Source organism: Peromyscus maniculatus, chromosome 2, assembly GCF_049852395.1.
Source record: "Peromyscus maniculatus bairdii isolate BWxNUB_F1_BW_parent chromosome 2, HU_Pman_BW_mat_3.1, whole genome shotgun sequence".
Lineage (NCBI taxonomy): Eukaryota > Metazoa > Chordata > Mammalia > Rodentia > Cricetidae > Peromyscus > Peromyscus maniculatus.
In genome coordinates this window covers 3,761,515-4,049,872 of record NC_134853.1, presented here as the reverse complement: position 1 = coordinate 4,049,872, position 288,358 = coordinate 3,761,515, and the positions used below count along the sequence as shown (strand labels likewise).

General features: G+C 42.5%; 6 protein-coding genes, 3 long non-coding RNA genes and 1 other non-coding gene across 55 annotated transcripts in view; 6 read left to right on the top strand and 4 right to left on the bottom strand.

Moving 5' to 3' along the window:
* The window catches only part of Cspp1 (centrosome and spindle pole associated protein 1), a 104,291-nt gene extending 22,142 nt beyond the window's left edge, over nucleotides 1-82,149 (bottom strand). For 2 of the 22 annotated variants that reach the window (XR_013048924.1, XM_076563686.1), the window contains exons 1-19: nucleotides 81,998-82,149; nucleotides 70,246-70,354; nucleotides 67,402-67,501; nucleotides 50,623-50,726; nucleotides 49,507-49,530; nucleotides 44,963-45,043; nucleotides 43,877-43,975; nucleotides 40,877-41,289; nucleotides 36,274-36,372; nucleotides 33,444-33,529; nucleotides 29,089-29,182; nucleotides 27,921-27,978; nucleotides 25,487-25,695; nucleotides 23,128-23,249; nucleotides 21,952-22,030; nucleotides 19,973-20,102; nucleotides 15,355-15,502; nucleotides 5,112-5,264; nucleotides 1,260-1,372 (exon numbers count right to left, since the gene is read on the bottom strand). Coding sequence is in view for 19 of the 22 variants with exons in the window: in XM_076563686.1 (XP_076419801.1) it covers nucleotides 1,260-1,372; nucleotides 5,112-5,264; nucleotides 15,355-15,502; nucleotides 19,973-20,102; nucleotides 21,952-22,030; nucleotides 23,128-23,249; nucleotides 25,487-25,695; nucleotides 27,921-27,978; nucleotides 29,089-29,182; nucleotides 33,444-33,529; nucleotides 36,274-36,372; nucleotides 40,877-41,289; nucleotides 43,877-43,975; nucleotides 44,963-45,043; nucleotides 49,507-49,530; nucleotides 50,623-50,726; nucleotides 67,402-67,501; nucleotides 70,246-70,354; nucleotides 81,998-82,149 (2,373 nt within the window). In the remaining 3 variants the exon portion in view is untranslated. Of the gene's footprint in view, nucleotides 1-1,259; nucleotides 1,373-5,111; nucleotides 5,265-15,354; nucleotides 15,503-19,972; nucleotides 20,103-21,951; nucleotides 22,031-23,127; nucleotides 23,250-25,486; nucleotides 25,696-27,920; nucleotides 27,979-29,088; nucleotides 29,183-33,443; nucleotides 33,530-36,273; nucleotides 36,373-40,876; nucleotides 41,290-43,876; nucleotides 43,976-44,962; nucleotides 45,044-49,506; nucleotides 49,531-50,622; nucleotides 50,727-67,401; nucleotides 67,502-70,198; nucleotides 70,355-75,004; nucleotides 75,120-80,150; nucleotides 80,269-81,997 lie in introns of those variants that run through there. The other 20 variants (XR_013048926.1, XM_042270694.2, XM_076563688.1 and 17 more) reach the window with 19 other exon arrangements.
* Cops5 (COP9 signalosome subunit 5) lies at nucleotides 80,388-102,464 on the top strand. 3 transcript variants are annotated; one of them, XM_042270713.2, is made up of 8 exons: nucleotides 80,388-80,577; nucleotides 84,892-85,126; nucleotides 86,395-86,523; nucleotides 88,552-88,617; nucleotides 90,019-90,104; nucleotides 94,436-94,547; nucleotides 99,488-99,636; nucleotides 102,229-102,464. In XM_042270713.2, the coding sequence occupies exons 2-8, from the start codon at nucleotides 84,941-84,943 to the stop codon at nucleotides 102,311-102,313; spliced, it is 813 nt and encodes a 270-aa protein (XP_042126647.1). In that variant the 5' UTR covers nucleotides 80,388-80,577; nucleotides 84,892-84,940; the 3' UTR covers nucleotides 102,314-102,464. The 3 variants fall into 3 exon arrangements, with proteins under 3 accessions (XP_042126647.1, XP_006974748.1, XP_015849025.1); XM_006974686.4 differs by lacking the exon at nucleotides 80,388-80,577 and adding an exon at nucleotides 82,273-82,415; XM_015993539.3 differs by lacking the exon at nucleotides 80,388-80,577 and adding an exon at nucleotides 82,280-82,423.
* A 5,813-nt stretch (nucleotides 102,465-108,277) lies between these two features.
* LOC143271787 (uncharacterized) lies at nucleotides 108,278-118,828 on the bottom strand. The gene is made up of 4 exons (XR_013048923.1): nucleotides 118,578-118,828; nucleotides 113,588-113,755; nucleotides 111,126-111,204; nucleotides 108,278-109,184 (listed from the first exon to the last, which is right to left on the bottom strand). It is a non-coding gene; the product is annotated as an uncharacterized LOC143271787 (long non-coding RNA).
* A 65-nt stretch (nucleotides 118,829-118,893) lies between these two features.
* On the top strand, nucleotides 118,894-163,307 carry Ppp1r42 (protein phosphatase 1 regulatory subunit 42). 15 transcript variants are annotated; one of them, XM_076563681.1, is made up of 11 exons: nucleotides 118,900-119,024; nucleotides 123,833-123,988; nucleotides 124,464-124,682; nucleotides 132,167-132,333; nucleotides 134,355-134,493; nucleotides 137,905-138,021; nucleotides 146,383-146,500; nucleotides 150,987-151,118; nucleotides 155,788-155,947; nucleotides 160,909-161,044; nucleotides 162,996-163,307. In XM_076563681.1, the coding sequence occupies exons 3-11, from the start codon at nucleotides 124,554-124,556 to the stop codon at nucleotides 163,017-163,019; spliced, it is 1,122 nt and encodes a 373-aa protein (XP_076419796.1). In that variant the 5' UTR covers nucleotides 118,900-119,024; nucleotides 123,833-123,988; nucleotides 124,464-124,553; the 3' UTR covers nucleotides 163,020-163,307. The 15 variants fall into 15 exon arrangements, 12 of the variants coding, with proteins under 12 accessions (XP_076419791.1, XP_076419797.1, XP_042126619.2 ...); XM_076563679.1 differs by having other exon boundaries at nucleotides 118,942-119,181; XM_076563680.1 differs by having other exon boundaries at nucleotides 118,942-119,280.
* A 667-nt stretch (nucleotides 163,308-163,974) lies between these two features.
* On the top strand, nucleotides 163,975-168,940 carry Tcf24 (transcription factor 24). Its single transcript, XM_076563524.1, has 3 exons — nucleotides 163,975-164,230; nucleotides 164,380-164,795; nucleotides 168,516-168,940. The coding sequence occupies exons 2-3, from the start codon at nucleotides 164,412-164,414 to the stop codon at nucleotides 168,627-168,629; spliced, it is 498 nt and encodes a 165-aa protein (XP_076419639.1). The 5' UTR covers nucleotides 163,975-164,230; nucleotides 164,380-164,411; the 3' UTR covers nucleotides 168,630-168,940.
* An 11,965-nt stretch (nucleotides 168,941-180,905) lies between these two features.
* On the top strand, nucleotides 180,906-190,954 carry LOC143271628 (uncharacterized). Its single transcript, XR_013048831.1, has 5 exons — nucleotides 180,906-181,036; nucleotides 186,295-186,351; nucleotides 187,339-187,404; nucleotides 190,064-190,292; nucleotides 190,719-190,954. It is a non-coding gene; the product is annotated as an uncharacterized LOC143271628 (long non-coding RNA).
* A 4,680-nt stretch (nucleotides 190,955-195,634) lies between these two features.
* LOC102907510 (uncharacterized) lies at nucleotides 195,635-197,711 on the top strand. 4 transcript variants are annotated; one of them, XR_013048921.1, is made up of 4 exons: nucleotides 195,635-195,811; nucleotides 196,977-197,080; nucleotides 197,307-197,376; nucleotides 197,590-197,711. It is a non-coding gene; the product is annotated as an uncharacterized LOC102907510 (long non-coding RNA). The 4 variants fall into 4 exon arrangements; XR_442693.4 differs by having other exon boundaries at nucleotides 196,977-197,094; XR_013048919.1 differs by having other exon boundaries at nucleotides 195,642-195,737; nucleotides 196,977-197,094.
* On the top strand, nucleotides 197,147-197,231 carry LOC121827760 (small nucleolar RNA SNORD87). Its single transcript, XR_006070061.1, has one exon. It is a non-coding gene; the product is annotated as a small nucleolar RNA SNORD87 (small nucleolar RNA).
* Nucleotides 197,653-234,239, bottom strand: Mcmdc2 (minichromosome maintenance domain containing 2). 4 transcript variants are annotated; one of them, XM_042270682.2, is made up of 15 exons: nucleotides 234,005-234,239; nucleotides 231,064-231,254; nucleotides 230,851-230,981; nucleotides 230,717-230,776; nucleotides 226,351-226,546; nucleotides 225,636-225,758; nucleotides 225,402-225,506; nucleotides 223,643-223,768; nucleotides 223,017-223,254; nucleotides 217,979-218,184; nucleotides 212,505-212,671; nucleotides 211,292-211,471; nucleotides 207,579-207,721; nucleotides 202,287-202,396; nucleotides 197,653-199,040 (listed from the first exon to the last, which is right to left on the bottom strand). In XM_042270682.2, the coding sequence occupies exons 2-15, from the start codon at nucleotides 231,155-231,157 to the stop codon at nucleotides 198,874-198,876; spliced, it is 2,046 nt and encodes a 681-aa protein (XP_042126616.2). In that variant the 5' UTR covers nucleotides 231,158-231,254; nucleotides 234,005-234,239; the 3' UTR covers nucleotides 197,653-198,873. The 4 variants fall into 4 exon arrangements, with proteins under 4 accessions (XP_042126616.2, XP_076419789.1, XP_076419790.1 ...); XM_076563674.1 differs by having other exon boundaries at nucleotides 230,717-230,804; nucleotides 234,005-234,045; XM_076563675.1 differs by lacking the exon at nucleotides 234,005-234,239 and adding an exon at nucleotides 233,309-233,798 and having other exon boundaries at nucleotides 230,717-230,804.
* Nucleotides 234,240-245,697: 11,458 nt separating this feature from the next.
* Nucleotides 245,698-288,358, bottom strand: part of Sgk3 (serum/glucocorticoid regulated kinase family member 3) — a 126,778-nt gene continuing 84,117 nt past the window's right edge. For all 3 annotated transcript variants that reach the window (XM_076563673.1, XM_015993528.3, XM_015993527.3), the window contains exons 4-17: nucleotides 288,078-288,150; nucleotides 287,421-287,496; nucleotides 280,683-280,770; nucleotides 276,888-276,937; nucleotides 275,338-275,395; nucleotides 270,515-270,598; nucleotides 270,285-270,416; nucleotides 268,052-268,164; nucleotides 267,922-267,958; nucleotides 266,564-266,650; nucleotides 264,709-264,804; nucleotides 261,811-261,966; nucleotides 254,393-254,482; nucleotides 245,698-247,594 (exon numbers count right to left, since the gene is read on the bottom strand). In XM_076563673.1, the coding sequence (XP_076419788.1) occupies nucleotides 247,424-247,594; nucleotides 254,393-254,482; nucleotides 261,811-261,966; nucleotides 264,709-264,804; nucleotides 266,564-266,650; nucleotides 267,922-267,958; nucleotides 268,052-268,164; nucleotides 270,285-270,416; nucleotides 270,515-270,598; nucleotides 275,338-275,395; nucleotides 276,888-276,937; nucleotides 280,683-280,770; nucleotides 287,421-287,496; nucleotides 288,078-288,150 (1,311 nt within the window). In that variant the 3' untranslated portion in view covers nucleotides 245,698-247,423. The remainder of the gene's footprint in view (nucleotides 247,595-254,392; nucleotides 254,483-261,810; nucleotides 261,967-264,708; nucleotides 264,805-266,563; nucleotides 266,651-267,921; nucleotides 267,959-268,051; nucleotides 268,165-270,284; nucleotides 270,417-270,514; nucleotides 270,599-275,337; nucleotides 275,396-276,887; nucleotides 276,938-280,682; nucleotides 280,771-287,420; nucleotides 287,497-288,077; nucleotides 288,151-288,358) is intronic.

Below are 288,358 nucleotides of genomic sequence, written 5' to 3'. Positions count from 1 at the left end.
GGAGTCTGAAATTTAATAAGATACTACAACTAAAATTACTTTGTGAATAAAGTGATTTTAAAAACCATGGTAGATGTGCTAAATAAAATAGAGTAAACTTACATTTTGACTTGCTGTCGTCATGGTAACAGAACCACCTCAAGCTCCTTCAAGTTCAGCTGATTCTGTACCACCCTTCTTAACCTGCTGACCCGAGTGACTGATATCCGTGGGGCTTGTGATACGTGTCATATTCTCTGTCGAACATTTCCACACGTTCACTGTCACTGCTCTAAGAAAACACCCAATGCCCCATTGACACATCCTAGTGTTAATGCCAGGGCCATCCTTCTTCAATCTACCTTCATTAGACCACTGCGCCTTGTAGAGTCCACAATACCGGAGAGCAGAGCATGGTCAAGTGTGATCTTATGAGGAGCTGACTGGCAGATGGGGTCAGATTAGAAGCCTTAACTGTCAGGCTAAGGGACCTAGACATTTTCTGTAAGCAAAGACAGGCAGCTGTACCAGATTCTGAGTAAAAAACAACAGCCTGTAAAAAAATTTACACCAAAGGAAATTTTATCAGGCACTCTGAGATATGTGTGTAGTACACATGTAGAGGGAAGGGAGGGAGAGAAAGCAGACATCTCAGCCACGGGGGCTCTATTCTCCTACTAGCACTAAGGCAATACTGTGGATTCCCCCAGCTCAATGCTCAGTAAACACTAGACGCTTAAGTACCTTCTTTGGAATAGTTTGAACTCTTCATTACTTTAAATGCTACCCACCGACATTCAAAAAGAGGCCTATAATTGCAAAATGTCATTATATTACATGTAAATCTGTTTTGTTCTGTTTCCTGAAACAGAATCTTTTCATATAACCCTGCCTGGCTTTTCAATCCTCCTGTTTGTCCAAGTGCTGAAATTAATACATGTACCACCAAACTCAACTGAAATGCAACTTCTGATTATTTCCAGTCTGTACTGAGACAAGGATATCATATCCGTGGAGGGTGGCAGGGCTTCATTTCCTACTCTAAATAAGCGTAAGTGAATTTTACAAATCTCAACATTCATTGATTTAAAAACTATTGATCTTCTAATGAAGTTTAGAAAAGATTCAGATATGAGGGAAACAATGTAATACCTGTATCTGATATAAACTAGACATTTTGGATAACTGCATGGCATTTTAGAATTTAGTGCACAGTGGATAAAATACCTGAAAATTTATTATTATAAAGAGTCGGAACTATAACCAAACAAGCCTTTCACCTGAAAACGAAGGAAATTCTTGTATAATTCTTGCTCTTTAATCTGAAGCTCTGTGGGCTGCTCACCGAATGTGTTTCCCCGGGCAAAGGGAGAGCTCTGTGCTTGCACAAGACCTTCAAAAGACAATTTGAGAAACATACTGTTAGGAAAGGAACGATGTACTAATAAACCCACATTATGAAAACAGTACCACATACAGAAGTCCGGGGTTAAGGTCAGGGACAGAAGGCTGAGGCAAGAACGTGGGGGTGCACAGAGGGCAGCAAGAGAGAGCAGACAGGATCCAGTGAGTAGCTGGCAATCGTGTCTACAGCAGCGGGAAGACCCGGGGGCGTCTGCACGCTAACGGCCTAAACACGGATGGCAGTGCAGGCCACAGAGTAAAGTGCGTGACGGAAAGATGGACGGGAATAGCCTTGACTTAAGAACGTTCTTAGGAGCGGAAAGAGAGCTCAGAGGCAGGGCATTTGCTTGGCATGTGTAAGGTCCTGGATTCAATCCCCAGGGCTCAGGGGAGAAAATGGGGGAGGGGATAGTTATTAATCTATACGCCTATCAGAAATTTCTAAAAATTATTTTTAAAAATTGCTAAGTCCAAAATGCTTCACATCCATAGCTTAAATACAGGCTATGAAGTAGGCTATGAAATAATTAACAAATTCAAATAACTGTAATAGGTTTTACTCCTAAAATTACTGAGTTCACCACTTTACTAGCATGCACAAGCCTTGTATCTATAGTACACACAGGGTATCTTTTTAAGGGATATAAATGTAAGTTTATTGTACATTTACATTCATATATATTGTACTGTTACATATATATGTAACATATATATCTATATATATATATCCCTTAAAATAGCATTATACATTATTCTTAAATGGAACTTATTTCAGAAAAGCTGTCTGAAAAACAAATCTCTTTGAATGCAGAGAGAAAAAAATATGACATTTAAATTTAAGTCTCACGTAACTTTTTATATTATTCTTAACTTACTGATTTATTCTTTTTTGGTTGGTTGGTTTTGTTTACTGAAACAGGGTCTTACTATGTATCCATGACTGATCTGAAATTCACTATGTAGACAAGGCTAGCCTCAAATCTGCAGCAATCCTCCTGCCTCTGCCTCCTAAGGCTGGGGTTAGAGGTTCGTGTGTTATCAAATGCTCAGTTATTGACTCATTCTTACTACTATCAATTTGATGTTTTTATCTCCTTTTTTGTGTGTTATTTATGGAAACTACTTGGTAGTTTAGCAATTCAGGTCTCCTTTGCCTTTGTATTTAAATTCACTAACATTCAGTTGACTGGATTAACAGAAAGTCCAATCAAGCCTGGAACAGCATGAGAACTTTTTCCAAAAAAAAACTGGTCTACTGAAAGCAAACTGAGCCTATGAAAGTTCTTTTAAATCTTGGGCACCATAGAAAGCTGATAGCAAAATAAATGTTAAGTGTTAGTTTTTACCTTAATTTCCCTCAAAATTTGAATTTTTGTGACAAAAAAAAGAAATATTAGATGAAATCTGTTGCAAAAAAAACAACTTTTTTCAAAGTTTAGGGAGTTAATACTATTAGAAAGCAGACATGTAACTAGTTACCATAGTAACCACAAAAACCAGCTGAAGCCACATTAGTACTGGATTACATAGCAGTTCACTTAAGAACCAAACAGTAAAAGAAAATTCACATCATGAGCCAGGCAGGGTGGTATACACCTGAATTCCTGCAGGGGGGGCTACAGCCTCATAGTGAGCTCCTGTCTCAACTTTCCACCAAAAGGATCATGAGGAAGGACTCAAAACCAGGCCTAAGGAGGCTGGGAGCGGGCACACACCTTTAATCCTAGCCCTGGGGAGGCAGAGGCAGGCAGCTCGCTCTCCATGAGTTTAAGACTCATGGAGACAACAGTGAGTGCCAGGACCACATAGTGAGCCGCTGTCTACAAGTAACAAAACAACCACCACAAAAGCCCAATGAAGACAATATATCAGAGGACAACAAAGCTGAAAAGCATAAATTAGGAAAATTTCAGATATATCCCAGTTTCCCAAAGCCTTTTAAAAATATTAAGCAGCACATATATATGTACACATATACAGCGATGTGCCTATGTGTACACATGCATACATACACACAGCACTCATATACATATATATACACATATATATGGCATAGCACAAATTAGGTAGCAGTGGATACATTCTTATATTTACAAAGTTAGTTCAGGTTAGTTCTTAGGGAAAGAAAGCCTAGGAAATTTCAATTCACATAAAATGAGGAAACTAAACATTTTATGATGAACATCTTGAAGATTAAGGTATCACTAGCACCCCCCAGAGGAAAACCTGAGATAATATAGAAAACAATACAGGTCAGAATTTGCTGGGCATGTTCAATCAGGCTTATTTTCTTGGGAAAGGGTCACAGAAATTGTTTATTTTCCATGTCTATGCCTAGTAAGCAAATGCTTAAGAAAGAGGAAGTCCTAAGCTCCGTCAGAGCTGCAAACACTTCTGTGCATGAAGAAATGGGGGGAGACCCTCAGCACGACTCCCGAAGCAGCAGCCACAGAGAGCAGCAGTCAAGAGAGGAGCCAGAATTCTCTCCTAGCAGCGATGACATGAAAAAGTACTTGTTGTTCCTACTCTACACTGAAGCATTTCAGGTTAAGAAAAAATTTTATCAAAATAAAAGAGTCCAATTTTAAAGTTCTAAAAATTGAAGCTAGACAAAAACAATAAAAATCTACTGTGAGCCAGGCAGTGATGGTTCACGACTTTGATCCCAGCACTCAGGAGGCAGAGGCAGGAGGATCTCTGTGAGTTCGAGGCCAACCAGGTCTATCGAGTGAGATCCAGAACAGCCAGGACTACACAGAGAAACCCTGTCTCAAAAGACTACAAAAAAGAAAAAACAAAAACCCTCCACATAACCGCAGTGCAACCAAGGATCGGGGCTGCCCACAAAAGCAGCAGCAGCCAGGTTCAAAGTGCAGGCCACAGCCAGGCCAGTCATGTGATCAGCCCTGACCTGGTGGGTCACCAGCAAGTCAGATGAGTGGTGACACTCAACTGCATGATTAGTCAGGAATATTTCAGAAAAACCTCCTACTGTGAAAATGTTTCCTATGATCAAAACTTCTATGAAAGTGTAAAAACATAACCAAAAACACAGTAAAAAACTACAAAAGTCACTTTTATCAGCATGGATACAGAGTGTGAGAGGTCCATCTTTACATGTGCTTTAGTTTTAAATGTATAGCATATACGCCTACATATGGTAAAGAAGGATGATGCCAACTTTTCCCAGCAGGCCATTTAAAAAAGACACTGAGTAATTCCAACTTACAAAAACTCGGTTATGGATGCTGCTTAATGGTACGTCAGCTCTACTCATCAACAGAGATGTGATCTGATACTAAACTTCCAGTTACTTCATTTTTTGTACTATGTGGAGGGCAAGTGATCACTTAAACAAAAAACTAATTTCTTGTATAATTGATCATAACACACCAAATACTTTCTCACTGGTGCAGTCTGGGGATGAGAAATAAACTGCGGATACATGGAAAGACAGACCCCCTCAGGTACGGAAAGGAAGCCGTTAGCAGCGCTACACAGACACAGCAAACTGCAGAGCTGGGACCAACCGCCCACTGTGAAGCAACTGTTCCCGACTGAGTCGCTTTTCCTCAAAGTAACTACTTTAAAGAAAGAAGATACTCTATGCTTCCTAATTCATAGTACCAAATTCTCAAAATTACAGTAAGAATTTTATTAAAGAACAGAAGTGAAATGTTACTGAACAGCATTAGAAATGTTTTTTAATATAGAATGGGATTAAAAACCTGGGTTTTTATTTGCAGAGTCTTCTAGGTTCTCAGCACTTGAAGTGGCTAAGTTTTGGTCTATAGACACAATAGCCCTTTTATCTTCGTGTGTCCTTGCATCTGGGTTATGGTAGGCATCTACATTCTGTCTGTGCATCCTATTCAAATCAGCTGAGAGGGAAAAATAATCCATTTATTTCAATAAACACATTTCTACAATTACTCTTACACTTAATACATTTACAAATTAGAAATCAAGAGGTTAAGACAGGACAGACTGCAGTGACTAGATGCTGGCTGCGGGTCTGGAGCACCCTCACTAAACATGCTAAAGAGACTGAAAACAACTCAAAACTAGGACTGAAATTAAGATGCATACATTTTGACATTCTATCGAAGTCACATTAACATACCCACTGACAGATCAGAAATCAGAATTTCTTTAGTACAGAGCAAACACAGTGGGACCCAAAGTAAGTCAGAGTGACCTTTACCCCAAACCATCAGCTCCTGAAAACGAGCGACACAGAGCATCACGGGAGTGTTACAATGCGCGAACAAATTCTTTAGCAACTCATCCTCAAACTGTGGAACCCAAGTCTCTTCGCTACTGTGGTCCACGCATTCCCTCACGTGAGACTAAGACACTGCCAGGAAATGACACATGACTCCAGGGCTGCTTCACAAAGACATGAGCTCCATCTTTTTGATTACTCATCACCCACCTCACTGCAGGGAAAACCAACTGCCATGGCACATGGCACTGAAGGGTGCCAGGGAGAGATCTAAAGATAAGAAACTGAAGCTCCCTGGGCTGTACATGGAAGCCAGTGGAGACATCTACACTACAACATCAGGCTAAGGCATCGAACACAGACAACCAGGGGGAAAAAAAAAAAAAAAACACTCCAAAAAATCTCTATCTGAAGAATGGCAAAGCAGTACGCACTTCTCATTTTAAAACATTACCCCGGGATGGTGTATTACCTAGCAGCAGACTTGCTGTGTCTGTTAAGTAGCTAATACCTAGTTCAACTGGTAGAATGCTGCTCTGACGTGTGCAAACTAGGTCAAACCACCAGTCTCAGAAACAGATTTGTATGTTTATAGAATTCAAATTTCAAAAGTGCATATATATAAATAAACCTGTCATCTACTCCTCCAAAAACACTGGGATAACAATAAAAGTGAACTTAAACACAGATATACAAGTTATCTACAAGGAAGAACATTACATTCAGGGACGTATTTTGAATGTGACTCATATTTAAGATACCATACAGAACAGTCCAAATAACATGTGAACACACCCAGGAGACCAAAGCTCAGAATAATGACATCCTCATATTACAGTCAGGCCATTCTTAGCCCAGAAAATGGCTAAGAGCTTGGAGGTAAAAAAAAAAAAAAAAAAAAAATGTGCCAACGAGATATCCTACTGGCTACAAAGGTGCTTGTCACACAAGCCTAAATAGCCTGAGTCCAATCACACATAGACAAAACAGATGTAGATGTGGTGGCTCACATCTGTAATCCCAGCTCTCCTACAGCAAGACACAGGAAATCTGGCAGGAAGCTCAGCTGGTGGAAGGCAGCTAGTCTGCAATACGCAGAGCTACACAGTGAGACCCAGCTCAGCAAGGTGGAGGGAACTGACTCCCCAGTTACTCTCTGGCCTCCACATGTGCGCCGTGACTTGTGAATGCCTTCTCTCTCTCCTCTCTCTCTGTCTCTCTCTCTGTCTCTCTCTCTGTCTCTCTCTCTGTCTCTGTCTCTCTCTCTCTCTCTCTCTCTCACACACACACACACACACACACACACACACACACACACACACACACACACACAAAGAAAAAGGAAACAGAGGAGCTGCGGAGATGACTCAACAGTTAAAAACTTGTACCACTCTATTATGGGAGCAGAGCTCACTCCACTACTCACACTGCAGCTCACAAACACCTGTTACCCTCAGCTTCAAGGGATGTGATGCCTTCTTCTAACCTCCATGGCATGGACGGGAAGATGCGCACGCACGCACGCACGCACGCACGCACGCACGCACGCACGTAGAAATGGAGGCAGGAGGTAAAGGCACCACTGCTAGCCTCAGCTCAATATCCAGGTCCCACATGGTGAAGAGCTATCAGCTCCCACAAGTTGTGCTCTGACCTGTGGCAACATGCACACCCACCCTATAACAAGTGAGTAACGGGGCTGAGGTGAGGAGGGGAGTTAGCTATAACCACTGTACATACTGTACATGTCTGTAATGTCACACTAAAACCCACCAAGGAGAGGAGAAGAGCTGGGAGGATGACTCAGTGGTTAGTGCACTTGCCAGGGAAGCAGCACTTGTGAGGACTCAGATCCTGAGAACACACAACAAGCTGGGTAGGCAATGGAGACCAGGCTGTAATCCCAGCACCCAGATCTATACAAACAAAAGACTCCTGGAGAAAGCTGACTTGGCTGCCTGTACTAGCCATACCGGTGAGCTCTGTGTTCAACTGGGAGACCTTGCCTCAGGGAAAATGAGGAGAGTCATTAGGGAAAACTCACAATGTCAACCTCCAGCCTCCACACACAGGTACACACATGTGCATCCACACACACTGAACACACACACACACACACACACACACACACACACATATACATATTTAAAAAATAAAAAGGCGATTTTAAAAATAGCATCTAAATAGTATCAAAACATGAAAAACTCAGTGACACAATTGGCAAAATATGTACAGGATTTGATATTCAAAACTATAAAATACTGGTAAGAGATATTAACTAAAAGCAATCAGTGGACAGGCAGTACACACCAGTACATCAGCAGTCAGTGGATAGGCAGTACACACCAGTACTTCAGCAGTCAGTGGACAGGCAGTACACACCAGTACTTCAGCAGTCAGTGGACAGGCAGTACACACCAGTTCATCAGCAGTCAGTGGACAGGCAGTACACACCAGTACATCAGCAGTCAGTGGACAGGCAGTACACACCAGTTCATCAGCAGTCAGTGGACAGGCAGTACACACCAGTACATCAGCAGTCAGTGGACAGGCAGTACACACCAGTACATCAGCAGTCAGTGGACAGGCAGTACACACCAGTTCATCAGCAGTCAGTGGACAGGCAGTACACACCAGTACATCAGCAGTCAGTGGACAGGCAGTACACACCAGTTCATCAGCAGTCAGTGGACAGGCAGTACACACCAGTTCATCAGCAGTCAGTGGACAGGCAGTACACACCAGTACATCAGCAGTCAGTGGACAGGCAGTACACACCAGTTCATCAGCAGTCAGTGGACAGGCAGTACACACCAGTTCATCAGCAGTCAGTGGACAGGCAGTACACACCAATACATCAGCAGTCAGTGGACAGGCAGTACACACCAGTACATCAGCAGTCAGTGGACAGGCAGTACACACCAGTACTTCAGCAGTCAGTGGACAGGCAGTACACACCAGTACATCAGCAGTCAGTGGACAGGCAGTACACACCAGTTCATCAGCAGTCAGTGGACAGGCAGTACACACCAGTACATCAGCAGTCAGTGGACAGGCAGTACACACCAGTACATCAGCAGTCAGTGGACAGGCAGTACACACCAGTACATCAGCAGTCAGTGGACAGGCAGTACACACCAGTTCATCAGCAGTCAGTGGACAGGCAGTACACACCAGTACATCAGCAGTCAGTGGACAGGCAGTACACACCAGTACATCAGCAGTCAGTGGACAGGCAGTACACACCAGTACATCAGCAGTCAGTGGACAGGCAGTACACACCAGTTCATCAGCAGTCAGTGGACAGGCAGTACACACCAGTACATCAGCAGTCAGTGGACAGGCAGTACACACCAGTTCATCAGCAGTCAGTGGACAGGCAGTACACACCAGTTCATCAGCAGTCAGTGGACAGGCAGTACACACCAGTACATCAGCAGTCAGTGGACAGGCAGTACACACCAGTTCATCAGCAGTCAGTGGACAGGCAGTACACACCAGTTCATCAGCAGTCAGTGGACAGGCAGTACACACCAATACATCAGCAGTCAGTGGACAGGCAGTACACACCAGTTCATCAGCAGTCAGTGGACAGGCAGTACACACCAGTACATCAGCAGTCAGTGGACAGGCAGTACACACCAGTACATCAGCAGTCAGTGGACAGGCAGTACACACCAGTACATCAGCAGTCAGTGGACAGGCAGTACACACCAGTTCATCAGCAGTCAGTGGACAGGCAGTACACACCAGTACATCAGCAGTCAGTGGACAGGCAGTACACACCAGTACATCAGCAGTCAGTGGACAGGCAGTACACACCAGTTCATCAGCAGTCAGTGGACAGGCAGTACACACCAGTACATCAGCAGTCAGTGGACAGGCAGTACACACCAGTTCATCAGCAGTCAGTGGACAGGCAGTACACACCAGTTCATCAGCAGTCAGTGGACAGGCAGTACATCAGCAGTCAGTGGACAGGCAGTACACACCAGTACATCAGCAGTCAGTGGACAGGCAGTACACACCAGTACATCAGCAGTCAGTGGACAGGCAGTACACACCAGTACATCAGCAGTCAGTGGACAGTCAGTACACACCAGTTCATCAGCAGTCAGTGGACAGGCAGTACACACCAGTACATCAGCAGTCAGTGGACAGGCAGTACACACCAATACATCAGCAGTCAGTGGACAGGCAGTACACACCAGTACATCAGCAGTCAGTGGACAGGGAGTACACACCAGTTCATCAGCAGTCCACACACCAGTTCATCAGAAGAGTCAATACTGTTAAGATGATGCCTGTACCAAAATTACCCATAGGGTCAATACAATTCCAAAGAAAATCGCACCATATTTGGATAAAGATGACCAACTAATAGTAAAATAAATAACTGGACGTCACAGCAATCTTGGGGGGTTCAAGGAGAGATCATGACAGACACCCATAATCCTAGCATTTGGGAAGCAGGCACAGAGGTCTACAATTCAAGAACACCAGAACTACACAGGGAGACCCTGTCTCAAAAAAAAACAAAAGAAAAAGAAAATAGACTTCACCATCTAAATTTCAAAACTTACTACAGAATTAGACAAGTGTATGATGTAGACATAAAGTTAGACATGCAGAGTTTACCATAGTGCCAACGAAATTCAACATGGAAATGTTCTAAAATTGATTGCCTTTTGGTATAACTCTGAATAATAAAAACCATTAAGAGCCGGGTGGTGGAGGCGCACACCTTTATTCCCAGCATTTGGGAGGCAGAGCCAGGCGGATCTCTGTGAGTTCGAGGCCAGGCTGGGCTACAGAGTGAGTTCCAGGAAAGGCGCAAAGCTACACAGAGAAACCCTGTCTCAAAAAAAAAAAAAAAAAACCAAAAAATAAAAATAAAAATTTGAAATTTAAAATTAAAAATAAAAACCACTAAGTGATGCACCATGTTGGATGGATGGACTGAGTGGTACAGGAAATGCACACAAGCATATGCACACACGTAGATCTGAGTAGGCAAATACGTGGACAATGGTCACAAAGGGCAGGTTAGACTGGCAGGCCCAGAAGAGCGTTAGCAGGAGAGAGCAAGTGCTGCCCAAGCCTCCACCTGAGCTGGACCCCGATCACAGGCTACGATGGAACTTGGAGACGGCTGACTCCCGAAGTTGCCCTCTGACCTCCACATGCCGTGTGGTCTGCCAGAGCCAGCACTTACACATCAGGCACACACGCATGGCAAGAATGAATGAATGAATAAATAAATGAATGAATCCAATAAACAAGACAGGCAACTACATGTATAACGTAGCATTTGGAACAGGAAGAAGACATGTGGGGGGCTGGCAAAATTTAGATACTATCTATAATTTCACTGACAGTTCAGTATTGATGTTATTTCTAGCTTTTATAATTGGGCCATGATTACATAAATGTCCATTATGAAGGAAACACACTGAAAGGTACTCTCGCTGGACCTTTGCAACTCTTTTAAAGTTATTTCACAATAGAAGTTCTTTGAAATACTAAAATACCTATGCATTACTGAGAATGGCTAAACTGTGAGCCACAAACTGATGAGAGTTCAGAGCACTGGAGAGTGTGTGCTTTTCTGATGTTATTGAAAAAGGCACAGTTTGGAAACAGTTTTAATCTGAAACACAGATTAAAAAAAAAAAACAAGCAAACAAAACACTGTGTGACCAACTAAACCTATTCCTAAGCATCTAGCTACCCAGGAGAAATAAAAGTGCAAATTCACAGAGGCCTGTATATGAGCACGTACAGCAGTGCAGCAGTGGTCCTCACCCTTCCTAATGCAGCGACCCTTAATAGAGTCCCTCATGTTGGGGTGACCCCCAACCATACAATTATTCTGTTGCTGCTCCATAACTGTGATTTGTCTACTGTTATGAATTGTAATGTAAATATCTATGTATTCCAGTGGTCTTAGGCAACCCTTGTGAAAGGGTCATTCGACCCCCAAAAGGGTTGCAACCAATAGGCTGAGAACCTATGGCTTACAGCAATTCTATTCATACTGACCTTAAACTGGAAATAACTCAAGTATCTATCAACTGTTAGCAGATACAGTACCTCAAAACAATGCAACACCATTCAGTAACAGAAAGAAAAGAATATCACAAAATTACTCTGAAAGAAAATTATCAAAATCAAAAGGCAACACTGGCACCCCAGGATTTACAGGGGCAACAGGCTGTAAGAGGACTGCCTTCCAGCAGTTCTGGAATAGTGCTACATCTTGAATGTGGGAGAAGTGATTTCAGAACAGCTGTCAAAACTCACTAAATTTTAAGAGTCACTTTATTACATGCAAATTTTACCTCAATAGACATAAGGTAAAGACAAGGCATTACTTGGTCAAACATGTATGACAGAATAGTTAGCATCCCTGTCACCAGGACTGAGAGATGGCCAGGCATCTTTCAAGGGCTCAAACGTTTCATTTTGGGGGTTTAATTTTTCTGCTATCCACATAAACTTCTTTTGGTGTATAGCACCAGTTCTCAACCTGTGGATCTCAACCCCTTTGGGGATCACATATCAGGTATCCTGAATATTATATATTTACATTATGAGTCATAACAGTAGTACAATTACAGTTATGAAGTAGCAATGGAATAATTTTATGGTTGGGGGCACCACCACATGAGGGAAAGTTAGAACCACTGCAGTATAGTTGTTAAAATTTTATCACATGTAGTTTCAAGTAACATCACTATAATCGGTTAATTTTTTGAGAAGCTCCATCACCAAAACACACCCATCTTGCTATCTATAATCAGTCATATTCCCAGCCTACACACACTGGGCATGTTCATTATAACTTTGTTATTTTGAAAACATCACATAATAGAAATGTACAAAGGTAACTTTCAGAATGGATCTTTTCCTTATCAGAATTTTTGAGTCTCACAAATTATGTGCACCAACAATTCATTCCTTTGTATTGCTAAGCAACTCCCCCCAACCCCCAAAACACACACACACTGGATAAATAAGCTTGTCCATTCACCTACTCAGACATCTTATAATAGCTTAGCTTTTATAGGACCTTAAATAAAGAGTTCTAGGCCGGGCGGTGGTGGTGCATGCATTTAATCTCAGCACTCAAGAGGCAGAGGCAGGCAGATCTCTGTGAGTTCAAGGCCAGCCTGGTCTACAGAGCGAGATCCAGGACAGCCAGAGCTACACAGTGAAAAACCAAAAATAGACAGACAGACAAACAAAGAGTTCTCGTGAATAAAGAACACTGAACTGTGGTACAAACAATTAAAACAGGTGTTTATTTAAAAACAATTTGTTCTGCTTTATTTCATTAAGAAGTATATTCTCTTAAAAAGACCTAGGTGAGAGAAGTGAAGACTCCCGTTCTTTAGTTTCTCTCCATCAGAAGACCAAAAGTAAACAAAAGAAGTTAAGTCCACAAGGAAGCAGCAGAATGAGATAGCTATAAGTACATAGGACACACCTTGGTCATCACAATACGCTTCCCTGAACATCTCAATACAATACCACAGTCATGTTTCCCCATCTCTAAAACATAACACCCACATACAAAACTTGACACTTCTTAGGTAAGGACTCGTTACTTTGAATACAGTATTTTGAGTTTCTCCGTCCTTGACAAAACCCATTTTCTCTGTTTCATGTGATGACTGCAACATAAAGTAGATAAACATTACTACTTAACATAGAAACCTCAGAGGTACTGTCTTCATTTCCTCCAGGGTGCAATTCGAAAGTGGTGTCTTACAATTCAAGAATCCACACTTCACTACAAACTTGTCCCATAATTATACTGCTTTAGGCCTCCTGGAAAGTTCTGAATTACGCTGCTCCCAATCTGATGGGGCGTCCTCCACATTAGCTAGAGTATTTCTGACAACTCATGACTCCAACTTCCTTAAGCTAACAACTGGCCACAGACTCATCAACCCCAGGCCTGCTCCTGGGCACTAAGAGGAAAAGCAAACTTTGTCGCCCCTGAGCAGGAGCTCTTGGGAGTAGCTGACCAGCAGAACGAGGGCAGAGAAGATGATCCTCCAATTCCAGGCTAGGACAAACAGAATCCCCCACTCACCTCACTACTCCTAGACCCACACTGTGCAGCCAAGAGGGAAGGGATTCTAACATGGAGCAGTGACTCAATGAAGAAGTCCCTCTCTTGGAGAAGCAGCAACCAGAACCAGAATCCCACAGACCTGGGAAGGAACCTCACTCTGCCATAAGCCTCTGAGACAGGCTTGGCACTCCTCGATAAATAAGGGACTATTATAGTATCCCGAGGAAGTAAATGAAAATTATTTTTCTAACATATTCAAATACACACTTCAAATAAAAATTGTAGGCCACATTTAAAATAACTTCATCTATTAGGAAAAGGCACCAAGGGCTCTGGTCTTCTAAACCTATGAGGATATGAAGGTACAAATGGAAAAAATAATTGAGGGGAGAGAAAGAGTCACCTTATTAAGTGGGCTCAAATACACCTGAAATATTCATAAGAACAGAAGACATGCCAGGCGGTGGAAGCGCACGTCTTTAATCCCAACACTCTGGGAGGCAGAGCCAGGCTGAGTTCAAGGCCAGCCTGGGCTACAAAGGGAGATCCAGAACAGGCACCAAAACTACTGTCTTGAAAAACAAAAACAATACAAAAAAAAAAAAAAGAACAAAAGGCGTAACCCATAAGAATTCTAAATTCAGCCTGGTGGTGGTGGCGCACGCCTTTAATCCCAGCACTCGGGAGGCAGAGGCAGGCGGATCTCTGTGAGTTTGAGGCCAGCCGGGGCTACAGAGTGAGTTCCAGGACAGCCAGTGCTGTTACACAGAGAAACCTTGTCTCAAGAAAGAAAAAAGAATTCTAAGTTCTGCATACCCACAATTTGACACTACTTTTAGCATTGTAGTGGGTCCTCTCTTTAGCCTTGAAGTCACTTATAACTAAACTCCACACGATCTTTACTCTTATTCTACTTAGCCAGAGTTGGCAAAAACTATTTTAATGTAGCTAACAGTGTTTATGAAGTAGCTTCTTGTTTGGATACAGGGTTACACTATGTAGCTCTGGCTGGCCTAGAACTCGCTGAGTAGACCGGGCTATCTCTAGCTCACAGAGGTCTACCTAGCTCTGCCTCCCAAGTGCTGGGATTAAAGGCTTGTGCCACCACGCCAAACAAACACAAAAGAATAAATAACTGAAGGATTATAACTCTGAAACTTGCCAGAGTTTCTGAAATAAAGATGCCCCCAGTGCAAAAGAAGCCATATATTGAACAGGTATACTCCATATATGAATTCAAAGCAGATCCCTTCCCACAATTACTTCAGTTATCTATTTGCAATTTTTATTAGTCTAAAATAAACTTGCAGAAATTTTTAATACTTTCAGTAAAAAAAGAAAATATACTTTAATATACAATATAGATATATATACATACTGTGTGTGTGTGTGTGTGTGTGTGTAAAATACTAGTCTGGATAAGCACCAACTAATATGAATTATTCTTTGCAGTTTGGTGACTATCAGAGAATGGAAAATGTATTTATTATTCTGCAGAAGAAAGACTTTGTAACATATATTACATTCATAATCAGGAGAGCATCTTTGCATTAAATCATAAAATAAACCCTTATTATATAGTCTGATTCCCACCTCTCTTTACTCTCCACTCTTAAAACACTGGAAAGAATGCATTTAACACAAACTCATGGACACATCATACTTATCAGGTTTCCTTTGGCATCTCGGAGAGGAGCGCCACCTCCGCCCTTCCCCCAGGGGTTGTAAATTCGCATTTCAGCCTCCAATTTAGCTTCATATTCTTCTTTTTCTAAGCGTTCTTTCTTCCTTCTTGCTTCTCTTTCCCGAATCTTGACAACATAAGATATGTTTAAAATAAATACTGACTTACAGCAGGCTGAAACAAGAGACTAGCAGTACTACTATTTAATTTTTCTGGTTTAAAAAAAAAAACTACAGATTTTTTTTTTTAAAGAACACTTCTTCACTATAAAGTTATGAATTCACAAATAAGAATGTTCATCTAGGAAGGCAGGAGTCTGACCTGAACTGCAAGGAGAAGCCCTCACCAGGCCCTACTTCCAGTCCACCTGACCTCCTTCCCCTTAGAAATGCAGGGGTCTGACCTGAACTGCAAGGAGAAGTCCTCACCAGTCCCTACATCCAGTCCACCTGACCTCCTCCTGCCCCTTAGATATCACACACGTTGTGTTGTTCCAGGATCAAGTGAGGACTGACCCGGAAGTCCTAGGAGGGACTAGACTCCTAGACACAGGGGAAGTCCCACCTGCCTATCAGCCACTCCCTCTACTATCAGCCAGCCACTCCTGACAGCCTAGACCTGAACTCTAGGACAGACTGTGACCTGAACTCTAGGTAGGGGCTCCTAGATCCAGTTCCAGGCCCACCAGTCAACCCACCCCACAGAGCATCGCCCACACTCACCGTGATTCCCACCCTGCTACCCAAGGATCACCAGTAGACTCCTGAGAGCTCTCCTTACACCTCTGAGCTCTGCAGCAAGAATCGAGGCCTACAGGTACAGCCGGGCCCAGGAGCTGCCCCTCTCCTCCCTAGGCAAAGAACACTGACAACTCCATTGTATATCAACAGCGTGGCCCAAACTGAAGACAAACCACCACTCAGCGGGCCCATAATCTGACAAGTTGGGGCAAGAGCAAAGATCAAACACACACCCAATAAAGGCAAGATCAGCTATCCATACAAAGAAACACCACCAGCCATCTAATTCCAGATGCCTAGATCCCATCAAAAAAGCATAAACATGAACAGCCAAGACAGCATGTCTCCTCCAGAAACAGCAATCCACCCTACGCCTGAGAAAAGCGACTTAGCTGACGGACAAGACCAAGACTTCAAAACAGCCACTATAAGTAACTTAGGGAACTCAGAGGCTCATGAGCAGTCGCCTGAAGGGAGTCTGCAAAAGCATAAATGAGCACCTGCATGAAACAATGAAAATGTAACTTAACACAGAGATAGACTCTCCAACAAAAGATCAGTGCAAAGTCCCACCAACGGGAGTCAGGGGGAGAGACTAGCAGATCTGCAACACCAGTTAGAGGAAAGAAACCTTCTGGTCAGACCAGATGTTTCATCTAAAAATAACACAATCAAAAAGACAAACCCCAGGAACAGAACGCCTGGGAAATCTGAAACACTATAAAAAGACCAGACATACAAATCAGGTACAGAGGAAAAGAAACCCGGATCAAAGGCATAGAAAACACTTTCCACAAAATTATAGAAGAAAATTTCTCAAATCTGAGGGAAAAGGTACTAATCAAGGGATGAGAGACACAAACACCACCAAACATAAAAGATCAGAAAAGAAATTCCCTAGGAACAAAGAAAGGCTATTGGAAGCTGCAAGTGAGAAAGTCCAAGTTACCTACAGAGGCAGGTCCATCAGAATAACATCTGACATGTCAATGGAGAGCTTGAAAGCCAGAAGGCCCTGGATAGAAAGTTCTGAAAGAATACAGATGACAACCCAGGCTACTATACCCAGCAAAACTGTCATAATGGAAGGAGAAACAATTTGTGATAGAACTGGGTTTAAAGAACTTATGTCCACTAAGTCAGCTCTACAGAGGATACTAGAAGGAACAGTTCAGTCTAAAGAGATTAAGCACACCCAAGAGTACAGGGAATAAATAACCTCAATACAGTTGACCATGAGAGGTCTAAGAAAACAGCACCACAAAATAACAGGAATTAATAAACTCTGATCAAAATTAACTCCCAATAATAAGTGTCTCAATTCCCCAACAAAAAGACACAGACTAACAGACTAGATTAAAAACCTGGATCCATCTTTTTGCTTGTTGTAAGAAACATACCTTACCATCAACCATAGACACCAACATTGATGAAAGGATTGAAAAAGGTATTGTTCCAAATAAATGGAACAAAGAATCAAGCAGGTCTGGCTAGCTTAATATCTGACAAAATCATAAATTTCAAACCAAACTTAATCAAAGAGAGGACATTTCCTGCTCACTAAAGGAAATATCCAATGAGAGGACACGACAATTCTGAGCACTGAGACACTAAACCCAATGGCATCCTCTAAGATCACAGACTGAACACAGTTAGTGACAGTGGCTGACTTTAGTACTCCACTCTCACCAAGAAACAAGTCCTCTACACAAAAACAAAACAGAGAAAGCCTGGAGGTAAATGACACCATTAATCAAATGGATCTAAAAGACATATACAGTAGAACATTCCACCCAAACACTAAAGAATACATTTTCTTCTCAGCAGCCCATGGAACTTTCCCCAAAACTGACTACATATTAGGACACAAAGTAAGTCTAAACAAATTTAGGTAAACTGAAAAAACATACTGCATTTCATCTAATCACATGAGAATGACGCTGACTAAAAAGTACACAAACTCATGTATGTTAAACAATACATGACTGAATGAAAATTGGGTCAAAGGTAAAATTAAGAAGGAATTTTTTTTTAATTTCTAGAATTAATGAAAATAAAGATACAATATACCAGAATCTATGGACATAATAAAGGCAGTTCTAGGGGGAAAGTCTATGGTATTAAGTGAATACATGAAATGACTGAAAGATCTCATCAATAACTTAATGATGCAATTGAAGACCTTGGAAAAACAAGAACAGAAACACCCAAAGGAATAGACAAGAAGAGAGAATTCTAGTCAGGGATAAAATTATCAAAAAATTTATCAAAAAAAAAAAATTAATGGAATGAAGAGTTGGTTCATTTGCCAAGATTAACAATATTGGCAAACCCTTAGTCAAATTTTAAAAATCAGAGCTGAAAGTAGAAACATTATCAAAGTTACTGAGGAAATTCAGAGAAGCTTAAGTACATAACATGCAAATCTGTACCCCAGCACTCGGGAGGCAGAGGCAGATAGATCTGTGAGTTTGTGGGTACAGCAGGGAGTTCCAGGCAGCTATAGACACACAATGAGATCCTGTCCAAAAAAAAAAAAAAAACAAAAAACAAAAACTGGGCAGTGGTGGTGCACGCCTTTAATCTCTCAGCATTTGAGAGGTAAAACCAGGTGTATTCTGGAAGTTCAAGATCCGCCTTGTCTACATAGTGAATTCCAGAACAGCCAGGGTTACACAGAAAAACCCTGTCTCGAAAAAGAAAAAAAATTGAATAGGAGTATTTTACAAGGGGCTGGGGCAGTTAAGAGTGAGCGCTGCTCTTGCAAAGGACTTAAGCTTGATTCCCACATAGGGCAACTCACAACTGCCTATAACTCCAGCTCCACGGGGATCTGACACTACTGTGGTCATCAGCACTCATGTATACAGACACACAAACACAGAATCAAAAATAATAAATATGTTCGTATAAAATTAACAAAGGACTAGGAATGTGGAGCCCTTGCCTAGAAAGTCCTAAGATTAATTCTCTGTACCACATAAACAGGACAGCATCAAGGAGGGAGAAGGAAACGGGAGGACTGGGATTTCAAGGCCATTCTTTCTTCATCACAGAAGTGAGTCCAAGGCCAGCCTGGCACACATGAAAGCTTACCTCAAAAAAAGAAAACAACAAAAACCGTACTTTATAATGTGGACCTACCCCTTGAATCTTGGCCCTGGGAAACCCTTATAAACTCCTCTAAGTAAGTTTCTTTACAATATAAACTACAAGAGAAGCCAGTGTGCTTCATGTAAGTATTCCACTAACATATTCCCTATTGGTGTGTTGCCTCTTCAGTCTCCTCGGTTTGAACACTATGAATCATGGTCAAGCCCTCTGCTCTTTCTTATCCCCTACACCCATGCCCTGTGCAAGAAAGATCAGAGAAGTGTCTCTTGGACATCCTCTCTTTCTCCCCATATGGCTCATGAGGAGCCTTAGCACCTCCAGGATGAACTGAACTAAAGGTTCCTGTAGGACCAGCAAGATTTCTCAAAAGGTCATATAACCTGCTACCAACCCTAACTACCTGAGTTTGATCCCAAAAAAACACATGGTAAAAGGAGAGAACCACACACACACACATACACTCAGTACATAAATAAGCAACTCCCTAGGAGCAGACACAGGGAAATACAAAAATAATGTGAATAAAGCTCCCTGAATATACCAAGAATGTCTGTGAACCAACATGCAGCTCAAATATCCACTATATATGAAGCCCTAACTGTCCCAGGTAAGACTACTGTTTCTTATAGCATTCCAGTGTACCCACTTCAAAGCTTACCACATTGCCTATTATTGTTTCCCCTAAGGTCTAAGGTTGTGCTATACTCAGTCAACACCAAAGGAATACATGAATGAAGGAATACCTGCTCCTGCAGAGCTTCTTGGTAAGACTGAAGTGACTGTTTGGAAGGTTTTGGTTTATCTTCAAAGATCAGTCCTGAATTCATGAATCGATCACCTAAAATTTTCTGTTCATTCTGTCCAACAGGATTCCTAACATCAAATAAATAATTTGAATCAACTTATGATAAGAACAAGCAATTCTAGAAGAAAACAAAAACAATTATTTAAAACTGCCTGGCATATAAAACCGTCTTTAAGAAGAAAACTAGCAAGATGGGTCAGCGGGTACAGCACCTCCTCTTCCGTGCCCAGGACCACAGGCACAAGCAGAAGCACCTCCTACAAGTTGTCCTCTGGCCTCCACATGCACACTGTGGCATACAACTGTGGCACATTTGTACACATGCACATACACATTCAAAAAAGTAAATAGAAAGTAAAATAAAAAGTCTTGAAGAGGAAGAAATTCTTAATTAAATGACTCCTCCATAAAATCTCCCATCTCTGCTTTTAAAACATAAAACTTACAAATGTAATCAATTATCTTTAGCTAAGTAGTAGTGACATAGGTTTGGTTCCCAGCACTCACAACCACCTATGATCCAAAACTGCTGTCCCTTGGGGATGTACACATGTGCACACACAATTCTATGGGTGTACACATGTGCGCACACACACATCAACAAACGCATACACACACACAAATAAAAACTAAAAAGACAGTATCAACAGAATTAAAAGGCAATCCACAAATGTTTTAATATCCATAATGAAAATAACTACAATTCAACCACGAACAAATGATTAATAAACATTTCTCTAAAGAAGATACAAACAGCCAACAGCATATAGAAATATGCTCAACACCACTAAATCAATAAGGAAACACAAATCACAACTACTCTGAGGGTTGGAAGTGTGGCTCAGTAACAGAATGCTTGCCTAGCATTTAGAAGGACCTGTGTTCAATCCCAGCACTGAGAAGGAGGAAGGGAAAAAGAAAAAAAACTACAGGGAAGGGATGGGGAGATCGTTCTTTCAGTAAAGTGCTCGCCAAGTGTGATGAGATCTAGGAGACCAGCCTCTGAGCAGGCCGATGGGCTTGATTAGGTAAACTGAGGTCAGAAAACCCACCCACGGTGTAAGGCAGCATTCTCTGGGCTAACATCTTGGACAGTATAATGGGAAGGCAAAATAGTATACCACTGTGAAAATAATATGGCAGTTCCTCCAAAATATTTTTAAAATAATTACCATGTGACACAAAAATTATATTCCTGGGTATACACACATAAGAACTTGAAAAGATACTTATACAACAATGATTCTAATAGCAGCATATTTACAACAGCTAAAACGATAAAGCAACTCCAATGTCTGCCAGTGGATAAACGGGTAAGTAAAACTAATGGTGTAGACACACAATGTACTGTTATTCAGCCCTGAAAATTCTACTGTAAGTTAGAATACAGATTAAAAATAGGTGAAATAATACTGTCTGACCCTCAGGAGGTACTGGAAGTCAGAGCCACAGAGACACCAGAATAGTGGCTGCCAGGGCATGCCACAGGAGGAAATGGAGTTGCACCATTACTGACTTCCCAGTACAGAGTTCAGTTTATAAGATGAGAAGCAGGGGGCTGGAGAGACGGCTCAGTAGTTAAGAGCACTGACTGCTCTTCCAGAGGTCCCGAGTTCAATTCCCAGTACCCACCATCCCACATGGTGGCTCACAACCACCTGTAGTGAAACCTGGTGCCCTCTTCTGGCCTGTAGGCACACATGCAGACAGAACACTGTATACATAAGAAATAAATAAATCTTGAAGAAAAAAAAAGGATGAGAAGCATTCTGAAGACGGTTACGTCATGTTACAAGAGCACTAAACTCACTACTGCAAGTGCTCTCGAGAGCAGGTAGGCGAGAGGACTAATACTGTTCGTGTCTTAGCACTGTTAAGTAGAGGAAAGAAGAAAAATGGTTTTAAGCAATGACTTACACAACAGGCTGCACTACGTGTTGAGTGACAGGGGCAGAGACATGGGGAGCAGGCGGTCCGCCCATCACTCCTGGGCCACCTTAAAAGGGAAAGGGGAAAAAGAACACATTTATTTCAGAGGACTTACTACTAATAACACCTTATCTCTAAAGAAAAATGTGCAGGATGCTTTTCCCAAGCACCAGCACATCCTTCTGGGTTAAGAGTTAGCACAAGAACATAGGAGAATATAAAACAATTACTTCTTAACTCTGAGTAAAAAGGAAATAACTATGAACACAATTAGATTTATTTTGGTTTTAAGACTGGTGTTGTGCGATATTTGTACACTGTGTGAAGATGGATTGCTGTGGTTGGTGTAATAAAAAGCTGAACAGCCAATAGCTAGGCAGGAAGTACAGGCGGAACTTCTGGGCAGAGACAAAACTCTGAGAAGAAGGCAGAGTCACCACCCAGACATGGAGGAAGCAGGACATGCGGGAGGAGAGGAACAGCCACGAGCCACATGGCAGGAAATTGATTGATAGACACGGGTTAAGGTTAAGAACTAGTTAGGAAGAAGCCTAAGCTATAGGCCAAGCTTTCATAATTAATAAGAAGTTTCTGTATCAATATCATTATTTGGGAGCCAGTGGGACAGATAAAGACGTATTACAGACTGGGTCTTGCTTTATGAACCAAGCGGATTGGGAACTTCTTTGGTAGCCCAAATTGGCCTTGAACTCATAATCTTCCCTCCATCTGTAACTGGATTTTAAAATGGGTATTGCTATGGTTTGTCCTCTAAAGTGCACACAGGAGCTTACTTCATACAATTTTATGCTAACAAATTTAACAGAGTAGAAACTGTAGCCCTGTGACAAATCACGGTGAACTTACAGGAAGAGTGAAAAAGACCAAAGACAGACACATATACACATCTGCCCTACATATGCTATCTGGGCATATTGGACCTCTAAAACAAATCTCTTTTCTTCAGAAAATACCCGTTCCATGTATTGTATCAAAGCAATAAAACTGGATTTGATATTAGGTATGAATTTATTGTCAGTAAATATATAATGCTTGGATTAAATAAAGATGTACCTGATTTTCATTTACATACTATTGCTTCCATAAAAGCAATTATCCTTACTAATTCACCAGAAAAATATGTTTACAATACAGAAAACTCACAGTAAGCAATACTGGGATCAAGTGTATTTCTGGCACCATAAAAATAGTATGCGTCATCGTAAGGCGTCCGATAGTTACTGGCCATAGTGGGTAGTAGAGGAGGTGGAGGCAGAGGCATAATCCTACAGCAAAAGAAAAATGAAAAATTATTCTCATATTTTATTACTTTTAATCAAAATATTTTAATCTTTTGTAAAAAGTATTATTGAAATTAAAAATCAATCTTGTACTAATTGCTCAAGAAAAAAATAGCAATCAAAAAGCAAATGGCAACACATTTTAAAACTTCAGGAACATTTTGATAAGAAGAAAAGAAGTTAATTGAGTAATATCCAATAGTTATATGTGCCATATCAACAAAGGTCTGCTCCCTGCCCCTCAGTAATAATACAGAAATGAACAGTTACAACAGGACAGCATCCAGTGAAATAAGACAAGCAGACAAAGAATGCTAAGGGAACTTTAAAAAGCAGGATGTCCAGTCTCTAAAGAGACGGGAGGAAAGCTTCAAGATTCCAGGAAAGGATGCTTGAGGTATGTGATAAGTGTGAGAGATTCAGACACAGGACAACAAATGATTCTGTGTGGGCAAGACAGAGAGTGTGTGTGTGTGTGTGTGTGTGTGTGTGTGTGTGTGTGTGTGTGTGTGTGTGTATGTGTGTGTGTCTATGCATGTGCATACGTCCACATGGAAGTACAAGTGTCCACATGGGTGCTCATGTGTCCATATGTATACAGGAATTCGTGCACGTGGAGAGAATGTGCACACATGTATGTACAAGAGCAGAGGCGATCAGTCACCCTTGCGTGTCAATTCTTGGAAGCTGTCCATTTGTTTTTTTGAGACAGTGTCGCTTATTGGCCAAGAACTCAGTAATTCTACCGGCTGGCCAGCAAGCCCCGGGTATCCAGTCTCTACCTCCCAGCACTGGGACCACAAACTCACCCCACAACACCCAGCTTTTTTTGTACATCACTGATTGGACTATATCCCCAGTCTGAAATTCTATATATTTTATATGTAAAACTTATTGGTTTTTCACAGAAAGTCAACCAAAATGTGATTAGTTGAAAATCAATACAGTCCTGATAAAATCTTTAATAGTTCATAAACTGAAAATGTATAAAAACTTGTACTTCCACATTTCTTTACTGAGTAGGAGACAGTTATGTGTTTCTACCAGAATAGTATGCTTCAATAATAAAAAATGGCAAGAACAAATTCCTTTAAGGAAACAGAGAGAAAAAGGGAGCTTTCTAGACTGTTACATGAGCATTAACATACTCCCCCAAAGAACTGGGAGGGCTAACAAGGCACCAAGTCTCTTCAATAGTGAGCAATTTCCACACGCATTAGTCACTCAGCGTGTCTCACTTCACTATCATTAACCCAGACTGAAAGGACTCTATGATGATCAGCAACTCCTGAATCATGTATATACACAGCAGAGTCCAACTTCAGAGCGACCTCCAGCTGTAGGCGAGTACTATCACCAACTTTTACAAATGAGAAAACGTGTTTGCATGAGTCCAGGGAAGCTGCCCATTCCATCGTGAACCTAACACAGAAGCCAGCTCCGGCCCTGCACTCCCAGTCTCTCAGTCTTTGAAGCAAGGAAGTCAGTAAGGAAACAAAGAAGCACCTGATAAACACTGTAAGAAAAGCCTTAGAATTTGTTAGTAGCAATTAAAAGACCAAGTCCTGCAGAAAGGAAAGACATCTCAGAAATACGTGTTAAAAGGTTAAGAAAAACTTCTACAAATTGAAACATATTCCTATAATTAGCATATTAACCACAGGCAAGAAAATAAGTGTAGGCCAGAAAATATCTGTTACAGGGTTTTCTTAATGTATAGATTAGTATTAACATGCTTTTCACCTATAGAAATGATATGTTCAATATGTATTACAGGTTTATAGTCCCAACAGCCCTAGAGTAAGCCCAGAGAGAACTGAGGCAAAGCTAAAATAAAACCACACAGACATGTGCCATATTGGAAATTTTTTCTGAATAAGTTGAAGAAACAATTCAGTGATTGCCAAGTGGAAATAATGGAACAATGCATAAATTTTCTATGCTAAAAGATATTAAAAACATGACCTAAAAAAATACTAACATGTACTTACTAATTCATTTTTTACAATTTAATCCTCTTTAAATGATAGAGACAAAGATTTCTCCTTTTTCTAATAGCAGAGAAAAACAATATCAATAACAATGACTATGAAGAGAGTATCTGGCAAAGTTCCTATTGTTAAACCCCCGGAAGGCCGCCGCCATCTGCCGCAGCTCGCCCTCTAGACAGAAGACACAGTGCCACCTTACCTAACTCCCAACACAAACATTTAAACAAGCACCTGGGATGCACCATTTCCCCAAGGGTGCTGCTGAGTCCACTGTGCAAGTCTTCATTTGGAGAAGGGGCGGAGTGAACTGACGGGACGGGTGGGGCAGGCGGGGCAGAGAGAGGAGGGAGAGGTGTCTGGAAAGCTACTCTGGGTCTCTCAGGTGGTATCATCTCTTCAAAGGGTCTTGGTGTCAAACTAAACTGCTTTAGTCTATCAGGCTAAAATAAAGAAAAAGAAAAAAAACAAACAAACCTGTTTGTTACATAGAATCATAAGTTTAAAGGTGACAAGGACGTCCAAGGACCCTCTATCCCAGCAGGCACTTAAGACAGTTACAGAACAGCAGAACTTTACAGCTATAAAAGACTTTAAAGATCCGATTCTTATTTATAAGCGAGTAATCGAGGCTCCCCAAGAAGCACAGAAATCACTGCCGTCGTCTCGTGGTTACAACATAACAACAGCACTGCAGCCAGGTGTCACCTTCAAGTGCAGAGCTCTCTCTACGACAGAACAGCATAGGCACTTCTCTACTCAGCGGTCATCTGTGAGATCAACGTATCCTGGAGAGCAGCGGCAGGAGCAAACGCTCTCTGCACAGCATCAGAGAGTGACCATGAAAGCTCTGTAGACGGTCTCCTTACGACCATCTGACTCGGCCACAGCGCCAAAGCAGCTACAGGCAACCGTGAACAGTGAGCAAAGCTGAGCTGCAATAAAAATCTATTGACCAAAAAAAAAAAAAAAGCCACAACTGGATGGGCCAGGGGCCATTTACTATTATTTACTTAAAAATACCATTTTATATTCTTTTTAAATATTTAAACATGAATATAATGTTTAACTTTTACCTCATATATATTTATTCAACTTGATGCTCTTTAGATGATTCAATTCCAGAATAAATAAGATCTATAACACTATAAAACTTAACATATTACATTAAAAAGCTCAAATTTCCAAAAGTTAATTTTTTATTGCAATATCTACTTTAAAGGTATTTAATGGGAAACAAAAAAGATTACCTTTGAACCCTATATATCTTTTTCTGCAAGACAAAAATCATCAGGAAGGGTTTTTTTCCTCCCCAGTACTGGGAACCAGGGATTAACCTAAGATCTCACACATGTCAGGCAGCAGCTCTCCTACTGAGCTGTAGTACTGACCCTTTTCATTTTCTTGCTTTGCTTTTTACTTGACTTTGTGAGTCTTATTAAGTTGCCCAGACTAGCTATGAACTTACTCCGTAGCTCACAAAGGTCTTGAACTTACCTCAACCTCTCAAACAGCTGTATAAAAAGAAAATAATCAGGCCTCATTCAGGAATGATCTCTAAGATTAAAACTGTTATTATACAAATTGTCAGAAACATAAAGCTGGGCGGTGGTGGTGCACACCTTTAATCCCAGCACTTGGAGGCAGAGGCAGATGGATCTCTGTGGGTTTGAGGACAGTCTGGTCTACAGAGTGAGATCCAGGACAGCCAAGGACAACTAAGGCTACACAAAGAAACCCTGTCTTGAAACCCCTCCTTACCCCCAAAAAAAGAAGGAAAAAGAAACACAAAATGTGGAGACACCAGAGCAGAATAAGACACTAAACCCAGGAGCTTGTACATCCTAAGAACATTCAACCACTGAGCTATACCTCCAGTCCTGGCACTAAACTTTTTAAAGCAGACAACTCAAGAAACACATACTTAAGTAAATCCAAAGTTGTCTACAGCTGATTAATAATTAAGGTAATTGTAATTTTAAGGATTTGCTAGGTCCTTTTTAAAAACTAAAGTTTTTAATAATATTAGAGGTCTTAACCATCATTACCAGAAGAAACAAAAACTTGCAAATAATAAACACTACACACCCAATAACAAAAATGTGTATTGTGAGAAAGCAGTAAACCGTTACCTCCTCCTTACTTAACTGCAATGATGTGTGTGATTCATTCCACTTAATGATGGTGAGAATTGCAAAATTGAAGTAAAAAGAGTATGATTATTCTTCTAGTTTCACAGTAACAAAATGAAAAGACACAAGTTATAGGTTTTCTGGAAATTACTCTTATAAAGAACAATAAATGGTCAAGATTTATTTAAACATAGCATTTTAACATCAATTCTAAGTTACACTAAGATAATTTTCCTACAGACATGCACATGTGAACAGAAAGCAAAACTAACTCTAAAAAAATGATACACAAATGAAAAGGGAAAAAATCATCTTAAAAACCAACAGTGGGTAATATTTAAGAATAGGACTGTATTTTCATTTACTGTTTCTAGAGTTCAAGCTATGACTGACATTTATGAAAACAGCATTGGTTCACTATTGTTAAAAGTGCATTGCTTTTTATGGTACCCCAACATGGGAAGCCTCACTTGCTACTACCACTTGAGGCTTATTTGAATGAAAGATTAAACGCTGAAGGATGCCAAGACTCTTACCGATTTTTCAGGGCCTCGTACACAAGCCGCCGCAAGTGAAAGTCGTAAATCTTTTTCTCTAGACAAAATTAAGATTTTATAAATTGAAATTGTAGTAAACGCACAATCAAAACTACAATCATCAATGAACTAGATTTGCACACAAAGTCCATACAATCAACCTCCAAATACAAATAATTCCTTTAATTAATAACAAAGCTTTAAAATTCTAAAACCAAATTTAATCATAGTCCACATTACATGTCAAATGCCTTAAAATACATCCCAAAGTGAATACTGGAGGCACTTCAAAGACACAGTAGTTTACACAGAATAAAAGAGAAAAACAAGACAAAATATTTTACGAAAAAACTTGGAATCTCTTGAAGAGCACGTGTATCTTTTCACGCCAATAAGGCTGGAGAGATGGCTCAGCAGCAGGTCAGAGCCTTTCACTGCTGCTTCAGAGGACCTGGGTTCAAGTTCTCAGCATCCACATGGCAGCTCACAACCACCTCTAACTCCAATCCTAAGGATTCGGACACCCTTTTCTGGCCTCCAAGTGAACCAGGCACACACATAGTGTACACACTTACATGTAGGCAAAACACTCATATAAATAATATAAAAATAAATCTTTAAAGAAAAAAAATCTCAATAGTAGAAGGCTTGCTTAACTAACCAACACAAGGCTCTGGGTTCAAAGGCCAGCACTACAAAAAAAAAAAAAAAAAAAAAAAAATACTAGCTTCCTCTTGGAGGTAAGGAAAAGGAATAAGAAGATAACACTCCACTTCTTTAGAACCAAGATTTTTATTCATAATTTTAATTAACACTGCCCAGATAACTCAAGAAAACAGAGAAGATAACAGTGGGCAAGATGATTAAAATTCATTAGCTACATCTCTGAAACTGTCAAAGGAAAAAATAATAAAAAAAATGAAAAAATAAAGATTACAAACAGAGTTGAATACAACATAAACAATGATTTGCTACATTTCATTCTGCATGGTGTATGCTTACCATTTCTTGTTTTCAAAGATAAACAATTTGTTAGTATATGAGCAATAATCTAACAGACACAGGCAGGTGATTTGCAATCAAGTTACATTATGAAAAACTGCTGCTCACTCTTCACATCCTATCATTGTATACCAGTGCGGTCTGCTAAATGCAAACCTCTCATTACCGTTTCTTCTTCCTCTGCTGCTCAGCCATCTGTTCCAGGAGTTCTTGCCTATATATCTCTTTCTTTCTCCGGAGAGCTTCTCGATCTTCGCCTCCTGGATAAGAAAAAGTTAAGACACTTAACTCGGTGCTGGAGAGATGGCTCAGAGGTTAACAGCACTAGCTGTTCTTCCAGAGGTCCTGAGTTCAATTCCCAGCAACCACAACTCACAACCATCTGTAATAAGATCTGGTGCCCTCTTCTGGCCTGCATGCATACATGCAGACAGAACACTGTGTACATAATAAATAAATAAATAAATAAATAAATAAATAAATAAATAAATAAATAAATAAATAAATAAATCTAAAAAGACACTTAACTCTTCTGTGTCACACAAAACTAAAACTCAAGCTTAACAAATTCAGTATTTAATTATGTCAGAGTAATTACTAAGAAAGAAATAGGGAAAATTGCATCGATACATCAATTACTTTCATAACTTATGCATTCTTATCATGGGTCAAACACAGCATGTATTAATAATTCCCGGGTCTCTGTGTAACAAAAGATTGTAATCCCAGCCCCTTACATGGTGGTTTGGATGAGAAATGTTCCCACAGTCCTGGGCATTTGAACACTTGGTCGGAAGTTGGTGACACTGTTTGGAAAGGCTTAGGAGGTGTGGTCTTACCAGAAGTGTGTCACTGGGGGTGGGCTTTGAGAGCTTAAGGTTCTGCCTTACCTCAGTTCTCTCTGCTTCACGCTTGTGGTTCAAGTTGTAGATTCTCAGCTTTCTACTCCTGTTATCTGCCTGTCACCTGCTTCCATGCTGCCCTCACCGTGATGGATTCTAGAAGCCCAAATAAACTCTTTCTTCTATACGGTGCCTTGGTCATAGTGTTTCAGCACAGCAACAAAAAATAACTAATATACCTTAATAGCTTCTATAAATTTAACAAGTGTTCCTCCAAAAGTTGAAACAGGCCCCTCTGTTTTCTTCAAACCATCCCAATAATGGAGTCCCAACAACTGCCTAGTCTGAGCAAGGCCCTTCAGATCACACACACACATGACAAAAAGCAGAAGCAGCAAGTGTTAAAATAGCTAGTGTCCTATAAACATAAGGATGAGGAATACGACAGCTACTAACAACAAAAAAGAAAAACCACACAAGGAGGCCTTCTACAGAGAAGGTAAAAAGCCTCAAAGAAGGCTACTCTTGACTCTACTTTGAGAAAAGGCTCCATCATCTACAAAACCATGGCTTTAAAAGCTAAGGTTGTCAATAACTAGATGAACTGAACATCAAGAAATAAAGGAGAAATCCATGCAGGCGAGGGAGCCCAAGCATCATAATATTAGCAGACTATGGGAAAGAGGTAACCACCAAACAGCATGTAAAAGAAACCAGCTGAGCCTTCAACAAATTTTATTTTGTTTTGTTTTGTTTTTGTTTTTTGAGACAGTGTTTCTCTGTGTAGTTTTGGTGCGTGTCCTAGATCTCGCTCTGTAGACCAGGATGGCCTCAAACTCACAGAGATCCGCCTGGCTCTGCCTCCAGAGTGTTGGAATTGAAGGCGTGCACCACTGCCGCCCAGCACCTTCAACAGATTTTTAAAGGCCATATGTGCTGTAAAATATAATTCTCTCCATATAACAGGTAAAACCAGAAAAATAAAATCATTAAGGTCAACCAGCCTTATTTAACTGAGAATTGTAAACCATTTGATCAACAACCACACCATGTACAATCTTCAGTACACACTGTATTTTTTAAATCCATTAAAAGATTCTTTATATAGACATGGTGGCTCACACCTGTATTCTCAGTAGATCTCAGGTTGATGTTCAACCTGAACTATCATGATTTTTTTGACAGTGTCTCAGAAAACAAAGGAAAAAGAAAAACATAGCCCATATGTACTAGCACACACCAGTAATTTCAGCACGTAGAAGGTAGACAGGGCTGTGCATTCAGTCAGCCTGAGCTACAAAGCAAGTCCTAATCCAACCTGGGGTATTCCATGAGATACTGTCTCAGATATTCTAAACCAAAAAAAGTATTTTTAAAATCTTTTAGTGCATCCAGCAAACTTGACATCATAAAGATTACATGAATTATGCTACCAGACTATAAGAGATGTCAGTCAACAAGCGTTAAGGGGCTGTACATAGCTCTGTGGTGTAACTCTTAGTTGGTAGGCACAAAGGCTCTGCATCCAATCCCAACACTGAGATGCAAACAGAATTGTATCAATTCTGTCAATCCAAATGTATACTCCTAAACCATTCACAGTTCTGTTCTAAATGCCACACTACACTGTCATTCATTTCCATCCAAACAGCTCGCTTTCTTTTTTTTTTTTTTGAAAAAAGGGTTAATGTCAAATGATTGGTTCTCAACCTTCCTAATGCTCTGACCCTTTAATACAGCTCCTCATGTTGTCATAACCCCCAACCATTAAAATTATTTCATTGCTACTTCATAACTGTAATTTTGCTACTGTTATAAAGTGTAATGTTAACATCTGATATGTGACCCTTGTGGGGTCATGACCCACAGGTTGAGAACCATTGGTCTATGCAGTCCTGGCGGTCCTGGAGCTTGCAACACACACCAGGCTGGCCCCCAATGCACAGAGATCTGCTTGCCTCTACATCTAAGTGCTGAGATTAAAGGCGTGCACCACCACAGCCAGTTTGGTTTGGTTTGGTTTGGTTTTTCAATAAAGTAAAAGTCCTAAATGAAATATTTGAAGCAAACAATAGGAAAATAAATTTTAGAACAATGGAAGTGATGGCGTATTTTAACGACTGGCACAGCCTAAGAAGAAAATAGTCTACCTTCAGAGAGAGGTAAGCTCCCTGTACATACAAACGCTCTCAGGGACACACACAAATACTCAAGTGTAAGAAGGACCACTGGTTGAAATGACCCCAATGGTTTATCCCAAACACTAGTCTATTATGTCACTCACTCCCTGACTGCTTACTGATAAACTCACTAATCTTCTTACTGATAAAATTATTTTCAGTCAACTCTCAGCTTAGTCGTTTCTCTTATTTTTACCATGTGTTACAAAATACATCATAATTATGTGCTTTTACTCTGATTTAAAGATAAAATTGGTCAGATCTTATACACAACAAGAACAATAGTCATTTCCAGGAAATAAAAGTCTGAAAATACCATGTGACTATGTCTCAAAGCCAAAATTTAAATCACTGACAGCTTTTAGGTTGGAAGAACCTAATACACTATTCAATTTGCTCATGTACCTTACTACAACCAAATTTTAGCTAAGCTTTCAAAGTGTCCATTCAAAGAACAACTTTTGTGTACAAAGCAATAAGCAAAAAAACAAGGCTCATCATACCATTTCTGAAATGAAATAAAGACAAACATAATATAGCAAACAAAAAGGATTATGTTCAGTAATGACCTTGACCTCTGATTTTTAAAAAAATAGAAAATTTAGATCATCATGATGATTTGGAAAAACACTTTTTCAGAAACCAGATAGAAAGAACAAGTATGGCAGTTTTAATATGAATGGTCCCCAAAGGCTCCTATATTTGAACGCTTCGTCATCAGGGAGCGGCAAGGCTGGAGAAGGATGAAGAGGCGTGGCCTTGTTAGAGGAGGCGTGGCCTTGTTGGAGGAGGTGTGGCCTTGTTGGAGGAGGTGTGGCCTTGGAGGAGGTGTGGCCTTGTTAGAGGAGGTGTGGCCTTGTTGGAGGAGGTGTGGCCTTGTTGGAGGAGGTGTGCCACTGGGGTGGGCTGTGAGGTCTCAGGAGCCGGAGCCAGACCCAGCCTCTCTGTCTCTCTTTGTCTCCATCTGTCTGTCTGTCTGCCTCTCTCTGTGTGTCTCTGTTGTGTCTCTATGTACGTGTCTCTCTGTCTCTGTGTCTCTCTCTGTGTCTCTGCCTCTCTCACACACACAACAACAGAGTGGCTAAGACAACAAGAGCAGGTGAAAGAAAGGATTATTCAAAGAAAGTAAACTAAAATACAAGACAGTTTCACACCACCTAAGAAATAATCAAAGAATCAACGGTCACATATAAAACAGAATAAAAAGAAACATCCATAGTACAATAAAGTCCTAGTTAAAAAGAAAAAAATTAAAACCACTAATTTCACCTATCATCTATAAACTTTGTAGCCAATTAAGTTATATAGCTTTAAGAGTATCAACAGTTCTATACAATGCATGCTAAACGCTTAACATGGTACCCAGCATGAAGTAGGCCTCAATAAATTGTTGGCTCTTATTCATAAGGCATCATTCCTTACAATACTGAGTTCTCACTAAGGACATTTAATTCAACACCCTGCCAAGGTAACTAATCAACTGGAATTTCTGTACATACCAAAGAGCATCCCTGCAAAGGGACTACAGATAAGGGGGTCAGCAGAGCCACGATGAGCAGATTCAGGTGGTTCATTATCCTGAGCACTAAAACAATATGAAAGAGCAAATATTAAAATCCAGGTGATTTTAGGAAATCAAAATTCAACATATAGGCCTGGAATGGTGGTGCACACCATTAATTCCAGCACTTGGGAGGCTGAGGCCAAAGGACTGTGGGTTTGAAGCTAGCCTGGAATACATAGTAAGATTCAACCACATGTAAAATCCCTGTCTCAAAGAATAAGAAATGGTTAGGAGCTGAGATGGCTCAGTGAGTAAGTACTTGAAAAGCACTGAGGACCTGGGCTCAACCCTCAGCACACACAGACAAGAGCTTATATAGTGTGCATGTCCACAATCCCACGGCCGGGGAGGTGACCACGGGACCCCTAAGGCTTGCTGGCCAGCCATGCCAGCCCCAGGTTCAGCTGAAAGTCCTGTCTCAGAGAATACAGTGGCACAGGATCGAGGAAGGCACAAGACTTTCACTTCTGGCCCCCACAAACACATGCATGCACCCTTGAATAAAAACAATAAAGTGTGATATGAATTATCCGTTCTTTCAGAATGCTAGTTAAAACTATGGTATTTTATTTCTTTATACCAAGGGACCCCAATATATATATAACTTTTCTTCAGCCTGTTTCACTGGGTCCACAGATTTGAAATCCTTTTTATATGAAATTAGCCAGTAATAATAATTTTTATAAGTGTGTGTGTGTGTGTGTGTCCTCACTTATAAAAGATTATTCTTTTGGGGAAAAAAAAAACTTAAAAGGATTTTAAAAAAACAAAATTTCTTGAAAAAAAAGGAACAAAGAAAAAAGTCAGATCCTCAAAGAAAATTTAATTGGAACAAACACCAAGTTCTCTTACTGTTCCAAGGATAATTATACTTTATTTCTTCTAAGAAAAGACACTTTAATCCCAGCACTCGGGAGGCAAAGCCAGGCGGATCTCTGTGAGTTCGAGGCCAGCCTGGGCTACCAAGTGAGTCCCAGGAAAGGCACAAAGCTACACAGAGAAACCCTGTCTCAAAAAAACAAAAAGGAAGGAAGGAAGGAAGGAAGGAAGGAAGGAAGGAAGGAAGGAAGGAAGGAAGGAAGGAAGGAAGGAAGGAAGGAAGGAAGGAAGGAAGGAAGGAAGGAAGGAAGGAAGGAAGGACAAGACACTGTTACTTCACTGTATCCTACATTAGAACCATTTACTCTGTTCTCCTTACCGGCATATACCAAGTGTACAAACCTCCCTGTTTCACTGGGATATTCTCACACATGCATATGACACAGTCTGATCATACTCAGTTCTCCATCACCTTCTCATGCTCCTGTCCCACACTTCCCTGATCCTCCTGTCTCTCAGGCACCAGGTTGGCCCTGAATTCCTCTATGGCCTAGGAGGAGGAACCTGAATCTCTGGTCCTCCACCTTCTTCTTGGTGCTGGGATTACAGGTGTGATCCACCTGTAGTGATGACAGGTGTGATCCACCTGTAGTGATGACAGGTGTGATCCACCTGTAGTGATGACAGGTGTGATCCACCTGTACTGATGACAGGTGTGCACCACCACACTGCTGATACTGTGCTGGGGATTAATCCTGAGCTCTGTCCATGATGGCCAAGCACTCTGCCAACTAAGCCACATCCCCAGACCGCCTGTGGTTCTGCTTTACCTTTCCATCATTTTTAAATGTTCTGTTTGTGTTTAGCATGCACATGGAATTGCTCAAGTGTGGAGGTCAGAGGACAACCTTGGGAGTTGAGTCTCTCCTACAGAATGTGGATTCCCAGGATCAACTCAGGTCATCAAGCCTAGTGACAAGCACCTTCACCAGCTGAGGCATCTTGCTGGTCCATGTGGTTTCTTTTAGGTTTTAGTTTTTAAGAACAGGACAATTCATTCTTATGTATGAAACAGAAAAGCACATACAAACAAACAAACAAAAAAAAAAACTAGAAAGTTAGTAACTTTCTTATCAATAGAAACGAATACTAATCTTACAAAGTAAGCATTAAAGCTACTCCACCAATAAGCAAAACAAGCAAATAATAATAATAATAATAATAATAATAATAATAATAATAATAATAAAGTTAAAACTCAAACTGCAGGGACATTTTCAATCCAATTACAGTACCATGATGCCAAGATATTTTGTAAGGCTTTACTTTTCATTATGCATGGGCCTGTTGCAGTGTCAGACCCCTTTAGCACTGGAATTATTGGCAGCTGTGAGCCACCAGATGTGGTGCTGGGACTCAAACGTGAGTCCTCTGCAAGAGGACTCTTCACGGCTGAGCCAGCTCTCCAGCCACAATTTCAAGATGTTTCAGACTCATTATAACATCATTAAATTATGCTCACTTCTCCTTCATTATTCAAATTAATTTATATACTTATCATTCCAATTTTAGTATACACGCTGCCAAAGGGAGCACTATAGACTTTATAAGGAGAGAGGCTTCCTCTGAAAGCTATTCTTGAAGAATGCTGTAAGCCTAGGGACTAGCTCAGTGGTAAAGTGCTTGCCTTGCTCGGTGATTTATGTTCAATCCCCAGAACAGAGACAGAGACAGAGAGGGAGAAGGGAGCGGACAGGGAGAATGCTGCAAGTAAGTATCATAAATGCTCACCCCAGCACCTCCTCACCTTTCTCCCCGTGAATCCCTGCCGCTAGTAAAGGACGGCCGTCAACACACTATGCTGCTTCTACTTCTTCCTTAGGCCAGCTTCAGGCAGGCGCTGTTTCAGAGTGTAAAGACTCAAGGACAGAATTGTTATCACGTACCTTGTATTTCCAGCAGATGAAATCCGTCCGTTTGACTGGTCTGTGACACCATCCTCATTCTCCCTAAGAGGTACATTCCTTTGTCTGTTTCCCTGTGGCCTTAAAAACACATCAGCTTATAGAGCACATCCCCCACACAGTGGGTCTTCTTACCTCTCTAGGGTTCTAACACCCCATGTGTCAGCATGAAAGGAAACAAAGGATTGTGCTGACATTTACTGTAACATATCCTAAAGTTAATTCAAATCAGGGTGGCCTCAAGTATGTCTGCGCATTAACAACACGTAGTGAGAGCTGACAGTCAGGTTTATTGTTGTTTTCGTGTACAGCAATACACTGGGAAAGTAATGCTACAATCCCAGTCCCTGACACTATTTTAACTGAGATTACTGTAAATTATTTCTATATAACTTCTAGAAAGTTTTATTTTAATATTATGTTTAAATACTTAATTTTTAGTGTGTGCGCGTGCGTGCGTGCGTGCGTGCGTGCGTGTGTGTGTGTGTGTGTGTGTGTGTGTTTTGTGTTTGTGTGTACCTTCATGTGTGCACACAAGCTACGTCTTTGCTAATGCCTGAGGGGGCCAGAAGAGGATGTCTGATCAACTAGAATTAGTGTTAGAAGAGGTTGTAAGTCATTCAATGTGGCTGCTGGGAACTGAACTCTGGCCCTCTGGAAGAGCAACAAGTGCTCTTAACTTTTCAATCATCTCTCCAGCGAGATACATATAATTTTTTTAAGCTAAGATAACATAGAACACTTGCATCATTTGGTTGACATGGGAATTACAGGGCACCTTCTGCGGGCCAAATCCTGTTCTGGGCATTGAGTAGATACAGGCCCCGTACACACCGAAGTTTCCAAGCAAAACTAAAACAAAAGTGTTTTTTAATTCAGACATATACTTTCTGGGAATTAGTCACAATACATAAAACTGAGTTCTTAACTTAAAAACTGACACAATAAACCCCATGAAAGAATGTTACCAAAAGCTAAATAAAAAATATTATTTTAAAGACCGTCTGATGCAGAATAGATCTGAGGAACCTTCACTTTACTTATAAGGTCATAATGAACAAAAAGAAAGTTTAGAATTTATTTCCTTCTTTAAAAAAAGCAATCATTTAAAAAGTGAAAAAAAATTTCACCTATCTTTCTTTTTCCATTTGGCAAACACTGATTTGTTTTTATAAAATGTAATTTCTCATGCCAGAGAAACCAGCATAACTTTTTACATAAACACTTATTAGCACCCATGAAAAACCAGCATTTCACAAGTCATATTTCTTTATGCGGCTGTTAATGAATTATATTTTCCTTCTGAAGAAGACAAAAAGAAGTATGGTTGAGGAAATATAGTACAATAGTTAGTGTAGAGTTGGTGCTGAGATTAACGGGACTGGCCATGTTCCGCTGAAAAGAAAAGAATTCTCCAAAGACGCAGACTATTGTAATCCTCACTTGTCTCCAGCCCAAAAGCATGGTCAGAGTTCTCTGGGGGATCAGCTCAAATGGTAATCTTAATAACATTGTGACTTTGCCACGAAAACAGGAATGCTTCGATTTTTTACCCACATCCAACCCAGTTCCCTACACACCATTTTAAAATTTACTTCAATTTAACGTTTTTTAAAAAGCCAGCTTTATGTAAACTGAAGCATGGGCGCTCAGATCTCTTCTGGAGTAACATAATCTAGTGTCCTCCCCTATTTTCTACCACTCAGCAAATTCCAGCCCTTCATTGGCAATGCCCTTTCTGTTTAGTTACACTGCATCTATAGGACCCATGTGCAGACAGTCTGACATGGGCTGGAGACTGCCTACCCCAGACAGGGCTGCTAGCCAGTCCTCGGCTGTCACCTGACAACACAGGTCTCAGGAGGTCCAACGGGCTAAGGACTAATGAGTGCGTCACTCTTTCTAAACTCTTTGCACAAACAATACACGCTATAAAGAAACATTTGCTTTCCTATAGGAAGTCTGGGATGTTAGCTTATGCTAGGAAGGGGTAGCCATACAATCTGCCCTCAAGAAAAACCTTAGGCACTGAGTCTCATTTCAGTGTCGTAGGAGTGAAGTCCCCTCACTAGCTTCAAAAGAAAAGATTATTTCAGAATTTTACTGTCTATTAATTATAAATATACAACTAGCAAAATTTAAGTAGAATGGAAGTGTCATTCTGTGTGACACATTGGTCACACAGACACTGCACACAGCACTCCAATACTGAAAACTTCCTTAACTGGTTAATATTAAAGTAAAACACTAAGAGAGAGTGTGTTCACTTCTACAGCTCAGTTAATAAGTAATAAAGACGAGCACAGGCTACAGTTTAAGAGTCTATAACTCAAAATATCATTAAAAAGAACTATTCACATTCCATTTCAGCGAGCTCCTAAACATCAACTTTACTCATTAGTATGTACACATAAACCTTACACACAAACACAAAGAATACAAACCGTTAGTCCCAATAAGAACAACTTTGTCGTAGGCCAGGTGGTGGTGGCGCACGCCTTTAATCCCAGTACTTGGGAGGCAGAGCCTGGCGGATCTTTGTGAGTTCAAGGCCAGCCTGGTCTACAGAGTGAGATCCAGGAAAGGCGCAAAGCTACACAGAGAAACCCTGTCTCGAAAAACCAAAAAAAATAGAACAACTTTGTCAATTATTTAAGAACACTGACCAATTCATGGTTTGACTCTAGGAAAACAACCCTTCCTGGACATCTTTCACTGCCCCACCTTTAAGATAAGAAAAAATATACTGCTCATAAAACATCAGGTATGTTAAGAAGTTGTAAGATAATTAAAAAGAAACGCATAGCAAAATTATAAAAATAAAGCATCACTATAAAAGTAGATCGATCAAAAATTTAACTTTGAGAAGTGTGGAACAAGGAAATCACAGAAGTTAAAGGATAGAGTTATTTCTTTTACTAACAACTATACCCATTAAATATAACTATTGAATGATTAATGTCAATTCTTTTTCTCAAAGAGATAGAAAAGGTGGATATAACCCCAATTATCCTCAAGAAACATGAAAAATGGCCTAACATACTGAGATATGACAGCTGATAGATTAACAAAATATAAGTAACACATAACATACACTTACATAGTGTTCAGAATTGAGATAATGAGTAAGAACTCAACCTTATATAAAATAATTTCAAAATACTATTTAAGGAAGTTGACAGAGAAAGGTCATTTATGAGATACATAATAATGCAGTCCTCAAGTGATCAGAATGGAATTAATTGTTAGCTCGTATGTGAAAAATAAAGCATCGATTGTCATAAGTTTCTTAAAATTCCAAACTTTAAAATTATGCTTTCATTATATTCTGGAGGTAAATATCATAATGAGAAAAATAAAGGTTCTAGAAAGTTCTCAGATACAGAGAAAACACCATCAAGATTCCAGTAGTATCTGGAGTGTTCCAAAATTGAGAGGTGGTCTAATTACTTTAAATATAAGCATTTTCAAATATAAGATACTATACGATTTGGAACATTTTCTGAAGTATAAAGTATATTCATATAGAAAACTATAATAAGCAATCCACATTTCTCATTATTCCAGATATTATATTTTGAACTCAAATTACCTAAATTAAGATACAGACTAAAGACAGAGAATTAATGAAAGCTTTGTATTGTTATCAGTAATTAAAATACTGACAATGCAGCCCAAGAATATTTTCTAAAATACTAAAAAAGTGAATATTTAGACCACTACACAAAACAGGTCCCAAAGTTTACATGTAATCCATCAAGTTGGCAGACCAATGACAGAGACAGGCTCTGTGACATTTCTATCTCTAATAGTTAGGGGAACATGTCAAGTTAAATATTAAGGTAAATGAAAACAAAGACCTATAGTTAAGAAATTGCAAACAATATCACAAAGTCAGTCATTCAAAGAAAGTAAAAAACATTTGAAAACCTGATTGAGAAGAGTTTTACACCATTTGAATTACATCAAAATCCAATAACAGTCTCTAAAATACATTGATAAAGACAGTTACGGTGTACAAACATTAAGTCACAAACTGTATTTCACCCACGGTAAAATGTCCCTTTCCCTACATTTCACCATTTGAAATTAGGCTGGCTATCAAACTGACTTTAACCTACTGCAGAAGGAAGTTTTTATCCCTGACAGTTCTCTGGGAAACTATGACCCAAGACAACCTGAGCCTTAACCTTGAGGTTTCTCTGGATGCTACTAGCAACTAGAACCCAGGCCTCGAACCTTAATCAATGTCTGCTTTAGGCTGCCCACTCGAACACAAGACTTTGAGGGTTTTGTTTGTTTGTTTGTTTGTTTGTTTGTTTTTGTTTTGTTTGTGTTGTTTACTCCCCTACTTGACCATAGTTGAGACAAGAAATTCCCTCTATGAGAATGTTTCCACTCACTTTAGATTAAGAGTATACACTTCTACTTTCTAGCTTTACCTTGGGGTCCTAATTTTAAATTATGGTGCTTCACAAAACAGAACGGCTGAATTAATCAAATATGGTAAATCAAGTAAAACTGCTTTTATAAAACTAACAGCAATATTAAGTAAATAAAGAGAATAAAATGAAAATGTAAATACCTCTCATCTGGATATACTCTCAGAAGTCTTCTATCAAAGTCACTTTCAAATCGAAATCTCTCGTCCATTTCTTCACTGACGTCAAGATCTCGGTCAGATCTACAGTACTGTCTGTCAGGCACTTGTTCCTCATTAACCCTTCGAGCTCTTCGCTCCGGAACACCAGCCTTGCTGGCAAAGCTTGGTTTCGTACCAGAAATGCCTACTTCTGCATTCGTCTGTTTAAGAAGTCTTCTACTGACTAACTCAATGTCATCATCTAGTTGTTGATATCCGCTCTCCTCCCGCCGCCGTCTTCGGTTTAGAAGCTCTTCATATGTCGGGGCCTCTGAATGTATGTATGAAGTCTGTTTCTGTGGAGGTAGATCAGGTTTGCCGTGACTAACAGGGTTTTTATTTCTTTGGCTCTTAGGCTGTTGAATTAAAAAAGAAAAACATCTTAATGAGACATTATCATATAAATCATATAAAAGATAATTAAAATCTCAAGTCATACTAAGTCTTTATTTCATAAAATTTCAATAACTATCCTTAAAATTTACTGATTTATATCTGAACTTTGATGTTTAATCAAGAGCCAAAAAAATATTTTTTTTTTTGGAAAAAAAATTCAAAGAATTATTTTGCAGTAAGCTGTATTATATAGCAAGAGGCGAGCAATAGTAAAATGGTAAGTGGCTAGGAAAAACCTGACACCTAAATGCAAATTCTTAGCCTTAGACGTAACAGATATATTTTAATATTTACATAGTACTTCAAATTAAATTCTTCCTAAACATGGTAAGCTTTGCCGGGTGGTGGTGGCACACGTCTTTAATCCCAGTACTTGAGAAGCAGAGGCAGGTGGATCTCTTGAGTTTCAGGTCAGCCTGGTCTATAAAGCAAGTTCCAGGACAGCCAGAGCTACACAATGAGACCATGTCTTGAAAGGTTATGCCACTTGGGCTGACAATGCCCACCGAGAGCCATACACTACCTAACAAAAACCTCAGGGCCAGGCATGAGATACCTCCTTTGGGCTGTTGTTCGGGAAGTCCAGGAAACACCCAAGACATTCTACACTGTTGCCCTTGGTTGCCTCCCAGAGGCTGAAGACACCATGCACCTCAGACGTCAGAAGATTAGATCTGAATATGACCTGAAAGCCTCCTCCCTGAAGCACAGCTTTCTCATTTTCAAAAGGGACCATGCAGACTGCCAAGGGAGGGAAGCAACCAGTAAGTCCTACTGTGCTGGTGAGTTTGATGTCAACTTGACAGAAGCTCAAGTCATCTGAGAAGAAGGAACCACAATAAAGAAAATGCCTCCATAATAGCCAGCTGCAGGCAAACCTGTAAGGCACTTTCTTAATTAGTGATTGATGGGGAGGACCAGCCCACTGTGGGTGGGGCCATCCCTGGGCTGGTGGTCCTGGGTTCTATAAGAAAGTAGGCTGAGCAAGCCAGGGGGAATAAGTCAGTAAACAGCACCCCTCAGTGGCCTTTATATCAGCTCCTACATTCAAGTTCCTACCCTGCTTGAGTTCCCGCCCTCACTGTATTTAATGATGAACTGTGATATGGAAGTGTAAGTTGAATAAACCCTTTCCTTCCCAACTTGGTCATGGTGTTCTAACACAGCAATAGTAACTCTAATTAAGACACCGATCCAGCTGTGATACCTATGAACCACAACAATGAGCCAGCATGGCCAGCCATATATCCTGAAAGGTGATATCGCAGCACTTCTATCTTGGAACTAATCAACAGCTGTCTAATTGGTCTTAAGGCCCACTCATCAGGAAGGAAATCATGCCTGGTACTAGAAACTGAGACAACTACCAGGGCTGATGAGGTCAGAGGTCTTCAAGGAGAGCCTACTACCACCACTTTACTAAACCCGCATAATCCCCTCCCAGATTCTGAACACTTATCCATAAGTGGACAATAAGTGTAATTACTCCTCATCAAAGAAGCTTGTCTCTGAAGCAGATGGAGACCACTACAGAAAACCACAACTGGTCAAAATGCAGGGCAGCTGACAGTTGCTCCAATAACTTGGCCCCAGAGGCTACATCTAATACACAACTCCTCCACCCAAGGCTCAGGGAACATCTTTCGGGAGAGGACAGAGAGATTCTAAGAGCCAAAGAAACAAGAAAGCTGCAGTGAGACTGTGTCTCCTAGAAATGACAGGGACACTACACTCATGATACCTCAGCATCACGGCTGCCCAAACATGACCTGAGCAATGACAACACCACACGACATGCCAATGCAGATGGGAAATCTCAAAGGGCCCCACCCCTGGACAGAGAACTACAGACAACTACTCACAGCTGAGGGAGACAGAATTACTCTTCCCCAGGAATGAACCCCCTAACTGTTTATGCCAAGTGGTCAGCCCTGAGATCATATACATAGAAGCAACATTAAATGGACTCAACAGATTATATATTTATGCATTGTATATATGTAACAATAACAATTAAAGAAAATGAGGCCATGAGTTTGAGAGTAGTTAGGGGACAATATGTGAGGAGTTGAAGGGAGGAGAGGGGAAATTACATAATTATATTTTTAACAATGATTATTTAAAAAATAACATTTAAAAAAAGAACTTCATTCAATTATTATACAGTCTTGATAACTCTTTTTTGTTTTTAAAGATTTATTTATTTATTATGTATACAGTGTTCTGTCTGCATATACACCTGCATGTCAGAAGAGGGCACCAGATCTCATTATGGATGGTTGTGAGCCACCATGTGGTTGCTGGGAATTGAACTCATGACCTCTGGAAGAACAGCCAGTGCTCTTAACCTCTGAGCCATCTCTCCAGCCCTTCCTTGATAACTCTTGATATGCAATATATATGTGTATATATATTTCTCACCCAGAAACTGTCAATATTTTAAAATTACTTAAAAAATAAAGCCAGGGATGGTGGTACAAACATGAAATCCTAGCAGCCCACTCATACATATGATATTAAAAATCACTTTATAAATGTAAAACGTACCTCAATATTCTTTTCTACCTGTCTGGCCTTTTCTATGGATTCTTCCTTACCCCTGAGAAATTGATTGTATTCTTTGTTGCGCTCAAGTTTCAACCTTTCCTTAAAAAAGAAATTGAAAGGCAATGTTAACTTCAACTTGGGGGGTGGGGGGAGTTGTTAACATCAAACCAGGATCATACAAATCAGAGCTCTTAGCCAGCTTTACTAATGATTTCAAGGACGAGAAGCCACTGAAAGGAACAAGAAGAGGACTCACCAGCACTGCAGCTCCTCAAGTCCCCCTTGGCATACGCAAACAGACATGACTATATGCTTTTTCATTCATTAGCATACGATGTCACTAACAGAATGGTACTACTTCAGTTCTAAGATATCTTGATTCCTTTCCCCCAGTGTTTCTCAGTGATATACCCTTCCTGCAATTCCCCAGACCACTACCAAAATGCTAATACTAACCATTTTATTCCCTAGGTCAAAGAACTCCTAAACAAAACAAAAAAAAAAAAAATGGTAAAAATTATACAGACATTTAAAACACTATAACAGAACTGTTGTTGAAATGCAAATACATTGCAGTAGTACATTTTCTTAAATCCTAATATGTTCAATGTCACTGAAACTCCACAATCTAAAAGAGCACTTTAAAATGAGGTCTGCTTTTCAAAACTTGGTGACTGTCCACTTTGTCTTACACACTACCCGATGTTGCTACCATCTCTTACAAAACAAGAATGTGTGTTAGCGGAGTAACAGAAACGTACAGCTAGCTCAGCAACACTAGCCTCTCACATCTACTCATGTCACTGATAACTGCATCACAAAGCACAAACGTGTAGCTCAGATATCAACGTGGAAAAAATAAACTGAATTATTTGATTAAGTAAATAAAATGCAGCAAAACAATCAACACATTAAAGAAATCTCTCACATCATTAATGTTCAAAAGAAGTTTTCAAGTGACTCAACCAGAAATTCCATAGACTTTTCTAAAGAAAGACTACAGTCAAGGAGGGAGAAATGGTGTAACTAGAAGTAGATTCTCTCGTGCTTTTGAAGCCCCAGGAAACTGTACTCCTACCCACCTACCTTGGCAGATAACCGCTCGTCAATAGGAAGAGAAACTCCCAGAGTAGATGGGTCTGTTTCACCCGTAGATAGAAAATTTTTCTGTGTATATAGACATTAAAAATATACATTAGCTAATTGCTTTTGTACAAAAGATCTTTACATTCTATATTCTAAGCTCCTACATAATGCACAACAGAAGGATGAGATGGACATGAAGTCAGAGACTGTACATCTAGAAAGCACACCAAACAGAATTCCTTCAAGTCAACTTCAGGGAAGAGAGGCTCAAGCTTTAACTCAGATTTGCCACACATATACAGCTTTAGAATGGAGGTGATTACAAGTGTGAAAGAGTTAATTTTTTTTTCCAATTTTTATTCCTCTGGGTATAGATTCTTCATTCTTTTAACTTCCTCATCAGTATTTTTATGAATGCCTGCAATTTTTTTTTCTGTTTGCTTTGGTCTTCTAGGTAAATACATACACAAAGTCCCAAAGACTAGACCATGAATGCTGTTGCTGTGTGTCCCTCCATTCATGTCCACTAAGCACTCAGGTGGCATCAGTGAGCATTGCCAAGCATCAGCCTGGGCATCCAAGGACCTAGAGCTCAAGCTTCTACAACTAACAGCCACACTTCCAAGACAAGCCAACACTGACCAAGCCAATTCATCTGACACTCATTCTTCCAAACAGTGAGAACGATGCCTACCGGGCACAACTACCAAAGTCAGTGTAAGGATCAAAGAGGATACAAAACATAAAGTCCCTTTGAACAATTTAAAGCAAATGAAAACCAATCTTTTGATACTATTTCTTAGCCAAAAGAGCTAAATAAGTCAGTTAGCTTCTCTGCCTCAGTTCCTTCACCTGTAAAAACAGGCAATATCATCTACAACGCTACATCATAAAAGCTAAATCAGCATGTGTAGGCTATCCAGTTTTTTGCATTCATGAACACATTAAACAATTATTGATCATTCGATGCTTTCCAATTAGTATTTTATATGTCAAGGAAACAATGATAAGCTTAAGTTCCCTCTAATCATTTAGTTAAGAAAACAAACATAAACAACTGCAATACTATCTGCTTCAGTAACATTATATTAAAAACATGGAATGTATGAGAAGATTGTATATGGAAAAAGTAATAAAGCCATTAATAATGTTTCAATAATTCTAAAGTTACAAAAGCTAATTTGAAAGCTGGCTTATGGGAGTCTAATAAGCTTCTTTATCAAAAGAAAACAGTTAAGACAAAGGACTGATTGGATCCTAACTCTGCTCATCACCATGTCAAAGTACACTATACACCTAATCATTTTGAAGAATTATAAATGAACAACAACAACAACAAAAATACCAATCCTCAACCAAAAGCTATCATTCCTCACACAAAACAAGTTTAGGGTAATGTCTGAATTTTTCAACAAAATGAAAAAATAAACAAGTAAGAATAACATAGCTTTACAAAAACTTGTTTTTTGTTTCTTTCTTTTTTTTTTTTTTTTTTTAAACAGAGCCTCACTACAGCCCTGATGCTGGCCTGGAACTAACTCACTATGTAGAACAGGTTGACATAGATCCCAAACACCTCCCCCTACCAGGATTAAAGGCATGTGCTACCACATCTAGCAACAAGAACTTGAATTTTATCTGTTCAGTAAATACTAGGTGACTACTATAACTCTCTCATCCATTGGTATCCATCAGTATGTTAGGAGGCCATAATAGCTATAGTCAAAATAAACTACTAAACAAACAAAAAGAACAGGCTATGGAGAGTGTAGCTTCTATAGCAAGAGAATGAAGATGGTAATCCCAAGTTCCTGTTTGGACATGGTCTATACTTTTTTTAACACACAAGAGATGGGCACTATTTCAAAGTGAAAACATCAAGTAGACAAAAGTTTAAGGCTCAAGAAAGAACTATAGACTAATGGAATTAATTTACTGACTCAATTTAAAAGCTGTTCTGTCTGCCCAGTAAGAACACTAATGATCCTTCATTCTAAAAACTAGAGGGAAAAAAGTGGTATTTGTTTAGTGGCTCTTCCTGGCAGTGATTAAATTAATGTTTTGCTTTGTTTATTTTGTTTTGTTTTTCAAGGGTTTCTGTGGTGATATTGTGTTCCCCAAAATATCGTGTACCTTAATAAACTTATCTGGGGTCAGAGAACAGACAGCCACTAGTTAGGCAGTGATAGCACACACCTTTAATCCTAGCATTCCAGAGACAGAAATCCCTCTGGATCTCTGTGAGTTCAAGGCCACATTGGAAACAGCCAAGCATGGTGACACACGCCTTTAATCCCAGAAAGCCAGCCTTTAATCCCAGAGAGTGGTGGTAGAAAGCAGAAAGATATATAAGGCATGAGGACCAGAAACTAGCAGCATTTGGCTGGTTAAGCATGTGGCTGGTTAAGCTTCAGGCTTTCCAGCAGCAGTTCAGCTGAGAGCCATTGGGATGAGAACACAGAAGCTTCCAGTCGGAGGAAACAAGACCAGCTGAGAAGTTGACCAGGTGAGGTTAGCTTTGGCTTGTTCTGTCTCTCTGATCTACTAGCATGGACCCCAATAACTCGCCTTGGGTTTGATTTTATTAATAAGAACTTTTAAGAATCCTGCTACAGGTTTCTCTGTGTAGCTCTGGCTGTCCTGGCACTCGCTTTGTAGATCAGGCTGGCCTCAAACTCACTAAGATCTACCTGTCTCTTCCTTCCAAGTGCTGGAATTAAAGGTATAAGCCACCACTGCCCGTATGTAATCTTCTTGCTTTCAACTCCCACCTCCAGGTATCATCCAAAGGCTTTAAGGAAATGCCACTACTTTACCACTGTATTTTTAATAACACATCACAAAAACAACTCTGTCATGGTAATGTAAAGCCCTTGCTCCCTTGATCACTCTCCCTTTTCTTTAAAAAAGGCAATTCCTTTTCATGCCCACTCATGACAATTCAGATTGACAGGACCACAGCCATCACTGCTGTGACTACCAATTTGGTAATCATCTCCAGCCAGGTGGGAAGCTGTTTAAGTAACAACACCCAGAGGATTCTGTGTCAGCCACCATACAGACTGTTATTTGTTGCAAGAGGTGAGTGCTGTACCACAGAGCTATATCTCTAGCCCCCAGATTGCTTTTTAACTGATATTGGGCATGTTAACTATTTTTGAGGAAGGCTGGTTAGACATGGCCCACCTTTTTTTGGCTAGCCCAGACATAATCCCTCTCCGTCTACCTTGCTGTTGCCCAAGACATGACTCGGTGTCTAATAATTCATACTTTGCATAATCCGAGATCTGCCTTCCGTTCTTCCACCTTTCAGTACCCTCTACATTTGGTCGCCAGCTCTCACGAGGTGAACACACATTTTTACAAGGCATGCCAGCACCCCTATCATTCCTTTTCTATGGAGAAAGAAAAGGCAGAAAAGAGGAAGATGTGACATACAGGACAGGCCTAGAAAGTCAAGCTACAACAGGAAAGATGTGACAGGCTAAGGAATTTGAATTTTTATTCAAAAATTAGTGAGAAAGACACGGAAATATTTAAATCAGTTAGCTGCAGGATCATTCTGGAAAGCATCACGAACAATGGACTGATAATCAGTACAAGTTCAGTTAAGGCATAGAATTTAAGTTAGTGAGAGTCTCAAACAGGTTGAAGTCACTGTTCTAAAGCAGTTATGCTCTTCATGGGCATTTCCAGAAGTCAACGCTTCACCACAGCCCATCACAGACTACCTTTCAACAACACAATCCTAGCCTTCTACATCGTTTCTCACTACTTTATAAAAAGGCTATCATCCATCTAGTCAAGCTGGTAAATGTCTCAAATGAACCAAAAGTCCACATCATTCTTCAGTCTATAGTCTCCACTTGAAAAGTTTTCTCTACTCTATTTTGCCTTCTGAATATCCAATTTCTTCCTATCCTGTAATGCCTTATAAAATGAGGCCTGCCAGTGATTAGGATGTCTTATTGTCGTTTCTGATAATGAAATAGTATATCCACAGCTCAATCCTAAAGCCCTTGAAGACAGGATCTATAGTGTATTAAACTATTGGTGTTTTTTAAACATTAGTTGAGTCATTAAAGAATGTATGAGGTTATTTTTAAATAGTTTGTACAACTACTAACTGGTGCTGTTTTCCAACATAAATTAACAAATGTGATCAGTCTGATTAGTACAAAAATATCTAGTAATCCAAATCATGACAATATATAGCTCAAAGCATTTTTAAGTATCTTGACTATTATCTTGTGATTAGTATAAATTGTGGAGCAAAAAATAACACGCTAAAAGCAAGCACACAACAGTTTCAGGCTATTTATAAAGAAAGCAACAGAAACAACTGCAAAGCAGGAATCAAGACAATGACTGCATTAACAGAAAACTGTAACTGTGGACTGTCAAAACAGTGCCACTCAGAAGTCTCAAAAACACAAACGAAGCTGTTTTTCTACTTGATTTCAGTCACTTGAGTGCACATGATTACAAGCTATTACATCTTCTTATACACAAACCAGAAGAGAACACGATGCAGGCAACCCTACCTTTCTTTTTGCTTGTGTAATGCCCTAAAGTCAAGAGAAACAAACCATTGATGAGACGTATTGAGTAAAGGTCTGTTCTTTCCAATTACAAGTCAGAGACAACTTGAAACAACTATTTCTAAAGCAATGGAAAGGCCAAGAGTATGTGCATTCTAGAAACATGACTGCTTGAAATCCTCACCACCACCCCCGCCCCCCCAGGAGCTGAGGACCAAACCCAGGGCCTTGCGCTTGCTAGGCAAGCACTCTACCACTGAGCTAAATCCCCAACTCCAAAATATTTTTCTAACCTACAAAGAAAATTGCATTATAAGCCTCTAATTTAACTCTTAACTAATCTGACAATTGCAAAAGGGTTCTGCTAGATAAAACATTAAATCATAAAGCAAAGCTGTTGGTGGCCGTTAAGATCTGAATATGAACTGTCCCAAAAGGCTTTTGCTGGAGGAAATGGGTCACTTGGGACATGTCAACTGGGAGGCTGTATCTTCTGCCCAGACCCTTCCTGTCTAATCTTCGATTCCTGCCTGTCATGATATGTCAACCTGCCACTGCTACATGTTCCTACCACAGGTCCACAGCATTGGAGTCAGCTGACTGCAGCCTGGACCTCGAAAATCTTCCCTCTCTTACATAGTTTTCTCTCGGACAGATATTTTGTCACAGTAATGAAAAAAACCTGACTGAACACAGTTAACAAGACTATTAACTGAAAATGTATAAGCTTACCAAACAAAAAGATAATTAGTAACTAAAATGCCTCATGTCATTTGAATACCCTGTGGGGAATAGTGGAAATGCTCCTTAGACACAGACAGCTTTACAGGAAACAAACGACAAACAACCACTGTTTACAGTGGTTAATCTCGTTAGTATTAAAATCCATTTCCCTAGTAAAACACTCTCCTGTGCTGTACTAAATCCAGAACCTTCCCGAACTACAAAGCTCCAGGAAGAGTCTATTACTCCACAGCACAAATTCTCACTTTTTTCCACCAAGAATTAATTTTGACTATACTAGGTGGCCAGATATCACATATGATCAACACTTTCCAAAAGTAAATTAAAGGATAAATTCCAACAGACAAAATACGACTCTTTAATAGAATATCTTACCTGAGTAAGATAGCGTCTATAATCTTGCCTCAATTCTTCTTTTAATTTATGTTTCTTCCGTTCATAGTCTTCTCCAAGTGGTAAACTTAATCCATAATCAATTCCTAAAAAAGAAAACAATTTAAGTAGCATATTCCTTTTCAAAGCAATTGCAATGAAGTTCCCCCTCCTGTAACAAAGCACGTAAGGGTTTCATGTTTTGAATGCTGTGGTGGGTGATACACAGATGCTGTGGTAATGATTCGTACTTGTGAACCACAGTCATCCTATTCCCCTGCCCAGAACATAGTGTTTCTATGTGCCTATATTAACACAGTCTCGGGTTACTGTATATGCAAGGATGTGTATAAGTGTATATAGTACCTTTGTCCCTGTGTAGACAAATTATCACCAAGCATCTTGTTTTCCTTCTCTTCAATTGTTTTTGTTGTTGCTGTTGTTTTGAGACCTATTTTCTCCAGCAAGGCTAGTTTCCAATACCTCCCAAATATAATTTTTAAATTTTTAAAAAATAAATAATCACTTATAAGGCTAAAGATGTGGCTCAGCTGGCCGAGTATTTGCCTATCACACAGGAAGCCCTGGGTTGGATCCTTAGCACTGTGTGAAATACAGTGTGGTACTACACACCTGTAATCCCAGATCTTGAGAGGGACAGGCAAGAAGACAAAAAGTTTCAGACCATCCTTGGCTGCATAGACTTTAAGGCCAGCCTAAGGTTCATTAGGCCCTGTCTCAAATTAATTCATTAATTTTTAATTATTTATATAATTTATATAAATATTTAACTTATTACAAAACAAAAATTATTACTTGTAAAAGAAAAAGCTTACAATTATTCTAGAAATAGTAGATGAATTTATAAACCGTCATAAAAATATCCATTTTTTTACTCCTTACAATTCACGGAATTATGGATATGTGCTACGCATGTGTCATCTGTTTTTGTTTTAGACCAGTGAACTCAGGAGGAAAGGCCGCGGTACGTATGTACAAATGGATGTCTACTATTTCATAACACAGCACATTTTACTTTACACTCTAAACACTGGGAATTCTCTTGATAAAAGTATCTGGCCTAGCCAGGCAGCAGTGGCACACACCTTTGATCCCAGCACTCAGGAGGCAGAGCCAGGCAGATCTCTGTGAGTTCAAGGCCAGCCTGGGCTACAGAGTGAGTTCCAGCACAGGCACCAAAACTACACAGAGAAACCCTGTCTTGAAAAAAAAAAAAAAAGAAAGAAAGAAAAAAAAAGAAAGTGAGAGAGACAGAGAGAAAGAAAGGCAAAGAAAAGAAGAGAAGAGGCCAGGCGGTGGTGGCGCACGCCTTTAATGCCAGCACTCGAGAGGCAGAGCCATGCGGATCTCTGAGTTCGAGGCCAGCCTGGGCTACCAAGTGAGTCCCAGGAAAGGCGCAAAGCTACACAGAGAAACCCTGTCTAGAAAAAAAAAAAAAATAAAATAAAAAAAAAAAAAAGAAGAGAAAAGAAAAGAAAAGGAAAATGTCTGGCCTATCTAATTCCTTGGTGAAAAAGACTTTAATGGGCAGGGACATCTCAACACATGTTCCCACAATTCACATGGAAGGCATCTAACGCATTCCTTATGTCTTGACTTTATATCAACCTAAAAGAAAAGTCTTCCCTCCCAGAGAAATGTTATGTTTTAAAATACAGATTATGTTTTTAAATACAGATTTTAAGCTGAAGGAGAGAAATAGTAAGAGAGTTTTTGTTGTCATTTTTTTAAGTTGTGTGTGTGCATGCACACAAATGCATATACACATGCCATAGCACATGTATGGCGGTCAGAGGACAACTCTCAGGACTCAGTGTCTTTCCTGCTACACTGAAGATTCCAGGGATCGAACTTAGGTCATCAGGCCTAAGTGAGAGTAATTCTTCTACCTGCTAAGGCACTTTCGCAGGCCTTTTTTGTTGTTGTCAATTTTTAATTTTTTTTTTATTTTTTATTTATTACATATACAGTGTTCTGTCTGCATATATGCCTGCAGGCCAGAAAAGGACACCAGATTTCATTACAGATGGTTGTGAGTCACCATGTGGGTGCTGGGAATTGAACTCAGGACCTCTGGAAGAGCAGCCAGTGCTCCTAATCTCTGAACCATCTCTCCAGCCCCAACTTTGTTTTAATTAGCATACAAAATAATGGGCTCCATTCACAGGCATTCTCCCTCTCATTCAGCAGGAGGATGTGTGTGGAACTAAAGGAGATCAATGAAAACAAGCCCATGCTACACATAACTTTGTAACAATTGATAACCATGGAATGGGTACCAAATCAATGCACAAATGGACTGGGCATGGTGGCACACACATGTAATGACAGCACTCAGGAAATAGAGGCAGGAAGACCAGAAGTTCAAGGTCATTCTCACCTACATAGGGAGTTCGAGGCCTGTCTAGGAAACACAAGACTGTGTCTCAAAAACTAAAATAAATTTGAAAATGAACATATGGGTGAATGGCTGAGCAAGAGGAAGAAATGAGAAGGAAGGGGCAAGAAGGCCCTCCTCTCTGGGTTCCATGTCTGCTTTCTAACAGTTTGGTTCCACAGAGGGAGGACTACCAGGAACTAGTAGCCAGCGCTACATACCTAATGACATGAAGTCACAATGGACATCTATGGTGTTGAGGAGAAAGTGACAATGCTCAAAGGGTGATGATATCTTCCTACAGGCCCAGCCTTCCCAGGCCGAAGACGAGCAATCTGTAGCTTCCTGCAAGTCATAGTCCTACAGTGCCTTTTACTACAATTCTGAATTCTATTTGTAGGCCTCTCTAGAAGAACTGGAAGAAAAACCTGAAATTGTGTTCAGTAATAATTACTGACCCGATTAAGTCCAACTTTATCAAGAGTACTGCTCTTCACAAACCCAGGTACTCCAGAGCTGAAGTACATCACAGACTGTAAGTTTAAGGCTTGCCTGGACTAGAGTGAGCCTGAGCCCAGCCTGGGCCTCGAGGAGACCCTGTCTACGAAGTCAAGAGGTGTAGGGATGTAACTCAGTGCTAGAGTGCTGGACTAAGAGCACTGCAAAAGGAAAGCATATTTGCTTTCCACTACTGATTCAAATACTATTTGTACCACTGGCTTAGTAAGCAATCATGGAGAACGCTTCCTGCATTATTAGTAAATCTAAGTTTGGAATGGTAGTGTACCCCTTTCATTTCAGCATTCGAGAGGCAGAGGCAGTTGATCTCTTAGTTTGAGGTCAGGCAGGCTGGTCTATATAGCAAGTTCTAAGTCAGGAAAAGCTACACAGTGAGACCTTGTCTCATAATTTTATATATATATATATACACACACACACACACACACACACACACAAATTTCAGTTTAGTCAAGATAAGTACCATCTGACTCTTATTTGTGTCACGTAGTGCTAAACTCTTACGTTGTTAGAGGTGGGTCATAAAACCAAAGGGTCTGGTGAGACGGCTCAGTGGCTAGAAGTGCGGGCCTCACCAGCCTGCCCTGAGTTCAGTCTGGACCCCGCAGGAAGAAGCAGCTACAGTAAGCTGTCTGCCCTCCACAGCCTCTGTCGTATCTGCACCCACATTCACACACACACCATACACACAGTGATAGCAGTAATACAGTCAAATGTCAGTAAATAAAATGAACAGTACAGAGCAATGTAAATGGTCTACTCACTTCCATAAAGTACTAACAGTGGCACTTAACTTGAGCTAAGAAACATAGTGAGACTTACTCAGCTGTTGTCCCTGGTGATTCTAGAGGCAAGAAAAGTATTAGTGTCATTTAAAGTGATGTCACCTCACACAAGCATCAGTGACAATGGCAGTTAACATTATGCTTCAGGACCAACAGTCAAGAAGTATTAGACTTCTGTAAATACTTGTGGGATTAAAAAACTATTTAAACCTAAAGCATACAATCATTCTTACACTAATTCACCTAAGAAAGCACTCACAATCAGCACTGTTGGAAACAAATTCCCACAGAGCATTTCTTCCTTTCACATTACGTAACAAACAACCAAGACATCACTGTATCCACAGCTATACTTTGTTATAGTAAAAAATGAAAACCAAAATGAGCAAGAGGAAGAGACATTTGCAGCAAAGCCCAGCAGAAGCTGGGCACCAGCTGCCGAGGGCTCTTCCCTGATGGGGTCACACAGAGCACAGCAGTCCCTTCAGCCACGGGTTGTGTCAACCCACATGGAGTGCTACCTCCCAGGAAGCTATTAGAGAACCAAGAGTCTAGGCTTCCCAAGGAAAGTAAGCAGTCAGCATCCGTGTGCTTCACACAGGCTGAGGGGGCACAATGAGCCGTTCTCCTCACTTACTCAGAGTTTTACGTCAGTGTGAGGACCACGCGGAGCTAAGTCCCAAACACGGGCCATGCTTACGAGAAAACTGTGAAACACAAGCAGTTCAAGATCAACTACATCAACAGTTTTCTGCACAAGGAAGGACTCAGAACACAAGAGGAAAACCCAAAGGGGGTGTGGTGATATATTGTGTACCCTAATAAAATTTGCCTGAAGATCAGAGAACAGAACAAGTCACTAGATTAAACATAGAGGCCAGGCAGTGCTGGTACACACCTTTAATCCTAGCACTCAGGAGGCAGAGATCAGTCCGGATCTCTGTGAGTTCAAAGCCACCCTGGACTATACGAGACTGACTCAGTCTAGGAGTGAAACAGAGCCAGGCAGTGGTGGCACACACCTTTAATCACACACGCCTTTAATCCCAGGAAGTGATGGCTGGGCAGAGAAAGGTATATAAGGCGGGAGGAGGCAGGAACTAAAGGCTTTTCGGCAGAAGCGTCCCTTTCAGCTAGGGGCTTCTTCAGCTGGAGCCTTTCGGGTGAGGACTCAGAGACATTCAGTCAGAAGATTTCTGGAGCTGGAGAGATGAGACGCGGCAGTGGCTTGTTCCTTTGTCTCTCTTATCTCTCAGCATTTACCCCAATATTTGGCTCGGGTTTTTTTACTAAAAGACCTTTTAGAATTCAAGTTACAAGGGAGCCTGCCAAGCCAAGGAAAAACAACAGATCATGAGAGAAGTGAGAAACTACTTCATAAAGATGATAAATTAAAAAATAAACAAATAAATAAAATTTCAGAAATAACCATTAAATATAGCTGTGTTTAGATTATTAGTGATCTTGAACTCTGTAGGTAAGCAATAAAAGAGAAAGCCTGGGCTGGGCAGGGGGCGCATGCCTTTAATCCCAGCCCTCGGGAGGCAGAGACAAGCAGATCTCTGTGAGTTCGAGGCCAGCCTGATCTACAGATCAAGATCCAGGAAAAGCGCCAAAACTACACAGAGGAACCCTGTCAAGAAGAAGAAAGAAGAAGGAGGAGGAGGAGAAGAAGAAGAAAGAGAAGAACAAGAACAAGAACAAGAAGAAGAAGAAGAAGAACAAGAACAAGAAAGAAGGAGGAGGAGGAGAAGAAGAAGGAAGAAGGAGAAAAGAAAGAAGGAGAAAGAAAGAAGAAGAAAGAAAAAGAAGGAAGAGAAGAAAGAAGAAAAGAAAGAGAGAGAGAGAGAGAGAGAGAGAGAGAGAGAGAGAGAGAGAGCGCGAGCGCAAGCCTGGACTAAATTTGAAGAGAGGGGAATTAAAGACAGAAAACATAAACAATTCTTTACAAGTTTTGTTGTAATGAAGCATCAACTCCAAATGAATTAAGGACCTCAACATAAAACCTGGTACCCTGACCCTGTCAGAGGAGAAAACGGAATATGTGTAGTTGGGTTTTACTTTGGGCCAACCAGCTCCCAAATAAAAACACAGAGACTTATTTTTAATTATGAAGGCTTGACCTTAGCTTAGGCTTGTCCCACTAGCTCTTTTAACTTAATTAACCTGTTTTTATTCATCTGCATTTTGCCTTGGGGCTTTTTTTTACCTTTCTTTCATTCTGAATGTCCCAAGTTCCCACTTCCTGGTGTCTCCCTGGAGTCTCTTTTTCTTTCTCCTTTTTTCCTCTCAAGCCTAAATTCCTCTTCCTACTTACTCTCCCTGCCCAGTGTCCCACCTATACCTCCTCCCTCTGTTATTGGACATTCAGCTTTTTATTAGACCAATCAGGTGCCTTGGGCAAGCAAAGTAAAACAGCAACACACCTTTACATAATTAAACAAATGCAACACACCTTTACAGTTAAACAAATATCCCTCAACATAAACAAATGCAACACATCTTTACATAGTTAAACAAATATTCCACAACAGCTATGCTATGCTTCCCCCTTATTCACAGTGACAGACATCTGCAGCAAAACAGTGCTTGCTGAACACAACAGCACCATTACACTTACGAAGTCACAGCAGCTATAACTGCATGCACAAAATCAAGACCCAAACACCAAAACGAATGGGAAGACCACAGAGATCTACCCCAGCTGAGAAGTTATTGGCAGCTGACAGGTGCTAGAGGATGATGTGCTAGTTTTCTTCTTGGATGTGGCCCCTCTGTGGCTACACTATCCTCTACCATACACATAGAGACAAGTGGACTCAGTGGGTATTTTAAAAAGAGAACATGAAGTTGGGAGGGGAAAGTCGTGGAGGTGATAGGGAAGGGAATGGAGGGGAGAATGGAGGAGGGTAGACTCAATCAAAACGCATTATATACACATATGAAATTATCAGAAAATAAAAAAAATCAGTATTTTTTTTAAATAATGGTTAAGTTTTATTCACCCAAATTCAGCCACACACAAAAGATTGGATTTTTGCCAAAGACATAAGAGAGCAAGATGAAATCATGCGAGGGAGTTTTATGAACTGGATCCTAGAATTAAGTTGTTTGGGCCAGAATATTTTGTCACCATGACCAAAAGCAACTTGGTAGAGGAAATGGTTTCAGTTTATATTTCCAGGTAACACTCTCTAAGTGAAGGAAGCCGGTGTGGAAACTGCAGCAGGAGCTGAAGCAGCAAGTACGGAGGAACACAGTTCGCTGACTCGTACTCAGCTAGCTTTCTTACATAGCCCAGGCCCACCTGCCTAGGGATGGCGCTGCCCACAGTGGGCTGTGACCTCCCACATCAATCATCAATACAGATAAGTCCTCAGACACTGGCCACAGGCCAATCTGATCAAGGCAATTCCCTCTTCCCAGTAACTCTGGGTTATGGAAAGTGAACACTAAAAACTAACCAGCACAATATGCTCTACTTGGTTTTTTATTTAGAGACTGGGTCTCCTGCAGTCAAGGCTGGCCTGAAACAATCTATATAGCCAAAGACAATCTTGAACTCTTAATCCTGTTCCTACCTTCTTAGTGCTGTGGTAAAGCACTACGACCTCTATTTCCCTAGCAGTGGAATTTTACGCTACTGAGTAAGGTCATGATGTTTTACAAATATTGCAGTCTTTCGTCTTTCTGGTTAGTTTATGCCCACACAGACAAACATGTATACAAATAATTATTTTTCAAATAAAAAGAGATCTCAAATGATTTTTTGGGGGGGAGTTTGGTTTCTCTGTGTAGTTTTGGTGTCCTGGATCTCACTCTGTAGACCAGCTGGCCTTGAACTCACAGAGATCCACCGGGCTGGGATTAAAGTCATGTGCCACCACCACTGGCTCAAATGATCAATTGATATACCTCAAGGTCTTAGAAAAATGGGAACAATATAAACTGGAAAACAGATACAATAAATAATAGAGATCCTGGTGTAAATTAGTGAAATAATGACTAAAAAAACAAACAAACCCAAGCAAGAAAAGACTTGGTTCTTTAAAAGAAAATAAAACTGACAAATCCCCAACCAAATTAACCCAAAGAAAGTGGGAAAAAAAAAAGAATCAAATTAATAAAATTAAAAATGATAAAGTAGAGGTTATTATGGATTCCAATAAAATAGAGTCACTAGGGTGTATTTTGAAAGAATTTTCACAAAATGCTGAAAAATCTGTAAAAAGTATATAAATTCCAACACACAGATGACCTGCCAAACCTAAATCAAGATACAACTTAATTAGATCCATAATAATCAAAGACATTCCCAACGAAGAAGAGTCTACCACCAAATAATGCCACTACCAAACCGAGCTGATACCAGTGTCCCTCAAATTGTCCCATAAAATAGAAAGAGAAGAACAGTATGAAACTCATTCTTTGAAGGCAACATCACCCTGATGCCAAAACCATTTTAGAACACAAAAGAAAACTATAGATCAATTTCCCTGATGAACATGGATACAAACATTCTTGCAAATTAAACTCAAGAACACATAAGATCATACACACCATGACTGGGCTGGCTAGTTTTTCATCAACTTGACATAAGCTGGAGTCATCTGTGAAGAGGGCACCTAAATTGAGAAAATGTATCCATCAGACTATCTTTTAAGTCTTGGGTATTTACTTGATTAATGATTGATGTGGGAGGTCACAGCCCACTGTGGGCAGTGCCATCCCTGGAAAGTGATCCTGTGTTATGGGATAATCTTTTTGTACACTGTGAAGATGTGTCTCTGCCAAGACACCTTCTGATTGGTTTAATAAAGAGCTGAATGGCCAGTAGTTAGGCAGGAGAAGATAGTCAGGATTTCAGGGCAAAGATAGGAACTCTGGGTTAGAATTTGACATGGGGAATTTGCCAGTCAGACATGGAGGAAGTGGGATGCACAGTACTGAACAGAGGTAACAAGCCACGTGGCTGAAGGTAGATTAATATAAACATGTTAATTTAAGTTGTAAGAGCTAGTTGGGAACAAACCTAAGTTAAGGTCAAGCACAATTAATATTAAGTCTCCGTGTCATTATTTGGGAGCTGGCAGTCCAAAGAAAGTCCTGTTACAGTCCTGGGTTAAGAAACCAAGCTGAAAAGCCATCAAGAGGATGACACTAGGACATATTACTCCTTCAGGGTTCTGCTTCAGTTTCTGCCTCTGGTGCCTGCTCTGACTTGCCTTCAGGGTGAACTATAAGCTGTAGACTTAAAAATCCCTTTCCTCCCCAGGTTGTCTTAACATAGTACCAGAAAGCAATCATTTCAAGGATGCCAGATTGGTTCAACATATACAAATCCATAAGTATAATTCATTATATTAATTGACTTATGAACAGAAATTACATAACCACCTCAATCAATGTAAAAAGGGCTTTTTTACAAAGTTCAACATCCCTTGATTAAAAAAAAGTCCTGAAGAAATTAGAAATAGAAAGAACAGGTTTCAACACAATAAAACTTTAAGACACTGAATAAAGAAAATGAAAAAGAGAGCTCATACTCTATTGTGGAAAATGCTATATTACCAAAACTATCTACAGATACAATGCAATCCATACCGATCCTAACAACATTGTCACAGAAAAAAAAAAGTTAGAATTCATGTTGAAAGGAAAAGGTCTCGAATAGCTAAAGCAATCCCTTAGTGGAAAGTGCCATGCTGGAAGAGCATAAAACCTGATCCTAAAATATATAACTGAGCCTGGCAGTGGTGGTGCACACCTTTAATCCCAGAGGCAGAAGCAGGTGGATCTCTGTGAGTTCAAGGCCAGCCTGGTCTACAGAGCAAGTTCCTGGAGCCAAATATATACAGAGAAACCCTGCCCCTCCCCCCAAAAAATTATTTTACTGAGCCATAGTAACAAAAATGTCGGGGCTGGAGAGATGGCTTAGTGGTTAAAAGCACTGACTGCTCTTCCAGAGAGAGGTCCTGAGTTCAATTCCCAGCAACCACATGGTGGCTCAAAACCACCTGTAATGAGATCTGGTGTCCTCTTCTGGCATACAAGGACACATGCAGACAGAACACTGTATGCATAATAAATACATAAATCTTTAAAATACAATGCCATGGTACAGGCACAAAAACAGACATCCAGGAGCTGAGGAAATAGCTCAACAATAAAGCACCTGCCTTGCCAGAATAAGGGGAAAAAAAGGTGGGGCATAGCAGTGAGCTCCTGATACCCAACACAAGCAAGACTGATAACCAACTCAAACAAGACAGAGAAAGAAGAATCCGGGCTGGAGAGATGGTTCAGAGGTTAAGAGCACTGGCTGCTCTTCCAGCAGTCCTGAGTTCAATTCCCAGCAACCACGTGGTGGCTCACAACCATCAATAATGAGATCTGGTGCCCTCTTCTGGCTTACAGGCATACATGCAGGCCGAACATTGTATACATAGTAAGTAAATAAATCTTAAGGAAAAAAGAAGAATCCCCCAGTCTTGCTACCCAGCCACTAGCCAAATCAGCAAGCTCCATTCAGTGAGAGTCCCCATCTAAATAAAAATATGATAAAGAGGAACAGAGAGATGGATCAGTAGTCAAGAGTACTTGCTCTTCCAGAGGACCCAAATTTAGTTCCCAGCACCCACATCAACAGCTCACAACTGCCGATAGTTTCAGCTTGAGGGGAACTGACCCACTCTTCTGGCCTCCACAGCTCCACAGGCATCTGCACTCACAGCATCCATAGACACATAAAATTTAAAAACCAAATTTTGTGAGATTATTTGCTAGGTGTGATAGTGCATGACTTTAATCCCATCACTCAAAAGACAGAGGCAGTTGGGCTATACAGTGAGAGCCTGTCTTCCAAAAAGAGATTAAAAAAAAGATAAAGAATAATAAATTGTAACAGTTGCATACATGTACGCATGCACAGGCATACACACAAACCCACCACAGGGATAGGGGCACAGCACAACCCCAATGGAACACAGAAGACCCAGAAATAAATCCACATAGCTGCAACTACTGAATTTTGACAAAGCTGTAAACACACACATACATACACACACACACACACACACACACACACACACACACACACACACACACACACACACACTGGAGAAAGGGCAGCCTCTTTAACAAGTGGTGCTGGTAAAATCAGATTTCCACATGTAGACTAATAAAACCAAATCTATTTCTCTCATCCTGCACAAAAATCAATTTAAAATGGATCAGAGACCTTACTATATGACCTGAAACTCTGCAAGTCTAATGGAAAGCATAGCAAAAACACTTCAAGACATAGGATAGGCAAGAATTTCCTGCGCAGGACTACCCCAATAACTCAGAAGTAATCCAACCAGTGACAGATGGGATGACACTGAATCACGAAGCTGCTGCACAGGAAAGGAAGCAATCGGAGTGGAGAGGGAGCCTAGAGAAGGGCACAGGCCTCTGCCAATGACACATCACAGGATTCCTATCCCGGGTAGAGAAACAACTGTGAAAACGCAAACCCGCCAAAGGGCAACCCATCCAGTCTCTAAACGGGCTAGTAAACTGAAAAGGGAATTCTCTAAAGAAGCAATAAGAACAGCCAATTATTCAAGGACCAGTGAGATGGTTCAGCAAGTGAAAAACCCTTATCCAGAAAGCCTGATAACCTAACTTCAATTCCTGGATCCCATGGAGAGGGAGAATTCAATCTCCTGAAAACAGTCCCTGATCTTCACACAGATGCCCAGATTCTCATGTCCACATTTCATACACATACACAGTAATAAATACAGTTAAAAACAAGAAGAAGATGTGTTTAGGGGCCAGGGAGATGGATCCCAGGCCTGACAAGCCTCCATTCAATTCCATACAATCAAAGGAGAGAAGTGATTTCCACAAGTTGCTCTCTGACCTCTAGAAGATTGCCACCCCCAAATAATAAATAAATATAATGTATTCTTTAAAAGACGTTCAGCTTAAGGTTAAGGGAGCACAGGGAAGAGCAACAGGGAGGAGGAGCAAATGAAAACAAATATAATGACATACATACATATATAAAGACTCCATAATGAAAAACATTACCTTGTCTACTAATGTAAAACTGTATTTAAAAAAAAAAATCTATGTGAGAACTACTGATGTGCTGACCTTCACAAAATTTATCAAAATATTAATAACTCCTATTGTCACTTATAAATGCATAGGGTAAGCTAAAAACAGCAAAACTGGAGACTAAAGAGATAGCTCGGCTTGTAGAGTATTTGTCTTGCATATATGAAGCCCTGAAATCAACCCCCAGACCACCACATAAACCTGCACATGGAATAGCTATTTACTTTAACAACTGTTAATTTCATTAAGCTGTGTTTTAGAGCTTCCTATGTGTAAATCTTAAATATTTTGCTGTTTGATGGTTTTCTGAATTCATTTTGTACTTTTTATCCTGAGTCCTCTGAACTTGGCAAATGCATTTATTGTTCTAGCAATGTTTGTGGATTCCTCAAGATTTTCTACACAAGAAAGCATGCCATCTGCAAATAAAGGCAGTTTTACTTCTGAGTTCTCTAAATCACTCTCAAGAAGTACTGAACTGGCTAGGCAATGGTGGCGCACGCCTTTAATCCCAGTACTCGGGAGGCAGAGCCAGGTGGATCTCTGTGAGTTCAAGGCCAGCCTGGTCTACAGAACCAGTCTAGGAAAGGGACCAAAACTACATAGAGAAACCCTGTCTAGAGAAAAGAAAAAAAAAAAAAGTACCAAACTTGAGGAGGCAGTAGTTTCCCCAGCTCCATTCAATTCCATACAATCAAAGCAGAGACGTGATTTCCACAAGTTGTTCTCTGACCTCTAGAAGATTGCCACCCCCAAATAATAAATAAATATAATGTATTTTTTAAAAGACGTTCAGCTTAAGGCTGAACATCCCCAGTATGGCCAGCTGGGAAGAAATGAAAGTAGTCTGTGGACTTCTGGACTTAATCCTGATGTCCAAAGTCAGGGATGGCTTCAAACTCTCAAATCTCCTGCCTCAGCCTCCCAAGCAGGTATATACCACCATACCAGCCAAGCTCTACTGTTTGTTTTGGGGAGTGGGAAGGAGAGGAAAAGTAGGGGAGGAAGAGAAGGAAGGGGGTGGGGGGTGGAGAGAACGTGTGTGTGTGTGTGTGTGTGTGTGTGTGTGTGAGAGAGAGAGAGAGAGAGAGAGAGAGAGAGAGAGAGAGAGAGAGAGAGAGAGAGAGAGAGAGAAAGAGAATATGTTACTAGGGTTGGAACTCAGGTCTTCGTAAACGTGTGACAAACACCTCACCACTGAGCTACATCTCCAGGCCTTTGTGTAGGATACTCTTGTGGCAAATTTGCCTCTTAAACACTGAAGTTTATCTAGTCCAAATCTAGGTACTTGGTTTCAGAAGACATTATAATCTACCTTAAATCTTTTTAGAAGTATATCATCATTATCTTAAAGAAATGAATTTGCAAAATCATAAAATTTTTTGTTACTTGGTATTTAGACATTAAGCCATCGAAAGCTTTCACTGACAAAATGAGTATTTGGGGTTCATATATTACTGATTACTACTACTGTATTTAACTATGATGTCACAGACTTTAAGATGATACATCATTTCCAAATTGACCTGTATTAGATAAGAATTTAAGATCACCCTACACAGGGGAGACACCATTTGAGGCAGGTTCTCTTTACTGTTCGCCACTACATATGTATTCCAGGCGAGTGGCCAGCAAGCTTCCAAGAATTCTGTTTCTGCCTCCTATCTCACCCTAGGAGCACTGACGTCACAGATGTGAGGCACCATGCCAACTTCACCTGGGTTCTTCAAGTCCCACTCCAGGTCCTCACACTTGCATGGCAAACACTCTACCCACTGAGCCAGCTCCCCAAACCCACACTGGCATAATTTTAATGATACAAGTAATCCAGTTTGAAACTACAAAACAAGATAAATTTGTGCTGGCTAATTTCATGTCCTTTTGACTCAAGCTAAAGTCATCTGAGAGGAGGGAATCTCAATGGGGGAAAAAATGCCTCCATAAGATCAGGCTACAGGCAAGCCTGTAGAGCATTTTCTTAATTAATGGGGAGGGCACAGCCCATTGTGGGTAGGGCCACCCCAAGGCTAGTGGTCCTGAGTCCTACAAGAAAGGAGGCTGAGCAAGCCAAGAGGAACAAGCCAGTAAGCAGCAGCCCTCCATGGCCTCTGCAGCAGCTCCTGCCTCATGTTCCTGATCTGTTTCAGTTCCTGCCTTGACTTCCCTCAATGGACTGTGTGATTCAAGATATGTAAGCCAAATTAACCCTTTCCTCCCCAAGCGCTTTGGGTCACTGTATTTTATAATTGCAACAGTAACCCAAAGCAGGACAAAGTTGTAGAGCATTCTTTAGTAATATTCAATGTAAATCAAACCTAGCTATTTTAGTTGAGGATTTTTAAAAGGTCCCATGAAAATTAAACTCCATATTCCCAAGAGAACTGACTTTATTTCTAGAATGAGAACACTCACTCATTCACTCAAAATATCTTTTATAAGCAAGTAAGTGCCAAGCCTTGTGCCAGCCTGCAGAAATAGTTCCCCAGCAGAAATGAGCACCCCACCCAACAGTGAAAGCTAAAACTAGACAGGAGGAGAAGCCACTGAAGCGTCTGACACACAGGTTAATATATCAGATTCATTTCTAGAAAAGATGCCAAACAGCATGCAGAGACGTAATAGGGCTGCACAAAAAGAACACCAGGAGGTCATCAAAGCACTAGAGAATGGAAACCTGAAGACAATATCAGTGGGATTAGAGAAACATGAACTAACTCGACAGTAGGAATTCTATTCTATTCAGTCCACTGTCCCTCCTAATCATCTGATGTGACAAGCAAAGGAAAAGGGGAGTCAGGAATGAGGAAGCAGCTCGCTAAGAAGGCAAGCATCAGAAAACCTGAGAGGCCATGATAGCCACGCAGAAGCATCCAGTCAGTAGGAAGTAAGAAGTTCATTAAAGAAATTGGGGTGGAAATAAGATTCAGAAGAAACTGAGATTTGAGTACAGATTTTCAAATCAGATTAATACTGTTTGGAAAACACAACGTCCTGTGAGTGGACGCAGTCACTTGGGGAGTTGTGAAGCAAAGGTCGGAACTCTTAAGTCACTCCCATTGAAGAACAGACAAAGGCTGCTGCATATTCTACTTTAGAATAATACTTGTATATAAGGGACAAAAAATAACTCCCTTGCAGAAGACATAAAACACAAGGAAACATTATTATTCGTGGCCCAACTACATGTCAATTATCTCTTCATACATATTCAATTACTGTTCACAACAACTTGGGAGACATTGAAAAAAAATAAACATGCCACATCACAAAAGCATGTCAAGCCAATCAAGTCAAACTGTAACCCCAGAATTTCAGTGATTTTGCCTGAACTTAATGACTTAGTATCTAAAATAATCTATTAAATCTTTTAATTATCCCTTAGAATTTTAATTCATACAAATTTCAAATAAGAAAATAATCCAACTTATTGTATTTTATATTTATATCTTTAATTTTATTGTTATGAATGTTTTGCCTGCATGTATGTCTTTTCACTATGTGAGTGCCTGGTCCCAGTGGATGTCAGAAGAGGGCATGAGATCCCTGAAGTAGGAGTTACAGGCAGGCATCTATCTATAAGCCACTATATGGGTGCTGGGAATTGAACCCGAGTCATCTACAAGCCAGTGCTCTTAACCACTGAGCCATCTCTCCAGCCCCGAGTATTATCCATCTTACTTTATAGTTAATGAAACTAATGAGTTTAGAGATTAAGAAAATTTACTAGCCGGGCGGCAGTGGCACACGCCTTTAATCCCAGCACTCGGGAGGCAGAGCCAGGCAGATCTCTGTGAGTTTGAGGCTAGCCTGGTCTACAGAGCAAGATTCAGGACAGGCACCAAAACTACACAGAGAAACCCTGTCTAGAAAACCAAAACAAAAAAGAAAATTTACTAAAATATAATAGCTCATTTCCCCAAAGTTGCGTATCAGCTAATAATTTGTAAGAATCAAACTTGAGCTACCTATATATCTGATACCAATACTAGGACAATCACTTTGAGTTGTATTTATTTATATTAATTAATTAATTAATTATTTATTTATTTATTTATTTATTGTGTATACAATGTTCTGCCTGCATGTATGCTAATATTTAGTTTTTAAAAAGTTTCCAAATACTTCATACTAAGACATAATTTTAAAAATCAGTATGGGTGTAGTATTAATTTTATAGTTCCAATCTGGTCATCAACAATAGAAAGATGGTCCTTGGGCTGAGGAGCTTAATGGGTGAAGAGCTTGCCATGAGGCCCTGAGTTCAATCCCTAGCACCTATATAGAAAACTGGGTGTGGTACAGGCTTGGAATCAGGAAGAAACGAGTGGAACCCACCCTCTGCAGTACGGCCAACAAGCACAGTCCAACTGGCAAGCTCAGTTCCCGGTCGGTGACCCTATCTCCAAAGTAATCTCTGCTGTGGAATTACACCCAAGGATGGCCTCTGGTCTCCATGTGACAATTACACACGCACATCCACACAAAACATGGTCCCGAATAACGTTTCATATACTCTATACTTGCTTGACTCTTTCTTATTAAAATGATGGATTTGTATACATATATGCACACCACTATGTGGGGATGTGTGCTAGGGATGAGACTCAGGTCCTCAGACTTGGTGGCGAGCATCCTGACCAGCTGAGCCATCTTGCCAGGCCCTCTGAATTCTAAACAAAGCAAGTCTATCATTTTTAATCACCAAAACGGCTCTCTCATGAAAAACACACACTCAAAACTTTCTTAAATTTTGTTACTAATTTTTAGTATGTCACACAGTTTCTAATATTATTTCCATCAATCACAACCAGAAAGTTCTCCACGTTATATTTCATATGCAGTCTGTATTGCCATATGTAAGATTCCAAAGTAAAGTTCCAAAGAAATCTCTTTTTCCTGGAGAAACAAACCTCTTTCACAGTGTCCTGCTAAGTCAATCTTAAAATCAGCTCTACAAATGCAGTACCATACCTAAGGATCCCTTGGGCTGCTGGCTGTTCGGTGGTATGTTCTCCTTAGCCATAGAGATTAGTATTTTGCTGCTTTCAGAGAGTTTCTCTGGTGCCTTTCCCTGGAAAAGACAAGATATTTACAAATCAAAGGGGAATGCCACAAAATGTACAATTCATCTCAAAATTTATTCAACATACTAAATAACTTAGAAAAAAATTACACAGCACAGGGATTGAAGTAAAGTTTGAGAAAGTAACAGAAATTACTTACATACTGTAACACCTGTTCTGGTACCTAACTCATTCTCTTACAAAGAAGTGAATCTCTATGAAATGCCAGGCACTGTGCCTGACACTAGAAATGTAAGAGTAAAGCGGAAAGCTTCTGTTATAGAGTTTATACACTGCTGGGGGGGGGGGGGGGGCAGAAAAGAAACATAATAGTTAGTTAGACTGCATGATGTTCAGAGTGGGCATGAGGAGACAGTTCAGTCAGTCAAGTGCGCTCTCTGCAAGCTGGAGGACCAGAGCTTGGATTCCCAACATCCAAGTAAAAGCCAGGCCCAACAGATGTGTCTGTAACCTGAGCTCAGGGGAATCAGAGACACATAGATCTTGAAGTTCATCAGCCAGGCAGCAGAGCTAATTCTATAAACTCCAGGCTGAGTGAGAGGTCCCCATCTCAAAAACAGAAGGTGGTAGTAATAGAGGAAGACACCTACTGTGGACATCAGGCTTCCTTCCGAATGCACTTGTGGACACCCACATGAACATATACCTCTCTCGTCTCTCTCCCTCCCTCTCCCCTCTCCCTCTCTCTGTCCCCTCTCCCCTCTCCCTCCCTCTCCCCTCTCCCTCTCTCTGTCCCCTCTCTCCCTCTCCTTCTCTCCCTCTCTCCCTCCCTCCCTCCCTCTCCCTCTTTCCCTCTCCCTCCCCTCTCTCCCTCTCCCGACAGGGAGGGTCCTTGAAGACAAAAGACAGATCAAGATTGAAAGGCCCAGATACACTGAGGGAAAGCCTGCAAGGCCCCAACACGCAGTGAGTCTTAAACTAGTACATAAAGGTCATTTAATAAAGCTGTAAAGTAACACACTCAAACATGCAAACTCATCCTCGTATATCAAATAACTATGAGTGTGCCCTGCCACTGGGTGAGGGCACCAACCTGAATCCACCTGTGTCTACCTGAACAAACTACTTAACTCCTTTTAGCCTCATTTTCTTCATCTCTAAAACAAAACAAAATGCCTCTACTTGATAAAGATGTTATGACTAAATGAAATGCTATACACATGAAATGCTACACACAGCTACTAATGTAACGCCTTGCACACGGCAGACTCTCTGGAAGGAAGACAGCCACAGGCAGTGCTTAAAAGAACGAGCACTTACTGTCTACCAACTCCAGCATCTCATCTCATTAACTTCCCAATGCCTCAGTTTACCTACCTAAATAATTATAATTAAGAAATAGAACATTGAAATATAACCTTTTAAGGCTATGCCATATCCATATTTACCACTCATATGTTAACCTAGATAAATAAAATTTATATAGATAACTTATAGATAAAATTGATATATAAAATAATTATCTGATGATAATTTGGTTATCTCTGTGTGGGACAGATGCTAACCCAGATGAGACACTGGTAAAAAGGTAAGGCAGAGATGACTTGGGCGAGCCATTCTATACAGACATATGGTACAGATGGTGTCTTGTCACCACACACTGAGTCCGTGAGGGACGACCCCCGTCTGCATCAGAGCAGTTCCCAGAGCCCAGGATGGCTCCTAGCACAATCTCAGTATTGGCTAAACGAATCCGTCACTCATGTCAAAATGAAAAACAATTTAAGAGAACTTTCCAGCATTGCTTTTCAGAAACAACTATTAACATACTTGTTCTAGAAAACAAAGAGTACTGTTGTGGGATATTTGTACACTGTGTGAAGACGTAATTTGGTATAATAAAAAGCTGAATGGCCAATAGCTAGGCAGAAAGTATAGGAAGAATTTCCAGGGAGAGAGAAAGGAGGAGAATCTAGGTGCACAGGGGACACCAGGAGACATGGAGAGAAAACAGAAGGTGCAAGATGGAAGAGAGGTAATGCCACATGATAGAAGGTAGATTAATAGAAATAAGTTAAGTTATAAGAGCTAGTTAGGAACAAACCTAAGCTACAGGCCAAGCTCTCATAATTAATAAGAAGTCTCTGTGTCATTATTTGGGTGCTAGCTGGAGGGACAGAAAAGATTTGTTACATAGTACAAAATAAATTACTCCAAAAAATTTACTAATACTATATAAAAATGTATTTACTCATTAAATACTCTTTTTCACATAAAAATCTGAGAACTTGCTTTTACATCTTAACTTCTGGTCCTTCTGACTCCTATTCATCTTGGTAAAACATATTAAAACTCCAACTAAAGAGAATATTGTGAGATATAAAATCCCACCAAAAATGAACTCAGAATCTCCCAATTCCCGTCTAGTCAGGCTCTCCAAATCAGAACAAGGGTGTGCTCATCAAATCAAGCACAAGACGGGAGGGTCTCACTGGTGGGGTCTCTGAGATGTGTCAGTGCAACATGCCTGGCTGGTGTTTTCACTGCTGGCTGGGGGGTGGGAGGGTGGGGGGGGGGTATTTCTATGTTTGTTTGTTTGTTTGTTTGTTTGTAAGGTAGGGTCTCACTATGTAGCTCCGACTAGCCTGGAATTCCTGTTGTATAGATCAGGCTAGCCTTGAACTCACAGCAATCCACCTGCTTCTGCCTCCTAAATGCTGGGATTAAAGAAATGTACCACCCACATCCAAGTTGATGGAACAAGTTGCTGCCAGACAGTTACTAATCTTGCCTTCATTTCCATGTAAGGTGGATCACCTTCCAGTTCTGCTTTGTCTCTGGCCAGTTTTGCTTTCTGCTCTTCAATAAATTCATCCAAGCTATCTGTCATTTTGTAGTTTCTGAAAAAAAGAAAAGTCTTCAATGAGTACAACTATATTGCAGTGTTTTAAGCTAAAGTATTAAGACAACGTCTTCGTCCACATTTAGTACTGAATCTCAATCACATTGAGAACCTCGAACTCAAGCATGCACATAAACAGTCTGTCTCTTCGACCTTCCCATAAAGCCTACAATGCAGGTTACAGCACAGAAAAAGAAATGCAGTCAAAGGAGTTTATCCCCAGGCATGAAAACTTCACAATGAAAACATTCTATACAATTATGTAACTAAAAAATTTAACAAATGAAATCAAGTCATTAGCATAATCCATATTCACACAATCAAAAAACAAAAAGGAAATAGACAAAAAACAAATCTTTAAAACACTTTTCTCTGAAAAACTGTTATTGGAAATTAATTTTTAGCTGGGCCATGGCAGGGCATATCTTTAATCCCAGCACTCCGGAGGCAGAAGCAGGTGGATCTCAGGTTTCCAGAGCAGCCTGGTCTACATAGTGAGTCCCAGGAAAGCCAGGGCTACACAGAGAAACCATGTTTCAAAAAACCAAAAGAGGAGGAAATTAATTTTGAACTCAGAGTTACTAAGCTAATACCAAGAACCTTGTTAACCAACCCTTACTGTTTTACCAATCCTTTTACCAACCTTACTGTTAAGATTTTGCCCTTCTTGCTTAATCCTCTGCTTGTCTACAAAACGCTACTCTCTGAATACACACACAAATCGAACTTTTTCTAAAATTATGCAGAGTGAATTACATACATTGCCCTTTGTCACACAACTCTCCAAGATGTATTCCTTGAGAACTAGCTTGAGCCAGAGATGTATTCGGCTCAATGTCTGCCTAGTACACATAAAGCTCTGGATTCAATCCCTAACACAGGTGAGGAAAGGGGAGGGGAGTACTTTCTTCAATGACTTTAACATAGTATCAAATAATGAGCAACTAAGCATACACTGATTTTTTCCCCAGTACTGGAAATTGAATCTGGCTTCACTACATGCTAGGCAAAGAACTCTACCACAGTTCTATCCCGTCTTTCAAATAAACCACTATTAGTCTTTGCAGCCTTTTTTCTCTTTAATATTCAAACTTAGACTACTGGGGCTCAACTGAAAGTTATGTGAGGATATAATGTACTTGTGACATAGAATAAGAATATCTGGGACTGGAGAGATGGCTCAGAGGTTAAGAGCACTGACTGCTCTTCCAGGGGCCCTGAGTTCAATTCCCAGCACCCACATGGTGGCTCACAACCATCTGTAATGAGATCTGATGCCCTCTTCTGTATTCATAATAAATAAATAAATAAATATTAAAAAAAAGAATATCTGATGTTGCTATTTCTCAAGAAGGGAATTTGGAATGCTAACAAATACAAGAAGAAGCATAGGAATGCCTTCTATCTGTCTCAATTTCTAGAGAATAATTAGGGCAAATAATGTTCCATATCTCAAGACATTTTTCTTAAAACAAGTAACATTGATGTGCTTTATATAACCTTGAACATGCTGCCTGTGAAGTGGGCTTCTCTGCTGAACTGTAAACTCATAACTCTGTTATCAAGGAGATGTAATAATAAAATTGAGCCCATGCAAACTGCTCAAGTTCTCAGCTGCCTTGAATCCCCAGGTTCCCCACTTCAGTTCTTCCAGTATTAATTCAGAGCCTGGTCAACCTCTTCTCCCAGGAGATGGGGCAAGTAAGAAAAGCACATCACAGCCTGATCTACAGAGCGAGTTCCAGAACAGCCAGGGCTATTACACAGAGAAACCCTTTCTCAAAAAAAAGGGAGGGAGGGAGGGAGGGAGGGAGGGGGGAGGGGAGGGGAGGGGAGGGGAGGGGAGGGGAGGGGAGGGGAGGGGAGGGGAGGGGAGGGGAGGGGAGGGGAGGGGAGGGGAGGGGAGGGGAGGGAGGAAAAGAAAATCTTATCAATCTTCAAAGAAAGACTACAAGGTTAACAAATATACTGGGAAATTGAACATAGGAAAACCAAAATCTGAGGAAAAAACAAAATCATTAAATAAATTATTAGTCAAGTACAAGGAACATTAGAAAAATACATTTAAAATTAATTGAAAATCCCACTGCCCAGCGTGGGCTACCTATTAGTTGTAGGTCAGCAAAGGCCCTCAACTGCCCACCACCCAAAACAACACAGGCTATTGCCACATTCCACTGTTCTACCTCAAGCCTTAACATTTTTCAATACAAACCTATTATCCTTTTTTTTTAATAGCTCATTTCCCACCTGAAGTTTGTCTGAATTTCTCTATGAATAAATTGAGTTTCCATTCTCAGCAGGAATATTACTAACAAGATATGTCTTTGTCAAGGTGTCATTAGTAGAGACACATGGACTGACTACTACTTGCCCCTTACTAGTGAGGCCATTTTATTACCTGGTCAATTTCTCTACTACTTTTCTCACGTTAACAACAAGCAGTCTTCATAGAACTCTTTATAGACTAAGTAAATATCTTATTCTTGATCTAAATCTTCCCCTTACATTTTTAATTGATTAAATCTCCAAGTTAGAGACTACAAAATGCCTCTAATTCCACCACTGACTACACATTTATTTACCAGTCAACACTTAACCTATTGCAAGCAAAATTCCTACATTTATTTATCAGCTTGTCATCAAGACAGAATCTCAAACTCCTTTATTAACAAGATTCTTATTTTAAATTCACAAGCTGTAGTTTAAACTGAGAAATAACTCATACACCATAAAACTCAACCACTTTATTTACCAGTACTAGTGAGTTGTAGTGAAATCATGGCTGTTCAGTTATCACTACAATTGCAATTTACAATGCTTCCATCACCTCAGTGTGACAGGTAGTGTATGTTTCTGGACAAGGTCAACAAATCCCAGAGGTATTTGCCATGTAAATGTAGCAGGTAAGAAAATCCCATCAGTCATCAAAGACTATGAAGTTAACAAATATACAGGGAAAGAGGATATAGCAAAAGTAAAATCTGAAGCCGGGCAGTGGTGGCACACGCCTTTAATCCCAGCACTCGGGAGGCAGAGGCAGGCGGATCTCTGTGAGTTCGAGGCCAGCCTGGGCTACAGAGTGAGTTCCAGGAAAGGCACAAAGCTACACAGAGAAACCCTGTCTCAAAAAAACAAAAAACAAAAAACAAAAAACAAAAAACAAAAAAAAAAGGTAAAATCTGAGAGAAAACAAAATCATTAAACAAATAATAATCCAACACAAGGAACATTAGAATAGTAAACTAAAAATTCAATGAAAATCCCTTGCTGGGGGTGGGCTACCTCCCTTTAAGTTGTTGGTCAGCCAAGGCCCTCAACCCCCAAATAATACAGGCTACTGCCACAGCTATTGGTTGCCCACAAGAATGGAGGAAATAAGACTTCATCACTGAAGACACAGCATGTTTTGATTACAGGACAGAGAAATCCAGATGGAACTAAGCTGGAAGCTTCCTCCTCGTTGGTTGCTTTCACTGTATCAGAGAGAAAACCTCAATGGTCTTTCCAGCCCCAAACCCTCCATGCTACAATACTGACCTGTAGGGCACTGGTACAGTAAACAGTGGCATAGTATTATGGGGACAACAACTGCTTTCTATGTGGTTCTCAGGCCCCCTCCACAAGAGTGAATTCAAGAATGGCAGTGTGAATCTGATCAAAAGCCTGTGGCTAGAACTGTCACAAGCACAAGCGGAAAGGCTATGGCTGTTCTTCTGTTAACCCTAGTGTGCCCATCAAATTGCCTTCTAAATGTGTGTGTGTATCCACAGATTGGCGCTGATGTTAGAAACTTTTCTCACGGCGAGCAGTGGTTACTGTAAAAACTAGTCAGGGTATTGAGAGAATGAAACTTCTGACTGCTCAGTCGTAATGAATGGGGGGACATCTCCACCACCCCAACAAATCTCAGGGAACATCACAGAAGAGGACGTAGAATGAGTCTAAGAGCCAGAGAACGGGACAGTCTTGTGGAACACTGTATTCTGGCCATGAACTCATAAAAACTTGCACAGATCTGCCCCAGATCTGGCCCGGCAGTGTTCTGTCGTGGAAGAGGAAGGGCACTTGGGTCCCACTCCGCCATGAGGATCTATAGGCAGCTCGTGGTTGCTGGGGGAGAGGGAGACGTCAACATGTAGCCACTGGTAAGTTACCCATGCTCCTGTAAGAAAATTTAACTAAACTCACTGGGTCATTTAAAAAAAGACATGAACGTGGAAAGGGAACTAGTTGAAAAAAGGAATAGGGTCAGTGAGAGGGGGACGAAGAGAGGGTCATGGGGGAGTGATTGTGACCAAAACACATTGTTGGGCATGGTGACACATGCCTTCAACCCCAGTACCAGGAGGCAGAGGCATACACCAAGTTCCAGGACAGCCAAGGCTGCATGCTGAGACCTTGGCTCAAAATATAAATTTTAAAACTACATATATCTACAAAAATGTCCTATTTAAAACAGTACTATGTATAGTTAATATATTAATAAAGAACACCATTATAACCTTTATTTGATACCCTAAACCTGACTAGCTTAGCTTGCCCAATGATTTCCCAGATAGTAAGGGCACATACATGCGTAAAATAACCATACAATAACATTTGCCTTATTCAAACAGTACAACCCACACGTCCCAGGCAGACTTACCATGGTAACAAGATGCTGCTGGAAAAGGCAAGCATGAGGAAGCTGGTAGTGCACGCCAGCCTTTGAACCCTAGCACTTGGGGCGCAGAGGCAAGTATGTCTCTGCTCGGTCAACCAGACAGCCGGCTTGTCACAGTCAGTTTCAGGCCAGCCAGGGCTGGCGAGGTGAGGTTTGCTCCACCCCCCACCTCACCCCCAAAAAAACAGCAACAACAAAAAAGACCAAAAGAGCCATGATGCAGGAGAGCCTGTGGACAACCTAACTCAAACTCCAGAGTGTGAAGAGATCAAGAAGGGCAGGTCCCTGCAGATGTTCTGGAGCTCCGAATCTTATTTCAGTTTGAGTTTCCCCCACATGCTGCCTCACTTGTGCTCAACATCAAGGGCAGGCCTTGCTGGGAGACACTAGGTCTCCTGACAGACACACTAAGAAGCACAGGGTCAATAACAACAACAAGTTTTTCCGGCCCCTCTGCAGTCACGCCTCCCCGAACCCGGGAACTAACTAATCATCTCCTATCTACCTCCATAATTCTGTCTAACCCGGAAGTTTCCCAGAAATGGGTCATATAAAAGCTAGACAGCAGAGAGTATGTTTCCTAGTCAGTTCAAGACGAGTTCTTCTATGCCCTGAAACGCAAGCAGTGGAGTGTTACCATCCAGTTGTGACTGGCAACCAAGGACAAAGACAATAACCTGTGCTGTCTGGAAAACCTCCAGAACCTCCCTGACCACTAACTCAAAGGCTACGATGCTGAGCACTGAGATTTTCATTTAATAATCATGTCTTCTGAGAACAGCACAGCCCACCCATTCAAGGTTCCTCCCATCCAAACTCCTTTTTAAAAAACTTCATTTTGTACTTAGCTTAGAAGATGTTATGCAGACCACTGGGGGCAGGGTACCACGGATGGTCCTACCCAGCTAGACCCTGATAGGCATGGTGTGCCCACTACAGCAGTTAGTAGTATGACTGTTATAAACGATAATTAGTTACTTCTGCTTAGATCTGAGGCCGGTTCCACAGGAGTGAGTCCATGACCAGGACTGTAAAGCTGGTCAAAAGGCCATGGCTAAGGAAGGTCACTGGCCCTCGGAGGGAACATACTATTGTTATTATGCTAAGTGGACATGTTATCAGACCACCTGCTAAATATTTGTGTTCATCCCCAGGGATCTGTGTGACTATGCACGTCAGTCAGAGACACTTCTTTCGGCAGGGACTGTTAATACAGACTCACAACTCATCAGTGTAAAAACAGGTGACCTGCGTGTGTGGACCCCAAAGGGACACCAAAGACTTGGGAGCAGCCTGGAAAAGGGGTGAGAGAATCTAAGAGCTGGAGGATGGAGAGAGGAGCTGTGAAATGCTGGGTTCTGGATATGACAGGCTGTTGCTCTCATGAATTCACAACAGCTGTGGTGACCTAAATAAGACCCGTATGTCTCTGTGAATATTATTCACAACTTTTTGAAAAGACTACTTTCTTCACTGAAACTAATTTTGTTGTTCTTGTTTTTAAGAAAGAGTCTCAATACATAGCCCTGACTGGTCAGAAATCCATTACGTGGTCAGGCTGGCCTTGAACTCACAGAGATCCACCTGCCTCTGTCACCAGAGTGCTGGGATTAAAGGTGTGTGCCACCACACTGAACAGAAACTGGAATGTTCGAAAATATATTTTTCTAAACCTCATCAAATTTAGTGAGTAGCAGAATATGTGTCACTAAAGATACAAGGCCTGGAGAGCACACAGAACCCTGAAAACACAAATCAGAGCAAGCTCTCTGGTTTAGTCAAGTTTAGTTTACACACATTAAGTTGGGCCTAGTAAGACATGCTAACAGAAATTTCCAAAGAAGGTTACAAATTCAAGAATCAAATTTAAAGACAGGAACCGCATCAAAGACATTTATTTAAGAGGTACATATTTTACCCAGATATACTGGTACACACCTGTAATGCCAGGGCTCCTACTCAAGACTGAGGCAGAGAGCTTGCAAGTTTAAACTGAGGTGAGGGACTTAGTAAGACGCTGACCCAAAATTTTGGTTTTTGGGTTTCTTTTGGCTTGGGAGGGGTGTGTTTATATTTGAGACAGGGCCTCACTGTGTAGCCCTAATTGGCCTGAAACCCGCTTTGTAGACCAGACTGTCCCTGAACTCACAGAGATCCACCTGCCTCTGCAAATTTTTTTTAAAAGGCTAGGCATGATGACACACGTGACCTTTAATCCCAGCCCTAAGAAGACAGAGGCAGGTGGATCTCTATGAATCCAATTCCTGCCTGCTTTACACAGCAAGTTCCAATACAGCCAGAGCTACAGAATAAAGCCCTGTCTCAAAAACTACATAGAAATTAAAAAGGAACAGGGCTGGGAATGTAATTCAGTGGCAGGGCAGTTGCCTAGCACATACAAGACTCTGCGCTCAATCGCCAATATATGCCATCAAAAAAGAAAAGAATGAACTCTTTTAAGATTCTAGGACAAATCTACAGTAAATAAACACGGTGGGGTGACCCACAAGCAAACGCTGTGCAGTGTCCACCTGAATGAATGGGGAAGAACTGAAGCTAGATAAGCATTTGAAGGATTAGGACCTTACAGTAACTTAGCACCTGTTAGCACAACTTCTGAAACTAACTTTAAGTAACAGTAACCACAATAAAATACACATCTGCAGAGACATATGGATCTGCCTCTATCCCTGTATTATCACAGCCTCGCAAAATTAAACATTCACTTTTAAAAAGCATCCAGGCTGGAGGTGCAGCTCAGAAACAGAGCATGTACATAGTATGCATAAGATTCTGAATCAACGTCCAAAATAAGAAAGGACCTACTTTAACCTCTTTAACCTACTCCAACCTATCTTAACACCACAAAAAAGGAAAAAGCAAGAGGAAGAGGAGAGAAAGGAAGGGGGTAAGAGGGAGGGAGGGAGGGGAAGTCTCTAGATTTAAATCATTGTTAACTGATAGGTGGTTGTCATAATCCAAGTCAACACAAGGGAAAACATGTCCTTTTCTCTCTCACATATTATCCCCAATACGGAAACACGAGGAATGGAACGTGACTCCCCTTGTAAACTAGGGTATTATTCTAGACTGCAAGAGATGCTAGACTTGTGGGGAAGATGGGTAAAATAAGACATGATCCTTGCCCTAATATTTAGATCATATCCCCTGCCACAATGAGTTTAGTCAGTCTAGGATTTGGGGAGCAAATATGAGATAGTTTTAAAGTATTCAGTAAAGATACCAACAATTTAAATATGTCTGGAACTTTCATTAACTATATAGTGAGTGCCAGGATAGCCTGATCATATTATATGGCAAAACACTGTCCAAAAAAAATAGCATTATTGTTGTTGTTGACATTGGGTTTTGGTATGTATGTCTACTTGTTACTGAGCTGGGGTTGTAGCTTAGTTAGGAGATCACTGCCTAGGTGTGAGACACTAGATTCCATCTCCAACAGCTGGTGGGGGCTGATTTTGTTTGGTATGGCAGGTCATACTTAGAACCCCAGTATTTGGGAGGGTGAAGCGTCAACAGCGTAGACTATACTGTGAGACCCTATCTCAAAAATATCATACCCAAAAAATATTAAAAGTATCGGAGGCAGCAGCCTGCAGAAAATGACTCCAGCAAGAGAAAAGGACTAGGGACAGACCCACAGGAAGAAATAAGATATAGTCGGGGGGCAAGAGCGGTACCCGTGTAAGAGCTGTAGTACACAAAGGGAAAGACGAAGCTTCCGTTAATCCACCCAGAAGGGTCTCACAGTCTTTTTCTCCTTACCAGATGGTAGTCACATGAACTGACTATAGGTACATCCATATTTTGACAAATCACTCCAAATTTTGCTAAAAAGCATATGCTATGTTGCTTGGGGGAACAGGACACAAACTTGGGAGTGAATAAATCCAGGAAAGCAGGATTTATTCTTACAAATACACCAGGAGCAGTGACGGCAGGCATGCATGGAGGAGCTTTGGCTATGCGGAATTGTTACTACACGTGCTCCAACACTTCTGTCTACTCTCAGGAGGCACATCACAGCACATTCGGAAGGATGTTAAAGGTGTGGAGAGCTGTCAAGAGGACTCAGCCAATAAAGGTTAGGCTCACAACCAAACGACAGTGTGGAATTTGCTTAAGTCTGTTAAGCCAAGCTTTTCTGAAACCACATTGGGGGGGGGGGGTGTCCTGAAAGCATCCTTGCGTGTTTGCCTTATCTAAACCTATCTGCCCCCTTCCCAGATCATCCTGCGGTAGGAGATTCAAAAGATCTTCTGAATGGGAGCATGTTAGCAGAAAGTTTACAGAAAAAAAGAAAAAGAAAAAAAGGACAGGGGATCATTTTTGCTTATCAACATGAGAAGCCATCTTCCACATAAAATTCAGCTTCTCGGGATAACTGGCTTTCTATAAAGCCTTACACTGTGAAAGGAGAGAGAACTAACTAAAAGTTTTGTCCTCTGACCTCCACATGCACGTCGTGGCCTGCGTTCCGGCCCCCATCTCACACACACACACACACACACACACACTCACACACACACGCACACGCACACACACACACACAGTCAAATCCGAGAAGCCTGTGGAGACAGAGCACACACGCACGCACACACACACACACACACACACCTCATCAAGCAATCACACTGAGAAAACAACACAGCAGATTTCATAGAGATATGGAGATTAAGTGTGACTTGCACAGCGTGAAAACATGAACCAGTCCCCGAGGTGCGAGCACTCAGCGCAGCCGCGGCGCGCCTGCCTGCGGGAAGGCCCAGGAGCCAGCTGTCCCCGGGGCGTCGCGGGTAGCGGGTGCCTCGGAAAGCGTCGACGCGTTGTCAGGCAACCGGCTCCCAACCACCCGGGCGGCCACCCGGGAGTCGGCGGCGGCGCGTGTGCAGGGCACCGCCCCCGGCCTGGCAGCCGAGACCCGCACCGGGGACGGGGCCCGGCCCCGCCTCGCGACCCGCGCCTCCCGACCGACCGACCGACCGCGACCCCTGCCCCTCCGCACCGGCCCCGCGACGCCCCGAAGCTCCCCGGGCCCGCCCGGCAGGCTCGAGCCCCGGCCCCGGCGCGGCGGCCCCGAGCCCCACCCCGCCGCCCACGGACTTACTCCCAGCGACGCGGAGGGAAGCCCGGCCCGGCCCCACAGGCGACGTCGGCGACCCCCGGCGCGGACCAGATAACCGGTCGCCCGCCCTGGCTCCGCCTCCCAGGCCCGGCCCCCGCCCGCCCTCCACCAACCGCCAGGCGCGGCCCCGCCCCCGCGAGCGTGCGGCTGGCCGGGGCCGCGCGGCCGAGGGCGCCCCCTGCAGCCCTGGAGGCCGCACGGCGCCGTGTCACCCGGGCACTGCAGGTCTGTGTCCAGGGTTGTCGGGGACCGGGTGGCAGTGAGCGGACAGCAGTCCGGTCAGCTCCGTCCAGGGCTCTCGTTACCACTCCCACGTGTTATTCCGTGTACGTTCTTGCTACCACTGGATGTCTAGCTCCTCAGGGAAACTGATGTATTCTAACATCCCCGGTGTGTCCTGAGTTACACTGTAAGGTGCTATCTTATTTGGGGTTTTGTTATTTTGACACAGGGTATCAAGTAGTTCGGAGCGGGGTGGGGGGCCTCGAACTCTTGATCTTCCAGCCTCCGCCTCCGATTTACAAGACTGGAACAGCGTCCTACCTGGTTTGTTTGGTCCTTGCTTTGTTTTGTCTGCCTCTCCCCCTTGACTTTTTGAGACAGGTCTCCTGTATGAGGGGTTTTCCTTGAACTCATCCTCCTGCCTCCACTTCCCAACTGCTGGGACTGCAGGCAGGATCAACCGTGCTCGGCTTTATAAGGTCATTTTCTCCAACTTCTGAAGACAATGCCAAAGCCGACAGCTGTGGGGGAGATTAACAATTCTGGTTTTGCTTTTAGCTGTAAGCTGTAATTTTGTTTTGTTTTGTTTTTTGAGACAGGGTTTCTCTGTGTAGCTCTGGAGCCTGTCCTGGAACTCACTCTGTAGCCCAGGCTGGCCTCGAACTCCCAGAGATCCGCCTGCCTCCCGAGTGCTGGGATTAAAGTGAGCGGTAATTTTTTAAAGAGTACTGTGTGATCTAAAGCAGAAATGTCAGGAAGTGCGTTTCAAGCAACGCTTAACAACGAATTATATTACTAAGCCAAGGGAAAAGTACTGATAGAATGAAAAGCTAGGTGGGGGAAGCTAGAAGATGAAGCCGGGAGAAGTCTGTAGGAACTGTGTTACGAAGAGTTACGATATTTTTCTAAGCAAAAAAAAATTATTAGTATTAAAGAAGACAAACACAAATTCACTGTACACACCTTTGACTTACAATCTAGTGAGTATTTGGGGACGGAAATGGGAAGGAAGAAAACCTGAAAACACTGACGACTGGAACACGTTTCACTTTAACTGCGGGAAGAAAGAGCTGAGATTAATTCTGCACCGAGACAAATGACGTTCCTGGCAGTGGAGACAAACTTGAAAAAGAGTACTAAGGCAGTCACAGCTCCTGACACTTGTACAAATGTTACCTTATAAACACCTCAAAAAGTTAACCTTGGCAACGCGGGAGTTTCGCGTCCCTCCTCGCAACAGTAGCGAAAACACAAAAGCGAAATCCCAACCCCAAACATGGGAGGCTTTCCACTCCGCGAAGAACTGCCTTAAAAGAGATCGTCACGTTTAACTTCCCCTCCAAAATCAACCTCCAGAGCTGCTTACACCCCGGGTTTTCTAGAAACATTTGGTATTCAAAACAATTCATTTCGTTTAAAGTATCTACATTCACATCAAAACAGTCCCCAGCCCGAGGCTCCACCCCCGCGCACTATGGCGGAGGCTGAGTCTGCGCAGTCCGGACCGCGACGGCCGATTCCCTTCGGGCACGTCAACCAGCCCTTCTTCCGGCGCGGAAGGCTGAACCATTCCCACCCCGGCGCTTTCCGCCCCTCGCACCTCGCACCTACAGTTTTCCGAGGCCGCATGTCCTCGTCTCGTCCGCCAATCTCTTCCTAGCTCGCCGGCCTCTCGGTGTCTTCTCCAGCGTCGCGCCGCCGCCGATCCCCGGCCCCCCGAGTGGTCTGGACCGACGTCACCTCCGGTCCGCAGTGTCATGGCCGCCCCGAGAGTCTAGGGAGTGTGCACCGGTGGTGGGGAGGCGCCCGGCCCGCACGCGAGCCCAACGAAGTCGAGTTGCATCTCGGCTGTGGAGGCGACAGCTTCTCCGGTCCCTCGGCCATGGCGGCTTCCGGGAGTGGCATGGCCCAGAAAACCTGGGAATTGGCCAACAACATGCAGGAAGCGCAGAGTATCGATGAAATCTACAAATACGACAAGAAACAGCAGCAAGAAATCCTGGCGGCGAAACCCTGGACTAAGGAGTGAGGAGGTCCCTGGCGAGACGCAGGGGAGGGAAGCGATGGCGGGAGTTAGGAGACCCAGGAGGGGCCGAGTGGAGGCGGGTGGACAGCTTGGTTTTCTGCGGGCCGCGACAGACGGAATCCCGCCACAGTGGTATAGTCTGCCCAACCCCTCCTCTGGGGCCCGCTTCCATTCCCCTCTCAGAAAGTTTCTTTAACCGGCTTGCCTCCGGGGAGTGTAAAGGGCTGATTTAGGATGTCACTCTCTCAACATGATTATTTTCATAAATCTCATACTCTGTCATGAACCTGGTGACTACATGCACCTTGTTGCAGCCTTCAGTGGATCCTAAGCTGAAGATCGAGGCTGTTTTCAGAAATCAAATTAGCAGGCCATTGATCTTTTTAAAAAAAAAAATAAAAAATAAATGAGCTTTTTAAGAGATTTTTTTAGCACTTTTTTTTCCCTGTAACCATTTTTAGAAACGTACCAACTCCTTTACCAGTTCTCTAAAATACTACTACAACGATTCCTGTAAGCCAGAAATCATGAAATGGCTGTTTGCCCCCCTGCCAGATCCATGTATTTCTGGGACTGGTGACAAGTCAAAAAATTCTTTAGAGCAGATTGCGTTCAGGAGAGTGAAAAAAAAATCACAAAAAAGGTGCTATCTAAACCAATCACCGTTTTCAGGGTTTTTCTTTTGTTAGCAAAGCTGGCTTTAACTGTCAGTATTCTATTTTCACGGTATGTATTGAGTACTTACAGTGGGCCTGGCACTGGCCAGAAATTTTTCCTGTCATTTAATAATCATGACAACCCAGTCCTGTACTTTCATTCCTTCTCAGTAAATAAGAAAACAAGCAAGTACATCAGAAATTCACCTCACAACATACTATAGCAATGAACTCAGGAGCGACAGACTGAAAATCAAGTCTCATAACTGTCACTTAAACCGTTGACTGCCCTTAGGAAACTAAAATATCTAAACTTATCTTTAAGATAAAAGTAAACCTAGCTGTTGGTGATGTTATGTCATAATTTATTAAGAAGTTCTGGATGAACCATATGTAATAACAACACAGTAGTGGTTGTCTTTCTCTTTTCCCCCAGTAACAGATGGGCAAATTTTTAACTTATGTCTTGATTTCCAAGATCAGGTCTCAGTATCTTTCAGCTTGTGGTTGAAATCTAGCAAGAGCTGGAAATTACACTCGGTTGCTTTCTTTAGGCAGGCATCCAAAAAGCCTTGCAGACACTGGCTGACCTGCATAGACTGCCTGGTCGTTCCTAAAACTGCACATTTTAAATGGATGTAAATTGCCAACTTTCCTCGCCATCTTTGGCTCTGATTATGTTCATTCGAATATGTAAGCTACATCAGTGATTTTTAAATGTGCATGTTGTTCAAGAGTTTAATCACATACAATGGTGACAACCTCAGAATAGGAGTCACAGGGGAAGTGGGGTATTAGATCTACTTTCACATGATATCAGAAGGAAGCCACATGCTTCAACACACTGAGGAGATCTTAAGAGGTGGGGTAATAAGGGTAATAACAGCACCTTAGATTTGAGTGCTTCTGGGACTGAGCTAAGCACTTCATGTACTTTTCATACTAACTGTGAAATACCTATTTGCAGAAATACCTATTTACACAGACATTAAGTAGCCAAGATTTAAACCTAAACAGATTGATTTCAGAGGCCACATTTGTAAAATTTAGGTCCTCCAGATCAGTAAAAGTGCTTGCTATAAGCATGCGTTCTGAATTCAAATCCCCAACACCTATGTAAAAATCCATGCATGGATGTGTGTGTCAGCGTTTCATGGAAGGGGAGCAGAGACAGGAAGATCTGTAAGTCAGCATTGCCAAAACAAAAAGCTTCCAGTGAGACACTCTGTCTCAAGGAGATAAAATGGAATAAAATAAAGAAAAGTGAGTGGGCGTGGTAACACATGCCTTTAATCCCAGCACTCAAAGCTCCAAGGCCTGCATGGTCTACAGAATGAGTTCCAGGATAGCCAGGGCTATGCAGAGAAACCCTGTCTCAAACAAAAAAAGATAGAGGAAGACACCCAACACCCTGTCATCTCCATGTGCCATCTGGTGGCACACCAATCCATGTACCACACACAATAATTAAATAAATAAATTTAAGTCAGAAATTTAGGCCAGAGAAAGCAATCAGAGAGATGATGATTTCATGTTAATGGAGAGAGAAAAAAACTATGGAATTGATGATACTCCCTCCTTTCCATTGTAAATTTAAAATTGATCTGACTCTTCACTTTCCCCAGGGAGGGGGTGGGGAACGGGGTAACAACCTGTGACGTGTTATTTCCAAGCACCTGTGCTTACTGATTCCTTTCCCTCCCACATTCCACACTCCCATCGCTGTAAATCCCTTCAGTGCTCACTCTGTTTTCACAGACGCCGTCTTGAGATTGTACACTCAGTAGGAACCTAATCACACTGTGATCTTGTTTTGTAGTCACCATTACTTTAAATACTGCAAAATCTCGGCCTTGGCTCTGCTGAAAATGGTGATGCATGCCAGATCAGGAGGCAACCTGGAAGTGATGGGCTTGATGCTCGGGAAAGTGGATGGAGAGACCATGATCATCATGGACAGTTTCGCTTTGCCTGTAGAGGGCACTGAAACCCGAGTGAACGCTCAGGCTGCTGCATATGAGTACATGGCTGCATACATAGAAAATGCCAAACAGGTAAAAGTATTGTTTCTTAGATTTTAGAACTCTAAGAGTCTCAAGATGACTTACGCGTTTCTGAACTTAAAACTGTCCTTTTCACATTTTAAATTGAACAGTTTTTATGCAAAATATTAAAAGTCTGGTGAGATTTATAAGATAGGGGGTGTTCTTCCCAAATCAATTTTCAGTCTCTGTCAGTTGTGTTTAAACAAAAAATTGTAGGCTAGAGGTGTAACTGGTGGTAGCTCATGCTTAGCATTCATAAGCCCTGAGTTCAGTATCTCCAATCCCCCTCCAAAATAAAAAGGAGAAGAAGAAATTTAGGAATTAACTGTTCCTAAGTAGAAGTCCAGCTAAATAAATGGTGGTGCATCTATTAATGGACTGTGTAGGCAGGCGTTTAAAAAAAAAAAAAAAGCTAGCCAGGCAGTGGTTATGTATGCCTTTAATCCCAGCACTTGGGAGGCAGAGGGAGGCAGATCTCTGTGAGTTGAGGCCAACCTGATCTACAGAGCAAGTTCTAGAACAACCAGTGATAAACAGAGAAACCCTGTCTCAAAAATAAAAAAAATAAAAAAGCTATCAGGACCGGAGAGTGGCTAAGAGCACTGACTGCTCTTTCAGAGGACCCAGTTTCAATTCCCAGCACCCAGATATACATGCAGGCAAAACACCAATGTACATAAAATAAAATAAGTTAACTTTTTAAAAGGCCATCTGTGTATTTACTTACATGGAACAATTCCAGAATTGTTTGTTCAGTTTAAAAGATACATATATAGCCGGGCAGTGGTGGCACATGCCTTTAATCCCAGCACTCGGGAGGCAGAGCCAGACAGATCTCTGTGAGTTTGAGACCAGCCTGGTCTACAGAGTGAGATCCAGAACAGGCACCAAAACTACAGGAGAAACCCTGTCTCTAAAAACCAAAAAAAAAAAAAAAGAGAGAGAGAGAGAGTGAGAGAGAGATAGATAATGCATCTATGTACAGATGTGTTTGTTAATCTGTAGAATATCTGTAAGGGTATATAAGATGCTAGAGGGATAATATCTAGGCTGAGAAACAGATGAGGGAAAAGATATGAGCAGGAGACTAAATACCCTTTGTTCTTGTACCTTGGTAATTTTTTACTGTACACATGTATCATCTATTTAGAAATTTCTTAACTTCAAAGCAGCATGTGTTGCACACTGTTATCAGACCACAGTGCTACATAAAGCCTGTAAATGACAATGTGAGATTAAACCATACCTCAAGCAAGCTTTTTTGTTTCATGTATTAGGTTGGCCGCCTTGAAAATGCAATTGGCTGGTATCATAGCCACCCTGGTTATGGCTGCTGGCTCTCTGGGATTGACGTTAGTACACAGATGCTTAACCAGCAGTTCCAGGAACCATTTGTAGCAGTAGTGGTAAGTACTTTTTTTTTTTTTTTAAAGAAGTAGGATCTCTGCTTTTACATAGGACCCTGGTTTGACTCCCATCACCCACATGGAGGCTCACAACCGTCTGTAACTCCAGTTCCAGGGTATCTGATGCCCTCCTCTGACCTCAGAGGACAGGAGGCAAGCATGTGGTTCACATACATACATTCAGGCAGTAATGCATAGCATAAAAATAAATAAGTCTAAGAACAGATACAGGACTCGTGTATTCCAAGCTGTCCTTTACTTCCTTGTTTAACTAAGTTGAACTCCTGATTCTCCCGCCTCTGTGTTCTAAGTGCTAGGATTAGAAATGTATACCACCACATCTCCTTTTCAGGACTTCTTTTATTTCAGTTTCGATTTATTCTCTGTGTGGTTTTGGTTTTGTATGTTTGTATCCGGAGCTGGGGGAGAGATAGGCACATTGCTGTGCCGTGTGTGGAGGTCAGAAGAGAACATGGGGAGTCGGGTCTCTCCTTCCGCCATGTGGGTCTTGGGGATCAAACTTGGGTCCTCAGGCTTGGCAGCAAGCACTTTTACCCACAGAACGATCTTAGTGGCTCCGTTTTGTTGTTGTTGTTGTTGTTTTCATGGTGCCTGGGGTCATTCTAGAGCCTTGCAGATGCTGGGTAAGGGCTCTCTGTCTACCACTAAGCTGTATCCTCTCTGACCTCCACATGAAGTAAACAAGGTGTAGTTTAAAATTTAAGATTTAATTTTATTTTTGAGTGTTTACACGGGTCTATGTGCACCACACACGTGCCTGGTGCCTGTGGAGGCCACAGAAGGCGTTGGATCCCCTAGAACTCCTGGAGTTGGAGGTGGTTGGAAGCCACCATGTGAGTGCTGAGAACCAATCCTGGTCCCTCTGCTGGAGCAGCAAGTACCCCTAACTGCTGAGCTATCTCTCCAGCCCTTAAAAGTTTGGTTTTGGATTTGAGTTTATTTGATTGTTGTTGTTGTTGTTGTTGTTGTTGTTGTTGTTGTTGTTGTTGTTGGGATAGGGTCTCTATTATGTAGCTTTGACTGTCCTGGAACTGGGTATGTAAACCAGTCTGACCTGAAACTCCCAGGGATCCACCTGTCTCTGCCTCCTGAGTGCTGAGATTAAAGGTGTACCCACACCCAGCTTGTTTTGGTTTTTGTTTTTTCACAAAAATGATTTTTATTAGGTTCCTCAAGATTTGCTAAAGAAAGCATACTGGAAAATTAGAACAGTATGGTAAGGATGATGCTCTGGTGTCAGTCTGCCTAGGCTGTTCTTAACCCCCGCTGCATCTCCCACTGCACCCCTGTAGATGAGGTAATTCACAGAACCTTGGTCAGCTTCTCAGCTCCTAGGCCTTTAATGAGGGTTTACTGGAGAAACAGAAATGGCCAGAACCTGTCATATTTGTTTATTTATTGGGTTTTTGTTTGTTTGTTTGTTTTGTCTTGTTTGGTTTTGGTTTTGGTTTTTCAAGATGGAGTTTGTCTATGTAGCTCTGGCTGTCCTGGAACTCACTCTGTAGATCAGGCTGGCTTTGAACCCACCTGCCTCTGCCTCCCAAGTGCTGGGGATCAAAGGCGTGCACCGCTGCTGCTGCTGCTGCTGCTGCTGCCGCTGCCGCTGCCGCCGCCGCCGCCGCCGCCGCCGCCGCCGCCGCCGCCGCCGCCGCCGCCGCCGCCATCACCACCACCACCGCCGCCATCACTACACACACACACACACACCCCTACTCAGTAGTTGGGTTGGTTTTAAAGACATGGTCTTGCCAAGTAGCATGCACAGCTTAAAGAATACTAAACAAATATTCTTTGGTGATATGATAACTTGATTCTAATCTCTAAATGAACTGAAGTGTTCCTATTTCGTTGAACTTTTCTAATTTTGGTTACTCTTTTCAGGTTGTTTGCTAGTTTTAGTGTTCATGTATGTAGTGCTATTTTACCTGTTTGTTCTGGGGTTTCTGGTGTTGACTCAGTGGAGTGTATGGTTTATGTTGACCAATATTAAGCATATATCTCTTGTAGATTGACCCAACCAGAACAATATCTGCAGGAAAAGTGAATCTTGGCGCCTTTAGGACATATCCAAAGGTAATGTGATGGAGGGGCTGTGAGGGGGCAGTCTGATGTAGTCTAGGCCAGCCTTGAACTTACTCTGAAGCTCTACCTCTGAAGTACTGGGATTAGGTATGTAGCCACCACGGAGGTGGGGTACAGGCACTGGTGTGCCCGTCAGAAGACACCGTGGATGTCAGTCCTCTCCTCCCCCATGGTCTGAGACAGGGTCTTTTACTTTTCCCTGTGCACGGCTAGCTAGGCAGCTAGCTTCTGTGGAGTTGGTCTCCACCTCCACCTGAGCATAGATAGCTAGGAGGTGCAGATGTGCACTAACAAGCCCAGCTCTGTGGGGGTTCTGGGCTCTAAACTTAGCTTCTTTAATCAGCCAGCTTGTTTTTTCAGTGATAGGGTATTGGGCAAGCACTCTACCCCTGAGCTATACATGCAGCCTGTGTAGTATCTCTTTTTGTGTGTAGAAGAATTTTCAAATATAAAATTGCAAACTACTATAGTCCATATCAAAAGATAACACATTTATGTTACATTACATGTTAATCTTGCCAAAGGGTTTTATTTATTAAGAAACATTTGTGTGCCCATAGCACTTTGACAAGTACTAGAGAAACCTGCTAAATCCATTTCCCTCCCTGAAGGGAGCCCGTAATCAGCAAAAGACTAGACTAGCACAGGTACACAGCGCCTATGAACAAGAGGAACAGAGCTGTAAGCCCAGCCGCCCTGGAGCAGCTGACGAACGGTGTTGGGGTCAAGGAGGAGCAGTGCTTCCTAAGATCTGTTGCTGGGGTTGGTTTGGTTTTTAAGACAGGATCGTACTCTATAGCCCAGGCTCGCTTGCAGCTGGCTCCATGGACTGCGGCCTCACAATGGCAGCAGGCCTTTTCTGTCTGCCTCCCAAGGACTGAAGTTAGCACGTGTGAGCCACCGGACCCAGCCGCTACTAAAGTATTGATGCTTACTGTTTGGCTCTCCAGAATTTGGTCCTGTTGGAATATTCGTTTACACTATAAAGATGTATCTCTGCCTAGGGTGCCTTCTGATTGATTTAATAAAGAGTTAAATGGCCAATAGCTAGGTAGGAGAGAATAGGCAGGACTTCTGGGCACAGAGAAAGAAACTGGGAGGAGGAATCTAAGCGCATGGATTTGCCAGCAAGAGACAGAGGAAACAGGAGGTGCAGGATGAAAGAGAGGTAACGCCACATGGCAGAATGTAGATTAGTATAAATGCGATAATTTAAGTTATAAGAGCTAGCTGAGACAAGCCTAAGTTAAAAGACCAAGTTTTGATAATTAATAACAAGTTTCCATGTTGTTATTTGTGAGCAGGCGGCCAGTGACAGCTTGCTGCACGGTCCCGTACATAAGAAGCCGCAGAGTAAAAGTAAGGGGCTTTTCTGTTTGCTGTTTTGCGCAGGGCTATAAGCCTCCTGACGAAGGCCCTTCTGAGTACCAGACGATCCCACTTAATAAAATAGAAGACTTCGGCGTGCACTGCAAACAGTGAGTATTCACGGTTGTGGGGCCTGCGGATGTGACACAAGGGCAGAGAGCGTGCCTGTCAGTCCCAAGGCCTGAGTTCACCCAGCACCAAAACTCAGAAGTCATTCAGTTGAAGACTTTTATTTCACACACGAGAAAGTCTCAGACAAAATGCACTTCATACTATATAGTGCCTTTAAAATACTAATAAAAAGACAGGAATTTAGGATAATGCTCTAAGTTTAATAATTCATTTTACTTATGTTTATTCTTCAATAATTATTTTTAATCTAGCTCATTGTCTTGCAAATAATCATGAACATTTTTTTATTGTATAAGATACTCAGTCCATAACAAAATTAACAATGGAGACATATACCAGGTACAGCTTGACAGTCACATGTTTGCTGCCCTTAAAATACACCTACTGGGGATGGCAGGATGGACGGCTCAGTGAATAAAGGACTTGACGCCAAGGCTGACCACCCGAGTTCAACCCCCAGGACCCTTACAGTGGAAAGCGAGGATGTATTCCTGCCAACTGTCCTCTGACTTCCACATGGTACATCCATCCACACTTATGCACACATACAATAAATAAGTGTGATTTTTTGAATGCCTGTTTTTCACTTGGCAAAGACTTTTCTCCAAGTTAAAAAAGCCAGTGAGGGGGGTTTGTCATACTTTGTAAATATATCTCACCACCTTTTCTACTGCCACGTTCACCCAAGCTACTGCCATCTGAAGCCCAAGCCTAGCACTCAGTACACAACTAGTCTGCCCATGTCCGCCCTTCACCCCTTAAGGATGAATCGGCTGGACTGGTTCTGTTAAAATGTATGTCAGAGCATGTCTTCCCCTCAGAAGGATGGTCCAGCTTACCAAGAATCCTAAGATTCTTACCACGATCCCTAAGCTTCACAGACTGCACAGCCCTGTCAGCTGGTCCCTGACCATCTCTCACCATTGAAGTTTAGCCCGAGTGGGCTATCCTCGCCATTTGTCAGAAGAGCTGCTGACATGGGCCCTCGTTTTCATGTGGCTCATGAACTGCTGCGCATGAGGATCTGTTTCCAGATCACTTTAACAGAAAATGCTCTTGATCACATTGTCTCAGACAGCACCTCCTGTCACTTAGCGCTGTCACCATGGGATGGTTTTTGTTCCTTGCTGTTGAACAGAATCACTCACTACTATGTCCTTGCATTTAAAGTCGGGCATAGCACATAGAAAGGTGGGCACTTTTTAAATATTGCTTAAATAAATGAGTGGTTATCTAAAGTCCTTTTTCTCTGTATCTATCTCTTAGCCTGCCTTGAAGGAACATCTTGACTGCCATGTGCTGCTACTGCTCATCATGCACTACCAAATCTAAGGGCAGTCCCCTTTCTGTTTTCTCTGATAGGGGTCAGCTTCAGAGCCTCATGTGTGCTACCCAGGTTCTCTACCACTGAGCTCCACCCTAACCTCCCCAAATCTGTTTAAAATGTAGAATCTGATAGGCTAAATATTTAAGCACATACTAGATAAGGTGTTTAATATATACCTATATAGACTCAACAAAGTAAAAAGACCGTAGATACCCTTATAGCTTGTCTAGATGTTGGTTTATTTTATTACAGTGTACAAATTATATATTACTAAGTTTCAATTTGAAATTTGTTATGTGCATATGATGTACTTGATCATCATAGTCATTCCCATTACCCTTTCTCACCCTCTCACTCCTGTCGATCCCTTTTCCTCTTCCCAACTCGTCCAGAAGTAAAACTCTTGATGACAGCCCGACAGTAGTGCATGCCTTTAATCCCAACACTTGGGAGACAGAGGCATGTGGATCTCTGTGAATTCGAGGCTAGCCTAGTCTATAGAACGAGATCTAGGACAGACACCAAAACTACACAGAGAAACCCTGTCTTGGAGGGGGGGAAAAACTATTGATGACAGTTCTTCCCCAGCAGCCTATATAACATCTTACAGCATTATGAGGGCTAGCCAGCAAGAAGCATCTGTACCCAGTTTCTGCTTGATTTCTGTGTGTCCTATGTCTTAGCTACTTTTCTATTGTCATGACAAAACACCATAACACAGTCAACTTATAAAATAAAGCATTTAATTTGTGGCTCTTGGTTCCAGAGATTTAGTCCATGGTGATCATGGTAGGGAGCATGGCAGCAGGCAGACATGGAAATGGAGCAGTCTCTGAGAGATTATGTCTGATCCACAAGTGAGAGGCAGAGGAAAAGAGGGAGAGAACTGGGAATGGCATGGGCTTTTGAAATCTCAAAGCCCACCCCAGTGACACACCTCCTCCAACAAGGCCACACCTCCTAATCCTTCCCAAACAGGTCCAGCCACTAGGTACCAAGCATTCAAATATATGAGCCTGTGTGGGCCATTCTCATTCCAGCTGCTGCATCCTGTGACCAGAGTGTGATGTCTTCATCAGTGGGAGCTTTGATGAAGGTTTTAACTTATAAAACCTTGATGGAAATAGAATGCAGATGATTGGTTTGGTTTGTCCTTGAAGTGCTAGGCACAGAAACCAGGACTTTGTACTTGTGTAGCACTCCCCAGCCCTCAGGAGTTCTGTTTGGTTAGTTGATTTGGTTTAGTTTGATTTTTGGTTTACAAGGTCTATACATAGCCCTGACTGTCATGAAATTCACTATGTAGACCAGGCTGGCCTTGAACTCACAGAGATCTTGCTTGCTTCTGCTTTCTGACTGTTAAGGTTAAAGTGGTATGCAACCATGCCCAGCTCCTCAGGAATTTTTAACTAGCCTATATTTTATTAATATTATAAACAAACTGTTTAAATATTCAATGAGAGACAGGAACAGATAAGACCCCAACATAGCTTTCTGGGTTTCTCACACATAATTCTGCTCTTGCTAATTGTCCAGCCAAACCAGTGTACTTTTATTTATAGCTGTGTGCGTGCCATGGTACAGGTGTGGAGAGATCACGGGACAACTTCTGTGGAGTCTTTTCTCTCTTTTACCTTTATGTCTTTGTCTGGGTTCCAGGGATCAAACTCAGGGCTCCAGGCTTGCATAGCAAATGCTGTTACTGGCTGAGCCGCCTCACCAGCCCACTAAAGACTTTCAGAAGCATTACCTTGGGCTTCTCGGGCAGTTCTGGCTCCAAATGACCAATTGAGTTCTTTTCTGAAGTTGCATTTTTTGTTGTTGTAGTTGTTTTTTGTTTGGTTGATTGGTTTGGTTTGGTTTGGTCTTTTGAGACAGGATTTCTGTATGTAACAGCTCTGGCTGTCCTGGAACTCACTATGTAGACCAGGCTAGTCTCGAACTCACAGAGATCCACCTGCCTCTGCCTCCCAAGTGCTGGGATTAAAGATGTGCGACTCCACCACCTCCTGACAGAGTTCTACTCTTGAGAGAACTTGTATCTCTAGTGTAGTGGTAGGTGGCTGTTTTATATGTACATTGTAGCAGCAGTCACTCTTGGTGAGTATATTTTATCATATTTAACTTTCATTTGTATGATGAGTTTCTCCAAATGAGGAAGCTTCTTGTGCTTCCTTATATCCATTGGTTTACAGAACCTACTAAAAGATGTAAGTATCTATTACTTTAAAAATCAGTCAGTCATGATCACACACACCTTTAGTCCCAGCACTTAGGAGGCAGAGGTAGGGGGATCTCTGTATATTCAAGGCCAGCCTGGTTTGCATAGTGAGTACCAGGCCAGCTGGGACTATAGATCAAGACCTTGTCTTTCAATAATAATAATAATGTGTTTTTCAGACATTTACCTAGATTTCCCTTGGTACTTTATGATTATAAATGAACCACCTTTCAAAGCAATAGAAATTCTTCTAGGCATCTTAGGACCTACTTAAGGTACACTTTTCAAAAGGCATGAGGGCCTGACTAAAGAAAGGAAGGCATGGGAGTTCTCTGTGTCGTTTCTAGTATTTTCACAAAGGCTGAAAAACTTACAGCTGACCCTAGAGCTCATTGAGCTCAGCCTGTTGTTATACAGAATTGGTGGACTTGATACCACGAATCTACACGTCATTTAGGAATTCTGATTGTTACTAGCTTGGAAATTTGGGGGCACTACAAAAGGAAATATGTATATGTTGTATGTAGATATGTAAATATAGTGCCTTTAAATATATACATACACACACACACACACACACACACACACAAGAAAGGTTTGTGGACAGATTTAGAGCCGCACTACCTGAAGACAAAGGAACATGTTGTTCAACTATACGATTATTCAAATATAAAATATAATTTGTTTAAGTATAACCAAGACTTCTATGAAATGTAACAGTGTATTTTTTTCATTTGTCAATGTGTACTTTTGTTTTGCAGATATTATGCCTTAGAAGTCTCATATTTCAAATCCTCTTTGGATCGTAAACTACTTGAGCTTTTGTGGAATAAATACTGGGTGAATACCCTGAGTTCCTCTAGCTTGCTTACTGTAAGTACTGTCCTTGTTTCATTTGAAATTTGGGTGTTGTGTTTTTGTTTTGTTTTGTTTTTGAGATGGTCTTACTCGGAAGCCCAAGCTGGACTCAAACACTTGAAGGTCAGAGGACAACCCAGAAGTGTCAGTTCTATCCTTGTATGCGGGTCCCAGGGATCAAACTCGGGTCATTAGGCCCAGCAGCCAGCACCTTTCCACACTGAGCCATCTCACTGGCCCCTGGTTTCAGGTGCTTAATTGTTGGGATCATGGGCAAGTGCTAGTCCACTTGACTGACCTGAGTTTTAACCAAGCTACAAAAGCTGTTTAAGATTTGGAACCCATTTCACAGAAAGGCACAACGTCCAGGCTAGAACTGGTTTCTGACCCAGCTGGATGTGCATACCAGGCAATCCAAGTGGGTGTCATGGACAGAGAGACTGTCTGAGTGAGGGGTTTTATTGCCTGAAGAGACACCGTGACCACGCAACTCTTACAAAGGAAAACATTTAATTGGGGTGGCAGTTTACGTTTCAGAGGTTCAGTCCATTGTCATCATGGCAGGGAGCATGGCAGCATGCAGGCAGACATGGTGCTGGCTACATCTTGACCAGAAGGCAGCAGGAAGTGGTATTCTGAGCATAAGCCTCAAAGCCCACTCCCACAGGGACACACTTCCTCCAACAAGGCCATGCCCACTCCAACAAAGCCACACCTCCTAATAGTGCCACTCCCTATGAGATTACGGGGGCCAGTTACCTTCAAACTACCAGAGACCAACCGTAAGTGTTAAATAGAATGCCCAGTTGGGGTGAGATCTACTTGTGCCTTAAAGAGATTAGTAGAGGAAAAAACAAAAAGACTGTTTTTGTTGACTCATTTAGCAAGTATATCTCTGACTCATAACACTCTAGTTCAGTGTCAGCCTGTAGGTCACGACCCCACAGGAGCTGCATTAAAGGCCCCGCATTAGGAAGGTTGAGAAGCACTGACACAGTCAGAAATAACAGGATAGGAATAAAGGAAGGACACCCCGTGAGCGAATGAGGTCGGAGTAGAGCTTTCCTGGGCACAGTTAAGTCCTCATCCAAGTGACGCTGCGCAGTCAGGCACAGCTTTCAGCTCTGCAGGGTTCGTATTGAGGCCTCATTTTGAAAACAGATGGCAGCTTTACTCCTGACCTCATGGCCTTGGTGCTTAGTGTTCAGAAGGCAGAAACCGGCGTACACATCCCTGAATACTCTGCAATGTCTCCTGTGTTTGCTCAGCTTTGCTACATCACATGCTTACATCACATGCTCGTCCTTCAGACAGGCCGTGGGCCAGAGCAGTGAATTTGATGAGTGGGCCAAGGCAAGGGCTCACTGCCTGGCGGGAGTAAAAACAGCTGTTTGAGGAGCATGGACATTAAGATGGGAAATAGGTCCCGGAGAGAAATCTGAAGATCATTACAAATACCAGGCAGAGAAAAACATTCACCCAGTCTTTCCCGATACATCATTGAAATCTACTGTGGGTAGATGGGTAGATATCTAATAGGTATAGATTTAGAACTTAGGTGCAGCTTTGTTTCCTGTGGTCTAGATTACCTCGCAGTTGATATGTCCCCACCTCTGAGTGCTGGGGATGTAAGCATGTGCATCCCATCCAGTTGTCGTGGCCGAGCCTTGCTGTACAGTGGTGGCAGTGGCATTGGCACAGTGTCACTAAGTACACTAAGGGACTTTACATAAAGCAGTTAGCAATGAAGTCTTGATAAATGATTACTAGTGTTCTGCTTGGTGCATTATATTCTTAGAAAGACTCACTTGAGCCTATTTGTTAATATTTTAAACAATTTTGACAAGGTTTGTGTTCTTACTAGAAGTAGCAGAACTAAAAAGAGAGCAGGCTGGGCACCGTAGCACGTGTGTTTAGTGCCGGTCTTTGGGACTTGAGAGTTTGGGTCAAGAGGACCAGGCGTTCCGCGTCTTCCTTACCACACTCACTGTAAGCTTGAGGCCAGCCTAGGCCACTTGGGACCATCTTGTTTTAAACAAAAATCAAGGAGGAAAGCAGTCACAATAGCAAATATTATGCCTCCTGTGCGCTGCTAAGTGTCCTATGTCCGTTGTTTCCTTAGAGACAAGTGTACTTACAGGCACACGTGACACCTGGTGACGGGAGGAAAACACTAAGACGACAGAAGGAAAGGCCTGTCCCTGTCCTCCAGCGTTGGGCCAAGCGTACATTACAAAGTGCCTTAACCACTGAGCTGCTCGCAAGCCTGACACAAAGCTCTGCCGTATGTGTAGCCTTGACCAGCCTGGAGCTAGTCACACTGCAGTCAGTACTGCCTTGATTACGTTTACAGTTGCCGCTTTAGACCAAAACTCCAAAGAAAGATATGGCAACCTTTTTACAATATTACAGTTAGCAAGGCATGGTGGTGTACACCTGTAATCGAGCCTGAGCTATTTGATACCCTGTCTCAAAACAAATAAAATGAGAGGGTTACAGTTGAGCCTGGGGATGCAGTGTGGTGTAGAAGGTGCTTGCCTAGCTTGTATAGACCTGGGACTCAATCCCCAGCATCAGACATGACACAGATAGAAGTAGATAGTACATACAGTAGATAGTGATATATATATATATCACTTAAATGTGTGTATGTAACTCAATATTTTTCAATTTATGAAATACACAGTATATGTAGTATTAAAGAAAAATAGTATGTGTAATAGATTTCTCAAATGTAGGTATGAACAAGGGCATATAACAATACTCTAATAAAAAAAAATCACAAAACTAGCTAATAATTATTAAGCCTTTCGTAGGTGCCCTTGACAGTCCTAACAGTTTTAGGTAGAAATCATTGCCATGCTCTTCCATTTTCAAGAGATCCAGGAGGTGTGGATTCAGGCATCCCTGCCAACCTGCACCAGGGTCAGAACTTCGACTCACAAAGGCATTCCTCAAAGCTTTCCTAATAACAAAACTTGATTTAAGCAAAGGAGAAAACTACACATTCAGTCTTGAAATGATTTTTTAAAAATCTAAAATCAGATTGATGGATTTTAGGAGCAGTTTTTACAGCTGTGAACTAACTTCTTCACTATCCTTTCTATCTTTATATTATTTATAAAGAAAATGTTAAATTAATTTATCTCTGAGTTGGAGGCCAGCCTGGTCTACAGAGCAAGTTGTAGAACAGCCAGGACTACCCAGAAAAACCCTATCTTGGAAAAAAAAAATCATTGAGTTTTTATCAGGGACTAAGGGGGTCCAGCCCCTGGACAGTCCCCTCCCAGGATCCGGGAAGAATCTACAACCAGCTGATAATTTAATCTTTGAGGATAAGAAATTAATCTATGTACACGAAACTCCTTAGTCCATACACTTTATTATTGTGAGTGAGTTCTCTCTCTACACAGCTTCTATTCTGTTCTCATGCCTAGATCCTTTCTTGCCTGATTTCTCTCTGCATTTATCTGCTGTCCCCTCTAAGTTCTAACTTAATTCTCTCGTCTTAGTTCTGCTCCATCTAGGTTCCCATCCATCTAGTTCCTTCCCATCTTAGCTCCTCTCCCATCTCCTCCTCTCTCATCTTGTTCTTCCTCATCTGGCTCTTCCTCATCTTCCATCTCGTTCCTCTAGTTCTCTCTTCTAGCCCTTTAATCTAGTTCTTCCCATCTAGTTCGTTCCTCTCCAGTTCTTACCCATCTAGTTCTGTTCTCTTTTCTCTGTCTCATCCTCAAGTTCTCTAGTCAGAATCCTCCTTCTCCCTCTCAGTTCTCCCACTCTCCCCGTTCTCTAGGGTATTCAGTTATAAACCCAAGCCATAGCAATCCTCTGCCAGAGCCAGGTCACCAGGCTTGAATTCTTACAGGGTCATAAAGGCAGCTAAGAATTTTCCTCAGGCAGTGGCCGTCAGGCTTTCTATTATAACCCAGTATGGCAGTGGTAAAAGAAGAGATCAACTGAGTGCTGATGACCAGTTAGTGTATCAAAAAGGGGATCTGTGTGCTCAGTCTACATTCCTAGGAGTGGTTAGGTAAGAAGTTAGGGGTCTATAAAGTTAGTAAGGCTGTAAGAAAGGGGGATCCGAGCTAAATTGTGTAAAGCTCCTACTTAAAGTCCACCTGACCTAGGCAGTGTCTCCTTGTGGAATTTACCGTAAATCAGGAGACTAGCATGTGGTGGTCTGGACTGTTGTTTCTGTTAGTACTTGAAAATGGCTAAGGGAAATACCTGATTCCAGTGCTGAAAGGGGAGAAACCTATGGGCTGGGGGGAAGGAAGCCTTTCCAGAAGCTCCAGATACCTCGAACATATATGTCTAAAGAGTGATCAGTCCACACTGTTAGCAATTCTTAGGGAAAAATCAACTAGGAAAACTATGAAGGCACACATGATTTTCATAACAGAAGACGGCTGATCTATAACAAGCCAAATAACACCAAAAGCTCCTTAGAATTTGGCTTCCTCTGAAGGAATTCCTTGATCCCTTCAGGTAATGGCTTTGCCATAACCAGCTGAGTTCTTATGATATATTCCTGCGGCCCATAGCCAGGTATGGTGGTACACACCTTTATTCCCAACACTGGGAAGCAGAAGCAGGCAGATTTCTGTGAGTTCAAGGCCAGCATGGTTTATATAGCAAGTTCCGGGCCAGGCAGAGCTACACAGTGAGACTCTGTCTCAAAAAAAACCAAGTGTGTGGGGGTGGGTAGTGTTTGGGCAGCAGGGGTGAGGAGCTGGACAGAATGGTGGTCTACCTGTAGTTCCAGCTACTCAACAGACAGCAAGACCCTATCTCAAAACAAGTACAAAGGCTGTGAGTATAACTCTGTAGTAGAATGCTTGCTTGCTTTGTATGTACATGATCCCTGAAGGCAGTCTTAGCCCTGGGAAAAAACAATTATGTTTCATGGTGACCTTGTGTTGTACAATGACATGATGCCATTTTCTCCACAGAATGCAGACTATACCACTGGCCAGGTATTTGATTTGTCCGAAAAATTAGAACAGTCAGAAGCCCAGCTGGGACGAGGGAGTTTCATGTTGGGTTTAGAAACCCATGACCGGAAGTCGGAAGACAAACTTGCCAAAGCTACTCGAGACAGGTAAGTATCTGAGTGCGGGGTCCTGCCCCGACTCTTCTCTCAGCTCTGCAGACGGTAAAACTGATATCTGTGGTTCAGTTAGCTACAACTCAGGATGGTGCCTGAGTATTATCTGCTTGGACCTTTAAAAAGTCTTGTGAAAATTTTAAATTCACACTTTGAAATTTTAGGGGACATTAGACAAAATAGCTCAGCTCGAAGACCTAGGAGTATCATAGGAAATGCCAAGTCACCCTTTATAGGGCTAGCCACACAGTGTACAAGGAAAGCTGGCCCCTGACTAGATCTTTTTGGGGGGGAAGGCTTACAAAGACATGTTTACCCTTTTCCTCAACTAAATATTTTCTGAAGAATTAAGATTTCTTAAATTTGCCAGATTTCAGATTCCAGAATATCATGGAAAAGAGTCTCTCTCTTAAGTCTTTGTGCTAAAATTATTCTTTCTGCAATATTGTAGTATCCCATGTTTTACTTCCTAATTATTTCCTCGGGCTGTGATCTCTGATAATGTAGGAGATAAGAATGCGGCTCTCGCCGGGCGGTGGTGGCGCACGCCTTTAATCCCAGCACTCGGGAGGCAGAGGCAGGCGGATCTTTGTGAGTTCGAGGCCAGCCTGGGCTACCAAGTGAGTTCCAGAAAAGGCGCAAAGCTACACAGAGAAACCCTGTCTCGAAAAAACAAACAAAAAAAAAAAAAAAAAAAAAAAGAATGCGGCTCTCTGATGCACACACCGAATGGGGCTGAAAAGACTGACAGTTACTGCTACAGAAACTTGAGTCTGCATGCGATGCAGGTAGAAGGAAGAGAGAACATTTGGGCAGCTGTAAGCTGAGTGATTGGTGTCTATTTTGACATTGTGCTGTAGGGCTTGGGGGCTCTTGGGGTGACTTCTCTGCTTTTCTCCTAAGTTGTTTCCATTCCTTGCCAACCTGCAAAGGCAAAACTTTCCTCCATCTCTCCTGCTGCCTGCCAGGATTCCCACCTTTGCATTGTTTTTCTCTTTCACTGTAATAAAATCATCTTCGAGCATAAAACAAACAGAAAAGATGGTTCTGTAGGAGGAAGGGAGGAGGGAAGACGACGTTTATCCTGCCGCTGGAGTGGTCTGATGTTAGAAGTGCCTCATTCTGCTCACTATGGTAGAGAAGTACTCGGTGGGGCGGCGCTTTCCTGTCCTCACAGGGCTCTGGTTCCATCCCTAGCACCACAAACCAAAACAAGAAACCTGCCTTCTTCTCCATGGGCTTTCAGAAGGTAGAGTGGCCGGACCCTGGGTTTGGCTCTCTCTGTGTAGAAGTCACAATTGTATCTGCATCTGTGTTTTCAGTGCTGGGCACAGCTCTGTGGCCTTGCTCCTGCTCCACCACTGAGCCACATCCCCGCCAGTTCCTTATGAAGTAACAGTTCCCTTACAGGAGTCTCTTCCTTTGTCTGTTTGTTACTTTGGGGGCTGGAGGGGGTCTGACTATTCCTTTTGGATTTTATTTGTTTTGTTGTTATCGTCTGTTTCCTCACAGGAATTCTTCACTTTTGTAACAGCAACAATGAAGTAGGAAGGTCAAGGGTAGTAATAAAAAGTAGGAAACTTCCTGTGGGAATTACTAATAACAAGTTATCTCTTCTGAAGACTGGTTGGGTTTGGTCATTGGTTTTGCTTTTTTGTTTCTGTTTTTGTTTTATTTCTAAAATCTTAAATCCTTCATCCACTGGCCTGACTTTCAACTCTCTAGAGAATGTTTATAGTTATTTCCAGAAACAGAATTCTTTAAAATTATTTTTTTTTAATTATTCTGAGGAAAAACAGATTTAAAAATTCTTTTACATTGAGTGGTGTGTGTGTGTGTCTGTGTGTGTGTGTGTGTGTGTGTGTGTGTGTGTGTGTGTGTCTGTGTGTCTGTGTGTGTGTGTGTGTGTGTGTGTCTGTGTGTGTGTGTGTCGTGTGTGTCGTGTGTGTGTGTCTGTGTGTGTGTGTGTGTGTGTCGTGTGTGTGTGTGTCTGTGTGTGTGTCGTGTGTGTGTGTGTGTGTCTGTGTCTGTGTGTGTGTGTGTGTGTCTGTGTGTCGTGTGTGTCTGTGTGTTCACTTCCCAGGCATGCATGTGGAGTTCAGAGGGCAGGTGATGGGATCTGTTCTCCCTCCCACCACTTGGGATTCTGAGGCTCAAGTGGTCAGGCTTCGTAACAAGAACCTTCTCCAAATGAGCCAGCCATCTTGCAACCGCAGGAATGATATATTTTAGTACAACACTATAATCAGTGTATAATTATAGAATATTACCTTGTAGATACATAATGACTGTACAGTTCTAGTTGCCTGCAATAACAGAATTTTTCCCAAAGCCACTGAGTAGCAAAATTGTCATGAATTATATCAAAGTTTAAATAGTTACTCTTTTATGAAGGGTCTAGTCAGCAGTGAAACACTTAGCAGGCAGAGTAGAAATTTTTTTTAAAAGTCACAAGGCAAAAATTGGCATGGTTTAAAGAATGTGAATCAAACTGAATCATCCTTGGGCATTCGAGGATGAGCATGAGGGGACAAGTGGGACGTTTGAAGTGGCTTTCAGTTCACTACCTTATGTGTTTCTTTCCAGCTGTAAAACTACCATAGAAGCCATCCACGGATTGATGTCTCAGGTTATTAAGGACAAGCTGTTCAATCAAATTAACGTCGCTTAGTTACCACTGAGGACTTTTTCCTGAAAGCTGACGTGTGGAAGGACAGCAGCTGCAGTAACACTTTTAAATCAGTTACAAAACTCAGACTAGAAGACTAAGGTGCTGTGCGTGTCTTGAGTATTAGCACTGTAATAAAACTCTATCACATGAAGCCATCCTTGTGTGGTTTTGTGGGCCGGGTACTTTTGGTGCTCTGGCTTATGGGAGGAAAAACTGACTGGATCTTTGCTGCGTTTCAGAGTCCTGGCTCTCAAAGTAACCAGAGACTCTCATCGTTTCATCACACAATGGCCAGAAACTTCTCAGGTTTTCTTACACCTTCTCTGTTGATAAAAACGTAATTTTAAACAAACAAACAAACAGAAAGGGTCTCATTGCAGAGCCCTGACTGACTGAGTCTCGATATGTAGCCCAGAGTGGCCTCAACCTCGCAGCCGTCCTCCTGCTCGGACAAATGCAGGGATTACAGGCGCACAGCACCACCCCTGAGCTAACATTTCTGTATTCCTGTGACGTAACGCCAAGACCTGTCGTGTCTTATTAGAGACAGCCAAGCACTTGGTATGTGGTAATTCAGATATTTACCAAGTGCCTTTCCTGGACCAAGGACAGGAGCACTTTCTAGAGCTCGATTAGCAAGCTAGCACACCGCTGTCCTTTCAGAGCTTAGTGAAAGCTCACACCAAGCTGTTGTGGAGAGAGATGGTTTGATGGGGATCTCAGGAGAGATGTTTGTTCCAGAGGGGTGAGGAAGGTGGGCTTGCTGAAGGTCTAACTGGAAAAGGGACTGCAAAGGTGGTCACTGTTACCGCAGAGGGGTGTGACAGTGTGAAAGGTGGAGCGGGAAGCGAGGCAGTGTGATTCTGTTGGACGTTAGTGTCCAGTTGCACTTGGAGAGTGACGGGGTAGGACGAGGGTAGCGCCTGCGGGGCTCTGTGGAGTGGGTCCTAACGGCACCGAGAAGTCTGGGCAGTGGACTTGTACTGCATTGGTTTTTCTAAGTGCACTGTAGCCGTGGGTAAAGGCCTCGTGAGAAGTGAGTGAAGTGAGCAGAACCATGTTTTTAACAGGCGAGGGGATGAGGTTGCAGGCACACAAGGATTAAAAGCAAACCTTCTAAAGTGACTTCAGAGGCCAGTGAGATAGCTCAGTGGCTGAAAGGCTCCTGCGACCAAGGTCTGGCGACCTGAGTTAGGTCACTGGAACTCACATAAAGGAAACGAGGAAGAGACAACTTCACAAAGTTGTCCTCTGACCTTGTCTTACTTTTCTACTGTTTCGACAAAACACCATGACCAAGTCAACTTAGAAGAGAAAGCATTGGGCTTACAGCGTAAGAGAGTTGGGGTCCATGACAGCAGCAGGAATGACTGAGCTCTCATCTTTTTTTGTTTTTCACCCTTTCATTGAAAATACATTCTTGCCAGGCAGTGATGGTGCACGCCTTTAATCCAGCACTTAGGAGGCAGAGGCAGGTGGATCTCCGTGAGTTTGAGGCCAACCTGGTCTGCAGAGCGAGATCCAAGATAGCCAGGGTTACACAGTAAAAACCCTGTCCCAAAAATATATTCTTTTCTGGCATATCCTGATTACTGTTTCCCCTCCCTCTACTCCTCACCTCCTCTCCCATCCAGGTCCACTCCCTTTCTGTCTCTCATTAGAAAAGAACAGGCTTCTAAGAGATAACAACCAAATATAACAAAATAAAATATAATAAGATAAAATGAGAACCATCACATCAAAGTTGGAGAAGACAAACCTATAGAAGGAAAAGAATCCAAGAGAAGGCACAGGAGTCAGAGACCACATTTACCCGTAAAAACACTAAACTTAAACTGGAAGCCGTGATATATACTCAGAGGACCTGATGCAGACTTATGGAGGCCCTGAGCTTACTGCTTCAGTCTGTGAGCTCAAATGAGCCTTGCTCAATTGATTTACAAGGTCTGTTCTGGTGTCTTCCATCCCCTCTGATTCCCATACTCCTTCCACCTGCTCTTCCTTGGGGTTCCCTGAGCTCTGAGTGGAGGGTTTGATGGAAATGAAAATATATATCGTTAGTCATTTTATCACTACATTTCTTTTTAAAGACCATAGTATTTGAAGGGCTCTAATAGGCCCAAGCATAGTGAACATGGCTCTGGCAGGCCTTGTCCTTCCCCCACCCCCTCTGCCTGGGTAAACTGTTAGATTACATCCCTAAAACTAGCCACTGAAGTGTTCCCTTATTTGGCCACTTCCTCCTCCTGAGGCTGACCACCAAGGTCCAGCTATTGAAGTATTGAAGTCCAGCAATCAGAAGCCTGATTTGGCTCACCTAATTAACTTGCCCAATTGAAACAAACCAGCTCATCTTAACAGGGTTTCCCCCTTTCTCTTTATGAGCTGCTGTTTGTCTATGGGCCACATCTGTCTCCTCTATCCAAAGGCAGTCCTTTGTCCCTCTAGGGCAAATAAATCTCCTTGGTGCAAGAACTTGATCTTGGTGTGTCCTGTGCCGACACAGGTCCTTTCGGTATTTGATTTTTATCTCTGGTTCGTGGTCACCCAAGCAGTATTGGGTATGGGTTCCATCTTGTGGAACGGGCCTTAAGTCAAATCAGATATTGGTTGGTTTCTCCCACAAGTCTTATACCACCATTGCCCTAGCATTACCTTTCAGGCAGGACTCCATTGTAGAGCAAAGGGTCTGTGCCTGGCTTGGTATTCCGTTTCTCTTTTGGCATCATGCAGAGTATCTTCCTGTACCAAAGACACTAGGGTGTGTGGGTGTAGGCTCTATGTAGTCACCATCTCCACGTCGATATGTTCAATGAGTTGTGCGGATGTTGTCTTCAGCAATGGAGCCTTGCTGTCGGTTTGTGGACAGCAACCTGTTGTCTTCAAAACAGCCTGGGATGTTTGGGATTCCCATAGGACCCCTTTGGCCAACAACTCAATCAGATGTAACTCAGTGCTGGTGCTGGAAGCTTTGGTGACAAGAGATGGCTAGTTGGTGCCCCATTATTTGGCATTTCATTCAGATTGCCTTCATATGTGTATATATTTTAGGAAATGTCCACTGTATTAAGTTTCCAAACTACCCCTCAAATGTCCATTGATTTTATGTCTCTCCCCATATTCCCTCCCTCAACCTCCTTCTCCCTCTGCTTAATCCTGCTGTTCCAGCCCCCCAAATCCACAGTTATCTATTCTATTTCCCTTCCCTAATGAGATCCATCTGCACCCTCTAGTCCCTTACTAGTACCTAATCTCTGGGTTTCTGCAGATTAGAGAGAGCTCTTACCTTGATCGGCAGGTAGGAGGCAGAGGGAGAAAGACACTGGGAATGGTCCAGTCTTTGGAAACCTCAAAGCTGCCAGCCCCCCATGCCACACCTCCTCCAACAAGACCACAACTCCTAACCCTTCCCAAATGGGACCAAGAACTCAACCCTAAGAGCCCATGGGGGCCAGTCTCATTCAAACCGCCAGAGACTTCACATGTGCTGTGTGTGTGGCTCTTGTGTTCTTCCACGTCCACGTCCACGAAATAACAAAGCTATAAAATGTAAAACTGACTTCGTTTGCTGTTGGAGATCCGTCCACATCCAAGAAATAACAAAGCTATAAAATGTAAAACTGACTTCGTTTGACTTCGTTTGCTGTTGGAGATCCGGGGAAACAAGGCAGAAGTTTTCTGGTGCCCTTAGCAGTGAAGCAGTGTTTGGTTAACTAAACCAGGATCCAAAACAATCGGTACCTCCACACCTCCTTGTTTGTTCAGTTTGTTTTTTTAGTGATGCCTTTAAGTAGATGGAATTTCATGGCTCACACCATGAGATTTTTATTTAATTTGTATTTATTTATTTGTTGGCTTTCTTGGTGTTCTGAGACAGTTTTTCCTCTGTTTAGGCCTGGCTGTCCTGAAACTCTCACTCTGTAGGCCAGGCTGTCCTGAAACTCACTCTGTAGGCCAGGCTAGCCTCACAGAGATCCGCCTGCCTTTTCCCTGTCAAGCTTTCTGAGCTGGGTTTGAGGCCCAGGACCACTCATGGTGGAAGGAGAGGCCCCATTCCTGGGCAATGATGGCAGGAAAGTTAAGAGGGACTATTTGGAAGAGGGAAGAAGTGAGCATAGGCAAAGGGTGTGATCCACTCCATGAAATCCTTCACTGTACTGTGGGGATCTCTCTCCCAGAGCAGCCCTTTCCAGACCCGCCCCTCAGAAAGCCTGTGGAGAGTCAGCCCCTCCCCAGGACTGCTCAAGACAATGCAGAAGGGCTGTTTAAGCCTGGTTGCCAAGCGTGCCCTGTGCATCCTCTCCCCTCCCTTCCCAAGGGCCACCCAGGAGATGCTTTAGCTCTGCTCAGATTAAACCTGATTTATTAATTTAGCTTGATTGGCTTATTACATCGGTTGCATTACTCACTAATGAGGGATTTAAACTTCTCATGTACAACAAATATATACTAACAAGATACCTTTTTTTTTTTCATTGCATTGGTATTTTGCGTGCATGTATGTCTGTATGAGAGTGTTGTGTCCCCTGAAACTGGAGTTACAGACAGTTGTGAGTTGCCATGTGGATGCTGGGAATTGAACCTGAGTCATCTGGAAGAGCAGTCAGTGCTCTTAACCGCTGAGCCGTCTCTCCAGCCCCCTAACAAGATACTTTTTAAAACCACTTGCATGCCAAGACTTAAATCCAGTTTTCACATTTAGCCTTATATTGGTAACCTAGTCAATGAGACTACCTAGAAGGCAGAAAATGTCTCTGGGCATTGGCAGTACACACCTTTAATTCCAGCACTCAGTGGGCAGAGGCAGGCACATCTCTTTGAGTTTGAGGCCAGCCTGATCCACAGAGCAAGTTCCAAGACGGTCAGAAACCTTGTCTCGAAAAACCAAAAAAGGAAAAAGAAAATGTCTGTGCTTAAACAGTATTGCCAAGAAAAGAAGGCTTTCCATCAAAACCTCACTGGAATTGGTTTTCTTTTGAGAAGTCTCAGTGTAGCAAAAACTATACCTTCGCTAGCAACGAAAAGAAAACAAATAAGCAAACTCCAGAGCACAGAGTGGAGAGCATTTGGTTTAGACAGCGCTGCATTAGACGTCCTGGCAAGGTTCTCAGCTCTGTCCTCCACTGTTGACCTCAACTCATTCCCCCAAACTACCTATGGTACCACTGGAGAGGTGGGGAGCCATTCATCAGGGTCCGAATAAGTTGTTGACTTCACTCTGATTGGCATAGCCTGGGACATGACCCCATACCTAGAACTATGTACAACTGGTTACCCCTAAACCTGGGACGGGTCAGTAAGCAAAACTGGATGATTTTACGTGGTGGATGCCACATGGTGGATGCCACAGAGATAGCCATTGTCCCCTCAATTAGCCGTATTTTGAAGCCATATTTCTGTCTTATATCTATGGGGTGAACTGGTTTTTGTTCTGTTTTTGTTTTTGTTTTTGCTTTGTTGTTGCTGGTTTTTCTGAGATAAAGTTTCTCTGTATAGCCCAGGCTGGTCTGGAACTCTCTCTGTAAACCAGACTGGCCTCTAACTCGAGATCTGCCTTCCTCTACCTGCCAAGTGCTAGGATTAAAGGCGTGCATCCCACTGCCCTGCTTGTCTTTGATTTTTGAGATAGTCTCTTGCTATGTAGCCCAGGCTATTCTCAAACTAACTCTTGACCCAGTCATGGAAGTGCTGGAATTACCAATATGTGTCATCATGTCCATATGTGTGAGGTTTAATTTTTTTTCTTATATGTAAGTTTTAATGTGTTTTCATGATTACATTTCTTACGTAAGTGTTCCAATTTCTAACAGCTTTCAGAAATCCAGGCTCAATTTGCAAGCATTGTTCATAAACTAAGCCATGAGATGGGAGTTTTGCTGTTTCCTGCAAAGTATTGTCTTACAGCCATGAACTGTTCAGGAGCTGCACAGGCCATTTTTTCTAAGCGGAGTCTGGTTCTTGTACAGTGTCACAGTTTTCAGAGACAATTTCTCTAACTCCTCAGTGATAATATACAGGAAATGTCAATCTTCACACAAAAATTTAATCCCGATGTCCAAGAGGAAAATGAGCCAGAACAGAACAGGAGCAGAGCTGGGGAGAGAAGCAGTGGATAGGGAGTAGGGACCGGAGCCAGTGAGGAGCCCAGCGAGCTCTCGGAATCAGGGGTGTTTCAAGTTTCCAGCTAGTCTTCAAGGTTCAAGGTCCAACCTTCCAAACAAGAACATGAACATGTGCTCGTGCGACACACACACAAGCAGAGACGCACACACAGTGGCTTGTGTGTGTATGTGTGAATCTAAGAGTTTAGGCACCTAGAATCGTTTTCATGTGACACTGGACTTGGATATTGACGTTTTCTTCGGAAACCCGATCACCAGCACAGCACACAAGCAGAACCAACAGGGACAGTCGAGCCAGGAAGAGAGAAGCTGTGTGTGCTCCATCCTCTCTGAACTTAAAAAAGAAGCCCTGGGACCAAATGTCCATTGCAGCTTCTGAGAGATCCAGTCCGAACACTGTTGGCGCAGATTAGTGTGACTAACTGGTACTCGGACCGCATGGTACAATAGAATAACAAACTGCCCAGAGGAGCAGCCGCTGAAAAATAAACAAAGCACATAAGTAACTTCGTGAATCAGAGAAGCTGTTTAGAAGTTCAAGTGCTGCATGTCACTGGGGCTCAAAGTTTCCAGAATGGCTCTGTGAGTGACGAGGTACAGATGCACAAGGCAGGAATTCAGAGAAGAGTTCATCTATATTCCTAAGTCTGCACTGTATCCACGTGTAGCTGAATAAACAACTGAACACGGGCTGTTGAGTTTGAGTTTGCAAGGTCTCTTCTGTATTTCTGGAATGTTTTCATTATAACCTAAGACAGGAATTGGTGAGAAATATGGTTGTTCATTTTGATTTTGAATACAGGAAAATATACTACACAGAATGATGGCTCTTATTTTTGCTTACCTTTAAGCTCTAAGTAACAGATAATCATTCAAATATGATGAAGTAACTGTCATCAACTGTTCAATAATTGGTATGTCTATGTATTGTGTTTACAAAATAATAGCTAGGAAATTGGAAATACAGTTAGGTATTCTCTCATTTTGCCTGTTTTCAGTGTAAATTCTAACAGCAAATAGATGTGCCTTTTTCTGGACCACAGTACTAGTTTAAGGACTTCGGGTAACTTCTGAGCAAATCACTCAGGAAGTCCCTAAAGGTTCCTAACCTTCATCCAAATATTAACAGCAGATACACCATTCATCTTTGTAAACATAGAGTTATGGTCTTATTTTAGAAAACAAATATGAAATTCAGGTCAACTTTTACCAGACTGGTGTGTTTAAACTTTTGATCTCAGAAATCAGATTATTAAAAAAATAAAATCAGGAACCCTGTCATTCAGGTCAAATTTGGGAGGAAACAGTTAAAATCCTAGCCTGATAACTAACACCAGTGATTAATTGCTTTTTCAACATGTGGATTATCCTGGTGCCAAAAACTGTGGAACAATTGTCTACAAATTGGAGAGTCCCTGATGTCAGTGCTCATATTTTCTTTGGAGTTCACTAAGCAATTATGCTATACTTTCTAATGATTGAGCAAAATGGTATTGTGCCTTGGGGCACATTTTGATGAACTACAGTTGTACTTCCAAAATCTAAGAGGCATATGCATAAAGAAGCATATTGTCTAGGATAGAGTTGTAGTTGACCTTGATGTTGGATTTTAGGGGGTTGCAAATGTCTGTCATGAAACTCTGAATATGTTTGCTATTGATAGTGCATCTGTATATTAACTAGTTGACATAAAATCATCTCCAAGTAACTGTTTAATTTCTGATTCACTTTTGCCTGTGTGACTTACTACTTTATAACTCCTGCTCATATTCAGTTTAATTTGTTATTTGTATTAAGGTACCAAATGTGTCCTTTAAGCAGAAAGATGTTATCTTTATTTTTTTACTTCACCCTTTATGAAATTCATCTATCATTTCTTGCATGACTTTTTTAGCACAGTTGAAGTAATTAGGTTTCTGGACTTAGAGCAACATAAAATTGACTAGAAAATTAATTACTTTTTGAGTTTATGTATGAGGACAGACTATCTAATGTAACTACAACCATCTGAAATGTTCTGTAGCTTCAGGGAAGTTAACTTGATAAGCAAATGATGTTGGAACTATAGTGAACACTACTTCTTTGAAAATACTTACTTTTTTCTGGAGCTGAGGACCGAACCCAGGGCCTTGCGCTTGCTAGGCAAGCGCTCTACCACTGAGCTAAATCCCCAACCCCAACATATTTACTTTCATTTTATGTGTCCGACTGTTTGTGTGTATTGCATCTTGTGTGTGTCAGGTGCCCACAGAGGCCAGAAGATGGCATTAGCTCCCCTGCACCCTGAGCTACAGTTTTGGGCCACCGTGTAAGCGCAGGGAACAGAACCCGTGTTCCCAGCAGCGGCGGCGGCGGCGGCGGCGGCGGCGGCGGCGGCGGCGGCACGGGTGTTTAATTTCTGAGCCATCTCTTCCGCCCTCCGAGCACCACTTTCTAAGGGAGATGTTTTCAAGCTAAATAACCTCAGTTTTCAAGGTCAACCAAGTATAGTAGCGCAAGCCTACCATCCCCACACTTAGGAGACGGAGGCAGGAGATTAGAAGTTCAGAACCAGCATGGCTACGTGGTGAATGAGACACACACCCCCAAGGTGGGGGTGGGACACACAACAACAAAAGGGCGTGGGGTGTGGCCTCGTTGGTGGGGTGCACACAAGGCTATGGGCTGCTGCAGACCAACACCATACATACCTGTAATCCCAACAGGGGGGTCAGAAGTTCAAGGTCATCCTTAACTAGGTGGGGAGTTTGTGGCCAGGTATGTGAGATTCTGTATTAAAAAAATAAAAATTAGACACCACAGAACTTAAAACTAAGAACTGCAGACATGGAAATTCGTCAACACTGTGAACATCAACACTCCCAGTTGTCTCAAAATCTAAAACTAATATGTGCCTAGCCTATTTCACTAACGAGAAAAGCTGCATTCAATATAAGAATTTAGAATAAAAGTTAAAATGATAGTTTTTTAATTCTCGGGGGCATCGTCAGATTGCTGAGGACATCAATAACTATTCATTTACATAAACACTACACTGCAAAAACATCATCTATCAGGACTCTGAATTTCAATTTACAATAAATTGGCAATCTCAATATCTCAGTCTCTCTTTCTCTCTCTCTCTTTCTCTTGGCTCTAAATGCTATTTTGGTTTTCCTCTTTTTTTATTTAAATAATTTTTTTTTCATTTATTTTACATGCTGACTGCAATTTCCCCTCCCTTTTCTCCTCCAAGTCTCCCCCTCCGCACCCCCACCCCTGCTTCTCCTGCCCCTCCCCATCCACTCCTCCTCCACCTCCATTCAGAAAGGGGCAGGCCTCCCATGGGCTTGAACAAAGCATGGCTCATCAAGTGGAGGCAGGACCAAGCTCCTCCCCCTGCATCAAGGCTGGGCAGAGTAACCCAGCCTGGGGAACAGGTTCCCATATCCAGCTGAGTGCCGGGACAGGTCCTGATCTCACTGCTAGGAGCCTTACGAAGAGACGACGCTACACAACTGTCACACACACACATGCAGAGGGCCTAGGTCCGTCCCATAGAGGCTCCCAGACTATTGGTCCAGAGTCTGTGAGTGCCCACAAGCTCAGGTCAGCTGTCTCCGTGGGTTCCCTGTCATGTCCTCCGACCCAGCTTGTACATTCCCTCTTAACAGAAGGGAAGCATATGTGCTCATTTATGTGGTAAAGGCTGCTATAGAGCAGAACTGACTTTCTGTCTGGGCCTGGACCACAGTTCTAAGGCCAGTTAGTTGTTCAGAAGGCTGAGGCAGGAGGACCAAGAGTTTGAGGCTAGCCTCACATTATCAAGGCCTGACTCAAGATTTTCTTTTAAAATTTCAAGGGCTCAGAACATCACTCAGTGGTAGAACCCTTGCCTAATGTGCGTAAGGGCCTAGGTTTATCCCAGAACCAAATAAATCATAAAATGCAGATTGTTCATTGAGGCCCACGGGTCCTCAAGATCTGGGTCCTGTTTCGCTTGATGCTGTTCCCACAGTCCTGTCTTGGAGTCTTTCCATTTATCCAGCTCTTCCCCGCTCCCTTCATGCTGGTTGTTTCTGGGGCCCAGAAAAGTCTCTGAGGGCTCCACAGGCTTGACTCCATGTTTCTCCAAGTCTTTGCTCAGACACCTGTCTCCTTGTCATTTTTATCATTATTAATATCTAGTTGGCATTCGAAGAAGTGTTTCAAAAAGATACTTTCATACATATATATCATTCTACTGCATTCTCAGTCCCACATCAGCTCCCCTGTCTCCCTGCCCCCTCTTCTGGCCCTCTTCCTCCCAGACCCCTCATGGTAAAGAGACAAATTCTCTCTCTCCTTCCTCCCCTACTACTCTGCAGTAACACACTCATTGCACCCTACAGGTCACATGCGCACACACACACACACACACACACACACACACACACACCACACGATTGCCTCAGTCTGAAATTGTCTTGGTCACTGGTTTATTTACTGATTCACTCCCTTCCGTAACAGAACGTAATGTCCATGAAGGAAAGGATTTGACCTACCTCAGTGCTGTATCCTCTGCCCTCGAATAGTATTCACATAGTAGGCACTTGAATATTTGTCCAATGAGAAAACAAATTCACTAGACATTTTCAAATGGTATTAAAGAAACATCAAACTGAGTCTACCAGGTCAACCCCGGTCCTCGGGGGAGACCTTGATCTGGAGGAGGTGGGAATGGGGGGTGGGCTGGGGGGAGGGGTGGGCGAGAGGGGAAGAACAGGGGAATCTGTGGCTATTATGTTGAACTGAATGGTGTTGTAAAATAATAATAATAATAATAATAATAATAAAAAAGAAACATCAAAAGTATAAAGTGTTTTTAGGTTGAAAGTAAGTATATTTATTCCTTTTGTGGAAATATGACTTTTGTCAGACTGTAAAATCGTTATAAAATGATGCCTTCTCCCAAAGCTTTATAGGAGTGAAAATATCTTTTAATGAAAGATTACTGTTAAATATGCTTTAATATTAATTTCAATATTACTATTATAAAAGGCTTCACACTCATAAAAAAACACCAATGATTTTCAAAATCAAGCTTGACAGGATGTAACGCTTTTCAAGAAAACAGACCAAAAAAGACAGAAACACAGCAATAAAATAGCAGTGCACAGATACATATTCTCACTTCAGCGAAGTCTTTTTGAGAGCGGTGAGGATAAAGCACATTACGTTGCTGAGTTTCAGGCTTAGCTTCCATCTATCACCAACCACGTAAACTTTTGCTGAACTTATTATTGGCTTGAGAGAATCAAGCAATGCTTTGCATCCACTGAAAGGCAGAGAGTCTCCGTTCCTGTTGCAAAGGATTCTGTTTTTAGTTCTTTAAATACAAGCAGAAGTCTGTTCTGGAAACCAACCTAACATTAGTCTTATTTTTAAAACCTAAACCTTTCTACAGTTATAAGTCCCTTTTCTTTTGTTAAGTCTTTCCTGTAACACCCACAAATGCGTCTTTTATTGATGACACTGATTTTGAGGTGAAACCATTTATGACCCTGTGGGAGCCCGTTCTGGGGTACCTCGTGGCTTTACCCAGCAGGTCCGAATAGAGGATGATCAGGACCACGGGCCTGAGGGCAGGTGTCTGAGATGGTCTGCACTTGGCTGTGCTGGGGGAGGAGGTCTTTTGCTCCACCCCTTGGCGTCTCTATAAAAACCCTGGACCAGCGACAGTCGGGGCCCATTGGAATAGGTTCCAGGCCCTCTCGAGGCTATCCTTTATATTCTATCTGTTTATCTCCACAAGATTCTCCACTATAAATCCTTCTATCTAATATTTCCTGCTGCTCGCACTCAAGAAAACTCTGGGAAGCTGTGGGGGTGGTGGGTAAACGCCCCACATGACCCCACATCTCATGCTATTAAATAAACATGTCTGTTATGGCTTGACCTCTAGTGCAGGGTGGGAGGGATCCAGCCTAGAAAAGAATCTTGTATAGTAAACATAAAGGGCCTTCAGAAGAAATGTATGAACTCAAATGAACAGAACTTTTTAAAAAAAAAAAAAAAAGCAGAACATGGCCAGGTGGCAGTGACACACGCCTTTAATCCCAACACTCTGGAGGCAGAGGCAGGCGGATCTCTGTGAATTTGAGGTCAGCCTGCTCTACAGAGTGAGTTTTAGGACAGCCAAGGCTACACAGAGAAACCCTGCCTTGGAAAACAAAAACAAAAGCAAACAAAAGGCAAAACATGACAAAGCCATTCTGAGGTAAAGCAGACATACTTTGGTGACTGAATCTGATGGAGGTACTAAACTGTAAACATGCTGGAAAGCTGCTAGGCTTTTCTTGGTGTAGCAGGGTGGGCTGTGGGCAAAACAGAGACTTGAAGAAGCATAACACATTTGTGCAGGAAGGAAGAGTTCCACTTTTGACCAGCTGGAGTGTCAATGCCTCTGCGACATGCATACCCAGGTGGGTCGACAGTTTAGAAGTCAATTGGATGCATAGGTCTGAAGCACAGTAGAAATACTGTGGGCAATTGTATGTATTGACCTATATATTTATTGTTTATAGGTTACACAGTATAATAATAACATCGGTTGTAAATCAGTTACGAAGTCAAGTTCTTTATAAGCCAGCTGTTACTAGGGTCCAGACCTTGCACATGGTGCCTATAGAAGGTGCCTGGTCCTCGGCAAGGCTCTCCAATACATGATCACCTCTAGATTACAGAAATCAGAAATAGAAACGGTATCCTCCGTAACCAGAAGGAACTCTGTAGCTTCAGGAGTCTATGGGAAATCGGTTGTTCCAGGTGAGCCAGCCCCTCCCTCCTGAGAACAGTTGCATTTCTCGTCTCTAAACATGCATGCACAGAGTCCTGGGAAATGGGAATCAAGACCCAACTCCCTGATTAAACTTTCACTCCGGAAAGGATTTTCCATTATTTCCAAATCACCCCCAAACCCACTGGATTAAATCAACATACTTTTCACTGTAAAGATTTCATGAACTAGAAATGGTGGTCCTTGGCTTCAGGGTGTCTCACAAGTTTACAATCAAGTGTTTGCCAGAGGTGAGGTTCTGGGGAAGGATTAACTTTATAGCTCAAACAGGGGTTGTTGCTTTTTCTCATTGGACCAGAAGTCTCAAGTTTTCCCTCGCTGGAATCTTTCCTCGGGTCCTTCTTTGTCAAGTGGGTTTCCCTGAACTATAGCTTGCTTTATCCAAGAGTGCAACTCACACATGCTATGAGGAATCAGCAAAACATTAGCCACCATCTTTTGTAACCTGATCATGGGAATGACATGCACACGTTTTCCCTTATGCTATGGCTAGACCAAGTCCCTAGGTCCAACCCACACTCCAGTGGGCACTCGATCGCTCGAGGGCATGGATACCAAGAAATGAGACCACTGAGGCTATTGTCAGATGCCTGCCTGCAGATCACTAATATTTATCAGTCTTACCAAATGAAAACAGGAGGGAATGGTAAGCCTGACCAATGTGCTTTTTTTCTATGTGGAGTTAGGTGATAACGATGGACTTTTCTGGGCCTTTTAATTTCTTGGTGAAGGTAACTTAATCATCAGCATCTGCTTAGGGCCTCCCACAGTTCTGTGCAGTATGAACTCAGGAAATGCTGACTGACAAAGATCAAACAGTATGTAGAAAAGATAAAGCCTGTTTCTGTCTAGAGCTACTTGGAAACTCCAGTTGAGGCTTTTAAAAGTGTGATTTTAGCCTCACGCTTCCAAAATGATTCTCGCGAGACTTACTTCTTTTAGCAAATACGAATTTCCCCTACATCTGTCGAGTGAAAATCTTACACGTGTGATACGGAAGACAAGAATTTCTTGTAGCCTGCCAAATTTCTGCCTCACTGGAAAATACACAGATGACTGTTTCACACTGTGCCACTAGGTACGAGTTATATTTCACAGATTAACAAGAGAATATGTTCTCTTAAGCTAACTAATTGCATCAAAAAAAATTAACTAGCGGGTCTGGAGTGATGACCTGGTTGGTAAAGTGCCCGCTGTGCAAATGAGGGCCTGGATTCAGATCCCCAACACCCGGGCAAAGAGGTGGGTGTTGCAGTGAACGTCCTTATTGACTGACTAGCCAGCCTAACTCCAGATTCAGTGGGAGAACCTGTCCCAGAAAATAAGACATAGCCAGGCGCTGGTGGCGCACACCTTTAATCCCAGCCCTTGGGAGGCAGAGGCAGGTGGATCTCTGTGAGTTTGAGGGCAGCCTGGTCTACAGAGTGAGTTCCAGGACAGCCAAGGATACACAAAGAAACCCTGTCTCAATAATGATAATAATAATAATGATAATAATAATAATAATAATAATAATATGTGGAGAGCTGCAGAGATGGCTCAGCAGTTAAGAGCACTTCCTGCTCTTCCAGAGGCCTGAGCTCCAATCCCTACAGACAGCAGCTGTTTAAAACTGCTTCTAACTGCAGCTCAAGGGAGTCAGATGTCCTCTTCTGGCTTCTTCAGGCACACGCACAGACACACACACACACACACACACACACACACACACACACACACACACACGACAATATTTTTTAAAGAGGTAAACCAATAGAAGACACCCAATGTTGATCTCTGCTGTCCTACACTCTCTCACACACACACACACATGCATGTGCCCACACTTATGCACACACATCCACACCCACGTGAACTCGTACATACTCAACCCCCCACACACCCATATTAATTAGTAATTCAACCACCTTAAGCATAAATAATCACAAAGTGATTTTCAACCTCATGAAGAGGATCCAAAATGGTTTCAAAATGTGATTTTATCATTTTCTTCATAAACCTGGTTACTAAAAATAGAGGGAAAACCTTCGTCATAATCTTGCCACCAAAAAATGGCCACTGTTAACTATGTTCATGTCTGTACCTACATATCATTTTGCATATTTAAAGGTGTATATAGCCAAATGTGGTGGCCTGAACATAAATATCCAGGAGTCAGAGGAGGAAGGATCATGTGAGCCCGTGAGATTTGAGAAAAGTCCGAGCTGCATACTAAGAAACTATCTCAAAAATAAAAAATAAATAAAAGTGTATCTAGGTTATCACAAATGAGAGCATATTCCTTTTCATGATTTATGAACGATTTCTAAAACCAAACTTCCAGAGCAAGTGACTCTTGATGACGAGCTAAACAAGGCTTCTCGCAGGGTGAGCAGTGGCTAAATGCTACACAGAGCAAGAAGTCAGCCCGGACACCTTGTTAAAGCTCTTGTCCCCAACGGGATGACTCAGAACACACACAAGATGGGTGTCTGCTGTGTGCCCTGGTGTTTGAATTATCCTTTCGCTTCCTGCCCTTCCTGACACAGCTTTTTTTCCTGTGCGGCCACCCTTACACACGCGCTTTCTCCAGTGTGACTGAATATCAGGCTTTGGTCACTGAGTCATTGTGCTTTTTTCTTTCTGCTGAGGACTCTACACCCTCCGTTCACCCCTTCTCTGTCCTTCTGCTCCCACCATAACTGGTTCAATTATATTTGGGGGGGGGGGTTGGTTTTGGTTTTTTGAGACAGGGTTTCTCTGTGTAGCTTTGCACCTTTCCTGGGACTCTCTTTGTAGACCAGGCTGGCCTCAAACTCACAGAGATCCGCCTGGCTCTGCCTCCCGAGTGCTGGGATTAAAGGCAAGCGCCACCACCACCAGGCCAAAAATGTTTTTATATGGGGTCTTCTATTAAAACATATCTCACCTCACACCTAGGGTCCAAACCAGACATTCCCAGCTCCCCACATTCCACATTCTCTCTCTGGTGTTAAAGCTTTATCCTAACACTTAGGGATTGTCTCCAACTTCTCCCCTTTCTTTATCCTGACGGACCTCTATTAAATGATCAGTGGGTACAGGTGCTTGCCACCAAGCCTTACGACCTGAGTTTGATCACCACCCCAGCCTACAGAGTGGAAAGGAAGAACCAGCTTCCTCAGGTTGTCCTCTGACTGCACCCGTGTGCATACATAATGCATCCGTGTGCATACATAATGCATCCATGTGCATACACACATACACACAAAATAAGTGAATGCAAGGCTGGTTGGTTTGGTTTTTCGAAACAGTTTCTTTGTGTATCCCTAGCTGTCCTGGAACTAGCTCTGTAGATCAGACTGACCTCGAACCAACAGAGATCCACTTGCTTCTGCCTCCCGAGGGCTGGCATTAAAGGCGTGCGCCTGGGCCAATGGAGATGCTTAAACAGAGCATGCCTGAGAATCCTGACCTGAGGGCGGCAGCGGCAAGCTGCGAAGAGAATTATGACTATTACTGAAATAATCAAAGATGATGGATAGGGAAATGATGGCCCGCAAATCTTGTCCTGTCCAAGCTAACTGGTCTTGTCTGGGGACCACAGCATCAACTCTTCTGTCTGGTGTCACAAAGAGCCAGTCCCCTGCTGGCCACCAGGCAGGCGCTGCCCGCTTCCCAGACGTCGCGAGACTTGCCCTGCGGGGCGCGTTTTGGAGCATCTGGTCGCCTGGCAACCGTCCGCTGGCCTTGGAGGAGACTGGCAAAAGGACACTGACCAAACCAGTTACTGACCGGATTGGACCCGGGAGTGGTGAGACGTTTCTGCACGCAGGCTTTAATACTGGTTAAAATGCAGGTCCCTGGGCCCTGTCCCTGAACATCCAGAACCCCAGACACAGTCTGGAAGACTAGTTTGGATCAGCAGGCAAGGCTAGAAGCGTTCCAGAGGCTGGAGGCAGAGTGAAGGGGTGAGAGCAGGCCCCAGGCTTTGAGAAGTTTTAAGGGCTGAAGTCTGCGGTTTAGAGCATCTGGAAGCCGCTGAGCGCCCCGGCTTCCTAAGAGAGAATGTAGGTAGAAACCAAACTCCAGAACTGCCCTTCCTAGCTGGCCTGCAGGAGCCCGGGGGATGAAAGGATCCATCCCACAGGATCCCAGAGCGCCCTAAAACAGCTCTGAGCAATTCCCTCTGGCTCCTGGGAAGATGTGTCCTAGCAATTGAGCTGAAATAAGAGGTATCCAGTGAGGGATATTATGGGAAACGATTTATTTTCAGAGAAAATCAAGGACACCCCACAAAACTGTTACATCATTTTTATTATAATGTTCTAAAATGTATACAAATTCAACTACTGAGTGCAGTTTAGGCCCGTAGGGCTTGTTATTTCTCTAAACTAATGAAACTACAATTCTGGTAAAGTTTGAGTTGGTGCTGTCCTAATAAAATGACGGTGGTGTTTTGACAAAACAATTTTCATGAACTGCTACCATGCAGCTTATTATTATTTTATGTTGTGGGTTGATGTGAGGCTCTCCCTTTCCATATTCGAGCCCTGGAAAATTAATTTTCCTATAGTTTATTGATTACATCCATTGACCTTCTCTTGACTTAAAAAAAAATATTTTAAGTTTGTGTCTTCTTTTCCAAAAAGTTTTATGTAGCCCAGGCTATCCTAACATTCACTCGTAGCCAGAGCTGCCCTTGAACTTCCTTCCTCGACCTCTTAAATTCTGGGATTATAAGTGTGTGCCACCAGCCCCCTGCCTCTTTTCAAACCTGATTAATTTTCAGAAGCACCAACTTTTAGACCCAGAATTCACTTGTGGTGAAAGAATTAAGAATGTGCCACTCTGGCCGGGAGGTAGTGGCGCACACCTTTAATCCCAGCACTCGGGAGGCAGAGGCAGGTGGATCTTTGTGAGTTCAAGGCCAGCCTGGGCTACAGAGTGAGACCCAGGACAGGCTCCAAAACTACACAGAGAAACCCTGTCTCAAAAACAAAAAGAACATGCCACCACTCTGGAATTTGCTGCTCTGGCACACTGACTAGTGTAGATTAAAAACACTTGAAATCAGGGCAGGTATAAGATCAGTGGCTGCCTGAGTGCCTACCTGCCATCCTGCTTCCCATGTGAAAAGCCCCTTTCCCGTTCAAGAAGGAAAGAATCATTTTATCATCAAGGACAGTGAAATCTATAAAAACAGAACAAGCACCCCACCATTTTTATACTGACCCTTCACTTTGGTCAGCTCCTTTTACCCACACCCAAACCTTTCAGTTTCACAAGCTGCTGGTCCTTTTCCAGTCCAGCGTATCAGTGTCCTGAGTCTTCGTTATGAAGACTCACAACTCATTAAAAATCCAGTGCAGTTCCTAACTGAATCCTGAAAGGGTTCTTTCATGAAACCTAAGAAAGTAATGTTAAATATTCATATAAAAGAATTAATGACCAGGAATAACCAAAGTGAAGAGATGTTATTGGTCTGAACTTAGAAAACAGTGTTGCCATGCCAACAGAGGCATAAATGAAGGGAAGGAAAAATAATTTTGCATAGTGTACTGGGTAACTAGTTCCCACTGGGAAAAATACACAGTCCAGTCTCTCTCACCTCTTATATGTTAAATACAATACTCTAGAGCTGTGTGTGGTAAACCAGATGGCTCTCCAAAGCAAAAGGCTAAATAGGAAAAAAGCAGAGATAGAATACAGATACTGATGACATGCAAAATTGTGAGGAAAAAACCTGTACTTTTTAAGTGTGTGGGCATCTGAAACAAAACCAATATGTAAATAGCAATGTCCAAGCTGGGTGGTGGTGGTGGTGGTGGTGGTGGTGGTGGTGGTGGTGGTGGTGGTGGTGGTGGCACACGCCTTTAATCCCAGCACTCGGGAGGCAGAGCCAGGTGGATCTCTGTGAGTTTGAGGCCAGCCTGGGCTACCAAGTAAGTTCCAGGAAAGGTGCAAAGCTACACAGAGAAACCCTGTCTCCAAAAAAAAAAAAAAAAAATTGAAGAAAATGTAGGGGGAGAAAAGTAGAGGGGTATTTTTGGTTTGCTTGTTTTAGTACTAGTACTGGGATGAATCCAGGACCTTGTGAATGCTAGACACCACTGAGCTACAACACACACACACACACACACACACACACACACACACACACACACAAACACAGACACACACACACAGGTACACAGACCCACACCTGCATTTGTTTTCTTTTTGGTTTTTTGAAGCAAGGTCTCGTGTATTCTAGACTGGCCTAAAATTCATATATATAGCTGTGGGTGGCCTTGAACCCCTGATTGCTCCTGTATCCAACTCACACATACTATGTTTATGAGCCATCATGTTAAACTTAAATTTATTGTTAGTGTTTTATATTTTAAGCTTATGTATGGGTCTGTGAGTCTTATATAAAGCAATATTCTATTTGATAACCATGCCCCCATTTAATATAGTCCTGATGCTTTCAAGATTGAAGATTAAAATTAAATTAACTCCATCCGTGAACAAAACAGCAGTAGAATCATAATGATGATAAATATTTCTGCCCTCTAACAGACACTGCATAGAACGCTCACAGACATAGCCAACCATTTAATATTGCAATACGCTGTTGTCATCTACAAAGCTCACACTTGTGAACCACACAGTTAAATTACAAAAAAAATAAAGAAAAAAAAGGACACTGTTCTAAAAAGTTTGCCATCTTGTGTTGCTTACATTCATAGCTGCCCTGCAGTGCATGCAGCATGCATGTTTGTTTTCGTTGTTTGGAGACAGGGTTTCTCTGTGTAGCCCTGGCTGTCCTAGAATTCACACTGTAGACCAGGCTGGACTTGAACTCACAGAGATCCACCTGCCTCTGCCTCCCAAGTGGAATTCAAGGCATGGGCCACCACCACCTGGCCTTATATAGTTATTTTAAGACAGGTTTTCACATATTTACCTGTCTGGCCTTAAACAGGAGAACTCAAGCAATCCTCCTGCCTCAGCCTCCCAAGCAGCTAGAGTATAGGTAGTATACTATTTCACCAGTGAAAGTCATTTATTTATATACTTTCACCAGTGAAAGTCATTTATTAAATTTTAGCATCATATACATAATGTAATCTACATAATATATCATCTATATAATAATGTGTTTCATTATATTTTCATAAATGCACATGAGGTAGTTTGATCCTATCTCCCACCCTTGTGACCCCCTCTTGTGCCCCCCACTCCGCTTTGCCCCTTTCTTTTCTCGGCTAGTCCCTCTTCTACTTTTTTACCCTTTTTTGTCTATTCTCAATGTGTTTTGTTCTTTTTATTGCCTTTCTGTTCTGCCTTCTTGTTGGTTGTAAACCCAACCACATGACTTCTTCGTCACTGCCTGTCTATACAGACCTCCAGGTCTCTGTGGTTGGTACTGGGATTTAAGGCATGTGTCACCATGCTGGCTGTGTCCTTGAACACACAGACTCTGCCTGCCATGTGATCGGATTAAGGGCATGTGCTACCACTACCAGACTTCTGCTTAATGGCTTGCTCTTAGCTCTGATCCCCAGGCAACTTTATTTATTAACATACAAATAAAATCACATTTCAGCACAAATAAAAGATCACCATGCATACACACACACACACACACACACACACACACACACACACACACACATACACACGTGTCACAAAGGTCTGACTTTGTTTTTATTTATAATTTATTTTTTGTGGTGCTAAGGATCAAATGTAGGTCCTCATGAATTCACCTTGCCTTAAATTTATTTTACAAAATACTTCAAGATTGCTTTGCCAGGGAGCAGTGATGCTAATATTTGAACTGTGCCATCTGCAGTGGAAATGCTGCATTACGTTGTCTGTCGTTTTTTTCTGGCATGACATACAATGTCTATGCGTGTTTCTTATCATCCTGTGTGTAACTCAGGGTATTCACAGCATGTGTTCTGATTTGGAGATACTGCACCAGTGCCTGTGAGGAGTGAGACACTTGGCTCCTTTCTCAGCCGACACTTTGAAAAGCCTGGATTAACTCTCTGGGACTTAATTTCTCCACCTATGAACTAAGAGCATTGGACAGTTTTCCTGGAGGTCCTTTTTTACTTAGAGAGGATAACTAATCTTTTAAAACAGCTGTTCACCTCAGGGTACTGGATGTAGCCTGATGGTGATGTGATTGCCCAGCATACAGTGACCCCTGGATTCTCTCCGAAGGAGGAGGAAAAGGAGGTGCCCACAACAAGTGGTTACTGCTCTAGGGGAGGAAAATAGTAAGGCATGGTAGGTTAAGCCTTTAACGCCAGAACTGGGGGCTAGGCAGAAAGATCCCAAATTGGAGACTAGCCTGGGCTGCACAAGTGAGACCCTCTAAAAATACAGAAGAGAAGGAGTCCAAGACTGCCACCACTTTTTGTGTTGGCTCAGGTCTATAATTCCAGAACTCAGGAAGAAGAGGCAGGGGCATGGCAGCAAGTTCCAGGGCAGCCAAGGCTACACAGCTAGATCCTGTTCCAAAACAAAAACAAAAAACAAACAATAAAAGGCAAATAAGTAATGTGCATTTCATTCATTTTCCATGTTTTAAATGTTTTGTTGGTTCTTTTTTTTTCCTTTTTTTAGATGGGGGTCTGACCATTCATGGAGCTAAGATACAGCTCATTGGCAGAGCTCTTACCCAATATGCTCAAGTTCCTGGGTTAATTCAGTTGTACACAAAACTGCTCCTTTGTTTTCTAATGAAATCTTGGATGGGACAATTATTGTTACTACTCAGAGATAAGTACTACAAGCATTCTGAAATACCTCCTTAGCTATAGCTACTTTTAAGATCGTTTATATGATAGGTTTATAGCTTACCTATGCCTGTATACATCTTTATATTTTTTATCCATTTATAATTAGTTTAACAGTGATCTATTATTAAAATAGTTCATTTTTTCCAAAAAAAAAAAAATGGGAGTCTAACTAGGTAACCTAGGACGACCTTGAACATACTCTGTAGACCAGGCTGGTAGTCTTTAACTCAAGTGATCCACCTGCCTCTGACTCCTGAGTGCTGGGATTAAAGGCATGTGCCACCACACCTGGCCTTGGTTTTAAAAGTTTTAAGGAAAGTATTGACTGTAAACGTAGAAATCACCAGAAGGCATAACCAACAGCCTAGCTTACCAAACAGTTGTACATGAGAAAGTTAAAGCGACTCAACCTTTCCTAGATGTCTTATTTCACAATACTCCCTTGTTCCCTTCAATTTTTAGAAAGTTGGAAGTAATACCTAACCTGCTTCTGGACATGGTGCCAGGACAGAGTCTTTGCTGAGAGCTTGGGTTACACAGAAACCATGGTCCGGCTGACTCTGGATTTAATTGCCAAGAGCAACAATCTCAAACCCCGAAAAGAAGAAACCATCGCACAATGCCTGAAGAAAATAACGCACGTGAATTTTTCGGACAGAAATATAGATGCCATTGTAAGGACTTTAAATTGTTTTGTTTTTGCACAGTTAGCAATATAAATTTCATTGGTTTAGGGCATACTCAATATTTTGATTAAACTTGTTAACTGTATTTTTACTGAGAAGCTTTATATTATGCTTCTATTTTAATTTCCTTCTGGTTACTTAGCAGAGTAAGTGTCTGTAAAATATAGCATTGTGTTTTACAAATATCTGTTAGACATACGATGCTATTTCCCTGGAATGTACTTGTATTTGCATGGCAAACAGGATTTGGAAAACTATTGCTTTTGTACCACACCAGAGTCCTTGAATACTTTTTAAACATCAAAATGTTAAATTGTGGGAGCCCGTTCTGGGGTTCCTCGTGGCTTTACCCAGCAGGTCCAAATAGAGGATGATCAGGACCACGGGCCTGAGTGCAGGTGTCTGAGATGGTCTGCACTTGGCTGTGCTGGGGGAGGAGGTCTTTTGCTCCACCCCTTGGCGTCTCTATAAAAACCCTGGACCAGAGACAGTCGGGGCCCGTTGGAATAGGTTCCAGGCCCTCTCGAGGCTATCCTTTATTTTCTATCTGTTTATCTCCGCAACATTCTCCGCTATAAATCCTTCTATCTAATATTTCCTGCTGCTCGCACTCAAGAAAACTCTGGGAAGCTGTGGGGGTGGTGGGTAAACGCCCCACAGAATGGCGCCGTGAACAGGGACTAAAGAAAAAAAGGGACTAAAGAAAGGGGAAAAAAGGGACTAAAGAAAGGGGAAAAAAGGGACTAAAGAAAAAAGGGACAAAAAAAGGGGGGACTAAAGACAAATGAACAGGGACTTAAGACAAAGTAATAGGGACTAAAGATAAAGGAAAATAATAGTTTTATTACAGAGTTTTTGGTGAAAGTGCTGAGTCAGCCCTGCCAGTGGAAAGGCATGCCGGTGTTATGGAATATATATATTTATATATATATATTTTTGGTAAGGCAGGGGTTTTATCCTCGAGAGAAAAGGAAAGCGGACTGGAAGGATGTCCGATGCTGCAGCGAAATTCTCTTCTGTCAAAATTTTCTATCTTCTATCCCTTTCTCAATTTCTATCTGTGATAAGTATAAGATATAGGGTAGTAATATAGTTTAGGAAAAACTTAGAAGTATAAGATTGTGTAGGAAAAAATAAGTAAGGCAACTAGACAGAAAAACTCAATTTTCTAACTTTGGGGGCTTTGAAAGCAAACTGGGGAAAAAAAAATCTTTCTTTGGGCTTTACGGGTAGTAAAAAAGCTCTTTGAGCTTATGGGGAAGAAAAAGTTTCCTATGGAAGCTTTTGACCTGGGGACAGCTGAAATGCTAAGTCCAATCGGCAGGAGAAAGTAATTTCTCCCTGAGGCAAAAATGGGGGTGTAAGAAGTCAAAGTTTAAAGTTGGGAAGTTTTGGGAAAAGTTGGTCTCTCTCCTGGGGAAAAAAAATCTTTCTCTTAAACTCTAAAGCTTTTCTTGGAAAATTTGGGGGAAAAATCTCTCTAAAAAGCCTTAATCTTTCTCAAAAGCTCTCAAACTTAAAAACTAAATTTGTCCTTCTGAGGACAAAAATTAGAATCACCTGAAGATGTTAGTATGGGGACCACCTGTGATTAGCTCTAAGGGAAAACAACAAACTTAAGACAGCAAAACCTAAGTTCTTTCAAGCTTTAACAATCCTCCCTGCAATGCAGGAGGCAGGGACAAGTTTCTAAAAACGTCTTCTAAGCTCTCTCTTCAAGCTAGTAAAAGACAGTGGGTCAGAGTACCCTGAGGGAAACGCTTGGGGAGAGTGTGGGTGAAGAGCTACAGAGAGCCCAAAAGGGCAGGAAACTTTACCTGAGAAAAGCAAAAAAGCCAAGCTTTTCAGTTACAGCGGAGCTGAGGCAGCAAAGGTTCTGAGTGAGCGTTTCAGAATGAAAAGGTGCTCCTAATGTCCTATGCAAAGATTCCCTGAAACGGTTAACATTGTGTCCTCGCTTCTGAGCAAAAACCCAGAGGTGACTGGCCAGCGTCTCTGAGTTGGAGTGCATTTCGGGGATACTAGGGTTCCTGCAGTTGTAAACTTCCTGGAGCACAGAGATGAGGCAGGAAGGTGCAGGACCCAGGGGAAGATTGCTAATGAACAAACAAAGCTAAAGCCGGTGGGAACGGCACAGTTGTCTGCTTTCCTACAAGTCCCGGGTTGATAGGTCCACAAATGCAAAAAGGAATCTGAGAAAAGCTTCCCTATCAGAGAAAGGACCTTTCTGGGAAAACAGTAAAGCTGAACTGTGTATGAAGCAGTTGTGCTGCCGAGTCAGAACGCTGTCTGGGGAAAGAGCCAAGTCAGGGCAGAACAGACCTATCCAGGAGTAAAGCTTTCTTTTCTGTCAGAGAAAGCACCTCTTTGAGAAAAGCTTTGTTTCAACTGACTCCCGATGAGATGAGGGAGTGTAGCCCTGAGGGGTGATTGCCTCTGGCATAAGCTCTGTCCTTGAGCACCCAGACAAGCAAACACAACCCACTGGGGGACTGGGCCAGGTGAAGGCCTGATGAGGCAAAACACCTGTCCAATGGGAGTTTAGAGATGGCGAAAACCTCCCTTGCTAAGCTTGATTCATGAACACAAACCTCAGACCCTGAAAAAAAACAAACGGACAAAAGCCCCTACCTTCAGTAGCAGGGAAAGCCGCCGCTCTAGTGTCGGAAACTGTTTCTGGGGTAGAGGGGATAAACTGAGACCAAACTGGGAACTGTCTGGGAGAAAGACTCTGAAGAAACAGAAGGGACAGATTACCTCCCCAGAAAATGTATGACCTGAAAAAGCTGCTAGAATTGGAGGCAGATTCGGGGGAGAAAAAAAAGCCCCTTCTTCCAAAGGCAGCTAGCAGAGGTACAGAGCTGCAGACAGATAGCTGAAGCTCTGCATCTGGGGGGAAAGGAACAAGCAAAATGAGAATAAGAGCAGTGGGAGAAAATCTCTGAAGGAGCTATGGAAAAGCTGTTGTACATGATCTTGTTTTTCACTGACTGGCTAAAACAAGCACAAGCCCCGAGGAAAGTTGCTATCAGAAATTGCCAGCCTCAATGCGCGCTAAGGAGGCAGGTGTGGTTCTGATCCAGGGCCAGTGTCTGATGAAGTTGAAACACCTGTTAAAGCCAGCTGAGGAGAATAGAAACCTCCCAATGTGCCATAGCTGAAAATGTAAAATGCTTGTTCAAATCTCCCATTGCAAAAGCAAAAAACTTTGTTCAAACCTCCCAGGCAAGAATTTGTAAGCAAGTCGAGTAAAAAAGAACCAGTTGACTCTCAGACCCGATAAGAAATATGGGAAATGATATAAGGGACTGATATGGGACTGATATTATTATGGACTGATATAAGGGAAATGCATTCTGGGAAAGGTAGTTTTTCTGCTAAAGATGGCGACATTGCCCTGAAACACTTTTGTCAGCTCTAAAATTAAAATACAGCTTTTAAAAGAATAAGGGGAAAAGTCGTCTAAGGGTTTAAGTGTCAGTTCCAAAGAAAAATTAAAAGGATACGGAACTAGGTGCTTCGTGGTTTGGGGCTCCGTTGGTAAAATGCCTTATTTACCCTAATAGCTGTGCAAAGTTTTTACGGCAGTTGGATGACAAAAAGCTACTCATAAGAGCAAACAAGTCACTTTAAAATCCTTAAAATACCACCTAATAGCTGTGCAGTTTTTGGCGAAGAGCTTTACAGCAGCTAAATATGATAATTTCACCATCAGCGTAAAGTTTTTCAGTAGAACAAACCAAAAAACTGCTGTGATAGAAACGTTTGTTTGAATTGAAGTTCTTAGGGGAGCTATTATGAATTTGGGTGAAGGGACAGCCTCTAGTTAAAAACTGTTTACCGCTGACAGTGCATCTCTGCCGGTTCGAAAAGGCCCACTCGCAACTTTAGAGTGTGGCTTCGTCCCGAGAATGTTACAATCCCCTAGCAACAAGTATCACAACTCTATAATGACAACTCACTAAATCCCAGTGCTTTATAACTAAGCTAACTATAAACTGTAAACTTTAGAAATGATGTACGTACTTCCTGTCTAGTTAAGAGAATCTTTCTGATAGAGATGGTGATAATAATTAAGAGTAAGAAGTAGAGAGACGAATATAAGATATGTGAGTTTGTAAAATTCTGTCTTGTTAGATCTGTGTTAAGAAATCTTTAGGTGTTTGCTAAGTTAGATATATGCTAATGGTAGCCTATATAAGTTTGTAAAATAGATCTATAGAGTTCCTTTAAGAATATAAGCTTGTAAGAAGTATCTAAGGTAGTCTTAAGACATGTAGTAATAAGCTTGTGAGACGCTAGTTGTAAATGTAAGTTTAAATAAGAAATAAGATGGAATGAATATAAGTATATAAGAATTAATAGAAAATATATTTGCTAAAGTAGTTCTATAAAGTATAAATAAGTAGATGTTAATATGTTGTATGTGAGTTTATAAAAACGTGTAAATGTTGAATATGAGTCTAAATGCTTTGCAAGGCAAAAAAAAGTTATATGTGAGTTTGTGAAAAAGTGTAAATGTTAAGTGTGAGTCTATTAATGTATATGGTGAAAACACCTGAGACACAGGAGATAGTGTCCTAGTAGACTGCAAAGTAGGCAGTCTGAATGGTTTCAAAAGCTCCAGAAGCCGCTAAGAAGCTAAGAATGGCGGACGCCAGAACCAGCACAAGGCATCCGCAGCTGAGATCCGTGGAATATCAACGCAGCACAGAAAAACCTGAGCTAACAGCAAAAACGGTGCGGTTTAAAATCTTACTATAACTAAAAAGGTCTGTCTGTGAGAACAAAAGTTGCAGAGACGCTTGTTTGAACAAAAATTATTAACTGCAAAAAGTTTTGGTTAAAAAAGTCTCTTCATATTTGGAAGTAAAAGCCTGATACCAGAATTTATTTCTTATTTAAACTTTTTGAACTTAAAATGAGATAAAATTACAAAAACATTTTGGTTATGGATTTCTTCAAATTTGGAAGGCTAGTACCAATATTTATCATTTGAATTTTGGTACTTAAATGAAATGAACAATAGAGATTTCATTGCAATGGGACAATTTTGAGCTTACTTATAGTAATGACCTAGGAACGGTTTTCTGGAATTGGGTTAAAAATGAAACTGTTTAAATGAAGAAATGTATTTCTACTTAGAATCAAGATGCAATTTTGTGTATGCGTATATGCTTTATTAACTGGAGATTTATGAATTGTTTTGTGGAACTGTTTATGTAAAAATGGAATTACTTATGGAACTGGTTTTGTGTTACAAATGGAACTGTTCAAACAGATAAGTTTGGGTTCCTCTAACTAGGTTTGAGACTTTGTTTAAAAAATTATAAAGAAAAGGAGGAGTTATGAGATTGAATTATGTTCGCAGAAACCTATTGATATTAATGCACCCTGGTTTTGTGGAGTTAAGAAAATGTTTAAGTTTGATGTGAATACATCGAAGTTTTTCCTATGTTCTGTTAACAAGAAAATTCAAATGAGTGAGTTAAAGTTGTAAGACGGAGAAAATTGTTAACTATATATAGCACCATATATGCTAATTCTAATGGTTCTGTTAAGAGTTTGCTTTGAGGTGTAAGATTGAGAGAATTGTGACTATGTATAGCAATATTTATGTTAACCTGTTAATGGTAATGATGAAGCTAAGGGATTCTTGAAGTTTGTAGTCGCCTTAAGAGTTTTGGTTTAGAAAGGGCTTGAGGCAGCTAAGACTGCTGTGGTCACCTTGGACCTAATTCAAAAGAGAAATGCCATCTATATCATCCTCTACTCCCATACTGGGAGGTGTAACAGCTATGGAGATTGCTGTAAGCCATTAATAGTTATTTTTTTATATATTAAGAAGGGGGGACCTGTGGGAGCCCGTTCTGGGGTTCCTCGTGGCTTTACCCAGCAGGTCCAAATAGAGGATGATCAGGACCACGGGCCTGAGTGCAGGTGTCTGAGATGGTCTGCACTTGGCTGTGCTGGGGGAGGAGGTCTTTTGCTCCACCCCTTGGCGTCTCTATAAAAACCCTGGACCAGAGACAGTCGGGGCCCGTTGGAATAGGTTCCAGGCCCTCTCGAGGCTATCCTTTATTTTCTATCTGTTTATCTCCGCAACATTCTCCGCTATAAATCCTTCTATCTAATATTTCCTGCTGCTCGCACTCAAGAAAACTCTGGGAAGCTGTGGGGGTGGTGGGTAAACGCCCCACATTAAATAATAATAATAATAATAATAATAATAATAATAATAATAATAAGCTAGGCACTTGCCTGTAACACCAGCACTCATAGGCTGAGACAGGAGGATTTCAAGTTCAAAACCAGCCTGAGCTATACAGGAAGACCTGTCTTGGAGAGGAAAAATTAAGAATTCAAAAATTCAACAGTGGGGACAATATACCTCACTGGCAGTGTGCACTCAGTGTATTCAAGGCCCCGAGCTAAATGCCCAGTCACCTGTTCTCTCCAATAAAAGTTCCAATAAAAGGTGAAGTTTTGCATATAATTTGATTATGTTCCTATATGTTATTCTCAGTCAGTTGTGTTAGACGAGGTCTCTGTGTAGTCCTGGCTGTTCTGGAACTCTCTGCAGACCTGCCTCTGCGTCCCCAGTGCTGGGAGTAAAGATGTGCCCCACCACAGCCTGCCTTCTTTTGTTCTTTTTTTGAAACAGGGTCTCTCTATGTAGTCTTGGCCACCCTGAAACTCTATGTGTACACCAGGCTGTCCTTGAACTCACAGAAATCCACCTGCCTCCTTTGTCTCCTCAGGGCTGGGATTAAAGGTGTTTCGAAACCACGTCCAGCTACTGGTGTAATCACATAGTGGGTCATAATGAACCCCTGTTTTCACCATTGTGAAGTCTGTAAGATATATTTTGTTGTTGCTTTTGTTTTTGTTTTTTGGTTTTTTTTTTTTTTTTTGATCCTCCTCCTCTTATTTGAGACAGGGTCTCTCTCTTGCCTGGCTGACTTGCTCTTCACCATGTAGACCAGGTGGTCTTGAACTCACAGAGATCCACCTACTTCAGCCTCTTTGGTGCTGAATTCAGAGATGTGTGTCACCATAATATAGAATGGCTTTAATCCATTACTCTTGACTACTTGGTGATTTCTAGTTTTCAGTATTAGAAGTTGTAACAGTTTCCTTCCAATCCAACAGAAAAATTAAACCTTGTTTTATAATGTTTGGACAATAATTTGTCCATTGTTTCAACTTTCAGGAGAGTCTCTAATTGCTTCCAAGGAAAATTGCTTAAGAAATTCTTAAGAAACTCAATTTTCCTGGAGAAGTTACAGAATTCTAAAGCCCAAAATTACATTGTGATCATTACAATCTTATTTTGAGTGTGCAAAATGCAGAGAGATGTTACTTTATCTCCTTAGGGAGATTTGTAGAATGCCAAAGTGAACATTTTTCTTAAAACCCAACTTCTAAGCTTTCGGGGGAAATAAATAGGACCTGTTTTGTTTTCTGTTCAGGATGACCTCTCTCTTTGCAAAAGCCTGAGTGTTTTATATTTATACGATAATCGCATCAGCCACGTCACTAACCTGAATTTTTCCACCAATCTGACCCACCTGTACCTGCAGAACAATTGCATTTCCTGCATAGAGAACCTCAGGTCACTAAAGAAACTGGAAAAACTGTAAGTGCTTTTATTTGCAAATCCTCTTACCTGCTTTTCTCCTTCTTTCTTTCGTGTGCATACTCCATGCAGGCAAGTATTTCCAATGTTTGCATTAGGTTGCAAAGCTAAACTGAATGTATACTTAAGTGTGATTCTCACATGTTTCATGGAACAGGTCTCATTTTTGGCTTTTTTGTTTGTTTTTTGTTGTTTTTGTTTTTTGAGACAGGGTTTCTCTGTGTAGCTTTGGTGCCTTTCCTGGAACTCACTCTGTACCCCAGCTGGCCTCGAACTCACAGAGATCCGCCTGGCTCTGCCTCCCGAGTGCTGGGATTAAAGGTGTGTGCCACCACCACCCGGCACAGGTCCCATTTTTAATTTTATTCTATTATATGTAATATATTCATATATAATATGATCATTTGTCTTATTAAACCTGATAAAGTGGTCACAGTGGCTCATGCTTGTAATCCCAGCAATCAGAAGTCTGGGGTAAGAAAATTTCTAGAAGTTCAAGGCTAGCCTAGGCTACATAATGAAGTCCTATCTCAAAAATCAAAAATGCTTGATGTAGTTTTCTTTTGGTGAGGACAATAAAACTGTCCAATGAGCTTTTAGGGATAAAGCATTCTCACATAAGTTTAATTGGTCAAAAAGGTTCTCATGGAGCTCAGGTAAATTCTGTGCTCTTCAGAATCACAAAGGGGCTTTGATTTCAAAAGGTTAAGGTCATAAATGGATACAGATTTGATTGTTTACAAAATTGCTGATAATTATTACTAGGGAGATTAGAGACATCGCTCAGTGGCCAATTTCACACACAGCTCTCTCAGAGAACATGAGTTCAGTTCCCAGCACCCACGTTTTGGGCTGCTCACAATGTAACTCCAGCTCCAGGGAATCTGGTGCCCTATTTTGGCCTCTGAGAGCACCTGAACACATACACAGCACACATGCACATACACATACACACATATACATAAATTGAAACTAAAATCCTTTTTAAAATTATTATTACTAGGCAATGAAGATTGACAGATCCAAGTTCCCCAGATTGGATAGCTAGCATATTTTTCTAAAAGTGGGCTGTAGTCTTCAGAATGGGTATAGAATGGCGTGAAACACTTTAGTGGGAAACACTCACTAAATGTAGACTTCTGAGTTCCAGTCTAGATATCTAAACAGGCCGGATGGTGGTGGCGCACGTCTTTAATCTCAGCACTTGGGAAGCAGAGGCAGGCAGATCTCTGTGAGTTCGAGTCTACAAAGCAAGTTCCAGGAAAGGCACAAAGCTACACAGAGAAACCCTGTCTCAAAAACCAAAAATAAATAAATAAATAAAATAAAAATAGATATCTAAACAGATCGTGGAAGTGAAATCCAGAAACTGTTTGTAAACCCATAGTCTGGGTGATTTTCTATACCCTAAGGTATAGGAGACAGTTTAGTACAGACTATTTCAACCCTCTTACTCAAAAAATTGAAGATGTATATTATATACATGTATGAAATATCCTAATGAAACCCATTGGCTTGTACAATTAATCAATGCTAATGTATTTTAGACCAAATTAAGTGTAACAATATAATTTGTGATTTAGATGAAACTTTCATAGGTTCAATAGAAAGACAACATTCTGTGCATATCATTCTTCAGCTGTGTGTGCATGTGCACATGTGCACACATTCTTGTGTGTGAATGAGGTCTGAGCATGTGGAGGTCAGAGAACAACCTCCAGGGTTGGTCCTCACCCTCCCACCTTGTTTGAGACACCGTCTCTTTTATGTTCCAGGCTGGCTGAGCCATGTGCTTCTGAGGATTCTTCTGCCTCCATCTCCCATCTCACTCTAAGAGCTATGGGACTATAGATGTGCACTAACAAGACCAGCTTTATGTGGGTTCTGGGGATTCAGACCACAGTCCTCATGCTTGCTTACCCAGTGGCCATCTGCCCTGCCCTTCTTGTTATATTCTTATCGTCCTTAAAATCCACAGCATTCTCAGAAAGTCTGTTTGGAACCATGTCTATGTTTTGCAGGTATCTGGGAGGCAATTACATTGCGGTCATAGAAGGTTTGGAAGGATTGGAAGAATTGAGAGAGCTTCATGTTGAGAGCCAGAGGCTTCCCCTGGGAGAAAAGCTTCTGTTTGACCCGAGGACTCTTCGTTCTCTAGCAGTAAGGCCACAGTGAGAGTTTGGACAGGTGGAGCCAGAGGTGGTGAGGGGGTCCTTGGAGTGTGCACATAATCTTCCTGTTTATCTGCCCATTGAAAAGCTGAGGTTGATTCTCTCATGAGGTCTCTCGGTATGACAGGACTGTAAAACAGGACGGTGGCCTACCTCTTTAACTAGAAGGACTGAAGGAAGGATGCAAGCAGGTTATGTGAACTGAAGTTCTAATACAGGCCCATAATGTGGACGCTGCTGATTATCACGGCGCATGGTTTTAAATTTTAGGGGAAACTTTAAGAAAAAGGGAGCGGACAATTATTGGGCAAGCCTTCTTTGTGTTTAGTTTTTCTAAGATACAACCTCAGGCTGGCGTCAGTTTCTCAAAGCTTGTGGTTGTGGGTATGTGGACCCAGACCCAGGTTTGAGGACCTGGCTGGGCTGCTGGACAGCCGGTCGATAAGGTGAGCTGCAGGAATCATCGCTGGGGTTCTCTGCTAGCTCTAAAAACAGGGTGGGTCTTTGACAGTCCACCTGCAGTTCTGGGCTGGGAGATTAATAAGTGGGTCAGAGCTGCACAGATTCCATCGGTTTTGATTAGAAGGACCCAGAAATGGAAGGACCATGTTTCTTACACAACTAAGAAGTGGTCCTTTAAGTTAGAAGGAAAGAAGTGACCCCTGACTGTGCCACCTGCTCCCCATGAACTCTGCTGTGTAGTCAGCAGCCACAGCTCAACCTCACCTCCGACAGCTAGACCAGCCCCACTGAGGGGACAACCAGGCACATCCCCAGCCAGTTCACGGGGCTTTTCTTCGGGGTAGGAGGCATAGGTGCCGGGAGAAGCTCTGCAGCTGTGGCCCTTGGCAGGCCTTTTGTTTGGTGAAGTGGATCCCAGCAGTAGGCACTGGGCCCCAGACTGGCACATACTAAGTAAGTGTTCCGCCACTGCTCTGGTATCCATAGCCCTCTCTTTATTTTTTTGTTTTGAGACAAGGTCTCACTAATTTGCCCAGGCTGGCCTTGACCCGAGTCTAGCACAGGTAGGCCTTGAACTTGTGATCCTTCTGCCTCTGCCTCCTGAGTGATGTAGGTTATAGGCTCTTCGGTAGCTCCATTTTGGACATTGGTGAGCTTTGGGTTTGGGGACCCTTAGCTCTTTAACCTACGAAGCTGTGGTTCTGTAACCCTTGAAGTAGCTGATGTGGCGGCTTTCGGGAAGGTCTGGGTATCAGGGTTCCTCATCCCTTGAGTGCAGCCAGCGCCACAGCCCTTGGGCCCGGATGTCTGAGATCCTTGTCCCCGAAGGGTTGACAGTTCTTGAGCACTCTTCCAGGTCCGGGTCCTCGGGTCTCTCCTCTTTTCAGTAGCCCTCTGCTTCAGCTCCCATCCTCTCCATCTGCCACACACTCTCTCTCCCCCTTGTTCCTGCACTGGCCACACTCTCAAACTGCCCAGCTGCCTCTGCAGTTGTTAAAATGCAGCTGGCTGCCTTGCCCCTCTGCGGTCGTCAGCATGCAGCTGGCTGCCTTGCTACTTTTGCAGCTCCACCTGCAGGTTGCTCAGCTATTGCAGGTGCTCCTATGCTGTTTCTGCTGCCTCCTTCTTGCGTTACCATTTCAGCTCAGGAAACTACAGATGGGCACCAAGGGGGAACCTAGTGTGGCTGGCAGTGAGGAACTCAAAGCCTGTTTCCCAGCCGGCTCAGCCGCAGAAGGGACCAATCACAGCACACCATGCATGCAAATGAAGGCTTGTGTTTGCGCTCTTGCATATAAATGGAGATTTGAGTTTGCATCCATCACTGCTTTGCCTGTTTATCATCAGTGGCAGTGGTCCCTCTGCTGGGCCAGGAGGAGAAATTGCTTCCTCTCTTGCCTATATGAAAACGGTTGCAGGGTCATCTACAGTTCACAGAGGTTTGTGTCAGCAAAATGTCTGGTATAAACTATTTGGAACAGTCCCACACCTTTAGGAGTGGAGCAATTAGCAGTAATCCTTGAGTAGTTTTCTCAAGGTGTCCGTTGGTGTGAAAGCAGTTGATGCTGGCGTATGGGTAATCTGGCTAGGTAGGTGGTCGGCACTCCTCCTGCTGAAGGTTGCCAGGCAAGAGAGTCCAGCGGCTGCCAGTCAGGAGTCAACGTGCGCTACCCCCATGGATGTCTTCTGCTTATTCACAGGAAGATGACCGTCAGAAGGAATGCTTCTACCAGGGCCTGGAAGACCTCGTTAACACTAGTGGTGATCTCGTCACACTCCAGCAGTTCCTAACCCGAGCCAGCGCCTCCGAGAGGCCTAGTGTCATCCTCTGTTTCCATTTATCACAGAGGACCACTGAAAACAGTTTTTTGCTAGTTTAGTTTTTGCACAGATTCAAGCAGATTCTGAAATTCTAAATATTAAAGCATCATTTTTTTCCAATTATCTCAAGTCTTAGAAAGTATTAGTGACAGAGTCTGAAAAGGCCAGTGGGCAGGTGAATACAACAAAATCCATTCTATCATGTACAGAGATGTCATAATGAGATGCACTACTTTGTACAAATAATAGAGACTAATCATAGCTTCAAAATGTCAGAAAAGTTTGTTCCTGAAGGTTGACTATGTGTGGCTGTTTTGGTGGGCAGATTTGATAGAGATTCCCAAGCCTCAGATTATAAAATTGCTCATTTAGTATAATTATGTTCTCATTTTATTAGCTAACACTGAAATTTTATTATTTCAGTGCCTTCTGAACAGTGAATTCTGAACAAGAGAAAACTAAAAAGGGAAAGATAAACATAAAAACCAGATATCCTTTCAGGTCAGGTCCTGAGACTTCTTCCCTATATGAGATTTAGCACAAGAACAGTCACGTGCTAAAACTGCAGTGAACGCTTCTGTCTACATCGAGCTGTCATTTTTACTGGCTGTGTTTTCTTCTTTTTAATTTGTAGCTTCCTTACTTTATCATTTATGTTGTGTTCTGGAGGAGGAACTCGGGGCTCATGGAAGGAACCAGAGGCAAAAGTCAGTTGTGTCACACACTACGGTTCTAAAGGTTCCATATAAACAAACAAACAAACAAACAAACAAAAAACACTGGAGCCAGGTGGCAGTGGCACACACCTTTAATCCCAGCACTCAGGAGGTGGAGGCAGGTGGATCTCTGTGAGTTCAAGGCCAGTCTGGTCTACAGAGTGAGTTCCAGGACAGGTTCCAAAGGTGCACAGAGAAACCCTGTCTAGAAAAACCAAAAACAAACAAACAAAAATAAATAAAAATAAACAACATTGAAACAGAGTCTCCATGGCTTTTGTTTCTTGCCTATAAGGCAGCCTGAACTAATGCTCTCGAAGTTTCTAAAGGACTGACACTTTTGCCTCCTATATGTAGTGCTTAGATGATTCCTAATGCTAATTTAGCTGTTTTTCTTCCAGAAATCCCTCTCTGTTTTGAATGTCAGCAACAACAACATTGATGACATAAAGGACTTGGAGGCGCTGGAGAACCTCAATCACCTGATCGCAGTTGACAACCAGCTGGTGCACGTGAAGGTAACGAGACCACAGTCAGCCTCAAGTTTATACATGGAATTGTGCTTTTAAGATACACTTAGAAATAGTTATAAAATATGTCACTTTCTAAAGAACTATTCTGTATTTATTCTAAAACTATCTTTTGAATCTCTGCTTCTTAAATATAACTATTTGTGTCCTCTTCCCTGTTTTCTCCTCCATACCCAAGCTTTCCATATCTCGCCAATTTCTCTGAGGAGCTGTATGCCTTTTTCTTTCTTTTTTTTTTAATTTTTAATTTTTATTTTATTTGCATTAGTGGTTTTGCCTGCATGTATGTGTGAGGGTGTCAGGTCTTGGAGTTACAGATAGTTGTGAGCTGCCATGTAGGTGCTAGGATTTGAACCTGGGACCTCTGGAAGTGCAGTCAGTACTTTTAACCACTGAGCCATCTCTCCAGCCCCAGCCTTTTTCTATTGACATTATTTGTCCATCAACCTTTTTCTTCTAGAGGCAGAGTTTCTTCTTTTTAACTCTGTGTCCCCAGTGAATGAGTTTCTAGGAACTGTCACTACTCTAGCTGTCCCCTGATGCTATGTGGAAAGGTCCAGAGATAGCAACTTACTCTATTTTGCACTAGCTAAGTACATGTCCTATTGTGCCACAGCATGTCATTACATTGATCATTTATTCAACTATGTGTTGAACACGGTTGGATTTGTCTGGCATTGTACTACAGAGGAAAGAATAATTCAGGTCCAGGTCTCAAGAATGTACAGGCTGAGCATCGTGGCACATACTTGTAATTCCCAAAACTTGCAAGACAGAGGTGGTATGACTGATACAAGTTCAAGGCTAGCCTGGTCTACGTAGCAAGACTGCCTCAAAAAGAAAAGAAAGTAGATGGTGAACATGCCAGGCATAGGGTATAACAGATGTGTTTCTCTGAGACAATTTGGGATGTTCAGAGAACCACAAAGGGGTCAGGTTACTATGGCAGGATCCCAGAGCTAGCCTTTATTTCTGATGCATTGCAGGTGCCCAGAAAGTTCAGAAATAGAAGCAACCCTACAATATGAGATCAGAAAGAAAGACATAGGAGCCAGATCACAAGGTCCTCACAGGACATAATTATGACCTAATTCTAAGTGCAGAGACGGTCATTGGAAGGAATGCATTTTTCAAAAGGATTTCTCTATCTGTTGATGAAGAATTAATTTCAAGAATAAAGGCAAACATATGAGTTGGGAAGCTATTACAGGCAAAAGTCAGATAATGTGAAAAAAGGAGGTGGTTGCTTGGAGATGAGGGAGTGGGTGTGTTGGGTGTATTTTTAGGTAGAACCCATAGAATTTTCAGGATGCAAGAATAAAATGTTAAGCACTTTATCTTAGTTTAAAAACTAAAGGCATAAAAAAACTTATTCAATAACATTATAGCAGAAATCTCCCCAAATCTGGGGAAATAAATGCATATCCAAAAAGACAGGACAAGAGAAATGACTCTTTCACATCGTAGTACAGTTAAAGTGTCAAAGTATAGAACAAAGAAGGAATATTGAAATCTGCAAGAGAAATGCCAAGTCACTTACAAAATATGAACCTATTAGAAAAATGTGTAAAAAAAAAAAAAAAAGCCTAGGCTCAGTTAATTGGAATCTGAACATAGACCCTGGCCAGGATGCATCTGAATGTGCTTTTGTGATTTCAATCTTCCCCAGAAGGCTTAGTGGAAGATGGCGTTGGAGCCCAGCATCTGAATAGTAACTTCTTTCTTTGTATGTACTCTGAATCCAAGATCTCTGCGATATGGCATGGAGTCTGCCATTCTCTATGCCTTGGGGAAGAAATGTCTCATGCTGTGCATAAGGTCACTGACTTCCATCCCAAAGGCTGTCAGCAGCAGACAGCTTTGAGCCATGGGGAAAAGAGAGCCGTAGTTAGAGACCACGAAGAGCACCTCGATAATGACCTGAGGTGGTCAGCGCTAGAGAGGAGCTGCTTCCGGATGGACACCAGCAGGTTCCACAATGAGTCCACAGGAACAACTGAACGTAGTTATTACAGAGGGAGGTATAATATGAAAATGAGTGCTTCTGTTGAGAACTTACATTGTCTCTACAAAAAAATTCAGAATTTAAATTCAAATATATTACAAATGGACTGTATAGTCACTCATCTTATTAAATAATCATAATTATAATAGATTACACAGTACAATGAGAAATCCTGTTAGTCTTGTCCATGGATTTTTATGTAGCATCATAAAGTAGAAAATGATAATATTTACAGTATATTTTGGCATGAAAAATAATTTTTAAAAAAATGGAAGAATAATGATCTCTTAGAATGATTGTTACTGAGTCTTCCAATCAAGATTGAAACTTGAACAATGAGAAAGAAGACTGGCTATCTAATAGAATTTTTCTAAAAACACACGTAGGAAAAAAAAAGTACTACAAAGACTGCGAGGCGACTGAAATCTGTGAGCTCTGTGGGGGGAAAAAGAAAACAAGAAAGAATCGAGTCATTAGGAAACGCGGACACTCGCAGACCATGACCATGTCCTCACTCACTGGTGGTCCCAGAGCTAAGGGAAGTGAGCCATGAGAAGCCGAGGAGGCACGCGCTGTGGGCTTCAGGACATGGCCGTAGCTTCTGTTTCTCCGGCTACCTGGAGCTTCATTCCCTCCTTCACTCCCCAGATCCTTCCGCCACGTTGCTCTCAGCCTGCCCTCACCTCTCGAAGCTGGCCCAGGTCAGGGACTTCTAGGCAAGAATAAATAAAAAGATGGGTAAGATGCAGAAGAGGGAGCACGAGAAACAAACACCTTCTTGCCTTCCCTCGTGTGCACCCCTTGAAGAAAGAACGTCTTCAAAACCTGCTCCATTGCACCCCTCCGTTTTAATTCCTGTCCTGCTTCTGACGTCACGTCCTCCGCCCCTCTATTCATCCCTTTTTCGTGCATTGAAAATGCCTGCTTTGCGGCAGTGCTAGGCAGGCAGTGGTGGAGACAGCAGCCAGCATGGAACAGACATGGCTGGTCCTTGAGAAACTCCCAGTACTAAAGGGAAAGGAAACATTCAGCACGTGATCACCAGGGGAAAAAGTAAAGTAAAAATTGCAGACCGAAAATAGCCGGGCGGTGGTGGCGCACGCCTTTAATCCCAGCACTCGGGAGGCAGAGCCAGGTGGATCTCTGTGAGTTCGAGGCCAGCCTGGGCTACCAAGTGAGTTCCAGGAAAGGCGCAAAGCTACACAGAGAAACCCTGTCTCGAAAAACCAAAAAAAAAAAAAAAAAAAAAAAAAAAATTGCAGACCGGCTGTCTTGGCTGTAATAGAGTTTTGTTTATTTTAAGGACACCCAGAGCCATTGGAGGTGTGAAGTAATTAGATGTTACCATTTGGAAAAGATTCTGCTTAACTAGGGTGTGAAGAACAGATTGGAAGAGTCCAGACCAACTAAGAAATGAGAAGTAGTAGAAACCTTAACAGTGGGGGTGGGAATGGAGGGGACGAACAGTGGGCAAGACTTGGTTCTGAGTTGGATGTAGAGACTATTGAGCAGATGTAAGTGAGACATGGAAATCTCTCGAGTCAGGTTTGGGGAACAAGAAGACCATGAATTTTGGTCATGCAGAGTCAGAGTGTCTTTGAAACATTCCAGAAAAACACCAAGTAAACATCTATGTGTGAGGCTACATACAGCCTCGAGGCCAGATGAATGTAGGACTCTTGAGCATATTGGTTGTCAATGAAAATGCCATCATGGATGCACACACGGCGGAGGAATTATTTTCCGTGGGAGGTTTAAACATAGTGAGCACAGTGGTGGACTGAGGAGGAGAACTTGTTTCTGTGGATGTGCTCTCTTCTGTGGGCAGGGAGTGAAACAAGCATTGTTCTTGGAGGAGCAGATGGCAAGTATAGAAAAGAAAGGGAGTTTTGATGGTTCCTGATGGCCTAACATCACCTGTTCTCGGGGAGGCTGCCAGGCTCTGGAAGTCCCAGTGCATTGTGGGAGGTTTATAGCACCATCACCACACCCCTTTTCTTCAGGCTGTTGCTCAGCTCAGTGAGTTCTTTTCATGAATGAACCCAGGTAACAGTTCACCATGTACACCATTGCCTTTTAGGAGATGTGCTCTCATTTCTCAGAAACAACTGTTATAAAATAGTCCATTCATACATCTGAGATGTCTGTGGCCAGAGGTTGGGTCCTGATGGAGCCACAGATTCCTGGAGGCTCTGTGTAGCTTTCTGGAATGCAGAAACACACAGGAAAAGTGAATGGTCCACAGATTATGATGCCCCAAAGAACCGAGACTTACAAAGTCCGTGACTGCTAACATTTGATTCCCCGTAGCGGCAGCCGTAACTTCTTTACCAGACATGATGCTCAGCACCTGCATTTAAACAAGGTCCCTTGTGATGCTTTTTTAAAATTTAAAATTACATTGTATTCTTTATTTTAGTGTGTGTGTGTGTGTGTGTGTGTGTGTACAGCATGTGTGCTGTACAGAGGATTTGTGAGAGTTTTCTCCCTCAATCACATGAGACCCCAAGTCTGAACTCAGGTAGTCAGGCTTGATGACAAGCACTTTACCTGCTGACCCATCCCACAGGCTCCCTTGGTGATCCGTGTGCACGAAAAACTTGGAGAAGCACTAGTCAGTGGGTCTGGGGTGGTGGATAAAAGAAAGGATAACAGCCAGAGAAGGAAGACTGGAAATGAAGATGTAAGAGAGAAGACCGCCGAGGAGACGGCCAGGACCAAAAGGCTGATCAGTGGGGAAAGAAATAGCACTCTTCCTTTGTTGAGAAAAATGGAAAAGGGAAAGGAGGTGTGAGATCACAGGCAGATAACTGAGAAAACGTTAGTGAAACCTGACCTACTTCTCCCCCAGGAAAGTACGGACCAAAGTCAGCTACTGAGGAGGAGAGGAAAGGGAAGTTCAAGCCTATAATAATAATAATAATAATATCCACTTTAACTTGCGGGCCCTTCTTTAAATGACATTTCATGACTTTCTGATTTGCATTTCTTTCCTGTAACCTCTTTAGGCAGGCATGTATCAATATATAAAAACACCAAATGTTTTAATGATTTACAGTTCACCTTATATTCGTTAAGTTGCTTATGGGTACAGGGTAAGTCATGAGCATCACGAGACCAACATTATCCAAGTTGCTAATGCTATACAAAGTCAAATGCATGTCCAAAAATGCAAACAAAACAAAACTTAAAAGAACAGCAACAAAAATTCGTAATCTCTGTCACAGTTTTTATGTCTGCAAAGTTTGCCAAATCAATAAAACGACCTGAGTTCATCTCACAGTCTGATTCATTAGTGATTTGCTTCATTGGCTTTCTGATGACCATTTATCATGAGGTATAGAATCTTCAGAATAAATGGGAAAAATAAAAGACTTGACATGCTTGCCTCTTACATAAAACTAAATATTTGATTTATAATACACAAATGAACAAACCACGATAGCCTGTCATGTTTTCTTAGTTTCTAATTTATTCAACCTCTGCTCAATATTGATCCTGGCAAGCAGCATGGCCCAAAGATAAATTTATTCATTCCACACTTTAGTCAGGAACAAGCCCAAAATTATAGATTTTCTCAGGCAGATGATGACAGGCAGTCAGAGCGATGACAAATGGCTGTCTTTAGACTTAGTAAGGACAGTTGGGCCAGACGTTTCCGATAAAGATTGGAGCATGCTGGTCAAATACAGGTTCATCATCGTCATTAAAGCAGAGAACACTGCCTGCTTCAGACACCCATACGGGAGCAGGGTACCAGCCTGCAGGGGAAAGGGAATTGGCTCCTCAGAGTTTTGCAGCACTCTTCTGAGCGATAGCATGACATGATCATTTATCAAACAGAGACTGTCCAGAAAAGTGTCTGGTTCCTTGAGTAATTTATTGAAGGGCAGGAGAGTGAAAGCATTTTATTAAGGACAGGAAGGCAATGAGCAAGCAGAGCGTATCCAAAGGGTAATCGTATTTCAGAGCAGGATTAGTTTAGCCTTAAGTCAACATACGCTGGAGGGAGTACGTCCAGGGTCATTTATCAAGTGAGGAATAATTAACACAACTCCAGGCATTGTTTTATCCATATCAGTTTAAAGTTCTCTTGTTAGGGGCGTCATATTCAACAGCACGAAGCATACAGCACCCAGTCTCTTCCTCATGGCTTTTAAAGTAAGAGATGCAGAACATGACATAAAATAGTCATGGCTGTGCTAAACATGGAACAAAGGTTTCAGAGTAAAATCTAAGGGCCGAGAATGAGGGCTGAGGTCATAATTTTGAAGACGGCTTTCTTACGTGAAGGTAACTACTTGTTGGTCAATGGGTCAGAAGTTTCGTCTTTAAATTTTGCTGTTAATCAAAATTAAGAGAAAGGGACTTAGCTGAAGAACAGCAGGGCAGGCAGAAAAGGAACATATTTATGAACTGACCTGTCTTGTTCTGGGCACTTTATATGCCGTGACAATTAATTCTAATTGCAGCCACTTTATAAATAAAAACAGGAAGCTGGGTGTGAGCTGGGTGTGATGGCATGCACTTGATCCCAGCACTCAGGAGGCAAAGGCAGGCGGATCTCTGTGAGTTCAAGGCCTGCCTGGTCTATAGAGCAAGTTCCAGGACAGAGCTACACAGAGAAACCTTGTCTCAAAAAGCCAACTAATAATCATGATGATAATAATAATAATAAAAAACATGACATGCGCACAATGAGCTAAAGCCCGGGAGACAGAGGGCTGCTCCTGAGAAGACAGTTCCTGCCTTCACAAGTTATTTATTTTGATCCCGCAGAGTCAAGCAGAGACTAAAGTCTAGAGGTAGATATATACACCTACAGAACTCACTACTGTGGAGAGGTCTGCATTCTTATGTTTGTTGCACCATTTTTCTAAAATAATAAAGATGCAGAGACGACTAAAGTGCATTACTTTTTTGGAGTAATTAATGTCCTTTATCTCATTTTTTCTAATAATGTCCTTTATCTCATTTGTTAAAAAAATGAGTCTTTGGGGCATGTATAAGAAACATTCAAAGTATATATCCTTTCCATTAAATAGTAGTTAAAATAGCATACGTTTAAAGAGGAGGGGGAGAAAGCAGGAAAGGAACACCGGGAAGATAAAGATTTGGTGCGGGGTTTGCTACTGCCTGGGAAAGAAGGGCCACAGTGAGAAAGAGGAGGTCAGGGCGGGACAACCAGAAGCTGCCTCACTGTCACGTGACATGTACACCGTGGTGGATTAACTTAGTTTTTCTTGAAATATCAACAAGTCATGTTCTGGTAAGCTATAAAAGCATGCAAATGGCTATCACAAAAGCCAGAACAAGACTGGATGTGGTGGCGCATGCCTTTAATCCCAGCACTCGGAGGCAGAGGCCGGTAGATCTCTGAGTTCAAGACCAGCCTGGTCCAACTCCATAGTGAGTGCCAAGCCAGCCAGAGCTAAATAATGAGACCCTGTCCAAACAGCGGGACAACAACAACAAAAAAAAAAGTCAAAGAAAACTGTAACCACAGTGAGGTCATAATTTCAAGAGAAGTGCCCATGTCCCCAGCAGATTAGCAGGGCATATAACAAGGTGTCCAATGTGATCTGTGGGTGATAAAGGAGCAGGGAATTTTCTTTTCTGTTTTGTAGTTTGACAGGGTTTCCCCACATTCTTCATTAAAAATAGGCAACAACGCATATTGCCTCCAACGCTAACAGACTGTGCTGTTGTTTCGTTTGATGAACCAGTCAGTTTTTTGGGGGTGACTTACAAGGAAGCTAGGTAAGGGCTTCTTTACAGGAGCAGAAATGACTCAGGAAGGGCATCATCAAACATCCTCCACGGCGTGCGCGCCACTCCTGAAAGCCACTCCTGAAAGCTGGGAGCCCGCCGCACACTGCAAGCCTGCAGGCAGATCAGCAGGCTGGGCAGTGTCCTTTGCAGGTGGCTCCTCGGTCTGAGCCTCTTCTAGGCAGCTCAGCTGGTCCTGCTCCCTCCAGATAGTTCACCATTTTGAGGGTCTGTCAGCAGCGGCTAACGGAGTTGTTCACTCACCACTCTCCATTGACTTAATGGGTTCCACTGAGAATATGGTATCTTCTGGAGAAAAGGTGTTTTCTTAGCTATAGATTGGGTCGATTTACGGGCACCGTGATCAAGAGCAGTGCTGCGATCCCCAACCCAGCACCTCACGTTGTGCCCCCTCCTAGTTACCCCACTGCTGGTAGAGACAGGCTGACGGTCACATGTGCTACTTGAGGAGCTGGCACTCCACGGGAAGCAGCTACTGCCTTCACAAAGCAGCTGGCAGCAGCAGAACTGATGAGTCTGAAATTCCATGCCTTCCTCTCCTCCCCTGATTATAGGATTTGGAGCTTTTACTGAAAAAACTGTTGAAGCTGTGGAAACTAGATCTAAATGGAAATCCTGTTTGTCTTAAACCAAAATACAGGGACAAAGTGATACTGATGTCCAAGTCACTGGGTGAGTAGTGTTTTACATTAATCCAGCTTTTCAGAGAAAAGCACTTGTTTAACTTATAAGTTATCATCAAGCTTTCAGAAATATAAATGTAACATCTGGCTCTAGAAATTGGTCAACTTAAATGCATATGTTTGAATAATTGCAAAGGTAAAAATAGGAAGTAATACTTGAAATTTTTTTTCTATTCATAAATAAACCCCAGGCATACTTTTAGGAGAAAATGTGGCCACTACCTACAAAACTGGTTAGCCATAAATGTGCTGACTTTCCTTGGAACAAATCCTTGGCAGGCCCTTAGCCTCCTCAGCTCTTGGTCCTGCAGATAAACTGACCAAAGCCTGCTCACTTGTCATTGGCCAGATATGCCCTAAGAACACACGGGAAGGCGACCAGGGAGTTCTGCAGACTCGTTACAAACGATGCCATTCCTAAGTCTACCCTATATTGGGGGAAACGGGCCAGAGCACTTGGTTGGTGGTGCAAAGTTATAGGCATCAGAGTGACAGGCAGTGCCATGTCACAAAGGAGCCCGAGAGAGTTTCCTGAGCAGAACACTGGGCCACGCTGTTCCTGGGTCTAAGAATTCATAAAAACTAAAATACGACAAAATGACTTCAGAACTCATAGCTAGTCAATCATAGTGCTAGTGTGGTGATTCTCTGGGGAAAAGCAGGCCAAATAATGCAAGACGTTTTTTCTCAAAATATATATGCAGGAGCTGTCCACAGCCCCTCATAGAGGTAGGGAATAAATAATACACAGAGACGAATGGTGTTATGTTTTCAAAGTTCTGCAGATGCCTCTGCTCTGCATTCCCACCCTCTCACTTATCTGGTACCACACACACTGCACTAGTCTGCTTTACTCAGCCAGAGGGAAAAGGAGATACGATTAGTGTTTAATGAGTAAAAATAGTCCACTATGAAGCCGGTGTGGTGGTGCCTGCCTTTAATCCTCACACTTGGGAGGCAGAGGCAAGAGAACTGTGAGTTCAAGGACAGCTTAATCTACACATCAAGTTTCAGGACGGCCTGAGCTATATTGTGAGATCCAGACTCAGAAAGAAAAAAAAAATTCCAAATGGGCTGCAGTGTGATTCAGGGATAGAGTACATGCCTAGTACTCACTAGGCACTGGTTTAATCTTCAGCTCTATGAGACAGACAGACAGACAAGAAGGAAGAAGAGGGGAGGGAGGAGAAAAGATAAAAAAACAAAATCTCAGTTTTAAAACCATTTCTTGTCAGGCCGTGGTGGCCCATGCCTTTAATCCTAGCACTCAGGAGGCAGAGCCAGGCAGATCTCTGAGTTCAAGGCCAGCCTGATCTACAGAGAGAGTTACAGGACAGCCAGGGCTGCACAGAGAAACCCTGTCTTGAAAAACCAAAACGGAAAAAAAACAAAACAAAAAACATTTCTCCATATGCTCGATTATAAAAGGCATAGAGATTTCTGAAAGCAAAAACCATTCAAAGTTTGTCTTACATAACCCTTCTTATACCACACTCTGTGACTCCAAAATTAATACTTAAAAACCCAGGGCTGATGGAGTTCAGTGGTAGAGTGCTTGCTCAGTATGTACAAGCCTGAATTCTATCCCTAGAACTATAGGGAAAAAATACAGGAGAAGAAAAAAAATCACTCCTACGCTCACCATAGCTCTACTATTGAAACAGTGCATGCCTTCCAAGTCTATGCACATACACACATATAACAAGTGATTTTGTCTGTTATTCTATTTACCTTCTTTTCACCCAATTTAAAACAAAATAACAACAACAATAAAAGTCAAAAGACTATGAGGGACCATTTTATGTTTTGCAGTTTACCCAGTCCTCGACAAACACAGCAAACCCTACATATTTGGTTCACATAACATGCGTGGAAGCAAATTCCATGTTGAGGGCAAATCATTAAAATGAAATAAATGTCACTACCCATGTCAGTTACCTGCCTTTCTCTCCAAAATCACTTCTACACATGAGAGCCTTATGCAAGATTATGTGCTAAAAGTGACATGGAATCAGAAAACTCAAGATAGCCTACATATATACACCCAAAATATACTAGCAAGTTACATGATTATCGATATAAGCAAATATGTGAAGGCATCAGTAAAGACAAGCAGTTGAGGAAACTGACCATAAATGAATGATCTTGAATGTAGTTATAAGTCCAAAAAGTATGATGGCAAAACGTCTTGCCAACTTCTTAAACTGCCATTTGGAAAGTGCTGTCATTCACTTAAGAAAGGTACAGAAAACGTAAAGCGGTTGATTATACCCTCAGAGACTACCGCTCTAGTTTCTTTCTACAGCCGGCCGCAGTTAGAAAATACATTACCCTGCAGTGAGCTACTTGGAGAAAGAGCATGTCTACGTCTTAGCCGACCTCACAGTGTTGCAGTTGTCCAGTTGTCGTCATTCCTCTCCGCCCGAGTCACATGCTGTCATAGGTGTCTGTACAGGCTGGAGGGGCTGCTGCTGGGGACTCTCCCTGCTGCCTAGAACCTCCTGAGATGCTGGAGCCCATCACCTATGGACGAGGAACAGACTTCCATGTTCTCAGTTCTGTCAATTTACTTTATAATTTAAGTACAACCCAGTATTGCAAGTATTTAAGTAGCAGTATTAATACTTTCAGCAGTAGGATTAACATTTTATTATAGTATTCTCAGGTTCCCTGAAAGAACATGACTGAAAAAATTTTCCTGTTTCCTTATGACATTCTGGGCTCAGTGGAAGATGTCAAACAGATGATGAAAGACAATTTAAAAAATACATAGATACATTATGAGAAAAGATGGTCTCTTTATTAAATAAAGGCCACATAAACCACTTTATTTATGTGATACAAAATGTAATCTAGGTCAAATAAAGTAAGGGACTTGTTCAGTACTCTATAGATTATCCATATATAATAAATTATCACCCATCAGAAATTGTGTTTAAAGAAAGACACACTAAATATAATATTATATAACATTAAGCATTTTATCTATGTTTGTAACAGGTTCTCTCTCTGTAGCCCTGACTGGCTGTCCTGGAACTCACTAAGTAGACCAGGCTCAAACTCACAGAGATCCACCTGACTCTGCCTCCCAAAGGCTGAGATTAAAGGTGTACACAACCACTCCTGGCTAAAATAAAATATTTTTAAAATAGTATGTGAAGTTTTATCTATAGAGACCTCCATTTTGTATAATATACCCATCTATATACATAAATACAAATAGAAATAGATACATATTAAATATATAGGTACACATAGAAACAAAATATTGCTAAGAAATAATCTAAAGACCAATAGTTAAGTTTATAAAAACATGATTTTATTTGTATTATGACAACATTTTACTTTGAAAAACAACATAATTTGCATGTGATCTTAGAAGGGATCAAATTCAAACTATCTGGGGGGGGCATCTTTGGCAGTATGAGAAGGCAGAGTATGAATAATAAAAAATCCTTTTCCTGTTCTTTCATCATGTTTCAGTTGTTTCTACTACATGCATATTCTTTTTTTAATCAGAAAACTAAAAAGAAATAAAAACTCGGCCGGGTGGTGGTGGCACATGCCTTTAATCCCAGCACTCAGGAGACAGAGGCAGGAGGATCTCTGTGAGTTCAAGGCCAGCCTGGACTACCAAGTGAGTTCCAGGAAAAGGCGCAAAGCTACACAGAGAAACCCTGTCTCGAAAAACCAAAACCAAAACCAAAAAAAAAAAAACAAAAACAAAAACAAAAAAACTTCAACAAATGTAGTTTAAAGGTCAGGGAGATACTGCCGTCAGTAACGTGCTAGCATGCCGAGAACCTTTCAGTACCATGAGTGGTAGTCAGTAGAGGTGAAGCCTCTAGTTAGGTACCAGCTCAACTGCTCTGAGTTTGATGACATATCCAAGTGCTGTCTTCCGCAATAGGCCCACCATCAGTTTGTGAAGAGCAACCAGTAGCCTGTGATATTTGGCAGTTTCCATGGTGCCTCTTTGGCAACAAATCAAGAAGATGTAACCCATTTCTGGCACTGCTATTTTTGTTGTTGTTTGGGACAAGATCTCACTCTGTAGCCCAGGCTGGCTTAGAATTCATTATAGTAGCCAGGCTAGTCTCAAACTCATGGTCATCTTCCTGCCTCAACTTCCAGAATGATAGGATTAGCTAACATGTCTAAGGTGTTTTTAAGAAGGACTTTATTGTAGCTTATGATGTAACGTGTTATAAGCAAGAAACATAACTTTTTTTATTTACACACACACACTCACACACACACTGTATTTTGGTTTTTTTTGTTTTGTTTTTTTTTTTTTGTTTATCAAGACAGGGTTTCTCTGTGTAGTCCTGGCCGTCCTGGAACTTGCTCTGTAGACCAGGCTGGCCTTGAACTCACAGAGATCCGCCTGCCTCTGCCTCCTAAGTGCTGGAATTAAAGGCATGCGCCACCATTGCCTGACTGTACTGTATTTTTAACATACATATCTTCCCCAGAATTTCTTGATGGTAAAGAAATCAAAGATATGGAAAGACAATTCCTAATGAACTGGAAAGCATCCAAAGATGCCAAGAAGACCAGCAAGAAAAAGAGCAGTAACAGTGAGGACCCCAGCAGCTCCTACCTGAGTGAGTGCCATCCCTAGACCGCCACTCCAGCAGGGCACAGTCTAAAGTCTGTGAGAGACAAGGGGGAAGTGGTGCCCAGGGTTGGCGGTGCTGCTTTTAGACGTTAGAAGTATATTCAGCAGCCTAGTTGTCAGCAAAGGAACATTCGCCAGCGATGAAAATGGTAACCAGTGTGGACAAACCCTGCACTAGGTTCACACTGGCTGTGCCTGTGCCAGCCACGTACACATAGTCATGGCACGAGTGTGGGGAAACTGAGGTTTCATCCCAGCACATGTGGATAATATCAGTTTCATAGGTGATAAAACAGTCGAGTTATAAGTTGTGAAACCCAAGTCACTGTGTAGTTGACATTAGTGCAAAACATCACTTTTTGTCAGTAGGATGAAAAATTAAAACATGTCACACACATGGTTGCTCTCACCCGAAACTCCAGCACTCAGGAAGCTGAGACAGGAGGATCACAATAAGTTTAAGGCCAGCCTGAGTTACATGGTGAATTCCAAGACAGTCTAGGCAGCGGAGTGAGATCCTGTCAAAAGAAAATAACTAAATATTAAAATTAAATATAAGTTAACCGTATGTGACCTGCACTCTGTGGCTGGCCCACTTATTATGCACACACACTAAAGCCTAAATGCTTGGATTATAATCCGCTATGACTGTGTTAGAAAGGACACACTAACCTTTGTCTAATTAATGCAACTAAATGTAAATAAGAGTACTGTACCAGGTACCTTGCTGGATTAGGAAGCACACCAGAATTGACCCCACGGGGTCTGTAGTGGAATAAGTCTCTTCTGCCGACCACAGTCTGAATCCAACATTTGCTCCACAACTCACCATTCTTGGCACCTTTGGATGCAAGGGACAGAAGCATTCCAGCGGGTGGTTAGGCAGGGGGAACGGACACTGAAGAGGGACAGCTACACGGAGAGGCTGGAGGGCTGTCACTCTAGGACAAGGTTGAGGTGAGGAGGGTGGGGGTAAAAAGGCGTGGAGGTCTGGTGATCTTGCCATATCATGCCATTGAATACAGACTATTGGAAATCATTTAGGAGAACTGGGACTCCGTTTGCTGACGGTATGTCAATATGGATACTGTGCTGGCAAGGCGCATTTTTATGGGTAAAACTTGTAGAACACACAGGAGGCATGTCTCCGCTGTTCCTCCTGCTGTATTGTATCCTTATAGCCCTGAGTAGTACTGGTGCACACTTGTACTCCTAGATATTTAGTAGGCTAGGACAGGAAGAGTTCAAGTTGGAGGCCAGCCTGGGCAACTTATCCTGTCTCAAAATAAGGAAGGGGTGGGCACGCTAGCCCAGTGGTAGGACACTGTGTGGAACTCCAGCTTCAGTCTCTTGTCACACACACACACACACACACACACACACACACACACACACACACACACACCAGCGTTTTATGGCTTTCAGTATCACATTGAAGCACCTTATTAATAGTGAAGTACCATAAAATTAAACATCAGCCTTCACCCCCAAATTAAGCCTACGCTAAAAATAATATTCATTTCATCCTCATAGATTTCAAATGTTTTTTGTAATCCACAGACAACTAAATGAACTAACTTTTTCAGTGAAATTTGATGAAATAATAAAAATTACAATGTGCCTTAAAGCTTGCAATCTTTGAAATTAATTATTTACTGTTCTCAAAGGAACCCTAATTAATCTCTTTATAATTAGTGTGGCCAAAACTAATTAACAAATGCAATCTTTAAAGTTATATGAAAATGCCCACAATACAGTATTTAACAGGAGGCTAGAAAACCGCCCCATTGGTCAGAGTACCCAAAGAGTCAGGTACTCAAGATAAACCACCTGGGAAGGTGAAACACCTGTATTCTGAAAATTGCAAAGCAATGATAAAAGAAATTAGACAGGACACAAATGAAAAGCCATTCCATGCTTGTGAAATGAAAGACTTAAAAGTTACAGTATCCGTCCAGCCCCACGTGATCTACAGATTCAGTGCAATCCCTGTCAAGATCACCATGGCAGCTTTTACAAAAACAAGAAAAATATTCTAAATTCATACAGAACCACAAAGATCACAAATAACCAAATAAATCTTGAGGAAGAAGAAAGCTAAAGGCATCATAGCTTCTGATTTCAAATATATTACAAAATTCAGTAATCAGAACAGTATGAAGCCAACAGAAGAAACCTAGAGCAGCGGCCAACACAGATCCACAGATGGAGCCACAAACCTGCATGAACTGGTTTTGACAGATGTGGCAAATACACGAGGAAAGACGGGACAGCGGCTTCGGCAGGTTTGGAAACACTGCACAGCACATTCAAAAGAGAGGAAACTACCTCCTACTCACAGTCGACTTAAAGCGGACCAGGAATGTAAAGACGTGAAGCCCTAAAACTCCTAGGAGAAAACGGAGTGGGTAAGCGCCATGGAATTCATCTTGGCAGGGACTTCATGGCTCTAACGCTGAGGACATGGGCAGAAAAACAGAAACAATTTGGTCAGACTAGATCCAACTGAGCAGCGAGACAGGGTTTCTCTGTGTGGCTTTGGAGCCTGTCCTGGAACTCACTCTGTATCCCAGGTTGGCCTTGAACTCACAGAGATCTGCCTGCCCTCCCTCCCAAGTGCTGGGATTAAAGGCATGCACCACCAAATGCCCCTGAGCAGCTTCTGCACAAGAAAGGAAATAACAGCGAGACCTATGCGATGGAAGAAAACACTTCCAAACCATGTATCAGGTAGAAGTTAATCTCCAAAATAATAAGAAACTCCTACAACTCAATAGCAAAGAAATATGAATAACCTGATTTCAAAGTTGGTTAAGGACACAAGTGGACATTTCTGAAGAGACATTAAAAGCAACCAGCATAATCAAGTAGGCTGTACGTGAAGAGAGGTCATGACCCTGAGTCTTCATATCAGCCAGAATGGCTATTATTTAAAAAACATGGGTATGTGTGTGTGTGGCAGAGGGGCTTTGGAGAGGTGGCTCACCAGCTAACAGCATGTTTATTTTCCAGGCATGCATGTGGTACACATACACACATAAAATAAAAATAAATAAGTCTTTTTTTTTTTAAATTCAGGCATGGCAGTACATGCTGGTAATTACAGCACTTAGGAGGAAAGATAAGAATATCAGAAGTTCAGGACCAGCCTCGACTACATGAAACCTTGTCTCAAATGAAACAAATTCAACAGGTGTTAGCGATGATGAGGAACATGAGTTACTTCCTTATTTCTGTGATTAGGAATAAAGAAGAAGACTTTATTTTCGCTCCTAATGTCAAAGAGTTGATTGAGCCCATGGTTGCTCCGCCCACGTGCTTAGGCCAAGCTTTGTGGCAGAAGAGTGTTTGCTGGGTCTTCACTTCCTGGTAGACAGGAGGCAGAGGAAAGGAAACAAAGAAAGGAGCCAGGGCAAGTTAGAGCCACTAAGGACATTGTCCCCAGGGACTGGTTCCTCCAGTCAAGCCTTGCCTCCCCCTCTTTAACCGTCTCCCCAGAATGCCATCAGACTACAAATCCACTCCTCGTCAGGCCAGAGGCCTCAGCATCTGTTGTTTCTGTAAGCACTGTCACAGATGTGTGCTCCTCTAATCCTCTAGCCATTTCTATTTGAATGCTTGTGCGTGCACACATGTGTGCAGGTGCCCATGGAGGCCAGAAGAATGTAGATCCCTGAGACCTGGAGTTACAGGCATCTGTGAGCCGCCCAGTGTGGGATTCAAACTCTAGTCTTCATAATCAAGGAGCAAGTGTTCTTACACACTGAGACATCTCCCTATCATCCCTGCCCACCAAACCATTTTTTAATCCACTCAAGTTGACAGTCAAAATCAGACATCACAAAGAGAAGCAATCTTCATACATCCTAATATTTTTTACATGTTTTAATATATTTTATATATTTGGAAGCCTTCCAGATGTGTAGCTCTATACTCAGAATTAAAGTAAAAATCACGTAATTATAGTCCCTGACTTCAAGACTCTCACAATTAAGATTAATTCTAAATACAGCCATGTAAATCAAAGCTGGAAATATAATCAAATACTTCAACAAGATCAAAAATAATTGAACTTTTTAAAAGTATTGGCTTTCATAGCACATGGAAGATTAATATGTTGATTTAATAAATATTTTTTAAGGCAACTCAGAATGAGACCCTGAGTTTACTTCCAACACTCAGGACAAATGGTTAAGCACGTTGGATACTGGGCTAGTGAAGCAGTCAGCTTTAGTGGTAAACAAGGCATTCCTCACTAGGAAGGACATCCCACTGGAAATCGTATGTGATACGGAATGATAATTGCTGGAGTAAAAGTAAGAACAAACCCCAACAATGTGACTGATCCACGCCATAAAGATTACTTTGAAAATAAATTTAGAAAAGCAAAATTCAAGTCAGTTAATGTTTATGTTGATGCTAGCCTGTCCATTTTCTCTATAAGAATTAACTATGAATTTTCCTATGTGGTTTTTCTGTATAAAAGTCTGTGGTATTTTCTTTTGGATGTTAACTATTATTGATTTTATTGATGGTTTATTTGTCTTTGTTTAATTCCATTCTATAACATATAACTTAAGATACTAATATATGTCATTTGATAATTTAGTAATTAGTTTCAAAGCAGGATGCTTTTAATTCTTTGTATGCTACAGGTAACTTTGAAACAATACATCACATAGTTCCTGTTTATTACCCACAGGTGGGTAATCCAAAAGTAGTCTTTTTCTCTGATGTACAGAGATACTTTGTAAATGGAAATCCATCTTCAGAATGTCCCCAAGAAGATAAAACTAAAATCACTGAAGACATGGGGTAGGTTCTTTCAAATGTTTGTATGGCTTTTCCCTTTTGGGGGGATGGATGCCCTTAGTGTCCACACAGATGCGGAGGGGTCCTCCTAACATCTGTTCTCAGCACAACTTCAATGTTGGTTATCTCAAACAGTCAGAACTGCAGAGGTGGGGGATGGCTCTGGGGAACTTGGGGTACACTCAGTGAGATAAAGGTAGGGCCAGGAAAGTCCCTGAAGATGTGGATAAAGATGTCTGAATGATGGGGGGGGGGTCATCTCAAAGGAAGGTGAGGCCCCAGGTGATGATGGGCTCCACTGGATGGGGGCCGGGGCTGGGGGCTGTGCCAGGAAGAGGTGTGAGAGAGGGTGGTAGAGGGAGGAGCCCAAAGGAGTAGGTAGAATACTCTCCTCTGCCCCAAGCCAAAAGCTCTGAACCTGCGCCCTCTGAAGACATTAGAAGTTTCATTCACTCTCCAAGGGGTTTATGAAAAAAAGGTTGAGTCTCCATTCTAAACTTTGATTCTAGTCTCAGTTTAGTTCTATATAAATCTGTTATGAACCTCTTAATAAGGAACAATTGTTTTGGTTAAAAAAAAAAAAGATGACATTGTTTCTATACAAAGTTACACCATTCTGGGAAATAACCTCATTTATTCTAAAATATATACTTCCCATACATTAAACAACACAACATAAAAAATTCAAACAAAAATCAGGCTGATAAGGCACAACTACAATCCTAGAATTCTGGAGGTTGAAGCAGGATGATAAGATGTTCAAGGTTGTCATCAGCTGCACAAGTTCAAGGTCAGCCTGAGCCAAAGATTCTGTCTTTAAAAAAAAAATCCAATTAGATAATCCTAATCCTAAGTAGTTTGCAAGTCAGCTGGGGGCCCAGATCTGCCACATTGCTGTATAATGTTGGCAGGGTTATGGACATCATTAGCCAGATATATGCTAACACATTCTATACGTTTTATTTCACCCTTTTTTCCATTTATTTTCAGTGTCCCTCCCCTCTTGAGCAGTACTGGGATTGAACCTAGGGCCTCAGTGGTGCATTCTACCATTGAGTTACGGCCCAGCCCTTCCTTTGGATTTGTAACCAATCCAATGATTGCTCTGTTGATCTCCCAATCATACAGCAGTGTTCACTACACTATAATGAAGGGCAACACATATTTCATTGAGAAAGTAATGGAAGCCGGTGGACCTACTTTGGAATTGCAGTCCTCTTCCCAGAACTGCCTGCTGAAGGGCTGGTGGGTCTGTCATGTGATGCTCCTTTCCTGGCTCTGGCCATTGCTAGCCAAGCCCACCAGAAGAAGGCCCAGGAATAGTGCTGGCACCCTCCCTGTTACACACACACACACACACACACACACACACACACACACACACGCACACACACAGCAGCTCAGGACTGCTTCGCTGCAGACTTAGGTGCAGGTCTGAAAGCCTGAATGCTGGATGGAGAGAGACTGCTAACGGGGCCCAGTTCTGCCTCTTCTTCGTTCACGGGACCGAGGGAACGGTGTGAGAACACGCTTTGCTGTTCACACACAGCCTCCCAAACCAGAGCCGTGCCCACGGCACCCTTATAGTCTCTTAAAGACAGACAACACCCGAGCAAGCTCCACAGCTCAGCTTTGAGATTTTGATTCTTTTGTTTCTTTGCCAATGGCTTCTATAAGTACTGTTGGTTGTAAGGAGTCTTTTTCTGTCCCGCCAGCCAGCTCTCAAATAATGACACGGAGACTGATTGCTCAATTATGAAAGCTCAGCCTTAGCTTAGGTTTGTTCCTACCTAGATCTTATAACTTAAATTAACCCATATTTTTAAATCTGTGTTCAGTTGCATGGCTTGATCCCTCATCTCTCTGGACTGCCCATCCTGCTTTTACCGACTGGCTGGCGACTCCTGTGCGCCTCGATTCATCTCCTACTTCCTCTCTCTGCCCATAAATCCCATCTATGCCTCCTGTCTAGCTATTGGAAGTTCAGCTCTTTATTAAAGGAATCACAGCAAAATATCTTCACACAATGTACAAATATCTCACAGTTGGTATGCCACAAGGTGGATTAAACAGTTAACAAGGATAATATACACAGCCTCAAGAAACAAAGTTGGTGAATTTTATACATCCCCACATAGTAAATGGATCTGTAGTGAGCTGTGGCACACAACACCTGTTCTGTATCCATGTGCAAAGTCCAAATCATCAGGAGTATGCCAATGAAACAGCAGTGGCCATTCTCCTCTCACCCTAACTAGACCTCAGGGCTGAAGGCATTAGTTAAAACTCCCTCTCTGCTGCCAAGATAAACTGCCCTAACCAGCAGCAGAACAGAGGCCCTTGGCAGCCCTGCCGCTGTGTGAAACTGAACATGCTCAGCTGAGTTCTCCAGTTTTAGCCTGTGGGGAAAAATGTCATGCAAATGTTCCCTTTTAAATGTTTGTTATTTCCTCAGGTAACCTTTTCTGTGAAAGCAGGCCAAATATTGTTTTGGTGACTCAGAAGATTTAAGTCTGATTAGATGGCAATATGAGTTATGTCTCTCTTTAATAAAAGGTGACCAAATATATTATGAAGTTGCTCAGTGCTCATAGGAGTCTTTTTTAGATAATGCCTGTTGCTAGCATGTTAGTAATTTGGAGAGGGAATCTTTTTACTTGCTCACATGAACTAGTTTCTATATCATGATTCATGCATGTAATTTCCATTTTTAATTGAAATATGCCACACATACAAGGCAGAAGGTGGACATACGGCCCAGCACCTTCATCTGTGAATGCAGCCATACAACCTTTAGTAAATTAATCCCAAAAAAACAAAACAAAACCAAAAACTCTAAAGGACAGTGAGATTAAAGTTGGGAGACTGGTAAATTACTGAAAATGAAGTATTAATTAATTGGCCTGGAGAGATGGCTCAGCGGCTAAGGGCATTGTCTCCTTCCAAAAGATCCAGGTTCAATTCTCAGCACCCACATGGCAGTGTACAACTGTCTGTGACACTAGTTCCAGGAGATCCAACACCCTTGCACAGACATGCATGTGGGCAAAACACAAATACACAGAAAATAAAAAAATCATTAAAAAGGAAAGAAAGGAATTTTTTTTATAAACCCCCCCCCAAAAAAAAATAATAATTTGCCCTGGAGTATTGGCTCAATGGTAGAACATATTTGCCTAGCATGATGTGTTTACCTAGTACAAGCATACACACACACACACACACACACACACACACACACACACACACCAAACCCATCTGAACACAAACACAAAGATCAGATTTTCAGTTTCAAGAAAATCTATTAAAGCAACTCTTTCCCTTAACTATTTTAAAGGTGAGAATGAGCTGGCATTCATAACATATTTTCGCAAGCTATATTAACATTCAAGGTGAGGAGCTGCAGAGAGGTAGAAAACAGTACGTGTTCCAAAAACAACACTCTGTTGCGCACTCCTTGAGGGCTCGACACACTGGGAGTTGTGCCTGTGTGCAAGGCGGAGCGCTGCGAAACAACATGTGTCGGAAGACAGGGGAATGTTTTCCCTGACTCTTATAAATGCATGCAGTCCTCACGTGTATATTTACACAAGCCCGCTTTCCCTGCAGGGAGAAAAAAGTCAGACTTATTGACGTTGTTTGTGACCCTCAAACTGAACTTGAGACTATCAAAGTACACTTTGATTAAAGATTAGTTCTAAACTATTTTTTATTTAAAGGCTGATTCTGAACAAACGCCTTCACTGTTCAATTAAAAATAATGTATGGGATTAAATAAGCACGAGCCGTACACATTATTGCTTTCCTCTGTATTTGTCACAGAAAATACTTGTGACAGATGTTTCCTCTCTTTTCAAATATGCTAGGGGGTGCTTGGACCTCAGTGATTTAAAAATAGGCATTAAATCCATGCATGTTGCCCCAAGATCCACCAAGACCACTGTACAGCACTAAACCATAAAGAAGGCAAACAGTTACTTAACTCCTCTAAAGTGCAAGCAATGCTGATAACCATAGACCCACATATTTTTGCTAATGCAAAATACCTTTTTAATGGGTTGGGCTATGCTGGGTCTCAGATATCTTTAAGGAATACGAATCCCTGGGACTTGTAATTCACAGGGATATGTCCCCTCTGTTTTGGTTAACTATTTATGAAATACTTAGTTAAGGTATTTGCTAAGCAGTGGGAAGAGGTTTCTTTGAATTAAAAGTGGATTCTAATAGTTAAGATACCTGGCTTTCACGAGTTGGTAAGGATATGTTTAAACAGTTACAATAACAGATCTATGTGCTTCAGAAAGAATTTTAAGAACTGAAGTAATATTTTTAGTCCTAAAAATCTAGGATGCTCTTACATAAACAAACATTGCAAAGTCAAATGCCTTTCGTTTTGCTTTACTAATCTTTCCTTCAGTATATTTAATTTCATATGCCAAGTAAACATTGTGTGTATCAGTAATGTAGATAGATTGTTACCATTTTGATTTGCAGTTCTCAAAGAATTCTCTCTAGAGTAGTCTACACTCCCAAGAGCAATGGTGGGAACTAACATAAAGATTTTCCATTTAAGGGGCTAAGTGAGTGTTGGGGAATTCTGGCTTCAATGCCGTCAGTAGCTTGCTCTGTGAACAAGCTACGGAGGCCTGACTTAACCCAACTCTCACTTTCCATTTTAAAAGGCTTATATTTTGAAATCTAAATCTTTATTACTCAAACAATTTTTTTTTTATTTTTTTTATTTTTTTTATTTTTTTGGTTTTTCGAGACAGGGTTTCTCTGTGTAGCTTTGCGCCTTTCCTGGAACTCACTTTGGAGACCAGGCTGGCCTCGAACTCACAGAGATCCGCCTGGCTCTGCCTCCCGAGTGCTGGGATTAAAGGCGTGCACCACCACCGCCCGGCTTACTCAAACAATTTTTAAAGACTAGAACTCTTAATAGAAGAATATTCTGACTCAAATAGCCAAACTCTCAGCGACTCTGCTAAGGATTGTCCCAGGTCCAGGAAGGTACAGAAAGGCAAGCCCCGTGAGGAAGTGACCAAGATGAATGGACAAGAACATCCCTGTGCAGCTCAAGGCACCTTGCAGCCACTCAGGGTGAGAGCGGTGTGGGCAGGTGTACATGGACTTTCGGAGTGAGAACATCTGGCAAGCCAGAGCGCTAGGCTGGAAAACCATTTGATTTAAGTACATACTGGCCCAGCCTTTGTCTTTAAGGATAACCCACTAGACAAGTGGAGAGACAACTCGGTCAGTAGAGTGCATATTGCACGAACAACAGGACCTGAGTTCGTGTCTTCAGCTCCACAGAAAGTTGAGCGCAGCAGCACAGACCTGTAACCCCAGCACTCCAGCGCTGGTGGGTGGAGATGGGTGGATCCTGGAAGCGCACTGGTTAGCCAGCCTAGCCAAATTGATGAGGTCCAGGTTCAGTGAAGAACCTTGTCTCAAAAAAGTAAAAAAAATGGAGAGCAACTGACAGACACCAACACACACACCTGCTCACATGTGCACATACATACCCTGCCTCGCACACACAGTATATTAGAATAGACACACACCTGCTCAGATGTGCACACACACACACCCCCGCCTCACACACAGTTAGCATATTAGAATGGATATACACCTGTTCACATGTGCACGCACACACACCCTGCCTCGCACACACAAAGTTAGTATATTAGAATGGGTAAGAAATAAAAATAGGGATGGGGATTTAGCTCAGTGGTAGAGTGCTTGCCTAGCAAGCACAAGGCCCTGGGTTCAATCCTCAGCTCCGGAAAAAAAAAAAAAAAAAAGTCTCCAAATACTGATTAGCTACGAAGCTGCTAGAACTCACACACTAAAAATGGGAATGCAAAATCAGGAGCCCTTAGCACAGTAGTTTGATGCATTATAACGTTAAATATACAGTCCAAGAAATTTTCCTAAGTGAAATGAAAATCTATACTCAAGAGAAACATTGTCAGGCTGGTCTCAAACTCACAGATCTACCGGCCTGCCTGCCTCCCGGGTGCTGGGATTAAACCACCGCATCAGGTTAAAAGTTATTCCTTAATTTAAACAATGAGGGAAATAGTTGAAACCAGTTAATTATTTAATAGATACAAAATATATGTATAGTATAAAGTGTTTAAACATCTTGGTTTCTGCTATGTGATATTTGCTTTTTAGCTTTTATTATAAAGACAATCTTAACATTACAACTTGGCAAGTTTAAAAGACTTAAAAATAATTCTGAGACTTACACTACACTTCAATGGATAAAATCTACAGCATTCTAAGGTCATACTTTCTGAAAACTAGACAACTAAAACTTCAAAGAAAGATACATTATGAACATATATTTGAACTGCTAATAATGTGCCAATCAAAAGTATGCATCTTAATAATAGACACAAAGACTGTCTTGCAAGATGCAAACACTCAATCATTATGGCAAAGATCATAAATGTTAGGGACAGTCTACTTGGCCTGACTGTCACCTTAGTCATTTACTAGGTATGGTACACCGGACAAGTTGCCCAGTCCCAGAGAACACTAATCTCCCAACTGTAAAATGTAAAATCCTCAGTTTTTGTAAATGAGAAATGAGAAAATACCCATAAGTACTCAGCATATGAAAGGTGCCATATGGCACCTGTTACTCTAGTTATGGAATAATGGAGTGTTAGGATTATCTGCGTTTAAAGTGACTCAGTCTGCCTGTAGTAGCACAAGAGGAGAGGCTGGGTGGTCTGGTCTCTGAACATCTGTCTCTTCTCCCACTGCTGTCCAGGGCAGCAGGAGAGCAACCAGCTAGGTCAGACTTAAGGAGCTTCGGGCATCTCTGCATGGCCACAGCCCGCCAAACCTCCTTATTTCTGTGTATCTCCCAAAGCGGGAAATGTTTTGTTTCTGCTTTCTTGTAAAGCCTGACTGGCTATGAGCTTTTACTGTGGTTAGTGTGTCCTGGGTTCTATGTCCCTTGTCTCTCTTTTTTTTTCTTTTTCCTACCTATCAAGTTAATTAAATACTGGTGTGTTGTTTTTGTTTGTAAATACAGGAATCTGTCCTTGAAGGAACCTGAAAGCTTGCTAACAAAAAATGATATCCATGAACCTCACCTTCTCTGAAACCCCAAAAGTAAAGGAAAATGTGTATGAGGAAATGGAGTAAATTCAGCGCCGCGTGGTTTGATTTCTTCATAGAACTAGGCAACAGCGTGTTGTGAGGGTTTGTAAACTTCGGTTATCTCGGTGTTTAAGTTCTTGTTTGATTTGTTTCTTTATAGAATCTGAGATTTTATTTTCCGTGTGTGAATTCCGGCATCTATTTACTTTATTGGTTGTTAAATAAAATTTACCAGGAAATAAAATGTGGTTTCCTATTCCATATGTGTACTTGAATCAAGAGGATCTGGGCTTACTTTCGAAAGCATAAAGCTTATCATGATCACCTAATGATCACCCTGGCTCACTAACAAATCAACACGTCTGGTTCATCGCGGTGTAAGTAGTTACTATCTACGGCTTGGTAATCTCGATGTGGAAAGTCAGGAATCTGCTGGGAAATGTTGCAGAATCTATAAGCGAGCAGTGCCCCTGTGACAGTTTATATCTGATGCTCTGAGCCCCCGTTTGGATCGTGTCTGGCTGGGCTGCGGTGAGGACCGTGTCCGGGGTGGCTTCCCGGCAAAGGCCGGTACATACGGGCTGCAGAGCTGGGGACCGCCGACGCCGGGACCCGGGTCCTCCGGGGTCGGTCTGGTTCCGCCCCAGCCTGTGCGCGCAGGTGCAAGGGCGGGAAGGGGGCGATGGCGGGGTCCCTGGGTCACGGTGTACTGAGGAAGCGGTTCCACTGCAAGAATCTTTACTTTGTGGAATACAAAGCGGACAGGGACGCACACTCGGCTCCGCTCCTCGAGGTGAAAATCAAGCTGTTCTGAACCGCGGGGTCCCGCCGAATCCGCACGCAGCCGCTGGGCTCCCGGGCTCCGGGTCGGAGGGGGCGGGGCCAGGTGTCCGCCCCGCCCCCGAGCGGTTTGATTGATGAGTCTGTCCGCCGAGGGGGCGGCCCCGCCACGCTGTTGCCCCTGCCCTGAGGGCTCGCGTGGGCGCCCTCCGCGGCCCGACGCGCCTTCGCGGGCCTCCCACTCGCTGGCTTTGTGCACCCGCATAAAAGGCGGCAGTAGAGGCTGCACGGCGATGGAGTGACCTGCTCGACGGCCCTGACCGCCTCGCACTCTCAGCCGAGCCCCGCACGGCCGCTGCAGGGTGAAAGGGAGCAGGCAAGTCCGAGGTGAGGCCGGGGCCGGGGCCGGCGGGAGGGAGGGATGTCTCTGCGGGGACGGGAGGCTGAGCCCTGGGCGCCTTCAGCAGCCGCCCGGCACTGGGGACTCGAGGGCGAGCCCGCGGTGCCGGATCTCACGGCCGCCCCCTACCTTGCAGCGCTCGCCGCGGGAACCCGAGCCGGAGCCGCTATGGAGCGCGGCCGTCCCGCCAGCAGCCCACGCAGCGCCGAGCCCGCCCCGTCGGCCGCCGCCCGCGACTCGAGCCCGGGACGGACCGGGGCCGGTCAGACAGGCTCCGGCGGGGTCGCCGCGCGCTCCGGGGGTGGCCGGCCCGCCGCCGCCAACGCCGCTCGGGAGCGCAGCCGCGTGCAGACCCTGCGGCACGCCTTCCTGGAGCTGCAGCGCACGCTGCCGTCGGTGCCGCCCGACACCAAGCTGTCCAAGCTGGACGTGCTGCTGCTGGCCACCACCTACATCGCCCACCTCACCCGCAGCCTGCAGGACGACGCCGAGGCGCCGGGAGACCCCAGTCTGGGCGCCTTGCGAGGCGACGGCTACCTGCACCCGGTTAAGGTAGGCGACGCTCCCGCGCTGGGACCCCGGGACCCACCCTGTCGCTGCTGGAGCAGATGCTGCAGAGCTGGCACTTCTCCAGGTCAGGCAGAAACACCTCTAGAAAGCTGCCTGGGCCCGCGGGCGATGGTGACAAGGTCGCCAGTACGAGACGGTTCTTAACAGTTTGTAATCGGGAAGCTGGGGCTTTTCATCCTAGCTGGGCTCCTGTATTTCAAGCCCCTTAAAGGTTTTCGCTCTTTCGGGGTAAAAATGGGAAAGCTGTTGTACATCCTAACAACTGCTAAACATCTAAGTTACGTCAAGTGTTTTAACATACACTAATTACATTTCTATTGTTTTTTTTCTTGATCTATTACAAAGGCTTCATGAATTAAGTGGAATAGTGGAATTAATTCTTTGCCCCTAAAAAAGATATAAAACAAAACTTGTCAAAAATCAGTAAAAACAAATGAGACCGTTCTGCATCCCCATAAAGTAAAATTTCAATCACAGTTAAATATTGTGGACTAGGCAGCTACCAACAATGTTAGAAAACCCCGGTAATGTTTCATATAACTGTCATATTAAATTGGCATGTATGTTGAGTGAATTGGTCTGTATTCAAATTAGCCAAGAGAAACCAACCATTTTGCATGGTTTCTTTACGTATCCATGAAGGGTCATGAGTGTGGCATCTGACTTGAGTTTTCACCCGTGATGGAGTAGCTGCTGCATTATCTTTTCCTGGGTTTCTTCTGACACCTTCCGTTCATCTGCCTTTCTCTTCAAAATGAAGAATCTCTGTGTTTGCTAAATTTAAATGTTCACATTTTTGTTCCACTATTCAGAAATATTTGAACACAAATACAATTAGAATTTAAGCGTCTAAGCATTGAATAAATTATTGAGTAACAAAAAAGAGGAATTACATTTTGTTGAAATGTAATAAAACACACCCTCTAACATTATTTGTACTTAAAATTGTGTAGTGCGTTTTAACAAAACCTACTTTGAAAATGCCGTCAGTGTGGTGATGGAATTAAAGTCGTTCAAACGTTAAATGTGAAAACATGAAATGTTATTTATAGTAATGATAGAACCTGTTTTATCCCTGAGTTTTATAACATAACAGTTGAGAGTCACTCGTTACAACTAAGAAGTTTGTATTACAATAGCAGTAGATTAATGCTATTCAGATATCCCATAATAGACTTCCTTGACTTGGTATTTGCCTTATATTCCAGGAAAGTCTATTTAAACAGTAAGATTCAATACCAAAAGTGGAAGTTAAATGCCTCCATCGTAGTTGATAAAATTTAGAGTGAAGTCAATATTTCAGCTCAGCGGCACCCACGGCTCTCTTGAATGAGAACTGCTGGAGACATCAGTGTCAGAAAGGGCCGTAGCAAGCTGGCAAGCTGGCGTCGTACTTGACTCACGTGCCAAATGTCTTGTAGTCATAACTGTTTTTTAAAAAATCCGTGGTCTGATTTTGAAAGACAATATCCATAATACCTAAATTTCTAAACCTAGAGATAATTATAGAAAGTCAAAGATTATCTCATAAAAATGAAGCTGATGATAGTTAACAAGGGACGGGTATGTTTTAAAATCAAACATTTGATTTATTACTGTGTAGAAATCTCTGCTTTAGGACGGGGATTACAACTGTAAGACTTAATCTCTTCCCTAAATGAATACAATAGATCCAAAAAAACAAAAATATAAATTGTAATAGGACTGTAAAGAAAAATGTTATATTAAGAAAAACAGTCTAAACCACAAGCCTGGAGTTTCAGAAGACAGAAATTTTACATGCTTAGTTGAAAATCGCTTGCCTCTATTTTGTGGACACTGTTGAAATTTTTAAATATTGAGTCTATTCTTAATACAAAGGGAATAAAAATATTCTGATCATTTTTACTTTCGGGGTAAGTAAAGCCTCATTACAAACTATCGTAGATAGCCCTTAGTAAGTGTTCTAAAATTGCTGTTTTCCTGTAATACAACAGTGTTACTACGTACTCCACAAATTACTAAAGATATTTTAACAAATATTCCAGTCTGTCGCTTTGAATCAGCAATCCTTTTTTACCAATGTATTATAAGCATGTTAAAATGATTGGGGACTTTAGAGTACCACAGATGACAGAGGAAGAGATAGTCAAGGTGGAGCTCATGGTTAGAGTTTACAAGGCCCTGCGTTCTGTGCATTAAACTGGAAGGGAGTTATAAGAGCTAAACTTCTGGAGCTGGAGAGATGGGTCTGACTGCTCCTCCAGAGGACCCGGGTTCAAATCCCAGCACCCACAAGCAACTCAAGACTGTAACTCCAAGATGCGCTCTCACACAGACATGCCTCCTGCAGACAAAAGACCAATGCATGTAAAATAAAAGTAAATAAATCAAAAATCAGAGAAAGAGCTGGACTTTTGCAGCATGGCCTAAACCCACTTTCATCCACTTGGAAAATTAGCAGTTTCGATCAGCACTGGGGGCCTAGAGGGATGATTCTCCAGGAGAACAGGAGTGTATTTCAGACCTTTAACTCGGAGAAAAGCGTGGCTGGCCCCGCTAATTGCCAGGCCTCATGGGAATCATTGTCCATAACGATAAGCAAGAATTTAAAAACTGTGAGGCTTTGTTGTTTGGGGGTCATTTAATTAGAATAAGAATGCATTTTTAAAGATCTTGGATTTCAGGCTCAGTTCTGGTTAATTGCTTGATTTTTTTTTATAAGTTTAAACAAAACTACATAATTTCAAATATACTTTAGAATAGAGAACAACATAATGACACATATGTGCATATTAAGATGCCATAGTGAAGTTTATTTCTTTGTGTGCAAACCTAGGGACTTAGAATACATATGATTTAAAACAAGCTGAAAATAAAATAAATATACCTTACTAGAGAGATAGCATTCAGGGCTGTATTTGCTAGTCATCCCTCAAGACATTAAAATGGGACTTTTGTTGCTGCCACAGAAAAGTGACTTTCCAGATAACAGCATGCACCCACCTACCAACATTTTTATTTTCCACTAAACATGTGAAAGTTCTACTTAATTGTGAGATACAACGCTGTGCTTCAGTATGTGTGTGTATTATATGATGTTCAAATGAGAATAATCTCGCATCTGTCTCTGTAGACATTGCCCATTCGTGCTATTAATATTCACAATCATTTCTTCAGGCATATTAGAAAATATAAAGTACAATATCATCACCTGTAGGCACCCACTGTGAGACAGAAAACCCAGACTGGAGAGTACGGGCCGCTTTGTGAGGTTGCTGCCCTGGCTGCCCAGAGGCTGCCCAAGCCTTTCTGTATCATGCCTTTCTTAAATGTCTACTTTGTATTTACCTGAGCGCTGCTTCTTCAGAACTAATGTTTTCATTTTCATTTTCATTTAGGTTTAACTTGGAATTAAAATAATGGTAGACTTTCTACATCTCTGCGATATTCATTCTCCTCAACTTCCTGCAGTTCTTGTAAAACACGCATGTGTATTATTTTTACAGTTATAATCAAAGCCTTCTTCACTTGTATTGCTAACATTGCTAAACAGTCTTCATCTCGTCCCGCAGGCTTTGTACTTATAATCCTTACCAGCTAAATAACCTCACTAACATTAATGTGTTTTAAAGTTTAGCTATTATACACCTGCGTTGTATGTCACAGAGACTAACCTTCAGATTCTTACTAAGTACTCTTTTTTTTTTTTTTTTTCTCCAGAAGTGGCCCATGCGATCAAGACTGTACATCGGCGCTACTGGTCAGTTCCTGAAGCACCCTGCCTCTGGAGAAAAGGCAGATCATAGCAACACCCCGACAGCCTCACAGCCGTAGGCTGTCTTCTGGGGGGTCTGCTAGAAGCGGTGGCTATTGTCTTTAAAGACTGTGAACTAATTCTGTATTTATTACATTGGACATGACAAACACTGTTTCTGAAGTTTACATTGAAACCTGTAGTTGAAGGTCAAAGTGTATCTGTCTAAATAAATGTGGAACGGGATAATCAGCCCTATATAACAATATATATATAGCTTATTTAATCATCATATCACTGCTACATAGTAAAGAGAAGCCGTTAGGAAAAATTAAAGCCACACAAAAGCATATAGTTGTATATACCTAAAGAATGTACACATTGCCTTCCACATTTTCTGTAGTGTGTCTATTACTTAAAAGCTGATATGAGGGCTGGAGAGATGGCTCAGAGGTTAAGAGCACCAACTGCTCTTCCAGAGGTCCTGAGTTCAATTCCCAGCAACCACATGGTGGCTCACAACCATCTGTAATGAGACCTGGCGCCCTCTTCTGTATACATAATAAATAAATAAAATCTTAAAAAGAAAAAGAAAAAGAAAAAAGTCAAGATTTAAAAAAAAAAAAAGCTGATGTGAATACAGCCCTTATGTGTGGTGTTGTGTGTCTGTAATCCCAGCACTCCAGGACGCAGAGGCAGGCAGATCTCTGTGTGTTTGAGCCTAGCCTGCTCTATATAGAAAGTTCAAGGTCAGCCAGGGCTACCCAGTGAGACCCTGTCTCAAAAAATAAAATGTGTTTATATTAGTATTCAATTTTTGTGAAAGCCAGTGTGTGCCTTGAGTTGACCATTTTAGTTAGAAGTAAGATCATTATTCAGCTGGGCTGTGTGTGTGTGTACAAAGATTGTTGCAGTAACTTCTGTCTGTAGTTCTTTTTTCCAAATAGAAAATGTATATGGAATATGAGAAACAATTTTCTCTATGAAACAGGATGTGACCACCTTTCAAGAAGTTGGTCAATATTAAGATCTGACTTCCATTCCTAATTGTGGAAGGCACTAGTAATACATGTCCATATGAGTAGGGGCTCAGGTGTCACTGGGTGTGGGGTTCATCACCCTTTCTCCTGGCAACACCATATCCACCCCATCTCCTTTCCCATCCTGGATAGTTAGGCAGGCTCAGATGTAGCCTTCCTGGACGTGGCATTTCAGCACTGATTTGGGATTTCTGCCAGCGATCTGTACCTTGACAGAGGCTAAGGACACAGATAAGCTCAGGCTTGAGTCTGTCCTCACGTGAACCAGCAGACTTTTTAAGCTGCACCACACACCACCACGGGCCCAGAGAGGACCTGTCTGACTGACTATACCAGGGATTTCTGAGTTCAGCAAGAGACTGTTGGAAAATCAGCTAGGGCTGGCTTAGCAGGTCAAGATGCTGGCCACCAAGCCTGACATCATGAGTTCAGTGTCCACAGCCTACACAGTGGAGAGAACCGACCCCGAATCTTGTCCTCTGACCTCCACATGATGGTGTACAGAATACACAACACACAAAACAAACCAATGTGATAAGATGAAACCACCCTGTGAGAAAGTTAGCAGAGCTCTGCCCTTGATATTAGTTTTGATTTCTTGTCATTACAAATGTTCTAAAACTTAAGAGGTGTAACTTACATTTTAGACTTGTATAACATTAATTAAGATGTTGGATAGGCTCACAGATTTTAGGAAGTTGGAGAATCTCAGAGAAGTCCCGTATGGCCATGAGCGCACAGGTGTTTTGGGAACATACTGAACCCCAAGAGTGGAATCTAACGGAGATGAGACATTCCCCTCATTCCTTTGCCGACATGTCCTCCTCCCCTCTTCTCTATGACACCCCCTTCCAGCTATGAGTTCATTCATTGCTTGAGAGCACAGTTTTAAAGCTGCTGAGCTCAATGTAAGATTAGCAAGTGTGGGGCGTTTACCCACCACCCCCACAGTTCCCCAGGGTTTTCTTGAGTGTGAGCAGCAGGAAATATTAGAAGGATTTATAGCGGAGAATCTTGCGGAGATAAACAGATAGAAAATAAAGGATAGCCTCGAGAGAGCCTGGAACCTTTTCCAATGGGCGCCGACTGTCTCTGGCCCAGGGTTTTTATAGAGATGCCAAGGGGTGGAGCAAAAGACCTCCTCCCCCAGCACAGCCAAGTGCAGGCCATCTCAGACACCTGCCCTCAGGCCCGTGGTCCTGATCATCCTCTATTCGGACCTGCTGGGTAAAGCCACGAGGAACCCCAGAACGGGCTCCCACAAGCAAGGAAAGAGACATTAGTGGATTCCGCTGAATTTAAATAACAATAAAAAAAACCAATTATTTTCAGCTGTTTTCCTGCAGCCTGCTGCAGTGACGTTAAAGATCACATGACATCCAGGCCGCTGTTCAGATGATTCAATGTGTGGACACGTTATTTTTTATCCAATAGTTTGTAAGTTTTACTTATTTTAGTGAGACTGTTTCGCGTTGAATGTGACCAATAAAATCTTTCTACATATCATTCTGCTTTCTACACATTAGTGTGTGGCACAATTGCTTGTGTACTTACATTTTTGTGAATACATTCACCCACTCACCTAGCATTAAGGGAAAAAAGTAAAGTATGGTTTGGGCTCAGCCATTTGCTCTTACTTTATGGTACAGGAAGTGGTAGCCTAGTTTTTATCATAAGGAACGGAATTAAAATTTCTTTTTGTTTGAAGTGAATAATAACCTCATGGTCATTGTCTTCAAAACAAAGTGGCTTACAACAAACTGGATCATTTGGTCCTGTTTCTTACCATCTAACATTTCACAGTGCTCCCGTCTCTGGTGTGTCCATGCTCTCTGGGATCTACAGTGGGGTGCATCTGCTCAAGCCTCAGCAGTCTTCATAATTCCAACCCTTTGTGGCTGAAAATAAGTGTTGCTGGCCCACTGTGGGTTCTCTGCTTCCTGTCATGGTGTTCCTCCTCCTGTCACGGTGCTCCTGGCCCACTGTGGGTGCTCCTCCTCCTGTCACGGTGCTCCTGGCCCACTGTGGTGCTCCTCCTCCTGTCATGGTGCTCCTCCTCCTGTCACGGTGCTCCTGGCCCACTGTGGGTGCTCCTCCTCCTGTCACGGTGCTCCTGGCCCACTGTGGTGCTCCTCCTCCTGTCATGGTGCTCCTCCTCCTGTCACAGTGCTCCTGGCCCACTGTGGTGCTCCTCCTCCTGTCATGGTGCTCCTGGCCCACTGTGGGTGCTCCTCCTCCTGTCACGGTGCTCCTGGCCCACTGTGGTGTTCCTCCTCCTGTCACGGTGCTCCTGGCCCACTGTGGGTGCTCTGCCTCCTGTCATGGTGCTCCTGGCCCACTGTGGGTGTTCCTCCTCCTGTCATGGTGCTCCTGGCCCACTGTGGGTGCTCTGCCTCCTGTCACAGTGCTCCTGGCCCACTGTGGTGTTCCTCCTCCTGTCACGGTGCTCCTGGTCCACTGTGGGTGCTCCTCCTCCTGTCACGGTGCTCCTGGCCCACTGTGGGTGCTCCTCCTCCTGTCACGGTGCTCCTGGCCCACTGTGGTGTTCCTCCTCCTGTCACGGTGCTCCTGGCCCACTGTGGGTGCTCTGCCTCCTGTCATGGTGCTCCTGGCCCACTGTGGTGCTCCTCCTCCTGTCATGGTGCTCCTGGCCCATTGTGGTGTTCCTCCTCCTGTCACGGTGCTCCTGGCCCACTGTGGGTGCTCCTCCTCCTGTCACAGTGCTCCTGGCCCACTGTGGGTGCTCTGCCTCCTGTCACAGTGCTCCTGGCCCACTGTGGTGTTCCTCCTCCTGTCACGGTGCTCCTGGTCCACTGTGGGTGTTCCTCCTCCTGTCACGGTGCTCCTGGCCCACTGTGGTGTTCCTCCTCCTGTCACGGTGCTCCTGGCCCACTGTGGGTGCTCCTCCTGTTATGGTGCTCCTGGCCCACTGTGGGTTCTCTGCCTCCTGTCACAGTGCTCCTGGTCCACTGTGGGTGCTCCTCCTCCTGTCACAGTGCTCCTGGTCCACTGTGGGTGCTCCTCCTCCTGTCACAGTGCTCCTGGTCCACTGTGGGTGCTCCTCCTCCTGTCACGGTGCTCCTGGCCCACTGTGGGTGCTCTGCCTCCTGTCACAGTGCTCCTGGCCCACTGTGGGTGCTGCTCCTCCTGTTATGGTGCTCCTGGCCCACTGTGGTGCTCCTCCTCCTGTCATGGTGCTCCTGGCCCACTGTGGGTGTTCCTCCTCCTGTCACAGTGCTCCTGGCCCACTGTGGGTGTTCCTCCTCCTGTTATGGTGCTCCTGGCCCACTGTGGGTGCTCCTCCTCCTGTCACAGTGCTCCTGGCCCACTGTGGTGTTCCTCCTCCTGTCACGGTGCTCCTGGTCCACTGTGGGTGCTCCTCCTCCTGTCACGGTGCTCCTGGCCCACTGTGGGTGCTCCTCCTCCTGTCACGGTGCTCCTGGCCCACTGTGGGTGCTCCTCCTCCTGTCACAGTGCTCCTGGCCCACTGTGGGTGCTCCTCCTCCTGTCACAGTGCTCCTGGCCCACTGTGGGTGCTCCTCCTCCTGTCACGGTGCTCCTGGCCCACTGTGGGTGCTCCTCCTCCTGTCATGGTGCTCCTGGCCCACTGTGGGTGCTCCTCCTCCTGTCACGGTGCTCCTGGCCCACTGTGGGTTCTCTGCCTCCTGTCACGGTGCTCCTGGCCCCCTGTGGGTTCTCTGCCTCCTGTCACAGTGCTCCTGGTCCACTGTGGGTGCTCCTCCTCCTGTCACAGTGCTCCTGGTCCACTGTGGGTGCTCCTCCTCCTGTCACAGTGCTCCTGGTCCACTGTGGGTGCTCCTCCTCCTGTCACGGTGCTCCTGGCCCACTGTGGGTGCTCCTCCTCCTGTCATGGTGCTCCTGGCCCACTGTGGGTGCTCCTCCTCCTGTCATGGTGCTCCTGGCCCACTGTGGGTGTTCCTCCTGTCACAGTGCTCCTGGCCCACTGTGGGTGCTCCTCCTCCTGTCACGGTGCTCCTGGCCCACTGTGGGTGTTCCTCCTCCTGTCATGGTGCTCCTGGCCCTCTGTGGTGCTCCTCCTCCTGTCACGGTGCTCCTGGCCCACTGTGGGTGCTCCTCCTCCTGTCACGGTGCTCCTGGTCCACTGTGGGTGCTCCTCCTCCTGTCACAGTGCTCCTGGCCCACTGTGGGTGCTCCTCCTCCTGTCATGGTGCTCCTGGCCCACTGTGGGTGTTCCTCCTCCTGTCATGGTGCTCCTGGCCCACTGTGGGTGCTCTGCCTCCTGTCATGGTGCTCCTGGCCCACTGTGGGTGCTCCTCCTCCTGTCACGGTGCTCCTGGTCCACTGTGGTGTTCCTCCTGTCATGGTGCTCCTGGCCCACTGTGGGTGTTCCTCCTCCTGTCACGGTGCTCATGGCCCACTGTGGGTGCTCCTCCTCCTGTCACGGTGCTCCTGGCCCACTGTGGTGCTCCTCCTCCTGTCATGGTGCTCCTGGCCCACTGTGGGTGCTCCTCCTCCTGTCATGGTGCTCCTGGCCCACTGTGGGTGCTCCTCCTCCTGTCACGGTGCTCCTGGCCCACTGTGGGTGCTCCTCCTCCTGTCACGGTGCTCCTGGCCCACTGTGGGTTCTCTGCCTCCTGTCACGGTGCTCCTGGTCCACTGTGGGTGCTCCTCCTCCTGTCATGGTGCTCCTGGCCCACTGTGGGTGCTCCTCCTCCTGTCATGGCGCCCCTCTCCCTGGGCGTGCAGAGAACCCTTGCCTGCTTGTCCTGTGTCACTTGGTGGGGCCGGTGCTGCCACCTTACTTGAAGGAAGACTGGAAGGTGTTGGATAACATGCACCATGCCTGCCACATGTCTACAAGCCCAGACAAGGTAGGGCCAGACATGAAACTGTCAGACTTTCTTTAAAGTTACCTTGAATAGACCTGTAAACACGGCATTGTGTAGCAAAAAATTTATCAAATATTTTTTTTTTGCTAATTATGCCAGTCTACTAGTTTGACCATAATTTCATAGCGTTTAAAGGGGGAGATAGGATTTTGGTTGAACTATTCCTAAATCACCCTATTAAGTAGACCCTTGCCTTTGATGTTGTAACTTACTTCCATTTGCCTACTTATAAATGTTTTCATGTCCAGGGAGTATATTTCATAACACTTTATCGAATTGCTAAATATGCTAACAGCTTTAGGAAGATTAGAAAATCTTGAAGTTGAATCTTTTCAACTAGAAGTTCAAAAGGGCAGGCTGTTTTAATTCATGATGCAGAATAATGGGTATTATTAAGATGAAGTTTGAAAATTCGTCTGTTAAATTTGCACTTGTCTCTTTGGAGAACTTGAATCTTCCTAGAGGATGGACAGTTACTCAGCATTTGCTCTCCACCATGATGTCCTCAGCAGATGTACATACAACAAGGACAGATATATTTGGGTCACAGTGTTACCCCATAACCTGCACATGAAATCCTCAGTTAAATTTCTTTCATGTCATGCAGCTTTCCTACTGGAATTTCCGATTTAATTTTATTATGATGATAATTTGAGGGCTGGAAAATGCCATTTGAGAAAGAAAACTAGGGTTTTTCTTTCTTTCTTTCTTTTTTTTCCTAACAGGAGAACTAGTTTCATTGTATTTTTCCTGACCATAAAAGTATGTACGTTACAGTTTGCTGTATGTGAACTATTCACCAATAAAGCTCCATTAAAGTGTGTGTGTGTCCGTTCATGTTCACATCTCTGTGCCCGACTGTGTGACAGGAGCGATTCAGGAGAGAGGCCTTTCTTCTGAACCACGGTTATAGGGAATGCGTGTGACTGACCGACCTCCTCGTGCCTGGTCATGGAAGGTGGAACACGCGGCAGCTTGTCACATCCAGGTTGGAGACAAGCAGAAAGCACAGGCTGGATGCAGCCGGGTTATAACCTTCAAGACCCACACACAACAGCCAGCTGAGCCCTGTGTCCACAAGCTGCTAGAACAGCTCTCCCTGCTGAGAACCTGATATTCAAACACAGGAGCCCGTGTGGGATGGTTCACAGTCCAAAGAGAAGAGCATCTGTGCACGTTTTGTTTTTCACAATGACAGGAGGAATGAAGTAGAAAAGCTCAGCTGTGGAGGTCAAGGAGAGAGGAAAGGGGCATTGCCTGTCCACAGCACTTGGTAATAAAGAATGCCTGTGCATTTTCATGATGCTAAAACAGCCAAAACCAAAACCTAAGCATAGCAATCTGAAGTGAGTGTTGACTTGAACAGTGACTTTCTTATTGGTCATGGATACTTTTTTTTTTAACTGAAAAGAAACTGTAAAAGAGCCAGGTGTAGTGGTACAGGCCTTTAATCCCAGCACTTGGGGAGACAGAGCAGGTGGATCTCTGTGAATTCAAGGCCAGCCTGGTCTATATAGTGAGTTTCAGGACAGCCAGAGCTACACAGAGAAACCCTGTCTCAAAAGACAAAAACAAACAAACAAAACAACAACAACAAAAAAAAAAAAAAACAAGAAAGAAACACTTCTGATTGAAACAGCTAATTTTATTTTATTTTAGATAATTTTGGTTAAAATTGTCTCTTAGTTTAAATTATTCAATTTCTTTTTCTCAAAGGGCCTCATTTTGTAGTCATGAAAAGAACCATTTATTTTCATTTGAAGAGAAAGTATTCAGGCATTAGAGTTCATTCTTTTAGGGGTCAGAGCAGACAATTCAATACATATGTTACTTAATATTTTTTCCCCTTAGACCCCTGTCTCACAGTGCCTTTCTGAGGAAATACTCCCAGACAAAATGGTTCTGCAGTGGCCATATGAATCACTCACCAACTGGTGGATCATATTTGTCATTACGATAAGACTTTGTTGGCTGTATGTAAAACTGTTTTGTTATTCATCTTAACTGGCAAAATTATAAATCAGATTGCTTCTGATAAAAAACTATTAGCTGTTTGGGGAGATGGCTTCATCAAAATGTTTTATTTCTATGTGTTATCCCAGGTTACATTTATCATATTCTTTATTTGAAAAAGTAGATTCAGCTCTAATCTGATAATAATTCATGTTTTTTAAAAATCATTGCTGGAGGATTTCCAACAGGCCTTCCAAACAACAGCCACAGTAGTGGTATAATATTACTGTCTTTTCTCCAAGCTGTACACTTTGGAGTTTTTAGTTTTCATTTGTTCCTGTAACTAAAAAAAATACCAAACAACTAAGGTTCCAATTTTTAAAAAGAATCCAAGAGAACAATTATAAAATTGTATACTCCGGAGAAATGAGTGTGTACTTGTAGAGTGGTAGCTGGTGGTCTTACATGTGACTGTCTTACCCCCCAAATCCTGTGAAATTCTCAAATCCTGTAGATTTGCTTCCTGCAGGCTGAGAGCACCACACAGACCGCAAGGCAGCGCGGCGGGGAATATTCTTGCCTAACTACATAAACCCAGAAGGGCTTCCCTTCCTGTGTTTACACAAGTCTTAATTTCAACTCATCAGAGAAACCAGTTCACTGAAATATATATCAGTCCCTCAAATGCTTCATAATAAATTATGCCAGAACATTTTACAAACTGGAGAATAATCTTGAGTATTATGCTTAGAGATTATGTCAATAGTCATTTCCTGTGCACATGACGTGATTCCCACGCATATCTGCCCCCTGGGGACCAAGTATGTTCTGAAGATGAACCATACCCACCTCCCTCCGTGTGTATGGCCATTGGAAACAGGGGCCATTTCAAACAATGAAAGTTGATTTCAAACATTTTAATTTTCAAATAAATGCTGAAATCACTTGGTTTAATTTTTAAAGTATACTCTACTATAAACATCTCAGTTCTTTATGTAGATGAGTAGATGACAGATCATGTGGAACAAAAAAAAATTAATGAAGTTAAAATTTTAAAACTGGTCAAGACTGTTTCCAGTCTGCACATCTGTACCTTCGCGGCTGCAAACCCGTGTCCTGGAGTCATGTGACACCATATAACAGCTAAGTGAACATCGAGAGACATCAACAGGGACAGGAGTGTCAAGGGAAGGTAAAAGGTGGGGAGCCCTTGCAGATCCTCCTTTTAGAGAGAGGAGGCCAGTCAGGCTACAGATGTGATTGCATTTGGGGGATGGGGGAGAAACACATGAGAAGCTGCCTTGAAGAGGCAGACCAAAATAAGAGTCTAACGGTGATTGTTCTGGGCCACGCCTGACCTGAGAGACCCAGAAAGCAGCAGCGTCCAGACACATGGTCCTCTCCATCTATCCAGAGTCTAGAGTGAGGATGGTAGTGGACATCTTAACACACATACACTTGCCTCAGTAAGCAATGGTCTTTCCTCTCCCCTTACCTCCCCAGACCTGTAGCCATGAGGGATGCACACCTTGCTTAGGATAGGGTCCTTTCTTCCTCCTGCAGCAATGGATGGTCCCCTTCAGTGTCTGGAACCATCACTCAGGATCCCTGAAGAAGGGAAAGAGAGGAAAGATAAAAAGGATTCTAGAAAAGGACGTAGATCCTACTTCATAGGTAAGTTGAAGAACATCTGTGAGTGAGTGGATACCTTTGAGGCAGACAGCAGTTTGCTGTGGAGGGGGGTGCTTAATTTAATTACCTTATTTCTAAATACTTAATTAACTCACCTTCCTCTTAATTGAAGGCCTCTAAGGGCAAATTCCTTCTAGAATATAAAGTCATGGCACACCTGGAAAATGCAAACTTCAAGCCAGGCATGGTGGCCCATGCATTTGATCCCAGCACTTGAGAGGCAGAAGCAGGTGAATCTCTCATAGCCAGTCTGGTCTGCAAAACAAGTGTTGTGTGATATTTTGATTGTGTTCTGAAAAATAGAGCTTGTGTGGAGTCAGAGGGTGGAACTAACCACTAGCTGACCAAAATGAACCACAGAGTTTTAGAGGACTGTAGACAGGAGACAGGAAGTAGTAAGGCAGGGTTGAGAGGATCTCTGCCTTTTTGGAGGAAGGAACAAAAGAGGTAGGAGGTGACTAGTGGCTGCTCCCCTGCTTCTCTGATCTTTTAAGCTCTTACCCCAACATCTGACTCCCAATTTTTTATTGATAAAGAATAATTAGTTAAGGCTTAATCTGGCACCCAACATGGGCCTCGAACCCACAATCCTGAGATTAAGAGTCTTATGCAGAGGAATTGGGGACCAGAGTTGGCCTGACCAGACGGTACCCAGGTTTCAGATACTTAAGAACACACATGGGGGCCTTGTCTAGCAAGTGCAAGCTGCTGAAGGTCAGAATCCCAAGACCTAGGAGGCAGCAGAATCGAGTGTAGCTAGAGTTATCTCCAGTCCTGTCCGGCCCGCAGCTGCTCAGACCCAAATAAACACACAGATACTTATATTATTTAAACTGTTTGGTCTAATGGCTTAGGCTTCTTGCTAGCTAGATCTTACACTTAAATTAACCCATAATCCTTATTTCTGTTTAGCCATAAGGCTTGGTACCTTTTCCCAGCTCTGCCTTCACATCTTGCTTCCTCTGTGCCTGGCTGGCAACTCCTGACTCAGCCTTCCTGTCCCCAGAATTCTCTCTTTGTCCCGCCTATACTTCCTGCCTGGCTACTGGCCAATCAGTACTTTATTTATTAACCAATCAGAGCACATTCGCAGCATACAGAGTGATGTCCACAGTAGTTGAGGCCCTGAGAAGAGGAGTGTCTTAGTTTGGGTTTCTATTGCTGTGAAGAGACACCATGATCACAGCAAGTCTTACAAAGGAAAACATTTAATTGGGGTGGCTTACAGGTCAGAGGTTTAGTTCACTATCATCATGGCAGGACATGGTGGCATGCAGGCAGACATGGTGCTGGAGAAGGAGCTGAGAGTTCTACATCTTGATCTGCAGGCAGCAGGAAGTGAACTATGTACCACACTGAGCATAGCTTGAGCAAAGGAGACCTCAAAGCCCACCCCCACAGTGACACAGCAAAACCACACCTCTTAATAGTGCCATTCCCTTTGGGGCCATCTTCTTTCAAACCACCACATTCCACTGCCTGGCCCCCAAAGGCTTGTAGCCATATCATAATGCAAAAAATGCATCCAGTCCAACTTCAAAAGTCCCTGTACTCAATAACAGACTCAAACTCATTTAAAAGTCTAAAGTTCAAAGTATCTTATGAGATTATTCAACCTCTTAACGGCAATCCTCCGTAAAATCAAAATCAAAAAGCAGATCTAGATTCTACCAACTCCATAGCTAAAGATGCCATCAGACAGTCTGTGAGGCCCAAAGCCAATACTCTGCCTGATGTGCTGGAATCAGCTTGTTGATGTTTCCACCCAAGTATTTAAGAAGTGTGTTGTTGATATGTTCGTTTGTTCCATTACTATAAAAACTTCATGAACTGTTGCCATCTTGATTGGGGTGACCTGGATCTGTGTTCCTGAGCCACGGTCACTCACATGTGCCTCCAGGCTAAACTGCCTCTTATTCTTTTTGAGGTAATGACATCTTATATTTGATTTTGTGTTGTTCTGGAATCCCCAGCCCTGAAGAGGAAACCCAAACAAGTCGCTTCTGATGTTTGTCCGTGTTAAATACAGTGAAATGAAAATGGAAGCTGCCACACTTGTTTCCTCTCAGCCAGCTTTCTTTCTTGGAAGTAGCCACTTTATTATATAATATATAAATTCTTTGAGATTTTCATGGAACCTCTTTTGATCATATTCACCCATCCTTTCCCCAATTCTTTCCAGATCCACTTCCTCTTCCCTACCCACCCAATTTCATGTTTCCACTCCCACCCCCCAAAACAAAGTCAATTTTTACTGCCCAGATATTCTTGAATGTGTGGCCTTCCGGCATTGCTGATGGATTTATCAGAGCTTCACTCTCAGAGGGGGCTGCCTTTCCCTCTCCCGGCAACCAACAATTGCCAAGAGTTCCTCAGCTCCGGGTGAGACTTCGTCTCAACTATCTTTCTGCTTCCCCTTTCTTTTCCGTCCCCGGACAGTTTTAGGGGCAAGTCCAGCACCAAGGACATGGGAGGGACACAGGCCCCTGTGGTTGTCTGTCTTCTGGGTCTGTACTGGGCTCGGCCTGTAACCAGCTGCTCCCTAAGTTGTACTGGCACTAACTGCTGAGAGCCCTTGTTCTGTTTACAACCTCCTTGTGGTGGTTTGAAGGAAAATGACTCTCAAACGGAGTGAGTGGCACTGTTATAGAAGTGAGCAGCAAAGGGGTGAGAATTCAGACTTGAGAGTCTGATGCCGGGAGGCTCATTGTCTGTTTCTGACATGAGAACATTTCTAGGCAAATCATTCCAATTTCAGGTTCCCAGGCGACAGTCATTCCGATTCCAGATGCACAGTAAAGCTCAAGGTGTGACTACATGGAAACTCCTCTGCAAAGTGCCTGTGACCATGAGGCTGGGTTCTATAGGTAAAAAGCCTAGAATCTGGTGTGGTCTCTGACTGAGCCAGCATAGAGGTTGGCAGGCCGTAAAGTACGTGTGCCATCTTCCCTAAGGATGGGTTCTGTTATTTGGGATCTAAAGATAAAGGTCTAGGGAGGGAAGAGCCTGGGATAGACATTCTGGGGCTTTAGATGAGGTCTGCCTCCCCCCAGAGCAGAAAGGTCACCAGGTTAACAATATCCACTCCCAGCACTCTAATCAGAAAACAGGTAATTCTTCCTTTGAGGAGAGGCCCTCTGTGAGAGGCTCTGAGGGCACAAGGACCTTTGTGTCTCCAACAGCCATGCACACACGTAAAGAGAACCACGAGACATCATGTGAAGAAGAGATGTGTGGTTCTAACTCAAAAATAGATTCCCCACATCAAAGCCCTAAGCTGAGCACTACTGTGGAACGCACCCAGTGTATGGGAGGCTGAAGTAGGAGGACCGCTTGAGCCCAGAGGGTCAAGGCCAGGCCGAGTAAGCAGTCAGAGCTATCTCTAAAACAAACAAACAAACAAACAAACAAACAAACAAAAGGAACAAAGAAGATCAAAATCCAAAGAGCTGGAAGGAGACCAGAAAAAGTAACAAATGAGTTGTTTCCTTTATATAAATCAATTCTAATATTCAAAAAGAAAATGATTGAGTAGAAAAATTTCACAATGGTATGAAGAAGCCATTCATAGAAAGCAGACAGCTAATATTTTTGTGAAAAGTTACATAAAAGCACTTAAAATGAAGAAATAAAAGTGTAAAAGACAGCCGGGCAGTGATGGCGCATGCCTTTGATCCCAGCACTTGGGAGGCAGAGGTAGGTGGATCTCTGAGTTCAAGGCTAGCCTGGTCTACAGGGTGAGTTCCAGGACAGCCAGGGCTACACAGAGAATCCCTGGTTGGGGGAGGGCAGGCAGCAGGACCCAGGCTGACCAACTCAACTACTAGTCAGGCCCAGATCTAGTGCTTTGAATTGGTCTACCCCACCACCTACTCCATCTGTGAGCTGCGGAGTGTGTGAAGGAGCTGGTCCTGCAGAACCGGAGCCACAGGATGTCCATGATTCCATGCAACAGCAGGATGTCAGGATTCCCGAGAGAGTCTTGATGATGGTCCAGTAGTGATGCTGTGTCAGAACCAGAAACCTTGAACTAAAACAACAACTTGTTGTTGCATGTAAAGCTGTTTGTGGAAAACACACACACACTGTGTGACACACTGCAGCTACCAATGCCACTATGACGAATGAATATGTGAAGGAGAGATGGGAAAGATAGAATGGAGCGATGTATGCACGGTGGAGATAGTCAGAACTAGAAACAACCAGCTGCGCCAGGGGTGAGAGAAGGCTGCAGCTGATGGAGGAACAGATCGTTGTCTAGTAGGGTGAGCAGGGTGGTGTGCAGCAGCCTGGAACTCATGCAGACTCAGACCCATTTACTGGGTTAGCCTCCTTGAAAAGCCTGCGTGGTCTGTATTCCCCCTGAGGCCATGCTGGGATGCCGGAGACCTTGTGGATGCTCGTGGTCCTTAATGTTGCCAGAAACCATGTGGAAGTCCAAGAACAGTGCTCCTGCTGACTGTAAAAGGCAAGGAAGCTACTTTTGCTGTGGTATTGATGATTGTAGACCCACAGTTGAGAAAGAGGGACATGGAAGGCTTCTGTGACACCCCCGACCTCACCTCAACCCCCCCCACACACACACACACAAGAAACAGCCTAAAAAGGAAGCCATCAAAGAGAACTCTTAAAAATTGTGATAAGGATGCTGAAGTGTAGCTCTCCACAATTTGATGGCGTCTGTTGGGGGTGCTGGAGAAGGACTCAGTTTGCTTTAAGGGCCTGGCCAATGGGAGTTTGACCATACTCTAGTGAGTATATAGACTACACAAAATGGACTTTTTTTCCTTCCTTTCTTTTGTCTTTTGTGTGTGTGTTGGGGGGGGGGGGGGTGAAGGGGAGGTCACAGGGGGTGGGAGGGTGGATATGGGAGGACTGGGACATGAGTGTGATCCAGATGCATGATGTGAAATTCCCAGATAATCAATAAAAATATTATATTGGAAAAAATGTAAAAGACGACAAAGCTGAGGGTGGGCAAGCAGGCTTATAACCCAGCCTGTGAGGTGGAAGCAGAAGGGTCAAGAGTTCAAGGACAACCTAGGATCCATAGTGAGACTTTCTCTATCTAAAACCCCACTTCCAAAAGTAACAACAGTGAAAAAAAGCAACAGTCTGATGTGTTTTGCCAACCAGAACAGTGCAAATCCATTAGCCATGAGTGGAAAGATGAGGACTGTGGGGTGGCCGGAATATGAGTTCAACAGTGACTCTCAATATGTAAAGTGAATCCATGCTGACTCTGCAATTCTGTGTTTAAAATTCCCTACAGAATTACTCACGTTCATCAATAGATGTAAGAATAAGAATTGTAGATACACTTACCTCGTACTTTATAATGTATAGTCGCAACAGTTTCCCTGGGTTTCAGTATTAGCTGTCTCCAAGGACTTTATGGGAAACACACACATACAGCTGGAGATGTGACCAACCTGTTTAAACCCCCTCAGCTTACTCCATCAGCCGAGGTGAGGAACAAAGCCCTCAGACCCTTGAACTCACAGCCTGTGTGACGTCCCTGCCCTCATTCTCAACTGCCAATTTTATACCTTGACTGAGTTATTGTGTGCGTACACACACACACACACACACACACACACACACACACACACACACACAAATAGTTACTGTTCAGTGTGTTTCTTCATCAACCATTGGCTGGTCTACAATTTTTTTAATAGTATGGCAGTTATTGTTCATTGTTGTAGGCTAAGAATTCTTTGAGCTGCTAATGAGAAAGATCCAGAAGGACTTCATCTCCTCACATGTTAATTCCTAATACTTTGAAAGGAAGTGTGAGGGGGACTGGGCGGCCCCTTCATAGACGATTTCATTGAGTCTTCACAAAGGCCCTAGGAGTAGTGTCCTGTCATTCTCAGCTTGGAAATCGGAGTCTTGAAAGAGGCAGTAAAAGAGCTGGGTGCTGGTGGTGCACGACTTTAATCCCAGCACTCTGGAGGCAGAGGCATGTGGATCTCTATGATTTCAAGTCCTGTCTGGTCTGTATAGTGAGTTACAGACCAGTCAAGGCTACATGACGAGACACTGTCTCAAACAAAACAAAACAACAAGAATTAGATTGGAAGGCTGTCAGAAACCCTTTGGAGTAACGGAGAGGTGCTGGCGGCCAGGGAGATGTCTGGATGCTGAGAGAAGAGCATAGGTTTCCAAATAACTCAAGACTCTCCAAATACCCTGAAAAAACAACAGAGATTAGGAAAGGCCATTTACAAAGCCTCTAATTGTTCATTGATGATTACTATTCAGAGTAAAGAATATAAAGAAATCCCACAAACCAATTTTTTTTTTAAGATTTATTATGTATAGAGCATGTATGACTGCAGGCCAGAAGAGGGCACCAGATCTCATTACAGATAAGGCTGTGAGCCACCATGTGATTGTTGGGAATTGAACTCAGGACCTCTAGAAGAGCAGTCAGTGCTCTTAACCTCTGAGACATCTCTCCAGGCCCCCCACAAACCAATTTTGAAAAATAAAAAACTCTAAGAAACATTGGGCAAAATTCATGAAGGCTGTGATTTATAAAAAGGAAAACCAGATGATTCAAAACATGAGAAAATGTTATTAAAAACACAACAAAACAAAAGCTTATGTGCAGTTATCTTTCAACTTCATAGTCAATGCAAATCAACATGGCAGCAGGCACAGCTTTAGATTGACGGACTTGCTGGCCTGAGACCTGAAGGGAGTGAGTCAGAAGCAATCTATGCTGTAGAGCTGGGACCAATCAGCGTTGCCGCTGGTTTATTCTGGGCCAATCAGCGTTGCCGCTGGTTTATTTTGGGCCAATCAGCGTTGCCGCTGGTTTATTTTGGGCCAATCAGTGTTGCCGCTGGTTTATTTTGGGCCAAGCAGTGTAGCTGTTGGTTTATTTTATTATTCGCAATGCTGGTGATCAAAGCCAGGGCTCAAACACACTCGGTCCTCGATGGCTGAGCCACATCCCAGCTTTTGCTGTTGTTCTAGAAGCAAATTTTATGCCGAAGATATTTTAAGAAGATGGGTCAGTGTGCCAGGTGACTTAGACTGGGTGAAGGGAGGCAGGGCGCCACCAATCGGAGTGTACGCTGACCCTCGTGACCGTCGCGTCTGCCAGGTCCTGGGACTTACATTTTGTCTCACTTAGTTGTCTTAATATTCTGAGGAAAAGGGAACCAACTTAGATCATGTTCTAATAAGTCCAATACAAGAAAAGAACCAGAAGAATTTGGTGGCCGGATTGAACAGGAATTGACAGAGAAATGTTGAAGTACATCTGTCATCGAGAAAGCAAAAGGAACCTACACTGTTTAAACCGAGAGCCGCAAGATTCATAAATCATTCTGTACGGATGCCTCGGGAAACAGAAGACACTTGCTTGTCTTCTTTTTACATTTTTAGAAATTATTAGTATTAGTGTGTGTGTACACATGTGTGCACGCCTTGGTGTGTGTGTGGAGGTTAGAGGACAATTTGAAGGAGTCGGTAGTTCTCTTTTTCCACCTTTCCGTGGACTCCGGGGCTTGAACTCAGGTCGCCGGGCTTGCAGGACAAGCACCGTTACCAGGCACTCGCCTCTTACTGCCTGAGCAATCTCAGTGGCTTTTGTTTGCTTTTCCTGCGAAGGGCGCGTGCTCATTTGCATTTGTGCCCTGTGTGGTTGTGTGGTTGACGAGGAGATGGGCAGGGTGTGTCTGCATATTCCTTGCCAGTGAACCAGGTTTTCCAAGTTCTTGGGAGAGGGTGCTCACAAAGTATGACACCCTCTGGGAGGCAGACGCAAAGGTCTCTGACACACATGCGTAATATACGGCAACAAGTGTGTAGACATACACACCGAGGATATTTCGGTTCACTTTCTGTGGAGCTGTAATTGCAGTCTTATGCCCCCCAGTTAACTGTTCCTTTCCGTTAACATATGCCTTGTCAATCATCCTGCCTTCCCTTAGAGACTTCTGAGAACAGCCAGCGTATTGTCCTTTAAAAGGGAAGCTGGCAAAATTTGAGAAAAGAGTCATTAATTCCTTATTGTAACTCACTGGAGGTTTAATGGGATGTTAATTGCAGGACATAATTTATATCGGGCTATGATTGAGGTATAAATAACCTTAATTTAACCTTAGTTTAAAATTTTCAGTTACTTACATTCTTGACTATGTAATCATTCTTGAATAATTTTTTTTTAAAAGCAGTAAGAAAAGCTGTGTTATTTCACAGAACAGGAGGCCGACGCCGGTGGCTCTGAGGTTAGTGAACCCTGGCTCATCCAGTGACTTAGCAGGTCTCTAGGATGCGCTGCTCTGCTCATTTCCCTGACACAGGCAGTAACTCCAGGCATCCCTTGAGAACAGGCAGGGGAAGAGGAGCCTCTTCCTCCCGAATGTGCCTCTTCACCAAAAAGAAAATGTTCCCTGAAGTCCCCTAGGAACTTCCCCTCACGTCCCTTTAGCTAGCTGGACCAATTTTAAAACATCCCCTTCTGCGGAGACTTTCTCACGGTGGGATTTAAGTAGTTGTTTTCAAAGCTTATTAACATGAACCTTCAGTTAAAGCGAGAAGGAAAATTCTTGTGTTTCACATTGACAATCAAACCACACGGCTGTTTTAGATCCAGGCAGAAATCATAAGTAATTTAGGTAATTTTCAGCAAAATTATCTCAGTAAAGTTCATGGGCTTTAAGTATTTGAGCATCAGATTTCATCCAGATCAATGCCCTATTTTCTGACAATTTAATGTGTTTTTTTCCACAGATTTGGAATTATAAATTGAACAAAATATATAAATGCTATGATTATCTCAATGTCAATATTATGATTAAAAATAATCTTGCTGGAGGGTGAAAGAATTTTATATAGGAAAGTCGTGCGTTTCTGACTCCGGTCATTTATATTTCTCCCGCATTAACTCTGTTTTGACATGCTTACTACTGAGCAGGAGAGAGTACACGGATGTGGTTATTACATCTAGCTCCCACCAGTGCCCACCAGTGTTCTGTTAGAAGACCTAGGGGGTCTTCAAGTCACTCACTACTATGAGCAAGGGCTGATGGCCAAGGGATTAATTTACTAATGGGAGTTACAAGTGGAAGTATTGATTACAGATTCTGGCCACCTGGAGAAAAATAACAAAAATGTATTTCTAGAACTAATAACTTTTTTTTTTTTTTGGCACAGGGTCTATATATTTAGTCCTGTAACTTACTGTGTAAATCTGGCTATTCTTTAACCCACAGAGATTCAGCCATCTCTGCCTCCAGAGTTCGGGGATTAAAGCATGTACCACTACACCCAACAAAATAGTAAGCTTTTAAAAGTAATTCTGGTTTCCATTATCAATGGATAGTTGTTTTTTAGTTCTATTATATTTAAATCATGAAGTCCCCCCCACCCCCAGGTATATTTGCAGATGGCAGCAATTCATCAGTTTAGGGGCTAGCAACCCCCACAGATCTGCATACTGCTGGAGAATCCCGATCCTTTTCACAGTTTAAATTACTGTGCTTAAAAGATCTATAAAACAAAAACACCTCTAACCTGTGAGCCCCACTTGCCTAAGGACGGATAACTTCCTGGAATGCTGGGGGCCATTGTTCATGTGAGATAACAAGCCATGTGTTTTCACTTCTGTAAACAAGGCTGGTTGCTGCATCTGTACAGGATATAGGCAAGAGGTACCTAGGCAGGAAGTATGTCAGGACTCGAGCTTGCCCCTCATTGGACAAAGGTGGAAAGTACATAGGTTTTACCTTTATAAGCCCCTGATTAATGTAATTTTGGACCATACTCTGGGAATCCTGAGCCTAAGGTATGGATCTGGCCAATATCCTCGGTCCTGGCCAGTACTTAACAAAGCTTGCTTCAAATTTGGCTTAAAAATTGTGGTAGTGGTCTTATTTTTGTGCAGTGGGATTAACCGAGGGTATAGCAAGATGGGGAGAGTTTTTCTATAGGTCTCAGATACTATTTGACGACATGCTTAGCTTTTGGGTTAGTGTAAGCCAGCGGTCTGCTAAGGTAATAGATTCCAAAAGGTTTTTTATCTATTACTTACAAAATGTTAGTTCAGACAGAGAGCTGTGCAAAGAATGGTTGTTTTGGAGGGTTAGAGAGAGTGCACAACAGAGTAATTAACCTCTAGACCTGCAACGTTCTGGTCTCCCCACGGCACTGAAATTCTAATCAGCCACCACCTATACACATAGCTTCTTTCAGGAGTTCCCCATTCAAATATTGTATTGAGTCTAAAAGTAACACATTTTAAAACAGACTTTTGATGTGCTTTGAGTCAATTTTGGTTTGTGATATAAGGACCCAACTGCGTTTTTGTTCTGTTCTGTTTTTGTGTATGCCTGCCTATCCAGTTTTCCCAGCGCCATGAACTGGAAAGTCTGTCCTTTCCCCCACTGAATGTTTTTGGCCCCCTTACCAAAAATTAGTGATATATGTGGTGGGTATTTTAAAATACCATGAGACGTTGTTGACATTAGTAATTTTATTAGTTATTTTTCTCATTGCTTCATAGAAATGACTTAAGGGAAGAAGGATGCATGTGAACGCATGGCTTAAGAAGGGGGGTACTGTCACTGGGCAGTGGTGGCACACGCCTTTAATCCCAGCACTCGGGAGGCAGAGGCAGGCGGATCTCTGTGAGTTCAAGGCCAGCCTGGGCTACAGAGTGAGTTCCAGGAAAGGCACAAAGCTACACAGAGAAACCCTGTCTCGAAAAACCAAAAAAAAAAAAAAGAAGGGGTGCTGTCCATCCTGGTGGGAAGGTGTGGTACAGGGATCATGAGGCAGCTGTTCCAGCTGTTCCTACTGCAGCTGTGGGCAGCAGCTGGAGATGAACGCTGGTGCCCAGCTGGGTTCTTCCTCTTCCTCTTTTGTTCAGCCTGGAACCCGAGCCCAAGGGATGGCACTATCTATACATGTCCAGTGGGGCTTCTCTCCTCTTGGGAAACTCCCTTGGGGACACCCCCAGATGTCTCCCTTGGAGACACCCCCAGATGTGTCTCCTAGGTGACTCTAAATCCAGTCAAGTTGACAATAAAGGTGAACTATCACATAGTCAAGGACCTTAGACAACCCGGAGTCTCTGTGGACTTCCCTCAGCCCCTCTGGCAATAGCAAACTGAAAGATGGAGGCTAAGTTATTTGTTTATTAGTTTTTTGAGGCAGGCTCGTCTACTGTGTAGCACCAGTCATCCTGGAACTCACTATGTAGACCAGGATGAACTCAAACTCACAGAGATCCACCTGACTCTGGGCTTCTGGGTGCTGGGATTAAGAGAAAAAGGAATTTAAATCTCAAAACTCCCTTTATCAGGAATGAAAACTATGTTTTACACAGGAAAAGGAAACTCAGAAATGAACTCAATGAATAAGTCTCCAGCAGAGAGAAAGAAGACATACGAAGGGTCTTTAGAAAATGAAAGAAAGAATTCCCCTATTAAATTCTTACTCCATGAGCATAGCAGCTATTGAGACAGTCAGGAAATGAAGATGGACCTGACTTTGCATTATTATATTCTATATTTTATCTTAATAAGTAATCCCTTATAATAGCTAATTCCTTATATGTAATGTTTTTATTTCAATTACTTTCTATTTTGTAATGAACTCCAGCCTAGTGATATCATGAGTTGTTCAGAGAGCTTGAGAGGGAAGGAAAAGAGGATGTCTGAGGAGAAAGAGAAGGACTCACATAGCCTAGGAGAGAGAGGAAGAGAGATAGATAGATAGATAGATAGATAGACAGACAGACAGATAGGGAATACGTTTATCAAGAGGGAGCAGGATTTCCAATCCATTGCATGAATGTATGATAATTTAACCAGATGATTTGAACACACACGCACACACACACACACACACACACACACACACACGTTGGACATCTACACTTCTAATCTTTCAACCTACATTTTGCAGTAAATGTATCTTTCTTTCTTCTTTGCTAAGGATGAACTCCATTACTGATGCAGTCTCTGGCTCTGATCTATTTGTTTGGTTATTTTGACGCCTGAATCCCTGGAAAGACCATCAAAAACCACCTGTTAGTAAAGCAAATGCTAATGTATTTCTTGCTATAAAAATTGTAAAGGGAGAAAAGGATCAAGGAGAATGAGAAGACTACAGCCTTGGGAGAGCCTTAAGTAGAGACCTGAAGGAGGAAAGCAAAGGCAGGCTGGTAAGTCTCAAACACTAGGACAAAGGGCTAAGAGGCCGACTTAACATATCAAAATGGACCTTCCCACCAGGTTATCCCAGCATTCCTCAGTCCCTACCTATTACAGGGTATGGCTGGCATTCCCTGCCCTCTACCCCAGAACTCTCCAGCCCAGAGGACTGGGCTATCCTTCCCCCAGAGGCTCTTCCCTATATAATCCAGGCATTTTGATTACCCACCCCTTTTTACCTTTTGCCCTCTTGGTTGCTCCACGTGGTTCCCCTCTCCCCTCTCCTCATGTGATTGGGTCTTGTCCACTCTGGACTCTCCTAGATATCTCTGCCTCTATCTACAATACAATCTCCCTTTTATCTACAATCAACTTCCTCCTCCACCATACCTAGGAGCAGTCATGTCCTTTCCTTTTTATTTCTTTTTCATTCACAGGGTATCTCTGAGGCTCAAGGAGTATAGGTAAGATGAGTCTTTCACTATTGAATGGACTGTCTTCACCAGATGTATAATGACTACGACAAAATACCTGATAAAGCCATGGACCACCAGTAACTCCAGCTCACGGCATCAGACGCCCTCTTCTGGCCTCTGGCACTCATGTGCACACACATGTACATATACACAAAAATAAATAATAAATAATAAAATAAATGTCTTCTTAATACAAAGAGACTTGTTAAGAGAATGAAAAGATACAGACTGTAAGAATATATTTGTGGCCGGGCGGTGGTGGCGCACGCCTTTAATCCCAGCACTCGGGAGGCAGGGGTAGGCGGATCTCTGTGAGTTCGAGGCCAGCCTGGTCTCCAAAACAAGTTCCAGGAAAGGTGCAAAGCTACACAGAGAAACCCTGTCTCAAAAAACAAAAAAGAAGAATACATTTGTAAATCCTATATGGTAAGAAATTATATTAAAATATGTATCAGGCATTCTTGGAGCACCAACCCTCAAATCATGACTCTGAGACTTATTAATTACAAATGTTTGTTCTTAGCTTAGACTTTGTTCTAGCTAGCTTTTTTTCTTTAACTTAAATTAACCCATTTCTATTCATCTATGTGCTACCCCAAGGCTCATTTACCTCATCGATATACTGTCCATACTGTTTTCCTGCTTCCTCCATGTATGTCTGTCTGGCTCCCCTTTTATCTCTTCCTGCTATCCCTGCTTTTCCCTCTTCTGAGTAGCTATTGGCTGTTCAGCTTTATATTAGACCAGTCAGGTACCTTAGGCAGGCAAGATGAAACAACAACACATCTTAACATAGTTAAACAAATGCAGCCTAAACAAAAGCAACACATCTTTACATGGTTAAAGAAATGCAGCATAAGTAAATGCAACACAGCTTTACCTAGTTAAACAAATATTCTATTCCACAACAAAAATATATAAAGAATTCTTGAGGGGCTGGTGGGAGGAAAGGGAAAGAAAGAAGTGTTGTAATTATATTTTAATTAAAAATCTATTTTAAGAAAAGAATTCTTGCGGGGCAGTGGTGTCACATGCCTTTATTCCAGCACTCAGGAGGCAGAGGGAGGTGTAGAGGTGGAGTTTTTCATTGGGACGGAATGCTCCCAAAGAACCACACAGAGAGTTGTTATTAATTATAAATGCTCAGCCAATAGCTTAGGCTTGTTACTAACTGGGTCTTATATCTCAAATTAACCCATAATTCTTATCTATGCTCTACCATGTGGTGGTACCTTTGTTCAGTATCTCATGTTCATGTCCTGCTTCCTCTGCATCTGGCTGGTGACTCCTTATCTCTGCCCTTCTTCCCAGTATCCTCTCTGCCTTGAAAATCCTGCCTAGCTATTGGCCAGTCAGCTCTTTATTAACAATGAGAGCAACACATCTTCACAGTGTACAAAAGGATTATTCCACAGCACACTTCCTCCAAAAAGGCCACCCCTCCTAACAGTGCCACTCCCTATGGGCCTATGGGGGCCATTCTTATTCAAACCACCATATCCTATTTAAAAAAAAAAAAAAAAAAACAGAATTCTTAAACTCTGGCTCAGCTACCTGAGCCTGGTGAGTGCCCTGGGAACATATGGAAGGAGGAAGCAACAGATAGCTATGAGTGAATTAGGAGCTGTCCCATAGGGACCAGGGTAGAGGAGAACACGTGTTCATGTTTTTTCCAGTGCTTTCCTACGATGGCCCAGGACCAAGGGGCATTAAGAACTTGCTTAATTTGTGCCTTAGCTTCTAACAGCTCAGCTTCAAAATTACTTCCTCCTACATCCCATATTAGCTGCTCACATAGATATACATAGAGCAATATCCAAGGAAAATGAGTCTATGAATTAGGCCACTACCGAACAGAAGAAATAGCTTGTATCTGGGGCCCGAGACAAAGATTCTAAATTGCTATGTTAGGTACTGTACATTTTTTTCAGTGTTAGATGAATTTTTAGAGAGTTTTTAGGTATAGTAGAAGGGTGCTGAGGCAATTATCCTTTAGAAGAAATTTATTAGGATTATAGCATCAACATCATAGAGAAGGCAATGGGGTCCTGAAGAGAGAACCTTCAGTCCAAGAACAACAGAGGTAATTTCTCCCTTACAAATTTCTGGTGGGCTAGGGCCTCCATGCCATGTGATCTAGCCTGGGAAGTGCAGGAGTCACAGAGGCAGAAGGCACGAGATAAGAGAGCAAAGTTGTAACTCAAAGTGACACTGGACCTGAGCAAGTGGTGGGTGGGTGGGTGGGTGGTACTGAGGGGTTGGGAGGGCGCGAGTGTGCTGCAAGGACACAGTAGCTGTTACCTATCTGCTCTCCGTCTGAAGAGAGGCTGCAGGGGTGGGAACAGATTTGGGTAAGTGGGTGGGGTCTGTCATCTAACACAGACGTGTGTGTGTGTGTGTGTGTGTGTGTGTGTGTGTGTGTGTGTGCACACCTGCAGAGGCCAGTGGTCAATATCAGGTGTAGTCCTCAACCACTCTCCACCTTATGTATTGTGTGTGTATGTGATATATATGTGTGTTACATGTGTGTGAAGTCCAGAAATGGACCTCAGGTGTGGTCCTCAACCACTCTCCATCTTATTATTTTAAGACAGAGTATTACTGAACCTGGAACTCATAGATTAGGCAAGATTTCAGAGCACAGAGTAAAGAGACAGAAGGCGGGAAGAGACCCGAGTCTGACCTCAACAGATAAAATTGTTTATTTCAAATAGCGAAGGGCAGACATTATAGCAGAGAGTATGTGAAGACTGCTATGGTCTTTCCTTCCTGGAATTGTTTGCTTGAGCAAGACAGATTGTCTTGGGAGACAGGCTGTCTCAGCAAACATCCCTCTCTAGGTTGTGACTGACTAATGACTGTTGAGCTAGGTCAGCTGTGCTCTCACAGGATCCTATTTTTACAGCGTAGGCTTTCTATCATTGGCTAGCCACAGAGCTCCGGGGATCCTTCTGTGTTCACATTACCAGTGCACTGGGATTGTATGGTGTCCAAGTTTGCTTCTCTGTTGCTTTGTGTAAACACTGACCAAAGCCAACTTAGGAAGAAAAAGGTTTATTTCGGCTTACAACTCTACATCACAGTTCATTGAATTCCAAACAGGAATTCAAGGAAGGAATTGAAGCAGAAACCACAAATGAATGCTACTCACTGGCTTGCTTTCTTATACAACCCAGGACCACTTGCCCAGAGGTGGCACCATCCACAGCACACTGGACCCTCCTGCATCAACCATTAATCAAGAAAATGCCCCGCAGATACATACCTACAGCCAATCTGATGGAGGCACTTCCTTAATTGAAGCTTAATTGAAGGGTTTGGGTCAGGTTGACAAAAACCACCCCGCACACAGCAATCTCTTTATCCACCAAGCCACCTCCCCAGTTCCTTTTAAAGGCAAGATGGCCTGCTTTTTATCAATTTAATAATGTGATTTTACTTTTTGATGTATATCTTTCAGACAAGATCATAAACATTTCTTTTTCTGGCACAAGCCTAATGTTTTGTGGCCAGGACTCAAGTATAATGATTGAGATAAATAAGACTGGTAAATATGAAAGTTCAGGCTCTTGAGATGGCTTAGCAGATAACAGTGCCTGTGAGCAAGCCTGCCGTCCTGGTTCCAGCCCAAGACTACATGTAAAAGTAGAAGGATGGAATCGAGCCCATGTAGCTGTCCTCTGGCCTCCATGTGAGCACACACATGACACACCCCAATAAAAAATAAAACCAGTACAATCAATGGTTAATCATAACATGTTCATAAGCAAGTTAACTGTGCTGACTAGTTTGATGTCAACTTGACACAAACTACAGTCATCTTAGAGGAGGAACCTCACTTGAGAAAATGCCTCCCGAAGGTCAGGCTATAGTCAAGCCTGCAGGGCATTTTCTTAATTAGTGATTGATGCGGGAGGCCCAACCAATTGTAGGTGGGAATACCACTGAGCTAGTGGTCCTGGGTTCTATAAGAAAGTAAGTGGAGCAAGCCAGTAAGCAGCACCCTCCCTGGCCTCTGCATTGGTTTCTGTCCTGCTTGAGTTCCTGTCCTGACTTCCTTCAGTGATGTTCTGTGGAATGGTAAGTCAAAGAAGCCCTCTCCTCCCAGCTTGCATTCAGTCATGGTTGTTTCATCACAGCAATAGAAACCCTCAGACAGTAGGGGACCAGAACTGCTAAGGAAAAATTCTATTACTAGTACAAGTCAAAGTAGTCAACAACCAATTTTTCTGTGTGTGTGTGTGTGTGTGTGTGTGTTGTACGTATGTGCCTGCACGCTGATTCCAGAACACTAACTCAATGGAGTTGTGTGTGTGTGTGCGTGTGTGTGTGTTGTACGTATGTGCCTGCACGCTGATTCCAGAACACTAACTCAGTGGAGCTGCTGTGGGCTGGAGATGGCTTAGCCGTTAAGAGCACTGGCTGCTTCCAGAGGCTCCAGGCTTAGGCTCCCGACACCCACAGAGTAGGTTGGCTCAGACCTGGCTATAATAGAACTCCAGGTCCAGGTCTTCTGCACTCTGTCAGCATCAAGCTCACAGGTGGTACACATACACACACGCAGGCAAAAGACCCATCTACACACATAAAATAAATCTTGAAAAAAAAATGAAACGGGGTTGCTAATACCACCAGTTTTTAAAACACAGAAGCAGGTGAGGATTTAGACCAAGATAAGCACGGGGACTGGGAGACCGTGCTATTTTAAGGCGTTGTTCATCTCTTGCAAAGTCAATTAAAAAGCTCCAGCTGAGGTACTCCTGAGCCTCACTAACCCCACAACCTGCTCCCTCCGCCCTACCAGAAACGGGGGCGGGGTAAATGGCCGGAAGAGGCGGGGCCTACAGAAGGCCTTAGGGGTGCGGGAGTCCCCGGCACTTCCTTTCCGCGCAGCGCCTCGGAGCGCGAGCTGCCGGTGCAGCATGGCGGGCAGCGGCGGCCCGGGGCTGCGGAACCCGGCCTGCCCTCGGGCTCTTCCAGGTGCCGATCCCGCGGTCCTTCCACCCGTCGGTGCGGAGCGGGGCTCGCAGCTGACGGCGCCGGTCCCTTGCCGGGTACGGTGGGCCACACGGCCCGGTCTGCGCGGCGGGTCGCGCGCGTTCCCCCGCGCTCCGGCTCTTAAATCTGCAAATCTTAACTGAGGCCGCTCCGAGGACCGCAGCGTTTGGCGGCCGTTACCGAAAAGGCCTGCGCCTCGGGACACGTCCGAGTGCGGGGAGGAGCGGCCTCCTCTGGCGGCAGCTTTCGCTGGGCCTGCACGGTGCCGGGTGTCCTTTTCGTGTCCCCAAGAAAAGCCACCGTGCAACGTGTTTCAGGCTTCCCAAGTGGGTGACCTGTTTTTCTGTGGGACGTAGGGAGTATTGTTGCCTTTTGGGTATTAAGACCTTCAGTTTTAGGGCTTGTAAGTGTACTCTAAAAGAGGCGTTGAAGTTGGAGCAAAATTTGCGCACATCTTGAAAGCCCACAGGGTGGAAATGCCGGCTATAAAAAGGTAGTGATTAAATTCTGAGATAATACAAAAGAACGCACCATTTCAGAACTCTGGAATGGTACACTTTCCGGTTAGCATTATAAACTAGGTTAGGCACTCTGGATTCCTGTTAACTCAAGCATTTTAAGACATGAGAGATCAAAGTTTCTAGTCAAATTTTACAGGCTTTCATAAGTCATCTTCAGTAACTGGTTCAGTTATTTAGTCCCGGAGTTGTGTAGGATGTATGCGACCTTGGCCATGCCCTTTGCTGTTATGTGCAGGTGGTGGTACGCACAACTGTAGTTATGATTCCGGCTTTTCACCTGTAAGCCCCGAGACTAATGAGCAAAGGCTTGGTACTCCGAATCCTTGTCTTAAATCAGTACTGCCACAGGGAAGGGTGTGAATAAAATGTTTTTTTCAGAGGCAGGAGCTGATGCAGAAGCCATGAAGGAGTGCTTACTGGCTTACTCTGAGGTTCTCACAGAACCTAGGACTTGCTGTTTATGAGTGTTCCCACCCACAAGGGGCTGGGCCCTTCCCCATCAATTACTAACTCATTAAGAAAAATCCCTTACAGGCTTGCCTATGGCCCAGCATTTTCTGCAGGCATTTCCTTAATTGAGGTTTCCTCCAGTGAGTGACTAGCTTGTGTCAAGTTGACATAAAACTAGCCAGCACAGTCATTAAGGTGCTAAACATGGAATTACAAATGAAGAGTTCACAATCAAACATTTAATTTTTAGGTGCAACAAAACCTGATTCTTGAAGATGCTTGAACAAATGTTTTCCAAAAACTTGTCATGGAAAGTGATGTAAACAAGCCAAGAGGACAGTTGCCAGTAACAAGGTACAAATGTTAAGGTATGTGCTGGTTTGATATTCAACACATAGGACCTGTTCTTGAGATTACTTAGCTGGCACAATGATGACTTCAGTTTTTGCCGTTTACCCAGCTGAGGGCTTCTTTGAAGAAGTAATCTAAACACTGAGATGCCAGCAATGTATGGATTATTCGAATTACTGAAACGTGATGAAATTGCTGAAACGGGTGTACTGTTTTTTTTTCTGTCTAGCACATTGGTGGCTGCAGGTGAACGTCCAGTGTCAGTAGCTGTGATATTTACAAACACTTCATTGTTCTGGGTAAGTTTGCTCAAGCAGTCACATCTCTTGATTGAGCAGTATTTGATAACACTCAGGGACTGGGGCCAGTTCCTTTTGAAATCGCCTTTGAATGTCTGTTTACTTGGCATTCTTTTGAAGGTCGTTAGGATGAATATCTGGGCTTAGCTTTGGAGCTTGAGGGAAAAGGATACCATGGGCTTCTGACTGACTTTTTCTCTTTCCTTTGGGAAGATGCGGCACATGTTTTGGAATGTAAAATGAAGAATTGGTCAAGAAACCGTGAGCAGAAGCAAGTAATGAGAATTAGTATTTTATTTGATAGTAATAAACAATAAATTATGTAGAAATAAAGAGCTGATTGTTGTGGGCAGTAATTTCTTTAAAATGTTTATCTTTAAAGCGTCGTTCTCATAGTCAAGTTCTCAACTTTCATGAGCTATTTTGTTTACTTTTGTCAACAGAAGTAATCCTGATTGCCAGTAGAAGAACCAGTATACACTGGGCAGTCTGTCTAGGGTCACTTGACAAGTCTAAATAAAACACTGCTAATCTTTAGCCTCTTGAGTCCCTAGGTTTAGTACACAGCATAAGAATACAGCAATGTTCTGATGATGTGGGGCATTGAAAAGCCTTCGTGTTGGCCGGGGAAGTGGTCGCTTAGCTGGTACAAGGCCCTGGGCTTGATCCTCAGGAACAAGGAAATTCCTAATGTTAGACTTCCCAGTTTGAGAGCTACTGTGTGTGTGTGTGTGTGTGTGTGTGTGTTGTGTTTGTTTTTTGGTAAGAATTGTTTTACCTTCACTCCAGAGACTCACACATCATATGAAAAGGCACAAAACAGGTCTTAATTTACATGTACTGTCATTGACTTGCTTTTCAGAGCCAGTACCTAGAAATACCAAGTCAGGTACTCTGTGACCCTAGAGTGCCAGCTAATTGGAGGCAGGGTGACCACTTGCCCCCAGGAGTAAAAGTTGTCTTTGGAGTCACTGGTTGTACAAAAGGTGTATGTAAGAGTTACACAGCTTTCCTTGACTTCATACTTGGGCTTATAAAACAGTATACCCTTAGTGTACATGTTAAAATAGAGAAAGACCTTACATTAGACACTTTGGGTCATAAAAATTGCAGTGATTTGAAGTTAATCCATTTGGTAAATAAATAAGCTTAAACTGGTATGTTTGTAGGTAAAGTGTTGCTACCTGATGGAATGAACAGCTTTTTTTCACACTGCAGTATTCTCAGTGTGGGTATCATTGATACACTGGGGTAGCCAGGAAGTTTGTGATGTGCATCTCCTTGGTAACAATGTTTAAATATAAAATTGTGTTACTGGTTTTAGATACTTGGGTTATTTGTGTATGTGCTCCTTATGAAGGGGGCACATTTCCTACTCTTAATGGCATTCTAATAGATACCCTGAGGCAGTACACCTCTGCAGCATTACTTCGAAATCACTCATACGTTTAACCAAGGCTTATAGAAGTGTGAAAAGTAATCCTTTGCTCAAATTGCTTATTCATCACTAGAAAAGATGGCTGTCCCAGGTCCACATGTGGCGATAAACTGTTGGAGCTGCTGTTGGTACTGAGTCAGGTGAAGATCTCTTTGCTCTAAGTGTCCTTCATCATACAGTTCAAATGGAAAGAGTGCATTGGGAGCAACACAAAATGCAGTGGCCCCTAAGTGAAGAACAAAACACTGTAATGAGACTTAAAAACTAAAAATGGAAACACATTTCAACAGAGATAATAAAGGTTTAAAAAATCTGAACTGTTGAATAGAATCTGGTCCGTTTAAGTTTTAAATTTTATTTTTGGTCCTTTTTGAGGCAGGCTCTTGCTATGTAGCCCTGGATGGCTGATTAAAGATCATTTTATATTTAAAATATATTTCAGTGTATATCGCCCAACCTGATTCTGGATCAGGCCCTTCTCATGTGCTCTGTATAACGGAATCCTTGCCTCCGAGGACTTAACCTCTGGTCACTCCCCAGCATTTGGGTCAGTCTTACACTTAGCACCAGGCTGCTCTCCACTGCAAACCTAGGCCATCGTGCTCATTGTTGACAACTGTGTGTACTATCGTTAGTTTACTGTACCATAGATACTTTAGAATTTACATTAAAAAGTCCCTTCCTGCATCACATCCATTCCAGCTAGTGCCCCATTTTGTTCCTTATCTTCAACATTCAGTTGTCTGTGCGGGATGCCTCCATAGCCACACATCCATTCTCTCTCCAGCTCCAAACAGCTCTGATCGTGGGTACTACAACCTCTGGCTTAGCAGATGCAATTGTAATCTCAGGAGCATGTGTCCAGTGACCACTCAATTTGAAAACCTTTTCTTGGTGCCTAGAGTACCACACCTTCCTATAGTAAAGCTTTTGCTTCAGGAACTAGCTTTTCTTCAATCCATTTTTAAACACTGGAATTCTTCCCGTGCAGTGGTGAACTTCTCTATACTTTGTCTAGGTGATTTCATCCATTTGACTTCGAATACCATCTCTATTGTCCTAATTCTTACATTTCCGGGTTAGAACTCACCTAAGATCCAGGTTTTTTTTATTACGTGTATATGTGTGTGTACGTGTGCGCACGCGTGTGCATATTGTACCAGGGGTGAGCGTACAGGTCAGAGGACAGCTTGAGGAAGTAGGTTATCTTCCCCTATGGGTTCAGACTTTGCAGTTCATGACTACCCACTGAGTCATTGACTCATCCTGAAATGTTTCTGTTGGAATCTGTAGAATTTTATTTTTCTCTCAAGCTTTATCCCTCTTTGTTTCTAGTCTTGGTAAATAGCACTATAATTTCCCAACTAGGGTAAGGACCCTTAATAAGCATCACTTCTTCCTCCACTCGTGCACACAAGTCCTAACAATCTAGTTCATTAGCAAAGTGTTGGATAAAATCATCCAAGGTCTATCTCTCACTAATTTCTGTTTCTACTCTTCACCTAGTCAAAGCTTCCATTACAATCACATGGTGTATGACATCATAGGCTGTGCAAGTCCACCCTTTCACTACAGACAACCTGGGCATGGCACAAGCCCTTAATCCCAGCATTCAGGAAGAAGAGGCAGGTGGAACTCTTGAGTTTGAGGCCAGCCTGATCTACAAAGTGAGTTCCAGGACAGCCGAGGCTACACAGAAACCCTGTCTCAAAGATTCACCACAGATAATTATGTTTCAAAACAGAACTGATATTTGGTCTCTTAAAACACTTGGTTTCTTCCCATTTGTTTTGGACCAGAACCCTGGTTACCATACTCTGAGGCTGGCAGGCAGGCAGGCCTGCCCCCATTTTCCTTTATAACTTAGCTGGTCTTTGTTCTGCTTGATCAGCAATGTTTTAGTCACCCTGGACCTCTCATTTTCTTGAAAGCATCTACATTTATTGAAGTGCCCTCTACCTGGATATCTCATCCTTCAGGTTAAGTAACTCTTCTTCATAGAGGTCTCCTTAATTGTTCTGAATGCCTAAGCCTTCTATTCTCCATAGCATTTATCTCAGCTTGTGTAAATTCTGCTGGCTTCCTCCCCATGCACATGACTGGCTGTGTCCAGTTTCAAGGACTCAGAAGCTGCTCCAACACCAGCTTTCTTTTAGACTTTTGGGTTTCAATTTTTTTTTTTGTCCTTTGTCTTTCCCCTTTTTTCTTTGTACACTTTGAGCAATATCTTTTACTTTATGATGTTTTATATTTTTACTTCTCCATCTAATATTTTATGTATTTCCCATTATTCCATTTATACTCTTTTTCCTATATTTTTCTTTTTACTTTTTTGCCATGTTTCCCTTCTCTCTAATTTGTTGTATTTGGACTTCACCTGATTTTTAAAATAAGACTCAATATTTTTAGTTTTCATTTTCCATCTTACTTTTTGTTGTTTGTTTTTTGTTTTCCCGAGACAGGGTTTCTCTGTATAGTTTTGGTGCTTGTCCTGGAACTCGCTTTGTAGACTAGGCTGGCCTCGAACTCACAGAGATCTGCCTGCCTCTGCCTCCCAAGTGCTGGGATTAAAGGTGTGCACCACCACCACCTGGCTGGCAGCATATTTCTTTATGGTATATAAAATAATGTGCCTGATTTGAAAAAATATGGCCTTAAAATAAAACAAATAAAAGTACTTATATATCCCTATTATTATTCACTAGGACCAATATTTTATCTAAACTAATTAAGGATGACAATCTTCTCTAGTAATCACCAACTATAACTTACTTCCTAAGTTTACAATCTATCTCCTTTGTAAAGCTCACACACAAATTTGTAGATAATGGTTTACAAGCCTTGTGGGCTTGAAGCATCCATGGATCCTAGGTTCAGAATGCTTGGCTTAGTCTGGGATGGCTCAGTGCTTAGGACTGCTTGCTGCTTTTTCAGCGCTGTGGAGGCTGAGGCTTGAAGATGGCAAGTTAAAGGTAAGCATGGGCCCTGTGCTGAGGCTTATTCTTACAAAAACCCCAATAGCAGTCATACATAATAAGATGTTTATTATCAGATGACGCTGCCACCCAGTATGATGGCACACAGCTGAGGGGATGGTTTTGAGTTCAAAGCCAGCCTGGGCTATATGCTGAGACTGTCGTGAACAAACAAAAATATGATATTCCAGCCGGGCAGCAGTGCCGCACGCCTTTAATCCCAGCATTTGGGAGGCAGAGCCAGGCAGATCTCTGTGAGTTCAAGGCCAGCCTGGTCTACAGAGCGAGATCCAGGACAGGCACCAAAAATACACAGAGAAACCCTGTCTTAGAAAAAACAAAACAAAACAAAAATGATACTCTCCTATAAACATTAAATGTTCGAATTCAAGTAAGCCATATCCAATAACAGTAAAGATGAATTATTTTGAAGTATTTCAAATGCAGGTACTATTTAATAAGACTATTGAGGAATCAGTATTAACTTAGAGAATTACCATATTTCAGTGTGAGAGACAGTTCAAACAATAAGGCTGCAATTAGCACATCTTCTTTGAGCACTTTATTCCGGAGGTTCAGTCGAGCATGGGCTTCAGATAAAGAAACTCTAAAAAAGAAAACAGGTTAATAAAAACACGTTCATTTACAAGAAATTACATATTTAAACAGGCACAGGCCAAGACATGGCAGGAGCCACGTGTTAAGAGGTCAGCATACTGATTTGTTTATTTATTTTTAAGCTATTTCTTTCCCACAAACTTAAACAAATTGTGCCAGAAAAGCAAGTATTCTGGCTTGTCAAAAACAAAACAAAAAACAACAAACTGGGCAGTGGTGGCACCGCCTTTAATCCCAGCACTCAGGAGGCCAGGGCCAGGCAGATGGATCTCTGTGAGTTCGAGGCCAGCCTGGACTACAGAGTCAGATCCAGGACAGGCACCAAAGCTATGCAGAGAAACCCAGTCTCGGAAAACAAACAAATTGGCTTCCACTTAGCAATCCACGTCCCCTGCCCCAAGTTCTGCTTCACTAACTATACAGTAGGGATGTGCCTGACTACCTCCTATAGATAGCTGTATAGACGTATAGATGCACGGCTCCTTGGTGCTTTCATCAGCTCCCCATCTATCTCAAACCCCCATGGAATCTCACAGTTCTTGTCACCTAAGCAAATTCTGTCCACAGCACCCTGGACTGCTCATTACCGGTCTGTCTCCTGTGAGCATGCACTGCTGTTCACTACCTCTTTAAACATGTGAACTGCTCACCTTACCTGAAGTGCCTCCTTTCAGCTTTTGTCAGATGGGTATGAGGTTCTTTTTTTTTTTTAGTTTCCCAGTGACTTTAATCACAGGGCACAGTAGCACCAAGAGATCTACATTTCAGACATAATCCTTACCTCCATAGTGGAGAGACAGTCCAGTTTCCCCATGGTAATGTAGATGTATCACCCCTCCTGATGATGCTATTCCTTTCTCAGTCTGTTGTTTTAAGGGCATTTGAAGCCCCAAATGACCAGGGGTCAGTCTGAGTTTCTAAGTCATTGGAAAGCTTGTTGTGCCTCCTGGCAGGAGCACAATGACCTCTGAACAAAAACTTCTAGGCCAGCAAAACTTAGTGTTGCAGAAACAGGAAGCACAAACTTTTCTAGTTGGTCACTAGCAGCGATAGTGAGTAGAAGTATTCACTTTCCTATACCCTGCTTCCTGGATCCATGGATTCTGGCTATAGGAGGAACTTATCATATATTGGATGCTAATTCAGAGCATATACTGCTTTCTGGAGAACCTTTCCCCATCCCTCCAGATGTTGCCACCTAATTGGTGCTGTAACCTTGTATTCAAAAGACCAAAGTTAATTCCATCTTCTATCGGGCCATATCTGGGGCTCAGTGTTGGTCTCTGTTGTTGGCTGATCTGGTACACAGCAGCAACAGTAGCCAGACCAGCTGTGGTAAATGGAATTTCATGTTGAGCTCATGCATCAATCCCATCTCTGCCACCATGGCCATGTGTTCATGGGTCCATTGGGCAATGACATGAATGGCAGAGAGTGCCTCCTTTCAGCTTTCATCATGGGTATGCGGTTCTTAAACGACTGCTGGACTTGAGATTCAAGAAACTCAAGTTGAGTCTGTAGACTTTAGTGACTGCATGACCTTGGCATAACTTGGAGTGGGTGAGAGTGTGTGTGTATCAAATGAGGCTACCAAGTAAGACAAAATTCCTGTAACCTACAGAGTTTATATAAATCTGGGCTGAAATTCCTGTCACTGTAGTTCCCACCAACTGATTGATCTGTCTACTGGAACTAGAGATCAAAATGTGACAACTCTCCAAATACTGTTAACTTTTATAGTTGCCCCATGGTTTCTTTTGTCCAAGGTGAATGAATATTCCAGTACCTGGAATGGCATGAGGGCTAGTGGTGTGGCTCAAAGGCCCTGAGTTCCAGCCTAAGCAACACACACACACACACACACACACACACACACACACACACACACACACACGTCATGAAACAATTTCTTTTTTTGTTTTTGTTTTTTGGTTTTTTCCAAACAGGGTCGATGTAGCCCTGACTATCTTGGAACTTGCTATTAGGCTGGCTTTGAACACACAGAGGTCCATCTGCCTCTGCCTTCTGAGTGCTGGGATTAAAGGTGTGTGCCACCATATCTTGCAAAACATAATTTTCATTCCTTCAGTATTCTAGCTACTTCCCTTATGACAAGATTTAGTTAGCCTTTACACTATAGTACTGTAAGTGTGTGTCAATTCACTGTCAGAGGTAAGGTAGAGCTGTTCTCTTGCTCTTTTTTTTTTTTTTTTTTTTGGTTTTTCGAGACAGGGTTTCTCCGCGTAGCTTTGCGCCTTTCCTGGAGCTCACTTGGTAGCCCAGGCTGGCCTCGAACTCACAGAGATTCGCCTGGCTCTGCCTCCCGAGTGCTGGGATTAAAGGCGTGCGCCACCACCGCCCGGCGTTCTCTTGCTCTTAATACATGTTCTATTAATACAGCCTAAATCTCAAAAGGTAAGTCACATTCTACGTTTGTTCATATTACTCATGAATAGAATGGACTCTCATGCATGCCTTTCTCACATTAAGTGGCATTACCCTCTTCCCACACACCTACACTTGGACTAGAAACCTTGGGAACCTAGTTGGAGACTTCACGTTTATTCTATTAACCTTTTCTTTGCTAGATGAAGATCATAATTCAAATCTGTGAAGGTCTCTCAATGTAGCTTAAAATATATTTGATTATTGTAACCCTAATGTCCTCATTTAAAATCCTGAAAATATGTGTGGAACTTCATAAAAGGAGAACTGGATATTCTACACATGAGGGAAACTGAAGACCAGGACTCGAGTAGGTGGTAAGGGCTCTCTCACCACGCTAGCCCACAAATCCTGTCCCACTCTCAGTACCTGTCCATACAGTAGGAAAAGGTGGGGATGTAGTAAAATCAGCTCTGCCTGGTTGGGAGTCAGTATAGCCATGTGTACAGTGAGGTCACAGCAGTTTAAATACACAGTATCTTTTGCTACAGACAAAAGACAACACGAGATAGTGGAATTCCAAAACTGATGCAGTATAGTTTGGTCGGAGTATTATAGCTATGCCTTTATTACATCATTCTTGTTAGCATGTGAAAATTTTATTAAGGATTTGATTTTACCTTGGCTTGCCTTTTGCATTTTCAGCTTTATTTAAATAATCATAGCTGAGGAAAGTAATTAAACGTAGTTTCTCTCCTGTAGACCCATACTTGGTGCTTTCTACACTTCATCTATTATATTTTATATTGCAGTTATAACAAGATACTGCATTAATTTGTTTATTGGATTATTTTACTCTTGATTTTTGTAATTGAGACGGTATTTTAGTATATTAAATGAAATAATGGCCTATAAGTAAGGGACTATAAATTATGATAAAATCATATTATATTACCACATATCACAACACAGTGTGACTGTTGTGTGGCTGTTAAAATAAACTAGATAATCTTTCTCCATGTTTATAATTCCATTTGGGGAACAGAATGTGTCTGAATGTGTCTATCAATATAAAATGTATTTGTATGACGATGCATGTGTTTAACAGACTGACTTAAATGGGCTGCAGAGGGAGCTCAGTCTTGGTAAAATATTGCTCCGTAAGTATGAGGACCAAGTTCAGTCCCCAGCACCCACACAGAGAAGGCGGGTGCAGCTGTGGGAGCTTGCGATGCCATTGCTAAGGAAGGACAAAGGAGGGTCCCTGGAGCTTGCCCAACAGCTAGTCCAGTCCAGTAAGTGAGCTCCAAGTTCAGAGTCTGTTTCAAAACAACAAGGTGGAGAGTGACTGAGGAAGACACCTGACATCAGCTCTGGCCTCCTTGTCCCCACCCCCATACATGTTTAAACATGCACAAATATGTACACATACGCACACATACGAAAATCAACATGTACACACAAACACATACACTCATACATGCCTAGGGAGGAAGCTCAGTGATAAAGTGCTTGCTATACAAACACAAATACCTGAGTTCAATTCCCGGAACCACTGAAAAGCTGAGTCTGGTGGTACACGACTGTAATTCCAAACAGTGGGAGGAGGAACAGGCCAATCCCTGGGCATCTCTGGGGATCCCTGGCCAGGCAGCTTAGCTTACTTGGTGAGCTCCAGGCCTGGGTAAGATCTTGTCTTAAACACAAGGTGGGTGGTATCTGAAGAATGGCACCTGAGGCTGATCCATTGCTTCTACAGGTGGGTACACATCCACACATGTGAAAAAATGTATATGTATATTTGCTGATATTTGCTGTTATTTATTTGTTTTGAGATCAGGTCTTACCTGGCATAGGCTGGCCCTGAGCTCACTCTAGCTGGGGATGATACATACGCCTGCCTCCATTTTCTTAGGGCTGAGATTATAGGTGTGCACCATGCCCAGTTTAGGTGGGATTGGGGATTGAATCCAGGAACTTGTACATGCTAGGCAGATACTCTACTAACTGAGCTACATCTTCAACCTAGGCTAATATTTGAATAGATGATTTCTGGAGTATTCATTAAAACTGTTAACAGTGTGATTTTTATCTCTGGGGAGACAGGAATAGGAGGATGAATTACTCATTTTAGATTTTGTGATGTTCATAATTTCTTTTATAACAAGAGTTATTATTTACTTCTTAAAAGAATGGCAATGTGTTTGTTAAAGTATTTTAAAATACAAGGAACAGGGCTGGGAATATGGCTTAGTGGTAGGGTGCTTGCCTTGCATGTGAGTCTTGTGTTCAGTCCTTGACACCACGCTAAATACATAAATAAATAAACAGAAGTGCAAGGAACAGTGTAGTGTTTCTATTGGGAAGGGAGGGTGGAGGGGCTCGAGGGGAGGGAACGGAGGTGGATTGGATCCAAACACATTATATGCACATGAATATTGAATAAATTACTTGACAGGAAGGTTTCTTTAGGCCCAGCTATAACATTCTTTGAATACAAACAACCACATTAAAAAGCAATCATTTATATGGAAAGCTTTGCACTTTTTTCAGGCATATCTCATATGGAGGATCCAATAAAAACAATTAAGGGAAAAGAATTATTAGTGGTGCAAATGACTTAAAGTATAACAAAGGAAGTCATTAAGTCATCTTAAATTCTTCTGGAGGAAAGCAAATAATCAACCAAGTATAAATCAAACAGAGAAACAAACACAAAACCAAGTAAGTTAATTCCATTCATATCTAACAGCAGTTTTGGCCTCAATCCCGAGTTGAATACCTACAAGTGTTTCAGTGCAGATGCTGACAGCTTCGATCCGTGGACAGAATCCGTTCTGATTCTGCGACTGGCTAGATAATAGCCATGAATCATTCTTTCTGCCTCCAAGCTGAATTCCATATTCAAATTCTTCGCAAAAGCCAGTAGCTAAGTTAAAAATATAAAAAATTAAACAGATTTAGTTTTATTATGGACTCATAATTCCAAAGTGTACTGGCATCTGATTTTTAAAAGTTTCTGTAATTTTATATCAAGTTTCTGTAACTTTACATCAAATATAAGTAAGTATCTGGGCCACTTCCAAGTCACTGGGCACATTAAGGCATTACCTTCTGCTTGTAAGAAATACGCAAGTTTAGCCAGGTGGTGGTGGCGCATGCCTGTAATCCCAGCACTCGGGAGGCAGAGGTAGGCGGATCTCTGTGAGTTCCAGGCCAACCTGGTCTACAGAGCTAGTCCAGGACAGGCTCCAAAGCTACAGAGAAACCCTGACTCGAAAAACAAAACAAAACAAACAAAAAAAAGAAATACACAAGTTTACCCAGAATAACCTCTCTCATGGTGCAGAAGTTCACCATGCACCGGACTGAATGACTGGCTGATTTTTGTGCTTGCAATGGGAGGAGATCTCACCTCTCCCAGAAGCTCGTGTCTCTTTTGAATGGTTAATTCCTTGGCAGTTTATTTCTTCATGACTTCCTCTCACTCTCCTTAGACCCACCTCCCTTCTGTCTTTTCAAAGGGTCCTTAGCTGGACACTTGCAATGATCGAGGAGGTACTGTTACTGGAGCAGAGGGGAGTCCTGATGACTGGGCAGATCTGGGCAGAGGACAGTTCTTTTTGAAGAGCCCATGTACTTATTTGGGGGTGTAGGCAATGTGCATGTACCCTGGCGTGAGTGTAGCGTTCCAGGCACTGAACTCAGGTAGTCAGGCTGGACAGCAAGCTGAGCCGTTTGGTGGCCAGAGAATAGCTCTAAAACAGCAACTAACACTGAGTCCTGCCTGTGTTCTTTGTCTACAATCCAGTTTCTTAAACCCTTACTTTATCATGTAATTTCCAGAGGTTTTGTTGGCTTTACTATCTTAGCTGTTTTCTTCTCCCCTTTTTTAAACCCATAAGACCCAAAGGAGACATCAACCATTACTAGGATGCTATTAATTATAGTTTGCACCTATTTTTTCTAGTACTGGGCCACACACAGCAAGGACAGGGCTGTACTGCTGGGTACATCGGCATCCCCATTTTCTGTATTTTACTATAAGCTCTTTAAGAAGCACCTTGCTGTAGCCTGGATTGGCTGTATTCCCCAGGCCTCAGAACTGGATGATAACAACACACTAGCCCTCTCTAAGGTTTCCTCTACAGTGGCATGATGATGCCATCTCTACTATCTTTCAGAAAGGATTTATTGTCCAGGAATGTTGTCTGTGATGTCTGCCCCTTCAGGAATTGCTTCAGGACAGCCCACATAGCACATATCCAATGGATGCAGGAGGCAAGGGTGGTTTTATTTATTTATTTATTGGTTGGTTTTTTTTTGTTGTTGTTGTTTGTTTTTTTCGAGACAGGGTTTCTCCGTGTACTTTTGGTGCCTGTCCTGGATCTTGCTGACCTTGAACTCACAGAGATCTGCCTGGCTCTGCCTCCTGAGTACTGGGATTAAAGGCATGTGCCACTGCTACCCGGCAAGGGTGGCTTTATGAAGTCCCCCTCTTCTTGTCTGAACATAGACAACTCTGATGGGTCTTTTGAGCTCCAGAGCTTCCTGTAGGCTTCTGGATGCCAACACTTGGCCTGCCTCACAGCTTGACTCGAACCTCTGCCCAACCTGGCTTCCTCCCTTTCTGAGATAGTGACAGAAGAACACTTTATACACACACTGGGGCACTAAACCCTGTCTTCTCTATGTCTCCAGTCCTCAACAAATTTTCTGCTCTTTGATTTGTGTAGCAAATAGTTTCCATTTTTTACTATTTCATAACCTTAATAAAGTTCACAATTGTTCTCTTCTACCTGAGCCTCAAAGACTTGTGTAAACTGCTAAAGCCCTAAGATTCCACAACACATTTTGCTCCAGGCAAGCCTGTTTCTCCTAGCTTCCCAAACATACTCATTTCCACTGTCTTTGCTTTTACTGTTGATTTCTGCTTAAAACACACATTATTCTTGCTATAAATTTTTCTTACCATTTCTTAATGTCCAACTAAATTCTCATTTCTTTCCTATAGTTTTCTTGCATTCTATATTCATATTTTTATTCTGAATTCCATATATATTTAGAGATAGTAACGGAAAGCTCAGCACTTAAGTTGCCCCCTAAATGTTTTATGTATCTTGGTTTTCTCTCAATTAAATAATAGACTGCTTTAAAAGGAAATCAATAGTTATGAAATGTGAATACATATGCTTACATGGCCTAGCTTAATTTTCTATAGAAATATTCTATTTTAACACATTGTTCATATATATATATATATATATATATATATATATATATATATATATATATTTGTTTGTTTGAGACAGGCTTTCTCTGTAGATCTGGCTGTCCTGGAACTCACTCTATAGACCAAGTTGACCTCAAACTCAGAGATCTGCCTGCCTCTGCCTACTGAGTGCTAGGATACAGGTGTGTGCCACCACTGCCTGGCAACATTGATATTTTTAAAGTTATGGATATTGGGATAGTAGTAGAAATAATATGCTTAACATTTTAATATTAAAGTTTCCTCATACAACTGTTCAGTTATTTTTTTTATACAATATACTTAAAACGTTCAAAATCTGGAAGCAAGCTGCTATGAAAGAACCCCAGCTCAGCATGGTAGCAAATGCCTGTAATCTGAGCACTTGAGAGGTAGAAGCAGGACCAAGAGTTCAAGCCAAGGATCCTTGGCTAGCATAGTGAGTTCCAAGCTAGCCTGGCCTACATGCAACCTTGTCTCAAGATTAAACAAAACAAAACAAAAACCAACTAGATAAACAAAATCTAGAAGAAGAAAAAGATAATGTCCAAATAAATTTCTATTTAAATTAAGAAATGGGGCTGATGAAATGGCTCAGTGAGTAAAGGCACTTGCTGACAAGCCTGACAATCTGAGTTTGATCCCCAGAAGCCACAGGGTAGAAGGAGAGAACTTCAGTCTGTAGCTAGAGTTTTCCTGCCTTGCCCACAGTCAGGACAAATCTCTGTCACCCGCCAGTCCCACAGCCGCTCAGACCCAACCAAGTAAACACAGAGACTTATATTGCTTACAAACTGTATGGCCATGACAGGCCTCTTGCTAACTGTTCTTATAGCTTAAATTAACCCATTTCCATAAATCTATACCTTGCCATGTGGCTTGTGGCTTACCGGTGTCTTCACATGCTGCTTGTCATGGCAGTGACTCCTTCCGCCTTCCTGTTCTCTCCATTCTCCTCTCTGTTAATCCCGCCTATACTTCCTGCCTAGCCACTGGCCAATCAGTGTTTTATTTATTGACCAATCAGAGTAATTTGACATACAGACCATCCCACAGCATCAGTCTCCACGTTATTCTTTGATCTTTATCTTTACGTGTACATGGGGGTACACTTGTGCTCCCACACATGCAAAATATGTGTGTACGAGCATGCATGCACACACACTATATAAACAAACAAATGTAAAAATAAACAAATTGAGAAACAATGAAATGGGCATTCTGGGTCAGCATTTTATCTACCTTTACCTTTTCAAAATCTTCAGTTGTGAACTGTTTAGAAGCTAAATAAAGCAGCCCCTCAGGATCCATAGCTTTCTTTAAAGTATGTTGCACAGTGGGAAGAAATGGGTGGCAAGGAGATGACTCGTTGCAGTTAATCAACAATCCAAATGCCTCCCCAAGATTGGCTGGGATCAAACTGTAATCCTATAAAACCAAAGGTAGAGCAAACAGTAGGCGAACTGATTGGAAATAGTTAAATACAAATTGATAATTATATTATTTAACCTAGCTAGTGATTATTTCATTATTAACCACAGTTTAAAGTAATTTCTGAAAAAAATGTGAAACTTGTAGAAAGCAACTTTTTAAGAAAGTTCTTATTGAGTATTTATTATATAGTATTTATTAAAGCCTTCCAGGGCTCAGTCAGTTACGTGCTTGCTGAGGGAGGGTCTGTACTAAATTCTATCCCCCAGAACCCAGTCAGAAAGGCTGAGTGCATAACAGGTGCCTGTAATCTCAGTGCTGACGACACAAAGACCCCTTGCTGGCTAAACAGTCTAGCTAAACTGGTGAGTTCCAGAGAGACTCTCTCAAAAACTAAGGTAGAATTCAATTGAGGAGTCAACCTTGACCGCGCCCCCCCCACGACTTCACTATTCAAATAGAAATTTCTACTGATTAGACATCTAATTTGCAAGACTGAAAATTTAGGGGTGGAGACGTGACTCAGACAAAACAAAAACAAACATTAAAACTATTATCAAACAATTGGAGCATTATTCAGTTGTAATGTCTGGTAAGGTATATAAACGCATTAATAACAAAACCATTATGAAGTCATATTGCTGGATATAATAATGCATGTCTGCACTCCAGCTCTCATCACTCAGCAGACTGCTGGTCTGAGGCCAGGCTAGGAGGTAAAATGAGTTACAACACAACCTTGGTTATACAGTGAAGCCTTACCTGAACAAGGAGGAGGAAGAAGTGTAAGAAGGAAGAGGTTGGAAGGGGAGACTATGATGACAAACTAACAGTTCTCTGAGAAACATTTAAAAGCACTTTTTTCTTCTTGAGACAGGGTTTCCTGTAGACCAGGATGGCCTCAAATTCACTATGTAGCAGAGGATGACCCTGAATTGTAATCTTCCTGCTTCCATGTCCCACGTGCTAGGATTACAGTAAGGTGGCCTCCTAAACAATATTCGAATAATAAAATAGTCAGAGTCCTTACCATCTGACCAATCAGAGTACTGGTTTTCTGCACATTTCTCCTTGAAGATGAATCCATATCAACAAAAGACCAAAAACTGCATTGAATGGGGAAAGTCATTTGCTGGTCGTTATCATCCCCAAACTTCTTTCCTGGGATAAACACTGTCATGCTTCTGCTCTCCAAAACTGCATCAGAAGACACGACCCATGTGTTACCTAAGAATCAGATGCTGCACATCCTGACAGCTTTTATTGTCAATCTTTTAAGATTTTGTTATTCTAATAGATATACTGTATGTCTACAAATGAATAACAAATATCCTCATATGAAATTTTACTATCTAAAACAGACAGTGAAGACACAAGTAAATCTGGTTGCTTTATAAGACAGTGTCAAAATCAGAGCAACTGCCATAAAAAAGATCCAAGATAAGAAAACTATACTTCTGTAACTGTGGAAAATACCTGATATAAGCAACGTCAAGAGAAGACCCATTTGACTGTCCTTCTAGAGGTTTAGTCCATCATGGAGGGAGGACATGATAGACAGAGGTTCACATCCCGGTAGTCAAGAAAGAGAGAGAGCGTGTGCTGTGCCCATTAGCTCGGGGGAGGGTGCCACCTCCACACAGGGTTAGTCTTTCCTCAATTTATCCTCTCTGGAGTGACTTCCAGACACACTCAGAAGTGTGCTTTATTAATCTCCTTGGTGTGTCTCAACCCATTCACGAGTACAGTCATGACTAACTATCACATTATACTTTTCTTTCCCCTGAACTGTAAATATTTAACCTTACAGAAATTGTCCAGTTTTCACAAGGATCATACTATTTGCGACTCCCACCAACAACACATGAGAACTCAGAGGTTCCACATCCTCAACAGTTTTTCTTGTCAACTGTTGTAACTTTTTTGCCATTCTAGTAAGCAGGACTAATTAGAAAATTTGTGAAGCCCAGTGCAAAGCAAAAATCTGGCATGCTGTTAAAAAGCAGGAAGATACTTCTATTAAAGGTCCTAATATGAACAACTTTTACCTTTAAATGTATTTTATATATAAGTTTATGTTTGTACTTTGTTTCCTTAGAACATCACAAATAAGATATAGTAGGAGTGATGTAGAAAAACCATACCGCTTATGCATTACTGGTGGGAATGCACAACTGGTGTTTTCCCTCCTGAAACAGTTCGATGGTTAACCAAAAAGTGATCCAGCAGTTCCACTCTTGGACACACTCAAAGGAGCCAACTCTAGGACTCAAATATTTGTGCACCAGTCCTGTGGTGGTTGGAGTGAGAATGGTCGCTATAGGCTCCCCCCATGATGGTCACTGTCTCTAATCCTCTGGAAGCATAAGCTACAAATTAAATCCTTTCTTTTATAAGATGCCTTGGTCATTTTATTGCATCAAGAATAGTAACTAAAAGACAAATACCCATAGCAGATTACTGACAATTAGCAAAAAGTGGAAACAAGATATCTGTCAATATAATAGAATACTTTTCAGCATTAAAAGGAATGAAATTCTAGTAATAGACAAGTTCATAAAGACAGAAAATGGAATAATATTACCAGGGAGTTAGTTAGTATAGAGTTTGTATCTGGAGTGATCAAACTGTTCTGGAAATGGAGGATAGTGATAGATGTACAAGACTATGAGTGTACTCTGTCTTAGTGAGTGTCGATTGCTGTGAAGAGACACCACGACCAAGGCAACTCTTATAAAAACATGCTTTTAATTAGGGGCTTCCATACAGTTTCAGAGGGTTCGTTGTTATCATCATGGCAGGGAGCATGGCAGCACACAGGCAGGCATGGTGCTGGAGAGGCAGCTGAGAGCTTTACATCCTGAATCCACAGGCAGCTGGCAGAGAGTGCAAGACTAGGACTCACACTGGCTTTTGAAAGCCTACTCCCAGTGACACAGCTCCTCCCACAAGGCCACACCTTGTTGTGCTGTACACCAATTGGAGTACTGGTTTTCTGCACATTTCTCCTTGAAGATGAGTGCTGAGGTCATAGGTGTCTGCCACCATGCTTAGCTTAAAGGAATATGTATTTTGCTCAACTAAAAGCATGAAATACTGGGCGGTGGTGGCTCATGCCTTTAATCCCAGCCCTTGGGAGGCAGCCTTGAACTGTCTGTGAGTTTGAGGCCAGCCTGGACTACAGAGTGAGTTCCAGGAAAGGAGCAAAGCTACACAGAGAAACTCTCTATCAGAAAAAAAGAAAAAAAAACATGAAATATTGATACATGTTATAACATGGATGAAATAAGCTAAATTTTTTTTTTTTTTTTTTTTTTTTTTTTTTGCTAAATAAAAGAAGGTAGTCACAGATGACCAGATATTAAAGGATTTGTTTATATGAAATGTCCGGAATAGGCAATCCCATAGAAAGAGGAAGCAAATTTGATTCAAAGGGACAGCAGAGCCTCTTTCTCAGTCAAGGATGGTAAGGAAAATGAACTGCAGTTCATGGTCAGGGATTGGACTGTAGTTCATGGTAAGGGATGGTAAGAGATTGGACTGTAGTTCATGGTCAGGGACTGGATGTAGTTCATAGTAAGGGATAGTAAAGAATTGGATTGTAGTTCATGGTAAGGGATGGTAAGGAATTGGATTGTAGTTCATGGTAAAGGAAGGTAAGGGACTGGATTGTAGTTTATGGTAGGGGATTGGACTGTAGTTCCTGGTAAGGGATTGGACTGTAGTTCACAGTAAGGGATGGTAAGGGATTGGATGTTGTGGAATAATCTTTTTGTACACTGTGAAGAAGTGTCACTCTGATTAGTTTAATAAAAAGCTGAACGACCAATAGCTAGGCAGGATTTCCAGGCACAGAAGGAGAAGGGCAGGGACATGGGAAGACATGGAGAAAGCAGGAAAGTACGACAGTATGTAGATGAGGTAAATGAGCCTCGGGGAAGCACATGGATGAATAGACCGAGCTAAAAATAAGCCTAAGCTATCAGCTGAGCTTTCATAATTAATAACAAATTTCCATGTCATTATTTGTGAGCTGGTGGCCAAAAGAAAAATCTGCCTATAATTGGACTGTAGTTCATGGTAAGAGAAGGTAAGGGATTGAACTAAAGTTTATGGTAAGGGAAGATAAGGGATTTGACCACAGTTCATCAACAATAAGTAAGAAGTTTGAGAATCAAAGTGAGAACAGATTGTGCCATGAAGGCCACGTGGATACTATGCATGGATACTATATGCTCTAAGAAGGTGGCAGGCCACTATTAATACACACATGGATGTGTTTCCTTGGCCTCACTGGGCTTCCTTGCAATCTATGACTTCAAAGGAAATGCTATTTTAAAAATTCTTTTTTATGTATGGTGCTGGAGTTTTCCAGGGAAGCTCTCTATCAGTTAAGTTATATCCTTAGCCTAACGTTATTAAACGGTTTAAAAGTGGTGACAGCAGGGTTTGAACTCGGTTCCTAGGCTCTTCTGGAGTAGGCACTTGTCCCTACTCATGCTTGTTGTCTCCTTGTGGTCTTATTTTTATTTCTCTGATGACTAAAGATGTTCAGCTGTCATACATGCTAAGCACGCACTCTACTGCTGAGCCCAAGAGGTTTTTTTTTTTTGTTGTTGTTGTTTTTCAAATTATTGACTTATGGAAACTCTCTATATTCTGAATACATCCCACGTCTTAGTCACTGTCCTATTGCTGTGAAGGGACACCATGCTGTGGCAGCTCATAGAGGAAAGCATTTAACCGGGGGCTCACTTACAGTTTCAGAGGGTCAGTCCATGGTCATGGCTGGGAGTATGACGGCAGGCAGGCAGGCATGGTGCTGGAGCAGTAGCTGAGAACTTACATCCTGATCAGCAGGCAGGAGGCAGAAGAGTGTGTGAAACTGGACCTGGCCTGGGTTTTTGAAATCTCAAAGTCCACCCCAAGTGACACACCTCTTCCAACAAAACCATACCTCCTAATCCTTCCTAAATAGTTTACCAACTAGGAGCCAAATACTCAAATGCATGAGCCTATGGGGGCCATTCTCATTCAAATGACCGCACTTACACATGCACACACATAAGTAAATGGAAAGGGACACAGAAAGCAAGCTGGGCATGAACATCTCTCTGCTTTCTGACATGGGTGTGAAGTGCTGTCTTGAGCTGCCGTCTTTCTTTCCCTGACAGAATGGACTGAACCCTGGAACTGTGAGCCAAAATAAGCCTTCCTTTTGTAGTTGCTTTTGTTAAGTATTTTGTTGCAGCAACAGGACAAGTATCTACTACACCAGGCTAAAGTAAGGCTATTTTGTAGCAGGCTGCTGCTGAGCTGTTCTGTAGACTGACAGTAGGAGCCATATTCCCCTAACAAAGGCCTCCTTTCCATGTCTGAGAGTGTTTACTGAAACCTTCAAAATTTCCAGTAAGGACAAAAACCAAGTGCTTCCAAAGACACATTTCCTCTCTAGGGTTGATTTGCTTGTGTCCTGTGGGAGGCATTTCTTAAATTTAGAACTCTATAAACAGGGGTTGGGGAAGTGATTCTGGCGAGTGTAGCTGCCTGTAAACTATCAAATGTTCCATCAGTGACCTCTAATAAATTATTTTCTCATCAAGCTGGCCTTGTACCTGCCATTCTTTGGTAGGTTGGCACTGTCTAATATGTAGGTAGGCATCTCTTTTGTACCTTTCCTGAAAATTCAGTTATACACTCTGATTAAGTGGGACATAGCTCAGGTATGCTATGCTAGTACAGTATTCAAATTTTGTCAACTTGGAGCTGGAGGAATGGCTAAATGATTAAGAGACTGGTTGCTTTTCCAGAACACCTGGATTTGATTCCCAGAACCAACATGGCAGCTCCAAACTGTCTGTAAATCCAATTCCAGGGGATCCAATGCCCTTTTCTGGCTTCTAGGAGCTTCAGGAACACATGTGGTGAACAGGAAAAACATTCACATTCATAAAATAAAACAGCAAAAGAAAAACAAAGCAAAATCAACATAGGCTACCACATCAATAGAGTAAAGCAGATAAATCACATAATCAAATTGATAGATGTAAGAAAAAAGATCTGACAAAATCCCACTTATTCATAATAAGATTTCTTGGCAGAGTAGGAATAGAAGGAAATCTCTTCATGTGTTTTCAAATTAAAACAACAACAGCAAAAACCCCATAGCTGGCATTACACTTTATGGTGTGAAACCTGAAGATCATGTGCTGAAAGTCTTAGATACTGCAATAAGACAAAAAGAAACAAAATTGACCCAAAATGAAGTCATGTATTGGAATCCAGAGTAAAGGCTAAAACAACACATTTACAAATTAAATTCTTATTTCTAATGTTGAAGTGAGAAATGACATTTGGTCCAGTTTTTATCTCTTAACTCTGGCGCAGTATTATCTCATCTGTTAAATGACTCCTTGGTACTGGTAAGACACGGTTAAATAGTACTCCTTGGTACTGGTAAGATGTGGTTAAACAGGCAGAATAATGTGAGGAAGTATTGTTTACCTGACTGAAGCTGTTCGAGTCTATCTTTCTTATGTGATGTCAGGTCTCCTATAAAGCAGATACCGCCCTTAGCTAACAAGGCACTGCCAGCCTGAATGCTCACTGCTCCAGTTCCATATCTATTTCTGTACACAGTGGGAAACACTTCAGTAGAGACTGGGTGATGTATACCACGGGAGACAAGATTCATGCTATACTTCAAAAGTCTAGGGAAAAATAAATTATTCGTTGATTATATTTAATAGTTGATTTTCAGAGTTCATTACATGTTAGAAACATTTCAGAGTTCATTACATGTTAGAAACATGTTTAAATTTAATTTGATCCAATGTCTATCACTACATATATGAAAGCTGGCATTTTATTTGGATAATTTATGGCATAGAGAGTCTTAGAGAAATAACTTACAATGGGACAATTTTAAAATAATTTCTTGAGAATACCCAGAGGGGAGTATTGTCCTCTTAGAATGGAATCAGAGAAAGCTAGAAGAAGGCAACATTTGAACTGGATCTTTGTTGTTTTATAGATGATTTTCTTTTACATATTCCAAATTTGTTCATTAGGTTTGTCAATGTCCTATCTTGACTTTTCCTGCTGTTTCTATATCATGACTAGTCTTGCTACATTTTCCTTTTTGTTCTAAATGTTATTGTTAACTGCCTCAGTGTCTTCAACTCTGAAATTCAAATTAGGAGAAAAACACTAAACTAGTGTTATGATAAATCTGAGATATCCTCCAAGCACTCAGGTGTTGGGGGTTGGTTAGATCATGGGCTTGGGTGAAGTGCATGGATCCTGGTGACTCTTACCAGATCAATGGATTCCCCTCCATAGATCTACAATATGATGGCAGATTTAGGAGGTGGGGCTTCTTAAGTAAATGAGTCACTATGGGAATTCCCTGAAAAAATAGACCATGTTTTCTGCCATTTCCTGTCTCTTTTCCTCTGGTTCCTGTCTACCAAAAGTTGAGCTGTTTTCTCTGCCATTGAGTGGTGCCTCACCATTGATCCATAGCAATGGAACATGTAAATGATAGACTAACATTGTGAGCGAAAATAAATCTTTTGTCCTGTGAATTGTTTTTCTTGTGTACTTACCACAGCAGTGAAAAGTCTGCCTAATATGGCTGTCTTCAAAATCTTTACCACAAAAAATTGTAGCTTTCTGATGCAACTATCTATGAAGAGCAGATGTAGACACGCAATGCAAAAAGACCCAGGTAGTGTCTCTTAGATGGAGACAGGCAGATGCCAGAACAGGTGTTGAGTGTATGCATCACCACAAAGGATTTACACGTTAGTCTGGGGGTATGTAACACAGAGGACACTTAGGAATATTTCCAGCCTGAAAGGAGCAGTGGCTCTCAGCTGCAGATCATATTAAAATCATGTAGGCAGTTTTTGTTTTGTTTTAAAACAAATTCTAATGCCCACTTCTACTCCCCAGCTACTTAAAATGGGATTTTTGGAGTTGGTATATAACTTTTAAATTTTGTTTTGTTTTGTTTTTCAAGACAGGGTTTTTCTGTGTAACAGTCCTGACAGTCCTGGAACTCACTTTGTAGACCAGATTGGCCTCAAACTTATAGAGATCCATCTGCCTCTGCCTCTCAAGTACTGGGATTAAAAGGGTGTGCCACCACTGCCCAGCAAATATCTTACATTTTGAGACAAGGCCTTACTATGTTGCCTTGCCTGATTTCAAGACTGAATAATCAGGACTTTATACGACTGGCCTAAGTATAAGACAAAAAAAAAAAAAAAAAAAAAAAAACACAACAGAAAATAAAGTTAAAATAGACTTACACTCAGTTTGACAAACATGGTACTAGAATCATAAATAAAGAAAGGAAAGTCTTATGATAAATGATGTGAGAAAACTGCATGGGAAAACATCACCTTTCCCTACAGTCTACACTACAGACAAATGTTAACTCAAGGGCCAGTGATAGCTCAGTGTATAAAGACGTGTGCCCAACAACTTGAGTTCAATTCCTGGAACACACGCTAAGGTGCAAGGAGATAACACCACAAAGTTGTCCTCTGACCCCCATGTGCACTCTGTGGGATGTTTACTCCTCCCACAAAATGAGCACATGGAGGAAAAAAAAGTTAAATCAAATATAGAGAAAAGACCCAACAAAAAGCCAAAATATTATACTTCTAGAAAGAAAACAAAAAATTTTCACAACCTTCAGGTCATGGAACCCAGAAGACATGAAACATAAGAGAAAATTAATTGGACTTCCTCAAAATTGAAGTGTCTGCCCATCACAGACATGTTTCAGGAAACTTATAAAAACACGCTTTTGGAGGAGAACTCTCAGTCTGCTCATGTGACATCTAAACAACTTACCTAAAAATGAGAAAAACACAAACACTAAGACAATACACAAGTGGTCACCAAACACCTGAGGAACAGCTTAACTCAGTAGAGATCAGAGAAATATCAGTTGGAATCCTGAGGTACCATTCCACTTGGATTGCAAGGGCTCATATAAAAAAGACCGACAATACCAAATATTGGTAAGGACAGAGACCAATAGAATCCTTACATTATTGGTAAGAATGGCCTAAGCAGTTTGGAAAACTGTTTGGTGGTTTGTTATAGAATGAAATGTGCATCAACCTTACATCCCAGCAATGCTACTCCAAGTCTTTATCTAAGAAAATGAAAACACTCCACAAGTTATACAAGAATGTTCACAGCAGGGATGGGCATGTAGCTCCGTGGTAGAGGACTTGTCTACTACATACCAAGCCCTGGGATTGATCCCTATCTCCAAAAAGTTAAAATAGTCAGAACAGTTTATTTATAACAGCCAAAACATGCACAATCCAGATATCCATCATCAGGAAAAGAATAAAAACATTGTGGCATACTCATATTAAGGGACTCCTCAATAAAAAGGATAAACTACTGACTCATACAAGTGAATCAATCTTACAAACACATTGAGCAAGAGAGACTACTCAAAAGAGAATGCTTGTTAATGTCAAGTACAAGAAGAGGAAAGTGAGACAGGCATGGTTGTGCATCCTTTCAATCCCATCACTTGGGAGGCAGAGGCAGGTGGATCTCTGAGTTTGAGTCCAGCCTGATCTACAAAGTGAGAATTCCAGGATAGCCGGGACTACACAGAGAAACCCCATCTTGGAAAAAAAAGGAGGAGGAGAAGGAGGAGGAGAAGGAGAAGAAGGAGAAGAAGGAGAAGAAGGAGGAGGAGGAGGAGGAGGAGGAGGAGGAGGAGGAGGAGGAGGAGGAGGAGGAGGAGGAGGAGAGGAAAATTATCTTATGGTAATAAGAAGTGGAAGAAAGACTGAAACAATTTTTCAGAGTGATAAGAATATTGTTTTATTATGGGTATGGTTTATAAGAGTGTATACATTTGTGTGCTGGGTATTTTGTTAACCTGACACCAACTATTATCACCTGGGAAGAGGAAACCTCAACTGAGGAATTGCCTCCATCAGACTGGTCTGTGGGCATGTCTGGCAGGTATTTTCTTGATTATTGATTGATGTGGGAGGGCCTAGCCACTGTGGCCTGGGTCACCCCTGGGCAGGTGGTCCTGGGTTATATAAGAAAGGTAGTTGAGCAAGTCAGTAAGCAGTGGTCTTTTTTGGTTCTTGCCCTGACTTCCCTCAAAGACAGACTGTAACAGGTAAGCTGAAATAAACCCTTCCTCATGGTGTTAATCACAGCAATGTAAAGCAAACTAGAAATATAGGTAAAAACTTGTTATCTTTTAACAATAATGATAATGGGGGCTGGAGAGATGGCTCAGCGGTTAAAAGCACTGGCTGCTCTGATCTTCTAGAGGTCCTGAGTTCAATTCCCAGCACCCACATGGCTCACAACTATCTGTAATGGGATCCAATGCCCTCTTCTGATGTGCAGGCATACATGCAGACTAAGTACTCATATACATAAATTACAAATAACCTTTAAAAAATAAAATGAGAAGATCTGATTATACCATTATATATAAATTTTATCTAACACCAACTAACCAAATAAACAAATTTCTCATATAATCCAAACTGCCATAAAGAAAAACCAAAGGTTGATGACAAACAGGAAAGAGAAAAAGGTTTTAGTTTATAATAGATATCATCAATCAATAAGAAATAGATAAATAATACGATAGAAAATTAATAATGATTAAAAATAGGAAGTTCACAAAATAATATGTTGAATAAGCCCAAAGTCATGACTCCCACTTACAGTTAAAGAAATTCAAAATTTACCTTGTTAAAATAACTTTTTCTATTCACTAGAAGTAAAATTTTAAAAGTTTGACAATCCTCAGAGTTAGGGAGACCGAGAGAAGCAGTTTCAAGGTGTTAGTGCAGAATAAATTCCTACAGTCTGTGCATTTAATACCGTATCGGCATTGCCAGTGAGGATTAATGTTAGCCGAACATTATCTGCTTCAATATGTTAATGCTAATTAGAATTAAAAAATCTTTAATCCTATACATTTTTTCTTCAAAATTGCACACTAGCTATAAGGAGCTTCTTCCTAGCTTTATGACCAATACAGTGACTTCCTTTGAAAGGCACGCATTAAGTAGGCACTTAGCCCCAGGCTAGGGAGGTGACCCTCACCCCCAAGGACAACTGGGGAGAATTTTACAGCTTTATTTATTTATAGGAAGCCTGTGTCACTGAATGGCATCTGTCAGAAAAATAAGAAAATGGCTGCTGAATCCTAGATGGAATATTATTTGAAAATAAAAGGAGAAAGCAAAATACTGAGCTAAAGAGTGTGGGGCACCCTAAGGAAGACACATTTGTAGAGGTCTGACTGGGGAAATGATTTGAAATTTTGAGGTTAGATTGTTAAAATATTAAAAGCAAATATTTCAGTTCTAAATGCATGCTTTAAACTTTATTAATAACAATTTATTTAAATACTTTAGTATTCAGATGAATTCTAAATAATCATCTTATAGTAGTATCAGTAGGAAGAATTTATACAAATATGTGAGCAATGTATAACTTGAAAACTCCATGGCACACACCTTACCTCTCTACCAGCAGAGTGTCACTGGTTATAATTAAGATATCCAAGCAGTCTTCTGAGTCCCTGTTGCAGTCTCTTGTCTGTACTAGACTCATCAACAAACAGAGTTTGAGCAAATTGTAAGTCCCAGGAGGAACAATCTGTGAGGCAAAGATATTGGCAAGTATTGCCGTGAACTTCCAGCATGAGCTGGAAGTCAAGGAGAGGAGACACCTCAAGTTGTCACTAATTCCTGAAGGAACTGAAAGAAAATAAAAATGACAGATATTTGACTCCATTTGTCCTAAATAGTATCAAAATATATGTGCCATACGCAAATTTTATGATGTTATGATTGGTGGCCATGGGTGCTTGCATCTTAGAATCCCAGAGTTCAGCACAACAAATCAGACTTTCCTCCTACATTTAAGTTGCGTTCTGCTTCCAAACCAGTAACTCGTCAAGTACGATGAACCATGGTCTTCCTGTGGCCATCTGACTGGCCACCTACCAATGAGTTAAGAGCAGACGGCCTGCTGTTCTGTTTTACTTGGTTTCTACTGCTTAGGAAAGGGCCTAGCACAAAGGTAGGCAACACTGTTTGCTGAATAGATGGACTTAAATATGTTAAAGTATATGATTTAGCTTACCTTTTGCTGTGTAAGGGGTGATACTATTTGCTTCTATACAGAGAGCAGTTTGTGAAGTTTTGACACAGGCTGGAATTCCAATAATTTTATATTCATTTCCTATTTTCATTTTATTCACTAGCTCATCTATGGTTATTAAACACAAAAGAAAATAGCATTCACTAAATGAAAATTGTATATCATTGTATGGTTCAAATATCGAGAACCAGTGACAATTCAGTAGTTGAGTTGGTAGTGAAGTATTTACTTTTGTTCAGTACATGCATATGTAATGGAACCAATAATGGAAACCAAGGACATTGTATCGCTGATATATATTGATATTTATAGGTAATGTGAATTAGCTTCAAGCGGCATATGATATAGAAACTAGATTAATTAAATATTCACCTGTAATGCAGTCAAGAGGAAAAATACCAGTCTATATAAAATAAAACATCTTTCAATTAAACACTAAAGAATGTTAATAAGCTGGATGTGGTGGTGCAAAGTGCCTGCCATGCACTTGGTTGGCCATGGCTGGTCACATCTGTAACCTCATCGCTAACCGGTATAGCGGGGAGCAGGACAATTCCTGGAGCTCATGGGTCAGCCAGCCTAGCCCAGTGGATGAGCACCACATTCTTTGAGAGACCGTTTCAAAAGCAAGGTGTAGAGAGCTCAGTACTGACCTCTGTACCTGCCCACAGGAACAAGTACATATACTGCACGCACGCACGCACGCACGCACGCACGCACGCACGCACGCACGCACGCACGCCCTCTTCCCCTCTCCCCTACCCCTCTCTCCTCTCTCGCCTGAACGTAAGCACTGAACATCTCAGTGCCAACCAAACAACAATAAAAAAAAATGCAACAATTAAAGGATGTAGAATTACAAGAGTCATCTCCCTAAATGAACACTTTTAATTTCTTCAGTGTTAGTCCAAAGCAAAAGGTAAAGCTCCATTTTTTTGTCACAACTCTACTTCTTCCCTGTGAGCAATATCCTACTTCACGGCAGACACCTCTCTCCTGTACTTACCCATCAGTTCTCAACAAATGGTCATATGTGTCATTCTCATGTTTAACAAATGTCTACTATGTGCAGCAAGATCCCCAAGTATCTTACTTTATGATGTTCATATCCTAATAGTTTTTTTTGAGATGGGGTCTCACTGTGTAGATCTAGCTGACCTGGAACTTGCTATGTAGATTAGGCTGGCCTCGAACTCACATAGTGCCTCTGAGTGATGGAATTAGAAGCACACACTACCACACCTGGCTCCATATTCTAAAATTAACACAAAGCACACACATAAAGAACAACGTGAGATCATTACTATAAAGAGGCTGTGACCCTGGGACTTGGCAACTCCTGATAAAGATGACTGGAGTGGGGTGTCGCTGACTCTTTTGCCTGTTCTTGTGACCCTTTTCCTCCTATTGGGTGGCCCTGTCCAGCCTCAATATGAGGGTCTGGGCCAAATCTTATTGTAACTTGTTAGGCTGTGTTTGGTTGACATCCCTGGGAGGCCTGCTCTCTTCTGAAGGGAAACGGAGGAGCAGTGGATCTGGGGGAGAGGGGATGGGGAGACTGGGAGGAGTGGAGGGAGGGGAGGCTGCAGTCAGAATGTAATGTACGAGAGAAGAATAAATTACAGAAAAAAGAAGATGACTTTCCATTCTAAGGCTGTTTGTATGCTTATAATATGTGAGCATAAATAAGATTTCATATTTTATAGCAATTTATTTTTAATTCAAACACAATTTTACATACCTCTTAGGAAAATACTAAGTGATTGAAACCTAAAGGGCTGGTTTTTAGAATCTCCTTGAAAAGCATGAAGCACTTTTGTGGTAATTATTTCAACTATCTGTTTATCTTAAAGTAAAGAACAAAAAATTTGTTAATAGAATACATATTCTGTTTAAGTTTCCTATAAAAATACAAGAGACTATTTTGAAAATTATCACAAAATGTAAACAGTTTTTTTTTTTTTTTTTTTTTTACCACCAAGTACTCTAAATTTCCTGTCTTCCTGAAGTGAAGATGAACATAGGCCGCACACAAAGTCATTTCTTACTGTGGCAGATTCGGTAGCACCAGGCACGTGGACTCTTATGTACTGAAATCCTGAAAGAAAACAGTGGTGAGCTAAGCCGCTCTCAGATTTCACTATTTTTAATCATTTAATATTATCAGTTATGTTTATTACATGCTTTACTTATTTATTTGGACAGGTTGTCACTATGCAGCCCAGGCTAGCCTTGAACCCTCCACCCCGCTGTCTTGGCCTCCTAAGTGCTAACTAGCAACCTGTCTGTTTCCTTGCAGGCACTGTGCTAAAGCACTAGTAACATGGGCATTTAAATAACAATTTCTGCATGTGGCCATGAGAAACATATGTCAGTATATGGCATCATTTACAGAGTTCAGAGAGGAGAGAGGAAGCATCCAACTCCACCAGCTTGTCAGTGGGGAAGATACCTCACAGAAGGGCTGACTGGGCTAAACTGTAAGCACAGAGAGAAATGCAAACAGTCCTCATTTGCTCTGTCAGGACACTATAAGCACTGATTAAACTGTGGAGTGCAGGAAAAGACTGCTTCAAGATCATGCCAGTAAACATATAAACGGTAGGAGACACCAAAATATCTGTTTATTACACTTTGATTGACCAACTGTAAATATGGCTTGGTTTTTCATTTCCCACTTGAACACACACCTTCTGACAGAGGGCACACTTCATCTGAGCAGAGGAACCTCGCACCTCGTGTGTACTTGGTTACAGTCGTCATTGCCATCACAATCCCTTGCATCATATAAAATCTCTGAGATGTGTAATTAAGTGGGAACTCACAAAGGTCAAGACTATAACTTGGCAGGGAAGGTAAGTGTGTTAACTTCAGCACAATATTGATCTGAGAAGAACACAAAAAGGAAATTAATAAAACTTGCAATCCAATTTGACTTGCCTCATTATATAGTAAGAGTACTATGTAGTTTGTTATTGTTGCTATGAATCAAATATTAAACCAGATAAAATATGAAACTAAATATAAATCCTATAACATTTATAATTAAAAGTATCACAATGAACTAATTATATTTTCTTTAAAAATATTCATTCTCTGGATATGTATACTAAAAGATAATGTGAACCCAATAGCATTGGAAAGTTTAGTGATCTCAAATTATTAATTCTCACTAAAAGGAATCAGAGATCTTCAGTAGGAAATTAGTGATTCCAGGTCTGGGATAGGAAATATAGGAGATGGCATTGTGGCATCTTCTTTCAGTTTTTAAAAAATTATACTTACTGTACACACACACACACACACACACACACACACACACACACACACACACGGAGGTCAGACGACAGTCTGTGGGGGATTTGTTTTCTCTTTCTACCATGTGGGTTCTTGTGGTGATATATTGTGTACCCTAATAAACTTTTCTGAGGATCAGAGGACAGAGCCAGCCACTAGATTAGACATAGAGGCCAGACAGTGGTGGCACACACCCTTAATTCTATCACTCGGAAGGCAGAGATTCGTCTGGATGTCTGAGTTCAAGGCCACACTGGAAACAGAGCCAGGCAGTGGTGGCACACACCTTTAAAGCATGGGGATCAGAGGACAGAGCCAGCCACTAGATTAGACATAGAGGTCAGATGTCTTTATTAGGGTACACAATGTATCACCACAGGTCCTAGGGATTGAATTCAGATAGCCAGGTTTGGAGGCAAATGCTTTTACCTGCAGATAGACTAAAGAGTTCATGAATTTCTCTTGTTGAAAAAAAAAGAAAAGAAGCCGGGTGGCGGTGGCACATGCCTTTAATCCCAGCACTTGGGAGGTAGAGCCAGGCAGATCTCTGTGAGTTTGAGGCCAGCCTGGTCTACGGAGCGAGATCCAGGACAAAACTACACAGAGAAACCCTGTCTTGAAAAATAAAATAAAAAAATTTAAAAAAGAAAGAAGAAAAGAAATAGTTGTCATTATTTCAGTTGCTATCTGTTTTCAAGTCATTATTTTTAAAAACTTTTAAAAGGAAAATAATCAAATATTTATCCTGCCTTTCCCAAACAAATTGTATTTCACAGTAACCAAATAAATGATGATAAGTAATAACTTATTTTATTTTCATCTTTTTAGCGCTAGAGATTAAAGTCAGAGCCTTGCCCATGCTAGGCAAATGCTCTCCTACCCAGCTATATTCCCAGCACAGACAATTTCTTTACAGAATAGTTTCAGATAATAAATTCAGAAAGGGTAGCAAAATTAGAAAAACAAAAAAATTACAAGTGCTAATGAAATGATTGGCTCTGAGTGTTCTAAAACCATCAGGTGGAAGTTGATAAGAAATTTTATAATGGCAGGATCATAACAATAGCATCTGAACCTGATCAAGTGTGACATCACAAAAATGCTATCCATTATATCCTTATGATATGGAATATATACCAATATGTAATGTGTTGTTAAAATGAGCTGAATCTAGACCTAAGCTTCAGAGTCATGTCTTACTTTAGATATATATAGGACACAGGGAAATAACATATGGTATCCTAAGAAAGTAATTAGACAGATCCAGATTCATAACATTCTACAGGATAATTAACCAGCTTCCTTTAAAAAGTCAGTGTTACAAAAAGGAAGGAGTGGAGTTAGCACTAGACTGAAGAAGACTCAGAGAGCCAGACAGAAGAAATCTGCTGCAATGTGTGAGCCTTGTTTTCATATCAGCTTTGATACTGATCTGTCTTTCTTTTGTGGGGGTTGCTTTCCTTCTTTTTCCTTTTAGATAAGCTCTTGTGTAGCCCAAGCTGGCTTCATTCCCTATGTGGCTGAAGATGACTTTAAGCCACTAATCTTCCTGTTTCCACCCCGCAAGTGATGGGGTTACAGGGCATGCACTACCTCATCTAAGCCTTGGCACTGGCTCAAAGACAAAACAAAACAAAAACCACAATAAAAAAAAACTCTTCAGATAAAAATTGTAAAAAATTAAAATGTGGATGAGATATTATTACATGGTATTAAGAAAGGTGATGATGCCAGGCGGTGCTGGCGCACATCTTTAACCCCAGCACTCATGAGGCAGAGGCAGGCAGATCTCTGTGAGTTCGAGGCCAGCCTGGTCTACAGAGCGAGTTCCAGGACAGACTCCAAAGCTACACAGAGAAACCCTGTGTCGAAAAACCAAAAAAAGAAAAAAAACAAAAAAAAAAAAAAACAAAAAAGAAAGGTGATGAGATGACATTGTGGCTACATAAGAGAAGCACAAGCTTTTAGAAGTTGATACTGAAGTATGTATGGGGTGAGATACAGAACCTCTGGGATTTACTTTAAAATATTTCAGATAAAAATAAATGATTCATATACACTGCATCACTGAGTTAGCATGATAGATATATGGAGGTCCACTGAATTAATCTCTTTACTTTTGGAAACTTTTGAAATTGTTATAAAAATGTTTATTCTTAAAAGTGGTAGGTAATATGGGAAAAAACAAAGCATATTAAGATATTTGTGGTCGCTCCAGGGAGGCTAGCTAGTAAGAAGGACTCTAGGAAGGACATATGGATGGCCCAGCGGTGGAGAAATGGATGAGATCTACATGAGCAAACTGGGGGTGAGGGGAGTAATGGAGGGTAAGGGACGGGGGAAAGAGAGCTTAGGGGAGAGGGAGGTTAGAGCTAGAATGGGAACAGAGTGGGAGAGCAAGGAAAGATACCATGATAAATGAAGACACCATGAGAATAGGGAGAAGCAGAGTGCTAGGGAGATTCCCAGGAATCCATAAGGATGACTCCACCATAGACCACTGGCAGTGGTCAAGAGGGTGCCTGATCTGGCCTACTCTGGTGATCAGACGGCTGAATACCCTAACTGTCATCATGGAGCCCTCATCCAGTGACTGATGGAGGCAGATGCAGAGATCCAAGGCCAGGTCCCATTCAGGAGTCCAGCTGATGAGAGAGAGGAGGGATGCTATGAACAAGAGATGTTGAGACCATGATTGGAAAAAGTACAGAGACAAACTAGTGGAAATACATGAACTGTGGACCAATAGCCAAGGAGCCCCCATGGTACTGGACTAGTCCCTCTGGAAAAGTGAGACAGTTTAGCTTGAACTGTTTGGGAGGCCCCCAGGCAGTGGGATCAGCTTTTTGGAGCCTAGTGCCCATGGGGAGACACTTTATGCAGCCTTGGTGCAGGGAAGAGGGGCTTGGACCTGCCTCAACTGAATGTACCAGGCTCTGCTGACTCCCCATGGGAGACCTTGCCTTAAGGAGGTGGGAGTGGGGGTGGTTTGCGGGGGGGGGGGGGGTGTTCAGGGCGGGAGGAGGGAGGACAGGAAAATCTGTGGTTGGTATGTAAAATGAATGGAAGATCTCTTAATTAAAAAAAAGATACTTGTGGTTAATGTTGGCTATCAACTTGGATTCAGTAGCACCTAGGGATTAACAAAGCACACTGGTACTGTTGGGAGATGATTAACCATGGGAAGCCCACCTACCCTAAACGTGGGTGAGTAGCCATGGGAAGATCTGTCCTGAGCCTGGGTAGCACTGAAACAAAACCTTCTTCCTTTAAATGGTTTCTGAGCCCACATGCTGGAAGGAGAGAACCTGGATGACTCCACTGCTCTCCGACCTGCAGACACTCATGACGGAATAAGCATGAGCACTCTCAAATAAAAATAATAAATAAAAGTAAAAAATAGAGAAAAAAATCTGACACAGAAAATAGTATATTGAACTTTGGAAAATGCACTTTCTTTAAAAAAAATGTTATTTATTTGTATTTTATGTATGAGTGCTCTGCATGCCACAAGAGAGCATCAGATCCTATTATAGATGGTTGTGAGCCACCATGTGGTTGCTGGGAATTGAACTAAAGACCTCTAGAACAGCAGCCAATGCTCTTAATGGCTGAGCCATCTCTCCAGCCCTGGAAAATGTACTCTTTTAATAAATTTGTGAAATTTTTACAAAATTACAAAATTACAAAAAGTAATTTGTAAGTTATTTTGAAAACTTGTACCTGAGTTTTCAAAACGTAAAGTTAATTAACACTTACTTGAGTTTCAGTCTGTAATTGTCCAATTAATGAGAGAGTCTTGACAGCAACAAAGCAGACCTGTGATTTCAAATGAGCAAACAAGTTACTAAAATTTTCCATGTGATGTGGAAAATATTTCTTCTTTAACTTACTGATTGAAAAACTTGAGCAGCTTTTAAGGGATGGTGCAAAATGTGATTTCCAAGTTCGGCATCTAATTCGACAACATCAGAGGGGTTTATTAAAATATTGAACCGATAGACAGCGTAACTTTGTTTTGAATCTGTGAAGATACAAATGTGCAAGTCAGGACAGATGTGCAGAAGCCTGTCCGGAGGCTCTCAGCAGCCGCCTCGCTGACATACCATTGTAGTACTTGCAGTCGTCTATGAACTTTTGGAGGCCTCCACTTCTGTCAAGATAGACAAGGGCCGCCTCTTTCATGTGCAGATTCGTCATTTTCTCCTTGTTAATATTCCTCTCTATTGTCAGCAAGTTAGCCACAGTTGGTGGTAGAGATTACAGGTGCTGAGACCCATATAAAGAATGAAGAAACCTAGAAACAAAATAAAGCTTACCTTTGAAGACCTCTATAAAATTTACAGATTATTAAAACTTACAATTGAGAATACAGCTAGGTAAACTTTCCAACTCTAAAACCTCCCCATTGAAGGAGAAACAAAACCTTTTGACTGAACCCAGACTTCACACAAGCAAGCTTGTACCACTGAGTCATACTTCCAGCCCCAAATAATACTTTAATCAGCATTTAGTTATGAGTTAAAAGATCACAAACTTAACAGGATGCTCAAATGTCTTTCTGGCTCAGGCACTCCAAAAATGAAAGTTGAAACAAATAATTTTAGATGATGATTATCCCGTGTAAGTGTAGACTGAAGGACAAGTGTGACATAAACTGTTTCATAAATTCATCCTGGGATGACTCATTGCGTAAAGAAGCTTGCTGCCATGTCCGATGAGTCAGTTTGATCCCAGGAACCAGCATGGTAGAAGGAAGGAGCCAACTTCAGCAGGTTGTTTGGATCTCCCACACCTGAATGCATGCGCGCGCGCGCGCGCGCGCGCGCGCGCACACACACACACACACACACACACACACACACACACACACACACACACACAGATGTAAGAAATGTTATATGTGGTACTATGAATGCTAACTTGAAGAGCCAGGAATGGTTCTTGACCCAGCATTTACTGGGGAAATTGGCTGACCTCTCTTGGCTCAGTATCTTTAGCTGAAGGAGACAAAGGCACTGAACAATTAAGGCCTCTTTCAGCTTTAAATCTCTGTCAGGGACAAATGTAGAATATTAAACTGTAGAAGTAGAGAGGGGAATATAAAACACTGGGTAGAAACGAGATATGCTTCAGTCACTGTGAAGTTTATTAGGAACGATACGGTTAAGACTGGAACCTGCCCCCAAGGAATCCAGTTTTTGAGAAGTCACAAATAACGACTAGCACATGTATCGAATCATTATCAACTGCTTGTTTGATAGCTATTATTTATTGGCTAGTCCACCTTCCCTAGGCACCAGGAATACAAAACATAGTGCCTATCCTTTGTGAGAATATAGCAAGTAAGCTATGCAAACAGCTATGGGATAACTTGTAATAGAAATATGACCATGTCAGTGACCACAGAACATGGTAAGTGAAATACTTTACAAAATCTGGGTCATCCTCATGTATGGGCCATGATGTTTTTCTATTGCTCTGGACTCTTTTGGATGAAGGCAGTGGGCTAACAACGAAGCTATGCACTCTACTGTAAAGGGATGAAGTGGGTTTCTCTGAGGTCCTGTCCTGGAGAATCTGCCTAGCATGCACAAAGCTGGGCTCAATCCCAGCACCGCCAAAACAAACAAACAAACAAACAAGTAAATAAGATGGTTTTTAGTGGGTATTTCTAAAATGGGGAGAGATTTCCGAAGACAGCGGCTAACATCCCCGTTGTGAGTCATACATCATTGAATTCACCCACTTAATAACCTGAAGTTCAGGATACCTTACACAGAAGGGTAAGTGGTGGGCCTATCCTGTTTGCTCTTACATCGGGGTCAAAATCAGTGATTTTGAAGGTTCACATCCTTAGAATATCAGGTTTCTGCTGGGTGTGGTCATACACACCCTTAATCCCAGCTCTCAGGAAGCAGAGGCAGGTAGATCCTGAGTTCGAGGCTAGTGTGAGTTCTAGGACAGCCAGGGTCACACAAAGAATCCCTGTGTAAAATAAAATAAAATAAAATAAATCAGGTTTCTGAAGTTGGAGGACATTGGGCGATAAGTAAAGCCAGACTGAAACTGAGTTTTGAAGTGCAAGATGATTATACAGGAAAAGAGAAGTTTATGAAGTTTTTGGAAACAGAATTAGGTCCGTTTTAAATTTTTTTACATTGGAATTAGCTTCTTCCTGTTGCCTGTGTGGAGAATGCTTTGAAACAGCGAACAGCCAACTATGGATTTTCAACTAGTGTTGTATTTTCTCAGAGACAGACGGACCAGTCCAGGGTATTTGGAACAAAATGGAATGGAGGAGATGAATTCTAGAATTTTAACGGCTCCATTCTGGACCTCATGACCGACCTGTACAACACAGAGAGGGACGAAACAGGAAGGCGAGGTCAGGTCATGGTCGCACACATCCAGAGGCTGGGCAGATAGTCCCAAGCTGGTCTCAGTAGCCTCGGGCAAAGCCCGGACTTGGAATCAGCTGTTGGGATGGCCAAGGCCGGGTTCCATGCCAGCACCTCAAGGAGCAGGCGCGCGCACCTCGGACTCTGCACAGTCAGGGAGGAGAGAGGGCGATGAGAAGCCGGGTCTGAAGTCCAGGGCTTCCTAGGATGACACGGGGCCCAGTTGTCTGCTAAGCAAGTCTCCCCGGGTGGCGGCGCGCGCCTCTAATCCCAGCCCTCGGGAGGCAGAAGCAGGCGGATCTCTGTGAGTTCGAGGCCAGCCTGGGCTACAGAGAGAGTTCCGGGACAGCCAGAGCTACCCAGAGAAATCCCGTCTCAAAAAAACAAAACAAAACAAACGCACACACGTCCTGGGAAGTGACGCATTTACAGCAGGGAATTATGAGGAGAAAAGGACCCAGAGCAGGGGCGACCCGGATGCGTCCAAGTCTTCCCTCCTGTCGGGGCTGCGGGGACCGTGAGGAGGAGACCCAGGCTCACAGAACTCGGAGCTGAGCCAGCAGAGCTGCGGCTCGCGGGCCCTGCAGCCCCTGGAACCCCCCGCCGCCCCCGGGCCACCCCCGGGCCGCCCCGGGGACAGACCCACCTGCAGCGCCGCGCCCGCCGGCCCCGTGCGCACGCGCGCTCTGCCCACCCGCCGTTGGCGGCGCGGGGTCTGCCGGGACCTCAGCCCCGCGGTCTCCAGGGCAACCAGCCCCGCCTGTACCGCTTCAGTGCGGCCGCTCCAGCTGGGCAGAGGGAAGCTACCTCTGCTTTTGTTATCTAGGCCAGGGGCGTTTGATATCGGTGTTTAAAAAAAAGTTCAAATTCTGCTCTGGGATGTGAAACAGCGTTGTGAACTTTGGAAACCCTGAGGTAGGAAGGGCCAATGAAAAGATGCGCGCGCAGAAAAGCTCGCACATGGAAACTGTTAGAACTGCACCCAAGCGAAGGAACGCCTTCCCGGCCAAGAGCCAAGGCAGGGCATCGCAAGAACTAAGGAGAGAATCAAGCTCTTGAGTGCGCTCTGCACGAGGAAAGACACAAAAGTCACGAGTGTGTGATGCCATTTACATGAACTATCCAGGATAGGCAAACACGTATATAAATTTGTGATTACCAAGACTTGGTAAGGGAAGGTAACTGTTACTGGGTAGGGGATTCCTCCAACCCCAAAACTGTGGTACAATACACATAACAAAATGTGCCATTTCAGCCACTCTCGAGTGGAAGCTGCGTGGCATTCAATTCACACTGTTGTATTTTTTGTGTCGACTCTCAGGTTGTTTTGCTAACGTGGTGCTTGTGAACATGACAATACAGAAACCTTTGGACACACGGATTCCCAGTTTGGGGGACAGGTTTCTGTTTTGAATGCAAGTGAAAAGCAGAGCAATGGAAGTCACAACGACCACGGTACAGTCTGCGGCTGCTGGTTCCCGTTGAAGATGCACGGTCTCATCCACCACCACTTTCACATCACTAGTATGACGGGCAACACAGTACAAAGGGGCAAATAATACTTGCACATCATTTCGTTTTCTTCTGGCCGCCCTGGAAGGGCCTGTGTAATGATTCATCTCGATGTTACATTGATGGGATTTGGAATCACCGGGGACCCATGAGGCTGTGTGGATCTGTGAGAACCGTTCCCGGGTTTAACTGTAGAGGGAGATGCACCCTGAACGGGAGGGTAACACCGCGTGGACTGACGTCCTAGACTGGACGAAAGGATAGAGCGTGTGAAGTATCGGACTCCTGACTGGAGAGCCAGTGTGACCAACTGCTTCGCACTGTGCTGGCCCCAGCTGCACCATGCCTACTCCATCCCACAAACTGAGCAAAACCAAACTCACCTTTTGTTTGTTTGTTTGTTTTTCGAGACAAGGTTTCTCTGTACAGTCCCAGATGTCCTTGAACTTGCTCTGTAGACCAGGCTGGCCACGAACTCACTGAGATTTGCTTGCTTTTGCCTCTTGAGTGCTGGGATTAAAGGTGTGTGCACCCCACTTACATCCTTGAGTTGATTTTGTTTCCTACTGTGTCACAGCATCGACAAAATCAACACAGCCTGGGATTCTCCCAGTCACCCACCCAACACACACATGACAACTACCACGTCTGTATTCACAGAGCACACACATCAACTACCACGTCTGTATTCACAGAACACACGTGTCAACTACCACGTCTGCATTCACAGAGCACACACGACAAGTACCACGTCTGTATTCACAGAACACACGTCAACTACCACGTCTGTATTCACAGAGCACACACGACAAGTACCACGTCTGTATTCACAGAGCACACATCAACTACCACGTCTGTATTCACAGAGCACACACGTCAACTACCACGTCTGTATTCACAGAGCACACACGTCAACTACCACGTCTGTATTCACAGAACACACATCAACTACCACGTCTGTATTCACAGAGCACACATCAACTACCACGTCTGTATTCACAGAGCACACATGTCAACTACCACGTCTGTATTCACAGAGCACATATTAACTACCACGTCTGTATTCACAGAGCACACACGTCAACTACCACGTCTGTATTCACAGAGCACACATGTCAACTACCACGTCTGTATTCACAGAGCACACTGACAACTACCACGTCTGTATTCACAGAGCACACATCAACTACCACGTCTGTATTCACAGAGCACACATGACAACTATCACGTCTGTATTCACAGAACACACATCAACTACCACGTCTGTATTCACAGAGCACACTGACAACTACCACGTCTGTATTCACAGAGCACACATGACAACTACCACGTCTGTATTCACAGAGCACACATGACAACTACCACGTCTGTATTCACAGAACACACTGACAACTACCACGTCTGTATTCACAGAGCACACGACAACTACCACGTCTGTATTCACAGAGCACACACGACAACTACCACGTCTGTATTCACAGAGCACACACGTCAACTACCACGTCTGCATTCACAGAGCACACATGACAACTACCACGTCTGTATTCACAGAGCACACATGACAACTACCACGTCTGTATTCACAGAGCACACTGACAACTACCACGTCTGTATTCACAGAACACACTGACAACTACCACGTCTGTATTCACAGAACACACTGACAACTACCACGTCTGTATTCACAGAGCACACATGACAACTACCACGTCTGTATTCACAGAACACACACGTCAACTACCACGTCTGTATTCACAGAGCACACTGACAACTACCACGTCTGTATTCACAGAGCACACGACAACTACCACGTCTGTATTCACAGAACACACATGACAACTACCACGTCTGTATTCACAGAGCACACATCAACTACCACGTCTGTATTCACAGAACACACATGACAACTACCACGTCTGTATTCACAGAGCACACACGACAAGTACCACGTCTGTATTCACAGAGCACACACGACAACTACCACGTCTGTATTCACAGAGCACACACATCAACTACCACGTCTGTATTCACAGAACACACGTCAACTACCACGTCTGTATTCACAGAGCACACATGTCAACTACCACGTCTGTATTCACAGAGCACACGTCAACTACCACGTCTGTATTCACAGAACACACACATCAACTACCACGTCTGTATTCACAGAGCACACTGACAACTACCACGTCTGTATTCACAGAGCACACTGACAACTACCACGTCTGTATTCACAGAGCACACGACAACTACCACGTCTGTATTCACAGAGCACACATGTCAACTACCACGTCTGTATTCACAGAGCACACACGTCAACTACCACGTCTGTATTCACAGGCACACACGTCAACTACCACGTCTGTATTCACAGAACACACATGACAACTACCACGTCTGTATTCACAGAGCACACTGACAACTACCACGTCTGTATTCACAGAACACACATGTCAACTACCACGTCTGTATTCACAGAGCACACATGACAACTACCACGTCTGTATTCACAGAGCACACACGTCAACTACCACGTCTGTATTCACAGAACACACATGTCAACTACCACGTCTGCATTCACAGAGCACACACGTCAACTACCACGTCTGCATTCACAGAGCACACACGACAAGTACCACGTCTGTATTCACAGAGCACACACGTCAACTACCACGTCTGTATTCACAGAGCACACACGTCAACTACCACGTCTGTATTCACAGAGCACACATGTCAACTACCACGTCTGTATTCACAGAACACACGTGTCAACTACCACGTCTGCATTCACAGAGCACACACGACAAGTACCACGTCTGTATTCACAGAACACACGTCAACTACCACGTCTGTATTCACAGAGCACACATCAACTACCACGTCTGTATTCACAGAGCACACACGTCAACTACCACGTCTGCATTCACAGAGCACACACGTCAACTACCACGTCTGTATTCACAGAACACACGTGTCAACTACCACATCTGCATTCACAGAGCACACACGACAAGTACCACGTGTGTATTCACAGAACACACGTCAACTACCACGTCTGTATTCACAGAGCACACACGACAAGTACCACGTCTGTATTCACAGAGCACACATCAACTACCACGTCTGTATTCACAGAGCACACATGACAACTACCACGTCTGTATTCACAGAGCACACACGTCAACTACCATGTCTGTATTCACAGAGCACACACGACAAGTACCACGTCTGTATTCACAGAGCACACATCAACTACCACGTCTGTATTCACAGAACACACATCAACTACCACGTCTGTATTCACAGAGCACACATGTCAACTAACACGTCTGTATTCACAGAGCACATATTAACTACCACGTCTGTATTCACAGAGCACACACGTCAACTACCACGTCTGTATTCACAGAGCACACATGTCAACTACCACGTCTGTATTCACAGAGCACACTGACAACTACCACGTCTGTATTCACAGAGCACACATCAACTACCACGTCTGTATTCACAGAGCACACATGACAACTATCACGTCTGTATTCACAGAACACACATCAACTACCACGTCTGTATTCACAGAGCACACTGACAACTACCACGTCTGTATTCACAGAGCACACATGACAACTACCACGTCTGTATTCACAGAGCACACATCAACTACCACGTCTGTATTCACAGAACACACTGACAACTACCACGTCTGTATTCACAGAGCACACACGTCAACTACCACGTCTGCATTCACAGAGCACACACGTCAACTACCACGTCTGTATTCACAGAGCACACATGACAACTACCACGTCTGTATTCACAGAGCACACTGACAACTACCACGTCTGTATTCACAGAACACACTGACAACTACCACGTCTGTATTCACAGAGCACACATCAACTACCACGTCTGTATTCACAGAGCACACATGACAACTACCACGTCTGTATTCACAGAGCACACATGACAACTACCACGTCTGTATTCACAGAACACACACGTCAACTACCACGTCTGTATTCACAGAGCACACTGACAACTACCACGTCTGTATTCACAGAGCACACGACAACTACCACGTCTGTATTCACAGAACACACATGACAACTACCACGTCTGTATTCACAGAGCACACATTAACTACCACGTCTGTATTCACAGAACACACATGACAACTACCACGTCTGTATTCACAGAGCACACTGACAACTACCACGTCTGTATTCACAGAGCACACATGACAACTACCACGTCTGTATTCACAGAGCACACTGACAACTACCACGTCTGTATTCACAGAGCACACATGACAACTACCACGTCTGTATTCACAGAACACACGTCAACTACCACGTCTGTATTCACAGAGCACACATGTCAACTACCACGTCTGTATTCACAGAGCACACTGACAACTACCACGTCTGTATTCACAGAACACACATCAACTACCACGTCTGTATTCACAGAGCACACATGTCAACTACCACGTCTGTATTCACAGAACACACATCAACTACCACGTCTGTATTCACAGAGCACACATGTCAACTACCACGTCTGTATTCACAGAACACACATCAACTACCACGTCTGTATTCACAGAACACACATGACAACTACCACGTCTGTATTCACAGAGCACACATGACAACTACCACGTCTGTATTCACAGAGCACACATCAACTACCACGTCTGTATTCACAGAGCACACATCAACTACCACGTCTGTATTCACAGAGCACACGTCAACTACCACGTCTGTATTCACAGAACACACATCAACTACCACGTCTGTAGTCACAGAGCACACTGACAACTACCACGTCTGTATTCACAGAGCACACATGACAACTACCACGTCTGTATTCACAGAACACACGTCAACTACCACGTCTGTATTCACAGAGCACACATCAACTACCACGTCTGTATTCACAGAACACACATCAACTACCACGTCTGTAGTCACAGAGCACACATTAACTACCACTTCCATTTTGACCGCAGAGTGCATGTGTACTATAATTCTGGTTAGTGAGACCTCAAGGAATGAAGTTTGCTGTGAGCTTCTGAAGTAGGGAAATTAACATCTTTTCTCCGCTTGGGCTAGATATTCTCATATCTGAACGCAACTTCTCAGAATGCTACAGGCATCTCAGACCACAAAAAGAATTTATCAGAAGATGAAGAAGGTGGGAGGAGAGAAAAGAATCTAGGTGGTGGACCCAGAGGACCAAAAGAGGCCATGATGGAGCTCTGAGGGAGCTACCAGGGATGACTTCCAACTCTCCTTCCCCAGGGACCCAGGCTGCAGAGCCAAGGGCTCCCACTTGCCACACCCCAGCCCAATCCCCTGCTTCATGTGGAACCTGCTAGAGCCAGAGGGATCTGAGAACTTTCCAACTTGACGTAAGAGTATGACCAGTTCATTTCCTGTTTTCTTATTTTCTCTATTTTGATTTCCACTTCTGCACAGGAGAGTCACAGTGGCTTTGCTGTGTGTCACTCAGCTGCTCTGGGATTACTGCTTCTCTGCCCTATTTAAGGTGTTTGCTACTATGGTCTTCAGGCACACAAGCTCCCCCTCCCGAATCTACGTCTTTCCTTCTTTCTCTCATCTTTGCCCATCCCCTTTTTTACTTGATTGTGACTTTCCATAGATTTAACAATCTCTAAAATTTGTGGACCCTAACAGTATCCCAACTTTCCCTTCCCAGCTATTCCTCTCCACCCCACTTCTCTTTCACTCTTAATCTTATAACTAACATCTGAGTCTGCTCCACACCGTCCTTGCTATTACCCCTGAAGTTACTGAAGTCGAGGGGCAGTACCAGTCACTGACTAGAGTGACATTTACAGTGGCAATACCAGTCGGTGTGACTGCTCTCCCAGCTGATACCCTACGCAGGGGACAATACAGAACTTCTATCGTGTACTTTGAACACCTAGACTATGGATTTATTTTCTGAACTCAGTTCTACCATATTTTATTCCTACCTGGTCATCTATCTAGGGGCTGGAGAGATGGCTCAGCAGTTAAGAGTGCTTGCTGCTTTCACAGAGAATCCGGACTTGGTTTGTAGCACCCATATGATGGGTCACAACCACCTGTAACTCCAGTTCCATTGGATCTGATGTGCTCATCCAGCCTCTGCAGGCTACGGCACGTATGTGGTGAACATACACTCACTCAGGCTCACACACATACACATAAATAAAGCTTATGGTGTCTAGTGAGACTGAGTTAGATGAAATCCCAGAGAACTCAAAATACACTTATAAGTGTGTTCAAGAGTTGGGGATTTAGCCCTGGGTTCGGTCCTCAGCTCCAGAAAGGAAAAAAAAAAGTGTGTTCAAAGACAGCTGAATGAAATAAGGAAGGCAATGGATAGTATGAATGAGGAATTAAACAAAGGAACTTATCTGGAATGCTGGAAATAAAAAAACTAGTAATCCAAATAAAATTTTATGTGGAAAGTCTTAACAACAGAATAGACCAAGGAGAGGACAGAATATCCGAGCTTCAAGACAAGATGGAGGAACTAGAACAATCCCACAAAGACAAAGATAAAATAATAAAAGGTACCAGTGGAAATTTCAGGACACATATGACATTCTAAAAGACCAAATCTATGGTTATAGGCATAAAAGAACCACCTCAGTCTAAGGGCACAAAAAACATTTTCACAAAACTGAAATGAAATAGCCCAGCATTAGGAAAACGCCAATCCAGACACCAAAACAACAGTAGATAAAACCTTCCCTAGTCACAGTAAAACACTGAAAGAAAGAACAAACATACAAAATGTACCGAGAGAGAAATGCCAAGCTTATAACATACAAAGGTAGACCTATCAGAATAATAGCAAATTATTCCAGTGAACTTCAAAACCCAGGAGGGGCTGGACAGACAGATGTATTTAAAGTTCTGAAAGCCAACAACTGCCAAACGGACTACTATACTGTGGTGCTCCCCATGGGCTCAGGTATTTGGAGACTCAGTCCCCATCTGGTGGAGCTGTTTCGGGAGGTTGTGGGATGTTGAGGACGCACAGCCCTGCTGGAGGAAGAATACCGCTGGGTGGGAGCTTTGAGTGTTTACAGCTTTGTTCACCTGCAGCTCCCTCTCTACTTTCTGTGTGCAGTTGAAAATGTGCCCAGCCAACTTCCTGTTCCCACTTCCTGCCTCCCCCACCACTGTTGACCCTCCCTCTGGAATGGAAAGCCAAAATAAATTTTTCTGTAAGTGGCCTTTGGTCATGGTGCTCTGTTACAGGCACAGAAAAGTAACTGATACACATATTCAGCAAAGTTGTCTCTCATAAATGAAGAAAAAGCAAAAACTTCGCAGGATAAGAACAGGCTAAAGGAACTTCTGTCCACTAAGCCAGCTCAGTGGAAAATACATTAGGAAATCTTTCTGACCAAAGGGAAAAACAAATAAACCTCTGCAGCCACAGGAAAGATAAGCCGTGCTAGGACAGTAGTTGAGAGAGAGGAGACGAGGAAAACACCAAACACTGCAGAATCAACAAGATGTCAGGGATCAATTCATACAATAACTCTAAACATTAACAGTCTCGATCAAAAGACACCAATAGATGGTATCAAAAACCAGAGATTATGTATTTGTTGTATTAACTGGACTCGGCTGGTTAGTTTAAAAAAAAAAAAAAAGATACAAAGTTGGGAGAGAAACATATGTGTGTGGTGGGCCAGTTTGGGGTGAAGGGGATGCCAGAGTGGAGTTTAGATAAGGCCAAAATACATTGTACACATGCATGAAATTCTCAGGGAATAAATACAGATTTTTTAAAAATCCAGGTAACTGGTGAAATAATCTAGCTCCTGTGTCATCCAAGTGTACCTCAGATCCTTTTTCTTCAGCACTTGTGACAATGTTCTCAATTAAGATTGACAGTCAGGGCTGGAGAGATGGCTCAGTGGTTGAGGGCATTTGCTGCTCTTCCAGAGAACCAGAGTTCAGCTTCCAGCACCCAGGTCAGGTAGTTCACAAGCACTTTTATCTCCAGGCTCAGGCGACCCGACCCCTCTTCTGGCCTCTGACGACACCTGCATACATGTGATACATATATATGTGTGTGTGTGTGTGTATGTATGTATATATATATATATATATATATATATATATATATATATATATAATTTTAAAAAATCTTTAAAATTAATAAAGATAAACAAGTGTTAAGGATCAAAATCAATAGATCATTAACAAGGTAAACTAGGGTGTACATGCAAATATATACACATGTTGGGAATTGAACCTAGGGTCTCAGGGGCACTAGACAAGCCCTCTATAACTGAGCAAGACCCCCATCATATGCTGTAATTAAAAAAACACATTACTACACTTATTGTGTATGTGTGCATTCATACCAGAGCACACATGGATGTCACAGGACAACTTACAGATGTCAGCTCTATTTTCTTCCATCATGTTAGGTCCTGGGTATCAAGCTCAGCTAGCATCATTATTGCTGACCCATCTCACCAGCCTATAAGATGTTATTTTTGAATGATTCATTGTCACCACTGGGTCACAGAAAAACCTACCAGCAGCAAGGCTGTATTTACCATCTAAAGAAAACTGAAAAAGTCCAACAGTGATTCCCATTCGCCACTTGTGTGGCCTGATAGTGCTGTATTTCAACCTTCTGCATTCCATGAGTTAACTATTAAAACATAAAAACATTTAACTATTGACAACTCATTGTAGACTTTGCCACAAACATTTAACCAAAACTACAGTAGAAATACCTAACCCCTAGCTTTATTAATTGCTCCACGTACAGTGGGTGTGAGAAACAACGAACCTATGAGATTCATTGCAGCAAAAGAGAATTTATGATAAAAACTGTGATGTCACTTTTGAATACAGACAGATCTGTAAAATCATCAGTGTGTCTGGTCCTCCTGGTGGGCAGGGCTAAAGAGGGACTTAACTGATGCCTTGACAGTCACCTTGTAGCCACCGTATGTTTTCATCTGCAGGCTTCTTTGACCATCTCACTGCTGTACAATGACTCTCAGTACCTTGCTTATTTTATTAAGTTATTTAAGTTATTCTCTACTGTTGCAACTTTGAGTTTTCAAAAATTATATTGGAAGATAATGCAGAATTTTCCCTTTCTCAGTTCGCTTACTTGTGCAAAACTGAACACTGAAGAATCGAAACCGTTTTCAGAACTTACGTGTGTGTGTGTGTGTGTGTGTGTGTGTGTGTGTGTGCGCGCGCGCGCGCGCGCGCGCGCGCGCGCGCGCGCACATGGGGTCGGGGACAGCTTATGGGGGAGGGTTCTCTCCCACTGCGTGGGTCTCAGGGACTGAACTCACGGAATCGGCCTTGGTGGCAACTGTCCTTACCTGCTGAGCTCCCTTGCCCACCCTGGAAAATTATTTGTATATAAGTCTGTTTATCCACTAAGGAATATGCTTAAAAGACTGCAAATGAAGAGTTATATAATTTGCCATGTAACTAAAAAATGTGATATAAACGAGATAAATCTTCAACTAGAATTCTATCAGTGAAGTTAAGAACATTCTTTCCTATATTAGTTTAATAAACATGGAAAGTGGAAAAGAATCCAAAATTTTAAAAAAAAATTGTAGATTTACTTGTGTTCATTTTTGTGTGTGTCATGTGAGTATCTGCATGTATGCATGTATGTGTGCCACGTGCATGCCTGGTGCCTGAGGAGACCAGAAGGTGGTTGGAGTCCTAGAACTGGAGCTACAGGTGATTGTGAGCCACCTGGAGGGTACTGGGAATCAAACCCAGGTCCTTGCAAGAACAGCAAGGGGTCCTTACTTTGGAGCCACCTCTCCAGCCAGTCCCAACATTCTTATACATATTCTGGGTGTTGCCACTCATTTTGACTTTTTTTCCACAAATGTGACTCATTTCAAGGTACTCAGACCATCAGAAACTCATGATACAGCTTCACATTACTGTGTTCTCAAAGAACTCTGGGTGTACCATAATCCCTTGGAAAATCCTGGAGGAGGGTTGGGGGGGGGGTAAAGGAGACTGCCCCTCAGGAGACTAAAAACCTCTTCCCTCTCACCAGGCTCCAGCAGGGAGACCCCAACTATGAAGAGGAGGCCTCCCCCCAGCAACAAACCTTTGCTGCCTTGGGGAGAATGATCTGTAACAAAACAAGGAAGTAAAAATTACCTTTAGTGGCTAATGGTTAAAAAAAAAAATCCCACTTCTACAGGCTGTAATTAACAAGTCATCATCCCAGGTCGAGGAGGGGGAACTGAGAGGATCTTGAGCTTGGGGCCAGGCTGGGTTACACTGAGAGACATCCCTAAAAACAAAACTAACAAGCAGAACTCACTTCCCGACTATAACTAGCCCTCATTTACACCTTCTGTAGTCAGCATGAAACAGCTGACCGTTCAAAAGGCAGATATTTAATAAAATTCTTCCAGTATGGGAGAAAAGATAACCTTGGAACTTTGTTTCCTGACTCATGTATGTCAGTATAAAATAACCCAGTAATTCATGTCTACCCAAATAATTTGATTAAGATTTATACCTTTTTCTCTTACACAAAAATAATTCGCCGGGCGGTGGTGGCGCACGCCTTTAATCCCAGCACTCGGGAGGCAGAGCCAGGCGGATCTCTGTGAGTTCGAGGCCAGCCTGGGCTACCAAGTGAGCTCCAGGAAAGGCGCAAAGCTACGCAGAGAAACCCTGTCTCGAAAAACCAAAAAAAAAAAAAAAAAAAAAAAAATTCACTTTAGTGGTACTACTGTAACCATTATTAATTTTAATTTCAAATAACAGGAACTAGATGTTGATCGTTAATCTTTCTGATAATTTTATTATGCTACATAGATCTGTATTTGTGATCCAAGAAACATCAAAAGTCTAAAATTTGTTCTTAAAAATACAATATTGCACTTTAATTTTTGGCAATTTAATTAAGGGATATCTGAATAAAAAATCATACATGTACAATTTTTGTCTTGATTTATAATCAACAAAAACCTCTGTATTAAAGTAGAGCTTACAGAAGTGCCCCAAATCAAGTATGTACAGTGTAGGAAGGTCCAGTGTGCTGCATGGATATACCACCCGTCAAAGTCAAAGCCAAGCACCGCCTAGCCCAAATCTGCTGAACATAGTTAAGCCAAAGGTGAGAAATTTCTGTCATCTCTTTATCAAGATAACACATGTAAGGGAAGTTTGTTCTTAGGGCAGCTAAGCTCACGACACTGTTTCCTAAAGGACCCGAAAGACTGTCCTCCAGGAACAGGCTTCTCAAGCTGAGCACCCCCTTTTAAATAGTTTCTCTGTACCTAACATCCTTTACCATTACAGATGGAGATGGTAGATGACATGTGATTTTATGGTCACTTTTCGGTGCTATTTCTAAGATTCATGAGGATCCCAGAGGCAGGTGTGGACCTCAGACATAGCGAAAACTCTTCATCAGCCTTCATGAGACCTCGTGTCTGTCTGATCCCTGTCACTGCCAAATGAGTAATACTGAACATGTATCTGCTAAGTCACTGCTACCTTTCGTTACAGTGCAGGAGTGACAGACATTTACACCGACCCAGATTTGCTACTTTACTTTTTAATTCACAATTAGGTAAACATGATAGAAAATTACTTTTTTTCCTGTCATTTTAAAAACTTGATTAGGAAGGCAGTTTTGAAATAGCTATTTGCAAAAACAGACATCAAGGTTGAGACCTACTCAACAGTCTACTAAACCTAAAGAGTCAAAAGGAACATAAATAGAAAACATTTATAATATAAATATATGACAAGAGACATTTATTTTTGGCACCACTAAAAATATCTGGTAGCATTTTATTACTTCTCAGTTCCTTGGGAATTCTAGAACTTTCTAGCCATTAAATATTGTCTTTTCCTCTAGAAGAAAAATGATGCACGGATGAGAACCGAGTATTGCAAAAGCAAAGGATTTCTTTTTGTTTTTTCTTACAGGGGCTGCGGGTGAGTAGCCTCTTACTGTTCACCAGCAGCCAGGGAGTTTCTCCTGCTTTTGCATTTGAATCCTAACAAAAAGCAAATTTCAGAGAACGACTTATCATGGGAAGATAGGGTTTCATCTTAAACTGTCAGGTACCATTTGCATAGTTCTGCTATGATAAAAGTCATAGAATTGTAAAGATCTTACTACATCTTACCTAACTGTAACAGACTATTAAAAACAGTCTATCTTGAATGTGTTAGTGTAAACTTAGCAGGGAAAAAACAGTCAATAGCAAAAAGTTATCTTTAAAAATAGGTTAATGCTAAGAATAATAGCTTTAAATTTTTGTTTAAAAATAAGCTTAATAAACAAGAATACAAATTTCAGTTCAAAACTCAGCTCTTTGAAATGCCCTATTTCTGGCTTACAGCAGAAAATACATATTTCATAGTTTTTAACATTACATGTAAAAATGAGGCACTGTTATACATAGTTGAATATATTCACACAAATTGGCGCTTCTGTCTTCTCCGCAGGCTTGAATTTGTCCAATGGTTTCTGAATGTCAAACTGTTCACAAAAATAAGTCTTCTGAAGGAGGGGCGTAAGAAAAACCGACAAATGCATCGTCTGCCTCCAGAACACTGGCATTCACTATGGAATAGTCAGAAGACACGCACACCGAATAGGGAACCGCCTCCTCCGTGAAGACTGTGTCGAAGTTCCTGATGTCATCTGGTCCGGCCTACAACACCAAAAGCACAGAATTATTTACCTTAGCTTTTCTCTCGTTAACTTAGTTCATTAAAATGTCTTTATGTATTTTCCCTGCCAAGTTTTGATTTCCCCTACCTTATTATTCTGCTCCCTCTGCCCCCCTTTTATTATTAAGGTGAGATTTGTCTATTTTAACAAGTTAAAATTTTTACTGTTAAGTAGGTAGTGATGATAATGGTAAGAAAGACTAGCATAGCAGCATTTCAAATGCCTGAAGCGCGCGCACGCACACACACACACACACACACACACACACACACACACACACACACACACCACCTTTCTCTCAAGACACCACCATCCCTATATCCCTATGTGCTGGAACAAGGCTCAGGGAGATCTCCGCGATAGTATTTTACTCAGAGCCTGCCTGCTCAGTTTATCATTTGGACAGGCGATGCTTTCTAATGGAGGAGTGGGATGTTTTGAGCAAAGCTTTTGCACTACAGAGATGGTCATGAAGCTCTTGGTGAGGACATCCTTGGCTGTAAAGGCCTGAGGCGTCAGCTGATGGGACAGTAGGATGAGCAAGGCAAAATGCTCAGCTCCAAGGCAGAGATTCTCATTCCATGTGCTGACTCTGAACACTTCCCTTCAACTACATTTACAGACAGGAACTGAGATACAAACTCAGGTGACGTGCTTGTAAAAGGCAGGCTAAACCTCTAGGCTATTTCTGCTCTACAGGGAAGGGAAATCCTTAACAAGTCCAGATCAAGAAGTCCAACCGAGTCACTAAGACAGAGACTGGGGCAGAGAAAATAACCCCAGGATATTAGTTAGCCCTGTAAATCAACAAATTAATCAGAGAACAAGGAATGAGCTGGGAGTGCTAAATTCTTCCATGTAAGAAAATCTCCCTCAGAGTACAAAGTTCTCTGGGATTAGAGCATTAAAGACTTTAGAACGAAAAGGAATTCAAAGGGGCTGAAGAGATGGCTGAGTGGCTAAAGCACTGGCTACGGGGTAGACCTGGTTTAGCACTTTCTCACCAACTCTTTCAGCCTTCTCTTCAAGGGCATCTCCATTTCTGTGTCAGCAAAACCACAGCCCCCCCTCCCACCCCCTACCCCAGGCCACGTTAGGCTGGGACGAATTCTCTCTCCTGTCCTCCATTACACTCCTCCCAGATTTTCTCTTAGTTCTGTAGCCGTCTACTTGCAGGGGTCCCTTCTCCCCACCTCATTCCCTGAGGACTCCACCTTTCAGCGCAGACGCAGCTCAGCTCTGTCCCACCAACCCTGACTCTCCTCCAAGGCCACGTCCATTCCTTTCCGTCACCCGGACTAGCACAGACACTCTCTGCCGGGGACCCCACAGCCACCACACTTTCTCAGGATCCAGAGAGGGCGACCAGCACCCAAAGGACAGCACTCTCACCCGACAGAGCCAAGAGCAGAGAGTGACACCAAGAAACACCTCAAGCCCGGCAACTCTAGGTGCCTGGACCCCAGCATAAAAACAAACATGAACAGCACAGACAATGGACCTGTATCAAAACCCAGCAGGCCCTGAAAGCGCGGACGGTGGACATACAAGCCAAGGACTTCAAAATCAGTTGAATGTATATAAAAACAACAACAACAACAACAAAGAAAACAGTTGAATGGAATAATGAAAACAACTCCAGACATGAAAGTAAAATTTAACAAAAAAACAGTATCACTAAAGAAAACCCTAACTGAAATAAAACCGTAAATGAAAACTTTTGGATGTTGAACAAAAACTTCAGAGGTAAGCCTCACCAAGAGTTGTGTAATGGTTTCCTCCAAGATGGACACAAGTCCATCCTTCTGGGAAACTCCTTAAGCAGGAAGGTAAACAACGCAAACTAGCTTCAGGAAGTCCCTGAAACTGACCGAATACAGTAGGCCCCACCCTCTCAGAATAAAGAAGCCAAACTGCAAAGGCGATTCTGTGACCAGACAGGCTGTCCAGAAGCAGCAGAAGCCAGCTGACCTGCCTGAAAGAGGTTTGGATCAACTGAGCCTCTGGAAGGGATGACACTCTCCAACCTGCTGAACTGCCTGCAGGCTGAGTGAAAACGTGTACAGCTACTCTGGAAATCAATATGGTGGTTTCTCAGCAAGCTGGGAATCAATCTACCTCAAGACCCAGTGATACCACTCTTACCCAAAGGATGCTCCATCCTATCACAAAGACACTTGCCCAGCTATCATAGCAGCTTTATTTAGAAACTGGAAGCAATCTAGATGTCCCTCAACTGAAGAATGGATAAAGAAACTGTGTTTAACACAAAGGAATATTACTCAGCTGTTACAGTGACATCATGAAATTTGCAAGAAAATGGAACTAGAAAAAAAAAATCATCCTGAGTGAGGTAACCCAGACCCAGAAAGACAGAATTTTAAGTGGACATTAGCTGTTAAATAAAGTAAAAGTAAAGGATAATCATGTTCTAATTCACAGTCCCCGAGAGGCTAAGTAACAAGGAGGGCTCAAGTTGGGGGGATGCTTGGATCTCCCTGAGAAGGGGAAATAGAATAGATTTTGTGGGTGGACTGGGGTAGGTGGGGATGGGAAGAGAAGGGATCAGGTGGGGGTGGGGTGGGGGGAAAGAGCACTGGGAGAGACCACTGGAACTGGGGGTTACTTAGGGGGTGACGTAGAAACAGTGCAGTGGAAACTCCCTAGATCTAGGAGAGTGACCTAGTGACGTCTCCTAGTAATGGGGGACACAGAACCTGAACTGGACATCTTCTGTAACCAGGCAAGGCTCCTAGCAGTGGGATTGGGACATCAACCCAGCCATAAACCAGAGTCAGGACAGCCCAAAGAACCAGGTTAGAACCAAACACAACTGGCAAAAAAAAAAAAAAAAAAAAAAAAAAAAGTCAGTAAGATGATTCCTAATGATGTTCTGCCATGCTCAAGATTGGTGCCTAGCCCAACAGGCATCAGAGGGCCATCAGCCAGTAACTGATGGGAGCAGATGCAGATGCTCACAGCCAAACACTAGGGTAGAGCCAGGGAACTCTGAAGAGGAGGAGGAGGAAGGACTGTAGGAGCCAGAGGGGTTGCGGACACCATGAGAACATGGCCCAAGGATTTAACTAAGCAGGGCTCATAGGGGCTCACAGAGACTGAAGAAACAGTCACAGACCCTGCATGGGTCTAAGCTAGGTCCTCTGCATACACCTTATGGTTGTGTGGCTTAGGGTTCTTGTGGAACTCCCAACAGTGAGAGTGGGCTGTCTCTGACTCTTTTGCCTGCTCTTGGGACCCTTTTCCTTCTACTGGGTTGCCTTGTCCAGTCTTGATATGAGGATTTGTGCCTAGTCTTATTGTATCTTGTTAGGCCATGTTTGGTGAATATCCTGGGGACGCCTGCCCTTTATTTATTTTGAAGGGAAACAGAATAGGAATTGATATGGACGAGAGGGGAGAGGGAGGAGGACAGGGAGGAGAGGAGGTAAGGGAAACTAATGGATGCAATGTATGAGAGAATTTTGAAGAAAAAAAAAAAAGGTGCTTATCAAGGTACAAGAAACATACAGAACACCAAACAGGCAGGATCAGAAAAGAGATTTCCTACAACACATAATAATCATAATGCTAAATGTACAGAAGAAAGGATATTAAAAGCTACAATGGAAAAAGAAAGTAACATAAAAAGGCAGGCATATTAGAATAACACCTAGCTTCTCAATGGAGATTCTGAAAGTCGGAAAGGTCTGGCCAGATGTTCTAAACCTCTTAAGAGACAAGATGCTAGACCAGACTACTATGCCCAGCAAAACTATCAATCATAATTGACAGAGAAAATCATTCCATGATAAAACCAAATTTAGGCCATTTCCATCTACCAATCCAGCCCTACAGAAGGCACAGAGAAGTCTAGCTGGCACCTAACTAGAGCCTTCACCCCTACTGAACTCTCATGGTAATAAAAAGTACTCTGCACACTATTGAAGAAGAAAGGCAATCATCAATGTACTCTAGCTACAAACCCTGCAACTCACAACAGTGATTTGCTTGCAAGATATACATATAATATGTATAATAGTGGCACAAATGTTATTGGAGCAACCAACCACTCTGATTGAATTTAAGGCCCACTCCATTAGATGGAAGCCATACTCAACACTGCTAAAGTGTCCAAGAACTTGAGACTATATAGGTCATGGGAAATGCAATACTATTATTAGGGGAAATACTAATACTAGTGGAAAATGTAATACTAATATTCTGCTAAAGGAATATAGCAATAAGATGACTCCTAATAACATACTGCTATACCCATAGGTCAGTGCCTTTCTCAGCCATCATCAGAGAAGCTTCTCCTTGTAGCAGAAGGAACTAACACAGAGACCCACAACTGGACAATGTGCAGAGAGTGAGAGACTTTGGAGCACTCAGTCCTAAATGAGGTATCTTCATCAAAGCCCTCCCCTGAAGGCTCAGGGATCTGTGTAGAAAAGGAGGCAGAAAGAGTGTAAGAGTCAGAGGTGAAAGGTGTCTACAAGCAGTGTTTTCCAGACACAACAGGATTGATACACATATGAATTGAGAGAGACTATGGCAGCGTGCAAAAAGCCTGCACAGATCCAAGCCTGAAGGGTTCCCACCCCTAACCATAAGCTATCTTCATTTGATGCCCACTGGCAAAGGGAAAAGTCAGTTTCCTCCAGTGGTCTTCCTGGGTACATTCATTAACCGCCCTTCAGGGTGGACCTCATGCTCAGGAGGAGTAGGCCAACACAAAACAAACTCAATGGCATTCTGTGGACTTGGTTTCATTTTGCTTTGGGTTTTTTTGTTTGTTTTATGGGTCTCTGGTTTCTTTATTTTGACTCACTGGCTGATGTTGCTTGTTCGCTAGACAGGAGAACCTGAGTCACACTGGTGTGTCACTCCAGCACTGGGGGGGGGGGGTGCGGGCAGCCAGACTCTGGGCTCACTGGTCAGCCAGACTAGCTTCAGGCCTGTGAGAGTCTTCAAACATCAATCTCAAACATCGTCTCAAAACATCAATAAAACAAAATGGATGATGTCTGAGGAATGACACCAAGGATTTCCTCTTGGATACCTTCATAGGAAACTGAACACATGTGAATGCACACCCATGCAAACACACAACAACAATGACTTTGGAGTCCCAACCCCATGCAAACAAACAATGGCTTTGGAATCTCAACCCCATGCAAACACACAACAATGACTTTGGAGTCCAACCCCATGCAAACACACAACAATGGCTTTGGAATCCCAACCCCATGCAAACAATGGCTTTGGAATCTCAAACCCATGCAAACACACAACAACAATGACTTTGGAGTCCCACCCCATGCAAACACACAACAATGACTTTGGAATCCCAAACCCATGCAAACACACAACAACAATGACTTTGGAGTCCCACCCCATGCAAACACACAACAATGGCTTTGGAATCCCAACCCCATGCAAACAATGGCTTTGGAATCTCAAACCCATGCAAACACACAACAACAATGACTTTGGAATCCCACCCCATGTAAACACACAACAACAATGACTTTGGAATCCCACCCCCATGCAAACACACAACAATGGCTTTGGAATCTCAAACCCATGCAAACACACAATGACTTTGGAATCCCACCCCATGCAAACACACAATGACTTTGGAATCCCACCCCATGCAAACACACAACAATGACTTTGGAATCCCACCCAGATTTGAATATTGACACTGTCACTTTTCATCCAGCTGTGACTGTCTGTCCATTCACTCACTCATTTATAAACAGATATACTAATGAGAACATTAACTGTAGTAAGTTCACAGCTCATCTGAGGAGCATGTTATAAATAATAGCCAAATACAAAGTATGTATCTATACAAAGAAAGCTACCGGAGATTATTAACATTACTACTGACAATTTGTTTATTACTATATGTTAGTTTCTAAGACTTTACATGCTGTTCATTCTGTCAAACACATCTCTGACCAGCCTTTCTTTTCTTAAAAATGTATCTTTAGGTAAACTACAGAAGATCTAATAAGTTTAGCTAGCATGAACATAACATTTTAATAACACTTATGATTTTCTAAAAAAGACTTGACAATTTATATTCTCATTAAAGACTTTGCTTAGGGCTAAGGATACAGCTGAACTGATAAAGTATTTGGCAAGCAAGCATGAGGACCTACAGTCAGACCTCCAGGACCCATGTCCAGCAGAGCAGTGTTAGACATGTGTAATTCCAGCACCAGGGAGGCAGACAGGACAGGGTGAATCCCTGCAGCTCAGTGGCAAGGCAGCCCAGCTGAAATGAGTGAGCTCCGGTTCAGTGAGGGAACCTGTCTACATGCACATTCGCGCGCGCGCGCGCGCGCGCGCACACACACACACACACACACACACACACACACACACACACACACACACGTCCCAGGAAAAACATCGTTATCTTCACTTGAATGTTGGTTTAGTACAGACAGAAATGATAATGGCTACCTTAGTTTCCACCTATTTATTAAGATCATCCTTTTGACATTTGACAAGAAGCATTTCATAGGAACTATGTAGGAAGACACTTCATGGAACCGTGATATCATTGGTCACCTTGAAGCTGCTGGTTTTTGTTTTTTTTTTTCTTTTGTGGAATACTAGGCAAGCCCTCTACCACTGAGCTAGAAGCTTCTCAGTGACAGACTACACAATACTTAGGCACCGACTCCTTTTGAGTTAGCTTCAGGGATCTATTTCCAAAATCATACTTCTAGGTTTCACTAGTTTAGAAAAAATATAGACTTACCACATTAGGATTAAATGGTGGTGGGATCTTTTTTTGTACAAGGTCAGTCCAGCTGAGTGATTCAAAAAAGGGATGATTCTGGATTTCAAGCTAGAAAATTAAAAAAGGTGTTTTAGTAATGACAAAAACTTAACCACTCAATGAAGAATGTTATAAGGTTGAACTATTTCCACTTTGCACTCAGTTTTTTTCAGTGGGATATTTCTGTCACTCCTGGTCACACCCTGGAAAGACTAACTTAGAATCAGCTGCTTGTGCTTAAGCAATGTGCCTTTCACGGGCAGTTTCCCCACAGGTAAAACAGGGTCAAGCATTCTGTCCTACATATTTCATGGGTTTTTATAAGATGAGCATAAAACGTGGGAATGAAAATGTCATAGAAAGAATAAACCATTACACAGGTATAAATAACTAATACCTGAAAACACATAAAAAGTCAGCAGACGCTTATGCAGTGAGAGCCAAGGCCAGGACCACCCCCAAACACACCACAGTCCTCGTGTGGTGGGTTAAAAAAAAAAGATTTCTTAAAGCAATGACTGAAGGAGGTAGTTTTTTTTTGTTGTTTGTTTGTTTTAAGATTTAGTTTAGTAGACCAATAACCCCTAAAGAAATAGAAACAGTCATCAAAAGTCTCCCAACTAAAAAAAGCCCAGGACCAGATGGTTTCAGTGCAGAATTCTACCTGACTTTCAAAGAAGAACTAATACCAATCCTCTTCAAAGTGTTCCACACAATAGAAACAGAAGGAACACTACCAAACTCTTTTTATGAGGCTACAATTACCCTGATACCCAAACCACACAAAGATGCAACAAAGAAAGAGAACTACAGACCAATCTCCCTCATGAACATTGATGCAAAAATACTCAACAAAATATTGGCAAACCGAATCCAAGAATACATCAAAACAATCATCCATCACGACCAAGTAGGATTCATCCCAGGGATGCAAGGATGGTTCAACATACGGAAATCAGTCAATGTAATACACCATATAAACAAACTGAAAGAAAAAAACCACATGATCATCTCCCTAGATGCTGAAAAAGCCTTTGACAAAATCCAACACCCCTTCATGATAAAGGTCTTAGAAAGAATAGGAATACAAGGAACATTTCTAAACATAATAAAAGCAATTTATAGCAAGCCAACAGCAAACATCAAATTAAATGGAGAGAAACTCAAAGCGATACCACTAAATTCAGGAACAAGACAAGGCTGTCCACTCTCCCCATATTTATTCAATATAGTACTAGAAGTTCTAGCTAGAGCAATAAGACAACAAAAGGAGATCAAAGGGATACAAATTGGCAAGGAAGAAGTCAAACTTTCACTATTTGCAGATGATATGATAGTATACATAAGTGACCCCAAAAACTCTACCAGGGAACTTCTACAGCTGATAAACTCCTTCAGTAAAGTGGCAGGATACAAGATCAACTCAAAAAAATCAGTAGCCCCCCTATACACAAATGATAAAAGGGCTGAGAAAGAAGTCAGAGAAACATCACCCTTTACAATAGCCACAAATAATATAAAATACCTTGGGATAACACTAACTAAACAAGTGAAAGACCTTTTTGATAAGAACTTTAAATCTCTAAAGAAAGAAATTGAAGAAGATATCAGAAAATGGAAGGATCTCCCATGCTCATGGATAGGTAGGATTAACATAGTAAAAATGGCAATCTTACCAAAAGCAATCTACAGATTCAATGCAATCCCCATCAAAATCCCAACACAATTCTTCACAGACTTGGAAAGAAAAATACTCAACTTTATATGGAAAAACAAAAGACCCAGGATAGCTAAAAGAATCCTATACGATAAAGCAACCCTTGGAGGCATCACCATCCCGGACCTCAAACTCTACTATAGAGCTATAGTAATAAAAACAGCTTGGTACTGGTATAAAAACCGACATACGGACCAATGGAATCGAATTGAAGACCCTGACATTAATCCATGCACATATGAACACCTGGTTTTTGACAAAGGAGCCAAAACTATACAATGGAACAAAGAAAGTATCTTCAACAAATGGTGCTGGCATAACTGGATGTCAATATGTAAAAGATTACAAATAGATCCATATCTGTCACCATGCACAAAACTCAAGTCCAAGTGGATCAAAGACCTAAACATAAATCCAGTTACACTAAACTTAATAGAAAAGAAGATAGGAAGCACTCTTGAACCCATTGGCACTGGAGACCATTTCCTAAATAAAACACCGACAGCACAGACCCTGAGCACAACCATTAATAAATGGGACCTCTCAAAACTGAGAAGCTTTTGCAGGGCAAAAGACACAGTCAATAAGACAAAAAGACAGCCAACAGATTGGGAAAAGATCTTCACCAACCCCACATCTGACAGAGGATTGATCTCCACAATATATAAAGAACTCAAGAAACTAGACATCAAAGCACTGAACAGTCCAATTAAAAAATGGGCTAAAGAGCTAAACAGAGAATTCACAAAACAAGAACTACAAATGGCTGAAAGACATTTAAAGAAATGCTCAACATCCTTAATCATCAGAGAAATGCAAATCAAAACGACTCTGAGATACCACCTTACACCTGTTAGAATGGCTAAGATCAAAAACATCAATGACAACCAATGTTGGAGAGGATGTGGAGCAAAGGGAACACTCCTCCACTGTTGGTGGGAATGTAAACTTGTACAACCACTATGGAAATCAGTATGGCGGTTTCTCAGAAAATTAGGAATCAAACTACCTCAAGACCCAGCCATCCCACTCTTGGGCATATACCCAAAGAATGCTGATACATACCATAAAGATACATGCTCAGCTATGTTCATAGCAGCACTATTTGTAATAGCCAGAACCTGGAAACAACCTAGATGCCCATCAACGGAAGAATGGATGAAAAAAATGTACATATACACAATGGAGTACTACTCAGCAGAGAAAAACAATGAAAGCATGAAATTTGCAGGCAAATGGATGGAACTAGAAAATATCATCCTGAGTGAGGTAACCCAAACCCAGAAAGACAGTTATGGTATGTACTCACTCATTGGTGGATTCTAGATATAAAATGAACAATCAGACCACAACCCATAGAACCATAGAGGCTATATATATATAGCATGGAGGTCCGTAGGACGACTGTGGCATATAATAAATTTCAGTTTTACTCAATTATTGAAAAAAAAATAGCCAAATGAATGGAAACACATGAACTATGAACCAAAGACTGAGGGGCTCCCAGCTGGATCAGGCCCTCTGAATAGGTGAGACAGTTGATTGGCTTGATCAGTTTGGGAGGCATTTAGGCAGTGGGACCAAGTCCTGTGCTCATTCCATGAGTTGGCTGTTTGAAACCAGGAACTTATGCAGGGACACTTGGCTCAGTCTGGGAGGAAGGGACTGGACCTCCCTGGACTGAGTCTACCAAGTCGATCACAGTCCTCGGGGGAGGACTTGTCCTGGAGGAGATGGGAATGGAGGGTGGGCTGGGGGTAAGGGGAGGGCGTGGGAGGGGGGAGAATAGGGGAACCCATGGCTGATATGTAGAACTGAATGGTATTGTAAAATAAAAAATATATATCACAAAAAAAAAAAAGAAAAAAAAAAAAAGATTTAGTTTAGTTTACTCTGTGTGTGTGTGTGTGTGTGTGTGTGTGTGTGTGTGCGTGCATGTGTGGATGTAGCTCTGTGTATGTGTGTGTGTGTGCATGTGCTCACAGAGGTCAGAAGAGGTATCAGGTTCCTTGAAGCTGGTGTTACGGATGTTTATGAGCCGCCCAGTACGTGTGCTGGGAATCAAACTCTGTTCCTCCTGCATAGGAGTCAGCGGCACTCAGCCTCTGAGCTGGCTCTCTGGTCCTGGGCTGCTCTTTTGCTATTGCCGTATCTGCTGCTACTCACAGTGCACAAAGCAAGCTTTTATTTCTTAAACACAGACAGACAGACAGGCAGACAGACACGCAGGCAGGCAGGCAAGCATATAAACAAAGAAAATGATAGCTGACTACTGATGTCTGAAAGACAGGTAAGAATTAACCAGACAATAAATCAATAAGGGAGAATGCTCCAGATGAGCATGAAGACCCTAAAGAGTGAGTCTGCTCAAGAAGCGAGAGTCCTGCAGCACAGAGAAGGAATGTTCTCATTCATGCTCATCTCCTCTCTCTCCTCTCTCCTCTCTCCTCTCTCTCTCTCTCTCTCTCTCTCTCTCTCTCTCTCTCTCTCTCTCTCACTCTCTCTCTCTCACACACACACACACACACACACACACACAGTTGGTAAAATATGGAAGTTGGTAGAAACAAGAAGTGAGGTCTGTGTTTCAGACTCTGGCCAGAAAAACCAAATAGGACATTTAGTTGGAAAAGGAGCACAGAGTATCAGCAAGATTTCAATTAAAATAAATGAGATTGAATATGAACATTCTTGTTTTAGAGGATTTTTGTGTATATGATGCATATGTATGTGTTATGTAAGCCAGAGGAAATGCCTGGTGTTTTCTATCACTCTCCACCTTAAGCTTAACTGAATCTGGTGTTAATTCAACTAGACAGGCTGCTTAGTTTCCCAAGACCCTCTTGTTTCCACTTCTCCCGTTGGGGGTAGGGAGCTATAGAAGCATGCACTTTGCACAGTTTTCCACGTGGGCCCTGGGGATCTGAATGCAGGGCCCCCTGCTTGCTCAGCAGGTACTTCACCAGCGGAGCCATCTCCCAAGCCCAGGACTGAAGACATGAAGACGTGACGGAAACCAGAGCCACCGCCCCAAGAAGAGGTCAACCACGGAGCCCTGCACACCTCATGGGCTGAGGAAGATCTTGAACAGTTCACAGAGCAGAGTGAGGAGAAGGGCCCAGAAATAGAGCAGGGCAGGTACAAGGGAAGTGTGAGCTCCAGGAGAAGCCGAGACACCGAACTGGCTAGAAGAGGAAGCTGAGGAATACATCTGTTAATGTTTCACTACCAACTGGAAGCGAGAAAAACAAGAGAGCAGGTATTTGTGCAGGCAGAGGCGCACACAGGCCCTGGCAAAGGACTAGGGTCCAGGACACCGGTGGAGACAGACCTTTTCCAGGGCAACAAGAAGATGAGGTAGGTGCAGCTCAGGCTAAGACCACAGTAGGCAGCAGGAAGCTCCCCCACACCCCACACAGTAGTAAAAGCCCAGTAAAGCAGAAGGAAAGATCATCTGCCCTGAGATGGGCGGGGTCAACACAAACATTCCAAAAAGCTTAAAGAAATAGAAACATTTACTTTGGTGTGTTTTGTTTTTGTGGTGCTGGAGATCAAAGCCAGGACCCCTACTACACACTAAGCACATTATCCCCCTGAGGTATACCTTTAGCTTACATTATTCTAAAAAAGAGAGCAAACCGTACAACATGCCCAGGTTTCTGCTGGAGCTGTATTCAGTCAATGCAACTATCTACACAACATTCCATGGTTAACAAAAGTGTCTGGCTGCCCTTCTCTGTTCTTAGTAAAAACTGAGGAGATCAACTGCACAACGTAGCACATCATAAAGTGATACATGTAGTTATCAGGACAAGGACTAGAGGGTTGCCCCCAGTGATGGAAAAGCTGAGCACCATTGCATTAATTAAATCCCACAGAAGCACAAGGAAAGACAAAAGCCACAGGAATCTGGAGCTGGGAGAGAAGTTTTGGGATAGTGAGCAGGCAGCAGGGCGCATCAGCTGAATGGCGAGACAGGAACTCGGCCAGCAGCGGTGAGTGCAGGAGCTGCAACCACCACACTGCACGCTTGTGCTGCGCATGGCCCAACCTGACACTTTCTCAGCACTGTTCAGCACCCAGGGTACGGCAGCTGGACTTATCTAGTGTTGCGATTTCTGATGGTGAGCTCCACGAAAGGATGGCGCCTGCGGGGATGAACATTAACCAGACCGAGGCAAACAATGACAGAGGTACCCACTGAGCTGCGTGGGAGGTGGGGGGGAATGGGGGGGAGGAGAGCAGGGCGCGCGGGGGTGGGCGCGGGGGTGGGCACAGGCACTAGCCGAGGCACCTACTGGCCGGCCACACAGTTCAAGTTGAAGGTAGAAAACAGCCTCCAAAGAGTCTCTGGAAAAGGAACTGAAACGTTCATGTTTCTCACCGGTTTGTGAATTTGCTGACATGCTAACATAATATTGATAACACCAGCAAACTGAGTTCCCTGATCTGAAACAATGGGCAGATCTCATAATTATCTCTAGGGGGTGTTAGCAAATTCTCAAAAAAAGAAAAGCAATGCAATTTAAGGTTATTTTAAAGTGAAAGGCATACCTTGTACAGAAAAATGGTACTTAAAAAATATCCTTTTAAAGCTGGGTGTGAATGGTGACACATGCATTTAATACCAGTACCAGGGAGTAGAAGCAAGTGGATCTTTGTGAGTTCAAGTCCAGCAAAGTCATATGCATATGAGAGACCCTGTCTCAGAAGCAATTCTTAAAAAATCTATTATTATTTGATCATTTTGTGTGTATGGGTGTTTTGCCTGCATGTATGTCTGTGTACCACACGCCTGCAGTACTCTTAGAAGCCAGAAAGGGCATTGAATCACCTGGAATTGAAGTTACAGATGGTTATGACCTGCCATACGGGTGCTGTGGATCAAACTAAGGTCTTCTGGAAAAACACCAGCTCTCTTAACTGCTGAGATATTGCTCCAGCCCCTTAAAATGTCCTTAATAAAGAAAATACCGTAAACATTTACATAACCTTAAACCCCAACAAAAGCTTAGAGTTGGGTGATTTGTGTTGTAAGTTCAGGGAAATGTTGCTATTATTTAGCAACAAAAATTTAAATTTCTAAGGTTGGGTGTGGTGGCATAGTCCTATAATCCCAGCACTTGGGAGGTGGAGGCAGGTGGATTGCCGCTAGTTTGAGGTTAGTAGTCTGCACAACACAGACTTTGCCTGAAAACAAAACAAACAGCAGCAGCAACAACAACAACAACAACAACAACAAAAAAAAAAACCACAAGAAACAAAACACCTGGGCATGGCACACGTTTCTACTCCCAGCACTCTGGAGGCTGAGGCAGGAGCATTCGAGTTTGACTTAAGTATTAAAACTCTTCTAAAAAAAAATAAACTGACAAAAAAAAAAAAACCAAAGCAGTTAAAAAATATACTATAGAACACCTCACAAGGAGGAGATGGGGAAGGGGAAGCTGTCATGATGGAAATCAGCAAACAGCAGAGGACAGAAGCTGGGTACTGGTTACCAAGGTCAAATGAAAACAGAACTATGGTAAAGTAAATAAACACTACCGGAAACTGGGGACAAGGATGCTCCCTCCCCCTCAACTCTATAGTAACAACTATTTCAATAAATACCAAATAAGGATTTGTCTCCAAATTTTAAATAAGTTTAACAATTGGTACTCAGAAATGCAATACATACAAAGTCTTCTTTGGCACCAAGTCGATTCTGCCTGTTTTTTTCTAGGAGTTCTTCCAGAATGGACCACGCTGTGAGGCTCACGCCTGGCCTCAAGTTCAGGGGCTTATGAAGAATATTATCATACATTTCAGCAACATCACGGCAGTAAAAAGGAGGCTGGGGGAAAAAGCAAAACAAAACAACAGAGGTCAGTGAATTATGTGACAGGGTTTAAAACATGTTGGACTGCTGAGTGAGGTGGCCTACGCCTTTAATCCCAACACCTGGAAGGCAGGGGCTGGTGGGTCCCTGTGAGTTTCAGCAAGGTCTACATGGTGAATTTCAGGCCAACCAGGACCAAGAGTTGGCCTTGGTCTTCAGAGAGCAGTTGGGTAGGGAAAGCTGCAGAAACTCACGGCCTCTTGGGAGCTGCAGACATCGGTAGGTAGTCTGTGGCAAAGATTCTAGGGCTCTAATGCACTATCAAGCTTAACACATACTTGAACCAGGGTCAGTTTTTCAGTAACTCTTTGTGGACTGCTTTTCAGTCACACACTTGTAACATTATGTTTTACAGAAAACAATGACTGGCCATATCATAGTGTGGTGGTTGGAATAAGAATCACCCCCCAGAGGCTCATATATTTGAACGCTTAGTCATCAGGGAGTGGTACTATTTGAGAAGGATTAAAAGATGAGGAGGTGTGGCCTTGTTGGAGGAGGTGTGTCACTAGGGGTGGGCTTTGAGGTTTCAAAAGCCCATGGCAGTTCCAGTGTCTCTTGAACAGTGGATCAGGATATAGATCTCAGCTATTGCTCCAATGCTGTATTTCCCACCATGACAATAATGACTAAGCTTCTGAAACTCAACAAGTCCCTGTTGTAGAATATTATTTTAAGGTGTGTTATTTTTGTTTGTGTTGCATGTGTTTAACTCTGTGAAGCTGTTACTGTGCCTGTGTAAACCACCTGATGGTCTAATAAAGAGCTGAACAGCCAATAGCAAGGCAGGGGAAAGGATAGGCAGGGCTGGCAGGCAGAGAGAAGATATAGGAGAAATCTGGAAGGAGAAAAGCAGCAGCAGCCACAGAAGGAGGACGACCCAGGGGCCAGCCACCCAGCTACCCAGTAAGCCATGGCAAGAGTAAGATTTACAAAAGTAAGAGAATGGGAAAAGCCCAGAGGCAAAAGGCAGATGGGATAAGTTAAGGAAAGCTGGCAAGAAACAAGCCAAGCTAAGGCCAGGCATTTGTAATTACGAATAAGCCTCCGTGGTGTGATTTATTTGGGAGCTAGGTGGCAGGTCCCCAAATGAGCAAAAACACCAAGTCCCAATTAAATGCTTCCTTTTATAAGAGTTGTCTTGGTCATGGCGTTTCTTCACAGTCTAAGAACAGTGACTAAGACACAGAGGTATGATGATAGAGTCATTGGAAATTGGCATTCCAGACAGACCAAGTGATTTAAGATTTGAGAATAAAGTCATCCAAAAGGTAGATAGGGACCTGAAGATGGTGTTCCCTCATAAGTACATGTAATGATTACAATATTGGGAGAATGCCTTACAGCTAATTATCTAGCTGAAAGTTTTGAAATAAAAATAATATTTAAAGTTAAAGGAGTTTTATAGCCCTGTCAGTTTTCTTTTTTTTTATAAGAAAAAAAATTTGCCTTTTAAAATATAACCTTATTTCATACTTCCAAGCCCTTCAAAGAAATACAAAGGATTCTGACATATCTAGATGACAATTCGTACCTAAATAAAGTGAAGGTATTAAGTGGTTATCTGACATCCATTGTCACTATCATTGCTTAAAAAAGGAGCTTTTAACAAGGCATCCACGGTTGAGGGAAGGACAGTGCTTGTCTGTGTCTGCCTATTATTCTTTGGAATCTAGAATATGCTGAACTTCACTGAGTCTCTCTCTCTCCTTAGCTGATGACAATGCATTTAGCACCAGCTCTGGCGGTCACCTCACAGGTCACTGTGTGGAGCTGCTGTATACTTAGAGGACCACAAAAACTATCTAGAAAGCAACCCCAAATCCTTCAAAGGGGCCAAAGGAAAGCAAACTTCAGGGGCTGGGGAGATGGTTCAGTCACCTAAGGGCTTGCTGTCCAAGCCTGAGAACCTGAGTTCAGATCTTCAGGACCCACATAAAACGCCAGGAATGCCTGTAACCCCAGTACTGCGAGCTCTGGCCTCTGCACACACACCACACACACACACACACACACACACACACACCCCACACACATAAAAGGAAAACAAGTATACTGTTATGAAGCTATGTAAACTAAGAAGCCCACATGGGTTGCCCTGTGTTGGAGTGATCTCAGTGTAGGAATAAAAATTCCATTTCACCAATCGCTTTGGCTGGCCTTCAGTGTCTTAGTGAAAACTATGGAGTTCAACTGCACAGTAAACATAATTTTTTCTCAGTGAATTCTTTAAACCATGATGTTTTCAGAGAAGGGAAATCGGTGGTATCCAGTGATAGGAAAGCTGGAAATGTAAGCAGGAATTCATTCCCATAAAAACAGAATGAAAGGCAATACCGCAGAGGCATTATCTTTTCAGACATATAGTATTAACGTTAATAATTGAAAACTCAGCCTGGCCGTGGTAGCGCACGCCTTTAATCCCAGCACTTGGGAGGCAGAGGCACTCGGATCTCTGTGAGTTCAAGGCCAGCCTGGTCAATGCAGAGAAACCCTGTCTTAAAACCCCTCCCTCCAAAAGTAATCAAGTTTTTCTTCATGTACATATTCCTAACCTGGTTTTGGGCTGGCTCATTTAACAAGGTCAGGACCACTTTGCTAGTCACATCTCATCTCAGCATCTCTGGGACCATTTAATGAGATTATTATTATATTATCAAGAGTGCAATGGAATAATAAAAGGACAGAAACACATACCAGTCCGTACAGCATTTCATAGAGAACAGCTCCCAGGCACCACCAATCCACGGTGTTGTCATAGGGCTGCTTTCTAATCACTTCAGGTGCAAGGTACTACAGAAAAAAATAAAAACATTACAACAACTCAGTGAACAGAAGACAATTTTAGGAACAGATAAAGTGAACAAATTTTAGGTACTATTACGAATACTAAAGACAGATTATCTAGATTTTCAATGAGTTGTACACTCTCATTCTGCCACAGTGTTTTTTGTTTGGTTGGTTTTTTTTTGACATCAATTGGTACACTTCAGAACATAAGTACACACCACTTATCCAGAGATTAAGGCCATAAAGAAAAGAAGGGAAACGCAAGATCATAATGCTGAGTATTCTTGGGAGAAAGTCTTCCATCAGCTTTATTATTTCAGAATTTAGATGGGAAAGGCAGTACATGTCTGTTATTCTAGAATTTGAGAAGGAAGATATGAGGATCAGGACCTGGAGGTCAGCCTGGAGAGGTCAAACCTGTCTCAAAAAAAAAAAAAAATCCAACTGATCATTATTTAAAATGTTTCCACTTAAAGATCGAGTTCACCTGTTCCTACAGTCTCACTGCACTACTAAAAGGCGGCCTTGAATTCTTGAGTTCAAGGTGCTTTGTGGCCCCAGGCTCAGGTTAAAAAAGAATTCTTAATTTGGCAATTACCCATATGCCCTTCATACTGAGAATTATTACTAAGAATTACAGTAGCCTATTCCCAAGCAAATTTAGAAAGCTTAAATTATTTTAATTTGTAAAAAAAAAAATCTCAGCCGGGCGTTGGTGGCGCACGCCTTTAATCCCAGCACTCAGGAGGCAGAGCCAGGCGGATCTCTGTGAGTTCGAGGCCAGCCTGGGCTACCAAGTGAGTCCAGGAAAGGCGCAAAGCTACACAGAGATACCCTGTCTCGAAAAACCAAAAAAAAAAAAAAAAAAAATCTCATCATAAATTCATACACATTAACTGTACATATTAAGGAGGGTTATATGACATTTCCATACACGTATACAGAAAGATTTAAAACAAACTATAAGAATTACTATTAAAAATAAAATACACATTATCTCCTTGAAACATGATTAGAGAATGGGATATGTTCTGGTAAATACTCTGAGTTTCTTTCTTACAGTTACAAAATGTTTTTCCATATCTGCTAAGCTCATTTAAAAACTATCTTTAGATTTATTTAATTTTTATGTGTGTGCATTTACCTGCACGAATGTATGTGCACCGCATGCATGCAGTGCCCTCAGAGGTCAGAAGAGGGTGTGTGATCCTCTAGGATTGAAGCTAGGGCTGGTTGTGAACCACACCGTGTATCCTGGGAACTGAGCTCTAAGCTTGCACACGAGCAGCTAGTGGTCTTAATCGCTGAGCTATATCCAGCCCTGATACAGCTCATTTTAAAACACAGCTTTAATAATATTCACATATTCAATACTCTTTTATATGTTCAATACTCATTTACATATTCAATACTCTTCAAAGTGCACAGCTCATTCACAGTGCAGTGTATCTATCTCCACCCTGGACTTTAGGACATTTTCACTTGTTTGAATTCTTTTTAGAAAGATCAGAAATATAATTAAATGTTTAAAGACATTCAAGGCAACCTTTTAATACTAAAAATTATAAGCCTGCTATCTTTGTTAGAGTATTCAAAAGGGTCTGGTGGCATTTCACAACCATAATGAGAAATTCCACTATACACTCTAAATCCCCAGAAAGCTGGAAGTCCTAATAAGTTTTATTTCACCTCTTCTGTTTATGTAGTGTGTGACTCGTATTACATTTTATAAGTTATATCAATGGTCAGACATAGTGCTTACCTCTGGTGTCCCACAAAAGGTTGTGGTGGTATCGGAAATAGCAATTCCTTCTTTGCAAAGCCCAAAATCTGTTAAGACAACATGCCCCTGACAAACACAGGGCCGTGAGATATAAAGCAATGCATAGACACGAATTAGCAAGCTTTAAACTGTCACAACTTTTTATTTTATGTGTATGTATGCATGCCCCAGTGAGTGTACGTACACTACATGAAGGCAGGTGCCCGAGAATACTAAATGGCATCAGGCCCTCAGTAACTAGAGATACAGGTGGTTGTGAGCAACCTGATGTGGATCCTGGGAACCAGAGCTGGGTCCTCTGTAAGACCAGCAAGTGCTCCTAACCACTGCTCCATCCCTCCTTTTTTTTAAACATAATAAATAATGTGTGTGTGAGTTTGTGTGCAACAGATAGAAAAAGAGAAAGAAGTGTGTGTGTGTGGGGGGGGTAGGGGACGGGACGAGAACTGTGTGCATGTGCAGGTCAGGAGACAACCTTCAAGGGTCGATTCTCTCTTTCCACTGTGGGTCCTGGAGACTGAACTCGGGTTGGCTGTCCGACTCTCTGGCAAGTGTCCTTCCCCCCACTGTGTGATCTTGCCAGCCTATTATTTTTAGTTTTTTGAGACAGAGTCTCACAGAGCCCAGCTGGCCTTAAGTTTATTATGCAGTGGAGGAGATCAGGAACTACTGAGCCCCCCGCCTCCACCTCCCAATTGCTGGGACTACAGACATGTGCAACTGTGCCCAGTTTTTTTTCCAGTAAGGTGAATCCAGGGCTTCCTGCATGCTAGGCAATCACTCTATTCACTGAGTTATATCCCTGGACCCAAACTGATAATTTTGAAACCCTTTTTATTTTAAAATAACTATAAAAACATAAAATTGCAAAAAACAGTAGAGAGTATAACCTCATCCAGTGTACACCATTTTATTTCATAGTACAAAACTCCTAATTATAATACTGACCTTATCTGGTGTCGCTGTTTTGAATATGCATAATCCTGTGTGTGCGCGAGCGCACGTGTGTGTGTGTGTGTGTGTGTGTGTGTGTGTGTGTGTGTGCGCGCGTGCACGCTGTGCAATATACGTGTACTGCTGTAGCTCTCACCACAGTCAAGATAGGGAACTACTTCATCACAAGGGTCCCTCCATGTGAGGCTTTTATCTCTGTGGGCGCTCTTCTTTCAACCTTGTCCCCTTATAAACACAAACAGGACCCTCCGAAGCCTAACGTCACCTCACGAACACTACAGAAATGCAGTCATACAGTAAGGAACCCCTAAGATGTCTGCCCCATCATGCATAATAACAACGAAAAAGAAAAACTACAAGGTTTTTAAGAAGATAACACTTACCATCGAATCCAAAAGAATATTTTCTGGCTTCAAGTCTCTATATCAAAGTAAGAGAAAAGAAAAGTCTGAGTGTTACCTGAAATACAGTATTTGAGAGGTATTTCCCGTGTAATTTAAACACACAATTCACCTGTACACTATTTTGATGGAGTGCAGGTAACCCAAGGCGCTGGCGATTTCAGCAGCATAGAACCTCGCTCTGTGTTCAGGAAAAGACCGTTCTCTTTGTAAGTGGAAAAACAGCTGCAAAAGCGAAGAGAGGCCGTTAGCATCAGTCCCATGCGGCAAATAGTTTCTGATATTCTGAACATAAGATGTGAAGGTACAGGCAAGCTCAGGGCTGTCCGGCCCCTATTGCTCATCCTCAGCCGCTATCTCTCACGTGACTAACGTTGCACTGTCTGTCTTTACACGTGCACCTTTGATCGCCCTTACTGACGTCTCACCTCCCATTACTCCTCTCGGTCCTCAATGTGGCAGCACCCACACCGTTCCAGATAACCACTTTAGAAAGGATTACTAAGGAAAACCTACAATTTTGATGTTGCCATGTAATTAGCATTCGGGGCCTCTGTGGGCGGCTTAATCAAAAGCACTATGCTGAGGTTATTATATACTTGTATTAATCTTCCCAATAGCTTTGTGGTAGGAAATCAATGAGGAAGCTACCTCAGAGAGGCTGATCTGCCCTGCACTGCATAACTTATTTTCTGATACTCCACTTAGCTCTAATGAAGAGACTAAGCGGTACACAAACACTCCATATATCCCATGTCAGGATTTTAAGCATGACTATCAGGGAGACAAGGCTGGCAAGAACAACAGGGGAGCTGGGCACCGTGGTGCATGCCTATCCCAGCATGGGGGGAGGCTGAGGAGGAAGGGCTGAGCTTGAGGCCTACAGCCTAGGCTAGGGAGTGAGACTCTAAACAAAAAACAAACCAACAAAGAGCCAGGTATGGTGGCACACGCCTCTAAACCCAGCATTCAGGAGGCTGAGGCAGAGAGTGATATAAATTTAAGGCCAGCCAGGGCTACCCAGGGAGTGCCAGGTCAGAAAGAACTACATACACAGCAAGGCCTCATCTCAAAACAATGAAAGCAAGACAATGCCCCTAAAAGAGAAAAATCAACATCGGAGAACACAGGATGAGACCACGCTCCACCTCTACCCCGTTCCCTGGTCTTTCCTCCCAGCCTACCCACTGCCAGCCACATTTAACAACCCCTACGCCCACCAGCACCTTCTAGAGCACTTCATCCCCCACCTCAATTATCCCGGCAAAGCTCATCTTGGAGATGACAAGCCTGCCTCCCTCCACTTTCGATGCTCAGGTCTGCACAAGCGCTGTGTAAAAAGGATCCAAAAGCTAAGTCCTAAAGCGCCATGAAGAAAGCACAGAGGAGGAACGTGGTCCCGCATCCACTTAGATGTCTCCCACGAACATTTCAAAGACAGGGAGGCAGGGAAGAGAGCTTTGTGACTAAGATGACTACCTTCAATGTGAAGTGGAACATAGTAACACCAGCCAAGTTATCGTCTCTGAATTCAACTTTATCGATTGTGCCTCATTTTATATTTCATTCCCTTTTATGTTACCTCTATTCTACAGTTAGTGGAAGTACCGTAACATTGAAAGTCTTTCTCTTTGCTGAGATGGAGGGACAGATGGTTCCTTTGTAAAGATAGTAGACTTTACAAAAGAGGAGACTCTAATTAAAACAATCTTTTTCTTTTAAAAAATTCTTTCTCGCTGGGCAGTGGTGGTGGCACACGCCTTTAATCCCAGCACTTTCGAGGCAGAGGCAGGCAGATCTCTCTGAGTTCCAGGGCAATATGGTCTATAAGTGAGTTCCAGAACAGCCAGGGTTTCCCTGTAGAAACACTGTTTGGAAAAACAACATCCTTTCTCCGAGACAGGTCTTGCAGACTCTCTATCATCCTGAAATACAGTAAGCAGCAGTAGGTGGATGACACACATGAGGTGTTCCCACACTGGCTTCACTATGGGGAGGGGTGACCTCACTGATTAACAGTTTGCTCACTTTAGAAAATAGGGTGTTGGGCTACCTACCATTCATAGGCAATGGTTGAAACAATCATTATCTAAATTACACACCATGTTTTATGCTAACATTTCAGTTTCCATTCTTGGGATACAGCTTTGATGATAAAACCACACACGGTGCCTGTAACTTCTCTACGTCTTGCACGGCATGCGGTCTGCTGGATACTGCTTTCGCTCTACAAACAGCTGTTGACAAAGTACTATCAAAATTTACACAAGAACCTGTTGGATTTCGTGCTCTTTTTTTTTTTCTCTAGCCATTGTCTGTATTACACAGCTAATTATAAAACTCACCTCCCCTCCATTAACAAAATCCAGAACAAAATAAAGCTTTTCAGTTGTTTGGAAAGAATAGTGTAATCCAACCAAGAACGGATGCTTCACGTTCTTCAAGAGCACATTGCGCTCAGCCATAATATGCTTTTGCTGGAAAAAAGGCAAAACGTCGATTTGTATTATATATCAGAAAACAATGGCTAATAAAGAAAATAGGCTCAGGAAGAACAAGAGCTAATTTATTTTACCTCTTTTCTGTTGAGAACTATTTTTTTCTGTAGCACTTTGACAGCATAGAATTTTCCATCCAGTTTCCGCTTTGCAAGAAGAACCTGTTAGGAAGATTACAAACACCTGGAGAGTTACAGGCTTTATGGGTAGTCCCTTGGCAATACAGACTGCTTCTTAAAGTCTCTAAAAGTCAAGTCCACAGGGACCTGTATTTTGTTTTGAAGACTGAACACTGCTGAGTTTACTTCTGTAATTCTACTTTTTCTTAGATAATTTTAAGACAAAAGGGGTACTATTTGAATAGCTAGAGATAATTTACTTGTTACTTAATGAATTGGTAATGAGATTTTGACTAAATTAGTCACCCAACTACACATTCATCAAGGACTCTCTGTACGTGACAGCCCGGAGCCTTGAAGAGTCTGCTTAGAAAACAGGAAAGCAGGGCTGTCGAGATGGCAGTGGGCAGAGGTGACTGCTCCCCGGCCTGGTGACAAGTTCGATTCCTGGGGTCCACGAGGTAGGAGAGAACCGACTCCCACAAGTTGCTTTCTGACTTCTATGCACACACACTGATACACACAAGTAAGAAAATAAAGAGTAAACACTGAAGCCATAAACTTCCTGACTACAGGAGGGTGGGGGAGAAAATGATTTTTTTTTTTTCAGTGAACAAAATGCCTGTTACTTTATGCAGGCTTCTCTTACAGGCTCTGAATTCACAGGTGTTCGGAGGAAGAGGCAACACAGACTGTTGTGTTTTTATAATGGTCTGGCTTGTATGTATACATTAGAAAACAGAGGATATTGTATCAGAAAAGGGAGACATATTCAAGGTCATGCTACACATAACAGTGTTTTGGTCAATGCCTGACATGGATACAACTGTATACATTGCATGGCCTAGATACCCAGTAGGTTGTAATATTCAAGTTTGTGTGAGTACACTTCGTGATGTCCCCAAAGTGATGAAACTGCTTATGAAAGCACTTATTCAAACACATTTCCATTAAATGATGCATGACTATAACTGTAAGGTACTTGAGGACCATCATCAAGTAAGCTCTATAATTACTAAAGGACACGTTCCCAAGGCATGCTGAGACAACACATCAACCAGTGACACTGATGCGGCTTCCTTCTACAGCCCCCACTGTCTTCTGACCCACACATACAATCTCAGTCTAAACCTGAGAAAAACACCAGAGCAGCCCAACACAGGAGCTTCCTACAACACACATGATCGATCACTAGACCCCAAACTGTCAGGGTCATCAAATGCAAAAGGGAAGTCTAGGAACTGTGACAGCCAAGAAGAATCCAAGCAGACATAAAACCTCAGAGTAAAGTGGTAGCTGGATGGGAAAAGAAGGTAAAAGCTGCAAAATCAGAGTAAACGATGCACACGCGTTAATACACCAACAGTGGTCTGTTGTGACCCATGTTCCACAGTACATGAAATAAGTCGACTAATTAAAATGTTTGGAACTCTGGCCAGGCGGTGGTGGCGCACGCCTTTAATCCCAGCACTCAGGAGGCAGAGCCAGGCGGATCTCGGTGAGTTTGAGGCCAGCCTGGGCTACAGAGTGAGTTCCAGGAAAGGCGCAAAGCTACGCAGAGAAACCCTGTCTCGAAAAACCAAAAAAAATAAAATAAAATGTTTGGAACTCGTAAAGACAGAGTCCAAACACCGTAGGATGAAATGTCCTCTACAAACCGCCTTTTCTTCGTCTCTCCTCATCCTTACATTCTCTACAGCACTGGGCTGAGCCACGTTCTTCCTTCCTTAGCTTTTCCCCCTTCTCTTGGGAACTCCCACCTCTGACCTTCTTTCTCTGACACATGGACTGACTCATCTTAATGCATTCTTAGAGCACACATCGAAGGCTACAGCACTCAGAAGGCTCCGATTTCCCTCAACAGCGTTTTCTGTCTTTAGCATACAGGCAAATTTGACAACAGATGAAAATTTAAGAAGCCAATCAGCAAATAGAAATTGAACCGAAACCAAACACTGGAGAGAGGTGACATATACATTAGACTGCCACACACAAGTTTCATGTATTCAGACACTTTTGCTATTTTTCAAACAGGCGATGGCCCTGCCTTCATGCTCGCCTTGCTTTCTTTGTGTGTTAGGCTTTTATTTTATTGAAACTTGTGGATTTGTACTGCTTTACAACATTTTAAATGATTATTAAACAGCGCTTGCACATATATATACATACATATATATGTGTGTATATATATATATATGGTTTTGTTTTTGTTTTTTTTCAAGACAGGGTTTCTCTGTGTAGCTTTACACTTTTTCTGGAACTCACTCTGTAGCCCAGGCTGGCCTCGAACTCACAGAGATCCGCCTGGCTCTGCCTCCCGAGTGCTGGGATTAAAGGCGTGCGCCACCACAGCCTGCATACATTAATACACAGATCTTGGTAAGATTTCATAAGGTGAGCAGACCATAGACACTGTGTAGGTCAAATAAACATGCCAACCCCCTGAAGACCCTCTTGCCCCTTCACTGTCCTGACTTCACCCGACTCCTCCTCTAAGGTGACTGTCCCACTGTCCTACTGTGCAAAACTAGTAAGTTCTGCTTTTAAAAGTTATGTAATTAAAATTATACAGATAAAGTACTTTTCCATTTCTTTTACTCTATATAATACTTATAGCACATGGAATCGATTTCGTGCTCTATGCTATCACATAGAACACTGTATTACAATGCATATGCTCTCTTGATAAATTACTTATGAATAATGCTTTGAGCATGCTTGTACATGCCTTTCTTAGTACATTCATGTTCTTGTTCAGTGTGTCACAGGCTGTAAATACACTCGGCATCAATGACTAACAACAGTCATATGGTGTTTCAACAGCTCAAAAAGAAACACCAAAGAACAAATGTAAGCAAACCAGGTATAATATGTATATAGGACATTATAAAATGTTGAGAAAGATTTTAAATGTTTACTTATTGAAAAGGCTATACCATGTGAATAGATTATGACACAGATTCATAAAGACATTAACTCTCCCCCACCCAAATTCATCTCAGGTTTAACGTAATCTCAATTAAATTCCATTGAAATTTTGTAGTAACAGACATAATTCTAAAACTTATCCAGACATGGAGAGGGCTAAGAACATCTTCCTGAAGAAGGAATGGATCTGTGCTGCCTATCAGGCTGCAGCTGTCAAGACAGCAGAGCATGGGGCCAGGAGAAGCAAGCAGAGCAAGGGAGGAGGAAATAACGGGCTAGAAACAGAACTGCAGCTCCTAACCTCTAAAACCAGATTTGTTCATACGGGAACGCAAGACAGATGCTGGAGGTGGTCCTGAAGGTCGGGTTTTGTTGGGTGAAGTGTTTCAATAAACTGTAGTATCAGCCACATACCCACAAGGAAAAGATGAATAGTTATCTTACACTTCATATTACATACGAGAACCAATTCCTATGGATGCTAGGCATAAGCAGAGTTCAAAAGCAACAACAGAACCCCAACCTTTTTATTTTTGCTGTTTCTGAGATGACATCATGCTATGGTGTCCAGGCTGGCTTTGAACTACAATCCCAACCTCAGCCTCCCAATTAGTTGGGATCATCAGCACGCACCAGCATATCCAGCTAATGGTTTGCTGTCGTTTTCAGTGGCGGGAGGGAGGAATGGAGGAAGGGTGATTGGTTTATCCAGGGTTGATTGGCACTAACTTCTTGACATCTGTCAACATTTGTGTGTGTGTGTGTGTGTGTGTGTGCGTGCGTGTGTGTGTGTGTGTGTGTGTGTGCGTGTGTGCGTGTGTGTGTGTGTGTGTGTGTGTGTGTGTGTGTGTTTACTTTTTTTTTTGGGGGGGGGGTGTTTCGAGACAAGGTTTCTCTATGTAGTTTTGGTGCCTGCCCTGGATCACGCTCTGTAGACCAAGGCTGGCCTTGAACTCACAGAGACCTGCCTGGCTCTGCTGGGATTAAAGGCGTGCACCACCACTGCCTGGCAACATTTGTGTCTTTAATGGCAGACCACCTATAATATTCTGATAAACTAATTACTGGGAGTAGGATCCACTTCTAACCCTCTGCTGCTTACATGAGCACAATGCCCAGCATATACCAAGTGATCACTGTGTATTTGATGAATAAACAAACACAAATAGGATTAGCAGTGTGGTCAGTTTCTGCTCTCAAAGCAACTCAGAAAACTTAAAGATACTAAAAGCTACACATATAAGAAAATATAATTAAATACATACATATTCATGTCTACTACAGATTTTAAAACTGCAAAAAAGAATAAATATATTTAGTGATTCAGATTAATTCACCTCTGACACTTTTCCTGACAACCCTGACCTTCTCCGCAGGGCTGGACACTGTCAAGTTCTGACGGGCCCTACGCCCTGAGATTTCGCAGGTCTGTCACAGCTTGTCCTTTCTCTGTGACTCACAGGAGTGCTCACTTCAGTCTTCCCAGCCTCCATTTAAAAAGGAGATCTTCAAGGAGCTGGTTCCTGAAAACAAGCCTGCTGCCCATCTCTTCCCCTGCTCATGTCAGCACAGACCCATTACTATTCACGTTTACCTGGCTGCATTTCTTCATAGACTACTTACCCACAAAGGCCGCCAGCATCAATCACCAAGCCAGGTTTCTCAACAGAACCCAGACACGCACTTGGCACACACTCAGTTATCAGTAAATACACCCTGAACAAACGCACTTCATCTCAGAATTTCAGCACATTCAGAAACTCATTAAGTGCTTAGTCATGGAATGGGAACATGAAAAAACAAAACAAACACAAAACAAAAACAAAACAACACAACAACAACAAAAAACTTACCTTGCCAAAGCTGCCCTTTCCAATAACTTTTAAAAAATCAAAGTCACTTGGTTTAGCACTGAAAGAAATTAACAAGGGCAAACAATGAGTCTTCTAGAAAGAAGACATAAACATTTAAACATTTCCTGTACCTCATTAAGTTAACAAATTAATGTGGGGGACAAAATCCATAAGCAGGATTTCCCAAGCTTTTATACTGGTATATAGCCTTTGTTAAGAACAATAGGATCTCCTTCCCCACTAAATTATATAAGCCCCATTTAAGATCTAAGAGGTACTTCAATACTATTCCCTCTAAGAGAAAAAAAATGGGGATAAGCCTTTATACACATATAATATAGAGATATAGATATATCTCATAAAGTAGTTTCTTTCTAAGACAGTTGTACTCATCACAAACGTAACCACTGTTACTGGTGAAGAAATATAACTACATAAGTTCAAGTAGTACTTGGTACTGGGTAATTCTGGAAAACAAGGTACTAGTTGCCAGCACCTAGTTAAGATGCCAAGAAAGCTTCCTGGTAGAGAGAAGCCTCCAGTGTTTCACATCTAAGTCCCTCATTATGCGTGGAGATGAAAGCGTTCTCTGGACTGTTCTCATGCATGGCAATGAAGGGAAGCCAGGAACAAAAGCCAGAGAGAAGAACATTGGCTTTTTATTTATTTTAGCCTAACAGAACAAACAGCACTGGCTGTATACAGGCAAATGCACATGGTAGCAGGTAGGATGCTGAACTTAAGTAGCGAGGAATGTTTCCTCCCAGACAGGCTGAATTCCTAAGCTGTACCACAGGGTTCATTTCTTTTATATTTGAAGTGTCAATTAATTAACAAAACCAATCAACCAACAAACCCAACCCAATCAAAAAGCAGGTTGATTTGATGAGCTCAGCAGGTAAAGGTGCTTGCCAGCATGCCTGAGGACTTGAATTTGATCCCAGGGCATCACGTGGTACAAACAAGGAACGACTCCTACTGGCTGTCCTTAGCCCTCCACACACACCCACACACACACGAAGTAAACAAATGAAACATAAGGTTTACAGTCTGACCATACACATTTAACCTAACACTAGTCTAGGTTAAATATTATAATAAATAGGTAAAGATTAACAAGAATGCATTAACAAAATAAGCCGGACTTGGAAAGGCAAATGGCACACATTTTCTCTCATGTGCACAATTTAGATTTAAATACACAGACTCTCTCTCCTCTCTCACACACAGAGGATGCAAAAACAAAAAGATGATGAAGGAGGAGGCCGGGATCTGAAGGCAGGGGAAGGGTGAAATGACAAAGTAAGTTTTCTTTCATATGTTTAACAGTATGTACATAAACACATACAAATGACATCACACACACACACACAGTTTAAAACAAAAAGCCCAGCCTTTTAGCGGGGCTCTGCTAGAGCCCTGAAGTACATGACATTCACTGTAACGATTGACATACTTCACCGGCCTCCAGTCAAAATGGAATCACTTCACATAAATGCACATTCTCAAGAAATAAGCACTTCTTAAAAGTTGAAATGAAGTAAACCTACTGAGGATTTCCAGTTGGTCCCAGGTTGATGTTCTGTGAGGTAGAATGTGGCTATGTAGTGAGGAGAAAAAAAAAATAGTATTCTCATTAGTGTCAAACACTATCAGTCAAGGGATGTTTCCATATAAAATTACATAACTGTACCACAGATGACAATATACATTAAAGAAATCTAAAGCCCTAATTCTTGAGATATAATCAATATAAGCAGTTATTTTCATTATGAAAACTTTCAAGAGCAGTTACAAGAAAAAAGATAAGCCAGAAACAGTACTCAGAGTTAAAAAATGGATGAAGTCAACGAAAACACTTTAGTAGGAGGAATCATTTTTATATTTACATAATGGTTACTATGGCTAATTGCTTTTCAAATATTAAAGAAAACTTTTAAGCCAGGATGATGGAAATGATGACTAGGAACAGTAGATATTCTGAGTGTGGTGTGGAGGCTGGAGACTTGACTGTACCTTGGTCTATCTCTATCTTATTTTTTAAAGACAGTCTCTCCCTGAGCTTGGAGCTTGGCATTTCAGTCAGACTGGCTGGCCCATGAGCCCTGGGGATCTGTCTCCACATTGGTGCTGGAGCTACATGCCATAACTCAGCTTTCCTCTGCGTACCAGGAATCCAAACTCAGGTCCACCCACTGGCAGGTGGATTTCTCTCTCAGCCCCTGGTAGAATTATCTCTAAAGTAAATACAACAGGACTTTCTCTGATCCACAGAAGTATAGTAGTTCCAAAATTTTAGACCCAGTATATTAAAGACCAGGGCCAACTCAGCAGGGAATCCTTACTCACCTGCTACACCAAAAAACAATTTACCATCAAAAGACTCTAGTTCAGTAATAGCTTGAAACTCAACTCAAAATTCCACAGGGTGAATTGAGTGAGCCTGGCATCGGAGGCATTTGTTTACTGTTGAGGTACAAGGGATCAAACCGGGCCTCATTCTGGGCATGAATTCTGTCTCCGAGCTTCAAACCCATGCCATAATAGGCACTTTCATAAAAGCCAAGTATAAGTGAAATTTGCTTCCCATAAATCCACTTGGAAGTTCTTTATACATTCAGGAAATTAAATGACTTGTATGTGTGTTTAGTACAAACACCTTTACAAGAATATTCCATGTAAGCTTATCATATTTTTACAGGGTTCAATTTCAGATTTATAATCTCTAGGAGACACAGTAGTTTATTTAAAAAAAAAATGGCAAACACTCCTAGCCTTCAAAAGTTCTTAAGTAGGTTTGTTATTTAAAAACATTTAAAGCTAACTTTGAAGTCACAACCCTAATTTATTTCCTATCTAATACCTTGATATGAAAAACTTTTATGCAATAAACTTTCACTTCCCAGAGGAGAGAAATACATGAATCACAGCAGTGTGACGCACGGCTAATCAGTCTGTAAATATCCTGGTTCATGGAATGAGATCTGCTGTGGTTTAACTTAACATGAGATTAAACTCAGGATTAAATAGTGTTTTACAGATTAAATAATACAGGGTTTCAGGGACTCTTGATGATATAACTCTAAAATAAATTCATGAACTGATTCTTTTAGCTTATGCGCTATCTGACTGGCATCCTTCCTTAACAGGATTTTTCTTATATAGATGTAAAAAGACAAAGTGTGGATTAAACAACCTGGACAATTTATCCCTAGTTTTCCTGCCCTAATTTAAATTAATATATAGCTAATATTTACTACTTGGGAATGATTTTCCTAGAGGAGCATGTCCCTGAAATGGTGGAAATTGGTCAAATGTAAATTAGTATTTCACTGTACCTATTATGTTAAGAGACGATATCCAATCACTGTATTGATGGTAAGGTAAAATTTATTGACAACTAATTGGGATTTCTAAGTTTTTTGATTTCTGCTGACTTCTATTTTTCTCCTTAAAATAGGAGTGGGGGGGGGCACTGGAGGGATGGCTCAGTGGTTAGGAGCACAAGCTGCTCTTCCAGAGGACCTGGGTTTTATTTCCCAGCACCAACAGGGTGGCTCACCACCATCTCTGACTTCAGTTCCAGGGTTTTGGACTCTGCAGACACTGCACACGTGTGGTACACAGACATGCATGCAGGCAAAACACCCAGACATACAAAAAATAAAATGAAGTAAGTCTTTAAAAATGAATAAATAAAATAAGGGTTTGGGGGGCTGTCGAGATGGCTAAGTAAAGATGCTTGCTGCCAAGCCTGACAACCCGAGTTTGATCCCAAGGACTCTCGGGGCAGGAGGAGAAAACCCACTTCCCAAAGTTGTACATGCCATGGCATATACCCCACTCCAAATTTTCTTAAAGTCACCTTTCCGAACAATACAATGAAGGGGCTTAGTTCTGGATGCCTATGAGAACTCTTCTAGCTACAACTTCATCTGGTCATTTAGAAGTCCTTAGGAATCAGGCTGGTGAGGCGGCTGAGCGGAGCAGGTGAGGGCGCCGGCCACCAAGCCCGATGAGCCGAGGTTGGTTCCCCTGGGGCCCATTTGGTGGAAGGAGAGAACCAACTCTCACAAGCTGTCCTCTGACGTCCACACCCATGCCCACACACACATAAATAAATGCAATTTAAAAGTGCTTGATAAATACATTTTCTTTGATAACCTAAACCCATATATATTTTTACATAGGTAGCAGACCAATGTGGAATTGTCCTACTTACAAGGACTTCACTCCTTAAAGTATTATTTGAAAAGCTTGTCTTTAATTAAGAGCATCAGCCTACAATTGGAAAGAAAACATAGAAAGCACTAGGAGACAGGTGATTTTTTAAGTATCCATATCCTTGCCAACAGATTATGTCAAATATTTATGTATCATTTCATTTCACCTTTGTCTATCTTTTGCAGATACTATACTTCAGTGTAAATATGCATAAAAATTTATGTACTGATTTCACATAATAGTATGTGTAGCTTCCTTTAAAAATACATATGAGGACAAGCATGCTTAGCTAAACACTGATTTTTCTGTGTCAAAGATTGCATCATCTACATAAGTTCCTAGGTGAGTAATTTCTGTATTTGACACACACTGCTCAACTGCTCTCCAAGATTATATGGTGTTTGTACTTCTAATTACGTCACGTACAGTGCCCTGATTTACATTCTGTAATTTTCCTTTCTTCACAGCACCCAAAGGTGAATATTAAAAATAACTTCCCAAAGAAGCTTGTTCTACTTAGTTTCAATATTAAGAACAACCTGCATTATGCTTTTTACTATAAAAATACAATTTCTACGTATTTTAGAGATAGTGATGGGGGGCTGGGGAGATGGCTCAGTAGTTAAGGCACTTGCCACGCAAGCAATAGGACCAGAGTTTGGGTCCCCAGAACCCACGTAAATGCCAGGTGGGCATGGCGGCTTGCCGATAATTCCAGCCTCAACAGTGGAGGTGGGAATCTCCAGAGCAAGCTGCCAGCAAGACACAGGATTAGCTATGCTGGTGAGGTACAGCCTTGATTGTCAGACCCTGCTACATTGAGAAAAACGCTAAGAGCACTACAGAAGATTCCCCATATCAACCTTGGGCCTCCACACACGTGTACCTCCACACACATGTCCACACACAGGAATCACACAATACCACACACATATACACAAAAAGAAAAAACGGGAGAACGTCAGTAAATGGTGCCACACTGTTCCTAGTTATTCCGCAGTGTAGCAAGCCTAGCCCAGATACGGATGCTTGGTTCCAAGTCAACGCTGGTCTACCGTAAGACTGCGTCTCTTGTGTTTGCTGCCCTGCTAACAAGCACAGAGCACCCCCCCCCCCCCCACCTTCGGAGCACTTCTTTCATCCTCATCTTCCGATGGATCGGACTGGTGCCGGGGGCTGTCCATTTGAAGGAATGCTCTCACATCTGGACTGAAAACAAAGATGACCTCATTACTTTGACAGCATGGGTGTGGGGCGTTTACCCACCACCCCCACAGCTTCCCAGAGTTTTCTTGAGTGCGATCAGCAGGAAATATTAGATAGAAGGATTTATAGCAGAGAATCTTGCGGAGATAAACAGATAGAAAATACAGGACAGCCTCGAGAGGGCCTGGAACCTATTCCAACGGGCCCCGACTGTCTCTGGCCCAGGGTTTTTATAGAGACGCCAAGGGGTGGAGCAAAAGACCTCCTCCCCCAGCACAGCCAAGTGCAGGCCATCTCAGACACCTGCACTCAGGCCCGTGGTCCTGATCATCCTCTATTCGGACCCCAGAACGGGCTCCCACACATGGGTACGGCTCGTCTCCTTTTAACAGGAAACGGAAACCACCATATTAACATTTGTAGCAAGAAAACTCCAAAATGTATCACTGGTTATTTTAACAGGAATAAAGAAGTTCCACTTCTAAAAAGAGGGAACCCAACAGGGAGCAGGGGAAGGTACTAACAGACAGTTCACAGGAGAGGAAGTCCAATGGAAACCGATACTGAGATCACTTCACATTCATTAACTAGCAAAGTCAGAAGGACAGAATGATACCCAAAGCAGGAAGGGCCACGCTCAGGTGCTGCTCCTGGAATGGAGAATGAGGCAACCTTCCTGAAAAGCAGTTTGGCAATACTTGGAGAAACTGTGAATACATTTTTCCTAGACTCAGACATTCCCATTATAAATATAAGCCACGGGGTAGGGCTGGAATGGGGAGGGAACCCGACACCCTATGTTCAGGTCCGTTTAAGAACCAGGAGGCTTATGTCAGCCTTCTCTCTCTCCCATAATGAAATGGAGGCAGAGGGCCACCTGTCACCAGGAAGAGTAAGCCAGCTCTGGTAACTGCCAAGAGACAACACCGGTTGGCAGCCAGCGCTGACAAGCACTGGAACATCCCAGCGTGGAGTACTGCTGTCTACGGTGCTCTGGCACCGTGGTGGAGAGAGCTGGCCTGCCCGTGTGTTCACGAATACCCTCAGATGCAGGCAAGCCTTTCCAAAGACAGGGATATACATCAGAGTAGATCTCCACGTTAAAAATGAAACAGGACCAAACTAGGCTCTCTGAATGTGGGCGACAGCTGTGTGGCTGTCTTTTTGTGGGGCCCCTGGCAGTGGGGCCAGGACTTATCCCTAGTGCATGAACTGTCTTTCTGGAGCCCATTCCCTAGGGTGGGACACCTTGCTCAGCCTTGATGCAGAGGGGAGGGGCTTGGTCCTGTCTCAACTTGGTATGCCAGACTTTGTTGACTCCCCAAGGGAGGCCTTACCTTCTCTGAGGAGTGGATGGGGGGGGGGCAGAGAAGGGGAGTGAGGGGCAGCTGTGATTGATATGTAAAATGAAAAAAAATTTTTAAATAAAAAAATGAAATGGGTACAAAGACATAAGCTGGTGTGGGTGGTGGACTAAAATTAAAGCAGACTATTCACGGACTAATGAAAATCCCGATAAATGGTCAAATTGCTATCCTGATGTTCACACACATCTATCTATCTATCTATCTATCTATCTATCTATCTATCTATCTATCAGGATTTTCATTAGTCCGTGGATGAGTTTCTCTGTGTAGGCCTGGACATCCTGGAACTTACTTTGTAAACCAGGCTGGCCTCAAACTCACAAGGATCCGCCTGCTTCTGCCTCCCAAGTGCTGGGATTAAAAACATGTGCTACCACCACCCGGCTCCATGAATGGTCTTAATAACTCAATACAAATCATAATAAGTAATATTTCTCAACTCAAGAAAAACAAAAAATTTCTTTTAAAAAGGAGGCCATTTGCAAATGTTAAATATCATTACTAATCATCCACTCTTAGGTTTACATGTGAAAATATAAAAATATGTGTAGCAGGAATCTTAGAAGGTCTTATTAATAAAAAGAAACCTGGAGCTGGGTATTGGGGTGAATGCTGGAAGATCAGAGAAGCAGAACAAGCCACACTTTCCTCACCTCGACAGTTCCTCAGATGATCCTGTTTCCTCAGACTGGAAGGTTCTGAGTCCTCATCCCAATGGCTCTCAGCTGAACTGCTGCTTGAAAGCCTGAAGCTTAACCAGCTAAAAGCCTCTAGTTTCTGGTCCTCATGCCTTATATACCTTTCTGCTTTCTACCACCACTCCCTGGGATTAAAGGCTCACTTCTTGAGATTAAAGGCGTGTGTCACCGTGCCTGGCTGTTTCCAATGTGGCCTTGAACTCAGAGATCTAGACGGATTTCTACCTCTGGAATGCTAGGATTAAAGGTGTGAGTGCTGCTGGGTGGTGGTGGCGGTGGCGGTGGCGTGCACGCCTTTAATCCTAGCACTCAGGAGGCAGAGGCAGGCGGATCTTTGTGAGATCGAGGCCAGCCTGGTCTACAGAGTGAGATCCAGGAAAGGTGCAAAGCTACACAGAGAAACCCTGTCTTGAAAAACAAAAACAAAACAAAACAAAACAAAACAAAACAAAAGACAACTTTGCCAGGTGGTGGGGTGGCGCACACCTTTAATCCCAGCACTCAGGAGGCAGAGCCAGGCGGATTTCTGTGAGTTCGAGGTCAGCCTGGGCTACAGAGTGAGTTCCAGGAAAGACACAAAGTTACAGAGAAGCCCTGTCTTGAAAAAACAAACAAGCAAAAAAAAAAAAAAAAAAAAAAATAAGGTGTGAGTGCCACCATTTTCTAGTCTTTATATCTAGTGGCTATTCTGTCTCTGACTCCTGATAAGTTTATTAGGGTGCATAATATTTTGGGGAACACAATACCACCACATTTATGTATTCCCCCAAATTTCACACATGAATAGTCACAGTAGCATTGCTTCTAACAGCACAAAAGGAGAACTGCCACAAGTGTCCATCAACTGATAAATGGATGAACACAGTGTGGTAAACTGTTGATTTGAATAGGACTCAGCAATAAGAAGAAATAGACTATACCTGTTACAACAGGGATGAACCTCAGAACATTACAATGAATGAAGAAAGGAAGAGAAAAAGGACACACATTGTATGACTCCATTCAAAAGAGGTGCCCAGAACAGAGAGCTCCACAGATAGAAGCAGAGGATGGATGCCGAGCATTTTCCTTGCTGAGACCATGGAAATGTTAGACTGGACTCTGGAGTGACAGGATTCCTGATAGGCAGGAATGATGGTTGTTCAGCATGGTGAATCCACGGAAAACCACAAAACTGTTTATTTTTTAAGTATCTAGAAAAAAAACGTAAATGTGGGAAGAGGGATCTCCAATCTTACGATGTTAGCTTTGTAATTCTGCATAACTTTGGTCATGCTATATTTACAATTTGATCTTGTGTTTCCTGCTTCTAATTACTTCGTAAACAGCACATTTCCCTGTGCTGTGAAGGGCTCCGACAATCAGATTTGACGGACGTATGTCCCCTGTTACACTGAGAGCTAGCTACTCAGTGGCTTCCACCTTTCCACTGTTCCATGCGCTGCAGACAAAGGCAGCTTAGCACCATGGCCACATTAAGACTTGTACGACAGATTTTTCAAGACGGGGTTTCTCTGTGTAGCTTTGTGCCTTTCCTGGATCTCTCTCTGTAGACCAGGCTGGCCTCGAACTCACAGAGATCCGCCTGCCTCTGCCTCCCGCGTGCTGGGATTAAAGGCGAGCGCCACCACCGCCCGGCTTAAGTGATTTTTAAATTTCTCATTTGTGCTTATGGAGGAGGATGTGGCACTGTTCACGTGTGGAAGTCAGAGGCCTTCTACACTCACTTCTGTGGGTTGTGGGGATTGAACTCGGGTGGCCTGGCCTGTATGACATGTGTCTGTACCCACTGAGCCATCTAACCAGCCCAAACATTTGAAATCAAAACCACTTAGTTTGGGACCAGGCATTATAGAGAGCACACCTTTAATCCCAGCACTGGGGAGGCAGAGGCAGGTGGATCTCTGTGAATTTGAGGCCAGCCTGGTCTACAGAGTAAGTTCCAGGACAACTAGGCTGTTACATAGAGAAACTCTGTCTTGAAAAACAAAATGAAAAAGTTTAAAGTCAGAGCACACTAATCTATGTTTTTAAAAACAGACTTGTTACCTTGGGAAAGAAAGAAAGAAATTGAAAGGCGGTGTGTGAGCGGCTTCAGAGGTGCTGGGGACAGTCTCACGCCGGCACTGAGTGACAGGTGACAGCTGGCCTGCGCACCAGTCTGCTCGGGCCCTGGGAAGGCAGCCTTGTTTCCACGGTCCTCTCCTGTCTCTGTTCTGCCGCTCTTGCTTCCTTTCTCTGAGGCTCACGTAGCCCAGGCTTTGCTCTAACAGATTATGTAGCCCTGGGCTGGTTTTGAACTGCTGACCTTCCCTCTTCCACTTATTCCATCTTATTTCTGTGTGTATGGGTGTTTTGTCTGCATGTATGTCTATGTATCAAGTGCATGCAAAGAGGGCATCAGACCACCTAAGACCAGAGTTCCAGCCGGCTGTGAGCCACCCTGTGGACGCTGGGAAGAGAACCCGTCCTCTGCAGGAGCAGCCAGTGCTCTGACAGGTGAGCATCTCCACAGCCCCAAGTCGTCTTTTTGCTTTAATGTTCAGTGTTTGCATCGGCTCTCTATCAGTTAAGTACGTTTATCTGTCATCCGTTCTCAAGGCAATTTTTGTGTATTTTTGGTTTTCAGTTTTATTTACTATTTTAGGGTTTTAGTCAAATGTGCCATTGTTTTGTTTTGGGATTTATTATTTACTGCCAATGTGGTTTTTGTTTTGTTTTGTTTTTAAAAACGCTTTTTCATCCAAGGGTCAGAGAAATAGACTGTATCCCAGTTTAAAAAAAAAAATAACTTTAAAATCACACTCTCATGAAGTTATTTTTAAAAATCCTGTCCCCTGTCAAACAAAGCAACCTGGGGCCAAGGAGAAGTAGTGACAGGTCCAATCCAGTCCAAGCTGGCCTCGAACCTCTCGTGCTCCTGCCTCTCTCTCTCGCACGGATGGGGCTAATGAAGCCACTTTAAAGTGTGTTTCCCCAGCGGCACAGGAAGCATGCTGTAAGTGCTCATGCTACACTTGCTAGTCGGCACCTTACTCTTTTATATGCTGTCTTTCAAGATAATCTGAAATTAAAACGAAAACGAAGTTGTTGTTTTTTTTTAAACAAAAGATAAGGTCTAGGTAATATGAAGTATCTCATTTTTTGAAAAGAAAATGTCAGCTAAAAACTAAGCTTAAAGCCGGGTGATGGTGGTGGCGGCGCACACTTTTAGGTTAGACCAGCTGTTTTTTTTTTGTTGTTGTTGTTGTTGTTTTTAAGATTTATTTATTTATTACGTACACAGAAGAGGGTGCCAGATCTCATTACAGATGGTTGTGAGCCACCATGTGGGTGCTGGGAATTGAACTCAGGACCTCTGGAAGAGCAGTCAGTGCTCTTAACCTCTAAGCCATCTCTCCAGCCCCGCGGTGCACGCTTTTAATCCCAGCACTCGGGAGGCAGAGGCAGGCCGATCTCTGTGAGTTCAAGGCCGGCCTGGTCTACAGAACGAGATCCAGGAAAAGCGCAAAGCTAAACAGAGAAACCCTGTCTCGAAACAAAACAAAACAAACAAACAAACAAACAAACCTAAGCTTAAAACCTCTTGGTTATTTGTTCGTGGGGTTCTGGAAATTTCTTCTATCCTCAAGAGAAGACAGTTACTTATAAAGTGCATGTGTATATTTAAAAAAAACAACCTGTTGTCACAAGTGATCAAGGTGGAGAGAGTAAGTGCCAGGGGAGTGCTCGGCCACAAAGAGGACATTCCATTATCACCCTGACCCCTGCGAGGCTCAGGGACCATCTCAGCAGAGGGAGGAGAGAGGGTCAAAGCCGGAGACTGGGGAGAAGCAGAGTGAAACTGTCTGTGCCTCTGGAACAGGCGGACTCACGTAGCTTAATCCTAACGAATGTAGCAGATCCTGAGATTTTTTCTAAGCTATGGATAAATATAATATTAAACAATTAGCAATATGCTTTAACTATATAATGCAAATATACTTAAACGGTAATCCATAAAACATCTATGTCTTGGTTGGTATTTCTGTCAACTTGAAACAAGCCAGATTCATCTGTGAAGAGGAATTCTCAATGAAGAAAAGTGTCTTCATGGTGTTTGCCTGGAGACATGTCTGTAGCATATTTTCTTCATTAATAACTAATGTGGGCGGGCCCGGTTCACCAGGGTGGTGCTCCCTGGACAGGTGGTCCTGGGCACACAGGAAAGCAGGTTGAGTAAGCCACGAAGAACAAGCCAGTAAGCAGTGTCCCTCCACGGTCTCTGCTTCAGTTCCAGCCCTGGCTTCCCTCAGGGATGGAGTGTGACCTGAGAGTTGTGAGCTGAAATTAACCCTTTCCTCTTCCACTTGTTTCTGGTCACAGTGCTCTAGCACAGCAACAGAAACCCAGCTAAGAAGTTACACACGTGCAGACGGAAGGGGAGGTAGAGAAGGGACAGCATATGAAGTGGATAAAGAGCTTTAGAAGAGAGTGCTCTAGGGAGAGTCCACACACAGTAACAAGTCACCAAAAGTATAAACTCATGCCGAGGTTCAATCGAGACTCGAGTTCGGTTTCCCTGTCCCTTTAGAAGGAAAGTACTTACTGGTTGTAAAGCTCTGGATACCTGACCAAGTTCTGAATGAACTCATTCAGTCCCGCTCTTCTTTGTTTAATAAAATCTGGAAGAGAGACGCACAGTAGCAGTCGTATTTCTGTCAGATGACGGGACTATCATGAAACATTTATGGGAGAACACGCAAGCACAAAGTGCTATCTCCTAATTGGCATTTGATGTTGAAGGAGGAATAAATGCTTAAATACTTAAGATCCATACACGTAACCTGAACTTGGATGAGGGCTTTGGAGAAGCTTCAGAAAAACTACAGCTTCGCCATCAGAGGCCAGAGAGCACTTAATGCGCACAGGACTTATGTTTCTAGGAGTTAAATCTCGACACTAAAAACTGCCTCTAACTGGAAAACCACTGGCTGGCTGTCCTTAGTGCATCGTATACACGTCTTCTTAGCAGCGAAGCAGATTGTACATCATAGGCCTCATGGGCAAAACAGGTGCGGTAACAATGCATGCCTGAGGCTGAGGCAGGGGAATCACTCATTGGAGGCTAGCATGGGCTACATAGCAAGATTCTGCCTCAAAAAACAAACAAGTTCTGAACAATCATATTCTTCAAAGAACACATGACCTATGTCTTCAAACTTCAATCAGAACTCAGCAGTCAGACCGTGAAGCTTGTGCTTACCTGGGTCAAAATTATCACCGAATATCCTCTTGGCAGGAATCTTCAGAGCCATAGCAGGAAACTGTTTCTTCAACTGAATTTTAAAAAACAGCATTCCATGAGCTAATTTCTAAATCTATTTATGTCTGCACAACACAATATGATCTTAAGGAAAATTTATAAGAGACATTTTAAGTATGATGATACAACATACCACACTAATATATATGAATAAAATGCCACAGACAGACTAACCATCCTATTTTGTTCCACTAAATTGTTTAGTATGTATGTGACCTGGA

Excerpts from the sequence above, each read along its gene's own strand:
- Mcmdc2 (XM_042270682.2), bottom strand. The coding sequence starts at position 231,157 with ATGACGAATCTGCACATGAAAGAGGCGGCCCTTGTCTATCTTGACAGA. Across the intron at positions 218,185-223,016 it reads GACACTCTGCTGGTAGAGAG|ACTTTTGAAGTATAGCATGA; the intron begins GTAAGGTGTGTG and ends ATTTTTCCCTAG. Across the intron at positions 212,672-217,978 it reads ACTCGAACAGCTTCAGTCAG|TTTTGGAGAGCAGAAGCATG; the intron begins GTAAACAATACT and ends CTTCTGATGCAG.
- Tcf24 (XM_076563524.1), top strand. The coding sequence starts at position 164,412 with ATGGAGCGCGGCCGTCCCGCCAGCAGCCCACGCAGCGCCGAGCCCGCC. Across the intron at positions 164,796-168,515 it reads GCTACCTGCACCCGGTTAAG|AAGTGGCCCATGCGATCAAG; the intron begins GTAGGCGACGCT and ends TTTTTTCTCCAG.
- Cops5 (XM_006974686.4), top strand. The coding sequence starts at position 82,273 with ATGGCGGCTTCCGGGAGTGGCATGGCCCAGAAAACCTGGGAATTGGCC. Across the intron at positions 94,548-99,487 it reads GTTCCTCTAGCTTGCTTACT|AATGCAGACTATACCACTGG; the intron begins GTAAGTACTGTC and ends TTTTCTCCACAG. Across the intron at positions 99,637-102,228 it reads GCCAAAGCTACTCGAGACAG|CTGTAAAACTACCATAGAAG; the intron begins GTAAGTATCTGA and ends GTTTCTTTCCAG.
- Ppp1r42 (XM_076563676.1), top strand. The coding sequence starts at position 124,554 with ATGGTCCGGCTGACTCTGGATTTAATTGCCAAGAGCAACAATCTCAAA. Across the intron at positions 138,022-146,382 it reads ACCAGCTGGTGCACGTGAAG|GATTTGGAGCTTTTACTGAA; the intron begins GTAACGAGACCA and ends CCCTGATTATAG. Across the intron at positions 146,501-150,986 it reads ACTGATGTCCAAGTCACTGG|AATTTCTTGATGGTAAAGAA; the intron begins GTGAGTAGTGTT and ends TATCTTCCCCAG.